Raw genomic sequence first — 279,144 nt, 5'->3', positions numbered from 1 at the left:
CTCGTAAAGGTTAATGCCACTGAAGTGAAGGAGCAGCACCCCTGAACATTGTGTGGAGTGGAGTGTGAGTGGGGGAGGTGAGGATGACCCAGGAATGCTTACCTTGATGGGGGTTTAAGTGATTTAGAGCTCGTAAGCCCTGCTCTCACAGGCAGCGCTGCCTCCTCCCAGCTCACCCAGTGGACGCTCACAGAAACCTGCAATTGGCTCTAAACAATAACCAGAACAAATAAACGACTTATGCAAATTCCCGACGACCCCTCTCCCGCGCGCGCCGCCGGCGGCCGGGAGCGTAGACTAGTTTTCCTCCAATCTGTATTCATTAGAACGCGAGGGTGCGGAGGGCCTCTGCGCTGGCTGAGCTCCGGGCTACGAAGAGGCTTGATTGAGGTCACGTTGGGAATGTCATCACCGCATTTAGCTTTTAATATTGTCAACAGAGGCATCTTTAGCAGCGTTATGAGGAACAAGGGGGGAAATGGGAGCATTGTAGCTGCACAAAACCAGGAGTGGTGCTTAAAGCAGCCTCCTCTGTGTAAATGCATTGGAGCGACGTGAGAGGATCCACTCTCAGGCTTGTTTCGAGACCGGCGGTGGATTCTCCACTGCCGGGAGCGCGCCCGTGCCCACCGTGAGGTCACACGGGCGCCGCCGGCCCGCCTCCTCGAACCCGGCCTCCTCGAACCCGGCCTCCGTAGGCTCCGACGGCCGCCCACGCCAAAGCAGCCGTGTTTGCGCTGGCAATCCCTTGTTATGACTGCCGCCTTCCTCGCGGAGGCCAGTCTAGACGCAGCCTAAGCAGGGTGGGACACTCACATGTTTACAGTTACTTCTCTCTCTCTCTCTTTTTTTCTCCACGCATTCTTGTTTTCAGCCCACCCACAGCACGCCGGTGTCTTCCTGTGGCAGCCTGCGGTTTTCTCAACACAAGTCAGACACCAGAAGCCAAAGTGAAAGAGTCAAAAGAGGAGAAGGGGCGAGAGAGAACGTCAGGATCTCTTAGAAACCAGATACAGGGATTTTTCTCGCGTGTTCAGGAACCTCTTGGTTGGGTTTTCCCAGAGAACCTTTGTGATTCCAGTGAAAACCTTTGACTAAAGCTCACCCCAGACCTCGTTCCTGCACCTGTACATGAACCCCACACGTCTATGCTCCTCGTGCTATCGCTACGTCCACCTCCCGCCGGGCTTCGGTCCAGCTGGTGCCGTGCCTGAGCTCACCGTAATCTCGGACTCCGCCGCCAACGACAGATAGATGGTCATTTGCCGTTGTCACACATGGCCAGGTCTTCACACGCACACGCACCCGGCATTAGCACACAACCTGATCAAACAGGCTCACGGGGCGCCCTCGGCGCTGGTGTGGAGCCGGGGGCGATCAAGGATTTACATCTCAGCCCCAACGTCGTGCTCCGCCCACGCTTCCACGGGAGAAAAGCCCCTCCACAAAATCTAAACCCAATAAAGGTGTTCTGGGGATGATGTAAGCTTGAAACAGCACAACTCAGCTAAGAGCTGCTTCGAAGGCACGTCAAGAAACCCCAGCGCCAGTGACCGTAAAGCAAGACAGAAACACAGTGAAAGTGAGAAAGGGGGTGAGAAGAAAACACGCGTTTCCCACATGTGAGCTGTTCGTGAACACGAAGAGCCACGTTTCTCGCCACAGATGAATATTGCGAAGAGGGCGCGTGTTTGAACTTGCTGGCTTTAACGGGAGTTTAGGGGGTTTGTGTGTGTTTGCCTGTGTGTAGCGGTGGTGCGTCTGTGGCTCCTGGCAGAAAAAGCAGCCAAAGCAGCAGGTCCCTCAGGGCGGCGTTCGCTCGGCAGCCGGACTTCCTGATTTTCCAGCTTCTTACTGGACGCTCGCCTCAAGTCGCCCTCACAAAAAAAAAAAAGCAGAGGTATCAAAGATGTTTCAAAGCAGCAGCCGTCCTCTCGGTGCCCGGCTGGATTGCGCTCCCGGGCCTTTTCCTCCAAAGCATCTCCTGAGCACGCGAGCGGAAAGGCACTAGAACATAATGGCGCCCCTCTCTTCCCCGCGAGCCCGCGTGGAGCTTTGTTTTCCGCACAGGCGCCGCCGAGGAGGCCCGAACCGGGCGCACGCGGCCGACGCCGGCGTGTCGGGGCAGGCGACGCGGCGGTTGCCTGGCGACCGGCAACGCCTCCTCCGACCCCCGCTCCAAATCTGAGGTCCAAGCGTTTGCCAACGCTTTGAAGTCAAGAGAGGGGGTGTAAATAATTTATTATCCCGCATGCAGCTGACACTTCTCAGCCGAGCCGACGCGAGCGCGCCACGGTGTCCCAGCGTCGGCTAAAGGTGGTAAATATTTAAGGGAGGTGTGATTTACACAATTGAGCTGAAGTGAGCATAGCTGCGGTTTGACAATGGCGGTAGAAAGTTTGGTGCTGCTGCGTGTTGCTCATATTTTCTGTTATTCCCAGCATAAACCATGAGACATAATCACATTCACCACAATGTCAGCAGGTTATTAAGACATTCTGACATTTTGAATGGATGACAGCGCTGCAGTCAGCCTGTGCGGCGCATTACGAGGTAAAGGTCACCACTGGTTTGTTGACGGAGAGGAAACCACTGTTGTTAAATCTGAAGGTGCCAAATAACGCGGCAGCGAATGCGACGGTGGAAGCACAGATGTGTTTTCTGTGGAGACGTTTACTCTTTATTGTGTTAACCTCACGCGCAGGCGATTTTCTGTTTTGGGCCTCAGCCTCGGAGAGCCGGACGCAGGTTCGGAGGGTTAGAACGAGGGTGAGACGGCATTAGCGGCGTGCGTTGTGAACCCGGTGTCTCTGCGAGGAGGGTTTTAAGCCCGCGTGCTAATCTGGTGACGCTGGCGAGCAGAGAGGCAGTAACAGGCTATGGATGGGGGTGGAATTAATACAAAGGAGCAGCTCGTCAGGCTTTACGAGAGTTATCCTGCTGGCGAAACCTACAAACACACATTTACAAGATGCCGGTTTCAATTACATACACGGATGTTTATTCGTTTATGGAAGCAGCCACTTTTCTCCTATACTGTGTCTTTGCTCTGTGGGTTTGTGCATATGTGCGCTGAGCTTTTCCTCTGCTCGCAGGAACACAAAATACCCACAATGCCGCATTTTCCTCGCAAGGAACTCCAACATTAGCTGGGCTCCACCATCTGTGGGCTCGGGCGCGACTGGCTGAGCACTAAGTTCTCACAGATGTTATCTACCGATCAGAACCCATCGAGCCCAAGACGAGCGCGCTAAGTAGGTCTGCGGTCGCGTTTACAACAGACGGTGATGACCAACTTTTAGAAACTAGACGTTTGTTGTCGGTGCCCTATATTACACACACACACACACACACACACACACACACACACACACACACACACAAAACAGGCAGACACGGCCGACCTAACGGGGTATTAGCACTCGTGACGTCAGGGCTTCGCAGGCACATCACAGCCCTCACGACACGCTTCAAAGCCAAAGTGCATGCTGGGAATTCTGGAGTCAGCTGGAGAGAAAGTGGAGGCCCGGGCAACTCATTCTTCGCCCGGCGTCTGTTGTCAGACGTGAAATATGGCATTTCTACGCCGCAACACGTCACACGGATGCAAAAATCTGAGAAAGCCGTTTTTTCCCTCTCTCAGTTGTGACTGATCTGCGCGCCCGCAAAACTTCCTCTCATACATAGTGAAACTGCAGCGCTGCTCGACTCGCTGTGCGACTGTTGGAGCCTAGAAAATGGATGACTCAGGGGCTCTGCACAGCGTTGTTGGTAAATATTAAGGGCAGGGTTTTCCCTGAAGTACCTAATAAAACTGTATGTCCCAGCAATAAAGATAGTTTATCTTGCTTGTATGTTTTCTGAGGACCCAGCTGGTGATGCTGGATGTTCACCCTAATGCCTCTGTCTCCTGCTCTCTCAGCACACGCCTGGCACCTGATAAAGATCCAACAATTCTCACAATCACAATATGTGGCACAAGGGGCTGTTACTTCTATAAATAGCGCTGCCTTCATGCACAGGACTATTAGCTGGTATTGTACGCCGCCGAGCACGGGCATCAGACGTGAGCGCCGAGAAAACACACAAACACGACACAGGCCGAGCGTGTCACATGTTCTCACGCACACACACTTTCATTCTCATTGATGTCAGTTAAAATCAGTGGGCTTGGTCACTGTTTTCAACCGTATCTGACAGGTTTTCCTGTTTTCACTCAGAGGATGTGGTTAGATTTTTTTGCTTTTGCCTCATGTTGAGTTGCAAGTCATTTTTCACCCACAAGCCTAATAGCCCACTCATGTACCGGCAGCAAACAATGACAACAATACTTACCAGAAGCAGCGTGAAGAATAGACAGACATAATTATAAGGAGAAGGGCTTTAAATAGAGAAGAGACACAGGACAAATGCTGACAATGAAGCGGCACAATAACCATAAACAATCTTAACGTGGTATAAATGTATGCGCAATTATCACGCTGTGGTTACCAGATGGAGATAAGGCCACCCGTGGTAGAGCATGTCAGCAAGTCCCAAGGAGAAACAGCAAGGAGACAGGATGGTGCAAAAGCAGAGCAACCTCTGCTGCCCTCTGCTGGCAAGCCTCTGTCAATGAGTCAGAATCAGAAAAAGCGTTAATGCCAGGTTCTGTAGAGAGCACTTTACAGAACTTGACTTGATGTTGGTAATTGGTGTATCTCAACATACCCAACTCAACTTATAAAGTATAAACAATTAAAATGGAGTTATGTACAGACTAGGAGTGAAATGGGTGTGCAGCTGGTCTGGAATCGTGTGACCTTTGCAGTGGCAGCGATTGTTCTTGGGGTGGGGGAGAAGTGGGGAAGAAGCTGTTCTTGTGGTGTGAGGTCCTAGTCTTGATGGACCAGAGCCTTTTGCCAGAGGGGAGGGGCTGAAAGTGTTCATGTCCTGGAAGGATTATTAGTTACTCAGAATCAGAATTGTTTTTATAAACCAGGTCTGCACAAGACAAACATGGAATTGCATCCGGTCTGGCTCCATCTTTTCATACCCTCATACCGAAAACATACTCGATATGCAAACAAGGATGAATTAGCAATAAGGTCATTCACACATGGGCTCAATATTAAGATGCATCTTTCCAAACTCAATATGTCAGATCTCCATTTGTGTCTGTCATGAACCAGAGGAAGGAACCACGTAAGGCTACACGTCCTAATTCAACCAAAGCTTGGTGTTGCAGAAGAAGCCTGGAACAACGGTTTAATTTATTATATATTTATTGAACAATGTTAAGTATGATAGGGCTCTCCATGTAGGAACTCTAATAATATAGTATAAAAAATTAAAAAAGTACAAATAAAGACAAGACAAGGCATCGTAAACAACATCAAGAATAAGACAACAAATTTCCTCATGGCATTAAGTTCATAATAAATTTTTTACTTCCTTTCATAAATCACGTTTTTACCTCCATATAATTAACATTGTTGTAGTTGCAAAATTGTGCCTCAAACAGAGACTTTAATGAGAAACGTTCCCAACTATTGGGATGAGTGTAATGACTTAGTGTTCTTTTAGCATATCCAACACAAAATGTTGAAAAGGCAAAAATACAAGTTCATATATTCAAGAAGTAGAAAATATGAAATGTACAGAATAAATGCAATGTAATAAAAGTAGGCCAAAAAAAGCCCTTTACAGTTAAAATGGCCACACACAACTTTTCAAGTTATACTGAAATGCAAAATAGATTAAGTGGATGAGCCAAGTTTCGCATGCTGCCTCAAGGCTGGATTGTGCTACACAAAAGAAATCCTGCTCATTGGATGAGGTCAGGACACGAGTATGTAATGACTGATGAGGTGATCTGATGGAAGCTGCTACATGTAAATGGTCAGTATATAGTGTTCAATGTAGTGCATGATATACTGATCCTAGAGCAGGAGAGGTGAGGTTGCAGATTAGTCCTTTTAAAAGGCTGCGGCTGGTTGGCTGAGCACCTCAAGCCCGTTTGAGCTTGTCAATGTGGAAGGTGAGTTTGAGAGCCGGGCCGAGCTTCAGGCCCATGTATTTCATCATCATGTCACTACGCAGCAGCAGGAGCGCTTTCCCGTCGATCTCCTGCAGCGGAGGGAGGGGAAGAGAGAAAACGTGAGAAAAGGCCAAGCAAATTATGTCCTCTAAAGATGGCAGCTACTGTAATGTAAGAAGTCAACTGTGAAGACATTCATTTCCTGATGCAGAGCAGCGCTACTGAAAACATCATCACTAGCGAGTACACACGTGTTTTCGGAAAAGGTCAGCGTGTGGAGCCAGAACCGGGTCGATATCCCTGATATACTGCATGACATCCTCCACCGTCCACAGGTTGGGGTCCTGACCACTCGGCTTTGGACTCTCTCGGAAATTACCGGAGCCTCAAGAGGCACAAACAGAAAGTCAGACATCCATTACTCCATCCTCTTTGAAACTAGTTAGTGTTTCCAAATTTTAAAAAAGGTCAAACCCAAGATCATTTGTTTGATTATATGCAACAAAGTGAAGCAACAGCTGCAAGCGGTAAAAGAATCTGTCAGAACCCAGCTGGTGCCGGTTCTACCTGTGGAGCTATGATGCAGCAGCTTTGAATTGGACCTCAGGCCGGATGTCAGTCCAGACGCGTTTGGAGAGAGGGGACTCTTCTTTAAGTGCTCTGCTGCAGAAACACTGCCCTCCACGAAGGACTCGCCTGGAACGCACAAAAACAACACATCAATGCTCTCGCAAAAATAGAGCATCAAATTTCAAAAACATAGTGACCTTCAAAGAAAGCCACAGTGATTCCTGCCCTGTCTAGCAGCAAAGGCGAATGCAAAGAGGATATTAACCTCTCACACAAATCTCTTCAAATACTCCATTAATTTAATTAAAATCTAAAGAAATTAGGAGATGATAACATGATTAACCTTCTGCCCACATTTGCTACTGAGCTTTTTCTGCTTTACCAGCAGCCTTTGAGCTTTTACTGCACAACAGAGCAGTCGGTTACCAAAATTAAATGTCGTATATAAACATGGTGTATTACAGCTGAGGGCTGAGCACTGAAACCATTCATACATTACTCATGCAAAGAACAAAATGCACTGTACAAATCAAATATATAATAATCAACTAATGCAGTGTGTTTTGAAGAACATGGTTGAGTGAACTGAACCGATCTTTAATCAGATTCTGCTGCCACCCCAAAACATTTCTGGATCAAACTGTGAATTAGCTGCGTGATTTGTGGCTCCAACAACAATAAAAACATCTCACATTTAGAAACATTCTCTCTTTGGCATCAGACTTAAAACCAACCTGCTGAGACATCGACAAGTTGACAAAGCTCCTGACACTGCTGTGAAAATACGGCAGCATGCTGACATGAAAAGGTGCCATGATCTGACGCTCATGTAGCGCTCAATTCGCTGGATCACGGTGTTAAAAATGAAGCTGAACCCATTACACAAAATATGAGTATGATTTCTGAACCACTCACTGCTCTGCTCGTCAGTTTGATCAACACCAGAGCCATTTATTAAAAACATACATGTTTCTATAGAATCTAAAGTTAAAATTAGACTGAACTATTACTAACAAAGGAGCCCTTAAAAAGTCGTAGTGAAGCCACAATAGTTAGACTGAAAAATAGTAGAGTAACATACCATCGATGGAGTGACGGGGGATTTTGGGCAGCTTTTGAGGCAAAGGACTTTTGTAGTCCTGCAGGAACCGCTTGGTGCCTCGGCCTGGGCCTGTTGTCAGGCTGTCAGAGAAACCTCTTCTATCTTAAACCAGCACAGAAAAAAATACCTATAAATATGACAAACAATACAAGGTACGTGTGTATAAAAAGCAGTTTAATGAACGTGACCTGTGTGGGTGTGGTCGTAGTGCAGGCCTCCCCTGGCTACGGGCTGACTGCCAAACAGAGGATCACAGTGAAGGTTGTGGCAGAGTTTTTCCAGGAAGCGGAGAACGTAGGTGACGCTGCTGACTGTAGGCAGGGTCAGGGTGTGCTGCTGCTGATCGAAGTAGGCTAAAGGGGACAAACGGCCCGATACAATGTTTAACTTCAACCTGTTTCTAATGCATTTACCAGAATCTCTTTTTTTTCTTAAATTTAACACAGTCCCCACCAGAAATGACTTCGCCACCTTGTCCAGACTTGAGGCAGGAGAAGACAGTAGCCTGGTTGTGGGCAGAGTCCACACAAGCCTGGACACACTGCTGCAGCACCGAAGAGGCCCGGCCGGGTCCAAAGTGATCTGGCAGCTGCTGGATGCGCCTCTGGTCCAAATGGGGTCCCACCTTGCCGTACTTATTTAGGTACACACAAACTAGGGCACCAAGAAAGGTACTGATCGGTTAAATTGTAAACTGATCAATACAATCCACATTGAGCGTGTTTGTGGTGGTCGTCATGTACCTGTGGGGGCCTGTAGTGCAGAGTTGGGGATGGTTGCGTTATCCAGAGGCACAGTGCTGGTGTCAGGCTCTGGGGTGCTGCTGGTGGGAGACGTGGGCACTGGGTTAGGAACCACACGTGGTTTCCTCTGCAGACAAAGACACATATTTGGTCATTTTACATCTTTGTTTTTTTTTTTTTAACTGGCTCATTACAGTTACACCCATAGTTCATGGTGCAACATTAAATACTCTTCTCTTATGATGCACTTGGTCATTATTTTCACAACACAAAGTGCTGTCAGTGTAAAAAGCTAATGCCGGAATCAAAACTAAGATCAAAGGAAAACTTTAGTACTCTGCCAAGTACTTCCATTAATCTCTCCCCACTACATCATTGGAATCTGATGAGTGCAGCAACCTGCTCTGCCAGCATGCAGTACAAACTGGATTGATTCCAACATCTGTTGTGGACAGCTACTGTGTTTTTGTAGATGATGTTGACTCTGGAACAGAAACCAGCTGTCTTAGTTGGAAAAGAACAAACAGTGTGGTATTCATTTGAACCCTCCAGTCCCTAGTATGCTTCCTTCATTGCTGACATGCGTGTGAGCAGGACCAGCTACCTTGCTGCCTGGCTTGGGTCCTCTTTTCTTTGGGATCTTGAGAGGTTGTGCCTGAGTGTGGGCCTGCTGCAGAGCGATCCTCTGAGCCCAGTTGGCTGGCAGTCTGCCCCTGGTTCGCCCCGGGCCCGTCGCCGGCCGTCCTGGTCCAGCCATGGCGTCGTCTAGCCACCCGGCTCTCTTTGCCCAACCCAACTGCAAATGAAATGCAACGATATACAGAGCTAAGTCAGGTTGCCAGAGTTCACAAGATGCAGGTCCACAAGCATCTTCGTATGAAGAACATTAGATTTTATTATTCAAGTCATCCATGTGTCAAGCAGCCTACCCTACTGCCAGGTTTGGGCCCTCGTTTCTTGGGGATCTTGATGGGCCCCAGTTCTTTGCTTGGCTGGATGCCCTGTGGTCCCAGTACGGAGCCTTTCTGAGCCCAGGGCCCCGTCACCTTGGTTTTCCTGCGGCCTGGCTTACGGCCTCTCTGACCTGGTGGTCGTCCCACCGTTGGGGTTGGGTGCATAGCTGTGCTCTCCACGCTCCCCTCTGTCAGTGACCCAAGGCTCTTAGGCAACACTACTGCAGGGGTAAAGATGAGCAGAAACACACAAGTGGAGATTAATTAAAAACAAAACCAGAGCTACACTCCTGAAATATAAACTAGAACATATTTGCTTGACAGCACACTCATACTAGGAGCTTTGTCCCAGTTTGATTCCCAACTACAGCCAAGCAGGAAGCAAGCTATGATTTATTTATACACATTAAACACCCACTTTGCATATGAGCCAATAGGGCTGACCATTACTCACTACCTAACTATTAAATAACTAAGTAACTATTCTTCACATTCTCAATTCATGGCATCACATATTTTAAAGAAAATGTTTTAGATGGTTCAATATGCAATTCAGCATCTGGCAGGTAAACAACAGCAATCAAGGTCACATACTAAGCAGCAAAGTCACTTTCCTCACTTGAACTTGCTTCCTTAGCTTTAAACCTGAGGACGCCTCGCTACACCTTCACACGGAGAGAGCGAACAGGTAGCGAGACGGAACGGAGCTGCAAGGTTACATCAAGGTCAGGCTGCAATGCAGTTTGCTCACCCTGTTCATTTGAACATTGAATCATTTCTTCCGTAAAGTCAAAGTCGGTTTTATATGCGCTTAAACAAATTGACAAACATTCACAAACAAAATGCAATGATTTGCAACTGTCATAAACTCCTATTATAGAGCCAACAGAACACAGGAACAAATGTTTAAACGAGACAATAAATCCCTATAATGAATAGAATACGGCCATTTTGGAATTGATTCCAGCAACACATGTTACAAGTTGAGGCAGAGGCAACACAAAGCTGAAGTGGTACCAACAAAGAGGTTTTGCAGCCTGTCACACACGCCCTTGTTTCCTTTCCTGGTGGATAATATGTACTTATGCCTGACGTTCAGGGTTTTCTGCCTGTAGGTAATGAGACATCCATCATCAGATTTACACCACCACAGCAACGTAACAAAAATAATTTGCTGGTTTCTTTTTGAACATAGACTTTTCAGTGAAAAAGTTATTATTGTTAAACTGTTCCATATACGGGCTTGCAGACTGGATTAGAAGGGATGAGGGTTTCATTTCTTCAATGTAACAACAGCCACAAGCTAAAGTACTTACACTATATTGGGATGGTGGGACTAATTTTACACATGAATATCCCAAAAGCCAAGGAGACACTGCCAAACTGTTCTCATGGCCAAAGACAATGGGGCATATGCAGAGCATTAACGTAATTAAGGAATAGTTTATGATCCCTACAGCAACCAACCAAACCAACAGAACAAAGCAACCACACAGACCTGCATGAAATGTGGACATAAAAAAATTAATAAAGACGAAGGAACACAAGGACTCAGCGATATGAGAAAATATGTGTAAGGAAAAAATGAGGCACAGTGGAAGAATCAAAAAGGTAGTGTTAAGGTAATTTAAGTAATGTGTAAACACTTCAACAGCCTGAGGAATAAAGCCTAATAAAGAAGCAGGCTGCTGACGGCGGTGGGGCTGTCCTAAAATTTATCTCCTTCAACTCCCACGGATTAACATACGCCCTTCTTGTCTTCATGGGCACCCTGACAGAAATCACATGAGCTGAGCGAACAGAACATGACCAAAACATCAGAGAGGCCTAGAATACCTAGAAACTCGCAAATGTAGTACTTTACATTAGGAACTGCAGCAGGAGGAGGAGCATCTGGTTTTACGTGCACCTGCAACAACTACAACACACTTGTATTCATCCTGGATCAAACAGGGACAGATTTATGACGGGAGCAGAAACATTCATTAACACGGGTCTTGGCCTGTGGGACGTATTTATTAAACACACTTCTGCACCGGCACCAATCAATGTGCAGCTCACACTGCTGGTTTTTATAGGTGTGCCACTCTGCAGCTTGGAAAAACACAACACAGCTGACTAATCCTTGACAAACCGGACAAATCCTGCTTAATTTGTTTATGTTTAAAGAGCCTGAGGTTAAATGTTCATTGATCGGTGCCTGGGATTACAAATACAGCCAAGCCAACATGCAACAAGCAAGCCCTTTTTTCTGCCTCTCTCCAGAGTGCACCGAGTTCACTGAGTTCACAAAGCCACAACTGCCAGCTTCGCATTACAGCGAGATACCGTCACAAGCCCGTTCATCGCTACCTCGGACGGCATGTTTGTCCTTTCATTCATCTCTACTCACCTCTCTCGGTCAAAGCAGAGTCAAAAGTGTGTGATTGTCTGCACAGCTGTCCTCACACTCACCCTCTCCTCCTGCCCTGTCCTCTCCCACTCTTCCTCTGCTTTGCTCCTCCTTTGTGCCTTTTTCCTCCCTACTCCTCTTCTCTCCTCCCACCATCTGCTGACAATGTAAACACTCCACTTTTTTTCCCAGCATATGTCTTTTCTCTTTGCTCGATCCCGTCGCTTAACTCAATTCTCCAAGAGGTGTCTCATCAGACGGGATGCCAGTGAGAGGCCTGTGAAGGGAGCACCCAGGCTTGTTTAGACCACGTCATAGCCACACTCTGCCAACTGGGCGAGTGCCAGGCCTTCATAAAACACTAGCAGGCTACAAAGACTTGTCCTGCCTCCCCTTTCCCTCCTTCCTTTTTCACTTCTTCACATGTTGTAGGCTCTAACAGAAGAGCACAGCTGACCCCAGAAATGATAACCCTTGTTTTCTCCATTTCCTGGACTTACAGCAGAATTCACAATCATGCTAAAACAAACACTATAAATTAATAAAAGCATTGATCCGCCTCCTGCTACAGTTTGGGTTTATACCTTTAGTTCCAGGTGGCTGAAGGTTGTCTCCAGTGAGCGTGCACCAGCCAACGGGGAAGATGTCACGCGAATCGTAACGGCAGTAGTAGTCGAAGGCTCCGCGCCAGCCATCGAATGTGACCAGCACCTCGACACCACGCAGAGCGCCCACTGTGGCTGGACAGATGAAGTGGGGGTTTTTGCGGTCCACGGCTTCAAGCTTCATGCCCACCTGGAAGGAGTTCTGCTCCGGGGAGGGAGGCTCCTGCTGGGAAGCAAGGAGAGAAAGGAGGGTGTGCTTTCAACAGTGGCAGTACAATGAAGACAACCACAGAGCACCTAATGTTACACGAGTAACACACCTACCTATTCAAATACAGTGTGAAAGTCAATCAGTGTGAAAGTAAACAGTAGTAACTACAACTAGAAACACAACGGTTGTTGAATCATGACACAGGAGAGCAAGTTGAGCTCATGAGCTTTGAACAGGTACCTTGTGAAAGATGCGGGAGGGCGCCATCTCAGCTCCGTTTAAGGTTTTCAGAAGAAACATGGGCCAGGAAGACGCATTGAGACGAAAACCTGAAAACGACAGGAACACAAATTAGTTAGCATTGCATTGCTAATAGTTGCATTCATTAAAATACTTAATGTTAAAAACTATCTTGTGTCTTTTTGCATTTGTGTTCATTACAGAAATGTACTGGATTTGAAAACTGGGAGTTGTTTATTTATTTATTTATTTATTAATAAGAATCAACCTCACACATTCACACAGCGTGCAGTCAATCACTGACATCTAGTGGACAAAATGTTACGAGACAGAAGAAAAAAGAAACGGATCAAACCCTGTTTTCTGTTTAACAGTTTGACAGGATGAGACGACAGCATGAAATGAGATCTTGCGTGAGTTCTTACCGAGCGGTGGCTGAAGCATCCCACCGTTCTTCTCACAGTTGCCAATGGGCTGGATCTCCGAGGAGTCCACCAGTCGCCAGAAGTCATTCTTGTTGTCGGAGCCGTCCAGGCGGAGCCGCAGCCGCGAGCCTGTCAGGCCCACTACCGTGGCAATGCAGGTGGACGTGGTGTTCCGTGGGTCCTGGGCTTCCAGCTTCATGCCGGCCTTGAACTCATTAACCGGTGGCGTAAGACTCTAGACGATGATGATGATGACAGTTGATGTTGTGTTAGTTGGAGAACAAGAGCAGAACTGTGGTGGGTGCAAATATGTTAAATAAAGACCCCGAGACATCAGTGCGTGTACCTGTTTGAAGCATGATGCTGGGGCAGCAGTGGCACCTGTCTCCTTCAGATATTTATCCCAACTGAAGTGCCCTGCAGAGCAACAACAGTCCATATCATATTAGGGGAGGTGTAAGATGTAATACACACCAGATTTGGTGCAACTGCAGCAAAAATTGACATGGGTATTGAAATTATTATCGACACTTGGACCAAATAAGCTTATTTTCAATTATTTAAGAAAATAACTGGACAAGGGCTAAACTTACTTCATACATTACACCACTGGCTGCTGTAGCCTGTTTACCTTGGTACTGTGATGGCACCCGAGAGGGCCGTCCACTTCGGGCATGTTTGATCCTTCTGGCATCTTTCCACTCTACAGCTGGAGGAGCCAGCAGAAACAAAGTAAGCTCCCAACTAATGCGGCTTCCTTATCAGTCATTACCTTGCAATACCCATCTCAATCTCTGCTTCAACCTGGCATCGACGTGTGGCGGTTGAAGGCGCTTGTTGTATAATCATATGATGTAGTAATAAAAAAGCTAAGCGTATTCCTACCTTTCTGTGGCACAGGTTTCCTCATGCTCCAACAGTACTGACCAAGCTTAGGGTGCAACAGTGACCTCCCGCTCTAAACACAAGAAAGCCAGAGAGGGAGAATGTATTAGTGTGTAAAACACAGAAGGCATGATGTTGCTGTGACTAATGATTTAAAACCATGAGCCTCATGGTTCATTTTAAGGCACTACACACACCTTACATCAGTGATTAGGAGTGTAGGATCTATACAATACGGTCATACAACGTGGCTGACGGGGACGTCACACGTCAAACAAGAGGCAGTAAATATGGATTTCATTTCTTATTATTTTTTAATATTATCGTTGATTATTATTTAACCTTATGAACTTACTGAAGTTCTTATATGGTTGTTATACAACGGCCATGCTGCTTGTGTGTCCTGCCTTGAATTGCCCCTCAGAGATAAATAAAGTTTCTTCGACTTTTTCATGCTGTAAAATTATAATTTTGTTCTTGAATTACTTGACTATAATCTGCTGCTGTCTACTTTATTGAAGCACCTCACTGAAAAATTCACATTCAAACAATAAAACATAAAAGGATCCAAACACTGCAATTACGCAGAGGGCACCAGCGCTTTTGTTTATGTAATTCAGTGTGAATTGGTGTTATTGATATGGCACAAAGCTTCAACAACAATACAACTCACACAAAGCCTCTTCATGTAGAGTTTTGCCAATTAAGTATTGGGATTGTGCTGAAAAGGTTGTGTACAGCTGAGAGCCGGGTTTGGAGGAGGGCAGTGTGCTGAGGGGCTGATGACCCCAGTGACCCAGAGGTCAGCGTTGATTCACCGCTGCCTTTATTACACACGGTTTAATACAGCAGGAGTTCGGGCCGCGGCGATAAACGGCACACGAACAACACGCGGCGGTTTCCACGCACGTCTCCACCATCACACCTGTTTGCTCTCCGTCAAATGCATGAAAGCCACAAGCCCACGTTTCGCGCATCGCGTCGTTGAAGCTGCGCCCGGTGCTGCCTACCTTACGCCTTCATAACCGATGGGCCGCGTCCCTCCGCTCCGCTGCCTCTCGGTAGAAGTGCGCCTTTTTCCCTCCGCCGCGGGGGCTGGCGTCCGGCTTAAAGCGACCGGCTCCCCGTTTCTCCGCCCGGGAGAGCGCGTTGGGCACGGACCCGCGGGCAGCCGCTCCCTCCGGCCGCTCGCGCCCGCTTTGTTCCGCACCTACGCGGGACCTCGTGCTGTCATTTGGAGCCAAAATAACACGTTACAACCGCGTCGACATTTGTTGCGCCCCATTCAAAACACAAAGCCCCCCCCCCCCCTCCCTCCGTCATGTGCGACATTTGCATACACACTAACGCGGACGCGCGTTTAGCTGACACCCGTTACAACACCCACATGCTAACACCGGAATAACGGTGCAAATCAGACAGGAAAACGAGTCTACGGGACTCGCGTGTAGCCAGTGCAACCACGCAGACACCACATGCAGCGTGCTACGCTACAGACATGCTCGCTGCCAAGGATGCTAGCCTAGCATGCTAGGTGGCTCGCTAGCTCGCTGACCCGATTACAAATATTAGCATTATCCAACAGGGAGCGTACCAGCGCGCCGGAGCTAGTCGGTGCTAACGTGGGTTCAACGCCGAAGCCGATGCTCGGTGTATCCGAAGACGTCTGCCTTGCTTTGAAACGTGTTTCTGTTTGTTTCTGATGGGGATCTAGCGCTTGTCCGCCATTTTTTCCTACACGATGAGGAGGGGGTGTTTTGCCAACATTTCTTCTCGGGCAGTCCGCCAATAGACGGGCAAACCAGAGGATGGAGACGGGGCATCAGCGACCCCTGGCGGCGGCGCATGGTGGCGGAGTGGAGTCATCTTCCAGTTTTAGCTCAGGGTAAAGACACGATGTGAATAAAATACCTGCTAATTGAAATAGTAAGGGTGATTAATACGTGATAATAAAAATGGAAATAATAATAATTAATATTTCACTATTCCACAGTTCAAAGACACAGTGGGGTTAATTGATGACACCAAATAGCCATAGGTGTGTTTGCAGTGGATTACGGCTATTAAAACAACGCTAATAGCAATAGAAGGCAGATGAAAATAGAAGTGTATTAAATAGCCATGCAGCATTGCTGCTGTGCAGAGCTCTGCTCTAGTTTGGGGTGTTTGACTAAAATGTGGGGTATTTGCCTTGAGCATAACATGAATAAAATGTGATCATCAGCGCACACAAAGCATAAGTTATTAACCGCTATTTGTTCCAGTTCTGATTATCTACAAATACAGAAATGTAACATTTCAAATGTAACAGAATCCACATCCACAGAGTGATGAATACAACAAAACAGCATGGACTGTTCTCGCTCTAGTGTAATATATGGCACAGTACAATACTTGAAAAGATATTCCAGATGAACTGTGTAGGTGTGAAAATTAGAAATCGGGGGCCATTTGGTAATGCCATGCCAATTAGGTCTGTGTAGCAACTGTAACTATGTGATTTGGAGAAACACCCAGCAGTTCAATTGTGTATAATGGTCACCTGGCAGCACTGCTAATGCCCATTTCAGCCTACGCTGGGCAGGCCATGGCCCAGTGGCCCCCTGCACCCCAGGCAATTATGTTTGGTTTCACACGGTGAAAAGGGTTAATTGGCAGCACCCACGCGCCTGATTGGACCTGTTTCACGCCTGTCGGCCTTCATCGCATCAAAGGAAGCCCCAGTCCACCAGGCACCATTATTAGCGCGCGCACACACGCACACACACACACCTCGTGGACACGCACTCCACACAGCGTCTGCGCTCACATGTAGCGCTCCTACGACTGCACATGTGGGAGGAGAAACAACACATAGACCTCGAGTTTCCTGCACAACACCAACATGCAAACACGACGTTCACTCATATAGGGCTTCTGCAACCACATTACGAATTTACCATCATCACACAGAGGCTCAAATATATCCACTCTCCTGTGCACATGAGCTTTATGCAAAGTATCACCTATTCCATCTACGACCACTAGGGGTCAGTGTTGTCTTACTCAAAGCAGAGCTGGTAACTTTTGCTTCTTCCCTCTCATCATCTGAGTTTTCCTTTTCTTTACAATTTCTTCACTACCGCTTTATTCTAGCAATAATAGCATTGGACTGAATATTTAAATATAAATATATTTATTGTATATTTTCCAGGCAGAGAACTCACAGTGTTATGGTTTCTCTACCTGCTGCTGTAACTACATGCGAACCAAGTGGCATATGGTAAAGGCATCACCTACTGTATACAGTGCTCCCGTCTGCGTGTCTGTCAGCGTCTCCATGTGGTTCTGGTTCTTTTTTTATTAATAAGCCTTCAACCACTGCTCTAGCAGCAGTCTGTGAAAGTCTATGAGCCATTATATGATGATGCGCGCCATCCAGCAATTCACTGTAGTATCCGCTCCTCCAAGGTTCAACAAATAACACTCAAAGCACATGATGCCAAAATGGATGTCAGTAATAAATCATATTAATATAGAATGGTATTTTAACGAGGGTAAGAATAGAGAGGTACTAGAGGAAAAACCTGTGCGTCAGTAAGCTACTGTAAGACACCACCATCTAGAATCCGCTCAAATCCACACAGATTCTACAAACTGCACAGGTTGACTTGCAGATGCAAATACCTCTAATGGCTGTCATCAGGCGAATATTTAGGGGTAATTTCCTCTCATCTTGTTAGCATGGCTCCATCGTTATGTATGATACAACTATACAAAGAACCTGTGAAAATGCGAATGTAAATCCTCTTATTAGTGGCTGCTATTTTCTTTTGGCAGCGCCGGGAGTTTTTGGCCTGTTTGGAATGTCTTGCTTGCTCTTTTCGTTTTATCGCACTAATTGAATCTGGCTCTCTTAGCTGGCAATGTGTTTTTGGATTTCACAACATGTTGCTGTAGGTGTCCACCGGCCAATGGCATGGCTCCACCACCGTGGTCTGTTTCAGCGCATACAGACAGTATAGCAAGGATCTTGTCCCACTGCGCTGCCTTGTCACTTTCAGCACTCTGGCACGATCCAATAAAGTTGCTCCCACACACACATAAATAGAAAAGCACGGACATACGTGCACACGCGGCGAGCGTGAGGCCGAGTGTGTTCCTTCCCGACTGCGCCTCGGAGGGCTCTGCACTTGTTCCACATACTGGGACATGCATGCGCGCACACACTCATGGAGTCCTGCTACACACTTCCCCTTCTGTTGGCATCCTGGGAGGGACGTGCAAGAGAGAGCGTGAGCATATGTTGGATAGACGTTTGTTGGGGGGGGGGGGTATTTCTCTTTGGATGTTGTCTTACAAGCTCTGACGGCATGGCGCAGAAAGAAGGAATTTTTTTGTCCAATTTATTAATCCTTTTAGGCAATGTTCTCTGTTCAGAAATGCAAATTGAATCAATCTGAGGCTGACTTTAAGACTTTTCAAGTGGGATTTAATTAGAAGCCAGGGCCTGCAGTTTTTAATGAGAGAGGGGGTGGAGAGATGGAGAAAGAGAGAGAGAGAAAGAGAGAGGAATGGGGAGGGAGAGTGGGTTGCGGTTTTGATCTGGGGGTCCTGCTGGAGAAAGGATACACAAACACCCACAACACACACACACACACACACACACACACACACACACACACACACACACACACACACACACACACACACACACACACACACACACACACACACACACACACACAGATGCAGGATGAATTTGTATGTGGAGCCGGGTATAAGGCGGATGCCATGCTGTTTGGTTTTTCTCCGCTTCCCTCGCCTCAGTCATGCGAGAGTTCAAGCAAAGATCTTGTTACTTTGGTGCACATCTCAAACCTCACATCAACCTATAGCGTCCATTGGCACATGGAGCTGCTCAACAGTAAACCTCAGCTTCACCTATACAGAAGGCTCCCAGCTGTGAAGGTATGTGAGGCCACAAAGGTGAGGAGGGTTAGAGCAGAAAGGCACATCCCCCCTGGACCCACAGCTAAAGTTGGAGAACAGCACTGCACCGAACAACGTGTGCGATACACCTCCTGCTATCCACCCGTACACTCTGGCTTAGGCCTGTTACACTGAACAAATGTCACATTACACACTGATTTATGTGCAACTTGACCAAAAGGCGTTAGAAGCTTCTCGTATATTTTTCATTTCTCCTCTCTCTCATTATGAAATCATTTAATGTGAGGTCGTGGCGTCATCTGAGGGCTGAACCCTCCCTGGAGCGCTCGGAGTCCTCGCCCAGTCACCCGTTCTCCAGCTACTAAAACATCCCCGAACCTCCGGTTCTTCGACTTGTCGGAATTCGTCCAGGTCGTGTTTTATCGCAGGTGACTGTATTTGAACGCAGTCGTACGAGCCCCGTTTTAGTTCGAGTCCTTTTGACTTATTCTGCCCATTTGGAGGAGGATTTACCAGATATTCCTCTGCCATTTGGCATCACATGCTACGTCTGATGCTTCATGGGGAACTATGGCGCTCCTAAAAGGGTGAGACGGGCTGTGGTGTCGGCATGTGGTTTGAGAGCTCACGCGCTGCTCGGCAGAAACGCTTCGCCTTATTTCCCCTCTCCCCTCATGGTTTCTTGTCACTCACTCAAATTGAGGCCAAGGCTGGAGATCACTGGCGTTTTTCATGTTGTTTTGTTCCCATGGACTGCGTGACGTCTTCGCAGCCTCCGCGGCTGATGTTACGTCCTATAATTTGACTTTTGCGATGGCATCTGCGCGGCGGAGACGGGAGAAAGGGTTTGATTAGTTAATGCGTCCAACTTCACCATTAGTTGCTGCTGTCTCCTATAAAAGCCAGAGTTTGTCGGTGCACCGCGAAAGATAAATGTCAGGAAGATTATTTCAAGTTTGGGAAACCTAATGTAGACGGGAATAAACATGAAATGATATGCACGAAAACAACAATTTAGGATGCCAGCTGAGTTGATGTACAGTATTTAAGCAGCAGCGAAAGGAGGACGAGCTGCCAGGGAGAGACATGCATTTACCCATTAATGTGAGAACTCTAATGTGCGCCCTGCAAAATGCTTGACAACTAGTTGATACTGTCAATTTTTAAATAATACTAATTAATCTCCATTATTGAAACATGTAATTAATCTCTCTCTTTCCCTCTCTGCCTGTCTCGCTGTCTCCTTCTCGCTCATATTTAATGGAACATGAAAGGGAAACCCAAAGAGCAAGCGCTGTGTTGTGGTCCTTGCGGGGAGCTCACTTAGGGACTCACATCAGAGGAGAAGACAGGCAAACAGACAGACGGGTGGACGTGTTTTGACAAACAGACAGTTGGTCCAAAACTCCTCCCCGTCTTAGCGCTCTGTGCCTCCTCTGCTCCGCTCTGCATCTTTGAACTCGGGCCTTCATTAACAATCTGCTGATTAACAGGCCTGGGAACACGGGGGGTAGACGGATCAGAGGAGAAGCGATGGAGGGAGGAGAGACGGAGGGCGAGGAGAAGACGGGGACACGAGTTAAGGGTATGTTCAGCCGCCGACAGTGTGAGGAAACAAACATCTCCCTCATTCATTTCGATGAGGCTGCCACAGCAGCCGAGACAACTGGGGAAAGTAACACGCAGGATCATCAACTCTAAATACAATCGAATGCAGAAATGCAAAATACCCCAAGTATGACAGAAATGTATGGAGCTAAATGAGGGGGAAAGGGAGACGTTGACTAAGACTGGAAGAGACTGGGAAGCAGAGAGGAGAGACAGACTGACACGGAGGGGGAGTCGGTGGCAGAAAGTCAGGCTGATGGGCAGAGACAGAGAGCGAGGGAGCCCGTCTGATGGACGGAGGGAAGGAGACAGACTGACAGAGGGAGAGAGCGAGGGACGGCCTGCTCTGAATTAATGACTGCTCTCATCACAAGATGAATGTTCTCCCACTCTCCCCTCGGAACCGCGCTCGCAAATAAAAAGAAAGTCGTTCCAGCGAATACTGATTACGCAAATACAAATATAAGTCAATAAAGAAACGGGTAAAAGGTGACGGCGCTGCTGAAAGACGGATCGGGACGGGTGCGACGCTGGCTGCGCTTCGCGTACGGTTGTGTTTCCAAATGTGCTGGTGTCGAGCTGGAAACACGCTTGTTTTTATTGTGCGCTTCCTGCTGTGCACATATGTGCCTGCATGTCCATTAGTGTGTGTGTGTGTGTGTGTGTGCGTGTGTGCTCGCGTGCTGGAAGGGGTTTCCTTTGTGTGTCCTTTGTGTGTCTGCGCCCGTTGTTCATGTGATCGTGAGTTGTTGCGCGCGTCGGTATTTACTCACATGTGGCTCCGTGAGGGTGTGTGTGTGTTTTTATTAGCGTGACGATGTGTGTGAGTGAGGGGCTCTCTGGTGAGTCTCCTTAACATCAAACAGCTGGAAGTAATAAAATATTTAGGAAGCGCTGGGAGTCTGTGAATATTAATACTGCCTTTTCCTTCTGTCTCTCAAATCTCCCTCTTTTTTGGTTTCTTTCGACTCCCTCGCTCCTCCCCGGTTCCTCTGCGTCTCTGCTCGTCCTCTCCCCCTGCGCTCGTTTGGTTCAAACCCGTGCTCCGACTTGACCCGACTCGACCCGACTCCCAGATCCCGGTCTCTCTGACCTTGTTTATGAGGGAATCACAGGCATTTAATTGGGAGTCTGTTGTGCCCGCCGGCGCTCAGGCTGATGGAGGGGGACGAGAGGAGTTTGACCTGTGCGGCTGTGTCGCGCTGGCGGCCATGACGGCTCTGTGTGCAGGGATAAGCAGTGTCACCACCAGGCAGCGAGGGTTCAGCACGCTGCACCCTGTCATGTCAAACACAAACTTGGCCAGCACGCTGATGGATGCAGTGGCTCACCAACAAGCAGGACTGCTCGACCTTTGGCCCCGGCCGCCGCTGGCTCCCAGTTAGAAGATTATGTTCAACTCAATGTGCAGACGATTTTTAATGACTCCGAATTGATGTCGTTGTATTTAAGTGGTGGGAAGATTCAACTGTTCATTCTTAGCTGTTAGCCTGCTAACTACAACTAGCACATACATGATGAATGGAGTGTTTAACGTAAAAGGCCACTCATGCTGAGGCTGCACGCATCTCGCTTACTTTCCATTTTAGCCAGACTCTGCAAAACAAACCAGACAGCCTTAAAATGTACATAAATCAATACAATAAACATGAAGCCTAACCAATTAAGAAAACTCAAACACATCTTGAAGAAGTCATTACAAGCAATTTCCATATTGTTCCTTCAGTTTTTAAAAAAGGTTGCTTTTATTGTTATAATACATATTTGTATGTATTTATTCATGTATTTACTTTCATGCAGAGCACTTATTTCATCAGTATTTTGTTTTGGCTATGACTTCCTATTATTGTAATGCAGACAGCTGACTTTGCTGTCACCTCTTTCCTTTCAATAGTTTACATCAGAGCCAAACTTGAACGCAGGTAAAGGTGGAGCTGCGGATTGAATGGGAGCGAATAAACCCGTGTGCTTTTCAAATCTGTGCCCAAAGAGTAATAGGCAGGCGGAGTCTGCCATTCACAAGGCCACAGGTACGACAGGGTCGCAGGCAGAGCGACAGGAAACACGACAGGCAGACTCCAGCAGAAGGTTGTGAAACGCACCAAGGACATTTGTTTCAAGATGCCACTCGGAGGCTGCTACACTCTTTGTCCCTTCTGGCAGGCATTGTGTTAGACAGATACGCAAAGGCACGAGTAATCCAACGCTTATTAGACAGCGATTAAAGCAAACACGGGCACAGGAGTATGGAGACGCAGGCAGGAAGGCAGGTAGCGCAATAACCAGGACCAACAAAGAGGAGGAGAGAGACGGCGGCAGACTGACAGTGAGACGGGCTCTGGGCAGGGAGACAAAGAGATATAGTCATAGTGAAGGACAGGCAGATAGGAAGGCTGGCTGTTGTCAGCATCGGTGGCAAGAACAGCAGCAATGTAATTATAGGCTCTCTGATTACAATCAATCTCATTTCTGCTACTCACAACACATTTTGCCTGCTGAAAAGATCTCGGCTGCTCCGACACGTCTGTTGGTGGGAGAAAGAGAGGCCGGTGGAGTGAAGTGTATGAATTACATATAGGTGGTAGTGTTTTCATAGTCACTGGGCGACTTCACATTCTTCATAAGTGAAGGACCCGTTTAAAAGGTTAAAGAATAGATCGCAGCCCCGTTAGAGAAGCCATTGATGAACCACCATCAGTCACAGTGAAAGTGCTGAGGTCTGAATTGATCTTCGTTCTAAACAGACACATTTGTTTTCATGTGATCTTTCCATATTTTTATATTATAGACTCAGATAATTATCAAGTTATCTGGGCAATAATTAAAGAGATCATTTTAACAAATAATAATTCAAAATTGAGGTCAAAACCACAGGACTTTCCTTTAATCTTCTTAATCAAAAGATTCTGATCATATGGAGTGATGGTCATCGTGGAGAAGGTGAGGTCTGAAGTTAATGAAGGACTATTTCTTTTCTTTTCTTTATGTTAATGTGCAAGTGCAAAAATAACCCCACGATCCTTCATTATTCCTTATTGATTACTCCTCCACCGCCGGTTTCTATATGCACAAAAGCACCGCCGCTGAAAACACCCCAGGGGAAACAGCCTCCTCGCCGCGCTGAGGCGACGAAGACACGCAACGTGAGCGGGACGACACCGAGAAGCACGAGGACGAGGACGAGCGAAGCCGGAGCGACGCAGCAGCAGGAAGAGGCGTCAGCGCGGGGAGGATTTACGAGCGGGGGCCTGTCTGTTGGCCGAGGGCCCGGTCCCTCTGTGGTCCACTCCTCTGTAATATTCACCGCTCCTCCGGCTCCTATGTGTCTGCCTGTGGCTGAAATGTACACACACGCGCGCCCCAGCGTGCACACGTATACTGTACAAACACGCTGTGCACGTACTGTACAGGCCGAGCATCCCGCGACTGCTGCGTCACGGAGACGCCAACATCTGCTCCTGCTTTTGTCTCGTCCTCGTTTCCTCCCCGGCTTTGTTTTCGGTCGGTTCCTCTCAGACGGCTCATTATCCCCGCGGTCCACCTGACCCGTACGTGCAGACGGCGGCAGCTGAGACGCGCCACACGTCACAGCAGCCGAGCCTCGTTTGATTTAGCACCGCGACGTTGCATTAGATGAAACCTATGCACACGAAGAGGAGGTTGAGAAACAAGAGGTTACAGACGTAAACGCTTCAGTTCAAACCACGAGCAATGATGCAAGTTTAGAGCTAAAAATACAATGCACCTACATTTTATTGACCCTTTATTGCCCTTAATGACACATCCATTTAGAGCGTAACATTGTGCTTTTAGACACTAGTTTGAAGCTGTGCTCAGAATGCGGAGCGTTATAAGGTACCAACAGCTGTTGGCTTAGTGGAACCACTGGCGACATGTCCAGGATGAACCCTTCCTTTTGCCCAATCAAGAAGCCCTGAGGCCCTTATGATGAAAGGCGGGTTCAATAATGAATGTGAACCTTAATGGGGATTCCTCTGTTTAGACCTCGATCAACCAGCGCCGTCAATACAGGAGCCAATAGCAACAAGGGCAGCTAGGGAGGAGGTGGTGATGCAGCAGGGAGGGAGTGGAAGAAGAGTGTAGGGAAGGAATAGAAAGCAAGGAGAATTTATATGATCATCTAAGGAGTTGTTTTATCGGCAGTGGGGACTTTACAAAGAGAGAAAAGACAACCTGATGGAGGAAAGTAAAGATGACGGAAAAAAGGCAGGGTCTGAGGGAAGGGAAAGATTCATGAGGGGGTCAGGAATGGAGGAGTTTTCCTATGAGTGTTCGTGATGTGTGCGTCCTCGCGTTCAAAGCGAGTGCACGAGGGATTTGACAATAAGAAAGACACTGGGTAAAAAAGAGGGAATATAAAAAACATCAGTGGCATCAAAACCACAAAGAAAGAAGTAAAAAAAAAAAAACAGAGGGACAAGTAAAGAAGAAAACAGCAGAGAGGCCGCAGAAAACTTAGCCCATAAAAGTGTGTGTGAAGTGTGTCTGACTCCACTTTGTGTGCGCGTCCCATCCATTTTATGAGGACGCATCAAGGAAACAATCAGAGAAAAACACGGATCAGTAGCAGGTTCCTGATGGTTCATTACAAATCTGGGCTAATTTATTCATTTCTACTCAAATCTAGGCTGTCAGCGTCAAACTTAAATAGACTGGGAACCAGAACCGATGCAGACGTCTGGATGGAGGAACCTCAGTGGATAACATGCAATGTGCACTTTTATCTATAATACACTTATTACAGAGTTAAACCATATTCTATTATTACAAATATGAAAATCATAAAACAGTGTTTGATCGACTCCACATGAAAACACAGTTTTTACCTCACAGGTTCGATACACACAATCCTGCTGTTCATTTGTCAGTGTAACGTTTTAGGTATTAAATATCAGTGCAACGCGAGGCTGAAGCCTGAATCCATTAAATATGGATCCATCCAAACGTCGCGTCACAGATGTTGCAAATGTGTGGGAAACATCTATGAATGGATGATGTGAGTACGAGTGTGTGCATGTGTGTGACGACGGGTCCAGTTACGTAACACAGACAGACACCGTGGGAGGGTGAATTAGGAAGTACAAATGGAGGAAGGGAGCAGGAATACAGCGAGGAGACCGGAGGGAACCACACGCAGAACGTGTTCTATGGAGGCAGCGTAAATGAGAGACGGCTCATTCACTGTTTCTTTTAACGACCCAACAAACCTATTTACTGTGTATAAAAGAAAATGTAATTTAGCGACAAGACGCAAGACTGAATTTGTGCTGTTCCCTGCAGTAAGTGGGCTGATGTAGAGAGGCAGAGTCGCCTGGCAGACAGACAGACAGGCGGTGAGACAGGCAGACAGACAGGCAGTGAGACAGGCAGACAGACAGGCAGTGAGACAGACAGACAGGCAGAGTCACCTGGCAGACAGACAGACAGACAGACAGTGAGAAAGACAAACAGACAGACAGGCAGGCAGTGAGACAGGCAGACAGGCAGGCGCACATGCAGTGAGACAGACAGACAGACAGACAGACAGACAGACAGACAGACAGACAGACAGGCAGGCAGGCAGGCAGGCAGGCAGACAGATAAACAGACCAAAAGACAAGCAGACACACAGACAGGCGCACATGCAGCGAGACGGGCAGACAGACAGGCAGACAGACAGGCAGACAGAGGGGAGTGTGTGCTCAGAAGTGGCCTTCTGTGATCCCTGCCACTTCCAAACAGCATCAGGAAAGAGTGTCGCCCTGGCCGCCAGCCGGGCTGTCGCCATAGGGACCCGATTCAAAGAACCCCCAGCCAAACCATTTCAAAGATGTGGAAAGGGGGGATTTAAATATGCAACGACGCAGCGAGAGCGTGGATCCACTGCGTAACCGCCCAATATTCTGCCATGGCCCAGCCCGCTATCAAAGCCGCTAACTTCTCTTTACTCCCCCTGCTTTTTTTCCCGACGTCTCTAATTCTATTATCTCAATTCCTTTCTCTCTGTTTCGGACTTTGAAGCCGTGAGATGAGAATCCCACATTTTCTCTCCGAGCCGACGTGGATCTCTGGCGCTCTCTCTCCCCCTGCGTCCCCCCCCCCCCCAGCGCAGGCAGAAGAATTCAAAGTGTACTCTTAATGGCTTACATGTGTTTCGATTAAGAAGCTGGCATGCACTTCCCATTTTAATAGGCTTTCTGTGCTCTCAGCTCAGCGCTGGGTCGGTTCTGTGGTGGGGATTTGGAGGTAAAGGCCTTTAATTGCCGGCCTATGGCAGGAATGTGGTTAGTCAGATGGCAGGAATGTGGCACGACAGACACGTTGCTGTGGGCACGGAGCCGGAGCGACGAGGCCGCGACGCACAGCGGCGGCGCTGAAGCCCTGCTGCGTCTGCTGCTCTGAGGATCCTGAACCAGAAGCGGCCCGGCCGCTTGTTGCGCTGGCAGCCAGTTGAACCGACGGCCTTGGGACGGAGCGGAGGCACTGTGAGACAGAAATCTGGACCTTGAGAGTCTAAATGACACCTGTACAACGACTGTTGGGTTTCACCTTCACGCTGTTTTATGTGCAAATCGCAATCGGCACCGCACCAGCATTAGAATGAACATTTCAGTATGTTTATCCACTCTTTAGTCTTTCATTTTACCGATTTCGCTATTAAATGCAATACAACATTTCCAATCAGTTTTAGAGCAAAATGACAGAAAAGACATTTCTTCAAGTTTTTAAGTTTTTAAGCAGCTTTCTTCTAAACAAACAAGCTTCACTAAACCCTTGGACTGTTCCTGCCTGCTCCTACTTCCTTATATTTCTTTAACCTTAATCCTATTTATATTTAATTCTTCCCCTAATTTCCCGTTTCATTTCATGCATTAATTAATTTTGTGTTTTGTATTTCTTTTGTACGCTACATTAATATACTGTGTACATAAGCTGGACGGCACAAAGAGGGCCCTCTCGCTCGCTGCGTCTGTTTTTCTCTCTCCCTCTGTTAAATAGTTTGCAGGCCTGAACTACCCCGCGGTTAAAGAAAAAAGCAAAAAGCAAAAACCACACTGGGTGTAAAACGATGCCTGTAAAATTAGAAAAAGGGGAGGCCGAGAAATGAGCGCAGCCAATGTGGCATGTGGACTAATGATGGGTTGGTGGGGTGTTGGTTACAGAGGAGGAGTGAGATCAGCGATGCGTGTGATGCAATCGTCACCTCTCGCCCGGCGCTGGGATGAAGTGGGCCGGGCCGTGCGGCCGGACCGCAGGGTCACGCTGGGGCGCGCGTGCACGCGAGCGCTCGCTCGCTCGGCCGGGAACGGGGCGGGGACCGGACGAGGAGAGAGAGGAAGGAGGCGGTGAAGGGGTTAATTAAGGTAAGTGCGAGGGTGAGCGTGCTAAGGAGAGCCGCCGAGGCGAGGGAGGAAACGGAGGCAGCCCGGACGCACATAAACACACGCGTCCAGACACAAACAGGCGCGCTCGCACACTCACAACCACTCCAAGTCACCCTATTATTATCATTATGCAAGTGTGACTGCAAATGGTCCCCCTGAGCAACAACAGAACTGAGCAATGAGCCTGTAAACAGATACGTGGAGTAGCCGCACACACACACACACACACACACACACACACACACACACACACGCTCACACACACGCTCACACACACACACACACACACACACACACACACACACACACACGCTCACACACAGACACACACACACACACACACACACACAAACACGCACACACACACTCCTCGTTCCCTTCGACCTCTGCTCTCTGAGGGGAGCAGTGCTAGCACAGCGCCCGCCTTAGGGAGCGAGCGACAGCGTGCCCAGCTGCATGCCAACTGTGCCCGCGGGCCGCCCTAACCCGCGCACCCAAGGGAGCAAACAGCCTCCGCTGCTCTCTGTATCAGCGCTCCCTTCTCCTTTTCTTGTCCTCCCTCTCAGCCTCTCCTTGTCCTCCTCCATTTCCCAAATCGCTCCTCATTCTCCCGCTGCTCGGTCTCCCTTTCTCTCTCCACCTCGCTCTTACTGCCAGTCCTAGAGAGTGAGTGACAGGCTGTGAATTGCTCTGAGGCTATACCCAGATAAAAGGCAAGGAATGCACCCAAAATACACACACACACACACACACACACACACACACACACACACACACACACACACACACACACACACCATTGGGAATCACATCCACTGTCAAATAGATAGACAGAAGTCCTGCCATTCCTGTGTGTTAGTGAGAGCAGCACACACTCCACACACTGAATGTAGAGTGACAATGCCTTTGTCCAGTATCCCCCCAACACACACACACACACACACACACACACACACACACACACACACACACACACACACACACACACACACACACACACACACACACACACACACACACACACCCTTCCCGATGTGCGCTTGGTCACTCACTACCCTGTAATGGTACCCAGCATCCATCTGTGTGTGAGAGAGAAACAGAAAGAGGGAGAGAAAGCGTGGGTGTGAGCCCGAGACGGAGGGAGAGAGAGAGAGAGAGAGAGAGGGAGGGAGGAAAAAGACAGACAGATTGAGAAAGAGAGTGCGAGCGCATGATGTGCATATGTGTGTCTGTGTGTGAGACAGGGAGAGAGAGAGATATTGCGTCTCACAGTGTGCGGTGTCAGGTCTGGCTGTGTGAGCTGACACTGATTATAGTCTTCACAGCTCACTCCCATCACAGGCAACTATAGCCACAGCCAAAGCCCTATATTTCAAAAAGTTGCAACACTGTGTAGGATCCAGAATTGCTTTTATGCCTCCAGCAGTTCGGCCGTTGGCTTCCCGGAACGAAATTTAGAAGCCACACTGTCCGACTGGCATGAAAATAGAGCATTCAGGCCTAATGGGACCTATGTGAATTAAATGGTATAATGACAGGGCTGAGCGCAGCAGGCGGCATCGCGGGACAGATTATTTCAGCTTTAATTTCTGTGCTAAGTTTTGGTCCAATTTCTAGGACGTGCTTTTGAAAAACCAGCACAAACATACAGCATCCACCACCCAAGGCCGAGCACTGAAGCCCAGTATGATCTGGGTAGTGACAAAAAATGACCTGATCAGATTTATTATGATTGCACGGCCTCCGCGCTGGAAACAGCAGCTCACATCTGCACACGAGTCCGCTCAGTGAGGGAATTTATACTACTATACATGAATGGTGTGTTTAGGCCATTTAAAGCTTTCCATGTCACATTCTGGTCCACAGAAGTGTTAATATAGGTTAAATTCCAATGCGTGGAATCAGTACGTTTCTGATGTGAGCCTGCTCGTATTGAGACACACTCCTGTCCTTTGTGCCAAATGATGGGTCGCACTGTGGAGTGTATAATTATTGTAACAAGCCTTCTGTCTTATCCCGTGAACGCCGATGACGGGGAGGCGTTCAAATGAACAAACGGTGACACCGGCGACGGACGCCGGCCCTCAAACGCTCACATTTAAAGGCGAGCGAAACTACGAGACGCCCCCCCCCCCCCATGTGCTCTCACTTTTCAGTGTCATTGACTGCTTAATGCCAGATATAAAAGCGACGCGTGGCCAGCGAAGCACATAATAGGCGAATTTGACTAACGTTATCAGTGCAGGGGAGTGAGAAAGAGAAGGGGTGAGGAAGCCGGGAGAGGGAGGAGGAGGAGAAGGAGAGGGATGAGAGGCCGGGGGAGGCAGAGGGGCGGGCGCCACGTGGAGCGGACCGGACCGGACCGGCACCTTCATGCTGCGTGGCGGTGCAGCGGCGCCCGCTGTCAGACAGCGAGTCTGTGTCAGAGGACAGCGGACGCTAAACGGAGCCGACGTCCAGTCCGACTGGGTCTGACTCACAGCCGGAGCCGCCGCCGTGAAGCGGAGCGGGACCGCCGAAGCCCACGCCGGCGCCGCGAGGGACCCAACGGGCCGCGCGATGAGTCCGGCCGGGCCTCGGCCTCTCAGCCTGACTCCCCCACACTCAATTAGCGCTGACGCGGCGGACCGCACCGGGGGTCCTCCTCCTCCTCCTCCTCCTCCGTTGTGTCGTGTGAATCATCCCCACCACCAGCGCGTCTGCCTCGCGCTCACAGTAGCTGCCCGTCGTAGGAGCGCGCCGCCGTCGCGTGCGTTAGTGCCTGCTGGAGGTGATGTCGATGGATTCAACAAAGGCCAAGCGGTTTTAATGGCTGGTTTCTAACCCGAGTCAACACTAATGACTGGAGTGGCCATCGTCAGACATGCATGCATGCAAATATGCACGGCCCTGCTCACATCAGTAAAGCACCTGCTTTATGCAGTTCAACGTTCTCTCCAGGTGACGCGCAGTCGTGCATTAAGTTTTAAACTAAATCTGGCACAAACACAAATTGACATTAAAAACTAAAAAAAAACTACCAAACAGCTTAAAAACAAGTTTCAAGACGAGTTTACTTTGATCTCGCGTTCTCCTCTCTTCTCATAGAAATGGGACTCAGATTTCAAACCAAACAGTTTGTGTTAAGAGAAGTTCGTTATTTTACTTGTGCGTGCGCCCGTTTCCAGAGGCAGCGGTGGATCAGACGCCAGCGCCGGTCGTCCTCAGCTCCTTCTGCCCACGTGGAGCCGCGTCCTTGAACAGAAGCCTGAATGCCAAATGTGCGCCCTGCATAATTTCCCCACAGACTCAATAAAGCATCAGTCATTTACCAAAGTGGTGTCAAAGGTGTTTTCAAGGTGAGGGGAAAAAGTTTGTTCTAGTAGTTGAGGATTAGACGAAAACAGATGAAGACAGTGTAAGAAGTTAAAGGCTCAGCATTCGCCGCTCGCTGCTTCTCCCGGTGGAGTTTTAACGCCGACGTAAAAATAACGGCCCCTCATTGGTCCCCGCTGTTCAGAACGCCACATCGTTACTTTCTCCTCGTTTTTCTAGACGTGCAACACCTTTACTGCCAGAGCGGAGAATAAGCTTGGAGTCCTGCCTATTTTCACACCTCACCTGTCAATTTTTATTTCTTTAAGAACTTACAAATAATTCAGCAGGAAAAAATTAAGAGGTCCAAGTCTGTAAATAACAGCTCTCACCAATTTTCAATCTGTGGAAATTGGGAAAAATTAACAATTCCCCTTTGTTTGTGGGGGTGTTTTGAACACAGACACAATACATTGTGTTCTTAAATCGGGTCAAAGGATCGGTTCACACAGCGTCAGACTTGAGACGATTTCTAGCTTTAAAAGTGTTGCGTCATCACTACTCATTGGCCCATGCCCTGAAAAAACACATCTAAATCTGTAGGCTGGTATTCCCCTTCCATGGCTGATGAACCACTGTGGTCTCGATCGGCTCCAGATGTCTGACTTTTCAGCCTTGTTGTTGTTTTCGATGGGTGGCCACTGTGCTGCGATGAACACATAGTGGAGGAATACTGGTTTGCGGCCAGACAGACGTGCGTGGAGCAGGTGCATGGCGCGGTGTAGTCCCCGCCCCGCCCCCCCAGTCCTCCCAGTTTAATGACTGTGGTTCGGCCCTCCGCTGTGGCCTCCCTCCACCCCTCCTGCTTCTCGGAGCGTTTGAAATGTGCCAGCCAGATGTTCTGGGCTCGCACCTGTAGGAGACGCGGAGTCTTTGACACGGTCTCTGTGGATCACACACACACACACACACACACACACACACACACACACACACACACACACACACACACACACACACACACACACACACACACACACACACACACACACACACACACACACACACACCTGAGCACATATGCGCTGCCGTGCACATGTTTGCAGACGTACGCACGCCGGCGGCTGCCAGAATGCTCACGCCCGTGCCAACAGACGGCTGAGCGGCCCTGAACCAACACACAGGGAACCCCTCGCTCGGCGCTCGCTCGCTCACGGCCACGGCCCGACGGCGGCGTGACCTCCGGGGCGCCGCTGGCCCGGCTCATGCCACCCTGGTGCTACACGCCTCTCTCACCCGCTCCCGACCCACGTCCACCTCCTCTCCCCTTTCGATATTGTGTGCCATTACCCCGGCGTTTGCAAGTGGAGACCGTCAGTCTGGCTGGCGTGGGCTAATGGAGGAGAGCAAGCGTATGGAGAGGCTATAGGAGAGACAGTCTTCCTCCCTCACATGCTGCTGTCAGAAAGCATACGGGCCTGATTAACGACAACAGACACAATAGCTCTTTATGCATTCTCTCCTCACTGCTGGGCTGCTGCCAACTCGCCCTCAGGGAAGGAGAGGTACACTCCATGTGAGGAGAGCGAGAGCGAGTGTGTGAGGAAGGTGAGCTATCTAATATGTTCTGATTTTATGTGTGTGTGTGTGTGTGTGAGTGAAGTAGGTGCGAGAGGGAGCATTCAAAAAGTGCTAAAGAGAACAATCAGATGCTGCAAATCCAATTCACAACTCTCCCATCTCCAATTCTCTCTGTGAAATAAAGAGCTACTTACTGTTGCGTTTTGTATCTATAACGTCTATCAGCGTCGTGTACGACGACCTGAATGTAAGCCTTTGTCTGAGTCGGGACCGTTGTGCTAAATATAACGGAGCATCTGACGAAAAATAGCCCTAAAACTTCATCTCTCTTTTAGGTTGTGTTTTGGGTCTTAACTCTCAACTGATGCTGAAGACTTGTTGTGTGTGTGTGTGTGTGTGTGTGTGTGTGTGTGTGTGTGTGTGTGGCTAGCTAGCAGCTATCTCCCCTCGCTCCTAACACAGAAAGGTTGAAAAGAGCCATCTTTCATCTCCTCTGCATCATCACAGTGTCTGCATTATTAATGGCCCTGATTACTGTAATCAAAAATTCTTATTTATTTGGAGGAGCTGGAGGAGGAGGGGGAGGAGGTAGCGAGGCCTGGGCTTCTCTCTCCAGACAAAAAACCTTTGGTCTCCAGCTTTAATTTTTCACAACTAGAGATGCTGCCGTGCCCTATCTTCCCCCAAGTTCGGCGCTAAGCTAGTTAGGCGCACATAAACATGCAAATGCCGCGGCACCGGCGCTCAAACTTTTCCCTCCTCGGTCTGCGAGCTCGCACGCCGGGATGCACACGCACACGCGTGCAGACGGAGCTGTCAATAATAGCATCTTAACGAAGACAATCATCTAGACATGCAAGACAGCCAAGCGATAAGACGCAGAATGCACTCATCTCTGCCTTTCATCTGGGTTTGAGCTTCTTTTCCACCTCCTTTCTCTCCTTCAATGAAGTCGCTCTCCTTGCGTGCCTCATTCTCCTCCTCCCTTTGCTCCCTCCACCATCCACTCCACCCTGTCTAATCTTTCCAGGCACTGCCATTTGCATGCAAATAGTCCATTACCCAGTGGCAGGGAGACACAGCCAGGAGCTCACTACTAGGTAATCAAGGACAAAAGGAGTGCAGAGAAAAGAAGGGGGAGAAAGAGAGAGACGGAGCGAGGGGAGAGAGGTGAAAGATCACAGGTGAATTAACGCCGAGAATGAAAGGGGACAAAGCGGCTCGAAGCGGCGCGAAGAGCAAAGAAATACAGCGCGACTAGCGCAGGGATGACGCGTCGGGGGCGACGCTTGGGTAATGAAAGTTACAAGTTGTGTTGAGGAGCGGAGAGCAGCTTTGAGTGCGAGGGGGATCAAAGAACACGGAGGCAGCTCGCCGTGCCGTCAATCTGCTGCAGGTTTGTAAAATGAAAGGCTCGCATCCTGAAGTAAGCATCCAGAGGAAACCGCTCCCCGCACGATGTGTCTGCAGTTTAAAAGAACAACTGGCAACCGGCGGCCCATTAAAGGCCGCGCCGCTAGCATTTGAAAGAGGTACATTTCAAGGAATTAAAAGCATACCTTGACATTTTAAGAATATTTGGTTGATTTTTTTTTTGTCAGCAGACATTTGTCACACACACAAAAAAACCCATCCGTGCTGCAGTTTTGTGTTAATAGCGCTTCACATCGTTAACATTCCTCACTAATCCACTCCGACGGTGTGTTCTGGGAATTGAGAAGGACACATTTTCCCACAATGTGACAAGTGTCGACAAAACGGGTGTTTAAAATGTCAATGTCAAGTAACGTCGATGCATCCCTTCAAAAGTACAAATTTGTGACTCGAGGTATATTAAGTCCCACTAATGAACCGACCACAACAGTGCAAGTGTCAGCATCCAGGAAAAGCCACCGAGTGAAATGAGGTGGAATCGCCAAAACAATTACATACATGTTCTTTTTTTGTCTTTATCAAGACAAACATTCAGTGGATTGTTACTTCTAATTCTAATTGATGATGTAGCTTTTGTCTTTAATTGGTGCACGGCTAAATGAATAATTCATGAGGCCATACTCTAATTAGGCAGCCTGGTCATGTTTAGAGACGATGCAGCAACTGTTGGCGCTTTCGTATCAGTAAGTCGGTCACAAGACGAGTCCTGTGAACTTACAGAATCACCTTCAGCCGCGACCACAGTTATACAAGCCCTTAATCCCATTCAGAACAAACACCAAACCTTAAAAATGATACTGGAAGAACCATTTGCACAATGCTTGCATGCTAACTGAGTACAGCTGTGAATAATGGGCTTTGAAGTATATTACTTCACCATAAGTCAGATATTATAACCAGAACTAAAGTGGAACGAACGCCCAGTGTTTGCTGTAAGTGCATTACGTGTAAAGATTTGATAGTTCCTCGAGACCTTTTCACTGTGAATCAAGTATCTTTCAGTTCTACGTTGGACACAACAAGCAACTGCCGCTCTGACTTCTTGGAAATTGCTTTATTCCCCCCACCCTCATTATTTTGTCATATTTTACAAATTAACCGGGTGGCTGTTTAATTAAAATATACTCTGCAGATTAATCGATAATCAGAAGAATCATATTTTTCTACTCTAGATGCTCGGCGCCGTTTTAATCCATTTACTCAGTGTCTCGGTGAAATTAAAGCTGGTGCCGTTGACATTTCCACCCCTGCGTGTATTTGAAATTAACATAACTTTTCTTGTGGAGGAGCAAAGCCGCTCGCGTGGAGGGTCGAGCCGCAGTGAAGGAGCGGCGCAGCCAGAGATGTTTGCACGTAAACGCGGGATCAGTCTACTCTGTCAGTCGCATGGAAAATAAGATTGCCTCCCAATTAGAAAAAGAAGTCTGCAAACAGATGATGACACCTCGGAGAAATCTTTTTTAAAAAAGTTGGCGTTTTCCCTCCGCAGTCTGGCGCCTCCACCCCTCCGTCCTCCTCCACCACCTGTCGGCACCACTTCACAACCCTCGGCGCGAGCTCTCGCGGCCTTTGTTCCGCGTCGTCGTGTCTGTGTCACCCAATGGCTTGTCAAACACTCAGCGCCTGCCTCTTCCTCATTTCCTCTCAATAGACGCTTGAAGTAACTAAACTTCTTCTTGTGGTAGAAGAAGTGCAGGAACGTCAAAGGACCCCCCCCCCGCTACCTCCGAGCCCATCCCACCCCCCCCCTCTCTGCGAAGCGGTTGATTGCGGCCCGTTTGATGTCCTAAACGCGGCGTGCTAAGATTTGCTCTCTGTTCCTCGCTGAGCCCGTTTGAAGCTCTGCGTGAGCGACACACATTTTCGACGTTACACTCTGCTAAACCGGGCAATTATTTTTTTCCCCCCTTTTTTATGTTCGGCTTTAGAACCGCGGCACATAAGGAGGTGGTGGAGGAGGGAGACAGCGAACGATGACTTGCACCCACACATTCCTCTAACTAAGACGTAAATATGCATGCTGCAAAGACCTTTCTTCTGAGACAGGTGCTTTACTGTTTCCTAAACTTTTTTTTCTTTTTTTCTGTCACAGGCATTACCAAAATTACACCTCCTGCAGATTTCACCAGCATGCATCTATTAGGACCCATATATTAGTGTCAGTAGTGCTCGGTTGAACCTGCCTCAACCACCTCTCAGCATCTATAAGCGCTTTCATATGCTTCCTGTGTCTGTCGTGGAAATATAAAAGAGTCCTCCGCGATACAAGTTGCTGTAAAGAGGTTTATTCATTGTGTGAAGAGCTACTGAAACCGCTCCAGGCTCGCTTCTTTCTACACCCACAACTGCAGCTCCAAGACAGAGGCTTGGAAAAAAAGCTCTAGCCTTGGACCTGCTCCTCACCCACCCACTCATCTCTATGTGAAGCAAGGTCACCACTTATGTAGGTTTATCATTCGACACGCAGTGGGTCCACGAGCTGCAGCGCTCTCTCAGACCGAGATAACTGCTCTGGCTGCAGGTTCAACCCGGTGTGGCGTGACACATTGGTAACATATGTAACACACACACACACACACACACACACACACACACACACACACACACACACACACACACACACACACACACACACACACACACACACACACACACACACACACACACACACACACACACTTCACTCAGAGCTTGGCCTGTGCCCAGCACTGCACTCCCCTTTTATGACCCTTGCTTTATGGTTTATTTAAAAAGTAACAGTCCCTTTATAGGTCATTAAAGCTGAAATAAAAGACAGCAGACGGCCTGCAGTGGATAGAGGAGCGAGCAGACGCCAGCCACATTGGCATGAAACACTCACACAGTCACACGCGAGCGTATGCAGGGGTGCATCCAAGGCCAAGGGTTGTGACCGGCCTGGTGAGAGCGACTCGTCGCCAACAACAGACGCGATATTACACACGTGTCGTAATATTCAAAAAGGATAATTGCACGTTATGATACATGCAAGCGCTCAGCTGGAGGACACGCGCGTGCAGCCGGGGTGCACTCGCAGCAGACGTCCTGGCAGACACGCACGATTCACGTGTAATTTCATCCTTTTAGGTTGTCTCCCGCCCATCTCACACACTTACCCCGGTCTCATTCACACAGTCTTTGACCTGTGCATGACGGCAAAATGGGCATTATTAACTGTACAGAAATGTCAGCTGAGAGTAATGGCTGAAATGTAATTACTGAACAAATGTGGCCTTGGAGAGATGAGTAAGACAGAGCGAGAGAGAGAGTTGGTGAAAAAGGAGTGTTTGTGCTGAATACTGGTCCTCTGTGTGCTGGATGTCTCCCATTTAATGATTAAACACTATTTGGTCCACATCTGTGTATCAGCTGAAGTGTGTGTGCTAGAATAATTACACACGTATCCATAAATAAAAGCACTACAACTGTTACCGTGCATCGAGGTTGCACTACTTTGGCATTTGCGTCGGACACAAAGACAAATTCCTAGAACTGTAGAGACTCTATTGTACCTGGCAATAAACACTTTACTGATTCTGATTACACATATGGTCCAATGGTTGTATGTAATCAGCTAAATGATTGATGAGAACTCCACGGTGCCATTAAAAGGAGCGCGTGTGTCTTTCTGGCATCGTTAATCTTAATGTATATCTTGGGTGAAATACATCCGTAATATTGAAATTTGCAAATCAGATTAAAACTACGGGGCATTTGCGACAGTAAGTAGTGAGAATAATTGCACGTTGGTTCGTACGGTGAGCGTCGGCTCTGCACACGTTTTGTGCGACTATAAATACATCTCTCTCTCTTACGGCGTAATGTCCTTGGACTGATGTGTGAAGAATACGAGACAAAGACAAGGGAGAAGATGGGGACGGCGAGGAGGTGTTTACATGTTACATGTAACGTTGTAGGATGGCGCACGTCTCCGTGTGTGAAACAGAAGCAGAAATGGGAAGAGAAAAGTTTCTGTTCATAAATATAATTGGATCAACGCAAGACTGAGGCCATTAGTCGCCATTTGAGCCATTTATAGAGACACTGTTCCTCATGGAAAAAGTTACTGTGGAACCTCGACACACACACACGGACACGGACACAGACACGGACACAGACACAGACACAGACACAGACACACACAGACACACACAGACACACACAGACACACACACACACAGACACACACAGACACACACACACACACACACACACACACACACACACACACACACACACACACACACACACACACACACACACACACAGACCATTTTGAAATCGTTTGCTTTCAGGAACAGGGTTGCAGCAGCCAACCTCTCTCTCTCTCTCGCTCTCGGCTCGTCTCGCTCTCATCTAACCGACCATGGAAAGGGAGAACGAGGGCGCGCGGAGCGAGGCCATAGTCTTATTAGTGATAATGAGAGAGAGCCATTCTGCCAATTTACATCCGTAATCTGATATTAGCTCCTGCCACCCGCACTAAGAGAGCGCGCACACACACAGATGGAGACGGGCGAGCACACATTTGCGCAGCGCCACAAACACACGCACTCTCACATTTGAAATTAGATATTCATATTCATGAAAAAGAGCAGAGCCGCTTTTGGGTGAAAACTACGATGCTCCCTGAGAACAAAGGAAACGCTCCTAAATCAGTATCAAAACACACACTAGACAGACGGCAGACATCACAGGAGCGAACTCACTCGCCAACGATCATAATTTCACTGCACTAGATCTTGAAAAAGTATTTTTAACTGCATCTATGGAGTACTATCCATTTTAATTATGGATCATTATCAGCTTCAGAATTCACAGTATGAGTCAGCATTAAACTTGTACTAGACCAGCTACAGCAAAAGGCTTTGATTTAAATGTGTTGTGAAGGTCCACGGTGTAAACACCAGGTTCACGGTAAACACTGTGACGAAACCCATCATCAGCCTGTTTTTTTTAATCCAAAAAGCTGATTCTCTGAAGCGAACGCTACTCATGTTCATAAATATTCCATCTGCTCTGAAGAAACAAGCGTCTCCATTGCGCTCAGCCTGCTGCATTTCTAATATCTCCGAACCAACCAGCGCCAGCTAATTGTTGTAAGCGCCGGAGGGGCCACCTTTTAGCTGTAACATCAAACACTCCGCTATCCAACGCTGGGCGGCAGCTGCAGCTGCAGGCTGTGGTGACACTGCTCCATTCTCACGTATCAACAGAACCTTTATCGCCCGGTCACGCCTGGCCATCGCGCTGAACCGCTGAACGGACCCACACCGCACAGCATCACCTCCCACGCTTCATCTAAGTCCTCCGGTCCCGGCAGATTGTTCCTAATGCAGATCTAGTGGACGTACGATGCAGGTGTTGGTCAAATATGAACTGAGTGTGTTGTTTTTTCTGATACTCGTGCCTTTTAGCTATTCACACATAGATGTACCTGCACGGTTTAGTTCATTGACCTGTTGCACGACATGATTTGGACTCAACAACTAAAGCGGTTGAACTCAAGGTCAGGTCTCATCTGTGCAGAAGTCATTGTTGTGGAAGTTCAGTGTTCTCCATTTCTCCAAGAGCGCGATTGTATTTGTGTGCTTCTGTCTTTTGGACTTCAAAATGCACAAAAGGAACGTGTGACGCTGAACTAAAACAATTACTCCGTTTGACAAGAAAATAATCACAAATGGCTTTCACAATCAGGTAATTGTTAGTCACTATTTTTTACAACAATAAACACATTGATTAGTATTTTCTTCCTCGCAGAGACGCACAATAACTTTAAGTGAATATTTTTGCGATCTTGCTCAAATTCACAAATAAATAAAGAAAGAAATTGGACAACAGAGGCTGCAGTCGCAAAAAGAGCAATTCACAGGCCGCGAAGGGCAGAAATGAGAGGTCCCAGGTGCGTTCGTTGTTGTACAGATTCCTAAATCACTAAAACCTGCACATTAACGGAAATTAGATGCTATCAGTTTGTCTAATAAAATCTGTGCCATGTATAATTAGGCCAAGTTTAATGCTTGGTTCTAATTTTATTGTAGTGTTTTAACATATCTTATCAAAAGGATGATCCACGGCAACAGGTACAACTTCATGAACTGTGAACCTTCAGGGACTTGTGTGGTAGGAGAGGTTCCTCTGTGAATATGGCCCCAGGTCTTCCACTTCTTTAGGAAAATGAAGGGTTTGATAATGCTGTGCAGTGCCATGGAGGCATCTTTATTCGCTTGGAGGTATTCCAGTATTCTGTCAGATTCCATCTCCTTGCGTTTATTTCAGACTATATGTAAATATGATATATGTGAACAAAACGTTGAGTCATCCATCAGCTTGCTGAGTCAGAGCCTGGCTCTAAATTGGGATATCCATCATGTGAGGGAGAAAAACACATTAATTGGATTTAAAACAAATATTGTGAGCTTTGAAGGGCCGTGCATAAGTTTTTTGCACTGCGGCTCAAACAAAGCACCCAACCAGCCGAACTCCAGCTAATTTAATTATATTTACACAAAGCACCATCCCGTCTGTAACATAAAGGTCACATTTGGGAGGAACCCCAAAGAGACATTATAACCTTTCATTTTCTCATTGTTCTGGGTCTATCATCGACCAAGGCTCTTAAAATGCGACTCTTCCAGTACAGTTTCCTTTTAGCATTCACCTTATCTGCATTAACCTTACTTACTGACACAAGCCTCTCACCTCCCAGTGTAAAGAAAACATAGCCACTCGGAGCACTGTATTTTCTGTGTGACTGAGAGCGACTTCCACTTCTCCCTTTCAATATTGTGGATGCCGCCTCCCCTGCACATTGCCAATGTACTGTACCACACACTTTCTCACCAATTACCTGTGTGCATCTCTCCGTCTGTGTTGTGTGATAGAGCGAGGGGGTGAGAGAGGAAGCGAGAGTGAGGATGTGTCTATGTGTGCGCTTATTTAGTGCTGCGAGCGAACCTGTGTGTGTGCGTCTGTGCACGTGGGTGTGTGTGTGTGTGTGCGAGAGAGAGTGAGAGAAGATGTGGGTCCGCGTCTCATTCTCCTGCCTCTGTTTCCCCTCCGGATCTCATGTATAATTTATAGGCCGCTCATGAATATGCTAATTTGCCGGCGTGCAGGGAGAGGTGAGAGGGCTTCCCCTGTTCTATTCTTACGTTCTTCTGATGAGGAAGAGAGAGAGAGAGACAGAAACGGAAGAGAGAGAGTGAGAGAGCAAGAGACGGAGGATGAAACTGGGAAAGTGAGCGCCGCCACCGCCGGAAAAGGAATACGTGGACGAGGGGAAAAGACGAAGGGCAAAGGAGGAAAACGCTGGAAGGGGAGCGTGTGGAAATACATTTATGAAATCCCTGGCGTTCCACAAATAAGCATTGTGGCAATATGGACGGTGGCGAGCTCCTGTTGTGCTATATTGTGATGGAAACAAATGAATCACCCATGCTGAGGGGACGTGGAGAGGCAAAATTGGAAGAGATAGCGAGAGAAACGAGGAGATGAGAGAGGGAAAAAAAAAAAGGAGAAATAGTTGTCATTGTTCCATCAGCATTTCAGTCATGTTTTTGAAAGGCTAGACAGGCAGGCAAATAGGACCGTTATTCCAGTTTCAATTTCTTCTCCCATAAATAGATGATAGGTGCCAAGTTTCTAAAGAGATGGTGAAAAACACCTTTGTGAATATCGTTGGAGACAAAGGCACAACGAGGGTGATGCAAGCCCCGAGCACTAATCACATAAATTGAAGAGAAAAAGAGGTAGAAGGTAGAGATTAATCCAATAGCTAACAAACTACTAAACTAAACATCAAACACTTCGTCTTCAAAGTTGCGTAACATGAAAAACCTTTTAAACCACATCAAAACCCTCACAGAGAGCTGAGGGAAGATCTCACTCTCCTTTCTTCTCTCTCCGTCTCTTGAACTCGCTATCTGCGAATCTCTCTCTCCCCCGTCTGACACGCAGCCTCTCTTACCCTTTCTCTGTCTCACCCACTCTCTTCTCCCATCTCCCCTCTGGAGTTCAATCGTGAGGAGCGAGTCTCGTGTGAAATAGTGCGTGACATGCGGCGTGTGCACGCGTGCGTTTGTGTGCACACTGTGAGCGTGAATGCATGCAGTGTGTGTGTGTGTGTGTGTGTGTGTGTGTGTGTGTGTGTGTGTGTGTGTGTGTGTGTGTGTGTGTGTGTGTGTGTGTGTGTGTGTGTGTGTGTGTGTGTGGCGTCTTCCCTCCTGGCACCCTCTGGGTAGAGAGAGCATTCCAGCGGGCAGCTGATGATTCAGCATCTGTCGCCCTGCTTATGTAAGAGAGCAGACACAGCCTGGATGGCTGGCTGACTGAGTTAACTTACAGACTGGCCTGATGAATGGCTTAGTTACCAAGACCGACTGACTCGGGCAACAAATTGAATGATTTACTGACTGATTAAGAAAAACAGGCTGATTATCCAAACCTGGGGTCACTGAGAGCTGAAGAGGTCAGACACATGAAAAATAAGCATTTCCAGCCATACACATGTATCATTTGATGAACTGTCATTAAATTATTCATTGAATGACTACAGACACAATATAATGTGCACAGCCTCACATACTTCATCAGTATGATTTATAATGTGATCTGACTTTTTTAACAAAGGGAAAAATCACATTAGAAAGAATGACATATTTATTAACTTATAATAAAATAATAACTAACTTCATAGGAGCATGTCTCAGTTTGTGATTTCTGAAAACCTTAGAAGGAAAGTTGTTGTGTCGCCAAAGAAAAGCCTTAACTGCACCAGTTGACGGGAGATCAGAGACCACTGAACCACAGTGGAGTGGATGGAACTGACCAACGTTCCTGAGTTGGACAGTTCTGAGAGTGGGAACGCTGTGAACTGATGCACGCATTGGTCCCACTGGGTTGGGTATTTTTCTTACATTACTCATAAAACAAATGTTTATGCCAGAACTTTGTGAATCAGCTTCTTTAATAGATGTGAGTGCACGAGGGAAAGGGAGCGAGAGAGAGAGACTGAATGGAAACAACTGCAGCAAATTGAATTTCTGGTGATTCCTTCATTCAGAGGTTGAGCAGAAGACAAAAAAATAAACGCCAGCAAACTCCCACACAGGCTCAGTCTGCACATTTGTGTCTGGTTCTGTCTGGTAAGTTATTAGAGCTACAGGGTGAATCCTAGTCATCTACTGGTTCAACATGGACCACATCATCTCAGTCTCCTAATAGGGAACTGAGTTCTTGTGGTGTTACTGGCCCCTGTTCCCTTGCTATTAAATACCAAGAGGAGAAACATGTTTAATATACATAAAGCTGAGTATAAATATAAAACTGCTTATCTTGCTACATGTGTAAGATTTGAAAATGGTGACTAGCTAGAAAAGAGTAGAAAGCTTCATAGTGTAGGACTACTATGTTTTAATCATCAATAAGCAAAAATTAGCATGTTTAAAATAAACTTAAATGAGGATTGTTAATAAAAAACTACTCTTACTCCACACACTATAGCTATTTCCATCTATACACCTGTATCTTCAACTGGTTAATGCCAAGTGGCCAGAGCTGACTCAGACTTAGTCAAACTTTTTGCACAGATCTAAATCTAACATTTGTTCGTGTCTTCACTGACTCTGCAGTTGACTCAGCCGACGGCCAACACTGACCAACTAACTAGTCATCCCCCTGTCGTGACAGCTGTCAGGCTAATTGACTCAGTGGCTAACTGGACAGCTGACTGCAGCTAGATGAATGATAGGGTGCGTTGGATATCAGTCTGACTGGCTGGCTGGAGTCGGGCGAGGAGAAAAAGGGAGCGATAAAAAGAGAGAGAGAGAGAGAGCGAGCGAGCGAGCGCAGAGGCAAGCCCGAGTTCATTACAGTAAAGTTGGAGAGGCAGCAGTGACAGGCTGAGAGAGAGTGCAGAGACGGGAAGAAATTGAGAGTGACATGAATACGCTGAGCCCCCATGCAAATAGATGCAGTTACCTAGATGACCTGCTTCTCATCCAGACACAGTCACAAACACACCCGCTGCTAATAATAGTTAAAACACAGTGCACAAGCTAAAGCTGGACGAAAGCTGGGAGCATAAAGGACAGACTGGACGAAGTTATGGATGACGGTCCTGAGTTGTAAATAAGCACAGGAAAAGGCCACGAAAGAAACATCAGACGGACAGAGAACCGTGAAGGAAACCGAAGACAGGAGATGCTGTTCAGCAGTGTGACCTTCAGTGCTGGGCTGCAGGGAAGATCAACCTCTGGGATCCACGGATGGCTGGCAAAGTCACTCCCACACAGGGTTCACTGGCAGACGGGGTCAGGCCAAGCAAACACACACACACACATACATGCACGCACACAACCAACATATACTGTATGAGGTGCAATAACACCCAATGTGAGTGGGTTTCTCTTCGTGCTTAAAAAGAAAAGAAGAATACACACACACACACACACACACACACACACACACACACACACACACACACACACACACACACACACACACACACACACACACACACACACACACACACACACACACACACACATCGCACTTTAGTGGCCACAGACAGGGAGAGGAGGAGGGCTGAAAGTAGAGGAGAAGAAGGGGGGGGGCTGACAGCGGGGGAGAGAAAGTGAGAGAGAGAGCGAGCGAGCGAGCAAGAGAGGTGTCGCCTCTCCTCACTGATCCCTTATGCTAAGAGGGATTTGCATACATTTTTAATCAAAGCAAATTAGATCATAACCAAATTAAATCGCGCTTTCCAGCCGCCCCCTTCTCTGTCTGCCTCCTGTTCCATCCACCCACCTTTTCCTCATCATTTAATTATAGTCACTAATAGGTATGGTTATAGACAAAAAAACCCTCTGCATACATATGGCGCTGATTAACAAAGACTATATGTGTAATGTGTCTTTGAAGCTGTTAAAATGAGTTTTCTATCCATTTAGGACGAATCAAACCCAGAAGCCCGATTTCAACACCTCATTCCACGTTGGCTGCAGGTGCATTCAGCGGTTTTGCTACTGTAACTGTCAAACGTGCACCAACAAGAACACAGCAACGATTCAAATGAAAATACACACACGTTGGCCAACAAAACCATCACCCACCACAGAAACTAGACACCTCCTCCTACATTCCTCTCCACACCCTATGCTGCTAAACAGATTGGTATCGGCCCCCACTGATAGCTTGTGCCCATTACACAATGACTTCCTATTGTTGTCCGATAACTCAATCACAACCCTATTACAGGCAATCATCATGAGGTCCACCTTCCCCGGCCCAAACACACTTTGTCACAAACATAATTTGCCACAATTTCTTCCCAGACAAAAAAAAAATAAATCCGCACATGCAAATGTAATTGCCAGTACACAAACTCACATTGACACACACACACACACACAGAAGCATGCGTGTGCATATTAAAGTGCACTCTGCTTCTTTCTACCTCTGTCACACATGCACACAAAGGTGCCCGCAGGCCTAGTTGAGATGCAGACTTTCATGTCCCAGTAAATGATATTAAAAGTCATATCATGAATAAATCAGCAGCCATGGAACTCGCGTCTCCTCCATGACACGTTCACGTACAGTAGACGGAGACGTGTAGAGCACGATGCCTACAAACACGCGGCTGCAGCCCCAAATTATAAGAGTCATCAACCAGGAACCAGCTGTAGGGTTTATACATTGGTCCAAATGTGCAAGGATGCATCTTCAGGTTAAACTACACGCGTCCTCTCACTGCATCAAATCAGAAACACATTTAAGGAAGTAAAAGGACGTTCGCGTGGAACGTGACAGCGGCTCCAGCGCGTTTAAAGCGCGGGCGGCTCTTGGTTGACGGGGCCATGTCGGTGTTCGTGGACAACACTCACCTGCAGACGGCGCCTGCAGCTGTGAACCGACTCCCATTAAGACGGAGCACGTGGAGCTCGTTCAGTCCATACCCGAGGAAGAAGCACGAGACACGAATCCTCGGGCTACGAACAGCAGTTTTCACAGTTTAACACGGCACGAACACTTCAGAGACCTTGGAGATTAAAGCTAATATGCGTAAATCAGGGCATTTTAAGTTTGAGCACGTAAGTGCTGGTTAAGCTTACAGGTGTGATTACTGAAATGTTTGCTGAACAACATCTAATAAGCTAATAGTTGGAAGGAACAACACAGATAACCCGAGGCTTGAAGTGTTTCATCCGGGTGTTACCACGAGCGGCGGCTGCTTTACTTTCTCCCATTTCAAATCGAAATTAACTTTGTCTCGGAGCTACTTGATGCAGTTGCTAGCTTGGCTAAAGCTAACGCTAGCATCGTTAGGCTACCTGTCCAACAGCTGTCACCGCGCCCGAGCGTCTCTCCGCAAATCAGCTACCGGGGACTGAACGCCAATGACGAGTTCACTGAACCTGGGAATCTGGAACACTTCCATACACAAAGAGATCCACAATGTCAGAGCCGCTATCAGTTCGAAATCTAAAACTGAAAAAATGCGTCACTTAATAAACAGGCAAATATAAAAACAAATATATTGGTTTCCTTAAATCAAAGAATGGATGCATTTATAATGTGACCGGATGTACATGGGTAGAAATAAAATACACTGGATTTAACAACCTGTGGACTGTTCCGTCTCTCTGTAGGTGATGAAGGAGGCAAAAAGCAATTGTCAGTAATTAAATATAAAAATAAATGCTTTCGAGTGTTAAGTCACAGTTGCAGGTTGTCTTCCTTGTTTTTTTTATGATTGGTGCTAATACGGAATATTTTTTTTCTCAACTTGTTTCCAAGTCTATGATGTGTTGTACATTTTCATCCCTGTAAATATTACAGTACTAAATCTATTAGTGTATAAAAGGCGAAAGGCCAAGTACCAGTAAAAGTACAACACATTCTAGGTCAATTTCTACGTGTAAAAGTTACAGAGTCTTGCAGCAAATATCTGAGCGCTTTTACAATGAATTTGACAGAAGAAGTGGAGGGGTCCACTGGGAGATATGTGTACTGTATGCTAAGATGTGTGTGTGTGTGTGTGTGTGTGTGTGTGTGTGTGTGTGTGTGTGTGTGTGTGTGTGTGTGTGTGTGTGTGTGTGTGTGTGTGTGTGTGTGTGTGAAAGAGAAACAGTGTTGATTGGCGCAGCGAGCAGGGAGTCGGCTGATGGGCAAAGGCATGCTGCCTGCAGGTTCAATCTGCCCGCAAGTCAGGCATCAAACTTTCACATCCACACATCAATTATTCAGAGCCCCGCATTGTCAGAGTGTTAGCATGCCACAGTGGCAGACGACAAACCTGGGCGAGGAGGGAGAATTGAATCAGAGGACAGAAAGGGGAGGGGGAGAGAAGGGAGGACCACTGAGGAAAGAAACTAATGATTTGAGAGATGGTGGGAGTGACTGTGGCCTGTAGCAACGAAGACACCAGGGAGGAGGGAGAATGAAAAAAGGGAGTCTGGAGAAGAAGTCAAGAAAATGGACGATGGTAAATACCATTGGCTTTTGGAAGCACTCTAGATAAACTGTGAGTACTGTACATAAATATATAAGACCCTAAGGGTGAGAAGGGTAATGTATATAATTTGGTCAACAATATTAAATATATATACATGAAAATGTATAGATGTTATTATTTGTCAATCAAAACATTAGCTGGATGAATGCACGGTAGAACACAGAGAAGTTAGACACACAATTTGGCAAAGACTCAGTTCCCACATTAAACTATGTATGTCTTGTTTTGAGCTTGTTGTGTGGGTTTGACAGAAGGCGCAAACCTTTGGAAGTTGCAAAGCAGATGAAAAACATTCTTGGCAAATCCCACCTTGTGTAGAAATGTGTGTCTCTGCACCCAAACTGACGTCAGTGGTCCTTGTAGTACCAGCGCTGGCTTCAATCAATCAGTGAATCAATCAAACAAAATGACGAAAGACGGCTCATAAGTAAATATGTTCAGCCTGCTATAATGTCTATTTGAAATAAAAAGGCTGGATGGATGCAAAAGAGACAGGACTTCATCAGGATACTCATGAGAGGAGGTTTTAGGCCGTCTAACACAACCAAGGTGACCAGCATTAGTAACATTTTCTTCATTCACACACATACAGTACATCACAGTCCATCCGTGCAGGTGCCAAATTAAGCCTCTGTACAACATAGGACCGGTTGCATCCTTACGCTGACATCTTTCCCACAGGTTCACAGAGTTTATCAAATAAAGCGACTCGCAGGACAGACCCAGCGAGCCTTAAAGCGAATCAGGCGTAATCAGCCAGGGTGACTGGAAGCAGCTGAGAGGGTGTGCAAGGTCTGTAAAGCAAATTAAGGCTTCTGAACCACCTCTTGTATGCTGGAGCTGCTTTCTGTCCTGAGAGTGTTCATGTTCAGAGTAAAGCTGTAAAATTTGCTCTGCTTTAAAGCAACAGATACTGTAAAGATTATAGTAAAACAAAGAATATATGTATGTAGAGTAAGACGTATGCAGATGAAAAGTATTAAAATAAAGATTCCCTTATTTGTCTTCCTGCTGCCATTAGTACCCTCCTCCCATGCCCCGACTGTCTCCTGTGACTCACTTCACCCATTTTCTCACACTCTCCTGTAAAGAAAAGTATGGCGGAGTTGAACTCTCTCAAATTATAATGTGACATTTGGTGGAAAACGCATTGCAGATGCTGATGAGGGAGGTAATGAGATTTAAAGGGGCTTAACACCGCCGGAGTGGGCCAGGATGGCTTTCCACGGCTCTACAGCTGACCCTGATGTCAGCTTATGTCACTTGTCATCCAGAAAAGGACAGAAGAGAGCAGGGGTATTCCACTGAAACCAAGATTTCCCGTTCCTAGACAGAACGAGCCTCTTCAGCCGGGCTCCACCCAGTATTGTTCCGCCGCGCCGCTGCTGGGCTTTTCAGCTGATCGCGCAGAAACACACACGCAATCTAACAGCGGAGCGCATCTGCACACGAGTGCGCACGCGAGACGGGCTGAGGCAAAATGTCCCACTTGTGTGTGAGCCGGCCTTCGGAGAGGGAGCAGAGAGATGACTGTGAGCCAGGGAAAAGTGCTGATGGTAGGCAACACTCTCCTGGAATTCTCCAAAGCCAGGAAAGGAGGGAACGTGGGCATTCCAGAGATGCAGTTACTTCAACAGGGCTTTATAGTTGAAATATTGGTTTGTCTTTCTCATACCTATTGACATTTCCTTTTTATAATGATAATATAAACTTTAAGTCCATTTGGAAAGAATGAATATAACTAAGCAGAATCAGGGGCAAGTTATTGACCTGTCTGGACCTTGAGCTTCCTTTAAAGACAAACACACAGGTTTGTTTAATTACACCTACAACGATCTTCACAGACTCACCTCTGACCTCCACCTCCACCCACTGTACCACTACCGCTGCTGTGGCGCCCAGGAGACAAATGGCTCTACAAGTTTCCCGAACCCACAGAGGAGCAAAGTCATTATGTTGCCTGGCTGCTCATCTGAGCCCTATAGGCTCCTGGTCCTAAGTGGTTGATCTGATTGTTATCAAACTTGCTCAATATCTTTTAATAGACATACTGTAGATTTGCAAACCAGACACAAAATATACAGTATCCTTTGTCATTTCTAGGGAAACTGGGCCACTAAGCTGCGGCACAATGGTGAATTTGCAGCCAAAGCATCGAGGTGCATCTGAGTTCAGTTGTGGTCAGAGGATGGAAGTGGTCAGCACTTTCCCACAGTCTTGTTTGCCACCCACTAAACTGGTCAACAATGTTGTGAGAATTTCCAGAGCGCCCATAGGGTTGGACGCACTTCCACCACATCCTTGCCCACCATAGCTCACCACTTAAGACGCCACCTCTGATGTGGACAATGCGAAAGAAAAAAATAAATATGTTGAATCTGAAACCGAGTTTAAAAAAAGGTGGGGGGGATTTTATTTTGAAAAATTCCCAATATTTCACTTCGCTTTGATGTGAGAATTTTTTGTGGCTACTCATTGTGCAGTTTATTTATAATATCCTTTATCACCGAAGATTACACACTCACTTTTACATCAGCCCTCTCTGTCTCACACTGAAGGCCCGGCTGGCCGATCATGTCCGTTGGACCGTCCCTGATGCACCTAGTGTGCAGCGGGGCATGTGCATGCCAACACAGCGGCTGCATGCAATCTTGATCTCGAGCCACTCAAGCAGGGAGACAGAGGACGTGAGGAACAGTGGAAAGGAGACGGAAGGTGAGAGAGGGAGGGGGCACCTCAGAGATCATCTATATTTCATAGACCTCTCAATTAGTGTCAGAGACTGGGGGGGGGGGGGGTCCCTGTCTGTCTGGTCCATGCGTCTGCTCAGACTTGGCCTGTAACACCCCCCCCCCCCCCTCCTTCCAAGTCCACAATCAAAGGCCTGATTCAGGTTCACTTCAGGGCTTTGGAGTCATAATGAACGTGATGCCGTTGGGGAAATTCCTGACAGCAGTTCGAGCTGACATCATTTCTTAAAGTGTTAATGGTGCTCTATTCTAATGTGAGGATAAATAAAAATCCCACGGGGGCCACGTTCCAAGTGAGACGTTTACATTTATCATGGTTTTCATAATGCACAGATGGCGTGATTGACTTGTCATAAAACATTAAATGGTAGCAAAAACGTGAAAAACTGCATCATAAATAATGATCCCAGATTAGCCCTGCTGTGTGATGTCAAATCTCATTATTCATTTCAAATCTCATTATCTTAAGGCTTAAGTGATGTGTAAATGTGTAGTGTAAGGTATGAGAAGTCTCACATTTGTGGGTGATGTAGAATAGTCCAAATGATCTGGATTAGGACCCCCAACCGCTTCTTTCTAAGTATATCCCATGTGTCACCACCCAACATACCAACTATAACCACTATGAGGATCCTTGCATAATTTTACCACTGAAGACAAACAGCTTGACTCATTTTTTCATTGGATATAGATCACATATTGAGGTATTGCAGCCGGACCTGTTCTTGTCAAACTGATTTCCTTGAAGTTAGTAGAAACAAAAACTAATGAGACCAATTGGATTTTGGCCTTTAGGCTGATTCATACAAGGACCTGGAAATTTAAGTGCATGGCTCTTAAAAAAGTCTCCCTATAAAAAAGTACTAAGAAGTTTTCATGTTGCAAATCCTGGTTTTCTTCCTTCATGACGCTTATTTAAAAAAGATTAAGGATCATGGCAACATTCATCACATTTGTCACATCAGGCTTTCGCCTTAACCAGCTCTAGTCCCAAGTGCCTTGTCTGAGGTCTGAGGGGAAACATGGGTACATGATCATTTCCTTCTCTGGAGAATGCACACAGCAATCTGAGCAGAGTCTCAGAACTGTTCTGTTAAAATCACACCATGTTGCACAAGTCTTTATTTGCTGAACGTTTTCATCCCGCCATAATTGTTCGCTCTCCTGTTTCCACTTACCCCAGCGTTTCAAGGCAGATGGCCGCCCACGTCTTTTCCTCCATGCCCTAAGTGCCTGAGTCTATTGTGATTTGGCAATATACAAACAAAAAAATATATGTAGAGCCTACACATGCACATAATACTGCATGTTTCTATACATTCTGGGAAATGAAATGGAGGAAAAGAAAGTGCATGTTACTCACGTTAAAATACTCATGAGCAAAACCAAATTAGAATTTAAACAGTTTCTGTGTAAGTTAGACTTGCAATTGACAATTTTCTTTTTTCCATTGCATTCTAAACACAGCTGGAAGCTCCAGCTGCTAGGTTATAGCTTGTCTGATATTCCCCTGTGGCTCATTTAGTGAGGGAACAAAGAGGAGAGGAGAGGAGAGGAGAGGAGAGGAGAGGAGAGGAGACAAAACAACCCTAATCCTTAAATATCAACATAACATCAATATCAAAAACTAAAAGGTTCTAATGTATTTTACTGTTAAATGCTCCAATAATATGTTCATATGTATTTTTTTCTATTCTAGAGTTAACATTTTAAATGTTTTAAAAGTTTTAGCGTGTTACCTAGCTTCGTCTGTGGTAATGGAGTAGAGTCATGTCATGCAGTGATAGAGTTTTTGAAGGTTAGTGATATTATCAATGACACACTGAATGACGCTGCTGGAAATAACTCTTGGTATCACATTTGTACCGTTTGATTTCGGGGAAAGAACTGCGTTAGCAGCCACACTAACAAGCTAACGCTAGCAACACACATCATGCTTGTTAGGAAGAGTTAATGTTAGCAACCCAGACTTCCTGCGGATACGTCAGACATGGCTCCAATTTAAAGTCATTTCAATAAGATGGAATTTTTTCACAATGCTGCTTCCTGTTGCTAAACATTTTAATGACCCGCTTCCAACTTCGTATTATGGTTCGTGAGGTTTCTGCCATAAAGTACCATTGAATCAAATGTTTCATCACTGACAAAGTGATCTTTCTTCCCCTTCACACCAGGTCAGGTAGCTTGTGGTGCAGCATTCATGTAAAACTGAGGAGGATCTGGAGGTAAACAAGAGAGAGAAGCCAAGTCCTTTACATAGGCTTTATACTGTGGCCAAATGAGGTCAAAGGTCAAGACTAAAGGCTAATAAGTAGTTCCCTGAAAAAGGTCACTATGCAAATCTGGCCTTGGGCTCATCCATGCAGTTTATTTATCTCTCCCTCTCTTTCTCTCTGTTTCTACACTGGGAGCAGGGTGACCTTGAAAATATCTGCTGAGCCTCTTATTTTTGTTCTACCTTCATTTCTAGATCTCACCGAACAACCACATTTACCACCAAAATGGAATAACAATTGTTTCCCCTGTGACGCACGCAGAGCGTCACGTGGGAATGCGGCCTCATTGCGCTCCCACTTAGATGATCAGACAGGGTGTAAACGCCTTGCGACAGTCAGGTTGTCCCGACCACTTCACCTGGAGGCGAAACCGACGGTGAGCGCGCTCAAAACACCTGAAATAATTAGGCTTTGTGCTGAAAATCTGCAAGTAGAGCTGATCAGACTTAAAAAAAAAGTAAAATGATAAGTCACTCTGTGGCTCGTGTGAAGAGAGCAGTCAGATTTTTAGCTCAAGCCATTTGACTTTGCAGACTCGTATCAGTGGATTGCCTAAGTGTGACTTACGCAAGAGAAAGTGATCTAAGCGTGGATCCGGACCTCGTGGCAATGTCACGGTGTGGGCACACCTTCAGCACTGATTCGGAGCCAAATGTCGTACAAGCAGAGACGAGCTGCGGTGGCTGCGAGGCAGTGGGAGAGCTGATCTGAGAGCAGCCTCGTATGCCGGCTGAGGAGAGCTGCAGCTCTGGGCTCTGGTGAGTAGAGAAAAATTAATTAAGAGTGAAACAGCAGCAGTAGGAAGGATGGGAGGGAGGGAGGGAGGGAGGGTGAGGGAGGAAAAGAGAGAGCGAAGGAGCCTCTGGCGCTGGGCCTCCTGGAGGATCAAGACTATTATTGCTATTATCATTGTCTAATTTTCTCTCCTTGCCCCCCCCATCCTTCTCATTTCATCTGCCTTTGCCTTTATTCTCCTGTCTACCTCTCTCCTACCTTTCCTCTGCTGCCCCTCCCACCCCCCCCCCGCGAGTGAGGACAGGCTGCTAGCCGGCAGGTGCTGTAGAGGAGGGAGAGCGCGCGAGAGCCTAATGAGATGTCTATCGCCTCAGTCTAGACTGGACCGCTCTCCTCTCGGCTAAGAACCACCACCATAGCACATCGCACTGTACTACACACTGTTCCCTGTCTGCTCGCCACTGCTGCTGCTGAGGGAGTAGCAGCAGGCAAGGTTTGCATGTGTGCGGAGAGTGAGGCTGAAGGGTGTGTGTGTGTGTGTGTGTGTGTGTGTGTGTGTGTGTGTGTGTGTGTGTGTGTGTGTGTGTGTGTGTGTGTGTGTGTGTGTGTGTCTGAGGGCTACACTGACAGAGCTGCACTTCGTGAGGAACCAGTGTGTGTTTGTCTTGTGCCCACATATTTCTGAGTGACAGTGTGCGCTACTGTCAGTACTATCTCTATAATTCGAGTGTGTGAGAAACTGGCCCTTGGGCAGACAATATTATGATGGATGCCCTCACATACCACCCCCCCCCCCCCCCTCCGCTGTGATTGCCTGTTAGGGCTCCACTTTCACAAGCTGACAAAAAATATCTGCCCTCCAAATCCCACCGTCGCACACATCGGGCTCGCAGAGACCCCCTTTAGTGTCCTGGGAGGCAGGCCCACGGCGGAGCTGCAGCACAGGGACCTCGGCCGGCACCACAGGGACCCGTGTTGTTCTGGCGAGACCTCTCCACCGGCAAAGTCACAAGGAGTGCTCAGTTACACTTGTTTCCTAGCATCTCCGCTCCGTGTCTAGTTGCCCACTAGGCTGCTTTGATACTTCACAAATAAAAACCATACGGCCCCTAAATCCAACAGCAACGACTTTCTTGATGTTGAGGTGTGATAAGCGCAGGTTTTATGTAGTTTGAGCGCGTTGGAACCGACACCAGCGCTTATACGACAGTCGGTTTTTGTAAAAAACTGGTCAAATTGGAAAATTAATGAGCGGAAAATATTCATTATCCAAAGGAGGAAACTTTCCCGGTGATAATGAGTCGGCTGTTAGCTCCAGTGATCTGGTCAAAGCCGTAGATTTTAGGGCAGCGGAAGCTTCTGCTCTGAAGCTGCAGGGAGGAACAAGTCCACAGACACACTGTTACTGTGTTCATGTGCATTTAATGAATGCTGATGTTTACAGGCCGCCGGTCAAACATATGTTTAGAGCAACGTGTGGGTTACAGTGACACCTGACAGAGTCCTACTACAAAGGAGATCTTCTATGCTTTTGCCTGAAACATTCATATAATGCATTGGAATTCCAGCCTGTGTATATACAGTAACTTGCGTTACTTATCATGCGACTATTGTGTGTCTTATTCAGAATTATTTCTTAACTTTTTTACATATACATATACTGTGACATTCTGCCATGCAGATATACATGCACTGTAATAGCAAGTATCCACGTATAAATCCATAATGTTCCATATAGACTATGAGAAGGTTGTGATAAATAAACACAGATGGTAGGTGGATGATACTCGACATTAAGGTATCAACTTCATCTTTGACCTAAGACATATGATAATAAACCTTTTCTAAGCCTTTTACTTTTAGCATTGGGGCCCAATATGATCCTTTATGCCAGAGTTTGGGTTTATTAATGAGAGTGACACAGACAACTCATTATATGCGCGCGTCCTTTTAGAGATATTCCTAATGCACATGAGCAAAAAAAAAAGACATTAAGGACTCGATTTCATCCAAAAATAACTCAATAAGAGGTATTTATTTCAGTGGTGCTTTGTTGTCATGGTGACCGTCTTTAACAAAAAATCCATTAAGGAGCCACTGAAGGGGCAGCCGTTAGCGGCTAGCCTAGCATGCTACTGCGAAGGCCGCCTGGCAGACGCTGAAGCTCGTCTCACCGGAGGCCTCTTTTTTTCTTTGTCTCTTTACACGGGTTTTCATAATCACAAACTCTTGTGAGGCATCTCTTATGGTAACCTGGCGGCCGCACGCACGCACGCTGTTCATTAAAGCGCCACTCCAGAGAGGGCAAAGACGTGGAGGGATAACGAGAGAGAGCGACAAACGAAGGGAAGCAGAGGGAGAGAGAGAGAGAGAGAGCGAGAGAGGCCGAGAGACGGAGCGCTTGTTAGCGGCCGCGCTGAAAGTCTGCTCCACTTACTCGCTTGAGTGAGAGACGCCGCCGTTGTTGTTTTTTTTGAGAAGCTCTCCGTCGCTGTCGCTGCTTCGTCCCGGTCGTCCTCCCTCGTGCTCTGCTCTCTGAGGCCCGTTGGTTCCAGGTGACAGGCGCATCGAGGGTCAAGCAAGACTGCACACTGGGTACCTCACCTCTGCCTCCGTCTCCCTGTCGCCCCCTCAGACGCGCACACACACACATACACACACACACACACACACACACACACACACACACACACACACACACACACACACACACACGCTCACACACTGGGCTTTCGACTGCAGGCCTCATTAACTACACTACAGCTGCCCCTGTTTTAGAGACTCTCCTCAGCAAGCTCTCCTCTCTCTCACACACATTAAAGCTTCCTCTGGCTCCTTCTCACACAGCCACGCAGCAGTCCCAAGCACACACATTACACTTCAAGCTCTGTTTCCCTTTGTTTCTTTTGTCATCACAATTTTGTTTTGCATTTTAACATTTTTTGCCTCTAACTTGGATTTGTACCGCCAGCATCAGAATCTGTTTCCCGTTGCACACTCCGAACTATTCAGCCCGTTTTTGAAGAGGGCTTTAGCTCCTCCGACACGACTAAATGAAATAAAAAAGGATTCTGCATTCTGGAGACAGTCAAAATATCTCGTAAACCAGAATATGCTTCAGCGTAGTAAATCACAGCGAAGTTGTGAGTGAATGTCTGACCAGCATTAGGAATCGTGGGAGCTGAGTTTCTGCTGTCTAACTTAATAATGAATGAAGCTCACAAATTTGTTCATGGTGTGGGTTCCAAACTATAACTACTAGTTCACATTTTAATAGCGGGTGTTATGTAACGTAACTATATAATTTGCAGCTTTATACATACAGGTATTATACAGAAGGAAACGAGCTGAGGACTGTGTTCATACTCCCATTGATACGAGCTTCACCTTAGCGTTGCACCTACTGGGAACAATAGCTGCTCGCGTTATTAGGCACGCTTGGTAAAATGTAGGTCTACGGTGCAGCATGTGTGTGTGCCCGTGCATCCGCGCCTCCCTTGGGATCCTTCACGGCCTAGGCACAAACGCCGCTTATCACCTGCGATCGAGTCTGGCGCTCCGAAGCTGCTGCCATCAGCCACAAACTCATTAATTACTCTTTAGTATCAAGCTGTAATTAGAGACACCAATCAGGCCTCCACACACTGCACCCCCCCTCCCCCCCAGACCCTATTAGAACTCCACACTGTACTCTCATGCTTAGTGAGCTAAGCTAGTCGCTGGTTCTGAGATGAGCCCCCCCGTGTGAGATTAGCCTGCGTGCGGTTAGATAGGAGCGGTGAGAGGAGAGGTCGGTTGAGGCTGGATGAATGTGTGTCAGGAGGAAATAATAAAGGAGGACGAGAGGAAGGGAAGACAGAGGTAGCGGGGTGAGGGCAGGGAGAACGACAAGAGGGAGGCGAGGTGATGTCTGCGCTCAAGAGGAGCATTAATTTGACATTAATTGTGTCATCACCGCTTTAGGTCACCCTCCTCTTCTGCGCACACACCTCTCCCTTTCTCCCTGATGAGGAGAGGGAAAAAACGATCTGATTAGATCTGTCTGCAGTGGAGGAGGGTGAAATGGGGACAAAAGGGAAGCGGTGGGAGGGCGGGTGTTGGGAGTCATTAAGGACGGCGGCTGGTATTACAACACGCGGGGAAGACGGATAGAAGAATTTCCTCGTAGGTCATTCTCTTTTAATCAGGAAAATTCAGCAGCCCTGGGCACCTGAGGGACGCTTGACTTGATTATGTAATCTGTTTTATTCTGATAAGCGCTGCGAGATGAAATTATTTCATGGAGATGTTTTTGAGAAATAACTAACGATAACATGGGATCTGAGAGTCAAAGTTTACTGTTGCTGTTATTCTTAGACCAATGTTCTTTTTCGAAGTTTGCATTTGGTTTAAAGAAGAGACTCATGAGACGCATCATTTTACCTGAATTCACCTCAGCTTAATTAGAGCTGTAATTGTATTCATAATAAAGCCTAAGAATAAAAACAGGCCACAGTGATTGGGATATTGCCTCCACACAGCACCCGGAGAGTAAATGGAAGGTTCCCACCAACGTTTATCTTGGTCAAATCTGGTAAAACCATTACCACAACAGATGCGGCGTTGCCCCTGAATCACACGGCGCCATACGTAAGCGAGAGAGGGGGATGAAAACCACTGTGGAACTGTGGCTGCAGCGGTTGCTAATAGCAACAAAATGTTCAAGTGAAGCCAAATGCTGTCGACACACTAGCAGCGAAGAGTTGAATGTACTCGAATTTGCATGTGTTGATCATGTAAAATGACAAGACAGGGGCCGAATAGTGTGAATCGATGGGTGTCACTAAGCAATTGTTTGTGATGCTGTTTAATTATATTTTAATATAACTAGATTCTGTACTTTACAAAGCTAACTTCACTGAGTTAGTGATCGATTCACAAACGCTCCCCAGACCTGAGGCAAATTCCATGAGGTTGTATTTTTTACAGTATGTCTGAGGCATGTCGTGACTGATTCCAGCGTATCCTCTATCGATCACTGAACAGAGAGCACACCTATTCATCAACGCACCCCTGCAGCGATTAGTCAGAGCTGCTGGGGACCCTGGAGCATGTGGGGGCTTATTGTCTTGTTCAGAGATTCTCCAGGAGGACGAGGGCTCGGCTCCTGAACATGTGCCTCCTGGTTTAGCACAGGTTTGCAGTGTAGGACACACATCACAGCTAAAAACCTGGAAGGGCTGTGTCCTCTGTCCTCTGTCTGCACGGTGTCACTGTGCATCAATCACCGGATTGATGTCTGTGTGCTGCAGTACATAGAACAAACTAAAGGGCTGCTTTCATTAAAACAAGTAACATTAAATTTTTAGTTTTGTTTCAAGGTAACTGACCTTGATTGCATTAGTAAGATATGCTGCAGTTTTAACTACAATAAATAGCTCATTTCAGGGCTTATGTGCTGAGTCGTGAGTGCGTTCGTGAGCTTTGTGTTGTTAAAGTGCAACACTAAAGAGAGCATCGTCCCAATAAAAGAATCTCTCTCACGCTGATTGACAGGTCTTTTAATACAGGGAACAGCGCTAGATGACAACTGGATCCAAGTTATTAATGTTTGCTGATGCTGTTAAGGTTTGTTTACGTCGATGCGAAGGAAATTCAAGCCATCTGAAGTGATGCAAAGACCTCTCTGTGGTGTAGTTTATAGAGCTTTAAAACTAAATGCTGCATTCTTTCATGGTTTGTCAGAGATACTGGAATAAATTATACTTAAATATAATGTTCTGTTCTGGGTGAAAAACAACAGACTAACATAATTGTCATTGCTGCTTTCAGCCCCACAGCTTTAACCTCTCGGAGGCCTTTTTATCCTGTGTCATTTCTGGACATCCACTGTTGCTCTGCTGATTCTCTGATAAGTGATTTATGTTTAAAGGAGAGTTCCATTTTAATTCTAGCTGAATCTTGAATGGATTAACCCCTCGTTAAAAAAAAACATGCTGAACCCTCTGCTGGAAATAACAGATCTTGGCCCTAGTTCAGCAGCAGATATGAGCCTGCTCCATTGAAAGTCTTCGAAATCCCTCTTCAAGTGTAGTCACATTTCGCTTCAGTTTTGTGACGGTGATGCTGCTTCAGCATCTCATTTCCAAAATTCAACAGCTCATTTAGCAGGGATGGTCATCTGCTGTGTTTTTTTCCCTAGATCTTGAATCTTTTTAAGTCAAACTGTGGAAAAATGCTTTAGATCATTCTGACATCAACATAACAAGATGTTACAGTAAAATAAATACAAATAATAATATGCATTATTTATTTGTTCACTCAAATAACTGGGATCAATAAATATTATCCTAAAGTTCTGCCAAAATCCTGTTTGAATTCCTCCTATTTCTAGAAAAAATTATATTAACCACTAACATCTTCAGAAATGATTATTTTCTAATAATGAATAATTATTCTGAATCAATGAGTTGGTCTTTTTGGTGTTATATTATTGTCCTCTGTTTGATCAGGTTTTTCCTGAGGCATCTTTATTGTGCAGTGAGCACTGGGGCTCTTCTTTCATCTTTGTAATTATGATCTGAAAATTAAATACTAATTAGGGTTGATGATGAAGCTGAAACTTTGAGATGTCTTGACACTTAACAGCGGATGTGTTGCATCCAACTCCACCCTTCCATGCTGGTGAATGAATCATTCCCATGAACAATTGAATTTTTGGAACATAGCAGTTTTTCACTTTGCAGCTCAGCCAGAAAGTGGGAAGTGCTGAATCCTCATAAGCACTCAAGGACATCTGTACCCTGGAGCCTTGCCTGGGTGGGTCTGTCTGTTCGCAGTTAGCAGCGTCCCCAGTCAGCCTTTAGCTCCAAGGGCGGTCTCGACACAGATATCACTGGGCCAAGTAAGGAAGGACCTGCTCCCAGATGCCTGAGTGGATGAATAATGACACTGTAATGCAGTTTCTCTCTCTCTTTCCCTGATAATGAGGAACAGAAGAGCAGAACCTCCCCAAGGCACAGCGCCGGGCCTGGACTGCCTTCCTGTCTACCTCAACCTGTCTCTCAAGAGATAGGCTGCAAAGCAAAGAGTGAGACTTTGGCCACGTGCCAGGCTTTGAGTCTCGGTTACACTTAATCACACCCAGTTGAGTCCAACCGAGAAATTAAGAAATATCTTTTAAACGTACTGTGTGTTTCTGCGCCACGCGTCTTTAGCTTCCACACCTATACAGTACGTTTTTTCTTCCCTCTACTTCGCACTTGCGTCCCTGCAGGGAAGATTTGCCAAGTGGAGTCAATTAAAAGTGTACATCTAAGCGCGACAAAGTCTGCTGCCGCTCCGTTCGTATGGTTTCGTAACCGAGCTGCGCGCCTCTTTGTGTAAATGTGTGAAAATGTGATATTTTCAAACGTAAAATGGTGAATGTGCATGTGTGGTGTGAATCTGGGCTCGGAGGCAGAGGCGGGGGCTCCCATGGGGCCCGGCAGTATGGCGCTGTAGCGCCGCACGCTCCTCCTGTGAAAACGCCTCCGAAGGGACCGGGACAGCTGCGGCCGACCTATACGGCTTCACGGGGCATAACAAGCCGCTTGACACAAACACACACCTATTACCTCCATCCTACGAGCTCCGTCTCCCATCCGTCCGTCAAGTTCCCTCTCTCCCTCTGCTCCACCACAGGTGAGTCTTACAGACAAACTAAATTTTCATCCCCCATTATTCAGCCCACTATTTCTACCTCCCACACAGCAGCTTGGTGACCTGGTCAACCACAATGCGGGGAATGTCTGCATTTGTAAAAGGAGTTGCTGCAAAATAAAAAAAATGAATTCATAAACAATACACATGAATTCAATCTGACTCTTACTGTGAAAGGAGAAAAAATGAAATCCATTTTCATGATGTTTGTTTTAATTTCATTTATTTAACAGTCACCATATGATGAGATACATTCTCTTAAAAAAGAAATAGACAACAAAACTGATATTCTTCTGAGATTTTAAAAATTATTATACAATATTCTTAATATATAGATTTTGTACAAAATAAAAGTCAGTAAAGGGGCAGAGGGAGAATGACATCTTAAAAAAACAGAGAAAAAAAGAGGAAAGGGACAGGAGTTGACTCAAACAACTACCACATTAAGGAGAGACAAAGACCAATCTCTTTCATAAATAAATATAGGAAAATTAGACATCATATATAGCTCTCTTTCCAATAGCAGGGCATTGCTAAATGTCTGTAGCACTGGGCTAAAACGTAACTGCTGTGAAGCCCAGTTGCTTAGAAAATTCCACACGCTTTCCACTCGGAAATGAACTGGATCCAGTGTGGCTAACAGCCCTGGAATAAAGGTATTTACCTCAGTAATGGTCTGATAGTCTGTGCTGTGCTTGACCTTTGGCTGTAACAATAACCCTCACCCCGCTCGTCCCTCCTTTTAATTTGTGTGCCGTACTTGGTGCAGACCAAGCGCAGAGAGTCTCCTTGAGGGAACTAGAGAATAGGGGTGTCCTCTTTTTTTCTCTCCCAAGGCCAGTGAGAAACAAGCTTCAAGACCCCCCCTCCCCACACACACACACACACACTCACAAACACAGAGACAACTGAGCAGATCACGTGTGGGAGGAGTACACAGTATTGGAGCACAGGAAGGTCATACTGCACTGCCAACATCATTTCACCATTGAATTCCATCCGTACACCGTGGATAGTTCAGCACTGTCCTTGTAAGTCCTTAGAATTTCAACAATACAACAACAACTACAAGACAACAGAATAAACACACAAAAACCGGACATGGATGGCTGCGAAGCTTTATGGCCCCGTTTGAGATAGACTCACGCCACTCAGGTTGACTGATTGTTTTCTTCTTTAATCTCTGCCTTTGCACCTGTTTTATTTGAAGCCCAGGGTGTAAGCACTGAAAACGTGGGAACAAGGGAACACAAATTACAGATAATGGAGATGATTTACAATACGAATACACTATCTGTTTTCAGACACACGCCCGTAGAGCATGGACACGGAGGCTGATGACTGGTCCCGCTGCAATAACAGACCTGTATTCTACGCTTGTCTTCATCTCTAGGTTTCTGTGCCCTGCGTGAGCAAGCAAGCGGACAGTGACATTGGCCTTTCTCAGAGCAGGACAGCAGGCAGAGTGACCCGGCGTTAATCACAGTTTTGTCTCGCTTTCTTGGCGCATTAAGTCGGAGGAGCCAATGGTGGCGCGGATGGACAGGGTGAGAGACGAGAGGACGGCGGGTTAGGCTCTCAATAATGACGCATCGCTGCTGCATCACTTTGGAGATTAAAAGCAAGATGCTGAATTTCAATCAAGCCACATTAATGGCTTGGTGTGAGGAATGGTACTTTGTCTCTACTGGCAGGTGGAAAGAGGCAGAGAGAGCAACTGGCACAGGTGAGACAAGGTGAGATGACATTATAATTCACCAAATTGCATGCTAGCGTGTGAGCGCGGCTCCATTTAATGATGTAGTGACTAACCAGTGGCAAAAGGGCAATAACAAAATGTTACATCCAAGTCCCAAGGACTAAATGCGTGAAGTTGTAAATAACAGCCCTGCTGATGTGAGATAATTAATTGCAACTGATGAATATTTAAATGTCATAATTAAAATGGCAAATGGCATAAGATCAGTTTCCTGTTTAAATATATGGTATAAATGCATTCAAATTAGTTTAAAACCAGGGATACATTTAATTACGCTTGCGTGCTCAATTTAGAAAAGTGAATGACGAAAAACAAGAACTGCGTAAAACTTTGAGAATATAATGGACAAGATGCAAAGTATTGTTTGTGATGTCGTCCTCGCCACCATATGAGACGAAAATGAGTCCATTTTTAATTCAATGCCAAAGTCTGACACGTTATCAATGGTGCTTGTGATTTCCTCATTTGTTTCTGTCAAATCATGCCGCCACCTTACAAAACACGTCAAGCTCTGCCTGAGCTGCTCTGTGAATGCGATACACTGCAAGATGTGACCCACTTGCAGTAAAGTGCGTTGAAAGTTCAGTTCTCATGGTAGATGAGAAGCAGTGTTGGCCAAGCACAGCTGAGAGATTGTCATCACAGTATAGCTGATATGAGGAAAAACCTATTGTGACATGAACTGGATCTCTCAAGGGGAAGGGGTGTCTAACGAGGGAGGATGACAGAAGAATTGTCAGGACAACAAAGAGAGATGGGAGTGTTAGTCCTATAGTCTCTGTGTCAGGAATGTCACAGTTGAGCACAGTGCTTCATGAGTTCTTTCTGAGGGGAGGGACAGTCGTCTGTGTCTTCAGCCAGGCACCCAACTCTGGTTGCTGTGGGCCTGTTGTGGCCCAGCCAGACCACTCATTCCCATCCCCATGCCCATGGTCACGCCCATGCCCATGCCCATGCCGATACCCACACCCTGGGCTAGGGAGCAGTCAAAATTAAAGTCCATCTCCTCCCCAGAGTCCATAATGTCATGGAGGAGGATGGACTCCACATCACAGTCCAAGCTCCCCTGGAACATGTCAATGTCTAGATCAGCTGGAAGTCTCTCATGGGGGTGTTGTTGGTGATAGCCATGGTAGTCACTACCTATGCTACCATTTCCCATTCCCTGGCCCAGGTGGTATGGTCCATTAGTCATGCCTTGGTGTAGTGGCTCGGTGTAATGGTTGTGACGAGGGTGCGGGTGCGGGGCGGTGGCCACATGGCAGGAGTCTTGGGGCATACCGAGCATCCCTGCTGGGTTTGGTGGAAGGGTCGTAGAGGCCGGGAGGCGGGCGTGTGATGGGGGGCTGTATAAGTAGGGAGCTTTGTGGTTGTAGGTTTGTAGCTGATTGCTGCTGACACGTGGAGTCAGGGCCGCAGACCGGGGTGGTGTGTGATTATGGCTCTGGCTGAGGTTGTGACTGTTGTGAGTGAGGCTGTGAGGTGAATTATGGTTGTTTACATTGTTGTGACTATGACTTGGAGCGTGGTTATGAGTTCTGTTATGGCTATGAGCTGAGCTGTGACTATGGGGTCCAGTGTGGCTGTGACCATTATGGTGGCCGGGGTGATGGTTGTGATGGTTGGAGCCTGCACCGTTAGCAGCTTGACTCATCATTGGATGGCTTTCCCTCTCCTGTCCCAACATCATGTCCTTGGAACAGTACTGTTGCCGAGCAGGACCCCCCGTTAGCAGACTCTGCAGGGCATTGGTGCTGGAGTACGCCCGCATGGTTCCAGAGAAACTGGCTGGCTTGTTCTCCTGAATGGTCTGCATGGGTGAGTGGTGGCGTAGCATGCCCATGCCTGTTGCACCATACACACCCGCCCCATATGAGCTCTGCCCCTTCACTCCAGAGCTGTAGTGATAAACGGGGGTTTGGTGCTTGTGTCGGCCAACAGCTGGATGCTGCTGGTGTTGCTGCTGTGGGTGGTGGTGGTGATAACTTTCATCCATGAGAGGCTCATCCAGACTGATGGCACCTGTCAGGTTTGCCAGCTGAGGCAGCTGTTCCAGGGGAGGACAGCGATTTCCTGCCCCCATGGATGGAGACCGGGCACTTGTGGGTGACGGGTAGAGGTGGGGGGAGGTGGAACAAGACAGGCCACCTTCCTCTGGTTCCTCTGGCTCTCCCTCTGCGAGGATGGGGGACAGACGCCCACTCAGGGTGGAGGCTGAAGAACTTGCTCTGGAATGGAGGTCTGTCCAAGAGTCAAACTCTCCATCTGTCCCAGATGCACCTCCAGCGCCTGGGAGGCCTTTCCGTGATGGGTTGTCTTGGTCCGGGGAGCCCTGGAGCCCCACCACAGTAGATGCTGATCCTATCCCTGGGCGGCCGACTCTCTTGCCTCTTATGCGACCCTTGCTTTTCAGGTATTTGGTGCTATTGTCCATGGAGACGGCTCGTCTGCGTGGGGCTTTGCCCATCTTCCCGCCATCAGGGTTCAGCATCCACCAGGAACTCTTTCCAGTTCCCTCATTCTGCACACGGATAAAGCGTGTGTGGAGAGACAGGTTGTGACGAATGGAGTTCTGTAGATAGATGAGAAAGATACACAGTGAGAGAGAGATCAATAAAATCGAGAACAGTGCTTATCTTATCACTTTATGTACCCAAATCGCTTTTTTGAGGTGAACGCTGAGTGAAATCTGCATTAGAGCCATTTAAATTATAAAATAGCAATTTTTACATCAATCATAAAAAATCATCAGGACAGATGAGACTAATCCCAACCACAGCTGTCAACCCTGCTTATAATTTATTCAGTCTATATGTACTGAGTCATAAAAAAATTATGCCAAATTATCACAACGCTTCCCCGTCTATTATTAGCTAGTACAAAACACACACGAGCGCATATTCAAGCCTCCGTGCAATCAGTGTCAACCAAAGTCGGAAAATTGAGACAGCATTGGAAAACACAATCGTGATGGAAGAACAGCCACAGCTGGCACCGACCGAGACCCCGTCAGCTCCAACCAACCTGGAACGACCTGAGACTCTCTCCTTATGTGCGTCAAGCCTCCCACTTTCATTACCATCAATCCATCTGTCCTCCTCTACCTCTCCTTTCAGGCGGGTTGATGTAAGCTGCTGTGGTTGGGCGTACTGTACGTTTGAAGTCTGTGCCAGGCTGGCACCGCGCCAGCCCTGTCTCCTTCGCTCTTGTAGCTTGAATGAGAGAACGTATCGCAAGACTTAGCCAGGAGCAGGGTAGGCTAATGGATGTGTTCCACCCTCCAACATCTACCTTCACTCCCGATCTCCCCGTCCCTCCCTTGTTTTGTCTTCATAATGGTTTCTCTTTCTATTTTGCCACAGTGCTACAAACGGTAACGCAACTTGTCGGGATTTTCCTCATTTCACACACGTCTTTGCACACAAGAGTAATTTCCTACATCTACTTTCAATCTCTATTCCGTCGCCAATTACTTTCCCATTTTTTCCACTGCTGGCATGTACAGTCACTGACTCAGTAATTCATAGCAAATACAGTATTTTTTTTTCCCGGCTGTGATTTACATATCAAGGGTTGCTGAATGCAGAAGGATCTTGATGTGCAAAAGAGTCTGTCTGCAATCCTGCTCTTTGTTGTGCGTGAAGCATTTTGACGCTCAAGCAGGAAAATATCAAATCTAATGTGCTCTAGGAATATACTGGTACAGTATATGGCTCCAGATTAAGGGGTAGTCACGGACCAGCATCACCATTATGTTTCTTTTGTATTCACAGAATTGCACGTAGGCAAAACAAATAAATCAAATTGCAGCAGGGAACCCGAACGGGAGGCGAGCTGAATTCAGGTGATCTGTGAATGCCTCCTTGGGTTATCTTGCTGTGACACCTCTGGCATGGGGTAACCATGGCAACCGGGTAAACGTGCAAAGGCAGAACTATATCATATTGTGGTGATAGTCGAGAGGGAGCGGGAGAGTGGGGGATGGGAGAAAGGATGCGAGAGGAGGCGGCTGTTTGATGCGTCTGCTCCAACACTAAACAGCCTTTCATCTCGGCAGTGCAGGTCCGCAGGGGATGCCTGCTCCCTGCTTCTGACGGCTCCTCTACGTGCCGCGCCAACTCTCTGTCTAACCCGGGCTGGATCATCCACCCATCGCACCACTCCAACTCATCCCCATCAAGTCCCGTGAATGCCTGAATTAAAACATATGTAAGCTTTCATGCCACTCCGCCACAGCCGTGTGTAAATGGGGCGTCTTTCAGAGAGCTGAACCACTTCACACTGCAACTCTGTGTGACCTGTCTCATTCAAATCTCGATTTATCCCCGTATGAGGGAAGAGCAGCCTCATTGAACTTGGAGGGATTTGTCATCATCCCAAACCCTCTTTATCTGATGAATCCACCTGCTAGAGAGATTTGAGAGATTTCAGATGGTGGCCAGCGATGGTATCATCATCATCATCATCATCATCATCAGCACTAGCTGCTGGCTTCCTGTCATGTTGTTTTGTCACCACATGTTTTTCTCTGTCATCCTGTTTGTGTGTTTTACAGTCTAAGAATAGCTCAGGTTGCAGGTGGTTCCACTGTGGGCGCGGTTCTGTCCGCCTCCTGTTCCCTGACTCTGAGTCAGGGGCAATTTGGCCAGCCTATAGCCCTCACGCCCCCGAAACAGGCAGTCACTGCTAATCCCCCTCCATCCCCAAGTAATCCCAGACAATCCTGGGCTAATCCCAAGTTGATTCAGGGGCACTCCCAGCTGGGTATCTCACACAGAGCCATGCCAGGTCACCATGGACACAGCAGGCAGCCCGGATACACTATGATCCAATAGTAACAGGGCATAAGGGGAGTTTGAGTTGTGGCAAATAGGCACATCGTAGATTCTTATAGGATATAGTAATACTATTCCAAATGTTTGTGTGCGTGTGCTTTTGTGGATGGTTTATACTGCACTGAGCTGATGTAACCCTATTTTGACGCCTCCATCAAATCAACCACCTTACTTTGTGCTCTGTCCTTGAGGGTCGGCTTTGCCACATTTTTACCCCTACGGGTTGAATAGAATAAAATTGAAAACTTTATTATGTATTAAATATTCATAAAATGGAAATTCTCTTTCAGCCCCCTGGCTTGCTGAGGCAGACGGATGAAGCCCACAGAAACATACAATGACAGAGGAACACACACATCACACGCCTGGGTCCAGAAAGCTACTTCCTATTCAAATCATACCCCTTTAATACAATGGGCCTAGTGGAGAGGGCTCTAAATAATGAATGAAGCAGTGGCTGGGCTTATGCAGAGAGATGCACTGCTTGGTCCCACAATACTGAAATGAACGGACAGAGCCATAAGAAGTGATGTGATTTCTGTGTTTTATTAGCAAAGACATCAACTCTCATCAATCCACAGGCACAACAGAATCGGGCTGAAGTGCGTTAATTTAGCCCAAACGTGAAAGAGGATAAGCGTAATAGTTTTTGGACCAATCTGAGTGTGTTAAAGTAAATAGGATTCTCTGGGTTCAGCTTGGGTTCAACTCTCATTAGGGTCTAGAAATCCTGATAGCTGATTTAGACAATAGATGCCAACTCACAGGATAGCCGTCTTTGTCCTCCGATTAAAAGCTTAGGTCTTTTGTCAACCATGACACCTTTATTCCACACCATACAGGTAGACTATAAGGCAAGAGGCTCAAGTAAGGAAATTAGCTTCTCGACCTGAACAGATACAGACATTTAATGTGCAAATCTGGTCCAAGAGATTATTGCTTAATATTTGTTAATGAGCAGCATTAGGTTCCCGGTAATCATCCATAACAACCTTTTTAAGGACTTGGCTGTTGAAATTCTTACAATACAAATCAATTTGTCCTCTTCCCTCCCGTTTTCTATGCAAACTCAGAATGATCCAGGGACTAGAGAGGCCCGTTTAGAGCTGGAAATCAATGAAGTTTAATGGCTATTGGTGCTGAGGCTTAGCACACATCAAGGTCTGACTAATTACACAATCCACCTGCATTATGAGGCCAATGTGGGAGCTCAATTTAGCATAGTCCCACTGTTCGCTGCCAGGGGCTTGTTAGATAAGTAACTGTGCCCACATGGACATATCTGCGCGGTGGCCAAAACATGTGACACTTTTATCATTAGAAGCGGTCGTATAGGAGCATAGGATTTGTTGGCTCAAGTGATTTGTCTGAAGCAACATGACTTAATTGGATGTGGCTGCGCTTTGACGGTATAGCAGGGTTTGAAGGTGCCACAAGTCGACAGTGGGAAGAGGTATGGCTGGGGGCCGGCCCAAGCCACACAAAGGAGTGCCCTGAAAATGCCCCCCACTCAACGTCTCTCTCTGTTGGGCCCCCATGAGCAGCCACTCGGAGTCTTTCCCATTCACACACCCACACCCATGATCACACACAGAGGGCCGAGGAAACAGGTCAAACGGTTTATAGGATTCATCTTGTGGCAAATGTGCACTCATTCAAACAGAAGTGAGTGAGGGACTAAGAACTGTGAGTGGGGTCTGGGAACCAGCAAAAAGAAACCACTCACCCGATTCAAACAACCTCAAGGGTGAAGCAGCATGGTGCACTTGCCCAGCTAAGAACACAGCAGCTGTTCTTGTAGTGGCACCGGGTAAAGCCGTTTGCCACACTCGACTGGTATTACCAAACCATTTCATGCAGAATGGAGCCATTATGTATTGTCAAAGGGTATCCCTCTATGGTGCACATTCATTTGATAAGCCTAAATCAAGGGGGAGTAACAGAAGTGCTAACTGTGTTTATTGTGATGCTGTTTTTGCCTGTGCAGACGGCAGAAGGGATCAGGGGGAGGGGAGATTTCAACACAAGCAGTTTTGTTCAGTGCAGGAATGAGTTTTGTCAGCTAAGCTTGTCTCCAGGCTATTGGTGGAAATTAGCGCTGGCTAAATATTCGCTTTCCGTGATTGATGTCACGGCTTGCGTTGTCCCTTTGAAGGGAAATAAAGAATTCGGAGCCATGTGGATTAATAGGAACGGGGTTGGGGGAATTTTATGTGTCTGAAGGGGGCTTGAAGAGGGACTGAAGGGCCTAATAGCTGCACAGATATGGCACAATGGAGCTGAGACGATAGGGTGTATCAGAGAGTGAGAGAAGACAAGTGAGACTATGACAGTGAGTACAAGGAAGAAAATTGGAAATTGTTTGTGTGTGTGTGTGTGTGTGTGTGTGTGTGTGTGTGTGTGTGTGTGTGTGTGTGTGTGTGTGTGTGTGTGTGTGTGTGTGAGACAGAGAGGGAAGGAGAGAGATGTAGCTATTTGCCTGAGAAGCCCAGAGTCAGATGATTAAAATCCCTTTAGGAGGCTTCTTTAAGAGAGACAGATGGGCAGACGGGCCTGTTTTTGGAATGCAATCAAATTGAAAAGATTAAAAAGGAGTCTCTTTTATTAGGAGGTGAGAAACAGTTACTTCTCTGCCACATGCCATCATCGCCTCCACAGCAGTGGTCACGACTGCATTGGCATGCAAGGCACATTACAGACCTTGTTGGGGACGAAATAAACCTGGGATTATGTATTGCGTCTATCTCAGTGTATCACTGTGGGGTCTCTGAGGATTGGCAGCGTTTGTAATTTCATGTTGAATAAATACACACTACAGGAAAATGTTAAAAACTAAAGTGAGGCCGAGTAGAAATTCAAGGACTTGTCACCAATAGCTGTCCTATTACAGATAGAATGTTTACTTAATCTCAGCGCTAAATCTGAACAGGTACAATTCAAATGTGCATTCCCCCGGCTGCCGTTGTACTTGAATAGACTGAGTTTGCACAGTAGAGTGATTCAAGCACTGTGAAAGGTGCTCTGTATCCGACCCCATTATTCCACAACACTGCAGGAGTGCCATTTATAAAAAGGCTTAAAATGGAAAGCAAGTGTGTGGTAGTGTGTCTGGTAGCCTCAGAGCAGGAAGTGGCTGTGGATAGGGGTGTAATGGAGTTGGTAGGGGATTCCTGCCTGACTGTGCACTAATTGCAGCCAATGGCTGGCGACTCATAAGCCGTGCCCACTCTGGCGCCAAGGGAAGGGCTGGCATCAGGGCGGCGGGGTGTGGGATAGAGAAGGGCTGCCGCAGCTTTGGTGGGTAAAAATAGAAGCCGACAGATTATTTGAGCATCTGAGACCCGGATAGGGGATCGGAAAATCCGCCAGCCCGGTGCCAGTGACAGCTGAGTGTTTCCGGTGGGCGCAAAGGGGACACAATCTGGGCACCGCGTCTGACGCCCACGCGCGGAACGGGGGCGCCTCAGAGAAGGCTGGACATGAGCACGAACACGTGCGCGTGTGCGATGGGTGTGGTCGTGCTCCACAAGGACCGGCAAGGTAGGCAGCGCTCGCACCCTCCCACTGAGGATTCACACAACAGGTGTTTGGGCTGGGCCACCTGTGGGGCCGGCCGCCTGCTCGCACTTCACACCTCGTCTAGGGAGCAAACGAACATTTTCCACTGGGCCTGCCATGCTTTTGTTAAAGAGCAACACATTTCTGGAGAGGTTTTTACAGCTCTTTTTACAAGATAGGCAAGATATGCGAGCATGCACAAGTCATTCTACGTTTATATGAGGGCCTGTGTGTCTATATTTGTATATCAGTCCATTTAATAGCCAACAGGCACAGTGTGGCTTTGATTATATTGAAACCTCCCTCTGCTATATACAAAGAAACCGTCGAGCAACAATGGAATCAGTGCATGGGTTTTTTTTTCACACTCGGCCTCCACATAATCTCATTCATAACAATGAGAATCTCATTTCCCACATTCTAAAGGTCATTGCACACCTCTGATCACACTATAATAAACATCATTCTCAGAGTTTAATTTAATTTTAGTAGAGCAGGAAACTCATAGGCAGCCATGCACATGGCATGCAAATTCAGCGAATCGTCCCTTTAATTGCTTCAATTTCACAGCACAGAGAAGAATGACCGCAATCGCTGTGGAGAAACAAATCAAGCACAAATATACAGGCACACATCTGCAGAGAGCACGAACACACACACACACACACACACACACACACACACACACACACACACACACACACACACACACACACACACACACATACACACACACACGCACACGTACACACACAAAAGATAAGTGGAATCGTTCAAGTGCCAGTTTTTGTTACATTTTAATAAAATAAGATTCTCAATTTTCTTGGACCAGCACCAAGTAGTGCCTCCACATCTCTTTGCCATCACACATTCTAAGTCTCACCTAAACTGGCAAACGCTGCCGAACAGCCCCACACACACACACACACACACACACACACACACACACACACACACACACACACACACACACACCTATGCACGCACTCAGTCACTGTCTCCCACACGTACACTGTGCACACATGCCAACATGACACAAAGCCTGGCACACCGGGCACACTCATTACCGCAATGCCAAGCTACCAGTTGCTAAGGAGACCTGTGGGAGAGGGAGGGTTCCTTGTTGTTGCCATAGCAGCCAGCCTGCCCCTGCCAACTCTCTCCCTCGGGGAGAAACAAGGCAAGAGGTGGGGGGTGAAGTGGGTAGAGGTAGGGGGCAGCGGTTTAATAGGGCTATGAGGTGCAGAGGAACTTCATTAGCCGTCGGCGCGCACCACACCGACCGCTGCTCGCCGTGAATGCCTGCCCACATGCAACGCTTTAGCTTGCAGACTTCCACTTACTCACGCACGACCCATAGACTCCCACTTATTCACACACCTATACGGGGAAGAAGGCGAAGAATGGCATGCTCAGAATGAAAAGCAGGGAGTTCGCTGGGGGGGGGTCGAGTGTATCTGCGGGGGCAGTGGGGGGGGCAGAGGTGGATGAAGAACAAAAAGAGGATGGGTGAACAAAGGGGAGTCAGAGAGAGCCTTACATGTGGGGCCCGCTTAGAAGAGACTCAGGGATCTGAATCACACAAGCTTAGCTTGTTAAAGGCTGTATTCTCCGTGTAAACGTGCCTCCTGCTAACCAGCCTTGACCTTCAGCTGCAGCCTCTATCCTTCAAACCATAGAGCAGCACTGTGCAGCCGAGCACCATATTGTGCGTCTTCCCTTCCTGCACACAATGAAACTGTACAGTACAACAAAGTACGCAACTGCAACAATTCCTCTGCAAAGCCCGTGAGGTTATTTGTGAGGACATGCTGTACGACGAGCGCTCCTGCCGTTGATTCTCCCACGCCTTCTTCCACAGTTAGGACTTGAATGTTTTATCGTTTTATTTCTATTTGTCACCTGATTTGGTGGAGCACTTGAATAACTTTTACTGGCGAAGACAATGCTGCTCAGCCACAGCTGATTCTGCAACTTAGTTCTGTGCTTTTACTGTAACTCACAATAACTAATGTTGTGGTTCAAATAAGTTTGATGTCAGACTGTAGAACTTACAACTTACACAATGCAACTTTTTAAATTGTAAATCATGTCTATTTGTACTTTTGCAAACATTACCAGAGAAATGGTCTCACAAAATTGATGAGCTGACAATAAGGTGCATGCAAATTAATGACATTTTCAATTCTCTGCATTAAATAAAAGATGCTCGCAATCGTTTTTGATTAGCTAGAGAAACAAATGGAGGGATAAAGATGTGTTTCAAAATTAATCTGTATTGGGTGGACAGGGCCTCAGGACCAGTTGCTTATGAAATCAAGGTGAAGAGAGCTCAGCACCCAGAGGGTCAAACCTATTTCTGTATTCAGCAGCAGTGCTTCAAGTATCGACAGCCTGATAACCCTTGATACTCACAGTTGCCTCAGATTCTCATATTTTAAGTGCCAGTGTACAGTATGAATGAGGAAGGTTATTGATTCGGTCTGAATGAACTCTGCATGTTTGTATATGCAGTGAAGAATACCCACACCCCCTATAAACCCAAGCTTGACCCATTCAAGCAAGCTCATAAAGAGAGAAAATAGGCAGCGAGAGAAAGACGCCCCCGTCCAAGTGAGAGGAATGAGGAGACGGGGGACAAGAAAAGACAGGAGTCGCCCCTCCTCCTCCCCCATCCTCTCTCTATTTCCTGAAACAAAAAGAGCCCAATTAAGTCAGTTTGAGTTAGGATCTGTGTGTGTGTGTGTGTGTGTGTGTGTGTGTGTGTGTGTGTGTGTGTGTGTGTGTGTGTGTGTGTGTGTGTGTGTGTGTGTGTGTGTGTGTGTGTGTGTGCGCGCATCCAAATCATGAGTGTGAATGCAATAAAGGGAAACAGGGGTGCAACGTACTGTAAGCTGTGAAGGATGTCTGAGAGGGGCGAAGGGGAGGGAGGGAGACGGAAGGTTTGTTGGGGTTGGGGGGGGGTCTTCTTTCTTTCTCCAGCCTGAGAAGGCTAAACTTGCTCTCAGCTCCTCGACGGGAGACGCTGAAATATTAATCGCCACGCTCCAGCCGCAGACTAGTGAACACAATCGCTTCAAACTCCCATCCTAATGAGTGTGTTCATGAATGGCTAATGTGCACAGATGGGGGGCTGATGACTGGATAGATCACAACGGGGGAGGTGGGGGAGAGAGGGGAGGATGGGAGTCTGGGGGGGAAAGTGAAATTTCAGAAAGGGGTGCGATGGTGGGGAAGGGGTGCAGAGGCATGCCGTGACCTTTTAAGAGCCTTCTGAAATCTTAATTAAAACTACCCCACACGCTCTATACACATGCTCCCTCTCCTACTTACTTACACAACACACACACACACACACACTAAAAAAATCACTATGATCTCTCATTCTCATCGTCTCACCTCGCGGTTTTCTTACCCCCCGGCCGTTTCACACACACATCTTTGAGCCACGTTTCTTGGGATACAACTTCAAAATGACTCGCACAGGCTTTTTATGAAGATGTCAATTTCTCACTCACACACACACACACACACACACACACACACACACACACACACACACACACATACAGATTCTGAGATACAATAAACACATAGTAGTAAAGTAGACATTAAAATTGCAGAAGCAGGTACGCTCTCCTTACCCCCTACTTGGGTGCATCTCTAAAAGAGGATGGAAGAACCACAGGGCTTTGTAGCGCAGAGGCTGGAAAGCTGCTGCTGCTTAAATACCATTTATTTCCATGGAGAAGGTGGAATCGCTCCCTCACTCATGGGATGAATGCTACCTGGACTCTTAAGGCCAATTCACACTCTCTACGTGCAACCAGCTTGCAACACAGAGCGCGTGGGACGGAGCGCTCGCTCGGCCGGAGCTCGTTCTCCGAGAATGTTAATGCCTCGCACGCAGTCACTCATGCGCTATGACCCATTCCTTCACCCTGGGATCGGCCTTTTTGCATCCGTCTTAATCACTGACGATCCTCCATTGCATCGTTTCAAGGCAAGTAAGGTTTCGATAACACATGGCGAGTAACAGAAATGTGGGTTAACGCTTTTTCCCAGAACTCTCCATTACCATAAAGGCCACCTACGGATTAAGAGCACCAAGTGTTTGGACGCATCCACGCACACACACATGCACACACTCACAGCATCTAATTAGTGAGATGCTGTGACCTAATTACTAGCCTTTTCTCAGCAGTCAGAATCTGCTTGGAACAGTTGGATTACAGACGCGAAAGAGAAGGTGCCACATAGTGAAAAGTAGGAAAATCAAACAGAACGGACCGAGGGGTGCACAGATAATGAAGGCTGGTTGTAAATGAAGGCCTGAGTGTTCTGTGGGCACGAAGTCCACGTTCTATTTAAGACGGGACCTTCAGAGTGTCGGCCGCACTCTGCTGCTGCCTCACAGAGCCGCAGCAGCAGAGGCGCAGGCGACTAAGGCACATTCATGCGGCTGCATCTAAATTTAATGTGTGACACTAATGTGCATCATGTAATATAATGCACACATGGAGTTTTTCTCTGCGCTTTGCTGCATAACAAATTGAACATTTTGCATTTTTGTCTCAAAACAAACTGAAGATTAAGATACAAGCGGATCTTTTTAATTTTTATATAAATCTTCTTTAATCTATTCATCTTCATGACAAACATGTGGGTCTATTCAGATCACTGCAAGCCTGACAAATTACCTGTTGTTATCTAAAATATATTAACACTCTAAAATGAAGAGATTCCCTATAAACCATTTTTATGTAAAATGAGCTAAATGTAACAACACAACAATGCATAATTTTTTCCTATTGGAAGTTAATGTTTGAAAATATTGAAAAGTGTTAAAGATTAAATTATCACATTCTGAAGAGGTTGAGCTTTTCATCTTCTCAGTTTATGTTGTAAGGTATAAGGACTGAATTATTCATACACAGAACCACGGTGAAACCTACTAACAAAGATTCCTGCGTGCCAGCTCGGTGGAATACTTCGATGCCTTTGGGACACAACCTCGGGCTATAACTTAAAAACTCGCAGCACCACAAGCTTCTGTCATCTGTCATCTAAATTGCAGAATAAAGTAGATTACATTTGCAGAATATCAAATGACAAATCGTCGGCTTTGATGCTGTACCTGCAGAAACAAACTCAAATAATTCGACATAGGCTAGTATTTCCATGAAAACCATCTTTACATACGTGGAACAGATAAAAATACTGTGTTGTATTTATACATTCTTCTTGGCTTCACCGTGACCACATTTATTAAAATACAAGTCATCAAGCTCAGAAGCCAAAAGACAGTGGGAGCAGCATTAACGAGCCAATTACCTCTACCATCCGTCACGTAAAAATACTTTAAGGCGAATGCAGCAGGATGGAAGCGTATTTACAGTAAGCACAATACTGTGAGCGCCACTTCTGTGTGTGATAGTCACACACACACACACACACACACACACACACGCACACTGTCAGCAGCTTTGCATGAGCGTATACACGTATGTAAGGAGGCGTTACACCTCTATGTGCTGCGCGTGTGTGTGCCTGTGTGTCACAGAAGTCATGAAGGGGGACTGCAGCATTTCCGCCTGAGTGCGACTGTCAGTGGGCATCACTCAGCCCTGGCAGTGTGGCAGGATGTGAGGATCATTAGTGGAGATGGAGGCAGCGAGAGGGGGAGCAGGATGGAGGGGAGTAGAGTAGAAACGGGGAGAGAGGGGCCGTGGCTGTGTGAGTTGGGCAGCACGTCTTAATATCCGTCTTGAGAGCATTACCCACACGGCAGTGAACTCTCCTCTCAGTCACGCAACCCCCCCCCCACCTCGCAGACCCCCACGCAGCCCCCTCCCCTGTCATTTTCTCCGCCTCCTGCCTCCCCGGCTCCATCCATCTTTACCTTGCATCACTGATTGACCCTTTCGGTTCCACCCCACGTCTTAGGAGCCGTGTGCTCACTTACGCACGCTGCGCTGCAGCTTTTCATTCCCCCGGCTCCACATTTATCCATCCCACTTCCCCTCTTTCCATACATCGTTCCATTTCAGACCATTGCTCCCATTTTCACTCACTGCACCAGCCGATCTTTCCTTGCAGTAAACATTATTGCTACTTGACCTGCTCTTAACCAGCAGCAAGGTGTTCGACACGTGTAAGACACAAGCTCTTCTCATTCATTTTGCTTTCATTCCCACCACTTCATCTCTTATAGTTCAGACTTTTACTTCCTCCAGATCATGTCTTTCTTTTGTGCATTTATGCATTAATCCAGCCACTGATTTCACACAGAGTCAATATGCTTCCCATCCACAGAGATTTACGCGTGCTCCGCCATCTCCACCTGCCTCTCTATCATCCCTCTCGCTCACCAGCTCTGTGTAGTCAGTGATCCCTCTGATCTCACTCTATTCCTTCAGGTCTGTGACCTGCGCTGCGATGCCCTATGCTGAATACCAGAATCAACATGCCTGACATTTAAACAAACAGAACAGCTTCTTTAAAGCTAGTGGTGTTAGCACAAGCGCTAATTCTCGCTCAGTTTGCTTACTCAGTAGGTTTCCAGGTTCAGGGATCCATCTGTTTACTTTACTGGTGTAGCGTTTATTATACAGTACACAGATTAGGCCCATTCTGTAATAAATTTGTCCCAATGAAACATTTGCGAGCTTAGTATTGGCACCTGCTGCAAGTGTAGTTTGGTGTTACAGCCACGCTGATGACAACAGTACAGAGATATCATTAAGTTAAGTGATGTAGTCTGGCCAGATGCCAGTTTGAAGATTTTTAGACTCATTCAGAAGTGAAACTGGCATGTGTGAGGCAAACATGTGACTGACCAGGTGTGGAGCACTGTCGCTCCTTGTAGTTAAAATAATCATCAGATGCAGCCCTATAAAATGTGAATTATGCTTTCAACTCCAATGCCAGTGTAATTACTGATCTTCAGCCAGGATGTAAGGATCCCAAGCACATCGCACATCTATCGCTTCCTGTACCCGTTACCACGTACCTTCTGTCACTGGACTGGTGCTCGCACACCCGTCTCAAGAGGAAAATCAGTGTATGGCTTTGCATCACTTCCTTCCTCACACACATATTAACCTATATGAATTACAACCTTTTCCTAATCACAGACATGACTCCCCCCCCTCCCCACACACACACACACACACACACACACACACACACACACCAAGCCTTGACCCCAGCAGCATCTCCTCAGCTCCTCTGGCTCTCATCTAGCTCTCTCCCCGGCCGGTCTTTGGGCATGGATCACTTGTAAGGATTTGAGAAAAGACTTCGCTAAGCTGATTGCTAAAGGGGAGGGGGGCAAATTACCATTGCACAAATGAGTAAAAACCTTCTTGGGTCATGATTTGCCTTATGTAATAGATTGTGTGTACGTGTGCATGTGTGTGTATGTGTTCCCGAAATACCACTCCCCCCCATAGCCCCTACCCCGCGCCATTTACCCATTTTGCACTAATTGAGGGATCTTTTTTCGGAAGCCTTTATTGCATGCATTTAATTATTTATTTTGACGGGAAGCAATCTGGTGGCTAGTGAAGAGATTGTGAATGCATGTGTGTGTGTGTGTGTGTGAGTGAAAGAGAGAGAGAGAAGGAGGGAGGGAAAAAGAGAGAGAGATGGAGCAGGTCAGTGTCTTTTTTTTTTTTACACATGCACACGTTCGTCAGGGATGAGCCCCTGTGACCGTCCAGTAAAACCGTCTGCCGGGCTCTGCATGTATGAACCGTATGCAACATATTTACCCCATGTGCGAGCACGTCCGCGCGGGCGCGTTGCACCTCGCAGCGCGCGGCTTTCTGAGTGCAATGGGAGTGCACTAATGGACGCACACTTGAGCTGAAGTGTGCAGAGTGTAGCTGAAGTGCTGCCAAGTCTGGCTTCCAGTCCTGCTTGGAAGCCCTATAATCTACTCTCTACTATTCTAGCTCTTTTCTCTCCCACTCTCCATTCTCCTCACTTGCCGCTCCTTGTCTCTCCATCTCTGTCTCTTTATCAATTTAATATTTTCTTGCCCTCTTCGCCAAATGAGCCAGCCGACCGCCGCCTCTCTTTATCCGGGTTCAGAGAATGGAGACAGGGCGATCGGCGGCGTCGCTGGCCGGCCCTGGATCGTGCTTTCTTCTCGCCGCCCCACTCCCCGCTGTGCAGTGAAGAGAATGAAATAAGGGGAGACGACACATAACCACCAGTAGTCGTGACCTTTATCAAGCTCCACCGCCTGAGGCAGGGTGAATGAGACATTAAGAAAATGACTGAGCATTATTAACCCCTACTTACTTACACACACACTTTCACACACTGTCTGTTCTGAACAATGGACTTTTTCCTTGGCCTGCGCTTTTCTGACAGTTAAGGAGAGGCCAAAGCCAAATGATCAAACTGGGAATAACACTTATGCATTCTGCATCACGTCACTTTGGAAAGAAAGGAACGGCAGGACCGGCCGGGCCTGCCAGCTCCAATTGTTTAACGGTGATTGATCCCTTGTCGAGCTCCCCCTTCCCGGCACTTCTGCGAATGCCAAATCCTGTGGAGAATGGATGCTTTATTATAAACCAGCCGCACAGGTTCTACAAATGACACATCGGCTCCTGAGAGGAAGCTGAACCTGTGAGGACCAGATGTTAACCCTGGCTATTGCACTCCCAGCCAAGCTGTACTTCTGGTGATAGATAATTTCCCCGTCACACTGTTCCTCTCCTTTCTCTCGTTTGCCCGCGCGCACACGTGCATGCGTGACTGGTGCGTGTGCACGTGTGGCCGTCCTTCTACTCCAGTCAATCAATGAGCAGAGACAATTCCCAGAGTGACATTTACGGAGAAGAAAGAGAGCCATTTATCACTTTAGTTTTGGGATAATAAAAGAATGACTGAATGAGCCAGTGTGTGTGTGAGGGAGGGCGAAAGCAGGCGAGAGAGAGAGAGAAAGCTAAAGATGAAAAGGGGATTTCAAAAGCACATGAAAGGAGCAGGAGAAATGAGTGAGGGAAGAGGGAAATGAGTGATAAAAAGGCTACTTTGTGGGGAGGACCGAGAGTGTGAAGTAGAACAAGTGAGGAGAGAGGAGAAGGCCGTGAGTGAGTGACAGTGAAAGCGAGAGCACGGAGAGGAAGGGTAGGGGAGAAAAAGCCCCGGGTACGGGAAGAAAAAAGGGAGCGAGACAGAGGAGAGCAGATAGAAAAAGCCTCTGGGCGCAAAGAGAGAGCGAAGGAGGAAGAGGAGGACGAGACAGACGAAAAAAAGAGTCCAAGACAGAAAGGGCGCGAGGAGACCGAGCGAGGCAGACGTGCTGGGTTCATTCCGGGCTACGAGCAGACTCCCAGTTCAGACTTCACACGGTCAGAATACTAAACGCCGGACCCAGCGTCCTGACCCAGATTCGTGCCCCTGACATACAAATCCAGGCGGGGGAGGCAGGAGTCTCACCCCTCCTCCGCGCCCGACTCCCCTGAAACGTCCAGTGACGCGCGCCCCCTCCCCCTCGGCCCCAGCTGCTCCCGCGGTCACCGCGTGATCCAGCAACCTCGGCCCGGTCCCGTGACCTCCCCGCACATATGCCAGCTCCCATGAAGGCTTGCTCACACATGGGTTGCTCCACGCACGCAGATGTAGCGGCCCGGGCGGAACCGGGCTCGGGGGGGGTGATTCCTGACCAGGGCCAGCGTTCAGCTCAGGTGCAGGGGTGCGGCGTCTGGGCCGGAGCCGCTACTACCTGAGGTGACCTCCGCAGCTCCATCCATCAGCCACGGGCTCAGCCGCGGCACCGCCACCATCCATTAGCATAACAAGCATCCCTCTCCACCATACGTCTCGCTACGCCTCCTCTCCGCCGGCCTCCTTTTTTTTTCCATCCACGTGCTCCAATCAGTCAACGTTAACTGCATTTCCTTTTGTTCGGCGGCTCCCCTCCATCACTCTCTGGGACCGCCGAGCTCAGGTAAACTGATCGACGGCCCTTATAAGCCCTGTTTCCCCCTCCCACAATCCTATGGCTCATGACAGAGGCTTGACGGACAGGCAACGAGGAGTGAGAGACCCGGCACGAGGCTGCCAGGACGCGGCTTTTGGAGATGGAGCATCGTGAAATAGTCCGTTCAGTTCGGCATTCATCATCTCGTTCTCAGGGACAGACGTGGCAATACGTGCGCACGCAAACGCGCATATTTACACACGAGCACGTGGACATCAATCCACTTGCATCCAGGAAGAGTTATCCGACGAGGAGAAAAATTGAATTAGGAAATATGGACACTGTGATTTGTGGGGAGCCGGTTTTGCGGCTGGGAGAGAAATACAGCTCGGAGCACACTTCATCTTACAGCGCGAGCAAAAAGAAAGATGCATCTGTGTTGTTTATCTAAAGCCCCCATCGAGTTACAATGGCTTGATTTGAAATATTCATATACATGTATGACAAGATTAGGCCCATTATGTTGCTCTCTCAGCAGGGCTTCACTGAATGGACTGAATGGAAAGCCATCAGTCAGTGTAAATTATGAAGACAAGATACATTACATAAGCCTATAGATGGGCATGAAGAGGACTATTATAGTAGCCAGATATCAATCACCGCAACACACATCCTCTAGTGTCATCAGTATGATAATACGCTATAGGCTATTTCAAGGATAAATTCACTATTATAATATTTCACCGAGCATATAACCAAAGGGGACACATTAAGCTTTGTAGTGTGCATCATAAGGCATTACATAGGTTATGTTTAGATGCATCTATGACTATATACTAACAGTAGCTCAAAAATAATAAATTCACATATACCATGCAGCCTATAAGGGTCATAGGAAAAGGTTATTTGTACTTGCAAAGACTGAATTAATCACATGCATAAAATGTCCATAATTGTGATGTAGCTCAACTTGAGAAAACGTTGCATAGCAATGCCCAAAGACAACATATAAAAAATAGCATTTTCATCTGCTTTTTTTAAGCCATTACAGTGTCCGCTAACACGGAATAGGCTAGCCTCAGGCCAAGTCCCTGTGATAAGGTTGGGTTCTGGATATGAAGCAGAGCAGAGCGCGGTACAGCCGGGCCCTGTAGTGGTAGAGAAAAAGACAGAGAGTCGACCCAGCGTGACTACCGCCTGCCTGAGTGGAGCAGCCTGCCTGCAATTAAGGTGGAATCAGGGAGAAATCTGCGCTGCCTTGATAATGAGCCTCGTCTGAATTATTAACGAGAGCTGTTCCCTCAGGACCCGGGCTCCCACTGAGCCCATCAACCCCCCCCAACACACGCTCACACACACACGCGCGTGCACACGCACTCACACACGCGCGCACACGCACTCACACACACACTTATATAAAGAGGAAAATTGGGGAGAAATACACTGCGAAGCATCTACACACTCACGACAATCACAGATTAGGCACACTGACACAGATGAGCAACAAGCATGGCACCGCACAAAATTTCCAGCACCACAAGGGCTATGACATTTTATTCACATGCTGAAGTGAATACCCAAAGCCATTTACAACATTTGTAACACAAACGTTCTCTGTGATGAAATATCTTCAACCGCTGGCGTCAGATTGAAAGTGACAGACATTTTTTGCGTATTAGAATAAGTTCAGCACGACACTGGACGGAATCTGAAAACTGCAGAATATCTTACGTATTAGAAAAGCCTGACGTGTGTGAATGCAGCGTCTTCCCTACAGAACCAAGGATGAGCAATAACAATGGGTATTGAAATGTGGCGGTGGAGACACACACTCTCCCTCCCAGTTTCCCAGTTCATCCCCTGGAAATAAAAAGAGATGTTTTTCTAATCACCCGGCACTGTTGTAACACTCAAGGCTGCCATGACATCAAACTTACACAGCCTCGGAGAGGAACACACACCGCATTCTATCCCTGCAGCTGTGAACCGTTGTGCCAAAAAGTTCGCGGGCGCTTACCAAACAGAGCCACACCTTCCTTGTGAGCCAATCGCTGCGAGTCACACAGGTTTCAAAACAAATCACGCAGCAAAACAGCACCACAGAAAGTCCGCTTCCGCTCTGGGTCAGCCCCCTCCTCCCCCAAAAATGGTTCACCCCACCCAAGAACAGAGTGTTCCTCCATGGGTGGTTTTGAGGAGGCACAAGTATGTTGTGTGTGTATCGTGCAAATGTGTGTGCCTAAGCCAGAGGGAATAGGGGAAACCATCACCATAAATAGTGCAATGGGGAAAGAAATTACAATTTCTCTATGCTTCTTCAGTTTGGGTAAAAAATGAAGAACTGGAAGAAGAGTATTGAATATTTTGTGAAATGTCACCAAATGGCTATAAAAAAAAAAAACAAAGCCACGGGTAATGGGCTTGGTGAGAAATGCTTCAACAGCTGAAGTTCAGCTCAGCAGAGAAGAACATTCAAATTAGTTCAACCCTGTCGAATTGGGAACTTGATGGTCCCATCTTCTTGTATTCTGCTCCAAAAGTCCCAGTAGCTGAAAGGAGCTGAGCCGGGGGAAAAAACCCAGCTTTGTTATCCCATTATCTCTGAGATAATGTGCGATATGAGATTTCTCTTAGATAAGAGGAGGCACGCTGCTTAAGGCAGTCTGGATCACTGGCAGGAGACTGCTAAAGCTCCAAATCCTGACGCCAAATCTCCCCAGAGAGAGGCTTCTCACCTCAATTGGCCCCTGCGCCGAAAAAACACTAAGACAGAAAGAATGCATAGAATGTGTGATGGACAGATAGACGGACGGAGCACAAGAAAAGAGCAGAGAGATAAACGAGGAGTTGACACGGGTGTCTGCTAGATGGAGTGATAAGAAACAGTGAAGTAATATCAAAGGAAAAATTATATTGTTTTTCATATTACTGTCGCCTGATTGCTGTCTCCCGTATTTGAATGCATGCCCGTGCTTTGGTAATTTGCATGTACATTAATCATTTTCAGTGAGAAATGAACTGCCATGGCTGCCTGAAGGCTGCAGGGGGAACAGTCTTCTTGGCATCAGATATCCGGCTCAACCTGAATATACTGCCTGAACCCAACCTGGCTCTGGCTGCAGGAGCCAAGGGGAGATGTAAGGTGCTCATAATCCTACGCTATAAATCTGTCCAGCATGCATCATATGCTCTCATTTTGTGTGTGTGTGTGAGTGTGTGTGTGTGTGTGTGTGTGTGTGTGTGTGTGTGTGTGTGTGTGTGTGTGTGTGTGTGTGTGTGTGTGTGTGTGTCTGACTGTCTGTCGCACTCAAATTACTCTGCCCCCCCTGAGCCAAGACGGAGGATAAAATATGAATCAGCTGAAGTCTAGGATAGTTTCCAGTCTCTTCAGACTCCCCAACCATCATCAAGCAACACAAGCGTGCATTCCCACACACACACACACACACACACACAAGTTTGAAGTCTCTCCACTTCATCCTAAGCTTCTATCAAACACACTCTCTGCCACACATTTGACATTCACACCCCTCATATTTGCCAAGTGTCTCTCTCCTGCAGCTGCTGGAGCCTGTGCATAGTGACAGAGTTATGAGAGTCTGTCTGTCTTTTTACCTATAAATCAATTAGATCAAGTGAGACGACGAACCCTGTTAGAAACACTACAGACTGCGGACACAGTAGTTATGCATCACATATTCTATCTAATAGTCTAAGACTACACATAATTACAGACACATTCTTCTGTTTGTTGTCGTCATTCCTCACGTGTAGTGCGTCCTTCTTTGCTTTTCACAGCTCTATAATTACTGCCACAGCTCACTTTTCTAAACTCCATTTTGCTGCTTTGTGTGATATCCGCCAGTCGCGAAAGCCTTGTGACCTCTCGCCCCGCTGACCCTGCACACGCTGCTACCTAAGACACTTTATAAATAACAGTCTAGTCGATTTAGATTAAAATGTCTGAGTGACTGCCTGGCATCCTGGCTGACCTGCTGTGCGAAGGTCCTGGCATCTGACTGCGATAAGTGCAGGAAAAAAAAAACATTGCCCTGCGCTGCACCTTCCTGAATCCTGTATAACATATTTCTATTTTAATGTATTTCAATTAAAATACAGTGTGCAGCATGGGTGTGTTAATCAGACTACTACATATGCTGACGTGTTACAATGAAGCATAAAAATCCATTATCCAGTTTCCTAGAACGTATTGAACCTCTGGGTGCCTACAGTGTAATCCCCTCAACAACTTTCCTTTAAGACTCACTATTAGAGGCGTTATGAAGTCAAGAGCAAGACTGTGTACTATTCTCTGCACTGACGTGCTGTCAGACCAATCAGTGGGCCCAGACACACATGCCTATAGAACTAGACAGCCCCTCCCCCTGCACTAGCCCCCACAAAGATACACACAGCACCGCAAAGCCTGATGCTTTGTTGCACTTGGCATGTGCTTCTGCTGTGCACAAACGTGTAAAAATTCGAGATAATTGATCAAGAAAAAAGTACAACCGTGCTGCATTCAGGAGCAGCTTACTTTGATACTGCAGTTGGGACAGTGTACACAGTTCTCACAATTCTATATAACCACCCCCCTCTAAGAAGCTGATTAAGAAGCACTGACCTGAGAATACTGGAGCCTTCCTAGAAGTCAGAAGACATTAGATATTTATAGAGGCCTAATGGTTCTGCCTATACTGGCTGTCAACTATCAATCAGCGCCGCATCTCATCCTACCCAACAGGAGTCTCACAAACATAAATTACAATGCAACTTTTAAATATCATTTTTCTAGAGACATAACAGGCAGTTCAGATTTAGTCATCTCAAGGGGTTCATTAGAGGCTCCTTTTAGTCAGTTATGCCCGTCCACCAGCCACCCAATCCAAACCCAGCCCCCATCTGCAAGTCTCCCGTGCAAACTGCCACGCTATAGCACCTAATTTCATTTTATTTCATCAGCAGCTTAAAATTCTTTTATTTTTTCCCTTACCCAGCCACAGCAGGAAAAAAAACATTGCTTTGCATCTAATTCTTTACTTGTGTGATACTGTGGATTGAGATGAAAATGTATTTAATGAAACAAGCGGCCTTTTCCAACTCACAAACGCTGTTGTCAAATATAGTGATGAGGCTGTAAAACCACATATAGGGGAGTGCAGCTGCTCTAGACACAAGTGAGGGAGACATATTCAGATTTGTGGTCCTGAATTCACAGACTGAACCTGAACATGCAACAACTAACCTCATCAGAGTTCATCTAAAAAAGTGGACGAGCAATACTACTGTACTGTTAACCACTCATGACACAGATCAAGGTTTGTGTCCACACCATGGATCCTTTACAACTTTAATGAAATTCTTTGCATAGACATTTACTCTGACGTAGTGCAAAAACCAACTTGCCACAGGATGCAAAAATAAAGATTTATGGACCTACTGTCACAGAAAATGTTCTACGGAGCCTTAAGATATATTCAATATCATGCTAATTTAAAACAGATTCCCATTTAATGAGCCAGGTTCACATAGAAAATAAAAATATTTATTACAGCAGCCAACATAGGCAGTTGCATCAGACATGAGGTTCTGACTCTATATGCTATACATCTGTGCTAACGAGTGACACCACGCTTCCATCCACGAGGTGTTTGTTTGGTTCCTGCTGCACATGTGACGCCTAAGTGTATGTTCACATTTCAACACCTCAACCAGTTCAGCTGTGTTTATTGACATTATGATTGCCTGCTTTAAACTACTTACCTAATCCCCCATCATTACCTGGAATGTGACCCATGTCTCGCCAGTGGCTTGGAATTCTCCAGGACCACAAAGTGCATCCTAATTTGTAGTATCGTAAATAGCGGACTGGACCTTTGGGGCTAAAGATAAACGGACACTGCGTCTGAGGGATTTTGATGCTAGTGCAAGGTCAATGAAACAAAGTCTACCTGGAGACACACCTTAGCCGAGTTCAGTTCAATAGGGCAGGCTTAAGGTATTAGTCAGGTGCTTGTGATTAATGCTGTAGCCAAAAGCGGAAACTCTAAGTGGTGACAGACTTTATGTTACGCAACAGCAACACAACAAGTTTGAGACCGATTTCTCTGAAAGACATTATATGTATGTATTCTGCTGGACACAGCATTATGTAGATTGTGTTGGATTTATGAATGGCACATGATATTTCCAGGGATTAGGAAAAATGCAACAATGCCAAGCGAATAATTCTTCCTGGAAGTCTTTAATGAGATGAATTTTGTAATAGGTCTTAGCGGCCTATTCAATCATGGGTTTAAGCTGGAAAAGAAGTACAGCTTGCCAACGTGGAGCCATCTCTAGGTCCTGTTTAAAAGGCTTGTTTAAAAAAATGCACGGATCCCACAGAAGATAACATGATGAATAGTCTGGAGTAAAATTTTGACGACTGGTCAATCAGCCATTACCTTTTCACACATCACTGTGGCAAAAGTGTTGGGCAGCAGACCTTACAGCTAGTCTCCAGATCTCAGCTCATCATCAGGACAGGCACTGCTGCCTTGCGGGCATCTCTGCCCCTTCTCCCTGTCCTCAGATTGGTATAATGAATAGAAACACGATGAGGTTGGGAGCAGAGGCTGATAACATGCGGGCAAATGTCCAGGATGTTACTCTAGGCTCTCAGCCAGGCAGGCAGCGGTGGTGGACTGTGGTCAGTTATCAACACCACTTGGCATATTTACATTGTGGACAGCTGACCCACGATCTTACAAGTGCCACGCTGTTGATGTGTTTAAAAGGGACAAGAGTGCACCTGTTTGAACACACATGCACCGGACGCTTCATTCCATCCTCCGGCAGGTTTTGAGGCGCATATGGAGATGAATCATTGAACACTGTGGTTCTGTCGCGGTAATCGGATTTCATGTCCAACTACGGACGCTGCCTATCATGATCTCCTCTGCAGCTGGAACGAGCGCAGCCTCGTACACACGCTGCAAGTGTCTCCTCTCCAGTCTATCACATGCTGCCATCAATGATCTATTAGAATGACTGACGGCGGTAATGAACTAAGACAAGATAACGCATGGCACCATTCATGCGTAACCGCCACGGAATTCCACAGTGACATGTGTACGGCACAAAGGGTGCACGGATCAAGATAGTTTAGCGAATAGGAATAACAATTATTATTATGACTGGACTCTGATTAACACGTCACAGGACCGTCGTGCTGGCCTGCGTGTCTTATTCCTTACCTTCCAACCAGCTGAGCTGTTACTGTCGCCCTTATCCTTGAAATAGGGCACGTAGCGGACCATCCAGTCGTATATCTGTGACAGCGTGAGTCTCTTTTCTGGGGTGCTCTCGATGGCGCGCGTAATGAGATCCGCGTAGGACTGGTTCCCCCACGCGTTCCGCCGCGAGGACTTGGCTTTGCGCAGCGGTCCGGTCACATCGAGCGCCGCGCCAGCCAGGCATGGGTGCGTCGCGCCCGTGGGTGCCGGGGCGCCGGCCGGATGCTTCAGCTCCCCCGGCGTTCCGCCCACGAGCCCCGCTCTGCAAGCGGGAACGTCCTCCGGTTCCACCTTGATGTTGGCCAGCGGGAGCCCCCCGCTGACCTCGCGCTCACCGGGGAAATCCTCCGGACAAGGCAGCGGCCAGGTGCACGAGCGAGGCCGGCTCTGCGGCTCGAAATCCGAATCAACCTGATGAGCGTCCAATTCGTCGTCCTCCATCATCAACATTTACCCTTCAGTTGAAAATGGAATCAATCAAACGACGAGCAGGGGAGGGAACACCTCCGATGTCTTTAATATCGCTTTATGGTGAAATTCACCTTGTAATACGGCGATTGATCTTACAGTCTGAATCAATAGGAGGCAATTCAAAGGAGTAGAAGGATCATGTTGGATAGAGGCAAAATCACTGTCTCGCGTGTAGAGACAAGAGAAGTAGTAAAAGTAATAATAATTTGTCGTCCATTTTACCTGAAGTAAAATACCAAACGAGGAATGAGATGCGTCTTATTTGACAGTCCACATCACCTCAAGACAGTCAGTCTCAAACGCGTGTCAGAGCCAATCGTGGGGGCTTTTCAATCCAGTTGCAGCAACAGATGATATTTCAGATAAGAACCGTTTCTGGCAACCAGTCGTCGATAAATCCTCCAAAAGACGACAGGAAGAATGGGGAAAGAGACGGGAAAAATCACCAGGGCTGCGTAGAGAGCATCCACCGAGGCGATAATGCGTGATTACCGTGAATTATTAAATCTTCCAGTCTGCACGGATTAGGCTGGCAGCGGCACATTCAAGTCCATTCAGCCTGAACAGCACCCAACTGTCTGCAATTATAATGAAGAGGCGTGCGTATGTGGCGAATCGATAAATTCCCAGTCTGAAAAAGAAAAAGAAAAAATAGTCCAACGATCAAATCTTGTATCCACTTGCGAGGACGATAAAATTGGCTTTTATCACACCTCCTCTTGCTCGCTCCCTTCTTTCCCCTTGCCTTTTCTCACTCTCTCTCTCCCTCAGATCCCACACATGTTCGAGGATGACGCGCCGGCGCTGTAGTAGAGATGCTGCCAATTGGAGTGTGCTCACGAAATCAATAGCCTACTCTCCGAACGTGATTACAGCGAAATCCCGACCTCTTCCCCGCTCTCTTACCACAACCTCTGTTATGAGGAGAGAGGACGGAACTCAAATTCGTAATCAAAACTCTGCATAAATATGTTTTGGCGGAGCGCTTTGTGCGCCTGCCTCCAAACCCGAGGCAACGTGAAACGCGCGCATGGGGAAATTCCTGCGCAATCTCGACGTGGGCTTTTGTCTTTTAGAAATACGCTGCTTGACTTTCTGCGTGACAAATTGTCCCATGCGCCGCGTGCAGCGTCCAAATTCCCTCCAGGGAGACGTCGCGGCGCGGAGGTTTCACCTCTGCTGATTATTTGCGGGCGAGACCTCAGCGAGTGTAATTTTCTTTGCCGATTAGACAGCTTTAGTGCAGATTAAGCGAGATTAGGTAACCCTAGATTTTAATCTGGGAGGAGTGAGGTGAAATGGGGCTTTTTCAGAGGCCAGAGTCAAAAATCATTTCTGCTCCAACCAAAGTGGGGATAAAAAAAAATCATCATCGCAAATCGCATTTGCCAAGCCACAGCGGCGGAGAGGCTGTTCCGGCGAGCACAGCCTCAGTCGAAGCAGTGTGCGTAATTCAGCGACACTGACCGGGGGGGGGATTCCGCCCCTCATCCCGCTGCCCCTCCCAAAAATAGACGGCAGGGCGGCCACGGTCTCAGGTGCTCTGTTCCCATTGGCTGTTTATTTACCTAAAATTCTCTTAGACGCGTTCACTCAGAAACGATTCAGAGTTTACGACGACGGCGTGGTTCCCATTTACACCTGTTCTGCTGCGGCCGCGACGTTATGACTCATACTTCTACAGACAGTCCTACTTTTACGCACGCACACGCGAGTTAGGCTGTTATTCCACGCGTATTTTAATCGCCCGTGAGTAATCGGTGTGACCTGTGGGTTTGCTGAAAATGGTCATCCGCTGAATAATAAGTCGTTACCTTGTTTCACTAACTAAGAGAAGGCGCGTTGGTCGTGAGCGTGAACAGGGAGGCGGCTGCGTGCAGTTTCTGAGGACCCCACCCTTTCTAATGCAAAGCCTGCGTGCACCGAAGCTCTGCTTTAATCACCAAACATGCCCACACTGCGCACTCTCACATGCACGAGTTCGAGAACTGCGTGTCAAAAATAGAACACTTTTGAACGAGGGAGGATGTGTCATACAGTGTGTCATGGAATGACTTAATGTGGAACATCAGTGGGATCCTGGTTAAAATGCCATGCAGGAAAAGTCCACTAATTTTATTGCTTTTTTTGACGATTGGGAAATTGTACATGTTCATCATACGCCAAAAAGCTCAATGCTGTATATTTAGATTTGCGGCACAGTGTGTGTTCTTGAAGCTAACAAAATTCACTAGTAACATGATTATGGTAACAACTCAGATTACACACACAAAGATAAAAAAGATCCAGAGGTTCCCTGCAGGACTGAATGTCTAGAGAGACAAACAGCTAGGAGGAAGCACGAGTTTAGAACTGTGTGTGTTTGGTCCCTTCCAGGCCGACTGCTGCTCTGTCCCCATACCAGACATTCCAGAGGCTGGCTGGCTTCAGGCTCTGAGTGGCTGATCCTGGAACAGCATGTTCTGCACAGCAGTAATCACCTCAGCCAGCCACAAGCAGTGCAGCACATCAACAACAAGGCAAAGCTTTGTGTCTGTCAATTTGCATGCTAAAAAAAAGTTCTCTGGAATTTTCCTCATCTCTTTAGCCATCTCTGGCAAGCTGGTGGTGATGTTGGTGAGATTTATCCCTGCGCCCCATTCCAACCCTGAGACAACGGGAGAAACAGCAAGGACGTGCTTTGGAGATCGATGTCTGTCTGGGAAAACACCTTCCCTGGTTCTCCTCTGCAAACAGCCCACACTCTCTAACAAGCATATGGGCTCCCAATGACACAGGAAGGAGAGGGCTCAAATCCAAGAATGAGGAATGTTTCTGAGTCGGCAAAGCTTGGATTTCACCCCTTTGTGGCACTGGCACAAAGTAGGCTGACTTAAAAACTTCCTGCCCTGAGCAAGAACCAGCTTTCTGTGGCATCTTGGCAAATGTGCTGCCAACTATGAACATTATGTTCAGAGGCAGCAGATACAATTGGAGCCAAGACTTTTAATTAAGACCGTGTTGTTGAATGGAAATGCAAGCAGGGTACAGGTAATGGCTTTTATCCCTGTTTCAGAGGTCTAACGAAATATGATTAACACTATCTGCCTTAACCAATTAATTACATTAAAAACACAGAACAACCTATTGGTCCAAAGAGGAAAATCATTGTGAGCTGTTTTTATAACAAAACGTACAGCAGGCTTAATTGTTTTATCACAAACTGATGTCAAATACATTTTAATTCTACAGCACTGACATGACAGAGCAGGAATCCTTGTGGCACTGACTCTAAAAACCCACATCCACATCCATAGATGGGACACTGCAGTCTACTAGTACAGTGTACCTAATATCAACAGGTGTCTACAGTATAACAATAGCTGAAATGTATGTGAACTCCTTTCTGTTGCAGTTTAAACTTAAAATTTTAGTATTTGGATAAAACAACAAGCAACCTGATATTGCCGTACCTTGTGCACCGGGGCACCTTTGAACATTTGTGAATGTTCATTTGCTTTAAAGACTAAACATTAATTGAATAATATGCAGCAGTAGATAGATCTTGTTTTCAAAATGAATTACATTCAAAGTGAACCATATGCAGTTTTCAAAAACTGAAGCTGGTAAACTATATGATTAAACAGTAAAATTAAATCTAACTATTTGAGAAAATGACTCGAGATATTAAACTATTAAACTTTACCATAATAAAACTTGATCAGTTGAAAGATCACAAAGATCATCAAAGATGATATGTTTTAACACTATTAAACCCTATTTACAGACTTGATCATGGTTGCATGTGTGGGTTGAAAGAGGATGTCACTCTGGTCTCAATTTCTTGAAATAAATGCTACAACATATCATATGGCTTCTGGCAAAAAGTTCAATCCTCACTTGCGCAAGTCAGTGGTTGGCTACATCCACAATAGCCGAGTAGGCCTGATGCCAAGACACTGATTAGCCAAGCTATGCCTCTCTTCTCCAGGCAATGTGGAGTGGAGGTGCAGTGGGAGTCCAGCTCATCACCAAAGAGCACTGTGCTAAACACAAGTTTAAGTGGAAGAAAGCCAGCAGACTGTAGTCTATCCATGCTGGACGTATAAAGCCTTGGGCAAGAAAGCATCTGCCTCTTCAATACATAATTTACTCAGAGTTGAAATATCATGCTTTACTCCTAAGGGCCAGTCGTCTGCTTCTACTTGCTGCAACATAAAACTGTCTCTATCAGATAATTCTGTCTCAATGAGGGCAACATCATGTGCACAGTAACAAAACTTAGAATTAGGTTCAATTTGGGAACTAAATAATTTGCCATTATAATACAAAGTGTCAGAAAAATACCCTAGAGTTAAAGAGTATTGTCAAAAGAAGTTCTCAAGTTGAACCAAATGTAAGTGGAAGCAGTGTCTTGTCACCTTTACTCCTGCATGCTTACTCTCACCAGTGTTGATACACAGGTAGGTCAATGTACTGAGACAGTCTCAAGCTCTTGATTCAAACATGCACATGGTCACTTTACATTGCAACCCCTGCAAATGCATCTTCCTGTAGGGATATTATTAGAAGCACTCATGCCTTATTACCTGCACTATTATCATAACTGACAGGATGTGCATCAGTTACTTCAGTCTGCACAGCATATTGTCCATGTAGCCACAGTAGCATACAGGCAATGTTAGATTTCAGCATGAAGAGTGAAAAACCTGAGGCAGCTGTAGTGCTTTCATGTGTAATAGTCCCAGCTCAAGTTCCCATGAAAGAGGCACTAATGGGTTAACAGCAGAAATGAGAGAGGAAGAGAGGGAAAATCAATGCTTTTGTTGAAGGGAAGAAAGAAAGGCTTTCACAGGTCTATGTATCATTAAGCAATTGAGAAAGCTAATTAGAGTGTGTGTGGGGGGTGCAGATCTCACAGCTAATTATTTCCATGGCAACCACAGCTCCTGTAGATGATCTAAGGTAGTTCAGTTTGTTCTGAGACCGAGTTACAAGGAGCAACAGAGACCCCTAGTGGATTAAAATGGTTAATAAAATCAGAAGTGTATTGACAAGATAATCTATTTCAGTAGAAAACCTCGAAGTTTTTAGAGATGAAAGTTCCTATTTAAACATTACATTTTACAGAGAGATAAGATTATAGTATGACAATTTACCTTTCACACCATTAATAAACCATACAATATGTGCTGACAGGAGAAACGTTCGTAAAAAAGCAAACACACACACTAAAGAAAGTCCATGGCATTCAAAGACACCCTTAATTATGCTTTTAATGTCTCTGCTTGCTTGGGTCAATCTTCTCCAGCTGCACTAACGGCTTTAGCTGCTCAGCAAAGTTGCGCATGTCCTCTGAAACAGTGTCCTGGCCAGCTGGAGCCAACACACTCAACTCCACCAAATAGGAAAGTGATAAACGCTCTGTATTCTCGGTGTTCCCTGGTACCAGGATCCGTGACAACTTGCTTACTACAATTTTCATTGCACCTTTGCGAAATATATGTCCATTAGCAACAAACTCATGGTCCATGCGGAAGCCCATCTCATTCAGGAATTCCGGCAGGCTGTGGGAGGCGGCCACGTCAACACAGTTGCGTACAAGGGCGTGGCGGCTCTTATCCCCCACTTCGGGTTGGCCCAGGTAGCGCAGATGCCATGGAGCCGTGGGATGGGAGAGGGAGCGCCTGGCACGCAGAATGAAAGGGTTGCCTTGTTGGCCTTTTAAAAGGTAAACCAGCTCGTGATCTGTAAAGGTCTCAGGTTCCATGTTGTCACACAGACCTCGGAGGCGATGTAAGAGGCTTTCCAGAGCTTGGTCCAACACACTGCCTATTTTTTTAAGGGGGAAACAGGTACACAATTATGAATGCACAATAACTTCTGTTTTAAACCAGTGTACCTAACATGTGTCACCCCTCTATAATCCACACAATTGCTAGTATGAACACAGTCATACATACCACAGCATTTACAAATAATAATAGAAAATAGCTTGTTTGATGCCTTTTAATGTAAACACTAATATTTCGTATTGATGTGGCTTGCACCAAAGATAATACAAAGCATGTGCCTTGTATTTACTGTTTATCTAAGCAAAATTATCCTGTCTAACATGACATATTGCAGTAAATATACACGTTAGGAGTTAAGTATCCCTCCAGTGTCAAACATTAAAAAAATCCAACTTAATTCAGTGCAGCAACATAACATATACTGTAGCTGTTACGACCAGTTAGTAGTATTATTATACGCTAATTAGCTTTTTAGGATTTCTTCTTCTTCCTCCTCCTCTTAGCTAGTACTGTAGTTAGCTGTTAGCTCTATATCGAGTAACCGACTTATCTTACCTTGTAGCAGGTATTCCATCATATTGATAGTTCCTCCAGTGACTGGCATCACAGTGACAGGTGGAGCCTCCATCTTTTCTTATGCACTGTTGCTCTTTTGAAACTGAAGAGGGGACCGTTATTAGCATCAAGCTACCTGTTAGCCCACTGCGTTGTCATAGCTAAGCTAGCATGTTACCTAGCAACAACAGTTGCACTAAATGTTATATGCTAAATGTAGACAGTTAGCTAATTGACTAACTCGTTTGATTAATCAACGCTAGCGTTACCAAAAATACCACAAATACTCACATGTTGAGGGAGTTGAAGAGTCTTCGGTAGAGCCTCTACAGTAAAAGTTGATAAACGGAAAATCTCAATGGAGATTGTTCAATAAGCAGAAGGCTAACAAGCGTAGCTACCCGTCTAGTTAGCTCAGAGCTAGCTAGCGTTAGCCGAATTAGACCCAGTTCCTCAAACGTAATTCCTTGCTAAGCGTTTTAACAGTACGATAATTAGCTAAATGGGACGACACAAGCAAATGTATTATTGCTTGTTTAAAGAAAACATTATGCTTCGTTAGTTCTGCGAAAAGTACCAAACTCGCATGTGGTGCATTAACTACAAGCGTCCTGTTTTACTTCCTCGAGTGTTTTTATGCTAGCCTTACCTTCTGACTCTGAGACGCATTATAGCCATCTACCGGAGGACAGTCGTTCCCCTCGTAATAGCGCCAGTAATGTGGTACGAACACGCAATGTTCTCTCTAAAACGAGATTCTATGAAAAAAAACTCTTTTTACCTAGCAACAAGTCTTCTTTAGCGAACTGCCATGGGAGTCTCCCTTCATATTTAGTTCTTAGCCCGTATTTTCTGCGTTTACATGTGTTTTGTCCCGTTTGTCTGTTAATAATCTAACAGAGCCTATGTCTTTGATCAAACAGCTTTTTATATAGATTACAGAAAGCTTAAATTGGTTTATGTATTTTCACTCATATTGGGTGAGAGGAGATTATAACAATGGAAAGAAATAAACAAATCAATTACCTTTATTTAGAGTACTTTCACTTTACCACTATTATTTTATAATACCAATCAAGATGACATTTTCCAATATAACAGTGCTCTTAATGGACTGCATCTTTTAAGGCTGAAATGTTTATACTCTTATTTCACTATAAACACAGTCATTGGAACCCAAGTTACTGTTTGTCGTCTTGGCAGGTGTTGTGAAAGCAACTAATGAATAAACTATTGAAGTCTCTTCTTCCACCTGCAGAAAGAAGTTAAATTCTTACTGAACACAGTACACCTTATCACATGCTACATAGAGCTAGCATTAGGTTACATTACATTACATATATATCTTCATTGCAATCACCTTTGTACAGTACCTACCATGTCATTATTGTCAGAGCCCGTAGAATGATCAGAAATACCTTTAGAGACACAGAAACAGAAACAAAATCAACAGGAACACATAAACACGTCTCAAATACTGTAAACCACGTGACGTACTATATGCATCAAAGCAGGCAACCACTTTAAACAGGAAGTTCTAAATTAAGGCATATCCTACCTGCTCGCACTCTTAGTCTGAAGTAGCAAATAAAAAGGGCCAGTAAAATTAGACTTGTAATAGTTGCTGATGTTCCATAAATAATTGCTGTCAGAGACTCATGCTGTGTATTTGTACCTAAAGACCAAAAACAAACATACTGTAATAATAACAATAATATTTCTTTGACATGGGTCATGGAGTAACTTACACAAACACTCATGAAAACACTCACCTGTGGTTTTGACTGAAGCATTTGATTTTGCGTGAGTTTTAACTGTAGTGTAAGTATCATGAAGCATCATCCGCTGTGTGCTACAATTCAAAGGCCCGTGTGGATTCACATGCACAGGTATAGTTTGTGTGCCTGTCAAATTAGTTGATGCGTTGTCTGCTCTGATGTAACTATATTCAACCTGACACATCACATCGCAAGAAACAGATGAGTTCCCACTGTGATGTACTGTAAAACAGCAAAAAAAGAAACTTTAGCATACATAAGATACTTCTGTAATACATTTTACCAGTAATTTTTCTTTTAGTACCTGTGATTACACACAAGTTGAGAGTGCATATCTTCAGTTTGAGTCCATTGCATTTATTTACCCAGAAAGTATATTTCCCTGCATCTGCTCTTCTGACATTTTCAATCTGTATAGGTCCGCTGAAAGTCAAATAATCTGTTTCCGGACTCACTGCAGTGGCGCCAAGAGCACTTGTATAACTGGTATGAAAAGTCCCATTATAGTTGTCAAATCCACCTGGACATGAATATGTAAAACTACTGCCTGCAGTCACGTAAACTGTCTCATGAGTTTCACTCAAATTTGCTGAATATAAAAAAAGAGATAAATAAGAGAAACATTATCAGTGTACATATTTTGATATTTCAAATGTGTCTTATCAAATAATCCAGTTTGTTTCAAACCTTTTATTACTCTGATGAACTGTCCAGTCTTGCAGTTCTTGTTGTAACAACTGTCACACCTGTAGAGGCCCTGATCGTCCTCCGTGAATTCATTGATAACAAAAGAACGATCATGTGTGATGCTTCCCGAAGGATGAGAGGGATTATGGTGCTTCAGTCCGTGCTTGTCTTCAAAAAATATCTGAATACATTTACTGTGTTCGTCCTTCTTGTAAAACCATTTGAAAGAGTTTGAGTCACTTTTCTTATGTTGGCATGGTATTTCCGCTCGACACCCCAGCAAAAAATGAAGTTGATAAATATCTGTTAAAATATCATTTTTAAACTGTGAAATTTAGAGTTTCATTTAAAACAGTAAAGTACCGGTACTCATATTTTAAACAGCTACTTACTGTTTGCAGAAGTGAAAATGGATGAGTTCCAGACTATAATTAAAAAAGTAAAAGCTTTTAATACCATAATCGAGGCGCTTACGTTTCAACGTCTCACTTGGTCTGTGGTTATTGTAATATGCTTGTTCTCACTCAGATCAGACTGCATCACTGCCGAAGCTGTGAAATGTGGTGTACAACAACAGCTAAATCTATGTTGACACATCGGAAGTGGCCCAGCAGCCAATGCAGAGGAAGGATCACCCACGCTATGTTCTGCTGGTGTGGCATTTATTCATCATACTTTCATGTCAGGCAATGGGCATCAGTAATATGTTAAACTAACTGATTGTCTCACCTTCACTGATACTGTTAATTCACCTTTAACCTTCTGTTTATCTGAAATTGTTTCACTTCTTATAATATAATTTTCTCACATTCAGGCTTTAGCACTTTATTGGCTAAGACAAATTTACATATCATGAAAACTGTGACTCAGGTAAATCACATAAGTGTAAGATGACTCATGCTTAGTGTTTTTATTTGTAACTGATGACATATATAGTCAATCTATAATTTAGACAAATCTCTCATGATTATTTTTCCCATTGAATCAACTTTTTATTAAACTGATGAAATCTTATTATGTTACAATGTTTTCTTTGTTACTGGAAATTTTAAATAGACTATTAAATAGGTTTTTGTAGTTTATGCTGTTAAATTGAATTGGTTTAAATCGATTTTGTCTATTGCGTTTAGATTAATGGAAGTATGCTCAATAATAAAATAAAATTAATAATACAATTCAAGTCGTTTTAGTGTTAGCTGACCCCAGTGCATCCAATTAGAGAGATACAAAAGACATGTGGGGTCATTCTGTCTCAGCAGTTTGGAACCGTTTTCAAGTGAAGACTGGTGACACCCAGTTTTCTGAGCTTCTGAGCCGTCTCAGCAACTTGTCCTCCTGTATCTAATCAAAAGATTACAGAAACGACTAATATACTTAATTTAAGCAGATTTACGCAAACAATAAAACACTGCATTTCAAACTGAATGTAATTAAGCAGCATTTCACTGAATTAAATGCAAGACTGCGCATACAACATGTAGCCAGCCTGACCTTCAACTCCTTCTAGTTTTATCATTTACAAATAAATTGTGAATCTCAAAGCTGCCAAGTTAACTGTCACCACGTCCTGGCTCCTGTTCCCTCATTTAATAGACAGGTTCCCCAAGTGTGATGACGTCACGACCCATCTAAAGTTTACTTCACCTACAGGCAGGTGGCCTCTCGTCGGGTTCAGTGCAGGTCGGCTCTTCTGCAGCGCAGCGCAGCAGTCTGCGGGATGGCGTTGATAGAAGCGTTCGCGAGCGTCCAGCTGCACGTGTGGTTCGCTGCGCTGTGTCTGGTCGCTGTGGTTTATAAAGTGGCGATGCTGCTGGAGAAACGACGGGTGTCACTGCGGAACATGGACGCTTTTCCAGGCCCGCCGCCGCACTGGCTGGCTGGGAACGTTTTAGAGGTAATTAGACGGGACCACCCATCACTATGATACTACAATATACCGCAATGTACTACTGTTACTGAACCTGATTGGTTCAAACTGTACAGTAGCTGTTATGGTTACGTTGTGTGTTTGTTCAGGTGTTTTACTTTGTACTAACCAATTGCATCTATTTCAATAATAAGCCACTATCAATTAAGACTTCACTTCACTGTTGTAATTACTTCACTGACCTGCATAGATGCACACTTCATTCACTGATTCATTAATAAACACATGTTTCAAAAGAAAAACTACATGTTTCAAACAATGAATCAAGATTCTTGTCTTTTAATGTTTCTTTCAGTTTAAACAAGATGGGAAAGATTTAGACAGGATTATCGAGTTAGGAAAACAGTACCCTTATGCTTTCCCAATTTGGTTCGGTCCATTTGTTTGTTTCCTTCAAATTCACCATCCAGATTATGTGAAAACTTTACTGTCATCAACAGGTGGGTGAACACAGTCACTTTTAAGCTTGTTTAAATATAAATCCTTGAGCATTTAAAATGCTGATGAGCTACATATACTGTAGCCCTGCAACCAAGCTCAGCGTAAGAAATGTCTGATTCTTTGATTCTTTTTTTTTTTTGCAGCACCAAAAGATGAATATGCTTATAAGTTTATTGAGTCTTGGATTGGTACGACTCTTTAACTTTGTTCTACAGCACTTTCTGGCTTTTTGCAGAATCATGTTTTCTATGTCTTTACTGATTAACACATGTGGTACATCACGGTCTTTAGGGGAAGGTTTGTTGGTGTCAAATGGTCAGAAGTGGTATCGGCACAGAAGGCTTCTGACGCCGGGTTTCCATTATGATATTCTCAAACCTTACGTAAAACTGATGTCGGACTCTACTAAAACTATGTTGGTATGTAACAGAAAGATGCTAATATAAGTGTAAATCAGTGTAACAGCATTGGGTGAGTGTGTTGGAGTCTTTTTTTCCATCTCTTGCTGAGACCTTTCACCTGTTCCCTCGTTTGTTGACAGGACAAATGGGAACATTTCGCAAAAACTGGAGAATCCTTTGAATTGTTTCAACAAGTGAGCCTCATGACACTCGACAGCATCATGAAATGCGCATTCAGCTACGACAGTAACTGCCAGACTGATAAGTGAGTTCATAACGTTTATCATGATATCTGGTAGTAGGTCATAACAACTTGATGTCCCTCTTCTTGAGTTGAAATGATTTCCTGCTCATCTAAGTAGCTTCACAGTGTGTCATGACCCATAACTTCAATTGTGTCAATATGAATCATCAAACAGCTCTTCATCTATCTCAATCATGAGTGGAGAAAACGTAGTAAATGTAACTAACCCTTCGCCTTGCTTATTTCAGTGGAACAAATACATACATCAAAGCAGTGTATGAGCTCAGTGATCTGATTAATCTTCGGTTCAGGACCTTTCCGTATCACAATGACCTCATTTTCGCACTCAGCCCACATGGCTTCAAACATCGGAAAGTATGCAGGGTGGCCCACAGCCATACAGGTAAACTCAGGACGCTTGACTTGATTAGTCACATCTGAATCAGCTACCAGTATTAATAGTAGTGATGCACAACATTTTGCATATCGCACGTCTGCAAATACTGAAGTATTGCTTTTTCTTCCTGAAGCGGAAGTTATACGAAAGAGAAAGGAAACATTAAAGACAGTGAAGCAAATGGAACAAGTCAAGGAAAAGAGAAATTTGGACTTCCTGGACATCCTTCTTTTTGCAAAGGTATGTTTGCGAAGTCTCTTTCCAATTCTTTTTCAGAATTGTAGACCTTAGGTATAGTTTATTAGCAGCTTGAAAGTGAAAACAAAGTGTTAAACAAAGTTTGACATTTTCATTTTATTTATTAAATTTAGATATTTTTATTTTATTAGAAGGATTATCTCAAAGTAGGAGTAGCAGTTTGTAGTAGTGGTTTGTGGCCACTGGTAGCACAATATAGTCCTACTTCTGATGAGCTCTGTTGCTTCTTGTAGGGATTCCTTGAGTTGTCTGGGCTCTGACTCAGCTTTGCTTTGATGTCTGCTATTCACGCCAGGTCATGTCATGTTCTCATGTACAATGAGAGATACATGTGGCAGATTGTGTTCAATATGCCAATAGAGTTCTTCCGAGTCTGAGGCCATGGTTCTCGACCAGAAAAAGGTGGTTTGATCTCTCCAGGTTGGAGAAGAGCTCTTGCCCCAAGTGGAGGAGTTCAAGTATCTTGGGGTCTTGTTCACAAGAAGCTCTCTGCTTAGACTGCTGCCGTGGCTGAAAATGGATGGATAGATGGATGGATGCCAATGGAACCTTAACCTCCATGACTAATTAACATTATTGCAAACACATTCTGTGGTTATGGTTTGTTGGCTGCACTACTATTCTCCACTAAGAGCACCTTTGGTTTAGATAGTAAATAAACAGAAATGCAATCTCTTTTAAAGTCCTAATCTTGATTTCATATAGTTTTGATTATGGGTATTGTAAAGTCTAGTTATTATTAGGTGAACAAAGAAATTGTTCAGTTAATCTGACGCTGCAGGGCAGGCTGTGGGTAATAAGTATTTCTATTTGTTGTTGTAGTATTGCTAAAGGTAATTGATTGAATTGGTTTGTTTGCTTTTGTTTTAACTCGACGTCAGTATGAGAATCAACAGGGTCTGTCAGATGAAGATTTACGAGCAGAAGTGGACACCTTCATGTTTGAAGGCCATGACACCACGGCCAGTGGCATGTCTTTCATTCTCTACAGTCTGGCCTGCCACCCAGAACACCAGAGGATTTGCAGGAATGAGATCATGGAGGTTCTGGATGGGAAGGACACAATGGACTGGTAGCGTGTAGCATTAAAAGCACCACTTGGTGCGATAGCTGGTCTGGTTGATCTGTGGTTCACTTTATTGTTGCTGCTCAATAACTCTGTCTTTTGTAGGGAAGATCTGAACAAAATCCCATACACTACAATGTGCATCAAAGAGTCCCTCCGTCTTTACCCTCCTGTGCCCGTAATATCACGAACAATCACCAAGCCCGTGACATTTTTTGATGGGCGGTCTGTGCCTGAAGGTCTGTGATCACAAGGCGAAGTCTATGTTCTGATCAAGTGCACAGTGCCCTCTGACTAATTACAGAACGATTATTAACTTGTGCTGGTTGTTTATCATTATTGTCCTCTGCCCTAGTTTTATTTGCCTAGTCACCCTTGCATGACTACTGCACATTTTAACACATCTCCCTGGATTTTTACTTGTTTTTGTATTTTTAGGTTGTAAGTAATTGTATCCCACAGATCTTATCTAATTGTGCAGCGAGGCTGTCACTACACACGGCAGTTTATCTAAATCAAACTTTCTCGTCTTCAGGTTCTCATATTGGTGTAAGTGTGTATGGGATTCACAGGAATGCAACGGTCTGGGAAAACCCTGATGTGAGTAAAGGAGTAGTTATATGTATGTATACGTTATATGTTATGTATGTTCTGCATGCCATGCCAGCCTTGAATTCAGCTCCAGTGTAGTCATCATCCTTTTCAATATACAGTTGAATATGTCTGATGAAAATTGGAGAATGTCTGATGCACCTCACACTGATGTTTGTTCTCTACATTGTAATTTCGCAGGTATTTGATCCATTGCGTTTCCTACCGGAAAACGTCTCCAAGAGGTGCCCTCACGCATTTGTGCCTTTCGCAGCTGGACCAAGGTTTGTACAGATCTGCAACAAAGAGAATTTATCTGACTGGGGTAAAAATGTCCTTGGAATTCCTTGGAGGGGTCTTATTGCTACAGACTCTGGACCTCTACCAGAAGTAGACTTCTGGACAGAGATCTTGGATGTTGTTCCTGGGATCGGCTGGAGCAACTCTCCCAGTTTGGGAGTTACAGCACCCAGTGTTCCTATCATCATGGGTGCCACTTGTGCCTTCACCTTCCACATCTTCTCAATCTCTTCTTCAGTAATTGGTACTTCTCGACCTTCTTGTGCTCCTTCTTCCTGATGTTGCTGTCACCTGGGATTTCTACATCTATCACTACAGCCTTGTTCTCTTGTTTGTCCACAACTATGTCGCGTTTCTTGGCCATTACCAGTTTGTCAGTCTGTATCTGGAAGTCCCACAGGATCTTAGCTCTGTCATTCTCAACCACCTTTGGAGGTGTGTCCCATTTTGACTTTGGGACTTCCAGCGTGTACTCAGCACAGATGTCCCTGTACACTATGCTGGCCACTTGGTTATTGCTTTCCATGTATGCCCTGCCTGCTAGCATTTTGCGCCGCGCTGTTATGTGCTGGATTGTTTCAGGGAGGCTGTCCTCCGTGCTGTCTTTCAGTCAAGCTTTGTGCAGCCACTGGTAGGATTTGCCAATATGGGCCACTTCTTCTATCTGCTGGTGGTACATACCGTGCAAAGGTTTGTCCTTCCATGAAGGTTCCTCCTCTTCCTTCCCCTCCTCTTCTGGTTTCTGTTGCCTGAGGTATCCACTAAGCACGTCATCTATTGGGACCATCTTCCTAATGTATTGATGGAGATTAGTTTTTTCATCCTGGGTAGTGGCCTTAGCGTACAATCTCAGGGTACTGGGTTTGGGGTGAAATCCTCCATGCATTGTAAGGAGCTTCCTTGTCTTGATGTCAGTGGCTTCTATCTCCTCTTTTGGCCAGCTCATTATACCAGCTCACCACAGACCCTGTGTCAGGTTTTCGTTCTTGGTTTCATTTTGAAAGGACTTTTCTGTTTTTGATTCCAGTTTCCAGTTTTATTTTGTAAGCACTTCCGTTTCTTGTCACACCACAGCAGTTCCCGCTTCACTCCCGGTCCTCATTACACTCACCTGTTTTGTATCAGTAATCTACTTCTTGCATTTAACCACCACCTGTCGCCTTAGTTCTCCGCCAGATCGTCGCACGTATGTCAGTCAGTACCTACCAGCGTTCACCGTCCTACCGGTTTGTGTCTCGACCCTGCTTCGCGTTCCTGACTCCCGATTTCTGCCTGCTCCTTACCGGTACCGTAAACCTTATCAATCCTGTTGCCGAACCCTTGCCTGTTCTTGGACTTGTTTTTGCCTGCGTCTGTTGTACCTCAACCTGAGATAAAGTGTGTTTGACCTGGATCGTCTGTCATAAGGAGTTCTGCATTAAAGCCGTAAATTTCACCCTCTGTCTGACGTCTCGGTGCTGTGCATGTGGGTCCGTTCTCTGCCGCTCCGTGACACCCTGAGCTCATGATGACCAGGAGGGCGTAGGTGTTGATCGCCCGGATTTTGTTCTCCCCATTCAGCTGACTTCTTAGGACTTGCCTTACCCTTTTGGAGGTAAGGGTGCTGTTTTCCTTGTAGCCTCTTCATTCATATGTATTTGTAGTTATCCTCCACATCTGCTATCTTGCCTTCTGGTAGTTCTATCCCCTCAGTCCTCACTACCTTTCCTCTCCTTGCTACAATTCAACCACAATTATCCTGCCAAATGACATTCCGATGTCTTGGCTGTATATCCTGGTGGTATGTATCAGTGAGTCGATATTTTGTTTGCGCTTGGCATACAGCCTAATGTCATGCATGTAGAGGAGGTGACTGATGTTTGTGATACTCCGTAGTCAGTACCCATAATCAGTCTTTGTAATGGTTCAGGCCTATGCAGAACAGCAGCAGTGACAGATGTGTCACATTTGATGCTGACTTGGGCAATTGGCTTGAAGTTGGCCTCAGGGTTGTTTTCCACTTCCGCATTTAGTTCTGGATGAGTCCTGTTGATCTTGTATACAGTAGTTCCAAGCATTCCATGATACCCTATACATCCTTTGCATATCCTTGTGAATTGTTTCATATGTGATACTTGTTTTAAGTTTTCTCAATCTTAATTGAACTCCACAGACAGATATACAGTTGTACAGACACCAATTGCCTCTTAAATTATAGCTTCCATCTCTATCCAAGAAAATTTTCAGTATGTTTTCAGATAACTGAAATTATTTATTGCCTTAGGAAGAAACACAACATTAACAGGAACAGGAAACATTAAAAGGAAACTTGACGACATTAACAGGAAACACGATGACATTAACAAAAAACATGACAAAATTAACAAGAAACACGACGACATTAACAGGACACACGACCACATTACCAAAACATATGACAACATTAACAAAAAACACGACGACATTAAGAAAAAACACAACGACATTAACAGAAAACACGATGACATTAACAAAAATCATGGCTGTATATACAATTTTCATGTGTGAAAAACCAAGTGGCAGTATACAGGAACATCTACAAGCAAGCCAAGACCTACAAGCAAGCCAAGATCTTGAAAAAGGAACATGAGAAACTAGAGAAATACCAAGGGCTCAGAGATGCGAAATATATATATAAATATATATATATATATATATATATATATATATATATATATATATATATATATATATATATATATATATATATATATATATATATATATATATATATATATAAATATATATATATATATATATATCTATATATATCTATATATATATATATATATATATATATATATATATATATATATATCTATATATATATATATATATATATAGGTGTAGACTGTGCAAAGAGGCCCCTGAGACGGTCCAGCACATAACTGCAGGGTGTAAGATGCTGGCAGGGAAAGCATACATGGAACGCCATAACCAAGTGGCTGGCATAGTATACAGGAACATCTGCGTGGAGTATGGACTGGAAACCCCAAGATCAAAGTGGGAAACACCTCCCAAGGTGGTAGAGAACGAGCGAGCCAAGATCCTGTGGGACTTCCAGATCCAGACTGACAGAATGGTAATGGCGAACCAACCAGACATTGTGGTGGTGGATAAAGAGCAGAGGAAAGCCGTAGTGGTGGATGTGGCAATACCAAGCGATGGCAACATCAGGAAAAAGGAACATGAGAAACTAGAGAAATACCAAGGGCTCAGGGAAGAACTGGAGAAGGCTTGGAAGGTGAAGGCCACAGTGGTGCCTGTGGTGATCGGAGCACTAGGGGCTGTGACCCCCAAACTGGAGGAGTGGCTACAACAGATCCCTGGAAAAACATCCGAAATCTCAGTCCAGAAAAGTGCAGTCCTAGGAACAGCAAGGATACTGCGCAGAACCCTCAAGCTCCCTGGCCTCTGGTAGAGGACCCGAGCTTGGAAAGTGGATGAGACCACCCGCGGAGGGTGAGAATAGAGTGTGTGTGTGTATATATATATATATATATATATATATATATATATATATATTATTAGATTATTAGATTATTATATTAATTTTATTGTTTTCGTCCCTAGAAACTGCATTGGTCAGAACTTTGCCATGAATGAGATGAAAATAGCGACTGCCCTGACACTGAAGAAGTATGAGCTAATAGAAGACCCCACTAGGAAACCGAAGATAATCCCTAAACTGGTGCTCCGCTCAATCAATGGTATCCACATCAAGATAAAACCCATTGAGCCTTAATGCAAAGAGCAGGTTTATGCTCTCTGGGATTTCACACTGAAACTGAGTTTTATGTAATTTAAAATTTTCTTAAATCATTTGATTTGTACTTGCTGGTCTGGTATTTTCTACGATTCTTCACTACTTCCATTATTTGCTTATTTTTCATTTGTGAATGTGTTGTTCAGAACTAAATGATTATTAATTCATAGTTATTTGTTAATGCAGTGAAATTAACATTTTTATTTAAAGAATTTTTTGAGTTTTTGGGTGTCGTTCACTGAATTATAACCGACTCATTCTGTTTAATACCACTGTGTCAATAGGCATATTTCAGCACAGATTGCTAAATGCAGCATAAGCTAATTTGATATATACTAAGCTATACTTGCTAAAGTAATAAAATGTGGGAAGGTGTGATGTGAAATACAAAGTAATAAATAAGGTAAATAAAGTAATAAAATTTTTTTACACCTAACAGTGAAAATATAACTTGGTGACCCATCACACTGGACCTATTAACCAGTAACTCAGACAAGCATATCTAGCTGACACATTCAGGTTTAAATGTTTAGGTCCAGGTCTTGTGGAGCTCTCTTAGCCTCGTTTGCGATCCCCAAAATGGATCTGATTTCCATCTATTGTTAACTGCTGACTAGGTCTTGTAGAGAATATATTTTAATGCAAGAAGCGGTGTGTGGTTTTTAATGATGAAAACTTGTAACAACAACTAATAAAACTATTGAGTGAGTCCACTTTGACCCGGCCATGGATGGATGGATATATGCAGCAGCTCCTGAAGCTCCTATTGGCTGGATCTCATGACTAGTTGGAGGCAAGTCTCCATAAAGACCACCACTCACACTGTAGCCATGCATGCGTTTTGAAGCCAGGTCATCAAAACCCAGAGTGTTGTGGCCCTCGGATCTTTGTTTCTGCAACAGAGATGACAACAATAATTACTAAAGTCACAGACATTTAGCCATTGTTCAAGTTATTGCTTTTCGTCCCATATACTAAATTAAACTGGTTTCTGTCTAATAGTGTAGGTCAGTGTTAAGGCCCAAAAATTACATTGTAGAGTCAATTCGAACCTGCTGAGACTTGTGTGCCGAATGTGTCCACGGAAAGTACCATGTGCTAAAACAAAATAAAACAAAAGAAAAAAAAAATAACATTATCAATGTACATAGGTTGATATTTTAAATGTGTCTTATTAAATAATTCTGTTTGGTTCAAACCTTTTGTCACTCTGATGAACCGTCCAGTCTTGCAGTTGTTGTTGTAACAACTGACACACCTGTAGAGGCCTTGATCATTCTCAGTAGATTCATTGATACGAAGGCACGATCATGTGGGATGCCTTCCTGCAATGAGAGGTATTACGGTGCTTTAGTCGGTGCTTGTCTTCAAAAAATATCGGTGAATATAAAAATATTAAAGTAGTAAAAAAATAAAAGCTTTTAACATCATAACTGAGGCACAAATGTTTCACCATCTTACTCACTCTGTGGTAATAGACCTGTTCTCACCCAGATCAGACTGTGCATCACCTCTGAGGGTTTGAAATGTGGTGTACAACAGTGGTTCTCAACTGGCCTGGCTTTGGACCCACCATCACCCTTTAATGACAAGTCGCAACCCAAATCAAGGAAACTTCTCAAGTGCATTTAAATGTAAGGCTGACATGACAGTCCGAAGATTTCAGGAAGACTCTTCTAAATTTAATAATTTATTGTGTTTTTCCACGTAAAATACATTGACTGAAATTATTTAGTTTTAACTGAGACTAATTACTGAATCTGGGACAACCAACATTGCATTATGGAAAAATTCAGTTGTTCAAGTACCAGTTTTTAGGGCATCATTACAGGACTTTATCACCATCTACTGTTGAGGAGTGTGAATAGAAAAGAAATGACTGGCAAAGGCCTGCAAGCCATTGAAAACTGGTTTGCGACACACCTTTCGGTCCCGACCCACAGTTGAGAATCAGTGGTGTACAACAACAGCTAAATTCATGTTGACACATCGGAAGTGGCCCACCAGCCGATGCAGAGGAAGGATCACCCACGCTATGTTCTGCTGGTGTGGCATGTATTCAGCATATATACTTTCATGTCAGGCAATGGGCATCAGTAATAAGTTAAACTAAGTGATTGTCTCACCCTCACTGATGCTGTTAATTTACCTTTGAACCTTTTGTTCATCTGAAATTGTTTCAATTCTTATAGTATAATTTTCTCACATTCAGGCAAAACAAATTTACATAACATGAACACTGTAAATCAGATGAATCACATAAGTGTAAGATGACTCGTGTTTTTATTTGTAACTGATGACTAATGACATATATAGTCAATCTATAATTTGGACAAATCTCATCATAACAGACTAAGTTATCTACTTTACCTAAAATTACACATTTAGTTGTTTATTACTGTGCTATAATAAATTTAATCTTGCAGTGTCAATTAATAATATGATGAGTAGTTTGTGATTTTACAAACATGCATATTTTTCCAAGTGAATCAACTTTGTATTAATTGATGAAATCTTTCTTTATACTGGAAATTTTAAATATACATTTAAATAGGTGTTTGTAGTTTATGTTGTTAAATTGAATTGGTTTAAATCGATTTTGTCTACTGCATTTAAATTAACGGAAGTATGCTGAATAATAAAATAAAATTAATAATACAATTCAAGTCGTTTTAGTATTAGCTGACCCCAGTGCATCCAATTAGAGAGATACAAAAGACATGTGGGGTCATTCTGTCTCAGCAGTTTGGAACCGTTTTCAAGTGAAGACTGGTGACACCCAGTTTTCTGAGCTTCTGAGCCGTCTCAGCAACTTGTCCTCCTGTATCTAAGGAAAAGATTACAGAAACGACTACTATACTTAATTTAAGCAGATTTACGCAAACAATAAAACACTGCATTTCAAACTGAATGTAATTAAGCAGCATTTCCCTGAATTAAATGCAAGACTGCACATACAACATGTAGCCAGCCTGACCTTCAACTCCTTCTAGTTTTATCATTTACAAATAAATTGTGAATCTCAAAGCTGCCAAGTTAACTGTCACCACGTCCTGGCTCCTGTCGTCATCACTGGGTCAGTGTTCATTACCTTCTTTAATTACACATTGACAAATTTACACTTACATTAACACTGTGAATTAGATGAATCACATAAATGTAAGGTGACTAATACTTTTGTATTTAGTGTATGTGGCTGATGACTAATGACATATATATTGAATCTATAATTTTGTAGTTTCTGACAAATCTGAACGTAACAGACTGGGTTATCTATTTTACCTTGAATTTGGTTGTTATTTATATATATATATATATATATATATATATACACACTCTATTCTCACCCTCCGCGGGTGGTCTCATCCACTTTCCAAGCTCGGGTCCTCGGGGTTCGCCATTACCATTCTGTCAGTCTGGATCTGGAAGTCCCACAGGATCTTGGCTCGCTCGTTCTCTACCACCTTGGGAGGTGTTTCCCACTTTGACCTTGGGGTTTCCAGTCCATACTCCGCGCAGATGTTCCTGTATACTATGCCAGCCACTTGGTTATGGCGTTCCATGTATGCTTTGCCTGCCAGCATCTTACACCCTGCAGTTATGTGCTGGACCGTCTCTGGGGCCTCTTTGCACAGTCTACACCTTGGGTCTTGTCTGGTGTGGTAGATCTGGGCCTCTATGGCTCTGGTGCTCAGGGCCTGCTCCTGTGCAGCCAGGATGAGTGCCTCTGTGCTGTCCTTCAGCCCAGCCCTTTCAAGCCATTGGTAGGATTTGTTGAGATCAGCCACTTGAGTTATGTTCCGGTGGTACATCCCGTGCAAGGGCTTGTCCTCCCATGATGGTCCCTCTTCCAGCATCTCATCCTCTGTTCTCCACTGCCTGAGACATTCACTCAGCACGTCATCTGTCGGGGCCTTATCCTTGATGTACTTATGGATCTTGGATGTTTCATCCCGGATAGTGGCTCTCACGCTCACTAGTCCTCGGCCTCCTTCCTTGCGGCTAGCGTACAGTCTCAGGGTGCTGGATTTGGGGTGGAACCCTCCATGCATGGTGAGGAGCTTTCGTGTCTTAACATCTGTGGTCTGTATCTCTTCCTTTGGCCACCTTATTATTCCCGCAGGGTATCTGATCACTGGCAGAGCGTAGCTGTTTATTGCCCGGGATTTGTTCTTGCCATTGAGCTGGCTTCTTAGGACTTGCCTTACTCGTTGGAGGTATTTGGCTGTTGCCGCATTCCTTGTTGCCTGTTCAAGGTTGCCGTTTGCCTGTGGTATTCCAAGGTACTTGTAATTGTCCTCAATGTCTGCTATTCTTCCTTCTGGGAGTGAGACCCCTTCTGTGTGGATTACCTTGCCTCTCTTTGTCACCATCCTCCCACATTTCTCGAGTCCGAATGACATCCCGATGTCCGAGCTGTAGATCCTGGTGGTGTGGATCAGCGAGTCGATGTCTCGCTCACTCTTGGCGTACAGCTTGATGTCATCCATGTAGAGGAGGTGACTTATGGTGGCCCCGTTCCGGAGTCGGTATCCATAGCCAGTCTTGTTTATTATTTGGCTGAGGGGGTTCAGACCTATGCAGAACAGCAGTGGGGACAGTGCATCTCCTTGGTATATGCCACATTTGATGGATACTTGGGCAAGTGGCTTCCCATTGGCTTCAAGGGTGGTTCTCCACAACCTCATCGAGTTTGCAATGAAGGCCCTTAGAGTTCTGTTGATGTTGTACAGCTCCAAGCATTCAGTGATCCATGTGTGTGGCATTGAGTCATAGGCTTTCTTGTAGTCGATCCAGGCTGTGCACAGGTTGGTGTGTCGCATTCTGCAGTCTTGGGCGACTGTTCTGTCTACCAGGAGTTGGTGTTTGGCTCCTCTGGTATCCTTACCAATGCCCTTCTGTGCTTCGCTCATGTATTGACTCATGTGCCCACTTATCTTAGCTGCGATGATGCCTGACATGAGCTTCCATGTTGTGGAGAGACAGGTTATTGGCCGGTAGTTGGATGGGACTGTACCCTTTGAGGAATCCTTCATTATCAGGATCGTTCGCCCTTCGGTCAGCCATTCAGGGTGAGTCCCATCCCTTAGCAGCTGGTTCATTTGTGCTGCCAGGCGCTCATGGATTGCAGTGAGCTTCTTTAGCCAGTAGGCGTGGATCATGTCAGGGCCAGGTGCTGTCCAGTTTTTCATACCTGAGACTCTATGTTGGATGTCTGCCACTGTGATAGTCACTGGATTCTGTTCAGGGAGGTTGCTGTGGTCTTCCCTCAGATCCACCAGCCACTGTGCATCACTGTTGTGTGATGCCTCCCTTTCCCATATGTCTTTCCAGTACTGTTCAGTTTCCAGCCTTGGTGGGTCTGCTCTGTTGTTATTACCCTGCCATTGAGAGTACACTTTCGCAGGTTGTGTTGCGAACAGCCGGTTTATTCGTCTGGCTTCGTTATCTCTGGTGTATCTCTTTAGGCGGCTGGCCAAGGCTTGTAGCCTTTGCTTGGCAGTTTCGAGTGCTTCAGGTATGGTCATCTGGTTGTACCTCTTAGGCATTGGTCTTTTCATTGCACCTCTCTGGGCCTCTGTCATTTGGCTCACTTCCCTCCGAGCTGCCTTGATTTTTGCCTCCAACCTTCGTTTCCATGGTGGGTATTGTTTCTCATGGCTCCCATGGTTGCTCTTATAGCCAAGCACCTCTAGGATCACTGATGCTGAAGCGTATACCAGCTCATTGGTTTCCGTGATTGTTGTGGTAGGGATCGCTCTCAATGCTGCATTCACATCTTCCATGAGACTTTCTGATGGTACTTCACTTAGCCGTTGTAGTGGGGTTCGGGGTTGCCTGTTCAATCTCGCCATGATCTTATCTTTCAGGTCAGTTGCTGCCTCGCTCAGCGTATCTGTGCTTATTGGGGCTTCGTACCCAATTTCCGGTTGGGGAGATGGTGAAACCTCCCCTCTGACCTGGCGTCCTGGCTCCCCCTTGCCGTAGCATTTGTGTTGTATCTCGTCAATCTCAAGTTGTGATAGCAGTTGCCGTTGTTGGATGTTGGAACACTGAGCTACTAGTTGCTTCGCCGTCAACCTTGAATGTGGGTTTCTCCGTTCCCATTTACCGCACATTCTTTGCATATAACCCCTCTGACTAGGGTTACTTGAGTAGTAGCATTCCAACAGTTCTCTGTTCTCGCATCTCAGCCATTTCTTTCTTGTTCCAGTAGCCCACTTCTCGCCAAGGTGCTCTGGTTCCCCAACACCTGACGCAGACCTTGTTAGACCGGGCGACGTCTGAGCCGGTATCTCATGTGGTTCATTGTCTCTCATGATATGAGGTAGGCGGTAGCTTGAAGGGTCTAGCCCAAGGACCCACACTGGATGCCTATGCGCCCTAACGGGATATATATATATATATATATATATATATATATATATATATATATATATATATATATATATATATATATATATATATATATATATATATATATATTCCAGTATATATATTCCAGTGTCAATTATTGTGATAAGCCTGTTTGTGATTTTTTATTATATATAATATTTTATAATATAATATATTTTATATAATGTAAACATAAACACATATATCTTTTATATTATATGGTATTTTCCTCAGCGAATTAACCTTTTTTAAAATAATGTAATCTCGTTATGTTACAATATTTTCTTTGTTACTGAAACTTTTCTATAGACGCTTGTTTATGCTGCTGAATTGTATTGCTTTAAAACGACTTTGTCCATCGCATTTAAATTGCGAAAATAAGCTAAATTATTTAAAATCACATTTTATTTAAACCACGTCCAGAGCCCTGTCGTCATCACTGAGTCAGTGTTCGTTAGCTTTCTTTAATTACACATTGATTCTTCAGAGGTAGTGGTACTTTTTACTAGTGTTGAAGTTCTGCCATATTTCTAGTAGTAACTGACGTTCCCTCGTTTGATAGACAGGTTCTCCGCCCACGTGTGGTGACGTCACGACCCATCTAAAGTTTACTTCACCTACAGGCAGGTGGCCTCTCGTCGGGTTCAGTGCAGGTCGGCTCTTCTGCAGCGCAGCGCAGCAGTCTGCGGGATGGCGTTGATAGAAGCGTTCGCGAGCGTCCAGCTGCACGTGTGGTTCGCTGCGCTGTGTCTGGTCGCTGTGGTTTATAAAGTGGCGATGCTGCTGGAGAAACGACGGGTGTCACTGCGGAACATGGACGCTTTTCCAGGCCCGCCGCCGCACTGGCTGGCTGGGAACGTTTTAGAGGTAATTAGACGGGACCACCCATCACTATGATACTACAATATACCGCAATGTACTACTGTTACTGAACCTGATTGGTTCAAACTGTGCAGTAGCTGTTATGGTTACGTTGTGTGTTTGTTCAGGTGTTTTACTTTGTACTAACCAATTGCATACATTTCAATAATAAGCCACTATCAATTAAGACTTTACTTCACTGTTGTAATTACTTTACTGACCTGCATAGATGCACACTTCATTCACTGATTCATTAATAAACACATGTTTCAAAAGAAAAACTCTACATGATTGAAACAATCAATCAAGCTTCTTGTCTTTTACGTTTCTTTCAGTTTAAACAAGATGGGAAAGATTCAGACAGGATTGTCGAATTAGGAAAACAGTACCCTTATGCTTTCCCAATTTGGTTCGGTCCATTTGTTTGTTTCCTTCAAATTCACCATCCAGATTATGTGAAAACTTTACTGTCATCAACAGGTGGGTGAACACAGTCACTTTTAAAGCTTGTTTAAATATAAACCCTTTGAGCATTTAAAATGATGATGAGCTACATATACTGTATCCCTGCAACTAAGACTCAGTGTAACTAATGTCTGATTCGTTTTTTTTTATTGCAGAGCCAAAAGATGAATATGCTTATAAGTTTATCGAGTCTTGGATTGGTACGACTCTTTAACTTTGTACTACAGCACTTTCTGGCTTTTTGCAGAATCATGTTTTTATGTCTTTACTGATTAACACATGTGTTACGTTACTGTCTTTAGGGGAAGGTTTGTTGGTTTCAAAAGGTCAGAAGTGGTATCGGCACAGAAGGCTCCTGACGCCAGCTTTCCATTATGATATTCTCAAACCTTACGTAAAACTGATGTCGGACTCTACTAAAACTATGTTGGTATGTAACAGAAAGATGCTAATATAAGTATAAATCAGTGTAACAGCATTTGGTGAGCCTTTTTTTTCATCTCTTGCTGAGATTTTTCATCTGTTCGTCTTTTGTTGACAGGACAAATGGGAACATTTTGCAAAAACTGGAGAATCCTTTGAATTGTTTCAACAAGTGAGCCTCATGACACTCGACAGCATCATGAAATGCGCATTCAGCTACGACAGTAACTGCCAGACTGATAAGTGAGTTCATAACGTTTATCATGATATCTGGTAGTAGGTCATAACAACTTGATGTCCCTCTTCTTGAGTTGAAATGATTTCCTGCTCATCTAAGTAGCTTCACAGTATGTCATGACCCATAACTTCAATTGTGTCAATATGAATCATCAAACAGCTCTTCATCTATCTCAATCATGAGTGGAGATACCGTAGTAAATGTAACTAACCCTTTGCTTTGCTTATTTCAGTGGAACAAATACATACATCAAAGCAGTGTATGAGCTCAGTGATCTGATTAATCTTCGATTCAGGACCTTTCCGTATCACAATGACCTCATTTTCGCACTCAGCCCACATGGCTTCAAACATCGTAAAGTATGCAGGGTGGCCCACAGCCATACAGGTAAACTCAGGACGCTTGACTTGATTAGTCACATCTGAATCAGCTACCAGTATTAACATTAGTGATGCACAACATTTTGCATATTGCACATGTATTTGTTGAGAGAGTTTGCAAATACTGAAGTATTATGTTTTCTTGTTGAAGCGGAAGTTATACGAAAGAGAAAGGAAACATTGAAGACAGTGAAGCAAATGGAACAAATCAAAGACAAGAGAAATTTGGACTTCCTGGACATCCTTCTCTTCGCAAAGGTATGTTTGTGACTCCTCAGCTGTAAACTTTTTCAGAATTGTAGACCTCAGCTATAGTTTAATAACAGTTAAAAATGAATACACTGCAAAACAGAAGAAACAAAATGTGACATTGTTTGAAAACATTTATAAAGAGATGGAATTCTATACTTAATCAGGCAGAATTTAAACCAGAAGCCTTTATTAGCAAACACAAATTGGAGCAATAAAGACAGACCCTAGTTTGAGCTGTAACTTTATATCTGGTCACTGGTAGCACAAAATAGTTCTACTTTACAAAATGGCTGAACTGTGGAAAAAGCTGCTTGTTGATTCCTAAGCTACCTGGGCTCTAACACACCTTTGCTTCAATGGGTGCTATTCCACCCTAGTCAGTTACTCTTAATAAGCAGTTTCAATGGCAGTCAGATTTATCCATTAAAACATCCAGCAGATTTAACTGCACAAGTCAATTGTGTCCACTATGCCAATATCTCCATAACTCATTAACAATATTGCAAACATATTCTGTGGGTGTGGCACAGTGGCTGCCCTCATTTCCAGTCTTATGTATTGTTTGAAAAGACTATTCTCCACTAAGCTCACCTTTGGTCTATTTAAGCCTTAAACAGAAATGCAGTCTCTTTGAATGTCATAATCTTTATTGCCTATAGATATGATTATGGGTATTGTTAAGTCTAGGTATTATTATTTGAACAAGTCAATTTCTTAACAAATAGGATAGATCAGTGGTTCCTCAAGCCCTCATTGCCAGCAGGAACATGTGTGTTCAGTTACTCTGAAGCTGCAGGTCTGGCTGTGGGTAATAAGTATTTCTATTTGTTGTTGTAGTATTGGTAAGGGTAATTGATTCAATGGGTTTTTTGCTTTTGTTTTAACTCGACTTCAGGATGAGAATGAACAGGGTCTGTCAGATGAAGATTTACGAGCAGAAGTGGACACCTTCATGTTTGAAGGCCATGACACCACAGCCAGTGGCATGTCTTTCATTCTCTACAGTCTGGCCTGCCACCCAGAACACCAGAGGATTTGCAGGAATGAGATCATGGAGGTTCTGGATGGGAAGGACACAATGGACTGGTAGCGTGTAGCATTAAAAGCACCACCGATAGCTGGTCTGGTTGATCTGTGGTTTACTTTATTGTTGCTGCTCAATAACGCTGTCTTTTGTAGGGAAGATCTGAACAAAATCCCGTACACTACAATGTGCATCAAAGAGTCCCTTCGTCTTTACCCTCCTGTGCCCGTAATATCACGAACAATCACCAAGCCCATGACATTTTTTGATGGGCGGTCTGTGCCTGAAGGTCTGTGATCACAAGGCAAAGTCTATGTTCTGATCAAATGCACAGTGCCCTCTGACTAATTACAGAACGATTATTAACTTGTGCTGGTTGTTTATCATTATTGCCTTGTTCTAGTTTTATTTGCATAGTCACCCTTGCATGACTACTGCACATTTTAACACATTTCTCTGCATTTTTACTCGTTTTTGTATTTTTAGGTTGTAAATTATTGTATCTCACAGATCTTATCTAATTGTGCAGCGAGGCTGTCACTACACACGGCAGTTTATCTAAATCAAACTTTCTCGTCTTCAGGTTCTCATATTGGTGTAAGTGTGTATGGGATTCATAGGAATGCAACGGTCTGGGAAAACCCTAATGTGAGTAAAGGAGTCGTTATATGTATGTATACATTATATGTTATGTATGTTCTGCATGCCATGCCAGCCTTGAATTCAGCTCCAGTGTAGTCATCATCCTTTTCAATATAGTTGAACATGTCTGATGAAAATTTAAGAATGTCCGATGCACCTCACACTGATGTTTGTTCTCTACATTGTGATTTCTCAGGTATTTGATCCATTGCGTTTCCTACCGGAAAACGTCTCCAAGAGGTGCCCTCACGCATTTGTGCCTTTCGCAGCTGGACCGAGGTTTGTACAGAAGCTGTACAGAGGATTGTGGTTTTAGTAATAGTTTAATTCCCTCTTATTATTTTCAGTGAGATTTTATTCAAATGAACATTCATACGTGTTGAAGCTGTTAGCTGTTCCTAGCACTGCACTCTTGTGGACAGGGATCTCAGATGTTGTTCCTGGGATCGGCTGGAGCCACTCTCCCAGTTTGGGAGTTACAGCCCCCAGTGTTCCTATTATCATGGGTGCCCTCACCCTCCACATCTTCTCAATCTCTTGGTACTTCTCGACCTTCTCGTGCTCCTTCTTCCTGATGTTGCTATCATCTGGGATTTCTACATCTAACACTATAGCCTTGTTTTCTTGTTTGTCCACCACTACTATGTCGAGATTGTTGACCAGTTTGTCAGTCTGTATCTGGAAGTCCCACAGGATCTTAGCTGTCATTCTCAACCACCTTTGGAGGTGTGTCCCATTTTGACTTTGGGACTTCCAGCGTGTACTCAGCACAGATGTCCCTGTACACTATGCTGGCCACTTGGTTATTGCTTTCCATGTATGCCCTGCCTGCTAGCATTTTGCACCCCGCTGTTATGTGCTGGATTGTTTCAGGGAGGCTGTCCTCCGTGCTGTCTTTCAGTCAAGCTTTGTGCAGCCACTGGTAGGATTTGCCAATATGGGCCACTTCTTCTATCTGCTGGTGGTACATACCGTGCAAAGGTTTGTCCTTCCATGAAGGTTCCTCCTCTTCCTTCCCCTCCTCTTCTGGTTTCTGTTGCCTGAGGTATCCACTAAGCACGTCATCTATTGGGACCATCTTCCTAATGTATTGATGGAGATTAGTTTTTTCATTCTGGGTAGTGGCTTTGACGCTCACTAATCCTTGGCCTTAGCGTACAATCTCAGGGTACTGGGTTTGGGGTGAAATCCTCCATGCATTGTAAGGAGCTTCCTTGTCTTGATGTCAGTGGCTTCTATCTCCTCTTTTGGCCAGCTCATTATACCAGTTCACCACAGACCCTGAGCTCATGATGACCAGGAGGGCGTAGGTGTTGATCGCCTGGACTTTGTTCTCCCCATTCAGCTGACTTCTTAGGACTTGCCTTACCCTTTGGGAGGTAAGGGTGCTGTTTTCATTGTAGCGTCTTCATTCATATGTATTTGTAGTTATCCTCCACATCTGCTATACTGCCTTCTGGTAGTTCTATCCCCTCAGTCCTGACTACCTTTCCTGTCCTTGCTACAATCCAACCACAATTATCCTGCCAAATGACATTCCGATGTCTTGGCTGTATATCCTGGTGGTATGTATCAGTGAGTCGATATGTTGTTTGCGCTTGGCATACAGCTTAATGTCATGCATGTAGAGGAGGTGACTGATGGTTGTGATATTCCGTAGTCAGTACCCATAACCAGTCTTTGTAATGGTTCAGGCCTATGCAGAACAGCAGCAGTGACAGATGTGTCACATTTGATGCTGACTTGGGCAATCTGCTTGAAGTTGGCCTCAGGGTTGTTTTCCACTTCCGCATTTATTTCTGGATGAGTCATGTTGATCTTGTATAGTTCAATCTCAATTTAACTCCACAGACAGATATACAGACATTTTTTACAGTTGTACGGACACTTTTTAACTAACTTGCCTCTTAAATTATAGCTTCCATCTCTATCCAAGACATTTTTCAGTATGTTTTCAGGTAACTGAAATTATTTATTGCCTTTATATATAAATATTGTGATTCTGAATTCCACCAGTTGAAAGAATTTTAACATTTTAGATTGCAAAAATAATGGGTTTGTTTACTCACAGTATCCTTTATTAAAAACTATTCCTATGGCTCTTTTTTGAAGAACAAACAGAGGTTTTAGTATACCCCTATATTTGTTTCCCCAGTTCTCAATACAATAGTTTAAATATGGCAGAATCACCGAGCAATACAATATGTGAAGTGACTGGTTCGAAAAGTGTTTTACTTTGCCTATAATTGCCCATAAAAGACAGTTTAATCTGAACATGCTTCATGTGAGATTTCCAGGAGATTCTTAATCTTATTATTCTTATTATTAAGTTCTACAGTGATCCCCAAGCTTCTGTTCAATTTCACCAGAAGCCCAAATGTCATTAGCAATAATTAATAATAATAATAATAATAATAATAATAATAATAATAATAATAATAATAATAATAATAATAATAATAATAATAATAATAATAATAATAAATAATTAATAAGAATAATAAATAATTCTAGCCCCAATAGAGACAGAGAACAATGAAGCACATGAGATACCGGCTCCGACGTTTTATGCTGAATGCAATGTTCTATAACACATCAAACCAATAACACTACTCATTAGATTGTATAGATGTATCAAAGCTTGTCACAAAAAAATACCTTGATGAAATTTCCATTACAAATTATTATTATTATTATTATTATTATTATTATTATTATTATTATTATTATTATTATTATTATTATTATTATTATTATTATTATTATTATTAATTTTATTGTTTTTGTCCATAGAAACTGCATTGGTCAGAACTTTGCCATGAATGAGATGAAAATAGCGACTGCCCTGACACTGAAGAAGTATGAGCTGATAGAAGACCCCACTAGGAAACCGAAGATAATTCCTAAACTGGTGCTCCGCTCAATCAATGGTATCCACATCAAGATAAAACCCATTGAACCCATTGAGCCTTAATGTAAAGAGCTGGTTCACGCCCTCTGGGATTTCACACTGAAACTGAGTTTTTTGTAGTTTGTTAAATCATTTGATATGTTTCGGAGTTATTTGCTAAAAAAAGTTTAAAAAAAAGTGGTTCATGTATTTTCAAATCTTACTTCTTATGTTAATGCGGAGACACAAACAAAGGTTGTTTATTACTATAATGTGCTATAATACAGTAAATCTTGCAGTGACAAATAGTAATATGATACGTTGTTTGTGATACAAAAAAAATATATTATTTTTAAAAAATATACTTTTCCTAGTGAATTAACTTTTTTTAAACTAATGTAATCTCGTTATGTTACAATATTTTCTTTTAAAAAGACATTTAACTGTGTGTTTGCAATTTATGCTGCTGAATTGTATTGCTTTAAAACGACTTTGTCCATCGCATTTAAATTAACGAAAATTATATAAAATTACATTTTTATTAAACGAATGTCACCACGTCCTGGCTCCTGTCGTCATCACTGACTTTTTTAATTACACATTGATTCTTTAGAGGTAGTTGTACTTTTTACTAGTGTTGAAGTTCTGCCATATTTCTACTAGTAAAACCCTGCTCATCAGAGGAGCATCAGCTGGTAGAAGCTGCCGCTCTGAAGTTGACTGACGTTTCCGCGTTTGATAGACAGGTTCCCCGCCCACGTGTGGTGACGTCACGACCCATCTAAAGTTTACTTCACCTACAGGCAGGTGGCCTCTCGTCGGGTTCAGTGCAGGTCGGCTCTTCTGCAGCGCAGCGCAGCAGTCTGCGGGATGGCGTTGATAGAAGCGTTCGCGAGCGTCCAGCTGCACGTGTGGTTCGCTGCGCTGTGTCTGGTCGCTGTGGTTTATAAAGTGGCGATGCTGCTGGAGAAACGACGGGTGTCACTGCGGAACATGGACGCTTTTCCAGGCCCGCCGCCGCACTGGCTGGCTGGGAACGTTTTAGAGGTAATTAGACGGGACCACCCATCACTATGATACTACAATATACCGCAATGTACGACTGTTACTGAACCTGATTGGTTCAAACTGTAAAGTAGCTGTTATGGTTACGTTGTGTGTTTGTTCAGGTGTTTTACTTTGTACTAACCAATTGCATCTATTTCAATAATAAGCCACTATCAATTAAGACTTTACTGTTGTAATTATTTCACTGTCCTGCATAGATGCACACTTGGTGAATATGGTGATTCATTAATAAACAGATGTTTCAAGAGGTGAACTCTGCATGAGTCAAATGATTCATCAAGCTTTTTGTCTTTTAATGTTTCTTTCAGTTTAAACAAGATGGGACAGATTTAGACAGGTTTGTGGAATTAGGAAAACAGTACCCTTATGCTTTCCCAATTTGGTTCGGTCCATTTGCTTGTTTCCTTCATATTCACCATCCAGATTATGTGAAAACTTTACTGTCATCAACAGGTGGGTGAACACAGTCACTTTTAAAGCTTGTTTAAATATAAACCCTTTGAACATTTAAAATGATGATGAGCTACATATACTGTAGCCCTGCAACCAAGACTCAGTGTAACTAATGTCTGATTCGTTTTTTGTTTTTGTTTTTTTTTTTTGCAGCACCAAAAGATGAATATGCTTATAAGTTTATCGAGTCTTGGATTGGTACGACTCTTTAACTTTGTTCTACAGCACTTTCTGGCTTTTTGCAGAATCATGTTTTCTATGTCTTTACTGATTAACACATGTGGTACATCACGGTCTTTAGGGGAAGGTTTGTTGGTGTCAAATGGTCAGAGGTGGTATCGGCACAGAAGGCTCCTGACGCCGGCTTTCCATTATGATATTCTCAAACCTTACGTAAAACTGATGTCGGACTCTACTAAAACTATGTTGGTATGTAACAGAAAGATGCTAATATAAATATAAATCAGTGTAACAGCATTTGGTGAGTGTGTTGGAGTCTCTTTTTTCATCTCTTGCTGAGACTTTTCACCTGTTCCCTCGTTTGTTGACAGGACAAATGGGAACGTTACGCAAAAACGGGAGAGTCCTTTGAATTGTTTCAACAAGTGAGCCTCATGACACTCGACAGCATCATGAAATGCGCATTCAGCTACGACAGTAACTGCCAGACTGATAAGTGAGTTCATAACTTATATCATGATATCTGGTAGTTCAGTCTGGACGTCAACTGGACGTCCCTCTTCTTGGGTTGAAATGATTTACTGCTGTTGGGTCTAAAGTAGCCACAACACTTTTCACATGCAAAGATTTATTCATTCAAATAAGAAAATCATAAATCAGTCAGTTAATCATATTTACTGACTACTTTACTTACATTTGCCCCTGTTTGTCATTCTAAGGATTTACTTTGAAGCATCAACAATATATCACTTAGTCTCCTATTTTCAATGTATGCATCATTACACAGCCTCCTCATACTGATCAAACAGGTGGGCATCCTTGTCATAATAGCGAAACAGTTCATCGTCCTGTTGGACTACAGCGGGGGCAAGCTTTTGCAAGTTTTTCATTACCTGTACAGCTGCGGTGATATTAGTATTTATTTCATAACATAACGATACCACATTTTGGTCTCAAATGGGTGCAAGTGCTCAGCATCCAGGTCTTTTCAGACCCAGTTATTAACCGGTGTTGTCGAACACCTCCTGGTCCGGTTTCAGTGCCGTCCATCATGACGTTCCTTTTTTTTCCCTTTAACATTTTACACATCAAATCTGACAGGGTGTTAGTGTCTTCTGGCTTTTCTGTCACATCAGTAAAGATGGGGATTACTGGAATGGATGCTTTGCCTCTGGGAATTGCCCTCTTTTAGCTCGCACATTCCCCTGCACATTATGTTTGCAACATGTCAATCAAGCCCTACAAAAATCTTTTGAATAGGAGTTAAATCCATGAGCATAGAAATGCTGTTCCACCACCTGCACCATTCCCCTTATTGAGACATGGCGCGGCCCATCAAAACCGCAGCGGTGTGGAACAAGCTTTTTGGAAGATGTGGTTTATCTTGTGTTGTGTAGATTCCATCTACCTTGACTGCTGTTTTTTACCCTTAAAGTTTGCTCTGGTGTGGGTGCATTCTGTTGCTTTTCTGTAATGATTTGTAAATCAAATGGTGTCGCTGTTTGTGTTTCCTGCACTCTGAGTACTAAAATCCCATGCTTGCCATTCACAAATGTGAACACAATCGCAGAAAACACAGCAATCAGCAATGAATGAATCTGTGAGTGAAAGGACAAGGAATGGTCAAGACCTAAGTGTGTGATGGCTTTTATCAAGCAAAAAAATAGAGGGAAATCCCAATCCAGTAGGGTGTCACTGGTTTAAATTCCCCTAGGGCAGTGGTCACTTAAAAGGGGAATGGGGAAGGATCCATCCAGTGGTGGAGAGTTCCACCTCTTCAGATCAGGTATCAGACTATGTGATTTGGTTTGATCCTAAATTTGGGATACTGTAACTAAGCCTTTCTCTTTTGATCAAGCTCAATTTGATTGCTCAATTTGTTCAATTTCTCCCTCATTCAGAGCCACGTCTGTTAAGTCTGGTCTTGGCTTACACTGCTTCTCGCTGTTTTCAGCAGAGCTGTGTTGTTTGCCCTCCTCAGGAGATGGCATGAGCATGGAGAGGTTTAGTATTGTGCATCACTGAGCAGTAATGTGTGGTTGGGACATGAGGGTTGGCATTACAGACAGATGTCGTGCAGGTGACAGGAATGTCATTTTAGTCTGAGTCAATAGCATATCTACCGTATGGGGAACTAACAACTTCAGCGGGTGGAGAACAGGACAACGTCTGCTGAGGCTGCAGCACACACTGCTCTGACACATGTACAGTAGGCAATGCACATGCTACAGTACAAGATCGAGTCTCTTGGAGTAGTATGCTACTGGCTTGAATTTGCCACCTACCTTTTGTGCTAACATAAAAGTCATAAATGATCCTTTACAATCTATTGTCTGCACAAACTCTTTTTTTATAGTCTGGTAGGCCTAAAACTGTTGCCCCTACAAGGGCCTGTTTCAGTGAGGTAAAATTTTTTTGTCATAGGCGTCTGATAGATGAGATCTAACAATAGTTGTGTGCTTTGAGCATAATTTGGAATCAACACGAATACTGCTGACCTATTTATGGCCTTTCAGTTCATCCAGCAAAGGTCAGCGGCCCCACCCACTTCCTGTTTGTATGTCTATTACAGCATCAGCAACATACATGTTCCTGTCACTGACAGGGTTGAATACATATGTCCTTCATAATGACAATGAGTAAAAAACATTGGGTCAGCCATGTGAGTGATGTAACATCATAATAAGAAAATCATAAATCATATTTACTCTAACAACTGTTCATCTAAGTAGCTTCACAGTGTGTCATGCCTCAGACCCATATCTTTGGATTTGGATTTTGGATATTTGGATCAATATTGATTATCAAACAGCTCTTCATCTAGCTCAATCATGAGTAGAGAAAACATAGTAAATGTAACCAACCCTTTGCTTTGCTTATTTCAGTGGAACAAATACATACATCAAAGCAGTGTATGAGCTCAGTGATCTGATTAACCTTCGGTTCAGGACCTTTCCGTATCACAATGACCTCATTTTCGCACTCAGCCCACATGGCTTCAAACATCGTAAAGTATGCAGGGTGGCCCACAGCCATACAGGTAAACTCAGGACGCTTGACTTGATTAGTCACATCTGAATCAGCTACCAGTATTAACATTAGTGATGCACAACATTTTGCATATTGCACATGTATTTGTTGAGAGAGTTTGCAAATACTGAAGTATTATTTTTTCTTGTTGAAGCGGAAGTTATACGAAAGAGAAAGGAAACATTGAAGACAGTGAAGCAAATGGAACAAGTCAAAGCCAAGAGGAGAAATTTGGACTTCCTGGATATCCTTCTCTTCGCAAAGGTATGTTTGTGACTCCTCAGCTGTAAACTCAGATTTTTCAGAATTGTAGACCTCAGCTGTATTTTAACAACAACTAAAAAATAAAGACACTGCAAAACAGAAGAAACAAAGTGTGACATATTAATTTTATTTATTTAATTAAAATATTTTTATTTTGTAAGAAGGATTATTTAAAAAGTATGAGTAGCAGACAAAAGTGTAGCCGTGAAGACAAACTATGGTTTGTGGCCACTGGTAGTGCAATAGTCCTACTTCTGATGAGCTCTGATGCGTTCTGTAGAGATTCCCGAGTTGTCTGGTCTCTAACTCACCTTTGCTTTGATGTCTGCTATTCAAGCCTAGTGTCATGTTTTCATTCAGAATGAGAGATACATCTGGCAGATGGTGCTCACTAAGCCAATACAGTTCCTCCAAGTCTGAGGCCATGGTTCTCGACCGGAAAATTTTGCTCTTTCCAGGTCGGAGAAGAGCTCTTGTCCCAAGTGGTGGAGTTCAAGTATCTGGGGTCTTGTTCACAAGTGAGGAAAGGAAGGAGCGTGAGATTGACGGACGAATCAGTGCGGCGGCTGCAGAATTGCAGTCATTTTACCGGTTTGTCGTGGTGAAGAGGGAGCGGAGTCTACGTTACTACCCTCACCTATGGCCATGAGCTTTGGGTCATGACCAAAAGGACAAGAACACAGATACAGTACAAGCAGCTCAAATGCGTTTCCTCCGTAGGGTGGCTGGGCACACCCTTAGAGATAGGGTGGCGAGCTCTGTCACCCAGGAGCTGGGAATAGAGTCGCTGCTCTTCCACATGAAGAGGGTCCAGCTGAGGTGTCTCAGGCATCTATTTCGGATTCCTGGGCATTTCCCACCGGTAGGAGACCCCTGGGAAGACAGAGAACACGCTGGAGGGACTATGTCTCTTGGCTGTCCTGGGAGCTCCTTGGGGTTTCACCAGAAGAACTGGAGGCATTGTCTGTTTAGCGGATTCAAATTGATAATTTGACATTAATGCAAAAACATTAATATTCCTCGAATTTGGGGCACCGGGTTTGTTTTAAAGCTGAATTTAATTAGTTCACTCAAAAATAGTGAATCAACTAAGGACTGTTTGTGATAGTTTCAGTTTCGCTGAGTTCTTGAGATGACTTTCTGAAGTAACAAAATTTGCTGCTCGTTTAACGTAAGTTTACAAAATTTAAGAACAAAGGAAAATTAGAGAAAAGTAATGCGACACAAAAGGAAAGGTAAAACAAGTTTGAAGACAGAGGGAAATCAGATTCAACTAGTGTGTCACTGGTTTAATTACCCCTGGGGCAGTGGTCACTTCAGGGCGAAGAAATGGGTTCAACCAGTGTTAGGCAGGAAAATGGATGGGTAGATAGATGGATGCCCATAGAACCTCAACCTCTATAAATTATTAACAATATTGCAAACACATTCTGTGGGTATGGTTTGTTGGCTGCACTTGTTTCCAAATTTTATGTATTGTTTGAAAAGATTATTCTCCACTAAGATCACCTTTGGTCTAGATAGGAAGCAGAAGTGCAATCTCGTTTAAAGTCCTAAGTTGTATTCCATATAGTTTTGATTATAGGTATTGTAAAGTCTAGTTATATTTATTTGAAAAAAATTGCTCAGTTAATCTAAAGCTGCAGGTCTGGCTGTGGGTAATAAGTATTTCTATTTGTTGTTGTAATATTGGTAAAGGTACTTGATTCAATGGGTTTGTTTGCTTGTCTTTTAACTCAACTTCAGGATGAGAATCAACAGGGTCTGTCAGATGAAGATTTACGAGCAGAAGTGGACACCTTCATGTTTGAAGGCCATGACACCACGGCCAGTGGCATGTCTTTCATTCTCTACAGTCTGGCCTGCCACCCAGAACACCAGAGGATTTGCAGGAATGAGATCATGGAGGTTCTGGATGGGAAGGACACAATGGACTGGTAGCGTGTACAGTAGCTTTATTAAGCTTTAGTAACTTTATTGTTGCTGCTCAATAACTCTGTCTTTTGTAGGAAAGATCTGAACAAAATCCCGTACACTACAATGTGCATCAAAGAGTCCCTCCGTCTTTACCCTCCTGCGCCCATAATATTCCGAACAATCACCAAGCCCATGACATTTGTTGATGGACGGTCTCTGCCTGAAGGTCTGTGATCACAAGGCCAAGTCTATGTTCTGATCAATTGCACAGTGTCCTCATACAGTGTTACCAGTGAGTTTTATCTGACTGCTTACTCAAAGATTATTAACTTGTGCTACTTTTCAACCTTGCATGGTTACATCATGTTTTAACCCATTTACCTATATTTTTACCCATTCTTTTTTATTTTAAGTTGTAAGTCATTGTATCCCACAGATCTTATCTAATTGTGCAGCGGGGCTGTCAATGACTGACCTGCTGTCACCACAAATGGCAACTTATCTAAATTAAACTTTCTCGTCTTCAGGTTCTCATTTTTGTGTAAGTGTGTATGGGATTCACAGGAATGCAACTGTCTGGGAAAACCCTAATGTGAGTAAAGGAGTAGTTATATGTATGTATACGTTATATGTTACATGTTGGGCATGGGGCGGCACGGTGGTGCGGTGGGTAGCAGGGTAGAAGGGCTTGGGTTCGATTCCCGGAGGCCTTTCTGTGTGGCGTTTGCATGTTCTCCCCGTGTACGCATGGGTTTTCTCCAGCTTCCTCCCACAGTCCAAAAACATGCATTAGGTTGATTGGCTTGTCTCCAGTGTGTGCGTGTGTGAATGGTTGTTTGTCTCTGTGTTGTCCTGCGATGGGCTGGCAACCTATCCAGGGATAGGATATGCTGGTTGCGGTATGGAAAATGGATGGATGGATGTTACGCATGCCATGCCAGCCTTGAACGTTGAACGTGTCTGATGCACCTCACACTGATGTTTGTTCTCTACATTGTAATTTCTCAGGTATTTGATCCATTGCGTTTCCTACCCGAAAATGTCTCCAAGAGGTCCCCTCACGCATTTGTGCCTTTCTCAGTTGGACCAAGGTTTGTGCTGATCTGCAACAAAGAGAGATTTATTCAAATAATTTTTTTCAAATGAAGTTACCATTCATACATAGTGATGTTATCTAAGAAAGAAAGACAATCACTAACAAAGGATGATAAACAAATTCCATCCATCCATTTTCTTAATCACTTATTCCCTAATGCGGGGTCACGGGGGTGCTGGAGCCTATCCCAGCTGGCTACGGGCGAGAGGCAGGGTACACCCTGGACGGGTTGCCAGTCCATTGCAGGGCAACACATAGACAGACAACCATTCACTCACACACTCACACCTACGGGCAATGGAGAGAAGCCAATGCACGTCTTTGGACTGTGGGAGGAAGCCGGAGAACCCGGAGAGAACCCACGCAAACACGGGGAGAACGTGCAAACTCCACACAGAAAGGCACCAGGGCCGCCTTCGGGAATCGAACCCAGAACCTTCTTGCTGTGAGGCGACAGTGCTACCCACCGCACCACCGTGCCGCCCTGATAAACAAATTAAGATGTTCAAAAAGGAGTAGTAAGAAGTATAGACTTGAATCCTAGCCCATGTGCTTCATTGGTTTTAGTCTGTTATATCACATAACACATACTATGTATGAGCAAACGAAATAAAATTCCCTCCCTTCCTTTGAAAAGTCTTATTCTTACAAGCTCAGGCCCTCTACCAGAGGCCCTGGGAGCTTGAGGGTCCTCCGCAGTATCTTAAGAAGCACTCTTCTGGAGTCTTAGATGTTGTTCCTAGAATCTGCTGGAGCCACTCTCCCAGTTTGGGATTTGCAGTCTCTGGCGTTCTTATCACTACGGGTACCACTTGTGCCCTTACCTTCCACATATTTTCTATCTCTTCTTTCAGCTCTTGGTACTTCCCAGACTTCTTGTGCTCCTTCTTCCTGATGACCTGGTGACCTGGGATTTCTACATCTATCACTACAGCCTTGTTTTCTTGTTTGTCCACAACTATGTCGCGTTTGTTGGCCATTACCAGCTTGTCAGTCTGTACTGTATCTGGAAGTCTCACGGGATCTCAGCTCTGTCACCACCTTTGGAGGTGTGTCCCATTTTGACTGGGACTTCCAGCGTGTTCTCAGCACAGATGTTCCTGTACACTATGCCGGCCACATGGTTATGGAGTTCCATGTGTGCCCTGCTGCTAGCATCTTGCAGGATGTGCTGGATTGTTTCAAGGGCGATGTTTATTTATCTAGTACTCTATTGATCTAGTACGTAGAGACTGCTCCTGTGCTGCTCGGATCAGTGCCTCCGTGCTGTCTTTCAGTCAAGCTTTGTCCAGCCACTGGTAGGATTGATCGATATCAGCCACTTCTATCTGCCAGTGGTACATACCGTGCAGAGGTTTGTCCTTCCATGAGGGTTCCTCCCCTCCTCCTCTGGTTTCTGCTGCCTGAGGTATTCACTAAGCAAGCCATCTGTTGGGACCATGTTCCTGATGTATAAATGGAGATTAGTTGTTTCATCCTGAATAGTGGCTTTGACGCTCACTAATGCTCTGCCTCCATCCTTTCACTTAGCTTACAGTCTCAGGGTGCTGGATTTGGGGTGAAATCCTCTGTGCATTGTAAGGAGCTCCCTTGTCTTTCAATTCAATTCAATTCAATTCAATTCAATTCAATTCAATTCAATTCAATTCAATTCAATTCAATTCAATTCAATTCAATTTTGTTTATATAGGGCCAAATCACAAGAAAGTTATCTCAAGGCACTTTACAAAGTAGACCTTACACAATTAAACCCAACAGATCCCACATACAGCAAGCCTTTAATTTGACAGCAACAGTGGAGAGGAAAAACTCCCTCTGTAACCAGGAAGAAACCTCCAGCAGAACCAGACTGGATGTGGGTGGCCATCTGCTTTGACCAGTTCGGGTGAAAGGATAGAGAGAGAGAAAAGCACAGCAACAACAATAAACAACAACAGAGCGCAGGCAGGATGGTTGTCAGTTAAACATCTGCTATAGTAATTAATTAATAAGTCCGAGGTATAAATTGCTGCTACTCCTCCACCTCTACCTGTACTTCTAGGAACATGATAGTTGATGTGACTCATTGGAGTCGACTCATTTAAAGTAACATATTCATCCTGCTGCAGCCAGGTTTCAGTGAGACAGAACAGATCTATGTGATGTTCACTTATCAGGTCATTTATAAACAGGGATTTAAATGAGAGGGATCTGATATTTAATAAACCACACTTTATTAACTTACTGTTACTTTTTTCTGTAAGAGGAACAGTTTTGATGTTTATTAAATTCTGGTAAGTCACTCTGATTTGTTTGTGACTTGTATAGTTTAGGTGGTCGAGAAGCAGACACAGTCTCTATGCGATAACTGAGACTAAGAGTGGGTCGCGGCTGTAGAGAACATGCAGAGAGGCGTGTAAGACTGCGACTCTGCGTCCTGGGCTCCACTCTGAGTTGTCACGGAGTGGGGAGACTAAGCAACATGGCCATGTTACTAGAGAGCAGAGAGGCTCCGTTCAACGTGGGATGGACGCCGTCTCTTCTAATCAGCCCAGGTTTTCCCCAAAAAGTGCTCCAATTAGCCACAAAGCCCACGCCGTTGGCAGGACACCACCTAGACAACCAGCGGTGGAGCGATGACAGCCGGCTATACATGTCATCGCTGGGCACATTGGGGAGAGGTCTTGATGTCAGTGGCTTCCATCTCCTCTTTTGGCGAGCTTGTTATGCCAGCGGGGTACCTGATGACTGGCAGGGTGTAGGTGTTGGGAACTGATGAATCAATGAAAGAGTCAGTCGAACTTGTCTTTCTGTGGTTTATTCATGCAAGAGAAGTACACAGAAACAGTGCAGTTGCCCTGTGAGAGTGTAGTTCTGAAATCTCTCTGCTTTTGCCACTCTTAATATCTCTATTGCTCCCAGGGAGTCTAGATGTGACTTGATTTCTACCCATGGTCATTCACAACTTAGTGATAATAGTAGCTATAAAGAACAGGATGTTCATACATTTGATCATTTTATGCTGAATGCAATGGTCCATAACACATCAAACCAATAACACTACTCATTGGATTATATAGATGTATCAAAGTTCTGTCATAATTAAAAATACCTTAACATACATAGAATTCCCATTACAATATACTAACACAATAATATTACATACTATTATATTAATTTTATTGTTTTGATCCTTAGAAATTGCATTGGTCAGAACTTTGCCATGAATGAGATGAAAATAGCGACCGCCCTGACACTGAAGAAGTATGAGCTGATAGAAGACCCCACTAGGAAACCAAAGATAATTCCTAAAGTTTTGCTGCACTCAATCAATGGTATCCACATTAAGATAAAACCTATTGAGCCTTAATGTAAAGACCTGGTTCATGCTCTGAGATTTCATGCTAAACTGAGTTTTATGTAGTTTGTTAAATCATTTATGATTTTATGATATGATGATTTTTGATATATTTCAAAGTTATTTGCTGAAAAAGTAAAAAAAAAGTGGTTCATGTATTTTCAAATCTTACTTCTTATGTTAATGCGGAGACACAAACAAAGGTTGTTTATTACTATAATGTGCTATAATACAGTAAATCTTGCAGTGACAAATAATAATATGATACGTTGTTTGTGATACAAAAAATATTATTTTTAAAAAAATATATTTTTCCTAGTGAATTAACTTTTTTAAACTAATGTAATCTCGTTCTGTTACAGTTTTTCTTTTAAAAAGACATTTAACTGTGTGTTTGCAATTTATGCTGCTGAATTGTATTGCTTTAAAACGACTTTGTCCATCGCATTTAAATTAACGAAAATTATATAAAATTACATTTTTATTAAACGAATGTCACCACGTCCTGGCTCCTGTCGTCATCACTGACTTTTTTAATTACACATTGATTCTTTAGAGGTAGTCGTACTTTTTACTAGTGTTGAAGTTCTGCCATATTTCTACTAGTAAAAACCTGCTCATCGGAGGAGCATCAGCTGGTAGAAGCTGCCGCTCTGAAGTTGACTGACGTTTCCGCGTTTGATAGACAGGTTCCCCGCCCACGTGTGGTGACGTCACGACCCATCTAAAGTTTACTTCACCTACAGGCAGGTGGCCTCTCGTCGGGTTCAGTGCAGGTCGGCTCTTCTGCAGCGCAGCGCAGCAGTCTGCGGGATGGCGTTGATAGAAGCGTTCGCGAGCGTCCAGCTGCACGTGTGGTTCGCTGCGCTGTGTCTGGTCGCTGTGGTTTATAAAGTGGCGATGCTGCTGGAGAAACGACGGGTGTCACTGCGGAACATGGACGCTTTTCCAGGCCCGCCGCCGCACTGGCTGGCTGGGAACGTTTTAGAGGTAATTAGACGGGACCACCCATCACTATGATACTACAATATACCGCAATGTACTACTGTTACTGAACCTGATTGGTTCAAACTGTGCAGTAGCTGTTAAGAAAAGAGACATATATGAGTTAAAAGAAGTATATTTAGTTTATTGGCACTGTAGACTCTCAGCCATCTTGTAACTGTGGGGATGATGGTCAAGTAAGTTTACGTTGTGTGTTTGTTCGGGTGTCTTCCTTCGCACCTACTGAAGTTTAACAGACTCTAAGTTCAAATGGCAGTGCATATGGTGGTTAGAGGGTTACGCTGGTGACGCCGACGTCGCGGGTTCGAACATAGCTGCAGCCGTTGCGAGACTTCTGTTCCGGTCCCGAGCCCGGTTACGTCAGGAAGGGAATTGAAACTTGCCATACTAACAAGCCTGCATGAGCAGTTGGGGCTCATTGATAGGAAACGGCATAAAAAATCATCAATTTGTCATGTTTTGTCATGTTGTCATGTTTTTGTAGTTTTTATTCAAATGCCTTTTTGCAGTTGGCAATACATAATTAAAAAATGTCAGTTCAATACCCAGCTTCATTAATTAAAAGTTTAAATGAAAACATAATCCTGTCTGTATTTAAATGCGACAGCAGACAGCCGTAATGACGTGTGGCAATCAATCTCTGGCAGACAGACACTATACTAGTGACCCAGCAGCACACAGGCCAGATGGAAAATAAAGAAATATGGTACTGTCGCTTTAAAAATATCATATTTTGACCAAAACTATCATCAAATCACCGTGCAAAAAACTATACCTTTATGTGCACAAAACCAGTCTCTGCACCACCAGTCTTTTGGAGTCTTTTCTTTTACTATGCACTTTGCTTTGGGTCTGAACTCATGTTTGCTTATTTTCGCTCATGTCACGATGCTGGATAAACTGTGCAACTGTGCAAACAAACATGAGCAGATCGTGAACCAATTGACAGAGAGGAGGAGCCAACCAGATACGAGTGAAAACACTTTCTGGTGACGTATGCGTCAATTAAAAACAAATTATCAAAATAATTATCGAATATCTGGCAACACTGGCTGAAGTCGCAGTAGTGTTCTCTGATTGGCTAGGGTTGTTTATCGGCCAATCAAAAAGCTGTCAGGGACGGGTGTCCCGCCTTGATGCAGGGCTGACAGTTTGAATGATAATTTTTAATTGTGCCACTCTTAGAGCATGTTGAATAAAGACATAGCCATGAATTGAATAAAGATGCTCCTAAACCACGGCTAAATAAAATGCATTTTAATACGTTTTTATTTTGATTAATGAAACTGGAGATTGAATTGCCACTTTTTCGAATTGCAAATTGTAAAATGTGTTTTCAAATTGAACGACGACACTGCATATTGAAATACCACACTAATTGACAAATGCATTGCCATTTGAATTGAGTCAGATAAACTTCCATACACTTGGTAAACATGGTTAAAGCAAACAAATGCAGTTCAAATGATTCATCAAGCTTCTTGTTTTTTAATGTTTCTTTCAGTTCAAACAAGATGGGACAGATTTAGACAGGGTTGTGGAATTAGGAAAAAAGTACCCTTATGCTTTCCCACTGTGGTTCGGTCCATTTGCTTGTTTCCTTCAAATTCACCATCCAGATTATGTGAAAACTTTACTGTCATCAACAGGTGGGTGAACACAGTCACTTTTTTGAATTATAAAAAGTGCAATTAAAGTATGAGGAGATAGTAAATTATCAGATTTTTTTTTTTTTTTATTGCAGAGCCAAAAGATGAATATGCTTATAAGTTTATCGAGTCTTGGATTGGTACGACTGTTTAACTTTGTACTACAGCACTTTCTGGCTTTTGCAGAATCATGTTTTTTTTATGTCTTTACTGGTTAACACATGTGTTACGTTACTGTCTTTAGGGGAAGGTTTGTTGGTTTCAAAAGGTCAGAAGTGGTATCGGCACAGAAGGCTCCTGACGCCAGCTTTCCATTATGATATTCTCAAACCTTACGTAAAACTGATGTCGGACTCTACTAAAACTATGTTGGTATGTAACAGAAAGATGCTAATATAAGTATAAATCTGTGTAACAGTATTGGGTGAGTCTTTTTTTTTCATCTCTTGCTGAGATTTTTCATCTGTTTCGTCTTTTGTTGACAGGACAAGTGGGAACATTTCGCAAAAACCGGAGAGTCCTTTGAATTGTTTCAGCAAGTGAGCCTCATGACACTCGACAGCATCATGAAATGCGCATTCAGCTACGACAGTAACTGCCAGACTGATAAGTGAGTTCATAACGTTTATCATGATATCTGGTAGTGAGTCATAACAACTTGATGTCCCTCTTCTTGGGTTAAATCAGTATGAATCATCAAACATTTCTTCATCTATCTCAACCATGAGTGGAGAAAACGTAGTAAATGTAACTAACCCTTTGCTTTGCTTATTTCAGTGGAACAAATACATACATCAAAGCAGTGTATGAGCTCAGTGATCTGATTAATCTTCGATTCAGGACCTTTCCGTATCACAATGACCTCATTTTCGCACTCAGCCCACATGGCTTCAAACATCGTAAAGTATGCAGGGTGGCCCACAGCCATACAGGTAAACTCAACATGCTTGACTTGATTAGTCACATCTGAATCAGCTACCAGTATTAATAGTAGTGATGCACAACATTTTACATATTGCACGTGTTTGTTTTGTTGAGAGAGTCTGCAAATATTGAAGTCACATTTTTTCTCCTTGAAGCGGAAGTTATACGAAAGAGAAAGGAAACATTGAAGACAGTGAAGCAAATGGAACAAGTCAAAGCCAAGAGAAATTTGGACTTCCTGGACATCCTTCTCTTCGCAAAGGTATGTTTGTGACTCCTCAGCTGTAAACTCCGATTTTTCAGAATTGTAGACCTCAGCTATAGTTTAATAACAGCTAAAAATGAAGACACTGCAAAACAGAAGAAACACAATGTGACATGGTTTGAAAACATTTATAAAGAGATGTAATTTTATACTTAATCAGGCAGAATTTCAACTAGAAGCCTTTATTAGCAAACACAAAGTGGAGCAATGAAGACAAACCCTAGTTTTAGCTATAACTTTATATCTGGTCACTGGTAGCACAAAATAGTTCTACTTTGTAAAATGGCTGATTATGAGAACTGTGGGAAAAAACTGCTTGTTGATTCCTAAGCTACCTGGGGTCTAACACAACTTTGCTTCAATGGGTGCTATTCCACCCTAGTCAGTTACTCTTAATAAGCAGTTTCAATGGCAGTTAGATATATCCATTAAAACATTCAGCAGATTTGACTGCACAAGTCAATTGTGTCCACTATGCCAATATCTCCATAACTCATTAACAATATTGCAAACATATTCTGTGGGTGTGGCACAGTGGCTGCCCTCATTTACAGTCTTATGTATTTTGAAAAGACTATTCTCCACTAAGCTCACCTTTGGTCTATTTAAGCCTTAAACAGAAATGCAGTCTCTTTGAATGTCATAATCTTTATTGCCTATAGATATGATTATGGGTATTGTTAAGTCTAGGTATTATTATTTGAACAAGTCAATTTCTTAACAAATAGGATAGATCAGTGGTTCCTCAAGCCCTCATTGCCAGCAGGAACATGTGTGTTCAGTTACTCTGAAGCTGCAGGTCTGGCTGTGGGTAATAAGTATTTCTATTTGTTGTTGTAGTATTGGTAAGGGTAATTGATTCAATAGGTTTGTTTGCTTTTGTTTTAACTCGACTTCAGGATGAGAATGAACAGGGTCTGTCAGATGAAGATTTACGAGCAGAAGTGGACACCTTCATGTTTGAAGGCCATGACACCACGGCCAGTGGCATGTCTTTCATTCTCTACAGTCTGGCCTGCCACCCAGAACACCAGAGGATTTGCAGGAATGAAATCATGGAGGTTCTGGATGGGAAGGACACAATGGACTGGTAGCGTGTAACATTAAAAGCACCACTTGGTGCGATAGCTGGTCTGGTTGATCTGTGGTTTACTTTATTGTTGCTGCTCAATAACGCTGTCTTTTGTAGGGAAGATCTGAACAAAATCCCATACACTACAATGTGCATCAAAGAGTCCCTCCGTCTTTACCCTCCTGTGCCCGGAATTTCCAGAACAATCACCAAGTCCATGACATTTTTTGATGGACGGTCTCTGCCTGAAGGTCTGTGATCACAAGACAAAGTCTATGTTCTGATCAAGTGCACAGTGCCATCTTATATAACCAGTAATGTTTATCTGACTACTTACTGAAAGATTATTAACTTGTGCTGGTTTTTTATCATTATGGCCCTCTGTCCTAGTTTTATTTGCAGAGTCACCAGCATGTTTTAACACCTTTCCCAATATTTTTACCCATTTTTGTAATTTTAGGTTGTAATTCATTGGATCCAATAGAGTCAGACATACTTATAATCTGTGCTAGATAAATATCTAAAGCTGCAGCCTTACTCTTAAAGGTGCACTTAACCAAATCAAACTTTCTCGTCTTCAGGTTCTCATATTGGTGTAAGTGTGTATGGGATTCACAGGAATGCAACTGTCTGGGAAAACCCTGACGTGAGTAAAGGAGTAGTAACGGTGTAGTAACAGTACGCAAGGAGAAGATATATGTTATATGTTGAGTTTGCTCCGTATACCATGCCAGCCTTGAGTCCAGCTCCAATGAAAATTAGAGAATGTCTGACGTTTGTTCTCTACATTGTGATTTCGCAGGTATATGATCCACTGCGTTTCCTACCGGAAAACGTCTCCAAGAGGTCCCCTCACGCATTTGTGCCTTTCTCAGCTGGACCAAGGTTTGTACTGATCTGCAACCTTGTGGTTTCATACAGTGCACAGAGGTTTTCACTTTCTTAGTAAAGCGGAGAATTTATCTGACTGGGATAAAAATGTCACACATGCAACCAAATAAAATCTGAATATTATCATTAGTTGTTTAATTGTTTAAAAATATATACATATTTCCACAGGAACGTTATTGTGCTTGTGGTTTATAGATTACCCAGCAAAAAGGGCTTCATTCAAAAGCATTTGTGTAACGTTTACATTGTTATTCATTTTTAGAGAGATTTCCTTCAAATGATTTTATAAATTACCATTCGTACATATTGATGTTGTTCATGTTAACATATAGAGGAGCATTATTTAGGATGTCTTACATTAATATTACATACTATTATAATATTACATACTATTATATCAATTTTATTGTTTTCGTCCCTAGAAACTGCATTGGTCAGAACTTTGCCATGAATGAGATGAAAATAGCGACTGCCCTGACACTGAAGAAGTATGAGCTAATAGAAGACCCCACTAGGAAACCGAAGATAATTCCTAAAGTGGTGCTCCGCTCAATCAATGGAATCCACATCAAGATAAAACCCATTGAGCCATAATGTAAAGAGCTGGTTTATGCCTTTTGAGATTTCATGCTTTGAATGAGTTTTATGTAATTTGTTAAATCATTTCATATGTTTTGGAGTCATCTGCTGAAAAAGTATTTGCTGGACTTGTATTTTGTACTACTTATTCACAAATTCCATTATTAGCTTGTTTTTCTTTTTGTAAGTGTGTTGTTCAGACAAAATAATTATTAATTGTCATTTATTAATGCAGTGAAATGAACATGTTTATGAATTAAGAGATTAATTGAGATTTTAGATGTTGTTCACTAAATTATAACGGACTCATTGTTCACTACCAGTGTCAATAGGTACATTTTAGCAGAGATTGCAAAATTCTAATTTTACATATACTGAGCTGTAGATGATAAAATAATAAACTGTTTGGAGGTTTTGTATGAAATACAGGAAGTGACAAATTAACCATTTCACTTTTTTTTTACTTTTTAAACACAAAATGAATGCACTTGTCCTATAATGACCTTTGAGCAGGTATCGTAGTTAGATTTGGAATACGGACAGTCGTAGTGCAATGCAAACTGGAAACTGGGTCAAAAGTAATTCATTTTTATTTACAAGCATATGGCTACAAAACCCACAGACAAAGAGTCACCAGCAAAGTTGTAAAAATGAAACATGTCTTATTCAAGATCCCATGAAATGAGCAACTCAAGACTGGACGTCAGCCATTATTTGAAAAACATTTCAACTTTGACCAGCATTTACATAACTAGCCATGTTTACACTACACCTGACGTACTATGTCACCTAACCTAACAAACTCTTTGTAACAAAGGATGTTGGGCTGGATTTGTAATTAAGATAAATACTGTATAACTGTAATTGTAGTATCCTTTGTGTGATTACAGCATTTGCCAGCCCTTTGCCTTAGTAATAACATTTCATGGGACCTTTGATCAGGGTTGAGAAAACAGTTTACTGCACATGAACATTAACAGGCTGCCTGACCATAAGTGTTCTGATATTCATTTGCAGATGGATTTAAGTGAACAAATAGAGCCTTTGTGTGAGTTTTAGGTTAATGCATCAAACCAGTAACTATTGTACTTGTTAGTCTGAAGCAAACCTCACGTAAAATTCACCATCGAGCACAAGTCACCATCTAGCGGCTCGTACAACTAATGCAACACATCTTGGTCAAAGTCACAAAGTGTCAGTGAGTAATTGAATTCTGTTTTGAGCCCTGTAAATGAATACAAACTGGCTTCATGTTTGTGTTTTGACTTTCTGTCTTTCTCACAGTACAACATTTCATATAAAAGTCATTTTTGCCATTTGTTAGCATTATCAAAGTGGAAGGAGTGAAAAAAATGTTCAAACCTTTCATAGAAAACAAAATTGAACTTTACACCTAACACAATAAAAATATAACTTGAAAACCGATCATACTGGACCTAGGAACCAGTAAGTCAAACAAGCATATCCAGCTGACACTTTGAGGCTAAAATGTTTAGTGCCAGGTCTTGTGGAGCTCTCTTAGCCTTGTCTGCGATCACCAAGATGAATCTAATTTCCATCCAAAGTTGTTAACTGCTGACTAGGTCTTGTAGAGAATATATTTTAATGCAGGAAACAGTGTGTGGTTTTTCATGATGACAACTTGTAACAACAAATAATAAAACTATTGAGTGACTCCACTTTGACCCGGCCATAGACCTGGATGTGTCTCCTGGTAACCTGAGAGTCAGCAGCTTTAGGAAACGTGTTAGATAAGTAGTGAAGGAGTAGGTTTCTTGCCCGGCCAAGCTTCTTTGGCATACTTCTTTTTACGTGGCTCGTTGTGGGTTTCTGGTAGATAAGGGGCTGTGACAGGGGTGGGGTTGAGGGTGACAGGTGGTTGGGGAGCCTCTGGGGCAAGGTCCACCTCTGGTGCTGGATTAGGGAAGGGTAGTGGGAGCCCTCCCTGCATAGCAGCACCTCCTGGAGCTCCTATTGGCTGGATCTCGTGACTAGTTGGAGGCAAGTCTCCATAAAGACCGCCACTCAAACTGTAGCCATGCATGCGTTTTGAAGCCAGGTCATCAAAACCCAGAGTGTTGTGGCCCTCAGATCTTCGTTTCTAAAAGCAAAGATGACAGCAATAATTATTATATTGTTTTTAGCAACATTTTAACCAGTTTCTAAAGCAACCTGAATTGAACACCTTTTCTTCATCAGTTTATTACAACAGCTAAACGCTTATAAGCTTACCTTGATAGGGATGACAGCAGTTTGTATCATATTTCTAAAGCGGCCCACTGAAGGGTCGATATCCTCTGTAAATATAGAAACAAATGTTACAACACATCACTTAGTCTATTTATTCTTTATTATTCCATGTGAGTATGTATGTGTATATATACACTGTATACACACACATGTACATACACACACGGGATACATTGATAAGTCTGTAAAAGTGTGTTACTAATATTATGATTATTTTTACCTGGGTTAATGATAGAGTCCTCCTCACTAAAGGTGACCCTGGAATTCCTGCGTTTTCTTTTAGGCCTCTGGATTTCTAAGTTACCCTCCTCAATAGTCAGGAGAGAGATGCGCTTGTTGTGAGCTGTGTTGAACTCTGTTAGGTTCTGGCGGGTATAAAACAAGTACATCAATCAGTCAATGTCCATCAACCAAATTTAGTGAAATTTGATAATGAGGACAAAACCATAAATCAAGTGATAGATCTCTTTAGCACTAAATACAAGATAAACATGCAACTTAATATGATGATTTGACTTTTATATAGTTTGTGTTAAAGAGCATTGTATTATTGTTATCATAAGTAAAATAAATGCACCTCCAACTCAGTCTCTTCTTCTGGAAGCCCAAGTAGTCCTTTCAGCTCTTCCTCATCTCCTGTCTTATTGTCTCCTGAGCCAGTGGTGCCTTGAGTTTGTGGTTTCTCTCTGATGGTGTAGGTCCGTGTAGAGGCCCCAAAAGATATTGTGGAGTCAATTGGAACCTGCTGAGGCTTGTGTGCCTCCAGGCGAATGTGTCCAAGGAAAGTACCATGTGCTAAAACGAATAGGTCAATAAAAACAGGACTGTGTTAGGACAAATTATTAATATTGTTTGTATCAAAAAATTTAGAAAGATGGGCAATAATACAAGAGTTAAGGAAACTAATCAAATAAATTGATGGAAGAAGTAGTCTGACATTTTAAAACAAACAAATCTCTTTATATATCTGTATAAATCAAAAAAATTAAATATAAAACAAAGTAAAAAAAAATGTAATTATCTTACTGCTGTTTAGATCTATGAGAAAAACTCTTTTTAGGTGTTTGTGGTAAACCAGGGCAGCGTGGACCCGTGAACACGACTGGTGGTCAATAGTGAAGTCACACCAGTCAGGGTTCCTCCCAAACAGGTAGTACTTCTTTTCATCTATAATCAGTTTCTACAAGAAAAGCAGCAGCATGTCAGTCACAGCACAATTTAATGAGAAAGCCTGTCACCACTCTTTAATGATCTGTGCCTCTGAGCCATAACCCAACAGTATTACTTCCTACTGAAGAGCTAAAATCTCATGGCTAATGTTACTTTTGCACCGTTTGAAGCCATGCAGCCATTGGAAATCCCAGCGTGCAACACATCCGGGACGAGATAGACTGTCAGGCCTGTATCTGGTGCATTCACCAACCACAGCATTATGTATTACAGGCTTTAAAACCAGTGCATTAACGTTGGCAAGGTCACCGGAACATCAAGTAGCATTTTTAAGCGTCCATTTACCTCTATCAATTTGTCTCCCTTCATCACGTCTAGATGGAGCCCCGGGGGCGGCTTGCCTGCCCTAGAGCAAACAATTGGTCAACGATTTTACATTTAAACGTTATCATAATAACATAACATTAAGCTATCTTAAAAATAAACGTACAACACCTGGCTAAAACACCCAACGCCTATTATACATTACAGCTAACCATAACGGGTTAACCTGAGGCTGCTAGCTTGCAAAGATGCTAACGTTAGCTTTGTAAGCTTTTCTCGAAAAAAAACAAAGTTCTGTAAATTAACGTTTGCTATTTTGCTAAATAGCATCTTATATCGTCCATTAATCAAACCGTTAAAACTTTAGCATGTATATTTCCTCACCACGATGGGCAATCAAAAGGAGGAGGAGTATCTTTGCTTGTTTTAGTCGCCATCTTGCCTCTTGCGTCGTCCGGGAGCCGAGCTGCACTATGGGTAAACTAAACAGCGGGAATAGGGAATTGTAGTCCTGCATTCTCAATATAAAATACAACAAAAATAAACATTACATTTATATTATATTACACGCTGTCGAAAAGGTTGTGTTATACGGTTGTCCATAAATTAAGCATTTGCCTAAATAAATTTAACTGAATTGACTAAAATGAAGAGAGTGTAGTAATAGCAAAATAATTACTTTCAAAAGCCACTAGAGGTTCTCAGATTGCAGATATTAAAATTAATACAATTGTGTTGAAGAAGTGAAGATTTTCATACGCATTGTGTTCTATGATTCATATTGTGGTGGAGAGCTTGTGGTTGGAAAACCCGTACACTGGTTTCTCAGTAAGTTAGGTTAGATGCAGTGTCTTTATTCATGGTATCATATCTATAACTGAGAACAAATTTGCTTATACTTACTCTACGTGCCACAGCCCAAGTGTTTTGTCAAAGTAGAGGGTGATGAAGGATGGCAGTACTCTATATGGATCACGGATGAGGGGGAAACCCCAACGAAGACCAGGCTGATTGTGTGTCTGGAAAATGTTGTGGGCTACGCTGTCCTGCCGTGTCATGCCATAGAGGTGGAAGGTGCTATAGTTTACTGTAGTGCTGCTCCGTAGAAGGAAGTGAGGACATGGTTTGTTTCTACCATGTGTATGAAATGACAAAGTAGCTCTCAATAGAAACAGGTACATTTCCTGTATCAAAAGTGTGTCATTAGCTCTAAACGTGACAAGATGCTACATTTTTGGACAAAATAACAGTAGATAACTGAAATGAAACAGCTTTAAACAGTCAAATATAAACAGTGAATGTAGAGATTTGCCAAACCCAGGAAGACGTGCTTTTTACCCCTGTTTAATGTGCAGTTTGTCCTGCTGCATATTATACAAAAACAAGATAAGGTGGCACTGGATCTTTTAAAGACAATTATTTCTGTTTAAAAGCAGAGTATTAACCTAATGCAATTTAGTGTATGCACATTGCAATATGTCCTTTTCAAGTTTTTACTTCATTTACACTTCAAAATGTCTCAGTCTATTTATCTAAGAAGTCAGGGTTTTACCGCTGATATGAATTCAAGCATTTCTTTATAAAACTCCGCAGAACAGCATTGGCAAATGTATGTCACATCACTTGAATGCAAGCATTGTGCAAACAGCTCCTGTAACTTCCTCATTCACTTTTGTGGTTTTGACTGAGAAAGCGCCCCCCTTTTAAGCTGTGCTCGTCGCTTGAGTGTCGCCTTCATTTTTGTTCGCAGCAGACAGAGGCAGCACTGATGGCAGGCGCCACTGCTTTGCCGCTTCAGCAGTTAATTGCGTCGCTGGACAAAGCTTGTCTGCCAAAAATTTTGCAGGTTTGCTCTGGAGTGTATTTCCAAGGTAGGTCTTCTGTTTTTTTTGTTTTGTTTGGCACCTTGGAATAAAAGCAACAGTAGAGCACAGATCAGATAATGTGAATGGCCTCAAACATGTCTGGTGTCTCTACAGTTTCTGTTTGTCTGTGTCCTGTACGTTACAATATTTGTGTGATGGAAGTGTGTTTTTCACCTACTTAAGGGCAAAAACAGGTGTAAATGAGCCACATAAACCAGATTAGTTGTCTCAGTGGAAGGCTTGTTTGTTCATAATCAGTTGTATTTCGATTAAAAGTTTTTAATTTGAAGCAATTTTGCTTCATATTTTTTTTCTCTTGCTGATATTTCTTTTGTTCCTGTTTTAATGTGTTCCTCACTTTCTGTTTTAGGGTCTATATATGAAATTTCTGGGAGTGAAGTTTGCTTTTCTACGGGGGATCTAATAAAGGTCATCGGCACGGAGCTCCTGTCGGTTTCCTGTGAAGACATCAGCACCAATGAGAAGTTTGAATTGCCCATCAACCACACAGGTTGGTCTGTATTACAAACTGCATTATAGAAACCGGAGCTAAATGCGTTTTGCAGCCACGCATTAACATTTGACTGTTTGTTAGCCTTGTTCAAGGTTGTGCCAGAGGAAATGCCTTATGGGACGATGGAGGAGATGTTGAGCCTGAGGCCCGTAGGCCTAGAGTCATGCCTTCCTTTCACCTTCACCAACCACTCCACTATGACTTTTGGAAACTTCACAGTCGGAGCTAAGGAAGCTTTGACAGTACTCTCCATTGAGAAGCAGGAGGGACAGGAGGGTCACGTCCGCTGCCACGTTCAAGGGCAGCAGGAGGCCTCGGCTGAAGTTTGCATCCCTCTTTCTTATCGCGGGGAGTTTTATGAGTGTGAAAGCCAAGAGTGCTTCACTGTGCAGGAGATCATGTCCTCGCCCTGTCTGCGATGTCGAAGGTTCTTCTTCGTGAATGCCACCAAATACGAACGTCCCCTCGTCCTCAGTCCGATATACCAGGTCCACGCCATCATGAACCGTAAGAATAAGCTTTAGCTTCTCTTTATTAGGCTGTAAATGTACTGTGTTTATGGTACATATTTTTTGTTTTTTTTTTGGTTTTTAACAGTTATTATGCAAGAGTGTGAAATAAGATGCACTCATTTAGATCAAAGTAGCACCAACATGAAAAAATGCACAACTATACATCAATGGCCAACATGGTTGCATCCGGTGATAATATGCTGATAATTATGATGTGATGCAATGTGAAGCATTGTTTTTTACCTCTTGTATAAGGATTGTATCAATTTTGATCTATTAAAGCTTTTCTCGTTTTTTTACAGTGAGAAAGAATGTCCTGAAGTTTCCCTCCAGCTTAGAAGTAGATGTGGTTGATGTCACTGAGCTGTGTAAAGATGTGACCTTCACGACGCCGCTCAATCTGACAGAGGTTGTGTCCCAGCCAGACGAATCCTTCCCTGTGGTGGTGGAGATACTGGAAAAACCAGAGAACCGCTCGCTGTTCAAATGCAGCTGGCTGCCAGAGGTCAGCAGGAGCGAACGGCTGGTTTTCCACAAGAAAGGAACTTCGGCCATGGTCCTGTTATCCAGCTCTAAGAGCCGGAAGGCGCAGCAGTTCTTCCTGGTATCGCAACAATACGGAGGGCGATTCCGGAGGCGGCCGAGAGAGTTCAACTCGGTGTACGAGCTGCATGTTGCTTCAGTCACAACACAGGCTCTGAGGGTCAGCGTGACGAAGAACTGCGAGGAGGTTGAGGAGGAGGGCTTGCCTGCGCTCAGCGTGGGGGAACAGCTGGAGGTGCTTCGCTGCGAGAGGATGGAGCTGCCTGGTGGGAAACGCAAGGGGGAGAGGGAGTCGGTCGAGGCTCTTCTGTGTCAGCGTCTCCAGGACCTGGATGACGACGACGACGATGACGAAGATGAGGTTAGGCTGGAGAACGAGAGGGAGGACATTTATCTGCCTCTGTACATGCAGGGTCACTTTGTCGAGGTGATTAAAGATAATAAGAAATACAAACTCAAGGACTTGGGGAAAGAGTTCAGTTTGCCACTCGATGTCAAAGTGGTGAGTCGTGACACCGAAGTCGAGACCGATCCTCTAGTCGGGTTCTCGTGCCTCAGAATAGAAGGGGCCATGTTAGAGCCCATCATCCAGGCAAGCCTTCCGCACAGGCCGGAGCAGTGCTTTGAGATCCCGGCACAGTGGCTCTCCATGTCCGTCTCCTTCACCGCGGATGCTCTGCCGTGGCCCTGCGGTCGGCCCCCGGCGCTGCGCGTGGACAAGGTGACTGAGGTGACCGACACCTTCTTCTATGAATTTCGCAAGCAGGACAGCTCAGATGCCACGCCGCCGCCGCGGCCGCCGAAGAGAAACCCGCTGTCCTCAAAGCCTTCGAAGAAAGCAAAAGCAAAGAAGGCATCGAAGAGCGACCGATCAAGACACCATCAGAACAAGAGCCTCCCGGCGAAGGAGTTTGCAGATTTGACTTTAAGTAGCAAGAAACGGCCCCCGGCTCCCCCACCTCCTCCTGTAAGTATGGCCCATTCACCTTCTTACCATCTGTTCCACGTCAGGTGGTTGTTAAAATGTATTAAAATGTCTTTTGTTACTGGAAAAGCTTTTCTTGACAGTGAGATTTCCAGGAAGTCTAAAACCAACCACTGAGGGAAACAAGATGCTTCCACTTTTTTTTGTTGTTGACACAAGTCAAGCGTGTAGTACAGCCTGTATTGACTTCCTCTATTGTACAGGATATCTTAGATGATCAGCCCCCACCAGTTGTGCCCCGAAAGCACTCAACAGCTGAAATACCAGGAAAGGCTCTGCCAAACACTTATGTCAGAATTGAGGAGTCGAAAAGTGGTAAGACTCCTTCTGTCCTGATTTACAGTCACAGTGGATTTCCTTATTCTTACTTCCTCAAGCTAATGTCACCTAGTGATGTAAATGTTTTGAGCAGGAAGAGGTGGACGTCTTACTGTGTTAAATGTGACTGTAGCTATTAGCAACAGAATAAGACTCATTTATAAACTGTGTGTTTCTTTTCCAGTGCCTCTGTCTGCGGCAGATTCAGAAAGTGATCATGATTACGAAGAAGTGAATGATACCTTAAAAGCAATGTTGAAGAATGCACAAGAGAACATCATGTTCTACTAAGCTACAGAACCACACATGCTGTATTAAAACTCATAACGGAACAATTTAACTTAACAAGAACCACAGTGTACTTATTAATATTGTATTGCATAATCTATGAGTGCGTGACATTGCGTTGCATGTGAACGTATCTGAGACAGTTAAGCACCTTGTTCACCTGAGACATGTCTCTGGCACATGGTTTGTAAAGCCACACAGATGTCACGTCCTCATTTACTTTTATGTGTGTCGGGCCACGCGAACGTTTGATGAGGCTACAAAGGAGCAAAGATAAACTCCACAACTGTCATGCGGTCAAACTAGTGTTTTTAGTTTTCAAACTGCCCACTCCATCCAAGGGCTGTATGTGTCTGGAGCTTCGTCAGGTTCAGTCCACACACGATCTGTGGCCAAATGCTCTTTTCTACACTATTTATTGTTCAGATAGGATACGAATACTGTTTCTAAACTAGTGTTGTGTTTAATTAGCATTCATTGTGCAATAATTATGATTCATTCTGAAACGAACTGATATCCAGGATTATAGAATACAAGAAAGTGTCTTTACATCATTATTATTATTTTTTTTAAACACCACTTACATTACTATTCTGAGATTGCAGTTGCATGCGCCTGTTTCCTGAGCTATGCAAACTCAAGAGCAGCTTCTTCCACGGTCACCACACATCAAGCCAGCTACCTGAGAGTATAAAAAGGTGCTACACATGTCAAACCCTGCTTTTTTTTATTAAACTCATGGTGATTTTTTTTTTCATTCATTTCATCATGACACCTGCCATCACATGGGGAAGAGAAAATAATAAAATGCTGGTTTTATACAAACTATTTTCAGATTAATATTTTACGTGTTAAAATGATCTAAAATAAAAAGCTTCAATTTACAGTTTTGGCTATTTGATTTATTCGTCTTGTCTGATCTTGTTTCCCCATTAGATAGATGTGTTTTGTCTATATTTGTTCATTTAGTCGACTGAAGTTTTCAAAGGTGTATTTAGTGCATGCAGCTTCCAATTCACAGATTTGGTTTGCAGAATCAGAAGAAGTTCAGTGCATTTACAGAAATAAATAAATCTGATTGCTTATAATTGTATTATGACATTCTGTGAACTGAAAAGATTCACTAAAAACACAACTCAAAAAGAGAAGTGACAAATGTGGACAACATTGTAAGAGGCATCTTATAAAAACAGCACATTATTTGTTAAGTGTATGCGGAAACTGAAACAAAGAGATATTTCTATTAGAATTTTAGATTTGAACACAAAGAAAAATATGTGAAATGTACCAAATCTTTAATATTTCAAAATGCTTTAAACGAACAGGCAAACAAAGAAAGATACCATGGCAATAGCTGTATTGTATCATATTATCTAGAACCAGCTGCAGGACCTTAACAGAACATTAGAACAAGAACACAGGAATATTATTTCTTATTCACAAACTGAATAAGTCATCTTACAGCTGCTACTGCTGAGCTGTTAAGATGTCTAGTCATCATTGTCTGTTGATTTGAAATGATCTTCATCAATGGTGGAAAAAATGTGCCCCTCATTGCTCAGGAATTCCACCGCCTGCCTGTGAAAGCCACAACAGAAAAAACTTTTAACAGCGTGGAACAGTCTACTGTGATCATGGGGGGGCTCACATTAACCGACAAAGCAGTCCCACCAAGTAGAAAAATTAAGACTTTAAGTTTCTTACTTGATGACGGCCAAGCTCATGCCACTGAGTCTTTGCTTTAGGTCCTGAATGCTGATGCCCTGTGGGTCTGGGCAGCTTCTTATCAATCTAAGCACCTAGAAAGAAAAAAGTTAAAAAAAACTAAACTAAACCGCTCAACTCATGAGAGTCCACATTGCGAAACCCTTCATGGGTGGTCTTTGTGAGTTTGTTGTAGTTAACTTTGCATAGTTTGAAGGGAAAGGAAGTGCAGTGTATGTGTTTGTAAAATGTTGCACCACATCGTTCTCACATTCGAGAACAGCTTTTTTTTCTAGAGGAATTATAGGCAACAGCATCACAATTAGTTTTAGTGTAACTAAGTGAAAATCATGCTACTTAGAAACGTTGCTTCTCAGCATGAATTGCAATTCCTATCTGCTACTTTTAATTAGTGTGGAGATTACTACATTACTATAGAAGCTTGAATGTTCGTATCTCACCTGGTTCTGGTTTGCACTTAAACCATTGTTAGCCATGTCAGCAGCACCAGAGTAGCTGCCTCCCATGTTCCCCATGCCTGGTCGTGACATGACATTGACATTCATTCCCCCTCCGGCTCCTGACTGAAAGAGAAACAAAATTGCATTTCTTGGTAATGAATAAAAACAGTTTCCCTAAACAGATATGTAATGACTAAAATGGGAAACTAAAAAATTTGACTCTCTTCCCTTTAATTAAAAATGGTGACAGAAAAAAATGCTACATGTCAAAGGGTTGTTTTTATTTAACATTTTAATGTGTAAAGCAATAATGGTTTCTGCACCAGGAATAAGACTGTACAGTTTTAATAATTTGCTCTGAAACTAAACAGGATACAGTCAAACACCAGACACAATGATTAAGCATGTGTACTGGCGAGACAAACCTACACTAAATTCTTAGGAACTGATAAATAACCTGACTTCCTCACTTGTAACTCTGTTACAACCAGGATTTTTGCTTTAGTTGGTCTCACCATGGTTTGAGGTTTACTGAGCACCATGTGTGCTTGGACAACCTCCAGCATATGTGATGTAATTTCATTCATGTCCTCTAGCGGCCTGACGCTGAATGCCACGAGAGATCTGTGATTCTGTGACAGGAAGACAAACCCATGCTGTGAGTCATTTGTATAAGAGATGAATTTACAAGGTAAAGTTAAGTTCTAAGTAAAATCTACCATCCTCAGGATGTGTTTCAAAAATAAAACGTGCAATGCACCACAGCACCACAGCCTCAAATCAAACAGAAGTGAAATTCATGACATACCAGTATAACACGTACTGTACATATATATGCATGATCGTACAGTGTGTTTGAATTTTACACAGAAAACACATTTAACTCACCTGAAAAGAGCGTAGATTTCCAGAGACTTTGACATATGTGCCAGGAGGCAGGACAGTGCTGTCTACACTCGGGTCCTAAACACAGCAAAACAACAAAACTGCTAAGAAGAAAAGACACTTGGCTTTGCTACCGGCAGCCTCTGGATGGGAGTGGTAAAAGTAGGTTTTATCTGGCTTATGGCAAGTACAGGACACTGATGTGATTCTTGGTTTTGCATTTTGATTCATGCTGGTATATCTGTAACTAGAACTTATCAGCTCATTTCATTTGTTAAATGCATCTGTCAACTGATGTCAGTTTTATGAAGTCACACCTAAAACAACTTTACAGTGGCTTAAAAATAAATAATGTGAACAGGAAACCACTGAAAATATGGGCCTTTAGACAGAGTCTGTGTATTTTTATACTTAGCTCACTTACATAGAACCCAGTTAAACACAAAGTAAAACTATGTTGACTGACCTCTGTGTCTACCCACTGCTTCACGTCCATGGGTGCACCCGTCATGTCGTCAACCTTGTACTGGATGTTGGTCATAGATTTATCTGTGCTTCTGATGACACCCACAATTGTAACCTATCACACAAAGTATTAAGACTCATTACACATTTAAATGCCTAAATAGATATTATATTAGTACTATAAGTACTGTTCTGAATTAAAACTTGACTTCCACATTTCTACAGACTGGCATTAACATGTTTTAGCTTCTTCTTGTTCAAAGAATGTTAATAACCAACTTGTTTTATTTAACCAAAAGTAAATTAATTCAGACATTTTACTGTTTTTTAACCTGTATATTCCCAGAGTCAAAGACCATGGAGTTTGTATTGTGTAGGATTACCTGGGCAACTTCTACATCTCCTACTTTGAAGGACTCATCTGCCTGGGAAGCAGACATCAGCTGGGACACTGTGCAGGGGACTATTTGTGAAGCACGGGTTCTCTGCAAAAGATACGCAAGTAGGGAGCCAAAAAATGTTATAAAAAAAAGTTATTTTTTAAACAAGTACAAAATGTAAAAAAAAGCACACCCCTATCATCTACTAATACTAAAAAGTCAAATCTTAATACCAGACTAAGCACAAACAATTACTCTTTTTTAAAAACAATTCTATATCCTTTTGACCAGATGCCACAGCAGTAGTGACATCTGGCTGTTGGACTGATAGACATCCTAAAAGTGTACAATGTGGATAATTAAGTTAATTATGTATATACAATCAGATCTGAATCATGATTTGATCTTCGCACTGGATTGTGCAGGACTGTGTGTAAAGGGGAATACTAGATCAAAAATCTTTTTGATGTGTTTGATGTAATGGTAATTTTTTGGTTGCATTACATCCGTTTGTTTCCTGTGTGCTATAAAGACCCCGTAGTGTAGATTTCAGTACAGACCCCTTTCTTCTCTCCCCCCTGGGATAAGGCAGGTGATGCAAAACCTCCTGGAGACTGAGTGTAACCTCCGACCATACTGGACTCACTGTAACCACCTGTAGGAAAACAAACGGGACAGTGACAATAAAGGATTTGGAGACTTCAATGCGCCGTGCTCCACATGACATAATGCTCTTAGCAATCATCCAAGGCACAACAACAAAAGAGGAAAGTCAGTTAGCTTGTGTCCAAGCTAACGTTAGCCGCATCCTGACAACGTTACCGGGACGACCAGATGGCTTCAACACAATACAACACTGTGGGCACTAAACTCACCCTGATTCCACATGTTGACACTTTGTCTTTAAGTTAATAAAATGTTATATAAGCTGTTATTCACAGTGTGGAGCTGATACAACAGCCGTATACAGATCTGCAGGATTCTTCCCTCAGAGGTCCCGCGTTAAACTTGACGTAGTGCGCGTGCGCATTGCAGAAGTCCCGCGAAAGCTACTGAGGAAAGCGAAGGTCGTTACTCCTGGTTATGGTTTGACAGGCTCGACCAGCATGGCTGTGCGGGTATTATTACCGCCCGTGTCGCTGTCATTTGAAACCTTAACTCTTAGCTACCAAACTTATGGTGTCGGTATGTAAGCTATGGATGTCATACTCACCTTGTTTGTTGGAGACATTCAAAATCTTATGCAACGTAGCACCTGGCAGACACTTCCCGGGGAAAATATTTATAAGTGGGCGGGAATTCGCGGACGTGCTGCCTTAAACACCGTCGGAAACATTAACTCTCCTATATCGTTACATTTGTAACCTAGACTAGAATATAAATTATTGTGGACATTTTATTTTAAATCTTGGCTATAAGGACAAATACTTTGTGTCGTATGTAATATTTCGTCTACAGTTAAATTAATATTATATAAACACAATGGTGTTTCTGTAAAGTACATGCATCATACCGTGTAGGTCAATGTGTCACAGTACGTTTTATTCCACCAAATACGCCGTGACAACATTCACATAGCTGCCAAACAAAACGCAGTTATACATGTTGCGAATCGCATATTAACGCTGAATGGTCTTACTCCTGTCTATCATATAAACATGAGCAAATAAGCAACTATAAATACAGAACGACAACTGCTTTTTTTTAGCCTACTAAAAATAGTTCAGAGAATCAAGCGCTCAGGTGTGTGTGATACCTCTATATGGGATTGCATAAGATGTTTATATAATCCCGCATCATACAGGTTTTCCCGTCATATTCTATAAGTTTACATTACTGTGGGCGTGATCGCTGTCACTGATCTGATTATACAGCGGTTCGCACGTTTGGCCATTTATTATTGGTGACATGCGGCTGCTATAAGTTATCTAAAGCAGGCTGTAAATGCTCGTTTAAAATAGTATCAGAGCCACTTGGGAACAAACAGCTGCACCGCCTCTAGCTGGGTCCTTCAGTCTTACCTCTCTTACCTCGACTTGACTTTTGTTTATGTTTATGCCTGAAAGAGTTCAACATGTCGGCGGTAACGCTGCTCCTGTCTTTCATGTTGTTCGGGGAGCTTCTTGCGCTGTCAGGTGGGTCATTTCAGCATTTTTCTATCACCGGGCTTTGCAATATTACATTTTTTTTAATGGCTATGGCCATGGATCAGGGAAGACCGTTAACTGCCCCATTGCGCATCATTTGTAAATCCAGGGAACTTCTGGCACATCACGGACCTGCACTGGGACCCATCGTACGAACTAAAGGAGAGCCCGGAGCGGGTGTGCGCGTCCAGCGGTAATCGACCTGCAGCCCACGCGGGGACGTACGGAGCCTATGACTGTGACTCGCCGTGGCACCTGATCAACTCCTCTATTTACGCTATGAAGGAGATTTTACCAAATCCAGACTTCATCGTATGGACAGGGTGTGTACCAGTGTTATAATAACGATAAACATTTAATTCGTCCAATTTATTTATATTTTTCAAAATAATATCTCGTGTAGTAAACGTTATTTTAGCTTTGGCCTCAGAAACAATTAGCAGATTTCTGGCCTTTTTCTTGAACAGCATTTAATCCTTAAATTGGCGTTTTTCTTTCCAGAGATGACACACCACACGTATCCGATGAGGATCTGGGGGAGGAGAAAGTGCTCCACATTATCAGCAACCTCACTGACATTATGAAGCAGGTTTTCCCAAGTGTGTAGAGTATTCAGTGGAGAAACACTGGAGATCACATTTCATTGTGTACTTTTGTACTGATTCGTGCAAACGTTTTATCGCTGCCTGTTTTAGACACTAAAGTGTACTCTGCCCTGGGAAACCATGACTACCACCCTAAGAGCCAGCTTCCTGCAGGTCCAAACTACATTTATAACAAAACAGCAGACATGTGGCAGGACTGGCTGGACCCAGAGTCCCGCAGAACTTTTAAAGAAGGTCAATAAAGCTGCAAATACTCACAAGCAAGCACAACCATTGCATTCAAAACATCACCATCTAATGACATATGATTCAAATTATGCATGAATTAAGCAAATTCGTCATGAATTCTCTGCAATTTTCCTCTGTCCAGGTGGATATTACACAGAGAGGCTGCTGAATCGAACAGGTTATAGGGCACTGATCCTGAACACTAACTTATACTATGACCAGAACAGGCTGAATCTGGACATAAGCGACCCAGCAGGTCAGTTTAGCTGGGCGGACCGGGTCCTTACAGAGGCAGCCAACAACAACGAAAAGGCAACAAATCCTTTTTAATCCCTTTGCAATGTCTGGTTTATGACTTTGTCCAACCATTATATATATTATATATATTTTTGCCTACTCTACATTGGTTTCTCCTTCAGGTGTACATAATTGGCCATGTTCCCCCAGGCGTCTTTGAGAAGAAGAGAAGTAAATCCTGGTTCACTCCAAAGTTCAACCAGAGATACATGGAGTTGGTTCAGAAGCACCATTCCGTCATCCTCGGCCAGTTCTTTGGTCATCATCATACCGACAGCTTCCGCATGTTTTACAACCCAGAAGGTAGAGTCAGATTATGATGAGCCTGCCACCAACAAGCACTATTCTAGTTTTAAATCAGTGGTGGTTCTTTGGTATTCTTTTCATGATTTACACTGATGGTCACTAAATCAGTGGGGACTGCCTTGGGTTTTTCAGGGTCTCCTATCAGTGCAATGTTTATTTCCCCGGGGGTCACACCCTGGAAGACAACACTTCCTGGAGTCAAGGATGGAGGAAACAACCCTGGCATTCGTGTTTTTGAATACGACACACAAACACTTCTGGTCCAAGTAAGTCCAGACCCGTTTTCATTTAAAAATTCATATTGACATGGGACAGCTGCAACTTTTATACTGAGAGCATCCACTACAACTGCTACTGAATACCTGTGCTTCACTCAGGATGTGGTGACCTACTACCTGAACCTGACTCGTGCTAATGTGGCGCGTGGACAGTGGGAGAAGGAGTACCGCCTCACAGAAAGCTTCCGGGTGCCTGATGCCTCCCCGTCCTCCCTGCACCAGGCTCTGGAGCGCATCGCCAACAGCAACTGCTACCTGCAGAAGTACTACGAGCTCAACTCGGTCAGCTACGACCTGACGGAGTGTAACAGTGACTGCCGTGTGGATCATGTGTGTGCAGCCAGAGCGGTCGACTTCTCAATGTACGAACGCTGTCTGGAAAAGGAAGGAGCCGTCGCTATTCATGCAGGGTTGCCGCCAGTCCTCTCTGTGGCTTTAGGCCTGGTTGTGGCCAGTCTGCAATGATCATCTCGATATAGTATCACGTACACTGTTTATCAGCTACTATTATGTTTTGTATTAAGACATCTATTATGATCTGAGTGAAGGAGTAGATACAGTTGAGGAGAAACAAACAACCTTTGGTCTTTGCAATCTTTAGTGAGGCCTCGTTTATTGCTCCTAGTTTACCTGGGTTTACTGGCACGGGTTCGATCCTTTTTACGGTCAGCGGAAAAAGTGCAGTAAAATCCAGACAAATATTTTCCTCGGCCCACACTTTGCTTTTCAATACATCTGCATATCTTTATTAACACTAGATATTACACAATTGTACTCATTAATCTGTTCAGGGCTGCACTGCAATCTGTCGCTAAACATAAGAGATAAAACATTAAGAATAATTGGATTAGATTTTTTTCTATTACCAGTACCTCATGTAAGTAAATAAATGTGATGCATCAGTGATTTATAGAAACTTAAGACAACTGAGGACAACAGTGTAAAACATTATGAAGAAATGTTATCAACATAGGTGACAGATTGCACAAGCAAGCGCTGAAAGTTCAAGAAGTATGATGATTAGTCGATAAAACCACTCTGTTCACATGATCAGGACCTGTTTAGCAGTTGTGAAAGGCTGCATAGCTGAGTTCAGCGCTTTGTTGTAGTCTTTGAGTCCCACCTCAGCACAGGCAGGGGCTGTCAACTTCCCCTGCTGAATGAGTGAGCACAGTTCATCCAGCATTGATCTAAACGCTCTTCCGTCTAAAGATAAACACAGTAGAACGTATCATCAAATTGCGTTTATAATCTTTATCATGACTATAAACAAATATCGACTCACCATGTGAATGATCCTTCTTCCATTGTGTAACCCAAAATCCCCGAACCTTCACATCTTTGAAAATGAGAGCACTCTGGAGAGTTTAGTAAGAAGCAGCAAGAGAAAAAAGTAGTTTGAGTTGGATGAGAAGATTGACGTTAATCTATAGTAAATCTACAATCACTGACAACAGAGGAAAACAGCAGACATAAAGCATCTATGGTCTTACCACAGGGACTGTAACTGGCTGTTTGGACATCCCACCGTACGTCACCATGGATCCTCCGACCCTTGAAGAAATTTTACAAAATATTAAAATTTATAGTCACATTTTTTTGCATAGTAAGATTATTGAACACTTAGGGTATTTGAAGTTCTCACTTTAGATGACGGAGCAGTTCTGTTGCACTCTTGCCTCCAACTCCATTTAATGCAAGTTTAGGCTTTGGACAGGTCTATAGCGACACAAACACAATGAGGCTGCACTCATTTATAAATAGGAACATATGTTGATGTATTTTCACATTCACACACCTTAAACAATTCCTTCATCTCAGGCCGTCTCAGTTCCTCCTCTTTGATTACATGGCTTGCTCCTATGGCCTTAAGCCTTTCACTGAGCTGTGAGAACTCTGGCCTTTAAAAGAGAAGTTGACAAGAATAAAGAAAAATACTCGCTGTGAGATATCCTGTTAGAGAGCAAACATCAGCCTTGAACTACATATACCTCACTATCTAAAGTCAGGAATAGCCTAATAACCTTAGTCAACAAGCGCTAAAAATCAACTTTTTACATGTTGTCAAGTCTGACTAACCTGTCTCTAACTACGTTGATAGTGTTTATTCCCTTTGCTGCAGCAATCTGTATGACAGCCTGCCCAACTCCACTGTTGGCTGCATTCTGAATCACAGAATCACCTGAAAAACAACAGCATATTTCTTTTTACTGTTTGGGTTTGTATGTCCTGCTTTTATGAGGTATATGCACTTGTGGGGCTTTAACTGTGTGTAGACTTTCGTCCTACAAATGTTAACGCTACCTGGTTTAAGATCTTCAAAGTCAGTGAGCATCCTGAAAGCAGTGCAGGGGTTTACCCCCAGCGTGGCAGCGGACAACAGCGGAATGTTATTTGGTACCGCAATCACATCATCCTCAGCCAGGACCGCTTCTGTCCTCCACGTCCCTGCTCACAGAAACATATTCATTCATATTAAAGGCATATTGATGGGAGCTGCTGATGTAAATCACACGGTAATGTACCTAGACCAGCATCTCTTGGGATGACCCAGTCTCCTGTTTTGAGGGACTTCACCTGACTGCCCACCTGCACCACCTGACCTACTCCTTCATTGCCTCCAACCGCTGGGAGGTCAGGCAATATTGCATAAGTGCCTGAAAAACATCCATTACATTACTATGTTGGTGTCATTAGTGCAGTGCAGCTGTTATGACATATATCTATGTTATGAGTGTTTGTGTCTGGCTCATGGTTACCTTGAATCATGTTAATGTCAGATGGGTTGACTGGCGCTGCCAGCATTTTAACCAGGACACCCTTTGACCCTAAGGAGGGTAGAGCTACGTCCTCCAACCTGGCAACCAGAAAGAAACCCAAGTACATGTGTGCACACATGAGGGCAAATGGTTCTGACCGAAAGACTCGGAACTTGAGCGATGAGCTTAATTAATTAACTGGACACAACATTAGCAGTTGGGCCGTTACTGACGGCCATGACTGCCGCACACCCTCCGACCTCTGGGGGCAGCAATGACGTCACGGGGGCACGGTGCACAACAACAAAGCAAAGAAGGAGCCGCTTTAACATTAACGCAAGCGGCGCACATGTATTATTAGTGCTTTATGTTCTATGTTCATAGGTTTATTATGTCCGTCAAAAGCAGTCACCAGTTTCTCAGAGCTTTATCATGTGGCAAGTCCTGGACATTTGCTAGCTAAGTATATTAGCAATACATATCCTGGTAAAACGACATTCATTGCTTATTGTATTAGGTGGTCTTACTGGACGACTTGGCAGGGATCTCCGTGTTTTCTGTGTAAAAGAGCCCTGCATGTTTGTGCCGAAAGCCCAGCTGAATGACTGAAGGGACAGACGTTAGCATGATCCCTGTGTCTCGGCAGTTTTAAAAGAGCCGCTACGAAGCGTCTTCTGCACAGCGTCCGTGTGTGGAGCGGCAGCCACATTGCGAAGGAGAAATTAACTTCCAAATCGTGCAAGGATCGTCACTGTGCAGGAATATTCTTCATAGGACGCATGGCTTCAGGTAGCAAACCGCTCACTGTGCGGCCATATTGGATTGCATGTTGTTTGAAAGAGCGCCCCTGGTGGCTAAGCAGCGATGCTACAAGGAGTTAAAGGAGCTTCGTCAGTAAATCCGCCTCTTGTGCGAATGTAAAACGCATTTAAAAATAATGCATGATGACACATTTGTCTCACGACTTATAAGGAACTTCTATTCAGTGCCGCAATACACAGTTTACTGTAAATGACTGTATAATTAAGAACAAATTAAACACATCGCTATTAATATATTTATTAGGAAATGGAGCAGATTTACATATAGAAACATTATCACAATAATACTTTGAAAGGCCTACATGCTGCTCAAAATCGACAAACTAACCATCAAATTGTCTGAGATCAAGATAATTGTAGTTTTGTGGCAGTAAACATTCATACATTCATCAGTAATAAATGCACATTCTTTTGGAAACAGCTCTAGCCATTAACCAGATAAGATAAAAACATCACAAATTAAATGGCTGATGGTCACAAACAAGATGTACCACGAGAAGGGTCACATAAAGCACATTGTGATAGCGAACGCTTTAATGTACTTCAAATGTCACACGTCTTTTGATTTGCAAAAGTATATCTAACCCATCTAACACCTGACATATAACAATAACACACCACTGAGGGGTCAAACAGGTTTGTTGCAACCAGACCATCTGTCATGGACATGGATCACCAAAAAATACTCCAAACACGTTTCTTCAACCCTAAAAATTGTGTTACAATCACTTATAAAGGTTTGACACATGAGGTATTTAGTGTTTTTCAGGAATGGTAAAAATCCTGGTTGCACAAATTGATCAAAAGTCAACCTGCGTGTGTCCCTGTTCAGTTGAGTGTTCAGGTGAAAGGATTTACTGGCACTGCAGTCACAAGTGGTACATTCAACCCAAAAATGCAAAGAGACGTAAACCATTCCACCTAATCAGAGTTCTTACATTAACAACCTGTGTGTCCTTTCATATCCTGAGAGGTTTCTATCAAAACAGTGTTTGCATATGTAAACTTTGAACTTGGAAAATGTATATAGACACCGCCTGTTTGAGTATTACATAATCCGTGACACATTCTTTTTGTCATAAGCACTGATAGTCTGGGACACTAAGTATCAGCCATGAACTGAGATGAGACTACCCCAGATTATACACTACTAGCCCCAGTCCCTTTAACAACATTCTACTACATCCCCATCTACAACGATTATAGAGGAACAATACAATATTAGTGGAACATTTTTGATATCATGGCACGTTATGTTGAAGAGAAGAAAATATAAACATTAGCATACTGGGTGCATGTAAAGTTGAGTCACAAAAGCTGGTAAATACCAGTCTTAACTGTTTGGCACCGTTTGCAATCGTTGCTTCTTGACAGCAATCTTCGTATTGTGTTGCCTGTGAAGCCAACTTTTACTTTGGCTCCCTACTCATATGGGTCACATCACGCAGATGAGTGTTCATTCCCTACTTTCTTTCTTTAGTCAACACTCCTCGACTCCTTCCAATCAATCTGAAGTATTCCCTGAGATTCCAGATCGGCAGTTCCTGAGTTGAGCCCAGAGGAGTTTTTTTAAACCTGCAAATGACTGTGTGTAGTATAAGGAAATCTAAAAAAATATAACATATAACATATGGAACATATTAAAAACGAATTTAACTAAATATAAAAGATGTTAATGCATCGTACACATGATTAGTGCAGAGTAACATTGCATTGGTTTTGGCATAGATAGGAATAATAACAATAAGCCTCTTTTCTGAAAGGCTCATTTAGTACAAAAATATATAAAAAAATCATACAAGGCAAAAGAAATAAAAGAATCTGTTAACGTCAGTCCTCATAATACTATGTACCTGTACACTATGTACTGTATGCTGTCTCTCTCTGATGATGCAATATATTACTGTAATATTATAGTCGTACTGCATTGGATTATTAAGGACAATGATCTTTCAAGCACATATGTACATAAGTGATACGAGCGACTCGATGTTACCTAATTTATTTGACTCATATATCAACTTATATGACTGAATGGAGTCCTGAGTGTCTGGTGTCTAGTTGAACATTCATTGCTGAGAGGCTTCAACAAAGAGCAGAAGGAGGAACTGCAGCACTCTTTGATGAAAATAAATAAGTAGTTTGATTCTTAAAGGCTTTTAGAATAATTTTACATATATATTAATTGGGTGTAAAAGTCTCATCAGCTTCTCCTGTAAAACGGGAGTAAAATGCTGAGCTAGCTAGTCCTACGTACTCCTCCTCGCAGGCTTGGTGTTCCTGAACTATTACCCTACTAAGGGTCATAGGGAGGTAATGTCTTAAATAAACTACCTAGAAATGGATCATACTAGATAAAATAAAATAAAAACACCAGCCTTCCCACTGGCAACATCATGTCTGATTCTGCCTCATTTAATTCAAGTATTAAGAGGAGAGCTAGCCGGACCCCTCAGTAACTCAGTCCAGATCAAGTATCTTATGTCATGGAAATGCATTGGTTTAACATTTGTTGGAATTCTATTAAATCCACGTTGAGGTTATTGTGAAGCAGACGTTTGTCACACAGCAGCTAATAAACTCAAACCACACGGAAAATGGAGAGCTGATTCCAGAGGAACTTGACACCTGGCTCGACAGTTTTGCTGCTCTCCAGGTTTTTAGGCTGCTTCAAGGAGCCAGTCTAACAATCTGCATTATCCTGCTGCGTAAAACCCAGTGTCAAGTTCTTATTTAGATTATTAGAACTAAAAATGTTAATCTCTGTTCAAAATACATTCTCCAAATCTGTATCACGGCTGTATTCAATTCGACAGACTAAACATGCATCAATGAGGTAGACCGTGTACCTTTATGCGGCCAGCAACACACTGAATGTAACAATAATAAAATGACAAAAAAACAAAGAACTCTGACCAGAACCTGGCTTCTGCTTCTGGTCTAACATTCATTTGGCCCCAGGAAACTGGATGGTCAACTGCAACATCAGCATAAGCCAATACATTGCCTAAAGCTATACCCTAAAACCTGCCCCAGATGAACCCACCCCTGTTTGATATGTAAACGAACTCTCATTCTCCCTCAGGGGCGCGGCCACGTCTCTGCCTTGTCAGCCGGGGAGGAGCAGGAAGAGTCTGAACAGTAAGGCAGGAAATTGTAGTTCTGTACTTGATAAACTGTTCCAAAAACTGAGGTCTACAGGTCCACACACACAAGAGAATGCTGATTCTACAAAAACCTAATAAGATAATCCAACATATGGCGTCGCTCACGACCGTCCCAAGCCCCTCAACAGCAGTGATTCACATATAGAAAGCGTCCTGAGTGCAATAATACAGCAGTATTCCTGAGTATTGCTTCAAATCAAAAAAAAAAAGACTAACAAAAAGAAAAAACCGTGAGCAACATTCGTCATGAGAAATTTTCACCTGAGCTCGTTCCAAAGGCAGCTTTAACAGGTGGAAGGGGATTGTGTGGCCCGTCCCTCCGTCAAAGCAGTATGATTGGCCTCTGTGCTTGGCTGGCGTCGCCGTGGCCCCCCACCCCCCCACCTCCTCGGTTAATCGGAGGCCTTGGGGGGCAGTGCGCCGTGGCTGTGCTCCTCCTCGTCTCCTTTCACGGAGGACGGCTTTCCCTGAGAACCCGGCGAGGACTGTTGTGCTTTGACGGGGCAGTTGGCGACCATGTGCTCGATGCTCTGGCAGAAATGGCACTTTTTGGGCTGGGGCGGCAACTTGCACTCTTTGGCGTGATGGTCCAGACCTCCGCAGTTGTAGCACCTGCGAGAGCAGAAAGCGTTCAGCCATGTTAAAGGTGTATTCAAAGTGTTGGGATGCCAATAAATGCTCTGCAAAAGAAAGACCACTGTTGAACTAGGCTCAAACATCCAGCAATGACCAAAGCACATTTTTGAGTGAAAGGCGCGTTTAATTTGCACCTGTTTCCCACTAGATGGCAACATTTCACCTGGAACTTTAGCTGCGTTTGATGAAGCTTTGCATTGACATTTATCCACGTTTGTATATGGTCAAACTGTAAATCAAGCTAACAGTGTGTCACTGTAAACCTCAAGTAGCAGGACTTGGTGGACTTTTGATTACAAATCACTTCGAGTGATGGAACTAAGACGTCCCTTTCATCGGCATTGAACTTTACAGGTGAACGTTCTCTGGGTCAGTGGGAGCTGTCCTCCGTTTGCTCATAGGAACTATGGAAGGGCCACGCGTGCGGGGCTGGAAGACAGATGGGCGGTGGGCGTGAGGCGGGCGGCCTGTGCCACGCCGGCGCGCCTGCCGCCATTGTGGCAGCTGATGAGGGTTGCAGCGGGGGGTCAGCGAGGCTTTGTGGCAGCGGCCGTTGGGGTGGTGTCAAGGTCTATACTGTCAAGAAACGGGACCTCCCTACATCAGCACCCGTCCGGAGGGAAGGGGAAGTGGACCCTTTGTCTATAAAAACTGCAGCAATGACCTCTGAACCCTGACCCTCTAACCCTTTCTCCTCAGTTCTCTAACCCCTACCTCCATTCCACCCCAGCCCCCAGCTCACTTCCATTTACTTGTAGGTAGTTGCCATGGCAACAGTGACCTTTCACCCCCTTGCCAGGGCTTTTGCATCTGTTATCAATTAAATAGAGAGGAACCCTTTTCCTCCCCATTCATTCATATATGTACGTATGAATGTGGGAGTGATAAACTCTCACTCTGGTCTATAAAATATGAAGAGAACATGACATTATTACTCGTACGGCAAAGCCGGAACCCTGTGAATACACTGCATTGTTTCCTACTACTACACAAACCCACAAACCAGCATCTTGGGTTGCACTGTGACAAAGCTGGAGAGCGCGATGTCCTTGTCCAGCGACGTCCAGTGGGAACGGAGAAACCACGGTGAAGCTCGCGGGACTGTTTGAGGTCGTAATGATCTCTGCTCTCACACCAACTACTCTCTTGCTCTAATCACAACTGACAGGGGGGTGAGGTTGATACACCTCTAACCCCACACAACATTGATATTCAAAGAATGACCCACAAATCAAAGGCCCTGTAGCTGTTTTTACCTCCACTGGGACCAGGTTTCCCTGCTGCTAAAAACCTGTGCACTTCTGGAGAAAACATTTGAAAACAGTAAAGAACTAATATATTTTATTGCATTGTTTTCTCTTAACTGACTAAAACAGGACCTGGACTCATATTAGTTATACTATAAGCATCATGTACAGGTTCAGCTAAAAGTTGGTACTTTTGCGGGTGCATTTATGAGATATTTATATTGTAACACCGTCCTAGAAACCAGCACTCATTGGTGAAATTTCTTGCTCCTCCTCCTCTGAGGAGAAGAAAATGCAGCAATTATGAACTTCAAACATAAGTAGATTAATATTTATGTCAGTCAATTGTGATTTTTTAAATTTATTAGTTTGGTTTAGGACTTACAAATCATGTTAGAGAAGAAGGATTTGAAAGAGAGGGTGTGTGGGTGTGAATTCACTTGGGGTCAGCAGATTTAAACAGTTATTGATCGAGGTCACACGTCAAGCCTGCTGCTCTGACCCTTTCTAGGGTTAGAGGTGGGGGTTGGGGGCAGAGGAAGAGGAAGGGAAATAGGGAGAAACTATATACCACCAAATACCATTGTGCGTTTGATACAAACTGGACACAACAATGATCTAGTGGACCTCTGCGTTATCGAACAGAGGTTCCTTCAGGTTGTGTGACCCAAACTCCTCCAGATGTGCTTTAGATTGTTTGCAGATAAACTTCAGATAAGTGTTTATTTGCAGGGTGAGAACATCTGCATATCTCTGAGGCTGTTTGAAATCCCATTGTATTATGTGCAAGTCTGTCAAGTTGTTTTATCAGTTGTTTTCACAGGATTTTCCATCACATTCAATATTGTTTTTTGATAACTAGTCCCCTTTTTATCTAATGTCATGTCTGCAATGAAACAAATGATTTTACTCTGGATTAGATGGAGGCAACCATTAACCAGCAGTCCTCTGGCTTGATATAATGACAAGCATCTGAAGGAGTGATTTCCCCTCTTCTCTCTGGGTTCATCTCTCTCACCTGTCTCCTTTTGAGCGTCTCTTCTGCACCTTCTTGCCTTTGGGTCTCCTCTCACTGCCCACGCAGTGGACGCCGCCCGGTCCTGTAACCCGCTGCGACTCCAGGCCCTTTGACGACTTCTTGAAGGTGAATTCCACTGCCTCGCCCTCCTTCAGGCTCCGGAAGCCTTCCATGTGCAGTTTACTCTGAAAGCAGCCACAGGGAGACGTCTCAGAACTGAAGTCTGCGATTTTAGGCACCATAACATGAATCAATGTGACCATGTCTCTTATTATCAGATACACCTTAGTGACATTTTTCATATCATGTGTGGTCATTTCACACACACACACACACACACACACACACACACACACACACACACACACACACACACACACACACACACACACACACACACACACACCGACTTACGTTTTCAGCCAAGTAAACTGTATATTTGACCAAGATAGAGGCACCAAGCTAGAATATTTCCGGTTTCATTCACTCTGACTGCACATCTTGCGATGGCCTGATGGACCGACTGCTGCTGGAGACAGTTGCCCTTCCAGCAGGTTCTCCATCGTCTTTACAAAGACCTCTCAAGCTCTTTTCGGGTGAGTCTTTTGGTCACCTCACTGAAAAAGGCCCTTCTTTAATTGGTCTCTCGCTTTCGGCTTTAGGATTCCTCCCCCCATGTGACAATCATGAAGGTCACTGTCCCCCCTGAGAACCCCAAAGCTTTGGAAATGCTTTTACACCCTTGACGCTTGCTGTTCCCACTCTACCCAGCATAAAAGGCACTGTTGCCCTAATGCTGCTTTGTCCTTTTTGCTGTATTTGAATGGTAAACCTGATGAGGATAACCTTCAACCCATCCCCCTCAAGAGGAACAGCATTCCACACTCCTGCCCCAACCCCCATGCCTCTTCCCACCCACATTACAAAGCTCCACTAACACGCTGACCACCATCACCAGCCCTAAACTGCAGGATGCAGTGGTAAGTGCTCAGGTTGGGGGTGGGGTGAGAAGGCAACATGGCTTCTCTTGGAGGCTGGGGGGTCAGAGGGACATTCTTTGCATAGTTGTTTGGCAGAAAGCCGTTGAAGATAAAAGTTGAGACAAGGCACAAATGACTGCTATCTTCCTTTGACAATAGTGTGTGACATCTTTATGATGTTTCAATTTATTTAGTTATTCTCAGTGGTGAATAGAACATGTGTGTGGTATCTACCTGTGCATTCAAGCAGCGCTCACCTGAAGCCCCCTTTCATAAGGCTCTTGCCCGCAGCTTTAGCATATTACTAGGAACATGTGTTAAGTGGGGTTGAATGAGGGGAAGGTGTGGTGTGGTTTTGAGGATAAAGCTGTCAGACTGGCAACGCATCATGGGAAACCCCTCTGTAAAATTCCCTTCGGTTTAACAGCCTGATTAAGTCGTCGAGCGTTAAAATGGGAGAAAAGCTTGTGAGAAGGCAGGTGTGACATTAATGCTTAATTAGTTATAAGCAACACTTCACCTGGACTCACTTCTTCTAAGCTAAGGTCTATGATGGGGACCACCTGGGTTCTCCTTTAGGAAAGAGAATTCTTTGGGTTAAGGCAACTACTATTTTGTCCAGTCCCGTAACATTTGAACAACTGCTATAAACACATTTAAGCACGGATTGTGATCGGTGGTGCGTTTGTAGGTGGAGGGGGTTCCTACAGAATCATGATCAACGGTCCTGAGGTTACGGCGTTTTAAGTGTAGTCTAATGTAAACTCTGGTAGTGAAGTCAGGCAGAGGAAGACATCAGAACTGAGACTGACAATAGCAGGACTGTGGCGGAGACAAAGAGGGGCTCGGTCATGGCTGAGGGGTGCTCCTTTCAGTTGCATGGCCCCATTGTCCACCTGCACAAAGGCCAGTGTACCCTGGGAGTTATTTTCCCTGACACGCGGCCTCTAATTTTAGGCCTGAGGTCTGTTACGCTGCCGCAACCGCTGCACATCCATCACTGACGCGTGTCTAACATTTCCAGCGACGGAGATGGAAATAAGCGATTGGTTACGCACCCCCTGTGAACACAATGACACCAACTGTAGCTTTGAGGTTATTGCTTGAATCGTTGTAGAGTTTCTGCATCCGTTCGATCAGCTTGACTACATGATTGGTGGATGCTGATGCAACATGTGATGGCGGTTGGCACTCGAACCTCATACCCCCCCCCCCCACCCCCTTCTGAATTACTTTAATTCTCTCCAAACAGTACCAAGATTTCCTGAAATGACTAATCGAGTAGCAGCTTCCTGTGTGTAGTCAAACAATATTTCGGTTACAACTGCTCCAGAGCATATAAATCTCTAAATGCATCATCAGCAGCAGAAAAGCACACTGCGTGAAGGCAGAAACGAGTAAGAGCTGTGTGACCGCGAGTGAAAGGCGCTGATAGGTACTTTATGGAGAACGCCGACCTGGTGTCACGCGGACAAAGACCTCGACTCGAAATAAAACCGTGGAGTCCCTTTGTTCTTCAAAGCTACAGTAAAAAAGAAGCGACCACCGCACACACAGACAGCAAAGAGCCTCGTTTTATGACAGGATCTGTGAAGTGAATGAGCAGCTTAGTGGGGACTCCTCTCATTCACACGCTAAGCCTTTATCTTACGAGGTGGCACTGGCATGAGAAGGAGTGAAGCAACCCCCACCCCCCGCTTCCATCAACACATAAAGGTAGATGAAGGCTTTAATTAAACCCAGGCAAATGAACAACGGAGCCAAGTGAGGAGTCTTTTACAAGAGCACCGGCTGTAGAACGACGTGAATGGACACATTCATCAAACGGGGACCATCTCTCATGTCTCAGGTAGAGAATCCACAAGATATGTGACATGAAAGAAACCGCCATCTTGGGTAAATTGCCTTTATAAAGATGAGGTCAGTGTCAGAAAAGGCAGACGTGACAGACATGCAGTCGTCATTTGCAAACTGAATTTGTCTCATGTGGATTAAGCGTAAAAGGCCCGTTTTCGTCCATTTGCGTGCCAGTGGGACGCTTCACACACTCAGATGCATAAGTTAATGAAGTTGAGTTCCGCCGTTGGCCCCGTGCGGCCGTGGGAGTGCTCCTACCTGGTGGACGAATACGTCGACCGGTTCGTCCAGCGGGACTCCCTCCCGGTTGGTCATGGACAGGAACCCGAAGCCCATGCGCACGTTGAACCACTTACACACGCCGACCCCGTGGAAGGACGGGGACTCCTCGGTGCTCGGCCCTTCGTCCTCCTCGGTCTTACACACTCCTGCAAAGACAAGTGTAATCTCACAAAACTGCAGCTCCTAGTTTGGAAGAACAGCGTTTTCCCCAAAAACGCAAATAAAAAGAAGGGAGATCTCGCAAAGTTGAAGAAACTGGGAAACGCTTCTTCGTTCTCCCTCTCACGCTGTCGCATCTTTCATAGATACGAATCGATGAAGCTAAAACAACACCAACAAGCGCAGGTTGGTTCGCGTAAAAATCCGTTTAAAGCGGACCGAACACCGGTTTCACCCAAACCTGACGCACACGCCGCGAGTTTTGCGCTAAATGAGTCGTGGCGCTGCGCGGCGTTTAATGCGATAGACACGGATTGTGCGTCGCGCGTGCGAACCAGCCTCCGAAACGTGCCGCTACAATCACACCGACAGTTCAGCGGCACAAGAAAAAACAACTTAATCAACGTGGTAGAAAAAAAAAAACTCAACCTGGGAAATCCTGGTTAGAAACGGAGCCCATGTCTTCAGTTCGGTTGAACCTTGAGTCAAAATTAGCGGCCGAGCTGCAGTGTCCCTCTTCCCCTCAAGCTGCGTAATCCTCACAGATCGCCACTTTCATGCAAAATGCTTTGAAAAGCAGAAGCTGCGCGGTGAGAGGGACAGCAGGAGAGGGAGGTAAACAAAAGGGGGCTGGCAACCTATTCCCCCTAAACAATGAGGGGTGGGGGGTCACTTTTTGCTCACGACCCCCCCCCCCTAAAAAAACCCTCCAAAACAATGCGAGGAAACCCTGCCCCTCCAGAAGCCACTTAAACCATCCCCAAAGAAACCTCCCCAACAGCTCCCAGCGTACCTTCTGCCATGTTCGTGGGTCAGTGGATTCACGGCCGCTGCGGCGTCTCTCTGTCGGTCGCTCCCCCGTAGTGGTCAGCTCGGGTGGTCGGTGCAAATGACCAGCTCACGTCGGCGTACAAACCCCCCATCACTCTAGGTCACGTCCACGTGATTCGCAAGTACAGTCCCCAAGGATAGACTGCATTTTGTGTGACGGAAGGGCCCAAACGTGGGGAGCGACAAACGTCGATAATAAAAGCTTTATAATAGTCTTATTATAAACATTGAAATTAGAAATGCGTAAATTGCAAAGCGTTTGATTGATAATAAATAGTTAAATTGTTACTTTTTGATAACACTAGTCTGTGTGTTTCTTTGTGGTTTCTAAAGAAAGGGACGCACCGGCCTGGCCCTGCACAGCACAGGATGCGTGCACTCCAGTGAAACCAGCGAGGTGATGGGTTAAAGTGCAGGAAAACCAGCGGACTCCAACAACTGGGAGTAAAAGCGTGTTTGTGAAAGCGGCCCCAGAACAAGGTGACAACACGAAGCCAAGCCAAGCTGTTCAAGCGAACGCGCGGATCGATAGTGATTGATCACATCATGTTAGGATGTTGACTCGTGTCCTTGTGGAGTGATGGATGAGTCAAAGACGGGGAAAAGTAATGATTCAAGCGATGCAAAGCGAAAGAGTTTAAGGCCGATAGAATAAATATGTTGTTTTATATTGTAAGGAATCGAAACTAATAGAAAATACATTTAAAAATTAATTTATTAGAAAAGTTAAAAACTTGGAAATGCAGGTGGCCTTTTTACAGCTGACACGAAATAGTAAATATGAATAAGATATAAAAGTAAATTAGGACCATTTGTAGAATAAATAATCTGCTTTTAAAGCTAATTAAAAATACACATATATATTAAATAGTTAATGTAACATGAAAGAAAAATGGTTATTTGAATTACTGAATTCTCTGTGGATTTCAGACTAAATATTCGTAACCATTGAGTATTTTTTATGAATGGAAGCTGCAGCTCCACCCCCAAAGCGCCGTAAACGCGCCCCGACTGATGTTTGAGGTGACTCGTCGTCTCACCACCACACCGACCCCTTGCGGCGTCGCAGAACGCTCAAACGTAAACATTGTTTCATGTCAAAAACGGTTTTGGCACCGACCACAGAGCTGGGCTGCAGCTTCTTGGCCTACAAAGAAAAGGTTTATGAATACGAGAAGCTTGTTTTCCATGAAGCTGGTTGCAAGAATTGTAATGAATGTTTTGCTTAACACTTATTATTTTCATTCTGACATTTGGAGATAGTTTTAGAATTTTTAGAAGCTCATTTTGAGTCCAGAGTGTAGAAAAAAAAGCTATCGTATTTAAACTGACACAGGCTTTACTTCATTATTATTCACTCAGCTATTCACCAAACATTTAATTTGAAAGCAACAGACGTTTGATTCTATTTCTTTCCTATTCCGTTTGCTCTTCTGATGATGACCTTTTAATGCCAGTCATGCTTTTAAAAGCATGATAAAGTCGGCGACTTCATCTCGGATTCAGTAAATGTAAAGTTTGAAACTATTCCAGGGAGACGTTATTGAAGGTTTCGTTTTATCGTGGCCGTCACCTGAAAGCAGCATAAAGGTGCCGCGTGCTCGATAATGTAGCCACTAGATGTCGTCATACATCTACGTCAATTAAAGACAAACCAGAGTCAGACAAACAACCTAATGAATGTAACTTTAAGATAATATTTTTGTCAGCTCATTTATGCATCTGTAGCTTAAAGAGTCCAATCTAACCTGGGTTGGAGGTTATGACTGACCCCTAAGCAGTTTTAATATGACTATTACTTTATCTTCAAACTCTGTCTGTGTGCAATGGTCTGCAGCCGGTTGCAAATGTACTTATCATTGACCAGACGTTTCTTGTCATTATAATAACAAAATGCACAGTTGTCAACTAACCAGAGGCTCAGAAATCCTTCTGACATCACCGGAAAGCCTCGCTCCTGCAGCTCGACACCGGGCGTCTGCCTGCGGTCAGATACAGACGAGGCTCTGCACAGAACCTGCGAGCAGCACGAGAGAGAGAGAGAGAGAGAGAGAGAGAGAGAGAGAGAGAGAGAGAGAGAGAGAGAGAGAGAGAGAGAGAGAGAGCGGGAGAGAGAGAGAGAGAGAGAGAGAGAGAGAGAGAGAGAGAGAGCGGGAGAGAGAGAGCGGGAGAGAGAGAGCGGGAGAGAGAGAGAGAGAGTAGACAACAGTAAGTGAAGCGTCTTCAAGGGACGACACCGGGAGCATCCGCACTGGGACGCCACCGAAGGCTCAGCGTCTCCGTGTGTGAGTTGACAAACGCTTTGTTAAGTGGGAAGTTGCGGCTCAGCAGAATGAAAACACGAGGCTGCGGGAGAAAGTAAGGAGATCTCGCAGCCAGCTGGTTGGCTGGTGTTGCCGCGGATGGACTGCAATCATGTAACAACTTTCAAGGTTTCCGGACGAACACGATGCTTTGAGTCGTAGTTTGTTTGGGAGGCGAACGGTCGTCTGGGAGGAGGAGGAGGACGCAGATAAACGACACGGAGCTGTATTTTTCTGCCCCTGGTCCCGATCGCGCAGTTTGTAGCTTCTGCTGCTCCAGACATGGCAAGACTCCGGAGGAAAGCTTGCATTGCCCTGTTTCTCTTCACGCTATTCGTCTTCGGGACCATGATGGGGCTGAGGACCTTAAAACCCTTCGACGCGTTCTCGGATTTCGCTCCGGGCTTGGAGCTCCTTCCGATGACGGGGGGGAAGACGGACCGGCGCTCCGTGTCCCGTGGCACCACCGCGTCCCCGGGTCAAGCTCGACCCGCCGCCAGCGACACCAAAGCAATGTTATCCAACGCCGGCCCCGAGGGCACGGTATTTTATGACGTGCATATCTTTTACTACATCTGGTACGGGAACCCGCACATGGACGGCAAGTACATTCACTGGGACCATATCCTGGTGCCACACTGGGACCCCAAGATCGCATCCAGTTACCCGAGAGGGAGACACATGCCGCCTGAAGACATCGGCTCCAGTTTCTACCCCGAACTCAGTCCGTACAGCTCGAGGGACCCGGACGTGCTAGAGTCCCACATGGAGCAGATTGGAGCGTCCGCTGCAGGTACCGTTGTTTGCAGAATTGTGTTAAGAAAAATAGCTGAGTGCTGAGTTTTTGCGCACGGCAGAGGCGCAGAAATGTGGCTCCACGCGCAAAGCGGCCTCACGTTGAGCCGTGGTGCTCAGTTTCAGCACCACAGATCCAGCGGACAGCTCCCCGCACGCTCAGCCGAACGTGTGCTGCCGCGCGCTTCACTTCACAACTCATAGTGACCTTACAGTGGGATCAGCTGAGTGAGATCAGCCTGGATCCAAAATATTAGCACAATTAAAACATTCAACTTAATGTAATTTATTATTCAGTTTCACACCAGAAAAAAAAATGAAATGAACCAATTTGTCATTAAGCATTCAGTTATTAATTCAAATGTCAGAAATGTGAGAATCAATAGCACAGTAGGATTGTGTTCAGTTTAGTCAGATTGTCTATTTGCAATTTAGATGTCCCGAAGGAAAACCTTTTGTGAGACAGCCAGCGTGTCACAACAATGAAGCCATGCAACATTAAACAACTTTCAGGTGTAGAAGAGTATATGCTATAAACCCACAATCAAGTTAGAGAAGCGATTTAAGACGAGACAGCAGAGACCTGGAGCCTGGTGTCAAGTATCAGGCCTGTCTGTTGAGCCACCGGCAGCCAACACCTGATAGTCCCGCCTGTTTCTCTGATGCTACTGGGTATGTTACTGTATAGCATCCTGAATGATGAGCAGGCTGCCTCTGCAACCTCCCCACCTTCACAGATGTTTTATGAGAGGCCTTCGTAGTTAAAGCAATCCATTTAATATAACACAGACAGCCAGTAAGCAGGTCCACTTGTGTCCGATTCCCATCTCACTTTACAGAGGCCTCTGAATGAAATTAGTCTCAGTGGTGGCAATATTCTTAATATACAATAAATAGTTGAATACTGTAATGGTTCCCACAGCTCCACAGATATGATTTTAATGGATTTGCGCTGAGTACATGTCCATTGTGCCAGATCTCTTCTAGTGTCAGGCTGTGGCCAATATAAAATCATTCCTGAGCCAGCGATTGATCATGCAGAAACATTTCTTCAGTGGAATTTGTGAGCCGTCATGCAGTCATGTAGTGATATTACATAATAATATTAATTTAGGGACTGTTTGTTACAGTCGCTAAATGACACATGCAGGATATGGGAATTCGGATAACAATCCAGCATCCTCTACACGATCGTAGAGGGATTATTCAACTGAACCACACACATTTGTATGTCAGCAGACAAAAACAGAGATGGAAGCAAAAAGTGCAACAAAGGAATACAAGCAAACAGAAAAATGCCAAAAAAGCAAAACAACCACAAAGAAACAACCTTTCTAAAAATCCCTATAGGCCTCAACGTCCCTCTGTTTGTCAGGGGCATTTTAACATAGCTGGGCCTAAAGACCCATTTTTCCCATTATCTATCCAGACAAAAAGCATCTTACCACAAACTGTACCTGTAAAGTAAGCACTGTAATTACTCTAATGGATTATCAGGGCAGAAATGTTACAGCACGTTCAATAAAAGTGCAACTGACTGTGGTTGTTCCTTGGTCTCCAGTGAGCCTGTAAAACTGCGTTAAGGGTTTCATGAAAACTCCACTGGAGATTAATGAGAGCAGAAGTTTTTCAACACTTTTGTTCTCCTCCTGTGTAGTCAGCGTTTCCTACATACAGCATGCAGTTCATGTGTCATTTCAACAATGCGTTAGGTGACATTTTAAAAGGTTTATATACCTTTTGAACTTTAGTTCTCAGTAGGAGATTCGTACTATTGCATTATCAGGGTACAGGATGAAGTATGAGCCTGTGTCTGTGGTCCAGGATGGATGATGACGCTCTTCTCTTGCCTCCAGGAGTCTTGATTCTGTCTTGGTATCCTCCTGGCCTGGCCGATGACAACGGGGAACCTGCGGAAGATTTGGTACCAGCTGTACTGGAGGCTGCATATAGACACAATCTGAAGGTAAATCAGTGCATTGACTGTGATGAAATTAAAAAAGAGAGTTCAGACAAAATGGAATGACGATAAAAAATGAAATGTTTTGTATAAAGATACAAATGAGGCAATGCAGAACATCCTGTTTTTTGCATCAGTTGAGTAAATGCCTTGTCTTCTCTTTGATCTGATCATAACAATGGTTTGCGTAACAATCAGCAAACCAATGTGCTTAACTTAGTAAGTTGCTTGTATAATAAAATAAACTATTTGAATGTACAAAGTGGGCTAAGCACAGAACCTTGAGGAACTCCCACTAAGTACAGTGATTAAATTGTGCACAGACCACAAATAACTTCAGACCTTAGTGCTGTACACATTATCACAGTAGCCTTCTCAGTTTGGAGCACCTATATGTGAGTAACACTGAGAGCTGCTGAAGTTTGACTTATTTTGCTGTCTTCCCAGGAAAGCTGCCGTATATGACTCAGGATTATTTGCAGCCGCAATGACACCATCTGTTTAGAGGGAACCAGGCGTCAAAAAGCTGCTGCTCGGTCAGTTGTTTAGTGGGAACTGACTGAGCTCAGCTGAGGTAGCGACCTGGCAACACCACACAGCCGTGTGCTAATTAGGTTGGAAATGAACTACCCTCCATGTTGGTTGCTCTGCCCCTTGTCACTGTAGTAAGATCCTATTAAACTTTTACTGGTCGGAATGTGCCACAGCTCCCGTCAGACGCTCTGCAGATATAGACAAGAAAAGTAATGGAGGATATGAAAGATAGAAATGTACAGTACAAAAACATGACAGCACCTTTAACTGGTTTTCTTAATAGACAGTGACATTTAAAAGCATGAGAGACTGACTCATTACAGTTTTCTGTGTTACTGCTTCCTTATGCCATTAATAATGCACCGACAGTAAAGCATATAAGAGGGCTGGAGCAGAGTAACATTCTATGGTCACGCATTAGTGCAAATAAACAACAATTCTGTAGTTTCCTAAATACAGTTGAGAAAAAATATAAAATAAAAAACATTATATAAAAAATGAAAATACTGCAGAAAAAAATCTGATATGAGAAATCTTATTTTATTGAATCTATATTTGTTTATATAATGAGAATCAGTGAGGGGAAGTCTCAGTGTGTAACTGTGAAGTTGTGGAAATGCTGCTGATAGAAACCCGTGCAGCAACTCAGCTCACGCCAGAAAACAGCACAAGCATGTTCTGCTGTCAGAGGCGTCAAAGTTTCAGCTGGCTGTCGGGTCATCAGCAAAAGGTGCAGAATCCAAATGCATGACGCAACAGACCGCTGAGCAGCTGAAGGCTGTGCAAACGTGTCGGGGTTATAGGCTATAAGAACCATTATAGGTTATAAGAAGTAAATACACACACACAGATATACCACCAAGGTTAATCACTGTGAGACTGTATGAGTGATTGAATCACATCCATTATAATAATTATAATTCCTGCGTTTATGTCCTGATGTGACGACGGCCTCTTCTCCAGCAGTGCTGCAGCACATATTAGCCTTATCACTGTAAACAGCTTTGATGAGAGGCATTAGGTTTGTCAGGCCGGCCTGTCAGATGTGATATCACATTTATTTATAATGCCGTACGGCTCCAGGCAAGGCAAGGATGTACGTCTCTGCGAGGGCGCACGGAGAACAGCAGGATCAGACATGCAACGCCGAGCTGATGAGCGTTCGTCTATACTGCTGTCAGGGAAGGGGCTAATGGCTTTAAGTTAATGCCAGGCATCACTGTCGCCAGTGGCCCGCGAGCGTGACGCTTTTTTGAAAAGCTGCGTGGAGATAAACTGCCTGTTAATCAACAATGAGCATCTCAGCATCCTGGTGACAAAAGACATTTGCCCATTACTGAGTCTTCAAAGCGCTTAGAGGATCTAACCCCACCTGCTAACATAGAAGCACCAGGACTTCTAGATCATCTGGATGAACTCTTCCCACTCGCTCTGTGCAGGTCTGTGTCTTTGGGTGCTTCTTACATAATTTCAGTAAACTGCTGACAAGGTAAAGAATTACGGCTCCAGTCATTTGGAACCCCAGTGCAACAACATTGAATAATTTCTTTGGTGTGTTCCACTGAAGGCGGGAGGGAAATCCGAGTGAGGAGAGCAGATGGGCCCACAGTCGCAACTGCCCAAAATGTATCAGATCTGTATTCAGGAAACACAAATCTGTGATCTGATTTTAGTACCAAAGGAGGTAACAGCTAATCTGAGAAATGCTCGAAAGCAGGAGCCGCTCGGTTTGGCTCGCCAGGGCAGAGGAAGAGATAAGACGAAGTGAACTAGAGAACAGGAACATTTGGCTTATCTCCGTTTTCTCCAGTTCTTTTGTAAAACCCACCCTTGTCCTGGTCGTTTTTAAAAGCAGCAGCACTCCTTTTTGAGGACTTAGTGGGCAGATCACTGTTGAACAGCTGCTGGACAGAGCAATCAGAGGCAGGCTGGGACTGCAAGTCTTTACATTGGCGATCTGTAGCTCAGTAGGGCATGAATATGAAATTAATTAATATTCATGGCTGGATTAACCCATCAGCCGACCCTAATGCGCCGTGCAAACGGACGATGTTGGTGTTTTGTCAGAGTAAATACAGCAACGACTGACGAGAATTAGTCATAATTCACATGAATGGGAAAAAACAAGCACACAAGCAAATCTATCCCACTGGCAGAGACTTTTCAGGCTAACGCTAAAGAAAGCAGTCCACTCTTATTATATAAGTTGAGCAGCATTTAAGCAGCACCCACACACAGCTTGTGAGTTGTGTTCAGCCGAGTTGGAGAGGAGATCGCACGAAGCCTCCACAGCGGCGCCGCTCGACCTCAGCTCGAGCAGACGCTGAAATAGTCCTTCTGCCCAGGGGCTGTTCGGTGGACGCTGGGTGCAGGAGGGGACGTGAGCATCAGGGGTCCCGTGACTCGCGCTGCCTCTGTGAACAGAGCGCAGCCCGAGGGGCCGTAAAAGGCCCGCGTAGTAACTGGACCATGTGGCTCAAACGCGGCCCGAGGCGATCCAGATGCAGATCCAGATCCGGCCTCCGCGCCCTCTTATCGCCGCGCGCATTAACAGGCTTCCACCACAGATTAATGGCCATATTCTTGAAAAGCTTCGTTGAAATTGATCTAATTGTTCTAAAGGTCCGGACCTCCGGCCCGATGCTGGCACGCGTCCTTCCCTCACAGCCTTCTGCATGACGCCGCACTAAATTCCCCTCTGCGCAGCATAAATCTGTCTGGCCGCGTTCCAGGCGTGTGCCGTCAACGTTTATAAGGCATTAAAATGCGTCAACTCCGTCTCGTTTACCGCTAAATCACCATAGAGCAACGGCGGCGTGTTTGCTAAATGAGCAGAATCTGACAGTGAGCTGCTGCCTGCTGCAGTCAACGGGGAGCGGAGTTCAACCCTGACAACTGGCCAATACCCCAACATGTAGAAATATAAGGTTAACACAAACAGTTATTAGCTCTGTTTTAGGGAAAGTGCTGGATTAGATGCAGGTTTTGCCTCGTTCCACGTTGCAGGTTCAGCCAACACATATCACTCAGCTGACGACCTCTTGCATCCATTAAGTTGACGTTGGCCTCGATCATCTTAAAAAGCCATTTTTCTTCACATTGTTCCCCTCGGGTGTTCTCCCACAGAAGAAAAGTGTTTCACTCCGATCATGCATTATTCATAGTCGCTGAATTCTCTGGCCCTGCCTTAAAATATTTTTTTTTCCTGTCTGCGTGTCACTTCAGGTCTCCGGTTCCTCTGCTGCTTTCGCTCGTCATTTGCAAAAGCCCCATTTCTAACAGAGCCATTAAGGGAGCATTCCAAATGTGTCTAACAGGGCACCATCTGGGGTGAAAACAATCCCAAGCAACATCATGAGTTCCTCCAGACGCGTGCCATCCGCAAACAACTGTACAAGTATCAAAGCCTCATTTTAGGGCTTTATAAAAATCTCTTAATGTCACTAAGTTAGAGAAAGCAGGTGCCTGATGTCTTCTAACGCTTCCAGGAGCACATAAAGTCATGCACCACCAGCCAGTCCTGTCTCTGTGCTTTCCCAGGTTGCATTTCACATCCAACCGTACCGAGGACGGAACGACCAGAGTGTTCACGACAACATCAAGTATATCATTGACAGGTAGGCACTTGTCCGGCTCCTCCACCGCTGCACCCGGTCTGATAGAAAGCATCAAAGTTTAATGCACAGTTGAAAGAACGGTTACAAAACTGAAATACTTCCAGAAAGTGTTTTAGATTATATAAAGTCAGTTCATGATTTATACACGAGTTGTTTAGGCAGAAGCTGTTTTTCAACTCTGGGCATTGGGTTTGTTCTGAAAGGATCAGGCTTCCAAACATGTCCGTTCATAAACAGGACAACTGTGTAAATATAGAGAGGCTCAGCGTGGTGTACTGGAGACTGGACCAAGAGAGAATCAGACCTTGGTCAGTAACGGCTGAGAGGCATGAATCTTCATTACTCCACATTAAGTGAAACAGACGAGAAATTTATAAACCTTTGATTTAAGCTGCTGTTCTGATTCCCTATCATCAACAACAGACTGCAGCTCATCGGTTTTTCAGATCAGACTTTATTAGACTTGTGTTCCACCTCCTGTGTGGCCCTTGTTTATAATGATCACCTGATAAAGATGAGTTGTGCATTAACTAACTGTTATGTCGTTAAAGGTACGGTGACCATGGGGCCTTCTACAAATTTACTTCCAGAACAGGGAGGAGTCTTCCTCTGTTTTACATCTACGACTCCTACCTAACTCCTCCGGAGTCCTGGGCCGAGTTCCTGACTCCCACGGGCTCCCACAGCGTGCGCGGCTCGGCCTACGACTCTGTCTTCATTGCCCTGATCGTGGAGGAGCGCCACAAGCAGGACATCCTCGCAGCTGGATTCGATGGCATGTACACTTATTTCGCCTCAAACGGCTTCTCCTTCGGCGCCTCCCACCAGAACTGGAAGGCCACCAAAGCGTTCTGCGACGGCCACAATCTCCTTTTCATCCCCAGCGTGGGACCCGGATACATCGACACCAGCATCCGTCCGTGGAACAACCACAACACGCGCAACCGCGTGAACGGCCGCTATTACGAGATGGGCCTGCAGGCGGCGCTGAACGTGCGCCCAGAGGTCGTCACCATCACGTCCTTTAATGAATGGCATGAGGGGACACAGATAGAGAGGGCTATGCCTAAAAAGACCGTGACCCGAGTGTACCTGGACTATCAGCCACATGGCCCTGATCACTACCTGGAGCTGACCCGGCGCTGGGTGGAGCAGTTCAACAAAGAGAAGGAGCAGTGGCTCATATGATCTTCCTTCTACGTGACTCGAAGCAGCGTGTTCTATTGGAAGGACGTGGAAACTGAGAGGAGGAGTGTTAACCTTTGAAGGGTTTGGACCCTGCTCAGGATCGGTGTTTAAAAAAAAAACCCAACAGAACGGTTGAGCGTTATTGTAAGCGGTTATTGTCTGGAAGCCAGATGGTCGATACGACGTTAAGCCCATTTCAACATGAAGCTGCAGTCAGCAGGAGGTGAACAACTGGCTGAGCTCTGGCTAATAGCAGAATCCACCTACTGGCACCTCAGTAGTCCTATTACAGCTCACACTGACAAAGTAGATGAGCGGAAGCTTAAAACGACTCATTTATTCTGTTACTAGTATTTATGTGCCTGCGGATTTGGCCAGTTCAGCTCTGAATCATCATGTGTACAGTTGTATCGGCAAAGATACACATATTTATTTCCCAATATGTTGATGCTTTGGGTTTTATTTGAGAAAAATAATTTGGTGTTTTTGTGTAGTAAAAAGGCTCCAGCGATGAAAACCACCTTAAACTTTAGAACAAGTAGTTCCATACTTCAAGCATGCAGATTAGAACAAGTCCATTCACTGCCCAACGCTGCAGTTATAGACTCAAAGGTCTGTGTTCGGAAGAACAAACCACTGACTGGAGGCTCGACATGCAGCCAGAAATGATCACATCCCAGTGTTTAAGTAAAATGTACATGGAATATTTTTAGAATAAAGTACGTACAGGCACCGACTCTGTGCCTCATTCAGCTTCTTTGGCACGAATAAGACTGATAACGAAACACAGCTAAGTTTATGCACCAACGCAAGTCTGTTTAAACTTGTAGTTTACATCAACAGCTACACTTTAACAGACATGCAGACAAATTTCTATGAGATTCATAATTTAATAAACAATGAGTCAAACTTAAACAATAAAAAGGTTTGTACATAAAAATACATCAAAAACTTCAGACCCTTTAGTCACCTGAACAAAAATCAGCCTGGCCTTTAAGACTTGAGGTCCCAAGGTTGTGTCTGGGTCCTATAGATGCTTGTGCGTCTCAGCATGCGTTGTGTCGAGCCTCATTCCTCCAACTGCACAGACAGTCCGTGTTTGTGCTCCACCAGGTCGACGGTCGACGAAAGGGCACTGAGAACAGGAAATGCGCATTTTTACAGACACGCGTTTTTAGTTCAATTCATCAAATCCATGCTCCATCATCACAATATCTATTCTGTCTGCACATGCTCACACATTTTGTTTACTAGTTTCAGGGCGATGAATAATGCTAGTAGCTCATCCTCTGGTGGTGGACAACATCGTGATGACACTGCAGAAACACTGGCAGGTGCTCGATGTGAGTAAATCCTTCATATATTTACTTCTCCTCAGTTTCATTATGTCTCAGTGGAGTGATTGTATTTTTATCACGATGTGTGAAATCACATTTCTGCTGAATATCATTGTAGTGGAGCAGCTGCTCATTTAATGTTTGTGAGGTTCAGAGCTGTGAGATTCAGCACCAACTGTGTCCCAGTAACTGGATGAACCTACCAGCCGGGTCTGATGATGCGATATCTGTCAGGAACCGACAAGTCGACCACGGTTGATCCGAGGCGGCTCTGGTCTCCTATGGGTCCGCCGTCCACCACCACAGCTAGTCTGGGCCAGAGCTCCTGGAACTCCTACGAAAAAATCAAAACAGCAGGCTTAAACAGAACTGTGGTTTACAGGACAGGATAAAAATAATAATAAATGGGAAAATTATTTATCCATAATGAATTTAAATACATTTTCCCACTCACATGTACTTCTACAGTGCTTGTGTGCGAGCTGATGTTGGCGCTGGTCAGTGCGAGCGGCTCCCCACACATCTGGCAAAGCTGCCTCATGAAGGCGTGGTCCGGGATTCGTACGCCCACGAGCTGAGGAACACGTGCACATGTCAACAGATGACCGACGCCAAATCATCAATTGCTGCTTGTGTAGAATTAAAGAAAACGAGCTTACCGGGGTGAATGGGTTGAGATCTGTGTTCAGGACTTCAGACCTTTCAAACACCAGAGTGACAGGACCAGGCAGCAGATCTGCTAACAGCTCCTCCTTTACCTTCACTTTACAATACCTGAGCACAGAGGAGTAAACACAAGCCTGTGACTCATCCGTTTTAATGCCTGTCCTAAGACTCCAGGAAAGAGTGGCCATTTCACCTAAATAAAACAAATCTATTCATTAAAAATCATCAAAATCTATAGTGTAACGTTAGTTGCAAACCTTATTTGAGAATTATATTTAGTCTCAAGCATCCATCACTCATCTCAGCGAACTCAAATAAATGGGACACGGCTGCATGGGGATATAAAAACATCACCTTGCAAATTATCTAATGAATCCTGGCGGATTTGGTGACAGCAGGTGCGCTTGTCACTCAAACGGTTGTTGATGCGGAAATGGATCTATGCCTCATCTATGTGTGACTTGTCTCTATGTCTGTCATAAAACCATCACACTGCAGAGGAACTGACAGACAAATTAAGCAGTGATTAATATTCACCGTGCACAAAGCGAGCGAGCGAACAAGCAAGCAGCGCACACACACAAACACACACAAACACACACACAAACACACACGCACACACGTCCAGATTGAAGTCTTCCCCCGCAGAGCCTCACACACCTGTAGATATCCTGGATTTCTCCCACACAGATCGCCAGTGGTTTCTGCCCATTTCGGCCTTTGATGCTGTATATTCTTCTGACGGCGTCAGAGTTCTGGGCCAGGCACGCCAGACCATAGATGGTGTCAGTGGGCACGGCGACGACGTGACCTTCCTTCAGAGCCTTAGCAGCGCACTTTAAGATTTCAGCACCGTCTGCAAATCAAACACAAGGAGGGTCCGTAAGAGGCAGCAGACCCATCAAAACACACAAGAAAGCCCAGGTTTCCAGGAGGCGTTCATTCATTTTTATTAACCCAGCACAGCAGATTAACGCAACACCTCAGTGTAGTTAAATTAAACAGAGGCTGCTGGTTCACATCACTTGTGTAAGAATACGAGTCTCATGTAAATCCTAAAAAATTAAAGGCTCATAGCATTCAATAATGGTCTACAGTCTGGGTCCTTTAAAATATTCACCTCTCAAAAGGTTGAACTATTTATTGATTCATGTTTTATTTGATTTGGCTTTTGACAAAATATAAATCATCGCTGATGCAGGCATATATTATTAATATTTCTCATTTCTCCAAGTGCTGTGTTCGGAGAATTGGATAAAAAACGGCTGGAATACGTCCAGTTACTGGTGAATCACTATCTTGGCCACAAACTGCAACATGAAAAGCACAAGTTCTGGCTGGGAGGCAAGAAAAATTCATCAAATATCTCTTAAGACTAAATCTGTTAAGAAAAGCAAGGACTGTGGTACAAACCTAACGATGACTAGAGACTAGTGAGAGAGGCCACCAAGCTACAATAACACAAGCTTACGCAGATACACGTAGGTGTGGTCATCACCCTTAAAAATAAACTGCACCACTGCAGTGACAACAAAACAGGAACATCAGGTTTAGTTTACATCAATGAATAAAACTTTTTTTAGCCAAGTTGATCTTCTATTAATAAGTTTAACGACTCTGTTGTATTTGTTCTTTTCACAAATTGACCTTTGGCAGGTCGTAAGAATAATTCTGAGACAACGTGTGTGTGTGTAGTAACCACAGCTGCAGCAGCCGTATCGTCCTCCACGCTGATCTGTACCTGTGTGGCCGCTCTGCAGCTCCGCCGCCCCGGTGGCCGCCGGAGCCAACAGCCGCAGCACCCGCGTCTTCAGCTCCTTGCACATCTCTGCCCGGAGCCGACGGACCGCAGCCGAACTGTAAGATGTAGTGGACGCGGCTAACACAGCGGCGATGCCACGAACACGCCTCATCAACTGAGAGCTGCTGTCACTTCGCTGCCACACGGCGTGTTGCAGCACACGGAGCAGCCATAGCCGAAGTGAAGGCGGAACTTCCGGGTCGAGTGCCAGAAGTAGCAGAACATCGCTATTCATTAAAAACGCAGCCTCGCAAATACAACCTCTCAACAATATGATGCGTTTTAAGTTCCGGGCGTTTGAGTAAACGTGTTAGTTTAATGTAACTTGTTTCATGTCGTTCAGTATTTACGCGTTTGCAACATTCATAGAACACAATTTCCCATGTTCACCCTACGTTTGCGGGCTAAACGTCACAGCGCCGCCGCGAGGGCGAGTCCATGTAGGAGGGGGTCACGAGGAGCGCGCGCACGTGTCTGTAGAACGCAGCAAGGCCGTTTTAAAGTAACACCGTAGATGGATTTACGCTAAAGGCACAACGCAAACGGCAAAATAACAACTTTTGTAGAAAAGGTTGGGTAGTTGATGAACGGACGAAACCACTATGACGCACTCGTTCTGCCGCGCATGTAGCTGTGCCTCATGGGAGCTGTAGTTTTTCAGATGCAAAGTCAAAGTGAACGTACTTACTGCAAATACAAACGTCTGTGTGGAGAGGGCGGTTTAAAGTAAATACTTTTAACAGTTTAAGTTTTATGTTATTATTAAAATTGGCATTCTATTCAATTCACACTTTAGTGTTAAAAATTAACCTCTCAACTTCATCAGCACAATTGAATTGGGAAATTGAAATCACCTGTGCTTAGATGCTTAAAGGTGTAAAGGAAGAAGGCAACCGTTAGTAGACAACAGCCATGGCCTCAGATACAGGTAAACAAACTGTTTGTGTCTTTAGCGCATTTCCCACATTATTAACCTTTTTCTGATTATATTTGACAAATTGTTGCAGAAAACACAGAGGAAGCAACTGTCATGCAGAGTGGTGAAGATGTTTCATTGAGCAAACAGGTCAGAGACATGAGCATGTCCAGTTGTTCGGTCAAAAGGCCTTTGACAAAACAAACCTATTTACAACAACACTTTTCTTCTTTTCTAGCACCTGCGTCTTGAGGACGTTGAGGACAGACTATTGACCTTGTCTGATAAATTAATCCTGTGTAAGAAAATCCTGAAAGACTTTAAAGACCTGAACGATGTTCTTGAGGTAAGTTCCTTCCTTCTCTTGACCTTTTGAGACTTCTTGAGCATTTGGTAAATTATTTATGTCTTCCAGAGGAAATCTCTGCAAGATTTGTCTCTGCCACCACAGAACTGACCACGTGGGACAAACATGTTATTTTAAGTCTTGCTAAATTTATTATGGAGATTATTTGAAAAATAAAGAATGAATTTAACTTGTGTCAAGGATAAGGTTTTATTAGTATTATATTGCTCTCAATTCAGAAAGTTCTTTGACTGTATATGAAACAAGCAGAAGCAAACATTTTCACATTATACATTCCTTTTTTGAAAAATACAATTCACCAAACATTTCCTCACTCTTTGGGTGTCCAGACATTTTTTTTAGAAGCAAACAATTGCTACTCCCTCAAGTCCATCTGAAACATGGACCAAATTTTGACATTTGCAATCCAACTTGCTTCCAAACAAATGTCACCATCATCTGAGGTCACCATTTCAGGCAACCTCAAAGACCAAGCCGGGCCACATGTCTAAAGAAAAATCCTGTGCTTGTTGAATAGAAACAAATTAGGCATCTGTAAAGTTTGATGTTAATGGTGAAATTTAAGCCTACAAATCACCGAAATGTGAAAGGCTGAGATGACATGTAAATGGAGTGTGCCCAAATGAAACGTGTCCCCCATAAAGTGTTTAAGTACAAAAAGGAAAAAAGCTGCTGACATTTAACCAAAAACAATTCTTAAAACAGAATCATTCACTGAGCACTCAACAAATCCACATACTGGTCTACTAGATACCACAGATGCAGGACAGCCTGTAAAAGAATAGCTGCAGTGCAACATTCAAAAGGACACACACACACACACACACGCGCGCGCGCGCACACACATGCACGCCACGAAGTCCAGACTCCAACCACACCATGAGAGGGATGCACTGCAGCATACTGGCGCTCAACGAGTGTGTTTAACATGCATGCACTGGAAAGGCAACGTCTGCCACCAGACCTGGATATGCCTGCAGCAGAACACTGTGTCATGGAAGGAGGAATAAATAAATTTGCTTTCTGGGAGAGTTCACTATTTAAACTTTAAATATCTTCATTACAATTGCATAGTTGTGTTCAGTGACAATAGTCATGTATGAGAATGTATGACCATGATCCTGACAGTCACTCACTTAGACATATGCCATGTGTGGAATGGTTTAGAGTCCAAAGTTACTGGAGGGTCTTGCAACACATCTGAATTCCTGTAAACAGCGAATCACAGGAAAAGCTCCAATTCTGTAAATTATAGCTCCAGCAGACAATTTAGTCTGATCCTAGAACCCGTTGAGTTACACAGAGTCACGTCAACCAACCTCATTGGTTGTGTTGCTAATATTTTAGAATGCACGTTCATTGGTGACTTTTCAATTATAGCTGGAAAATAATACAGATCAAGAAAAACTAAGCTTTTCTGTATTGGGTTTTGTGATCTGCACTTGGAATGGGTTGTCTGAGGCTCCATGAAGATGAGCATGTCAGCATGTTAATGGCAAGTCAAGCAGACTGTCAAGGCAAGGAGGCTCAGAACAGTGAATGTTGTAAGGCCAAGTAGCTCTAGGCTCTAGTAAATGGGGCAAAATGCCGTTGCTCCATCATTGCATTGTGTCCCACGTTAATACAGTTACATTACACTCTGAGCAGGAGGTTATGTGTCACAGATATATTGTTATTATGGGGACTGTACAGAAGCCCAGCTGCTTTTAAAACCCACACTCTTCTGTCTGACTGTGGCTGGGGGTGAAAGGACACAAGGGGTTATACATTAGCTCCAACTCTGAGAATTAGTAATCCAAAAGTCTATACAAAAATACAAATTCTAGAATAATCTACATGTTTCTCAAAGAAGTTTACACTGAAATGTACGGTATTTACATTGTCACCAGGACACCATCTTTTAAATGCTACTTTACAGCAGTTGTATACAAAACGTCTGTAGTGGTGCTGCACCTCAGCCAACAAGCTGTGAAATTATGCGCTTTAGGTTAGTGTGCAATAAACTGGGAAGAGTGCAGCAAAACGTAGGGCAACTGCAAGAGAGAGGGGCATGTGGTAAAATAAAACGCATGCGAGAGTGACAAATTAGGGGAACCAGGATTAGTTATGACTTGATGCATCCCTGAGAGGGTCACAACCCTAGAAAACATGGGATGTTGACAGTAGTTTCTTAACATTTCGTTGTGGAAAGTTTTTGCAATTTTGCTTTTCTGTGCAATCTAATAACCATCTCTGTTGTCAAAGTTGCTTTTAGCAGTACCCATTACATGTTCAAAAGGAAAAGTACTTCAGTAACAAAACAGCTCAAGTTAAAATACTACTGATTGGAATAAATTAATATATTTCTTTCTATATTGCAGTAAATAGTATCAATATAATGAGAATCAAGCATTTAAATAAATTAACATGTACAATTTTAAGTTAGTTTAAGTTATAGGCAACTTATTGATGTATTGACTTAATTTCACTTTAAGAGAAGCAAATCTGATCACAGGTTATTTTCTCGAACCAGAAATAAATGTCAAAATAAGTAGAAAATAATCATCACATATTCTGGACCACCATAGTCTAGAAAACCTAAACACTGAGGATATCACTTCATAATGTATGACAACCATATGAGGGGCACCCGCTTGAAATTCCTGCTGGGAGCAATGCTTGACAAAACTAGAGCAAAATCCTCAAATACAGTGCATTCTGGTCAGACGCATACCAGCCGTAAGCATTTAAAACTTTAGTACAGTACATCATGTGTTGTTTTCCTGCTCGTATGTGTATGACCTTCCAGCCAGGAAAACCCATTCTTAAACATCAGTGCTTGGTCAACACTAATTATCCATTAGATTCTGGTTACTATTTACAGGTGGATGTTGTTTTTTGTTTTCGTACAAAGCAAATATACTGAGCTTTCCCTTCATTGATGCCAAATCTCACAAAGCAAACTAATAGTGCTTCTACAATCTCAACTACTGCAAAGAGACCTAACAGATAAAGTATTCATAGTTTGTGTATATATGTTGCACAATGCCATAGAGAACAGAATGCACTGCAGCTACAAGGGGCTCGGTGCATTAACTATATAGAAAGAACGACGAGGCGTCACAGAGGAGAGCGACTCGTGATGTGGGTGGAATCAATGCCAGTGGATGAGTGGGTGCAACAGAAAAATACATGGTGCCAGACTTAGAAGGCAGCTCTTAAGGATTGACATTAGTAGCCATGTTGAATTCATCTGCAACCAGCAGCAGTGCCTCAATGTTGGCGGCTGTCTCGGGGCTTTGCATGGACAGGAAGTCCGACACATCCATGTTTGCTAACCCATCCGATGGCGGAGGGTTGGTGGTGGCAGTGCTGCTCACTATCGTGGAGACAGTCTGAGCTGAGGAGGAGGAGGAAGAAGACGCCAGTCCCATGCCCATGTCACCAACCTTGGAGGAAGACTGAGGGAGGCAGCATGAGGAAGATGAGGTGTTGGGAAGGTGTGGAAGCCCTGGGGACTGTGATAGCTGGGGAGGAGGGGGTTCTGATGGTGCTTGCTGTGCTGGAGCTGAAATGTTGGAGGAGGCACTCTTTGAACTCTTGTCTTTAACAGAGTCCCTGCAGATACACTGGCACTGGCAGGATTCCTCCTGTTTGATGATGATGACTGGCAGGCTGAGGCCAATCTGCTGGACTGAGTTACCTAACGTAGACAAGGGTTTGCTTAAAATTTAGCATTTATTTTTTTTAACACAATTCTAGTAAAAAAGACATTTTTATAATTAATAATGAGGATCACTGATTATCCGGCAAATTATAATGCTGATCAAGGTATCTAATGAGAAATGCTCTACTTAATACAATACAACAATACTCTCTTCTTATAGCTCCAAGATATCTGAAATGCTCTTCAAGGTTGTAATGGGCATTTTGATTATTAAATATTATAATGGACTAATATTGTACTATGCCCATGAATTAACTACGCATCAGCGTCTTGGTAAAGCATTTATAACACTGTTAAAAGCACTGTGACAGTGGCTCCGTTAAAGGTTAAAGGCTGTGTAATTAATTATTTTAAAGCCCCCTACACCACAGCCTGACAGAGCTAATTTATGACTATTTTAGCCATTTGGTTGATGTCTTCAATATTAACATAAGCAAATATGATAATTTATTATGGAGCAACTTACCAGAATTTCCTCCAACTGGTATCGCTGTAGTGAAGAAAACCTTTTCCACTTTTGGAGCTCCTTGATGAGGCTGTAAATAAACATGGAACATCAGACGATACCCCAGAATTGCTACATCTGGTTTTGCTGCATGTGTCTTCAAACCTCTGATTTTGCTACATTCATTGTCCATGATGTAAAACTGGATTATTATAAATTCATGTCTCATTGCTTGCTTATCTTCTCACATAAACAAATGTAACATTTTTTTTAATATTCATAATGTATTTAGACACAAAATGTAACAAAAAATTACTAACCTGCCCAGTACTTCTAACAAGAGGCATGAATCACCAAATCAGCAAATCAAATCCTATAAACACTGTGTGGGAGCATTACTTACTGCCTGCTCTGGGTTCTGCTGGCTGTTGGCAGCACTGCTGAGAATCCATTGGAAGTTCTGGTCAGACATGACCAGGCTGGGCTGCAGCAGGTTCTGTGTGGGTGCTATGGTGATGGTAGCAGGGGTGGGAGCCAGACCAGAGTTGGGGATTGGGGTATTGGCTAAAGTAACAGGCTGGGCCACAGCTGCCAGGGCATCTGTTGAGGCGGCTGCAACAACAGACACAGTAGCAGGGCCTTGTGCAGTGGTTGTCAGTGCTGGAGCCACAGGAGGAGCAGGGATGGGTGGTGGCAGAGCAGTGGTCTGGGTGGCAGGTTGCAGAAATGTGGATGGCAGGGCCACATAGTGCTGAGAGGGCACATGATTTGGTACTTGGACAGAAGCTTGAGCAGGCACATCGGAGATCTGCTGAGGCCCATTTATTTGCATGAATGGGGGAGACTGTGCAGAGCTGACAGTAGCTGGGACAGAGGCAGAGGTGGAGGCCTGAGAGGAAGAGGTCTGACCGAGCTGGGGAGCAGCATCCAGGACTGCAGTTTTCTGGGGACAGGTGGATGAGGAGGCGGGACTGATGGAGAAGGAGATGAGAGATGGGGCTTCAGTCGCTCCCGGCTGAGTGGGGGTGTCTAGGCTGAAGGGTTCAGTAAGCCTCTCTGAGGAGAAACATAGATGATAATAGAATAAATGGGGGAGGAAAAACACTCAGGCCAAGGTTAGGCCAAAGAATTTTGGAGTTCCAAAGAGTTCCTTACCATTGGGATGGGCATCATCTTGGCTGACACTGTTCTCAGGACTTTGGAACATGAGCTCAAAGATTTTCACTGGGGTCACACTGTTGAGGTCTAAATTTTGAGCCTGAAAAAATACCCAACACATTAAACAACACAGAAACTTACTTATCAACAACACTGTATGGTAATTGACATTTATAGCTGGTCTGCAACTTCAAACAATTGTCCGACAAATCTCAAGTGTAGGCGAGTCTCACATTATGGATGTTCTCTCGTAGCTCAGAGTCAGTGGAGATGAGGCTTAAATCACTGAGGCACAGCGAGTGATTTGCATCCTGTAATTAAGAAATGAACAGGTCCTAATTAAACTTGCCAGTGTTATGGAATCAAGTGCTGAATCATGCAAACAAGACCGGCGAGAAAACGGGCAACAATGAAACATCTGCTCAATTAATATTTAAAAAAATCTGGAGATGTGCAAAAACGTGTTCATGGTAGTTTGAACCCCTCAGATTTCACCAGGCATCTGCACATTTCTACCTCCTGCACCTGTATTCTCACTAGAAAGTGTTTGACAGTGACTAAATGTAAAAGAATTGATGTTTTGCTAAAAATGAATGAGAAGAGGATCTGCTGTACACAGAGAACCACTACGCACAGCGAGAGAAAGCATCAGAGAAGCTGTGACTCACTTCAGAGAGCGGATGGCTGAGCGTGACACTGAAGGCCTGTCCTTTGTCATGACCACGGATGTGACTCTTCAGACTATACTGACTACTAAACGTCTTCTCACAGCCGTCACTGGGACAGTTGAATGGCTTCTCCCCTGTAAAATGGAAGTGGAAGAGCAGAATGTGATGCTGTTGATTGTGTTTCAAATCTGGTACTTTACTTCCCTCAATAAGCAGACAAACATTTATGTCAACTAATTAATGTAATCTGGGTCTGGTTTGGATGCAGGAAAAATAAGGCTTCTGTAAAATGTTTAAAGTCACACTACAAAACTGTATACCTGTGTGAGTCCGTACGTGTGTTTTAAGGTGATGACTTGCAGCGAAGGCTTTGCCACAGCCATCATGGTCACACCTGAAAAGAAAAGCATTGAAAAAAAGATTCAGACCAGATGCAAAAACACAGCAATGGGCTGAGACCATGAGCAGAGAGTAAACTAATGCTGAGTAGTGTATCTTAATACTTTGATGGGCCTCTGTCTAACCAAACAATCAGCTCCCAGGACACCACAGTCAAAGTCGCCTTAAGTAAAACTTAATTGAAACAAAAATACAAAAAACTGAATTTGTTCAAACTATCAAACAAGGAAAACCCACTCAGAGACCTGGCAGCGAATGTTCCTTATTATCACTGTTCATGCTAGTGGTTAGTTGGTGTGATAATGGAATAGCTCACCTGAATGGCTTCTCCCCAGTGTGCGTGCGAATGTGCTTTCTCAGGTCACTGAGTGTGGTAAAGTACTTTGTGCATCCCTCTGATTCACAGTTGAATGTCTTGCCTGTGTGAAGTCTCTGGTGTGCTCTTAGTCTGCAGAGACAATCAAGCGTGTTTCATTAAATCTCAATGGGAGACTTGTAGAGAAACAAACTAACACAGTGGCGTTAAATGGCCTGTGACAATTCTTGTTCCACTTGATTTAAGAAAGTCTACGAAGCATATGAAAAACAATCGAGTCAACCATCTCAATCTAATCGGACAGATGAATGAACAAAGTGGTAGTCATATAGATGAGTCAGGAAGGCGAGGAAGTGGCAACAGATAGAGGTAACGTTATTGAAAGAAACAAGGTCTGACATGAAGAATATAGCGGTGAAAAAACACCACCATCAGGCATGTTGTCATAGCAAATGAACCAATACAGATCAGGATCGATCATCGATTTAAATGTACGAGCTATGGTGGCTCTGGTCATTTATTAAATGCTGCATCAGGTTGTCTAGAATCCAGCTATGTCACAACTTCCTCTCACAATCAGTATAAAAGCTAAATGACTCTCAGGAAATAACCTTACCTGTACAGGGTGTTAAAGGCCTTTTCGCAGCCTTGCACATCACACTCAAACGGCTTCTCCTTGGTGTGGACACGGACGTGGATCTTGAGGCTGTAAGAGGTGAGGAAGGCCTTTCCACAGCCCTGTTGGTTACACACAAATGTGTATTCACCCCTATGTGTCTTCTGGTGTGTTCGCAGGTTTCCTGCCGTGCTGTATGTCCTAGTGCAGCCTTCAAACATGCACTGGTAGCGCTTCACCTGCAAGGAGGAAACAGTGGAGGGTGAGTATTAGAACACTGAAATTAAGTATTTACAAAGGCTTCAGCTCAGCAGTTATCACCATACGATGAAGTGACCATCTGTGTCGGTCTGACCTTTTAGAGGCAAACCTACACAGTCATTTAGTCACCCATCATCACATGAAGCAGGTAAGCACAAAGGACAGAGATGATGACTAAGCCCTGATGCACTGCATCCCATTCAATTCAGTTTGAGCCCTGCAGCACTGTGAATAAAAGCAGCTGTTCTCTTCTCTTACAAATGTTGTCCTGTATAAAACATGTTTGGATGTTTAACTCTCTATGGGATCTTTTAGTTTCACACTTTATAGTTCCCTTTTAATGGATTTTCTAATATACTGTAAAGCTTTATGAATTTTGTTAAAGACAACTAAGAACAGTCCATTTGTTTTGCAGGAATCAAAATCAGAAATGTATAACAGCCAAGAATGTAGAAACAGTCCTATGGAAAAAAAACTACTGCTTTGAACAACTTTCAACACTAATCCATCTACTGTAATGTTTAGTCCTACGTTAAGAAAAACCAAAGGTTTGTAACAGCAGTCCTTACGGTGCCTGAATCAATTAAACAGCAGCAGTTCCAGTGCTTTATTTTACAACATATGCACAGACACTCTAGGTCACATTTGCAGCAAAAGACAAGTGTAGTTGTTGAATGTATGGTGACATAAAGCCAATTACACTGCATTTGAGTCTTAAAGAAAATCTGAGCGATAGCTAGTATCATTCGTTAGGCAAACGTCCATGTAAACCACTGTGGGCAGCTTGTAAAGCTTACAAGCCATGTACTGCATTTATCTCCCCCACCATCGTCACTTTTCTTCATTGTTCCAGTGAGCGTGTGTGTTTTACTCTCCCACATGCATAGTGGAAATTACCATTAAATGAAATTGTTTCAAATAAGTCATGAATTACTTCATATTTTGCATTAATGAAAATTTTCTACCACCTGTTAAAGAAGCTTAACTAAACTTAACTCCTAGATATTTGCATTTTTTTTCTTACATCTGCTGCATGTAAATGTTTAGTTTACTGTCCTCTCTGGCAAAATGGTATCGGACTAAAGTTATAACAAATTTGTTACAATACATTAACAACTACAGGAAAAAGGACCATAATCAACCAAAAATGAAAGCAAAACTAGCTTTTTTTTTTAATCACCAGCATCGTACACGCCCATGCATTACATGTTTGATGTTTTCTTTCTCTAGGAATTCATGGGTGTGTTAATAAAAACCTACAAGCACATGAACAAAACAAAACAGGCAGCTGTACATGTCGCCCCAACTTTAACAAATCAATCTTAATCAAAAAAACAGGATGTCCTTTTCTCATGACTCAGTCAGCACTGCTACAGTCTGGCTGTTACAGAAGCACAAACTGGGAAGGTTATAAAAACAAAGACACAATTTCCTGCACAAAAAGAATTTTGAAGAAATACTTTATAATTATATAATAATATATAATATAATAATTTTCTAGAAATACTGTACTACACCTGCACAGCCCCATCAATGAATGCAACAAAACCTCTTTCAGTCTGCTCTTGTTCTGTTTTCTACATACTGTCTGTCATACTGTATGTAGGCCTTTCAGAAATATTCTACAATCAACTTGAAAATCCCAAAGCAATCCTTGAAAACATGTTTCAACACAAGCTTGCAGCGATCACACAGATCGCACAGTGAAGTCCTGTTAGCTATCGACACAGATCTGACCTGCGATTTCTCACAGCTCCAGGAACAGTCACTGTTAAAATGATTTCTGGCTTCACAAGCAAGAGCATCAGAACAAAAAGTCACCAACACAGAAACTTTTGTCACGTTTCTGGGCCACAAACACATTGTTGACTATAGTTACAGTGTAGCTATCACTACTGAAGACGTTCTAAAAGCACTCACAACGGTTGTTTTGGATCCACTAAAAGGGTGTTTACTAAATTAACAGGAGACACAATGATTTGCTATCACCAGATTAAAACACTACAGAAACAGGACGACAATGCTGAGGTTGAAACATCTACATAAGCTGAGTACATGAAAAACTAGATGAACAAAAATGCTACTGCAAGGCTCCTATTTTGTCAGCATGCAGGAGTTGCATATCTTTCCAATATATTTGAAAGAGATTGATTGTTTTACCTCTCTTTGCTTGGTCTCTGGACACTCGGAGTGGAGAGTAAGCGTGGCCCCTTCTATATTACGTGGCATTGGAGTGGAGCCTGGATTTATTGTGAACTGGATCTGGTCCGGAGAAATAGTGTGATGGACATAACCCTGCGACATGGCATCTGGGTCGGCCATGAAGGCCAGAGCGCTCTCGTCCTCATCGCCATCACCTTCCCCTTCTGTTAAAAAGGTGACCCCATCTTCATCCCCTACACAATGACCTTCTTCCTCTCCCTCCTCATCCAGCCGTATGGGGTCCCGCTCGATAAGCACCGTGGTGCGGTCATACACCCGACCAGAAGACGACGAAGGCTCAGCAATCAGGTCCTCATCTTTGTCAAAGTGTATCTTGTCGTCGTCTTCTTCATCATCTCGCTCCAGCTGATCCACATCCACCTCCACCTCAAAGTACATAGGCGCCTCCGTATGAGGGCCATTCTCACTCATGGTCCCTGGTGCCTATCCTTCCTCGGCAAGAAGGACTGTACACACAGACTGCAAAGAAAATTGATTTTGTTGTGATTCTTAGTCATACATGAATAACAGAGATATCTAGTTTTTCCAAAATGAGGATATTTAGTTTACATGTTATGTTCTTAACCTATGAGCATCAGCCATGTCATAACAACTGCTATAGTTCTAGAGGCACAGCCACATGTTAAATGAAAGCCTGAAGTGTCAAGTGAACACTGAGTTGGAACAATGCAAGAAATGTTAGAGTATATTCCAATTGAATCCGTGAGTGTGTAAATATGAAGTTAACTATTCAGAATTTGTTAGGCATATGCTGTCATCATCACCCAGCCGTTTCCCTCGAAGGCACTGTTGTCATTTTTGAGGCATAATCAATTAGCAGAGGGGTCGTTGGCTAAGCAGCGGATCAGATGTGTGTGAAAGTGCTTTCAATACTAACATTTACATAGACAAATCACTGTGACCACGTCTAAAGAGGACTTCCGTGTGTCTATGCACAACTGACAGCAGCAATTACCAGCTCGCGCGAAGTCAAGCCAGCTGTTCAAGTGACATTGACTTTTTTTCGGCTTGAGAGAAAACAGCCCAGCACATCGCGATCTAGAAGTTTCTGGTTTCAGCCCCAGGCTAGCGTTAACAAACTACCAGGACTGAATAGCTTCACTTTGCCACCGACTGCCACACCACTTCAACGCCAGGCAACTTTTCAACAAGCGACGGTCGATGTGGCTAATTTAAGTTAGCTTATTAACGTTAACCGCGCCGCTCCTTTGACACGGCGCTGTGTGATAAACAGGCAGTAACTCACCGAGTCTCCTCGCTTTGATGGACTGATGCGCTCACGTTAACTGCTCTCTTACTTTCAGATAAATGACGAGACAACCCGCTCCCTTAATACACGCCTGACATTACCTCAGACCTACTACATCTACACTACCCTCCTCGGATGTGGCACCAGCTAGCCGCTACACACATAAACGCCAAACCTTTCGCGTTAGCTAACATTCTAAAAACAGTCAATCGTTACTTGTTTTTCTGCGTTAATTGTGAATTGCGTGCTGAAGCAACATAGCTTAACTACGCTCCACGTCTAGCAGTTTAAGCACTAGACGTGTCAGAGGGAACGTTAAGTAATTCAGCTATCTTAATGAAACATTAACATTTATTTCTCTGCACATGCAGAGCTTTGCTAGCTATCGACAATTTAGCTCGATGCTAAGCTAGGCAGCTAGCTAGTAATGCTAGACAGTTTGATGTCGACAGCTGATATTACCCTTCCTCCAGAAAGAATTATAACAAGTCCCGTGTAACCAAGAGATTTAATGTCTTGCTAACGCCTTATACTGAAAACATATTAATATTAAAATATATTTACCTGTGTTAAAATCTAAGCCTAATCCCTATGCTTTGGATGTTTAGCACTTTCTGTCCGCCCCCTCCAGGATAACACAGAACGTCAGACTAAACCATTCGTGATGAATTATGGGAAATTAAATATAACCAAAGTAAACATTAAACCAATCTAGTGTGTATATACACACACACACACTTCTATGTTAAATGCAATAAATTAAGATGGAAAGACGCAATAACACAATGAGGAAATGTAGACATTTACAGTAAATGGATTTTTTTGTGAATGGAAACATAAACTGAGATTATAATCTATAACAAAAAATTACCAGACACAGACCTCGTTTCCAGCAGTTTTATATATAAAATATGCTGTTCAGATCCAAAACATTAAAATACATTTTTAAATAAAAAATACATGATTTAGAAATTGTTAGGTCTCTACACTTGGTCAGTGACAAAAAACAAACTGCATCAACAGATGAACATTGCTTAAAAAAAATAAACTAATATCAGATGGCAACTGTCACTTACAGTAATTATACTATTTATCTATACAAAGGGCCATCTACAAATAAAGAAATCATAACTTCAAATACTGAACTGTACAGTTTTAGTGTTGAGCTTCAGCACGATGGACATGAAGATAAATTGCTCCGCCTAGGAGGAGGAGGAGCCTTGTACCAGGAAATGCTGAAAGAACTCCTGAGTCTTCCTTTTCTCTGCAAAATCCTGCTTCATAGGTGACCTCAACATCAAGGAGGCAAAAATGGTTGCTATGCAGAAACCAAAGAAATGATCATCGTTATTTGACGCATTGGAGGAATTTTCACTGAACTGGTAATTTTTCTTCAGTCCTGTTGTTGCAGTAATATCAGAAACATCAACTATTTTGCATATGTGACAGACATGCAAAGCATTAACATAATATTTACAGTAGAAAATTATTTGTATTTTTACCATTATTATGTCAGCATTTTGTCCTCATATTTATTTTTTTAAACTCAGGGTGAGTTGAGAGACTATACATTTTCTAGTATAGAACCCATACACTCCATCTTCCTCAAACACAACCAACAGCCAATAAGAATGAAATGACAAATAATAAAAAGAAACAGTCTCATTTTTCTTACCCAGAACGTTGGCATCTAATCGATTGCTGGCAGAATTCTTCAACAGTTCACGAAGAAAGGCAGCTAAATAGTTGAACACATTTTTATGGCACTGAGGTAGCATGGAGATAATCTAAAGTAAAAAAAGTAAACAGTGTGTCACCCTAGAGATTAATTTACATAACCATATCTTGGAACAGATGAATAGAAATATACTGCAGGCTGTCTCGCTCACTTTCTCACACTGACTGGCACTGGAGCAGCTTTCTAGGCACTGCTTGTAAAAGCAGTATGGAACTACAGGCTCTGGGAGGGAGTCTAGGAAGAGAAGTAGAGCCTCTGCCACAGAGTGGTTACTGCCAGCTGCAGGTCAATACGGAGTTAAGGTACATTTGAAATATGAGTGAAAAACATGAGACAAATACCCCATTGTGCTCAAGAAATAATTTAGAGAGAAGCAACTTCACAAGACAGGTTGGACTGAAATAACATGCAGCATTTGCAGAATTGAGCAGCATCGTCTCTGTATTTCTGTGAGTAAACAGTTACATTTGACGGTGGTTGTCTCTACCCCTCTCATCTTATGCATTCCACCATTATCATTAAAGTAAATTTTAAGGATACGAAGAGAGTCTGGCATGCCTGTATCAAGGCAGTCTCTTATTTCAGCCAATTCACTCCTTAGCCCAGGTTGCTGAAATAGGTCTTCCTGCAAGTGGAAGACAATAAAAAAAACATATTCCATAAGAAGAAACTTTAAATCCAATGCTTTTCCATATGAGTAATACATTTAATCAAATCAGTGCAGCGGTTCCGCTTGTCCGACAGACCACTACTGAATCATAGGTGTCTTTTTTTTTTAAACTTAAAAACATCTACCAAAGCCTTATGTTAGTGCAATTAGCTGCACTCTGTTAGTGCACTTAATTGACAGTATAACAAAAAACATAATTCGCTTAAACGATACGAAACAACAAGTAAGAAAAAGACATTTGCTGACCTGTCTGCTTGCATTACGGAACAGGTGATCCACCATCATCCAGAGTTCTTTGGGAATGTCTAGAGGCTTTTCAGTGTTTACTGAATTCTGATCTCCAGACATTTCCACCTGATGTCAACAAAAGAAGAGCCATAAATGGGCAAAATTTTGTTACTTCCTGCAATCCTGAATGGAGATTATGATAATGTTTTTTTTTTTTTTAAACCATCCCTGTGGTACTAACCAGGTCACGAAGGGTCATTTGCTGCATGTCCTGGATGGGCTCCCTTAGCTGACACAACAAACTGATAGGAGTGCCGTAGCAGCTGGGCAGATAGTTTCCCATCACAGAGAGGAAGTAGTCCTTGCCACGCTCCAGATGAAGGACCAGGATGTCTTCAATCTGGTCCTTACCAAAATTAAGGTCTGGCGCTGTTGAGCGGTTCACAAAAATCTCAAGCTCAATGTCCACAGAACCACCTACATGTTAGGAGAGGAGCACACAAAGTAAAAAAAATGACTTAAGTTCAGATATAAATACCATTGAGCTAAGCTTACAATAAGAATTCAAGGACGTATAAAGGACCAGGATAACTAATGTTCTGAAATCCTATCTTGTCATAGTCAAAATTCTATCTTTCAAATTAAAATCGAAACTTTTATGGAAATTTAATTTGTGGCTCCTGAAAGAAACCATGACTGTACAGTATATACTGCTCACCCTGAGCTATGAAGCCTTTGCAGGGGTTGGCTGTGAGCCAGGGCTTGGAGTAAGTGGGCTCATTCGGCTTCTGGATGAACTCAAACTGACATGGGACCTGCCCATCATTCAACAGGCTTAGTGTCTGTGCCTTGTGCTCCATGAACCTCACGTCCTTAAAGTCAAACTGAAAAAAGGAAGGAAGGAAGGATTCGTGAGGAAAGCTAAAAAGCATCCGTAACAAGTAACTGCACTAGGCCCAAAGCCCAAGATCACTATAACAGTGTTGGTTTACTTACTGAATGTGACCAAAGAGCATAATCAGAGAAGCACTAAATGTCATTAAACTGTAACAGAACTGGAAGAAAGGAAACTTTACCTCTCGTTGTGACAACGTCACAGATGGAATACACTCGTTCTCCATCTTATCAATATTTCGTACAATCTCTTCAAAGGTCTTCTTGTAGGCTTCTTCGTTTATTCTTTTGATCTACACAGACAGGAGAGTTTCCAACATAAAAAACAAAACAAATTTTTAACAAAAACATTTTAAATAAAAACAGTTACTTACCCCAATGATGAGCATAGAACTGACTGGTTTGTGGTCACTTGTCTTCAGGGCCATGTGACTCTGGTAGTGCCTTTGTTCGATGTTCCTCCCTTTCCACAAGACGCGGTCACACCACGCAGGCACACGGCATTTTTCACTAAAGGTGAAGAAACAATAGAAAATTTGATGCAAAACAAACATTTAAAAAGCATGTGCCTGTGTGTTAATGTTCTCTTGCTGAGAATTATGACAGCAGAGAACTGGGACTGCACAGGTGAGAAATCTCCTTCATGTTAACCAAGCTGTTTAAACTGAGTCAGTTACATAGCACCTGTTAGAGGATGATCACATCCCTTTTACATTAGTTTTGTGTAAAATGATGTTCACCAGAATCTCTGATGTGGCTAAATAAGCCACTTTTTGTATAGCTTTCAACATAGTACAATACACAATGATGTTTTCCAGACACAGCGCTATGCACAAGAGTTTCCTTTTTGGTTTGAAGCCTTGAAAGCATCAATAAAACCTTAAACAAGGGCGTAGACACAATGAACTGTGTGAACACAGCAACTTCGGGGTGGAGCAAAATTGCTCTGTCTTTTGCACAAAGTCTAACGTCAACACGAGTAATTAAACTTCCTTTATGCAATTCTGCTTTCATTTACCATGAGCAGCTTCATAGTATCACAGGGGAACGCTCGCTTACTGCTATTTAAACTCAAGCCTCTATATAAGATCACCTCGTATCCCAGTTGTCAGAGCCGGTGTCGTATTTGTAGGTAGGCTGGAAATCAATCTCTCCCTCCACGAAGCCATCAAAAACAGCCTCCTTATCGATCTGTCTCTTGAGCTGAGTTCAACATGCAGCTGGTAAGTACAACCACTCAATCGCACAATAATAAAGGCTGTATAAATAGTAAAATAAAAGGCCATGGTTAATATTACCTGGTCATAACTGTGCAATGTTTCAAAGTCCTTCTTGCTGATTAGCTCCTTCACATCATCTACATCAAGGTCACTAATTCTGTAGTTGAGATCCCCAATCCACAAAACCACACTGATGAGAGAAACAAAAATTAGTGACTGAAATAAACAATATTCAGTCATCAAACACTAACTTCCAGAAAATAGTTCATAAAGAAGTTAAGTCATAGTTCTAGTCTACAAACAGATTAAGAGTTCATACTTGTGCTTCATGATAGTGAGCGGAGGGTGGGTCGGGTCGAGTTGTCGAAACTGTAAACGGCTGCATATATCCCTGTAGTCTTGATTTCGCCTTTCATATTCCTCAATGTGGGCCGCAAAGTGAGAGTTAACGACACAGATATCGGAGTGGTGGAAGCGGAAACGAATGGCCGCAGCTCCCTTGTTGCCCTGCAAATCAGTGAGAAATTAAAGGGGGGAGAGGTAAAAGGCATTAATCACCCAGCTCCAAACAACTGAGATTACACACAGCTACACGTGCTCCTCCAATATGCCAGGGCCTTGATGCTTGGCATGTTTCAAATAGCGCATAACATAAACCAGTCTGCAGTGAAGGATGGAGCCCCCACTGGTCCCCAGCCAGCCATCTGCTCTGCACTGCAGGGACTGCTAAGTAAGCATAGCTGCATACGAGACAAGAATAACCTATTCTCTAACAGCGCAGGAGAAATAAAGTGGAGCTGCTGGAAGTAGAGCTTAATGGATGAATAAGCTCTAAAGCTAACGGTCCACAGGAGGAGGAGACATGGCTGGTATGTATTACTGTGGTTCAGTCTGTTGGGTAAAAACACTGTCACATGAGCCCAAAGGTTATTTCTACTTAATGTCATGTTTCCGTGTATGAGTTTCTGTTGCTCGCTTCCTGAGAACATTAACTTGCTTGAATCTCTGACTACATGTGCCGCTTATAAATACAGATCCACGCACAGTACCAGTGAAGCTACAGAAACCCTGTGCATGAGACAATAAGATGTGTAGAAACAGCTCTTACCATCCTTCCCATGATACCGGTGCCCACAGTTTCAGCCTCCACATCCGAGATGAACTCAGCATGCTCCTTTTTCACATAGAAGATCAGCATGATGCCCACCAGCCGCACCAGCTTCACCTTGATCAGAACATTAGATGCAATTACATTCAGCTTTATTGTGCTTCTTTGTGCAGGGCAAGTGAGATAGAGTTGGCTTGTAACCAAAAAAAGCAGAGGTAATAATACCATATATGAAAAAAATGCCTATTTTTGTTGTTGTTCTTACAATTAAGAAAGGCGAATGATCACAGGTACGGCACACGACTACACAGAGCATTTTACGATGCAAATATCCTGGATATTTTTATACAGTGGGAATTCCACGTACAGAGAGAGCATCAACCCACATTAAACCAAATGAGAAGTGCTTCGAAGCAGTTTTTGTTGCTTACATCAGCATATTATTAACTGGTTTTCAAGTGCAGCTACTCAGAACAATAACATTTACAGTTGAATAGTTCGTCTCACCAGCTGCCTTATCTCAAGGAAAACAGTAGCAGAAAAACACACCCCAGAGCACGAAGTTAGACAAGGGAGGAAACAAGAGAGCTTCACAAGCCTCTCTGTTCTAGTGTAAAGAACCAACATTCAGATATTTGCATGAAATCGTGTATTTGTCAGACTGCTGAGCTACTGAGTATCGGTTCCACAACAGCCAAGTGTTTTTTAGTCATAGCACCAGATATGACTCGTTGTTTTGGCTCGTGACTTACAGACAAGCCATGGGCTCCAATAAGACTAGAAGAATGCTGCCTATCCTAGAAAGAAGAACTTTAGAAGCTAGAATCAGCATTTTACAAAACGAGAAGTAGATCGATAAGAAAACTAAAAGAAAAAACACTATTAAGTTACAGAAAATAAACAGTCTGAGACACACACACACACACACACACACACACACACACACACACACACACACACACACACACACACACACACACACACACACACACACACACACACACACACACACACACACACACACACACACACACACACACACACACACACACACCAAGTCTTTGCTTTTAGAAATTATTGCGTAATATGGCTCATGACAAATGCATGAGGTTCCCAGCACTGTGCCTTTGAGCTGAGAACAGACTGGGCGTTTACATGTTCAGCAAAGCACGATGAACAACTGAAAAAGGTGAAAACCAGACTCTTACTAAGGCATACTTGGCATCAGGATGCAAGGCCTCAGAGACAGCCTTTGTCCACTCTGGCTCTTTGGGGGTGTCGTTGAAGAAGAAAGCCTCCTTGCTGAGGTCAAGCTCCTGGAAACTATGAGCAGAGAGTTTGATTCTTACTTTTGCCTGAACTTTCCTAGTATTCACTTCAACTTTAGTACTTTGCTGTGAAACAGTGTCTTAAGTACAATGTAGGCAGGATTAGTGGACACTGTGCTGAATGTGTGGGTGGGCATGTTCTCTTAGTATTAGTACTTAATACGCCATCAATGGCTGCATACATCTGTCAGATTTGAGTCGTGTGTGTTTGTCTGAGTGTGTAATGGGATTACACACAGAACTGCATGGCTATTCTCCAGATGGGTGAACGTGACTTACCCCACACAGTATATGTCTGGAGGGTGGAGGGTGCAGCTCAGCCAAGGACGGAGGCTTTCCTTTGGAGCCTGTCCATTGACGTTAAACGTGCCAAGGAAGAAGCTACAACACAAAAAGGGGGGGGATGAGGAGTGGGCACCAAGAGGAAATGTTCAGGCAACGTCTGCATCTGTGCTGCCTCTTGTCTTTTTAACCTTCTGACTGTAGGGATCTTAACACAAATGGGTCTCATCTGCAACTTCTAGAATGAATTTTTTTGTTTTCGTAAAAGGCTATCTTCACTTACAATCTCAAAGATATAACCTGGAGCTGCAAACAGAAGAAGAGACGTAAAGGAAAAAAAATAACTTCCAGCATGATGACCATTCAACAACCTCCCTAAAACTTTGCTGCTTTCCTGCAGGCTACTTCATCTGAGGAAATGCTAAAGGAGCCAAGCCCTTCAGACTTACATCTCCACTGAGATTTATTCTGCAGGTCCAGATTACAAAAAAGCTTCCTGGAATTCAAAAGCTCCTTCTCTGACCTTCAGGCAGCTACTGCTCAGCTTGTACTGGTTCGCAGAAACAGCTCAGACCTCCCTATTGTACTGTACATCAAGTTTTGAAATAATGGTCCCTGCTTTTATTCACTAGACAAAAATTTGGAGATCTTTCCAAATGTCTTTTCTCCAATTTGCACAAAAGCTTTAAAATTTAATAAAGTCTCCATCGACACTGTAATATTACACAAACGTAAACAATGTGTATGTGTCTCTTCGTCAGACATACAAGTCATTTGATGGCCTTAGATGACAAGGTTTTTTAACAAAGATTCCAAAATTAACCTGACCAGTGTGCTGGAGAAAATAATTGCTCCCCCAGTAAAGCTTCACCACAACAATTACACTGAATCATCAGAACAGGCTGCAATTTGTGACATTTCTAGATTTTCCAATTTTACAGTGGATGAGCCAAACTCCAATAGCAATTTCTAAATGTAAATGGTGGTATACACTTGAGTTGGTTGGTTCCTGCACAAACCTTTACATCTAGGTTTTAGAAAATAGTTTTAGGGCAGCAGATTAGAACATGACAACTGTTTAGTGTTCAACATCTGCACATAGCGAAATGCAAAGCTCTGCAAAATTATATACAAGACCTGCAAAGGTCAACTGGCTGGTCCAGGTGGTATGGTCCTACCTGAAGTTCTCCAGGTAAGTGTAAATGTCCTCATTCTTCATCAGCTCACACTTGATGAGGGTGTCGCGCAGAGCAAACTGCGGCATGGTCAGTATCTGAGCTTTGTTAGATGGGGTGTGGCTGGACGAGCGCACTAGGTCATCCCGGTCCTCTCGACTAGAGACGCCCTGGCTACACAGAGGAATAGAGTACAGACAGGCATGGGAGTGAGTGCAGAGCAGACAGAAATGAGCTCATCTGTTAACGTTTCAGCAGGATTATCAGTATGACCATAAAGTACCTGTTTGGACCGAGCTGCTGAGGTTTTTATCTGTGCATATCATATATTTGCAGGGTCACTTACGCAACATTCTCTGCATCAAATAACACCAAAGCTCGAAATACAACGATGACTTGGCAGAGACATTATACTCAGCTCCAGACTAAAAGTGTAAATGTACAGTTCTTAACCGCAGCATGAACCAAGGATATAGGGTGAAGCTCTATTTCCATGCCCGTCAATATGGAATGGAGCTGAGGGCAGAGAAGGAAACTTAATATGCAGAGACCCTGTAATCTTCCAGGAACATCCTGTGAACTAACTCCATTTTGTACAGACAGGAGTAACTGACTGAGTAACAGAAATAGTGGCAGTGGTTTGACAACTGAACAAATGTACATTTTGGACCCTGAAGATTTGATTAAATATTAGTCACCAAACTGCGAAAAGGTACATACGCAGTGCCTATTGTAAAACTATAAATCAGCATGGTTCACAGACAGGAAAGTAGATCTCATGTCTAACTGCCTTTGAGATTGTAGGTGAGTGTTACAGTACATTTGTACAACAGAGTTTTGGTTTTAAGAATTGATGTGAATTAATAAAAAGGTCTCACCCCTCCAGGCTTGAATACACTTTGGACTTCTGTGTGGTACTGTTAGAACTTTTCTCCTTGTCTAAACTTCCCTTCTCTGTTTGAAGAGAAAAACACATTATTATTAAACAGTAAACCTTATTTATTTTTTTACAGTGTCACAACCCAAAGCAGGATTATAGCACAAAAGATGATCTTTTTGCAGGGTGACAGTTAGGACTTTGTGCCGTCGGGTGTTGTGAACTAATGTAGATCTACATTATCTGCCCAAGGCCTAGGAGTAGTTACTCTAATGACTCAAAAAACGGTCCTGAGCAAACACACAGTCAATAATATCAAGAGTGAAGCAAACACCACCAAGATTAAAATGTAAAACATACAGTAACACTGATGTCAAATGTAAAAGCGTACTACTGTAGGTGTTAATTCAGTTGTTGTGGTCAATACTGTGGAGTCATTTCCTGCTGGTTACAGTTACTGAATTCTAAGTAGTTGGCTTTAATGGGCGAGTGTGATGTTTGAGACAGCTTGGCCCCTGTCTCCTGCAGCTTGGCACTGAACACAGGTGGCTCGTCTGAACGGAGAGGCTCGTTTCATTCAGCAGGAAATATAAAACTCTGCAAAGCGCACGTGAGCATTTGCTCTCTAGGAAAAAACAAAGGGATCATGAACTGAGATGACGGTCAACAGAAAAATCCTCTGGACAGCAGATATTTGTGTTACAGTGGCATGTGGCATGTAAGGTCAAAAGGGCACCAGAAGAGGAAAGGGAAAAGAAGACGGGCCTTCGTTTGATGGAGAAAACGTCCGGCCAGTTGTGAAATGATTTAGTAGTTTCAGGAATGTCAAGAGAAGGTGATAATCTCAAAGTGCTCGCAAAGAAATCCTGCAAGCAATTGACAAACTGCCATTAAAGGTTTAGCCTAAGAACATTGTTGGTACAGTAATATGTAGGCTTCAGGTTGCAAGGTGAAAAGTAGAAAAAAAAAATCTGCACCAAACAGGAATTAAATTCAATTTTACTGTTTGCACTTTATAGTGCAGAAGCAATAAAGTCGGTTTTAAAGCATGAGTTTCGTACGAGCTAAGACCACAGGAGAGTTCTGCATTTTAGTTCAGCGAACTGAGCTGAACGTGTGAAAAGTAGAACAGCGATGAGAAAAAAAAGAAAGCCTGTGCTGCTCGACGCTGAGCTTCGCGTCTCATCACGAAAATACAGCAAAACAAGAAGTAAAACAAATCTTGGGTCTTGATTTGAATGCTTTCTTGTTTTCTGGACCAGTGACTGCTGTGTCCTGACTATTTATGCCACAGTGTGTTTATTTTGGTAGGAACTAGGACAAAAAGCACAGTGTTATTTGAAACGAGCATCTGAATGAGGCCGTGACCCTCTGAAAGTCATGTGTGCGTCTGTGTGTGAGTTGCTCGCTTGTTACATAGCATATTTTACATTCCAACTGTGACGTGCAGTTTCATGGTTATCCATTTATGCAGCTTTATCTGAGGTCGATCCAAAGTCGGCAGTAATTTCTCTGTATCAGGTGTGCGGTCCGTTCCTATAAAAGCGGTCTTGGCCATTTTACCCGCAACTGCTCAAAGTTCAATGTTGCACAACTTCCCTCCACGATCTCAAAGCAGGCAGCTAATTAACACACACCGATACAGTTATAGCATTCACAGCAGGAGACCTGGGAGATTTGCAGGGAATGGCTCAGCAGACGGTCAGCGTTTGTGTGATTCGGGACAGAAGCAGAGAAAGTTCACAGACAAGAGATTTAAGGCTAACAGGCTGGGTGAGCCAAGGAGATTAGCCGAAGGGGACAAGACATAAAATGAAACAGAAAACTCCGTCTCAGGGAACGACACCAGAAAACCTCATCACACAACCAGACACGACAGGTGAGTCAACTGAGACACGCAGCGACCATTAACGTGAACGCCGTTGAGCACAGACCGAGTTAGCTTAGCCACACCAGCTAATTACTAGTTTAACAACACAATGAGCAAAAGACAATGTGACGTCAAAGCAAGCAATCACCACTGACCGCACTATTATGATGAAACTATTATGTCATCTTAACGACACCAGCCCCTTTAGCTAGTCAGGCTAAAGTTAGCTAATATGAAATTTAAAAACAGCTACTACCAGCTAGCATCTGGTAGGCAGCTAACTGGGCTTTATTTCGCAGACGCGTTATTTCGCTCCCCCGGGGGGTCACCGATCGCAGGAAGAGTTCGTACCTGAGTCCCCCATCGCACTAGACATCTCCTCGCACCGCTCCCACGCATTCTGTGCGGGACGCCGACGTCCTATTAGTGTGAGACCTGCCCATGCTAGCGCCGCGGTAGGAGGAGTTTATGCTAACCTACCCCGCAGCGGCCGCAGGAAGCTCGGCAAACACGCACCTCCTGCAAGTACTACGGCAGCGGCACATCACAACAAACAGCTGATCCGAGTCCCTTCGAATGCACGGAACACTCCAGGCAATAAAAAAACACATTAAATGTGGTTGATTTTAAACAGCAAACCTTTCACGTTTGCACTAGTTCTTACACAAATACAAATCACTATGTATAATCATTAGAAGAGTTTATGGTACAAAAATAATAATGCTTGACTGCTCCCTTAAATTGCTTTATGGCATATTTTTAGTGCACCCTGCAAGAGGAACTCTCACCCCAGCAGTAAAAGCATGGCTGTTGTTAATATTTCTTTTAGTTCTGCCAGGCCTGCTACTGAGAAGTGGCCCCGCTGCCTCCTGTCAACGGGGACTAGTTGCACGGAAGCCCGTCAAAGTGTTATTAAGCCGCAGTTTCTGGGTGAGCGTGCAACAGGTCACTGGGATAAGTGCATTTTAAGAGGAAGTGGTTTCAAAAACTGCTCTTTCATCTTTGTGACGCTGCGAACAGCAAACGCGCCGCAAAGAAGAGCGTCGCACATGAACCACTGCGCAACTTCAGCGGGCGCGACAATTAGTGGACGTGAAGAGAATATACGGTGCCCGTGAACAAATACATATGGAGTAAGACACAGTACCTGTTCTCCGTCGCTGGTTGAGTTCAGTGAAAGCTGCACCGAGAGGCTGTTCGTCGGCTTCCTGTCGTCTGGTGGCTTTGTGGTACTTGTTGAGCCACTCAAACGTAGGCACACGTGATGGAGCCTTGCAAACGTCTGAAGAAAGGCAGAGAGAGGGAACAATACATGTAGATTAAAAGATGATTATGTCTGGTCACTTAACTTTCCCCATCTGCTTAAAGCCTCTGTGCCCAATCTCTGACTACCATAAGAGTAACACACACACACACACACACACACACACACACACACACACACACACACACACACACACACACACACACACACACACACACACCGTTTTAATTCTCACTTATGTTCATGTTGGGTTTCCACTGTGAAAAATGATGAGACAGTGACAAAAGTGACACATTTCTAACCAAGTCCACTGTCTGACAACCCCCCGTCCATCAGGCCTCTTCTAAACAGATGAAAAGAACTCAGAAAGATGTTCAAGATAAATACTGAAGAGGAAGTAATCCAATTCGTTTGCCTTTTGCTGTCAGTGAATGTAGGTTATTAAATGGTGCACTTTCCAAACTCCACCCTCCTCGCTCTGTCCCTGTTCGTCGGCAACGTGTACACTGAGGGGTCGGCACATGAAGCCACAGCACCAGTTTATAAACCCAAGACACCAACAAGCTCATGAACGATTGTTAAACTGTAAGAATAAAGGTATTTAATGGTTAATGTCGTGTGAGGGCAATTAAAGACTGGCTCAACAGGTTTGTTTTAAACAAACGATTGGAGCGGATGATGTGCTTTTTCACACGCATATTAAATGCCCTCAATCTTAACATATGAACTGAGAACAGAATAACACAGTGAGCATATTTTTTCTAAAAACTTCCACAAACTTTCAAGGTTGTCTTGACCTACCACTCCAGGCCTTGTTGACCTCTCTGAGGAAACACCGTGAATGAGACCCGAAAGGAAGCCTGAGCTCTAGCTCGTCCTCCCGGTAGCTCACTCGTAACCTGGTATCGGCTCCTAGAATCAGATGAAGGAGGACCCGTGAAATTCCGTTTCACACGCGGATCCGTTCGCGTAAAATATTCAATCCACTTGTGAAACGATGGTAACTCACCCACAACCGCAAGTTCCTCTGGTGACGAGACTAAAAGAGAGCGGCGTGTGAGAGATCTCCTCAGAGGACGCAGTCATGTCAGGTTTGATAAGAAACACCAGTTGTCACTCTGAATGCAACTGCGCTGTTGGTGCCATTTCGTTAATGATGATAAACACGCAGAAGCTGCTCACCCTCCACCACAGCGAAGTCAAGAGAGATGGGTATGATGTCTTCCAGTGACACATCATCAGCAGTAATGGCCATCCTCCGATGAGAGTAAATAAAGATTCTTCAAAACATTACAGACTTTAATTATAGCATCTGCTGCATTTTTTTAGCAGTTTGAATCAACTACAGTTTATCACAGGGCAAACAACGCGTTCGTCGCCATGCTGTTATATTTTATATTTTTATTTTTATATTTTATATTAGATTTTATAATAGCAGTTCGCTTGCTCCGGCCCATGGAGTCGTACTGTTTGTTGAAACTCACGCATGTTCACTGGCGCAGACCACCAGACCCAGCAGCCGGCTCTCTGCAGCGGCACCCACGAGGACGTCACACTGCACAGCGTGTTTGCAGCTCAGTTAAGGACGTGGGGGAAATGACCCCTAGCTGATGCTTCAGCCACGCTGGGCTGCGCTCAAGGTTTCTGTTTCACAACACATGTCACTAAACGGTGCTTTTGTATAGAGAACAGCTGTATTCACAGTGTGTAACAGACCGAAGCAGTAAAACTGACTAATATCAGTGCTCAGGACTACAATAATACGTCTGCACCACCTCGGGCAGATGCAGGAGTAACTTGTGCCAAAAGTATTTTTAACGTGTTAGTTTTAAGTGGATTTGTGTCCTTCCACCAGAGCTGAGAACAAAGCTGCCACCTGGTGGGCACAACGTGCAACTACAACAGTCGTTCTACAAATCACTCGCACGACTCCCAGCAGTAAAGTTGCTGTTACCCACAAACAGCCGCATCATAAACGGCCTGTTTCGGCTAGAATCCCACTGTATGTGAGACTCACACACAGAGATATGAAGCATCCGACTGAGGTTTAACCTCACAGGCCTCAGTCCAGGCTCTCAGTCGGGTTTGTTAAACTTGGTTTAAAGTAGCCAATCCCCACTTTTTAACACTTAAAACGCACGCACGCGAGTTGTGAAAGGATACTATGGTGCAGTTTTCCTCCTTTCCCAAAGTTTCCTGAATTGCCACGGACTGGTCCATAGCGCAGACACCAGCTCAACTTGTGTGACAGCTCTGCCTCTCGCGCTTCCAGGCGGAGCGGAACGAACGGAGCCGTCCACGGCGGCTCGGCTCCTCGGCTCCGCGGCTCCTCAGTGGACTCCGTCCGCGCCGCAACGCGACAGTTTCCCCTCCACGGCCAGATGTTTCCCCGCGTCCTCCGCTGATGGCCCAGTCCGACCCAGGCTGCCACGCAGTGACACCGAAGCGCACCCTCCGTGACGTCACATCTGGGCCGAGCTTCTTGGTTTGGATTAGGCCTCGGGTCAATGATCCAGAGGGTTATGTCCTCCACAGCGTTAAAGGGTTTCCTGATGAGCGATACTCAATTTAATTTGTAACAGACAGGAAGGAAATCGCATCATACACTGCCTAAATATATATATAGATATATATATATCTATATATATAACATTACCATTGAATCCGCCTTGAGCGCGCACTGGGCGGCAGTGGAAAGTTAAAACACCCTTTAATGGAAGAAAGCTGCAGCAGAAGCAGCCTCCTCTGCCTCTACCGGCTGGGCTGAGAGGGAAATAATAGTAACCGTGGGGCACAACTGGAATATTTATTTATAAAAGAAAAAATTTAAAAATGGCAGTGTATAAAAGTACATGATAAAATACTATATTGTAATCCAATGTAATAATTCTGCTTTAATATGTGTAGGGTCTGCAGGTCTGGCCCCTATAAATGTCACAAATAAATAAAGATGTAACATATAAAGGTAAATCAGAAATATAGTTTATTAGCTATGCAAAGTTTTTTGTACAATACATAAAACTAGAATGATTTCTGATTCTACTGACTTTTCCACGACTTCTTCATTCTATAAAATAGTCATATTACTTGCATGTAAACCACATAGACGTCCAACAATGATTTGCATATTTCATAACATTTAGAGTCTCAGCAAACCTTCACATCACTATATCACAGCTGAACATTTGTATTTTATAAAGTGCCTCTAGAGTTGTAGCTGCATTACTTTTAAAATGTCCTGAGGAGAAGATAGTTTAAAATAGTCTTTATGAAACTAAGCCATCAGAATTATTTTATTCAACATCCAACATTAAATTCATTCAGTTAAGTTCAATAAGTTACACTGGACTTACTGGACATATTGGAGTTAAGGCCCAAATCAGAATTCAGTTAGTTTAAACAAATTATAAACTATTTAAAAATACACAAATATTAACAAAAAGACAAGTTTTTAAAACAACATTATTTAGCTGATTTTTAATTTGTTCTTTTCAGTTTCTTTAGAAATACTTTGAAATGATGTGTTTGTTGGCTTTGAAACAGAGGGAAAAGTTATGGAAAAACAAGAAATTACACAAATACAATAAATGAGGCCTTACATAACTCTATACATATACAATATATACAATTATTACTGTAATAAATGAGTGTAAATGAAGTCTGCAGTACTAAGCATTATTTCTGAAAGGCCTGTGGGAGTCACTCGAAGCGCAGCAGCTGAGGAAGCTCACAGCCAGTGTTTCACAGCATGAAGGCGCTGGTGAAGAGGCAAAGGAAGAACACGACCACTTCTGCGTGGAGATAAGGGCCTCTTGTGGCGGAGGAAGGGAAATTCAGAGTTCCATTCAACCACAGGCAGGAGGTCATGGTGGCGTTGCAGCACTCCAGGTGGCACGGAGGCTGCGTGGAGGCCTTGCACGGGGTCTGGGTGGAGCAGTTGGTGGTGCAGCCTGCGGTCCACTGCACCTTGGAGTCGACCGTGTCCTTCTTCAGCTGCAAACGTGATGACATCCATCCATCAAACAAGGAACGACCGCTTTTCTAAATCCCTACTGTTGTTATCTGATCTCTCTGCTGTAATTATGTGCACAAATTGTGAAAAAACCTGTAATATCTCATAACAACATGACAGGTTGGAACAATTAACTGAAGCAAAAGACATTCACCAAACATTCTAGAGTAAAATCTCTGTACATCTGTAGCAGTTCCCACCTGACAGTGTTTCTCGGTTGAGGAGCATATTTGGGCCGCTGTATTTTTAAAGGTAGTGTAACAGTCTGTGTCAGTACACGTTCCCTTGTAGCATTTGTTGCCCTGAAAAGACAATAAAGACGATTGATGGTGGTAAATTCGCAGCACACCGGACGATCGCTGTTTGCTGTGTTGTAATGCAGTCAAACAGTCTAGTTACTGGCGCTTACATTGTTCATTGTTGTTTGTGGAGTGGAGGTTGTGGTAGTGGTTGTTGTGGTTGTTGTTTGTGTCATTGGGGCTATTAAAATCATGAAAACACACAAATAAAGTACTTTAAAACCAAACATTTGTAAACACAAAACTGAGCAAACTAAAACCTAGTTTGGTTGTCACTGACGGCTCTGTTTACCGGTAGTTGTTTGCATCATGGAGGCAAAGCTGCCGTTGAGGCAGCCAGTGAAGTTACAGCAGGTCACAGAGCAGTTGGCCATGGAGCCCGTGCAGTTAGCGCAGGAGCTGCTGCAGCCGACCGTGTGCATCCCCATCTGCTTTTGGAGCTGACGCACGGAGGACAGCACGTTAGACGAGGTTCATTTGTCCCGCGGGCACGTTTGGCGTCAGACACCTCACCTGACAGTAGTGACCGGCGCCGCATGGAGTGAAGTTCCTACTGTTGTACATCATGTAGCAGTCTGAGTGGTTGCAGCTGAATGAGGGGCAGTAAATATGGCTCTGAAAGACACGGATGGTGTGGAATGAAGCTGAACGGTGAAGACATGAAGGTGTCGTTGTAATAAGGTAAAGACACAAATACAACAAAAGGTGCTCTCACCATGTTTGATGTAGCGTTTGTGGTGTTTTCATGCATAGGCACTGTGGCAAATGAAATAATGTCACAAGGAAAGAATTAACATAATATTCAATCATTTCTATTAGAAAACATTTATTATTTGGATCAATATCAAACAACAAACAAACAAAAGCTAGACGCTGACGAAACGGAGTGTGAACTCATGGTGTTGGTGGTTGTGGTGTTGCAGAGGTGGTGGTGGGTGCTGTGATGGCGGCTATGGAATCTTCAGAGCTGGTGGTGATAGACAGGTTAAAAAAACATCTCTAGAGTTGTGTAGGCTTTGTTTGAGGTCTCCCAGGGTGGATGTCTGCTGGAGGGTGGTGGTAATGATGTGGTGGACTACTTACTACATTACAACAACCCAGCTAGTGAATGTTGTGTTGGTGGTAGAGGCTGGTGTGGTTTTGATGGGCTTGATGGTCACTGCTGTACCTCCAGACATGTTGGCTGTAGCGGTGACAGGGCTGGTCATGGTGGTCGTTGTAGCTCCAGTGGTATTGGTGACATGGCCGCTGGAGTTTGTTGTTGTAGCTCCAGTGGTATTGGTGACATGGCCGCTGGAGTTTGTTGTTGTAGCTCCAGTGGTATTGGTGACAAGGCCGCTGGAGTTTGTTGCGAGGGTGTCATTAGATACAGCAGTGAAATTCGTTAACACTGCGGGTCGAAGGAGTCCTAAAAGCAGAAGGGGCAGGACACCTGCAATTTATAGAAGCATTGGGTTACAGATGTATTTTACTGTATAAAAATCAGAATACAGCCATTAATTTAAAAAAAGAAACCTATACGTGTACCTGCACTTTTTATAAAAGCAGACGGGGCCATTATCACATTGGCATAAAAGGACAGAACCCTTTGTCCAGCCTGTAATCAATAAATATACCACATGTTTATTAGTTTGCACCAACAAAAGCACATTTCTATCAGCAGTAACTGAAGATGGTCCTGATGGTTTACATGGTCAAACTGCTGGTCTCTGTGCCATAGCCACACACCTGGGCTGCTCGTTTGATCTGTGAAAGCTAAGTCACGCTTCACAATCCTTCGATTGTTCTGCTTGAAACTGATCTCAGAATGTTCGCATGATTCACAATACAAGAAGCTGATGAATGTTTTTCTCACATTTTGAGTAAAACATAGGTATTGGCATTGGGATATGTTTTACTCGGCAGGTCTCCTCCTCATTAGGCAACGCCCGCTAAGACTAGTCCTCTATAGTGACTCCCAATTATGTCATAAATGTCCCTGCTTGCAGAGGTTTGTCTGTGAACACAATTAAAGTGTGTTTGTTCCCGGACCGGGCCCCTCAGGAGAACCACTAAGTGACACAGCTTGTGTTTTTCCCCTCTCCCTTGGATCCCAGCTCAGCCTCCTCAGAGCTCTTCACCCTGGAAACTGAGTGACAACAGCGTCCATCGGGCCTGCCGGGTCAAAGCCGGGCTTCACTGGAAAAAGCTGGGTTCCCTTTTCTTAAAGTGTGAATCTCGTGCCCGATTCTGGCTCCACCTTCAAATAAACTTAAGACGCTGCATACGCTGGCCTTCCATGTAACTCTATATAGTTGGACTGGGTGACGTCATAAATCCTACATTGTGTAAAGTCTCGAAATGATCTTCTGGCCCATGAGGGAGACTGATTTTCCAACACTATTTAAAGTTCAACACATCACCTGCTGCCAATAATGTTCAAACAAGTTGTAAATTTCATATGAAACTAATTTGTCTGTTTGAGAACAGATCCTAACAACTGAAACCCTCTGTAGCAATGTTCTGTGGCGAATTTCATCATCATAGCCTCAATAAACAACTGAAAGTACAAGTTGGGCAAACAAGTATCTACAAAATTAGTTACTGGACATGGGTCCAAAAGCTACACTGTTACTATCTATCTATATATAATATACTACCTGTTACTATCTGTTACCTAGTGACTTTTAGCACAAAATTCACACTCTCATAATGTCAAATTATGAAATTATTATAGATTATTTATTGATGTGAGTTCATATCTGCAAAGTAACTATTACCTAAACTCTCTTTAGGTCTACTTTTAGTAGAATCTAGTATTTACCTTTACCTTGTACTCACAAAGTAACTTACTTTGAGAATATTCCAGTAACAACTACTCGAGTACTCGTACTTACCGTCAGTTAACTTAAAACTGACACAACGTCTTAGAAATTCTTAGACTGACTTGTAGGTTTTACTCCCGTTCCTGCTTCTGTAAACAATTAAACAGAAGCAGATCAGTCATCAGGCTCAAGCGATACAAACGTTACCCTGATGTGACATTCATTGGCTACAATGATGCCACTGTCGTCGACCTGTAACCGTCCGTGCACTAACGTCCCACTATCGCGCCGGTAAAAAGCTTCCCGTCCGCGCGAGCGCGTCCACTCACCTGTGCTGCGGTTGGTGCCTCTCCAGGTGTTGTTGAAGTGAGCGTGCTCTCTCCCTGCTGCTGCCCCCCCCCCCCCCCGTGGTGCAATCAGTGGAAAGTCTCACCTGTGTGAGGGCAGGAGGCGTTCTGTTGCTGGGTGGATCCACAGATGCTCCACATGTAAATATCCTGCTGAAAATGACTCATGGTTCAATGAAAGCACTGTACCTGCAACCCTGTTTAGAACATTTTACTTTTAACCTAATGATAATTAAAAACACAACGTTGCTGTGTGTGTAATACATCATCTCATTGTGTTGTTTGGTTGTTGGAGGTGAATCAGCAGAAAGACTTCCTGAAGCCTTTGCTGGTCTATATGAGCCGTGTGAGGTGATTGTATAGGAAACCTCCTGGTTCCTTTTCACCGCACTGCACACAATGAACAGACCCCCTCTCTCTGCCAGCCATAAAGCCCCCACACACTACAATTACCTCTTTGTGGCCTAAAGAACCCTGAATTCCCCAGCATGACACAAAAGGCATTTGCACAATTCAGGTGACGGACGTTCCTCCTTTTGCATCACAGCTGCATGAAAAACACAGAATCGTAGATGAATTAAACATGTTTATGCTGCTCAACAAAGTCGAAAGAGTCCATGTCTAGATTTCTACTTTTAGGTAAATCTAACCTCAATAATTACTCCCCTGCGATGGTTTGAACTTTCCCCAGGTCTCTCTCTATTCTCTACTAATGGTATGAAACGTAATCCAAGCTTCACAGTAAAACAGCCTGTAGCGATGGAAAATTACCAGTCTTTATCTCCAACTGAGAGACCAAAGACAGCTTTGAACGGTCATAGCATTAGTGGAACACTTTCATTTCCTGTAAAATCTGTGTCTGTATTTTACTTTAGGTCTGAATTTATGCCTGTTTGAGTGAATTACATCAGTTCACTGGATTCAGTGACTATAACCCAAAATCAAAAAAACACTGTAGATGAGTAAAAGAACTGCATTTCCTGTCAGCCTTGGCTATGAGGTGCTGAACAAAGGGCACATACACACTCAAAGTAAATATTAGATAACTTATGAGTAAATGTGGTGCAGGGCAAACGCAGATTTAGTATTTTATGATTTCACGCTCCAGCAGCACCTAGAATAAAAAGAGCGGCGTCGTTTGCTGAAAGGACCCATATTTGTTTGCTGCTATTGAGCAACAAGTCCAACAAGTTCCTCACTCATTCAGTATGAATGTGACACACACACACACACACACACACACACACACACACACACACACACACACACACACACACACACACACACACACACACACACAGACTTACTTGCATCGCTTATAGCCGCGGCTCAGGGAACCAAATTAAGCACGTAGACTGTGTCGCTTCACGGTTAAGAAGATTAGCTGCGATTTAGCCACGCAGCAGTGGCCAGCAGCACCGTCCGCTCAGACCCGCTCCTGTACACACCTGCTCCAGAACAGACCCGCTCCAGAACAGGCCCACTGAGCAGACGTGGGCCCTGAGGACCGCACGTGGAGCTGCGCTCTTCCCTGTGACACCTGAACCCCTGGAAAAGGTCAGTTCCCTGTGTTTCCTAATCGTGAACCACCCACAGGTAACATCACCTAGAGGCCCAGGGCCGCTCCTCTGGGCTCCACAGCTCAGTGTCGCAGTGAGAGGAGAGCGGCCGACGCCTTCCTCCCAGTCTGGATTCCAGAGCAGACGGTGAACATGCTTCAACATGGCGGCTCACATCCTCTGGACCGCGTTTGCATGGACATTCAGAGGGATACTGTGCACGTGCAGGTTCCTTTGGGTGAGTGTGAGCCCGCTGACGTTACAACATGAACAGGAAGCGGTAAAACTCAGGCTGCGACGCGTGCTCGCGTTGCAGATATGCCCATACAACGCAATCAAGTTCTTGCCGAGGGAATCGCCCGTTGCGAGGGGAGTGAAGCGACAGCTGAAAGAGCTTGTGGGTAAGAACTGCCGAGGCCCCGTCCCCTGTTTCTAGTGGCCACTCGAGAAAAGGCCGACCGCCTGCCTTTGTTTGTCAGGTTCTAAAGGCAAAGGCGCCGCAGCCATCCCCGGCAGCCCCGACCGCACGGCCGCGCTCCACAAGAGACTGACGAAGACGGAGAGGGAGATCCTGTCGCTCCAGACCAGGTTGGCCTGCGAGAGGGCGTCGTGGGAGCGGAGGTTCGCGGAGCTGCAGGGCCGACAGGAGGACCTGCGTCACCAGGTGGGCGCGTGGACGTGTGCGTCGGTGCCGCAATTAGCGAGGGCGCCTTAATTAGCGAGGGCGCCTTAATTAGCGAGGGCGCCTTAATTAGCGAGGGCGCCTGTTTCTGCTCAGCTGGTGCTGAAGGTGGGCGGATGCGGCGACCGGGCGGAACCCGGGCCGGACAACGGCGACGCGTTCGAGGACTGCTCAGGTGACTGGCGTTTTAAACGCGCGCGCCCGTAATTCAATAACGATCTCAGGCGCTATTCCTCCGACGAACAGGCGGCCTCTCAGGACCGACGTACCGGCACGGAGCGAGCGAGGTGTCGTCCAGAGGTGACGCCTACGCGAGCTGTGCGTCGGGCCGCTTCTCTCCGTCCTCCGTGTCTTCAGCAGCCAGGTACTGTGGACCTGACACACAGCAGGGGGCCCGACTGCTCATTTTTGCTGACTCAGCCCTCTCCTCCCAGCGTCAGGTCGTGGAGGGCGTCCCCCGGGCATCACCGCGTCTTCGCCCCCCACTCCCCCGTGGACCTGCAGGTGGGCCACCGGGTCCGGGTCCTGCTGCCGTCCGGGCGGATCAGCACGGGGGCGGTCCGTTTCCTGGGCCACCTGCAGGGGGAGCCAGACCTCCAGCTTGGGGTGGAGCTGCAGACGCCTGAGCACGGTCTGCACGACGGCAGCCACAGGGGACACACCTACTTTGAATGGTAACTGATCTCACTTATTGTTTGAACACAAGCAACATGCAGCTTCACAAAGAGCCCCGGGGCGTTCAGCCTGACATTTGAAGTTGTTGTTGTTACACTATTTCTTCTTTACTAGGATACTGTTACATTCGACATTTAATCATAATTCACAGCACGTTAAATCAACATTTAGCCTCTTTTGAGTTGAGTTTTAATAAGTTGTCATTCCCACAAAACGAGTTTAATGCACAGCTTTGGTTTTTGGGTTTCTGTTAGTGTGTCACCTCACTACAGCGTCTACGTTTGATATTTATCCTTGAAACCCAACCACTCGAGTTACAGTAAATCCTGTACACAAAGCAGCTGATCTGAATGTGTAAATATCAGTCTGATGGTCAAATTACCATCATTACAAGGTGTGATCCCAGCAAGTGAAATCGTTTGAATGTGCATCTGCAAATCTGAACTCTGAAGATGTGAACAAAATAAGTTTTTTTTAAATTTCTTTTGCAGCAAACCTGGGTATGGTGCCTTCGTACCATTCCACAAACTACTGATGGCCTGGGAATGACAACAACATCTGTGTTGTATGTGTGTGAGACATATTTAATTTAACTCTAATTCAAAATAAAACACGTTTCCAAGCCTTTTCCCTTGTATAATGCTTTTATTTTGAAAAGTTCATAACCCAGGACAAGTATGTAAAAACTGCTTGACATGCTAATCCACCCACAAAACAAGACGTCTCTCAGCCTCTTAATCTTAAGGAAAAGTCGAGTTTCAAGCACAGACTTGGGCTTGGCTCCTAATCTTCACTGTAGGCATTCAAAACCTGTTCAGCATCTGAGAACAGAAACACATTTCCTGCTCTAAATTGAAATATTAGCTTAAGGGGATTTTTACTCTTTGAATATGAATCGTTCGGGAAATAACCGCGTTCAACCTCTGTCAAATGCGACATGTTCTCAGGTGTGATTATTAGAATACGGTTCTGCCTCGTCCTGACTTACCTGCACGTTAAGTGCTTTTCCAGTTCTGGCAACAGAAGCTGACGGAAGCTGGAACATGAGCGCTGATGATACTGAGGAAATGCACAGAACCTGTCGAGGAGGTTCTTACTACAAGGCCACTTGACAAATACAGCAAAGGGCAACATGCACCCATCCACAGCCCTCCACTAACTCGTATGTTAGAGGTCACGAGGTCTTGTGGGAAGTTCACACACAAGTTGTCATCAGCATTGTTTCATTTTGAGGCGGTGTTTGGTTTTACTTGGAATCCCGGCTGGGCTAGAATACGTCCAGGCCTGCCACCGGTCTGTTCACACTGGCCTGGCCCCGTGAACTCTCGCATCGATAACGCTTGCTTGTTAATGTTTAGCGTCTGCTACTGTGTAACATGTTTCATGTGGGCCGTGGTAGTTTAGTAACATGTGCCCCTTCACGCATCAACACCTTTATAGCAAATTTCATGGAAAGACACCAAAAGACAGGACCCCAGATTAGAATTCTCAGGATTATTTGAGACTCAACGCAAACATGTGCTGAGCCTTGACCCTGAGAAAAAAGAGCTGCCCAGACGATTCCATTGCTTTTAAAATCACCTGTCTGCTGAAGTTTGTGCTGTTGGGTTAGAATTATACTACGGCACTAATAAGTAAAAACTCCACATATCTGACAAGTGTTTTATTTTCTTTGTTTTCATCATTTATCTACATTAATGATATTACATATCCGTGAGAACACAATTCCATACTCAAAGCAGTACATTAAAAGCAGCATAAACCATGTATACTGTTACAGCAACACCTTTTCTGAAGACATTCACTGCAACCGAAGCCGATTAACAAGGAAACGACACCGGCAGATATCTGTCTTTGCGTTAAGCTATTTGTCTGCGTTTCCTGGTTGCGTTGGATCGTAATGTGGATCTTGTTTCCTGGCAAAAGTCTGACATACAGTAAAGAGCAACAAACCACAGCTCCACCAAAAACAATAACAGGTAAAAAGTAATACAGCAATTTCATATTGCATGAGAACATAAAGTGTTCCACATTTGACGCAATATGCATCAACGGTCAAAACTCTAGAAGAGACTTCTGCTCTAGAGGCAGGTTTCATCCTAAACATGGACGACTCGGTCACATTTGACTTCAGTGTCATACAAATTCTAACAGCTCCGAACAGAACAATTCAACCGTTCATAAATAGGAAGTTCTAGTTTACGTAATGGCACATTTGCAAATCAATATTATTATAATTCTAGACACAGAAGCACATGAAAACAGCCTGTGTGTCGGTTACGTAAATGATTTCAACACGAGAAGATAATAAAATCATTGGAGAACTTATTAAAATATCACTCCCTGAGCTTTCATGTTGATGATCTCTGCGGCCAGTTTCTCCGCATCTATCAGATGTGGGAACATTTCCATAGCAGCGTCCACCTGGCGCGGGTTGAAGATGGCTTGCAGTTTCTTGCGCAGCTCCAGCCTCTGGGGGTCAAAGAGGGCGGAGGGCGCCGGCTGGTGGCCCCAGGAATGGTACTGGTGGCTGTTACTGGTGCAGTGGGGCTGTGAGGAGTGGCCAGAGCAGGGCAGGCTGTAGGGCGCCCTGGCCTGGGGCAGCGCCTGGAAGGGGTCCGACCAGTAGCCCTGCTGCAGGTGCGGAGCTCCGCTGTAGTGAAGGTGGCTGGGGACGCAGAGGGGGGGCGGGGGGCGGAAGCCGGGCCCACCGCCGCAGTCGGGGGGTCTCTGCGGCGCCTGGTGGGCGGCGGAGGGGGCTCCGTGGGAGCAGCACGCACACGGGTGCGCCGGGACGTGTCGGGGCCCAGCTCCAGCGCTCTGCCGCTGGGACCGCGGCCGCTGGGAGCCGCTGGGGCAGTGGGAGCCGTCGGAGTAGAGGCTCTCGAAGGAGCCGAGGCCGGAATCCAGGCGGTCGTGGTGGAGACCGGACCTGGGGGGGTGGCGCTGGCTGTCTGCAGGCGGGCACGCCGCGTGAGTCTGAGCGGTCCTGGGGGCGTCCCAGCACAGCAGGCCGTTTTCATACACCTGCCCAGCGCCGTGCTGGTTCCTACCGAGCTCCGCGTTGGAGTCCGGAGGATGCGAGCAGCCGCCATGAGCTGACCCCGGGTCAGTTTGGACCTGTCTGGGTGACGATCGTCTGTTGTCTCTTACTGTGGAGATCTGAGCTTTCTGCCTCAGCTCATCAGCCAGGGACTGGTAGGATTGGTTGGTCCGCTCGGGGTGGTAGAACTTACACTTGATGCCGTACGTGCACTTTTTGTCTGGAGGGAACAAGAAAATGGACACAAACACGTTAGCGTGACAACGTAGTTTAAAGCACTGCATGTTGTAGGTTGGAAGAGGTCTCACCGTACGGACAGAGCGGCTTCTTCTGGTCCGAAGGCAACGGCTTTTTCCGGAGGAAGTTGTCAAGACTGGGCCCATGGCGCCCCAGGGGGTCATCGGGGGGCATGAACCTGCACAAAACAACAGTTGACTGAGTTTTCCCTCCGCCGTCACGGAGCTCAGCTCGGACCTGACGCGCGTCTGACGTCTCACTTGTCGTTGACGAAGGAGAACATGAGCAGCCGCTCCTCGATGCAGCGCTTCCACTCGGGTCGCTCCCCCTGCAGGTCCCTGTAGGTGTCGTTGGACACGATCACGCCGTCCGACTCGTGCGCCAGCTTCACGATGAAGCGGTCGTCGTAGCAGACCACCCGCTTGCCGCCGACTCGGCGCGACGGCGTGAAGACCACGATGTTGCGCTTCTCCAGCTCCATCAGCGTGTGCTGGTCTGGAAGTGCACGCGTGAAGCAGGTGAGTCGCGGATGCATTCCAATATCTGATGCACTAAGATTGAATCCGATGAAAGGACTCATTCAAGACGACAGATGAAACAAACACCCGTCATATTTGTGGCTGTTTGTTTTTAGGTACCATACACACACCCACGTTGTTCTGACACTGGACGCCTTTCATATCCACTGGCATCACTTCGCCTCTTTTTTCTGTGCATGTCTTGTCCGTCATGATCTGCATGTACTGTAAGCTAGGTGTGGAAATAAAAACACTCTGTACTTCCTGACGGTACTTTCCCAGGAATGTGACTTGGGGTTTTTTACTTCCTTGTTTGTGGATAGAAAATAGACTTTGGATTATTGTTCTACCCCGGCTGCTAATAAGGCTCCAGCCTTTGTCGCACAGTGTGGTGCTGTTATTATGTGGGTCCGTGAGTATCAGACAACATACATTGAGGCTGAATAAAGGCAGCGTCTCCTCTGAGGGACGCTTCAGTGCGTTCGGTCTAGATTAGGATACACCCATTGACACCGGTGACTCAGCTGTCGACAACGCAGAGCTGCCATGCTGTCACACGTCACCCACATGGAAAGTTTTACAGAAAAAAATTACGTGAATGTGTCCACACTTGCTTCTGTGGCGACCTCAGGCTTCACACATAAACCGCATCAGTGCTGTTTTGCAACGTTAGCTGTGCCCTGACTACGTGCTGCCCCTAAAATAAATTAATGGCTATTGTTGGAACAAATAAGATCCACATTTAGGCCGCGGTGACCTCCAACCTGCGCGACTCTGCCCACGTCCTCACCTGTTATGGGGGCGTCAGCTCTGGGCTGCTCTTTGCGCCAGTTGGGAACAAACACAGTAATGGATTCATGACCTCTGTCCAGGAAATAATTGACTGCGAGCTGGATCCCTCTGCAGGAGAACACTTCCTTGTTGCCATGACTGTGTGGACAAGGAAATTAAAAAGCATGAGCGCAAAAGAACTATATGACAGGCAATAAAAAGGGGAGCAGGAGAAATGTGCATGGCCCACGTGCCTTCGCTGGGAAACCAGGTACAACGCTTCACGTGTATTGAGAGGCAGGGATTAGGAGGGGCGTGTCTGACATTTGCATATTGTGACCTTTTCAAACACGGGCAGGAAGGGAGGGAGGTGAACACCCTTTTGTCAAAGCAAACTGACAAAAAGATGGATGAAAGTGTTTGTACCAGGTGATGAGTGATGGTTCTTAGAAACCATCGACTTTACAGGTATTTTTACTGCCTACAGGTAAACTACTAATCCTCTGGGCGCCATAAAGCTCTTTGTACTGATGCTATAATAAAATAATTCAACTGATTACCTCATGGCAACGTTGCTGCCGTCGATGACAATGGGCCTGAGTTCTGCTTCGGCGCCCGTCCTCTCCGCCGCTTGCGGCGCCGCCCGCGGTCCGAGGCCCCAGGTGAGAGGCAGCACGGACTCCTTCTGGCCTGTGCTCCTCTCGTCGCTGTCGGAACCGGACCCGCACGGCGCCGAGCCGGTCCGGTTCCTCACCAGCTCTCCCAGCACCGAGTTGGTGTCGGTGCTGAGGCCCAGCTTCCTCAGCGCCGCGCTCACTTCTGAGGGGGAGTAGCCCAGCTTTCTGAAGAAGTCGGCTCTGAGCTCCTCGCTGTCTGGTTCCAGCGGGTCTGAAGCTGAACTCAGTGCCTGGTCCATCCTGGAGCACGTCTTTAGCAGCATAGATCAAATTAAATCCACCTCATCTGTGTCACTGACCAACAGTATCTGTAATATGCAACACAATAATATGAGCATTACAATAAACACAATTGTCTAGAACTTTCCAAAGTGTATTCATCTTGGAATATTTAAAATTTTTAATTAATTTTGTAATTATTATTTTTTTTATACTGTATCTCGTATAAAAAGGTAAAGTTTTATTTTTGAGGGCAGATAAACAAAAACTAACGTTAGGTTCAGTTGGGGCCATTTCCATACGTCACACCCATTTGTTTTTAATATGGTATTTGCTTTATGATACACACACGTACAGTAATATGATCCTACATTAGACAGGCAGGGATGAACCGCAGCGGCCCGAGCTTCTGGTTTACTGTAAATCTCTCTCACCTCAGCCACGGTGACTTTTCGCAACAGGAAGAGCAGCCGCGGTGCTTTACGCGAAGCTCCAATAAGTCGCCGAGCACATAAAAAAACACGTCCACGAGCTCCGGAAAACGCCAAATGCCCACGTCTACCTGACACGCGTGACGCGTTTCCCACCGCAAACGTCTGCAGCCGATCGACTTCCAGTCAAAGCGACCGTTTCCCACCCACAACCGTCACCGCGGACGCGAACCGACGACCCGCCGTCGTCTTCCTCACCTGTCGCACCTGAGATCGGACGTCCAGCTCCCGTTGATGTTTAGACTAACAGTAACTTTGACACGGCCGCGACTTCACGCGCCTCCCTCCTGGAAAGAGGCGAGCCCTCTTCCTGCAGGAAGGCACGCGGGGCCATTTGCATAAAGCAGAGATAGGACGAGGTTGACTTCCCGAGTCCGAGGCCGAGTCTGCGCGAGGCCGCACAATCACAGGGGCCGCGAGAGGGAAATGGAACGAAACCCAGGCTCCACGTGAACGCTGTGTTCACATGCTCATGTTTGTACAAACATGAAATATTCAGGGGGTTGCACACGTTCATACATTATAGTACATACACATTTTGTATTATAATATGGTAAATGGTGATATAATGAAAGTGTTTAATCCACATTTTGTTGTTGACAGACATGCAGTAGTTTGTTTGTTTGTTTGTTTTTAGTTTGAACCTTAAACCTTTTAGAGTTTAGATCAAGTTTGGGAATCTTCCAAACAAACAAAGTAAACTTAACAACTAAAACATTTATAGTTATTATGAGGATTAATGTGCTGTTTACACGTTTAGGGTAAAGCATGAGAATAATGACGTTTGTTTATGTGAAGCTGACTTGTCTTGTCACTCACAAGTGCTTTTGTGTTATGAACATTGAAAGTCAACTTATGGAAAGCAGCGCCCCCTGGTGGTATCACCCCTAGTAAACTATTATTATTGGTCAGGTTTTAGATACAGCTTAGTTAAATACTGAACGCAGATTTGTAGTGCTTTACATTGTTTTTTTCCTAAGAAAACATTAATTATTTAATAAATGATGCAAAAATAATGACAAATACAAAAACATAAATCGACACATTACTAAAACTAGTGGTTTGTGGTCAGAGGTGACGGCCCATGTCTGGCTGTGCTATGATTCCGCCACTAGATGTCGCTCTTGCCTCGTGTTGTCCTGTTACACAGGCGCAGGTGGATGTTGCTTTAGGGCCGGTGGTTGAACTGTGAAGGCATGTGTGCCTTTACCACAAGCCTTTGTGTGCAGGGTTAATGGTACGCTTGAGCTGGGATCACACGGCGTGCCGCTGGTTAATGGCATGGACAGAGTTGAGTTCCGGAGAGTGGAGAAAGTAATCAGGGCCGGGTGCCAGGCAGGCCCCAGCGCTGACGGGCCCACGACACCGGTCCCAGGTGTCTGCAAGGCCTGATATTACTGCAGGGCAATGAGCTGCAGCCAGCAACGATGAGTTGGGGCGAACGCACACCCTCAGACTGACACACGGACAGAAAGACACACACACACATACACAAGTTCTCCCTGGAGTTCCCAAGAGCCTTATGATAAAATGTAAGCTGTATTGCACTTGGCATGAAAGGCGTTTGTATAGGATCTTATTGAATTCATTCAACATAGAAAAGCCCCATTGAGTCCACAATAGGCTGCGGTGCATGTATTGTTTAGTAATTTATGACTGGATTTCATTGGCAGCTATTACTGGCATCCGAGACGCTATTGTTCTGCAATGCAAATGTTCTACCTCCACGTGGATGCAAGGGCCCGACACCGGATGAGATTGGTGCCGATTGGGTTTAGTGAACATCAAACATTCCCTGAACGTTGCGGGGAAGGCATTGCCCTGCTCAGAGGCATATCTTCCCCCCCAGGCAGGTTTGGCAAGCGCCGTTAAAGCTGAGACAGATCAAATATTCGGCCAGGCTCATTGTGCAGCTCAGGGCCCTTGGATGTGCTTGGGATCGGGTCGTGCCCATAGAACCGGCTGTGCAGCTGCCTGCATGCGCCTGCTCCAACTGTCTGTCAGCGAACATCATGTTTTTGTATGATTTCTTTAAATGGAACCAAAGTGAGGAAAAGACAGCCTTTAACTAGAGTAATCCATCTTATGCCAATGGTGTCAGAGTGATTCACGATTTCCAATTTAGCCGCGGTTTGAATCTGAAGCAAATCAGACAGGACGGCTCCACCCTTTGTGCAGCCGGACGACAAACCCTCAGTGACAAGAGCTTTCAAATGAACATATCCCCCACATTCATCTTGTTCATTTATGACTTCAGACATCCCGCTGCTTGTCCTGCACACCGGCAGGCAAAGGCCCCGGCGTGAAGGAGGTGAGCCATTAACGCCGGCTAGGTGGCTAAAGCAATGATGAAAGAGCAGCAGAATGGAGAAGCCCCACATCCGGAGTCTTTCTTTCATTACTTTTATGTTGATTCCCCAAAGTGGCGCCCGGTGAAACTCGGCTGCAGCCACACAGAGAGGACGTCACTCGCCCCGTGGACGAAGCAGGCTGTGTTTTCATATCTGTAACGCTCCCAAAGCTATTTATAACCGCAAATAAATAAATAAAACCTGAGCCTTTTTCTTTTCGCTGTCCGTGCAGACGCTCGCTCCTTTGCCTAAAACAAATGAGGGCCGGCCCGCCATACATCAGTTAAAGATCAGTGTGCGTAGGTGATGTTCCAGTGCAGCTCCGGCCCTCGCAGGTGTAACCTCAGCGTGAAACCGCGTCCAGCAGCAGCAACAACGCTCTGATTAATCGTTACTGTCAGACCGGGTCGTTTGGGCGCTGCCTGTTATTCTGCATATTACTCATATATGTCGTAAGAAAAGGAGCATGAGGACACACACACACACACACACACACACACACACACACACACACACACACACACACACACACACACACACACACACACACACACACACACACACACACACACACACACACACACACAGAATGCTTCCAGTGCCCACAGCCTCAAATATGAAGGCAATTCATGCTCAGACAGTCAGGCAACGCTCCAAGGTGTTCATTACTATCGATGTCAGACTCCGCAACAAGAAGTGATGGCTGAACCTCCCGCGGTCCGCGCCGTTTAAAGCCAAGTTCCTCTCGCCCAGCTGTTGCTCTCTGTCTTCACTTACGAGAGGGAGACGGTGATGATTAATGCACTCTGTGCTGGGATCTCGAAGAAGCGAAGAGGAGCTCCGCCGAAAGGCCTCACTCACATCATGTAGAGAGAATCATAGCGGTCTCGCGTTCTCCCAGTTCGAGCTTCTACACTTGCTTCTTTATCAGTGAAGGAGGCTGTGGCCCGAGCACAAAAGGCCCAATAAGTAATGGCCAAAGAAACCCTTGTGCAGCAGCCGTTGTGCTGCTGCATCCCTTTCTCTTGGCTCCTCGTGCGTCTCGTCCCCGCGCGCGTCCGCGGAGGTGCTGAGTTCTGGGCTTCAACCTGTCCTCTGATGACACAACTGGCTCGGTGCTGGTGCTGAACGCCGTAGATACCGCTCAGCTGGGACGGTGCCAGCGCCGGGCTCACGACGGCCTGCAGGAAGCGGCCCAGAGAGGTTCTGGAGCTGCGTTTGCAAAAGAGTAGAGTGTGGAATTCAGAAAATTTAAAGGTCAAACGTACATTTGACACAATGCAACAAACTGAATCTTTAGCTTCTTCCCATCTTCTTGTGTTGTGTAAACAGGTTGTACCTCACATTTTCTTACATACTGACACAGCTAATGGTAAATAGCTTTAGTGAGTGTTGCCCTCCAACAGCTCAAACTGTCCCTGCGTGGTTATGACCATACTGTGATCATGTACGTAGACTGGAGGGACACATTCATTCACATTCATTCCCCTAAATGACTGAATGTCTACACACTGACAGAGCTGCTCGTCATATTCTGCTTTACTGTGTGTGTGTGTGTGTGTGTGTGTGTGTGTGTGTGTGTGTGTGTGTGTGTGCGTGTGTGTGCGTCGGGGGTCGCTCCCTCTTTTGCCAGTTTATACCTGCAGGGTCGTGGTGGGAGCTGACAGCTCTTGTGCAGCCCTCTGCATGTGTGGGCGTTAGTTTGCTGTCAGCCGCGCTGCCACGGAGCGACCGTTGCCATTAGCTGTTAGATTTCTGATTCACACCCAGTGGGAGCGAGCGATAGGAGCCGTCCGTCCAACTGGCTGAGCTGAAGCACAGCCGGCCTCGAGCCGCTAGTTCGTCCTCTGTGACTTCCTCCTGGTCTCTGTGGATGCAGTGAATTCATATGTTCACCTCTGAATAACGTATCCCCTAAAGGTTTCCTTCTGTATATCATTTCTCTAATGATTTTAAGATTTGCATTTGATCGGTTATGATGAGGATTTGAATGTCTCTGGACACGACAGCTGACTTGATTTTCCGACTGATGCACCACCTCCCTCCCTGTGAGCCACTATCAGGCTCTTTACTGTGTTTAAATCTCCCACAGCTTCCACAGAGAGCCAGGCTTAAAGCTCGGAGGAAGAGGGTTTCTTTTTCCTGCTCCGGCTTATTTTCCTACAGTTTATAGAGCTTTTAACCCCACACAGGCTTTGTTTTCATCTCCTCAGCGATGTGTAAAAATGTAATTCTTCCTTATCGTGACCCAAACATGCAGCCATTTACTCAGCAGCTGCCAGTTTTTATTTGCTCAGCTTCAGTTGGCTTGTCAGCGTCATGCCATGAATACCTGAAATGGAGTTTTGAGTGGTTAAACACAGGTAGCGATTCACAGTTTTTCATCTAATGAAAATTATTACCAAACCATACTGTGCACATTATGTTGTTTGCTCCAGGGCTTAATAGACTGATCATTCCATGCCCGTTCATTGCCAAGAACTTTAATAGAATTTCTGGATAATTACGAAAAATGCTAATGGAAATCGGAGCTTTTGGGTTGTAAAACGACAGAAAACAAATATGAAGGGGGACGAGTTACCAATACTAATCTTGACACTAATATCAATGGTGATGAGGGAAACTGCTCATTAATGCATCTCTATGTATGAATAAAACAAGGAGACATTACCTAAACATCAAGATATTAGCAATAGATAAAAAAGGAATAAGTGCAATGATTGGATGCTCAGTAAAGCGACTCCGGCCATAAGCGATGTCATACTCCAGCATAGAGCGACTGTGAGTAGGGAGAAATGGGAATGTTTCAATTATAGCGTACACGCGAGCAGCGTCTCTGCAGCGAGACTGACATGTCAGTCTAACAATGTCCAATTAAAAAGGGGGGAAACGCTTCCATTATTCTTTTATCGCGGTACCTGTGCATGAAACTGCAGAAGAGACGCACACCTGGTTAAATGTGAGCCCATCAGGCGTGAAATGAATACAGCGCACACAGAACAGGTCCGATTTCCCCACGGCCCCCTGCGCTTTAATGGCTGTTGTTTTTTCACGCCAGCGAAGTAATACTGCCATGATTGACTCTGTATTTGGAATACGAGCAGTCATTTATTCTGATCTCTGCATATTTAAATAACTATTTACATAACAAGATTATTGGCATTAGAAATGATGGCAGACATGGTGGGGGAGTTTCCAGAGTGTCCAGTTCTACTGATAAATAGCTGGTATTTCTACTATGTCATCACATTTGTAGAGGCTACGCTTTGTAGAAGGTGCAGTACAGCTCGCTGCCTGCAGGGGGCGAACCTTCCACAACCGAGGGCCCAAACTGGCAGCGGATGATGATAATCACGGCGCCTGCTATGTGGTACTTCAGTGACACTTTGTGCTGCTAATGACTAACACCACTAACTGCTAGTTTACATGAAGACGAACTTTCCCTGCGTATCTGCTGTGCAACTGGCGCAGCATGAAAGAAACCCCCCAGGAAAGAGAAATGACCCGCGGCGCCTTCACTATGACCCGGTTCAAGCTTCGCGGGAGGCGAGCGCCGCTCTTCACAGCTTCTCCTCTCTTTGAATACAGTGGAAATGATGGAATACATTAACGCCAGCGAGGGGATGTGACCCAACACATAAATCGATGAATATGTGCCCGGCACATCTAAAACAGATGGGTGAAGCGCTGTGTTAGTTCCCCTGTGATGAGAGCCGAACAGCTCGAGTGCTTAAACGATACAGTGGAAAAACACAGGCTCAGTGAGTGTGTGCACTCCCACGCCAGCAGCTACTACGCTCAACCTAATTATGGTGTGTAAGCAGCAGCCTGGGGACTGGCTGGAAGCCGCCTGTTAGGACTCGCAGTCCGAACCCGCAGCACCGGTCATCAGCACTTTTCCGCCGCTCCGAGTTCCCCATCGCGTTCCGGAGGAGCCTAATTGTCCTGATGCGCTCGTCCCGTGGAGCGCGGAATGTTGATTTCACCGTAATTATCGTCTGCCGGCGTCGTGCAAAGTAAACAAAGCCGCGCTGCATCGGGGCGGGCCGGCTCTCAGGTACCTGCAGCTCTATTTTTAGGACCGGTCCAGATGAACGCGATTAAACAAGCCACTGACACATTTCAACAATTAACATTTAATCACTGGGATCTCCTTAAATCAGAATCCCAGGGCTGGCATTTAGAGGCCTCCGCTCTGAGGCTGGGGCAAAGGGTCGGCCTCATCAGGGGTAATATGAAATAAATCACGTGAGGTCACACCGAGTGTCAAAGGGGCCCATCTCATCTCACGGGAGGAGCACGACGGGCTGCTGGGACGTCAGGCTGTGATCCTATGGTCTTATCAACACATCTTCATGTCAGGAATTATAGAAGCGTCCCTGTGCACCTACACTATGTTTGACTAATTCCTTTCCTATGCGACGGCAGGAAGATGAGATTCGTCAAACAGAGCAGGTTAGATTCCACAAACCCCCCCCATCAGCTGTTCATGAGCCCACGGCACCTGATCTGCAGACGTGTGATTCATCCACGTCACTCACGGATGAATTGAACGTGAAGCCAGACTCAGGACAGTTTGAGCTGAAACCAGCTCACACCTCAGTTACAGTAGACGGCCCGGCTCGCTGTCCTCCACATTTCAGAGCAAATCACTGTGTCACAACGGCGTCGTTTAGGCAAATTCAGGGCGATTTACTTCTCGCTTCTTTGACATCTGAGAAAATGGAGGATAAATACAGCAATAATGTTATTTGTCAGGGGGAGACGTTATCTCAGGATGGATGAGTCACGCTGCGGTTCGAATTTTTCAGCTCTACTGTACAATACAATGCAAAGCTGCAATATGCATCTGTTAATTAGCATTTTTACATGATTTACTTTAGAAACAATACACAAAAACACAATATTTCATATATTTAAGGTAAAAATAAAATACATTCTTTTTACATTCTTTTAATGACTTTCTCAGCCCCACAGCTCTAAAAGTTTGGGAAGACGTTGTGGATGGATGTGAGGAGAGGAGTCTAACCCCACCTGCCGACTGGCGCCGCTTCCCGAGTGGGGAGGGGAACAAATATGGCCCCCAGACAGAGGGTCTGTCACAGTGGAGCCAACGCCAGGCTGATTTCACGGTCGACGTCCCCCAGTGAGGAGGAAGACGTGGCTCCGCCGCCTGCGAGCGCATCCTCCACCAACAGGGGTCACTCTGTGTTTGTGAAAAAGGCAGGCGGGCGGGCGGCGGCAGCGAGAGGAGGGTTAATCAGGATGCAGCGTGAATGGAGGTGAGTTTGGAGAGAAAATTACACTGGTGAGAGTGGCTGGTCGAGGGGGAAATGACACAGGAGATGAGTGTGGACATTTGGGGGCGGGGGGAGAACAGATTGATTGAGGCAAATGAACCAAACAGCAGTCAGATGGACAGGCCTATAGAAAGACACAAAGACAGATGGACACGAAGAGCAGCAGGAGCAGGATGCAAATGAAAAAAGATGGAGCTCGGAGGACGGGGGGGTGGAGGAGAGACCCGGGTGGGCTGGGTAGCGTTTGGCATGAACTCCTCCAGTGTCTGAGCTCCTTGAAAACCGGTCAGTGAACACACTGAAAAGTTCCAAACATCCCAGTTGCTCAGGGACGACCGTGGAGATATGATCCTCGGGGAGTGAAAAGGATGGATTAGTCCATTTTTATTGCTTGGCGAACGCAACCCAACAGCCCTGTCTGCTCATCAATCATTCCCACTGAACTCCCATTCCCCAGTAAGCTGCCCCTCATCCCCCTTTCCTCCACCCAGATCCCCTCCTTCCCTCGTCCCGCTCTCATTTCGCTCTGTTCTCCGCTGTCAGTCCTCGGAGCCTCCGAGCACAAGTAGAGATACGTAGACGGAGCTCCCCAACGGATCCGCTTTTGGGCTTTTTGGAGAGAACACGGACTCGTTCTCTCCTCACATCGACCTAATGCGAAGTGAGAGCTGGACCGTGTTTTCAAGGTAACCCATCCTCTCCGACAATTAGCCGGAGCTCAACAGGCACCCGGCCAAAAGAGTTCGCCCACAGCTTGAGATCCAGGAAAAGTTCCTGTTCGAGAGTTGTACTTTCACGTAATTGGAGTAGAACAGAGGCTCAGACTGGAATAGAAATAACCACACAGCAGCTTACAAAATGAAAGAGCATCACTGCATCTTATTAGAATATTTGGGATCGTTATGAGTCAAATCCCTTGACCTGTATGAAAGCTCAATGCATTGTGGTTAATACTGTCTACCGTCAAACGTGGATCAGACCCGTGCTTGTGCTTCAATGTGGGGAGAGGCTGCTGTTCGGGGATCAGCAGCCCTGCAGACGTTAACCTTGCCTTCAGGTTGGTCAGATGAGCTTTTAATGCGTCTTCTCCACTCAGCCGGGTGATTCCGCTCCTCCCCGGGTTCATGCGAGGAGTGAATGAATTCTCCACGCAAGCTGTCTCCTCTCCAGCAGATGTTTGATTGTCTGCGCCGCATCCTGGGCGATTAACCCTGGATTTCATTGGGCTGATTTTGGATGCTCCACTTCCAGCGCCGTCGTTGGATCCAAGTGGCTCACGTGCAGGGTTTTCACACATGCCTGAGACTCGGCGATGTGAAATGCCACGCAGCGTCACAGTCCACCATTTAATCTGGATACAACGATTCCTCCTCATCCACAGGAACAGCAGCTTCCTAACTAAGACTCAGCGAATTCCTCAGCTTGACTTCCTTGTTTGCGCGCGTGACCGGATCGGCCGGCGCTCTCTCGCGCTCCTGTTCACACTCGGCAGTGACTTAGTGTGATGCTTCTGAAGATGGATGCTTGATCCTGCCTCGTGCCACTCCGTACATCCTCCGCAACCAGCCAGATTTATGCACTAACGACCGATACTGAGCCGCAATTAACTGAACAGTTAATTCTGAACAGAACCTGTTACTTAATGTATTTTTAAGCGATGGCAGTTTTCACCTCACCTTGTGCTCAACGCTCCATTAACTTTGGCTCCTGGGTCGGATCGCGGTTCTGTGTACTGTCTAATAAAGGAAGTGGTTGCTTCATTCGTTTAAAATATGGAGGCCGAGAGAGTAGAATCACGGCCTGATGTGACGCCTTCCTGTCGACGGCTCCTGACAAACACTCATCATCCTCTGCAGCGCTCCTCAACCTGTTTAGTGCCTTATGCTGCCGCTCATTTACGGCTTTATGGAGTGTCCCCCAGAACTTTACTGCTTTGGTCCAGTGTCAAAGCGGCTGCTGGCTGTAGCTGGAAAGAACGGCGCGCTCTGAAAACAGTGGGTTTATCGCTCTATCGCCAACTGTTGGCCTGTTGGTGACACAGTGGAACGCTTAGCAGCTAAAGAGCCCAAAATGTTCCTCGAGTGCTTTTATAGGTGATGAGCAAACTATGAGTCCGATTATTCCGAAAGGCCCGCAGTGGTCGACGCATTTCAGCGTTGTAAGTCTGAAACAGTTCATCTCATAAATATGTTCAGAATATTTGTGTTTTGCTATTTTAAGGTTTTACAGAGTCGACTTTGGGGATAAATCAGAAAATAACACATACTGCATTAAAGCAGACTGAGATGCAGATGGACGGTGTCCCTTCATTACACATGCTCCAAACCTCCTGGCTGTGATTTGACTTGCCACTGGTGAAGGGGTGCGTGGCCACTTAACCAGCTGTAGCCCGAGCACGTTGTGACAAATGGCCAAACACATCTATTTCTCTCAATCATAAATGATGGAGGCACTGGTGTGACTTCCATCACTAAATGCCCTTTATAAAAGCTCATTTCCGGGGTCACGTCCTTCTATTCTCTCCATGGTGTTTCCCGGCTGCCCCCATTTGGCCTCATACATAAGCCCGAGCACACATAAGGTTACGTGTAAGGACGGGGCCTGGGTGCCATGACAACAGAGCACATCCAAATCCAATTAAACGGAACCTCCTCCCACTCCACCACATCGACAGACAGCCTGGGAACGTTCAAGTGACTAACATCCGCATTCATCGTAAGGTCGATGAGATTAATAGGAGAAACCAAACGGCTGGAGCATTCGAACATTCAAAATATACATGTGGAACACGCAGCGTTACCGCCATTCATCCATTTATACATGCGTCACTTGACACGAACACAAAGTGATGATGCTCCATTCAAAAACATAATGCACGAAAAGGACAACAAATCTCACTGGGAAACAGTATTTAAAGCTGCTTCTCGTCATCGTGCTTCTTCTCTGAATCATTAGTTATGCTTCCTTTAGCAGGTCCCACATTGTACGACGATGATGTAAAACAGAGCGCTGACATACTGAGGCAAAGCGAACTTCCTCCTGCTTTGTTGCAGCTCCTCACCGAAGCGTGCATGCATAGACCCCCATCTGCCACTGGGCTTCCACAGTGTGTTAAACGGAGTGGGCATCATCAATCACTGCCACCCCCACACGGGCGCTGCCAAGCCCCCCGAGACAGACAGACAGGCAGCCCACCGCCTCCAGAGACGTTGGGCCTCTGAGAGGGTGGTCGGGTAAAGTCCCTCCAGGGCTGCCCTCGAGCCGTGCTGCCGAGCATCGCGCCTCGGACGACTCACAGGCCCAAAATTAGAAAGATTAAAGAGGGGTCTGTGCCTGCTACACCACGCTGCCCGGGCCCACGCACGCACTCATTCATCCGAGCGGCGGGAGGAGACGCGGCGAGGGCCCCGCCGGCTCCGCAGCGCGGCCGCTCGGGCGCCGGCCGATCGCGAGGTCGGGCAATTTGCGAAATTAGAAAAAGATTTCTCAAAACACAACATCCTGCTGTTGTTCACGGGTCACGGCGCGCTTCTGGAGCCGCTCCTGGATAGTTTCCGTGCTTGGCACAAGTTTGCACTTGTCGAATGCAGAGTGACTTTTATAAATTGTAAAATAAATCAAAAGACACAGGAGAAAACACACTTGATAAAACCCTCTGACAATTGAATGATAAATTTTCTGGCTCATAGCCGAGTGTGCTCTGGATTGCCTGGAGGTTATTGCTGTGTACTTTATCCACTGTTGGTCATTCATCACCTGGACACAGTATCAGCCACAGTCTCTCAGTCACATATGCACAGCGAGAGAGAGAGAGAGAGAGAGAGAGGGTAAGCACCTGTAATGTGGGCAAATGTTGGAGATCTATGAGCCCTGTCTTATATATAGGGCATTAATAAGAATTAAGGGTAATTCCTTGCACCTGTGTGTGTTCAGACATACAGTATATTACATTTGCACATTAAATACATTCTAAATGTAATTTACTACAAAAGAAGGTGTTGGTTTCTCATTTTTCCTGTATGAAAGCTCCTTCAAGTTTATTACTGCAAATCTAACGGGTTGATTTTGCTCCGTTTGCTAATGAGCCAGAACTGAAGGGTGGAACAAATGCTGGCACCGACTGGTTCAGAGTAGATATAATAAAACACAGAGATCAAAGCGACAGTGAACACATGGCTAAGAGATGCGGCAGGAAGCGAGGACGTGACGGACCCCCTGACTGTCATTTGGAAATAGTGGACATCTTCCAGACGTCCCAGCTCGGGAGGAGCCAGTCTTCCTTTGAGCTGCTGCCGTTTTGCTTCTCATCCATCTGTCAGGAGAGAGTTGCAGCATGTCAGCAGTGCACCCACCGCCTTTGTCTTGTAAATTCAACTTCTGACATCCACAAGACTGCAGAGGGTTCTCGCTCGACAGAAATAGACTTTTTGTTTTTGTTTTTTTGCTCTTTTTTTCCCCGTTTCCTAACAACAAAGCACCTCTGTATCAAAACCGCAATGGGTGCACCTTGAAGTCGCAGCCATATATAGAAATCATGTAAATCAGGCATGAATTAACACTGAGGTGGCTGTTGACTTGGAATATTTCAAACACCTTCAGCAAAATGATGATGTTGGCAACGACACAGGAAAGAATTTATTAGGAAGGAGTCGAGCGAGGCAAGAATGGCCCGTGCACTAACGGAGCGCAGGAACACGGTGACGGAACCTAGATGAATTAATGGAAACAAATGCATTTTTCATTTTGAGCGCACCAATTAATGCCCCTGCGAGCTTGATATTGCTTTTGAGCCAAAAACGACTCCCCTTCAGACAAAACTTGTATGTATTTTAGAGCAAAAATGAAAAGTTTTTCAAAATCAATATGTAATAGCCTGAGATTTAAAAATACTGTGCCGGTACACTGCACAGTCTGATGTGGGATCAATAGAGAAATGCATCTGGTTCACAGCAAGAGAGATGGAGGGTGGATCGATAATAAGCAAATTTCCAGGAATTGCAAGAGGTATCGACTATTTAATTAGCCATTTCACTCAAAAGGTGCATCAAAGACTCATGATAAAGAAACGCTAATGGGCCTTTGTGCGAAACCCAGAGAACGACGTGCAGATGAGAAGAAGCTGTGCACGGATCATGCGACTCAGTGGAGAGCACTGACTTCTCAAAAATATACCGTATTCCTGCTGTACAATCTGGGAGTTTTGAACTTCCGGCTATGAATAAATTATACCCTGCATTTTACTTAAGAGATGAAAAGCAAGCCTTGGGTTGATCCTCCTCAAAAGCCTGTCGATCGTTAATGTGTATGAAGTGTTTTGAGTGGGTTCTCGTATTCACATTTTGTTGCGAGGGTAAAATCGTGTTTTATGAAGAGATGTCCAGATGTCCAGAACGATACCGTTGTTATTCCACTGAAAAGAGTTGCAGAGATTTAATAATGAGGAAATATAGATTGGCATTTTAATGTTTTTACTCTAAAGTCTCCTAAAAAAAGTGTTTTTGTCCTTGAGGGCAACTTTGCAACTGATAAGATCCCATTTAAAGCCCAGACTGGAGAGGCTGCAATTGACAGCAATAAATGCTGATATTACAAACTGGCACTTAGGCCTTTAAAAGCATCAACGGTATTTGAAAGAAGCATCATCCATCCATCCATCACAATCTGCATTTCACAGCGGCATACTTCAGGGTGAATTGCCATTTTGGGCTTCTTTAATTTGTTTACTGGGCTTCCTGACGGCGGCCGGGCCGTGATGTCCGCGTCTCGCTCCTGAGGCGAGGTGAACGTTCACTCCGAGGGGCTTCAGCGCAAGAGAGGGGCGATGAGAAGAAACAGCTGTGCAAAAAAAGGGCCCGCAGATGCCTCTTCACCGGGTTGCCTGCAACCAATCTGAAAACAAAACAGATGAATCATGAAAAACAGCAGAAGAAAACCGAGAGGAAAAATCTGATGGATGCCTTTGTTACGAAGCGCTGGAAAAAAATGCTTACACACGGAGGCTGACTGACGCTTATGGGCATTGGAGTTTTTCTTGTGATGACTCCACTCATGATTTATGTAGGTAGACGCGTCTCCTCTGACCTTGAGAGCCGCTTCACTTTGTGCTGATGTTCAGGTTAACTAGGGATTGTGGGAATTTGCGGTCCCTCGGAGGGATGTGTTTTTTTCCTGACCTCACACGGGTTTGCAGTGTGTGCTGGTATCAGGATCAATATCCACCTCGGTTCATGTGGGCTTCTGCAGAGATACAAGCTACTGATGATGGACTGAGGTTTTGATTTTGCTTTGAACCCACCGTTCGTGAAAAATTCATTTTTGATATTTCGCCAGTGTGCAGCTCTCTGAGTTTACAACATCAATTTTGGATTCCAAATAGAAAATAAAATGTAAAAGTAACCATTTCAGCAAAGTGCTATGCTGCTGCCAGTATACTATAACTTATAACCGTTTCCAGCTGTTTGACATTCATATAGATCAATAAAGCTTCAATAATGATAATAAAATATTCTGCTTTCTCAAAGAGAGGTAATTTACCTCTAAAGAGATGGAAATTCCTAATTCCTCCTTCATCCAGCATCTCCTTTCTGTCATTTGAAAGATAAATGATGATCGACTGAAGCTGACTTTCACAGAATCTTGTCAGGACCCTGCGGGCGGTGTTCAAAGCTACTAAATCAGTGTATTCATCCAAAGATTTTAAATATTCAGATGAGTCCCCGAGGCTTCGACGCAATAAAAGCTTATTTACAGGGGCCTGGCACACACACCTTGCATCCTAATGCAGTGACACAGTGAGAAGATGAATGGCCCCGCTACATCTGTATCATGTTCATGGTAGATCAATCTGTCACTGCCGTGGCTGGTTATTCAATATTGTCCTTGGTCTTAAACTCCACCGAGTGAGATTTATGCTGTCAGCGGGAGCTCGAGAGCAAAACAGAAAAATCTAACACTAACTTCTGTGTTAGACTTTGCTGATTTTCATCCATCGTTTAACCGACGCCATCCGATTCGCGCTACCTTGTACTAGTTTTAAATTTTTTCTCAGGAATAATTTATGAGCAACTCCGCAATTGTGAGCTTGATTCGCAGCCAAATACAAATTGTGTCATCACAGCTATGAAGTTGAATCCTGTGCAATCACTTTGCTCGCTGTCATCATCACTATACTGTAAGCAGCTCAGTAAATCTGCAAAGAGAATAATTAACATGAAAGCCGTCCTCTCGGAGAGAAATGACAGCTTGTGGCAACAAGGAAAACACAATCTCCTCAGAGGATGAACATAAAACAGAAGATGAAGCCAGTGATGACTCACACAACATGCTCAAGCCTTTTTTTATGGGTCACATGAAAATTTCCAGCACCATCACACGTTTCTTCTTCACTTGAAAATTAACCCCACTTAATGACGGGAAACGTGAAGCGCAGAGCATCACGCCTTAAATCCTCTGGGGCTTTTCTCTCCGCAGCTCCTGGAAGCAATAACAAATGTCTAAAAACGTTGTTCCACCTCTAAAAGCAGATGGAGCGCTGAAATCGCCTCCAAAGCCTGAGTCACAGTTGAAAGATACATGGCTCCAAATGCAAGTCAGGTCCCAGTCAGAGGTTCCACACTACAATTACTGGTAATTGTCATTATTTTATTTGATTCAAGAATCAAACTTTGAATTCCTTAATAAAATAATAGTAATGATTTAAGCAAATTGATAAACCACAGAGTTCAGTTTGTAGAGAAAGTCAGGGTTTGTAAATAAGAACGGAGAAAAGTATAGAAACAGGTTTGTTTTGATTGATGGGCCGACGGGGGGAGCTCCAATCAACGCGTGCAGAAGGTTACGTCTGCGTTTCTGGCAGCGGCTCGATGCACGTCAGGGTCTTTCAGGGAGTTACTGTACACTGTGTGTGTTTATTTCCTCAGTGCACTTCAACCCTGCTTTATCATCCAAAAAAAAGCTCTGAACTCATTTACACCCATGTACAGTATATACATGTATTATTAAGTGCATATGCAGTCCAGTGGTTCAATCAATAAACTGCAAAGACTAGTAAAACCATTAGTGACAAGCTAATTATAATTATGAACGTGTGTGGATATAAACAACGTGAAGATCTTCACACACACACACACACAAACACACACACACACACACACACACACACACGGACATTTGCATGTGTTTTACATACACACGGAATGTTCTCATTATGAGCATCCTGCTGTTTTCCCCCCAACACACACACACACACACACACACACACACACACACACACACACACACACACACACACACACACACACACACACACACACACACACGTAGAGCAATAACATTCACTCTGAGGTCAAAGGTGGCTGCAAGTTGAGCAAGCACCTGGAAACCTTATTGTTTTATTCAGTTCAGAGCTAAATTGGTGTTTTCACTGTTTGTGGCGTTCGCCGTCTCTTGCTGAATCGCTGATCGGCCCCTGACTGAACTGCTCTGCTACGTGAGCAGCAACTCTGACTTTACATATTTCCATTCACATGGACTGGTATTGTCCTCCCATTAAATAACTCTCTCTCTCTAGGAGCCTTTTTTATTTCAGCAGATTTAACAGCTGATGTTGTCACAGAGGAGCCGTTCCGGCATTAAAACCCCTGGGTTCTGTCAATTCTGAACCAGAAGAGAACGTGTGGTAACATATTTAGGATATAATTACAGCATTCTTCATTCTTCTTATGTGCATTCTAAGGTCTAAAGCCCCAAATCCCAGATTGGTGATTGAAATAAAATAAAAAGAGCCTCTAACTGACTGGGCTTCCAGGAGGACGGGACAAATAATCACTGAGCAGCAAACAAACTAAAAAGTGTCCCAGTCCATCCCTCCTTCACCTCCAATGTGCAGCAGTGTTTGTCAAGCAAATGAGCATTTTAGATTTACAGAGCTGTAATGGGACATAATCAAGTTATAATTTATCAATTAGAATAATTAGGAGGCAGACCCAATTTAATTAAAGCGATGAAAAGGCTCAGAGGAAGCCAGCCACACACACACACACACACACACACACACACACACACACACACACACACACACACACACACACACACACACACACACACACACACACACACACACACACACACACACACCAGCCCGTGTGTGCGCTTCCCACTCCCGGCTGCGGCTTCTGATGCTCGGCTGCATTTAATGTCATTCCCACTCTCTGTCTCCTAACTGATTTATGTTCTCCGTGTGGAGGAACGGAGCACAAAGTTTCAAATCGCTCCTTCCCGCAGACTAAACCATGAGAAAATCTAGAAAAAAGTCACATGTAATGCCTTGTGGCACTATGACTTAGAGCGTGGCTGTGCGTCAGTGGACACTAATGAATTGGCGCTGTCAGCGGCGTGAACTCTGGACCCGACGGTGGGGATGTGCTTAGTGGTTGTGCAGACGCATGTCAGCGGGCCGGGCCCGGTCCGCTTGTACGACAGAAATGAGGGAACGCGAGCGGGGGGGTGTGTGGAAACGCCTCGGCGGCCATGTTTGATGAGATCAGCCGGCTCTTCTCCTCCTCCGGCTCCTGAGTTCGGAGGATTCGTCTCCCGACGTCACCTTCATAATCTGGTGCTACACCAGCTGTGACAAATGGAGGGAGGACGTTCCTCCCTCTTTAAATCACCCGTCCTGCTCCCTGACCACTGTCCCTCCTCCCTCCTCGTCCCACCACCACTCCGCCCCCGCTTTCTACCCGTGCCTCACATTTGATGGCGAAGTAACTTCATGCTTCCCGCAATGAGAAACGGACATTTTAAAAGGCCAGCCTGTCACACAGACAACGCGGCGCGAGGCGGCGCCGAGACGGATGGAGGTAAAACACACTCACGGTAAAGGAGACAAACGATGGGGAGGAGGCGAGAGGACGCTCCTCGGTGCAGTGACTCCTCGTCCCAGCGCGGAGTCTGCGTCTGGGTTCATTTTAATCCGCGCACGCTGGCAGCTTCACATCCGCTTTAGATTTGAAGATTTCCAGTTGAGCACGACGGTCGGCTGCAAGTTTGGTGTTGCTGCAATGTCACTATAAATAATTATTTCATTATCTGAGTCCAGGAATAAACAACTCAATAATTCCGTCAGTAAATCATTCATGATTAGTCCGTGTGATCCGACTACGAAATCAGTGACGTAAACAAATCGATGAATCAGATAAACACATGGTAGAGACTGTTCCCTGCTATATTCTTGTTGTAATCCATATTTTATTTACATTATGAACTATTATGTTTTAATTATCATTACATTTTATGACCCATGGATGGGTTCCTGGCTCTTCCTGACTCTCTGGGTCCGTGTGAGGGTCCGTGGGGGTCGGCGCCTCGGCCGTTAAAGAATAAAAGCCCCCTTCCCTCCTCTCAACTACTCTGCTCTGTGTCACCTTCACTTTCTTCCGGGTGCGTTTGCGCCTCCCGCCTGCGATCGAGGCGCGTGGATGAATGCAAAGCGCCGTGGAAACGACAAAAACATTCCAGCGTCATGTGGGACCAAATAAACTATCCTGTCGTCACAGGCCTCGCATTCCCACTAGCAGCAATACATTCTTTATTGTATTTATTTCATGACGGTGCTTTCCTGTACCTCAGTAAACGCCTTGCATTTCCACGCCTTTTAGCTTTGCCTGACAACTGGTCCATATGTCTGTGAACTGCACTTCTCTCTATTAGTTTTGTTCATAGCTATCATATATCTTACAACTTCAAATTTTAAAGTCAACCTCCTGCTTCAACTTTTCAGCCTTTACTGAAAGCTCTGCACCTACAGTACACACATAATGAATACTAAAATATTATATATTTGTTTTTGTGTATTTTTCATAGGACAGAGTCAAAGGTCAAAGTGATAATGATAAGAAAAAGCAGTCAAACCTGAGGAGCAGCAACAGCTGGTAACCAGTAAAACTGTTTCCTCTCACGCAGCACTGTACTGGTGGTTCTGGTGGTTCTGGTGGTTCTGGTGATCTGTCTCACAGCCTTCAACCATTCGTCAACCATTCGTCATGTTTCTGCAGCACAGAAACCACAGAAACATCTATCTGTGTGAGCACTTAACACGTCACAGTCGCGCCCAGAGAGCAACAGCTGCTGATGTCAGAGTTGGTACAAAGTCTGGAGAACTGCAGTCCATGGTGTCATTTGATCAGATGAACATAACGTGCATCAGTGCAATCAGCTGTTCACTGATGTTCAGCTGAGAGTTTCGCTTTCACTTTTACCAGCGGCTGAATTTACCCCCAAAACCATCTGCAACTGAAAACGAACTCGCTTTTCATCCTTCACTTTTCATTCTCAGCTCCAATTGACACCTTTTCTGTCCTTGAAAACTTTCAAGGTTTTTTTTTTTTAAACTGCAAAATTCCACCTCAACTTTGAAACTGTGGTTGCAGCCGTCTGTGGAGGGAGGAGACCTTCCCCGAGTCACACAATGCATGTGGGGCTTCGCCATATGAATTCAATTTTCATTACCCCCCTGTAATAAATGCAGTGTGAATCCTGGGAGGCCGTGGCAGCAAAAAATAAATCGGATACATGAATAAACTATGTCCCCGGGGAAGGCAAGCTCCTCCTTTGTGAGGAAGATTGACTCCTCCAAGATGGGACACATCAGCCACAAGCAACGGAAACAGAAATAGAACCAGCGAGAGAAAGGCGCTTGCTCCCAGACTTTCTGTTCAACCCCCCAACCAATCTCAAAGCTGTATATAATAATAATACATCTTCTATGCAGTGTGACTGCAGCTCATCGCATTCTGCTAGAGGTCAGCGATTTTATAATTTCTGCTACACGAACGTAATTAAACTTTGATGTAAAGTTGTTGTCGGTTCTTTCTCCTCGTCCGCGGTCGTCCACGTTTCTGACTTCGTCTCGCTCCTGGAAGCAGCTGCTTCATTAGAGCTTGACGTCACTTGGCGTGCAACAGTTTGTGACAACGCTAATGCATTTGCTGCCCAGGTACGGTTTTAATTTCCAGAGGTAAGAAAAGCAAAAGAGAAAACACTCTGATCGGATCTCACCTCCATCAGCCGATCGCATCCAAATAAGAGCGGGTCAGTCAGTGCGCAATTAACTTACAAACCTCAGGTAACAAACATTCAATTTACAAATGTCTCTGTGCTGCAGTGGTGAGTCTCACTGAGGCTATTAGCTCGGCCACTAAATCCAACGTCCTGCACCCCCCGCCCCAATCTGGCGTCACAGCAGATGGGTGGAGGGCTGTGATCTGTTGAGGCAATTTTGTGCATGGCTGCCATGGCCGGTAGTGGTGTGACATCTCCTGCTGCTGGTCGGGCTGTACCCTGACCTTCACACTGGGCTGGTGTACAACTGTCTAGCTGGGAAATGCTAACACACACACACACACACACACACACACACACACACACACACACACACACACACACACACACACACACACACACACACGTGCAAGCACGCACACACACACACGCACACACACACACGCATAAAACACTTTCAATCCCTGGGGAAAAGCGGAAAGTTCCGTTTTGCCGTGAGGGTTTGATGCTGCAGCGTGTGTTGCTGCTCTGACCAGACGAGGAACCGACAGGCAACAGGGCGTCGCGCTCCGTTAAACAAAATGTCAGATGAAGCCGCCAGAACTGCTGCTCAGTAGAACACAGTCAGGTGCATTCACATAGACCATGCATGTGAAATAATGATGGGGGAGAACATATATACAGTACAGTACAAAGGTAGGAACACACACGCTCCCGCTCCCCTCACATCCACTGCTGCTCGGGTCAGAGCAGGAAGACACATTACACAAACCCAAAAAGACACCTTCTCCGTGGGGAGAGATCTCCTCTCATTACGGCCAGGATTGACACTGGGTCTGGCCTGTCCTCAGGGAGGTCTGGGCCAATAAGAGAGTAATTGAAAGAAGCGCATGACTTCCTGTTTGTAACAGCTTACAGAGCCGGGCTGATGTGCCTCTAGGAGCACAGTGTTTAGACAACAGATGGGCAAAGACAAACAGCATGAAGGTTGGCTCAGCATCGCACGGGACGGAGCAGCAATCCAGGGAAGGAGTTCCACCGCCTCAGAATGTCTCACAGTCTGTGCGTGGCCTTTAAGAGCAGCGATACTGTACGTGATAAACATCTGGCCACATCTGCCTCATGCAATGCACTCAGAAAAGCACATAGCGCTTAAGGAAATACCAAGAAGAAACACGACACAACAATGATTCATAGCAGCTCCAGTATCCCCGAAGCGACTGTGGTCCTAAGTGTCAATTGCTGGAGCCAAAATGTGGAGAGTTACAGGCTGCGCCAGAGCACCCCGCCTCACTGTGCTGAGTCCCGGCGGCGAGACTTGTTACGGAGATGACAACATGTTTTGTTTCACTACACAGCCCTCGCACTGACAGTCTGAAAGCCCGGAGCCAAACAAACAGAGGCAACAGCGATGCCAGGTATCTCCAGATCGCCCCCCACCAACACCCCCCCTCCCGCCGCCTCGCGCAGACACCAGCACACGCGTGCACGTGCGCGCGCGGCGCGCGGAGGAGGCGCGAGCGCAGCGCTCGAGAGCGCACGCGGAGCAACACGCGCGGTGCGGTTTGATGCCGTACAAAATATCTGCATCGCTGCAGCACTTTTTCAGGGTGAAGGCTGAGAAATGATGCAACTCCTTCACCTTTCATACCACAAGCAGGTGATCGTTTCACCTCCAAACCAGGGATTAAATCATCTCTAATGTTTATTCATAACGTTCGCTGGTTGTTCATGGCAAATTTAAACTTCCTGCAGTAAATATTACTTTTTAACTTGATGGAGTGTGGAGGCGCAGATGCGTCATTTACCGTACTGTACGCACCTGTGGGGCATCAATAATTCAAGCGTGCACTTGAACTCCAGGTATAGGAATCAGGCAGACCTTGCAACTGAAGCAACTGGAGGAACTGCAGCGCAGTTCGTGATTGACGCAACATTCGGCACGATCAAGTGAGACCGAGGTGCCAGGGTGAGCAAGTTTTACTAAAGAACAACACAATGTTATTCTGAGACTTGCACAGTCTCACCCAGGAGCTACGCACAGTGCACAACTCGGCTCTTGCAATAACCCAGGTCTTTTGAGCTTCACCTTTCAGAGGAAAAAAGGTGGTAATGCCAAAAGTTAGACAAGGTTGCCTCTGCTCTAGGAAGTTAAATTGCATCCATGACATTGCTGCAAAGCATGATCTTTAAAAACAGTTTTAGCCTTAAATGCTGATGTTGAATGTGGTACAGTAATAAAAGCTAAAAACTGTTTATAATCAAATTATATTCACGAGGTGTGAACTGTTCGAGCGTGTAAATCTGACCCTTCAGGCATCCGAGGCTCAGAAGCAGATTGTGAGTCTGGAAGCTCAGCTCACCAGGCAAAGCCTAATCAGAACACACATTAACACGGGCGGGTGCGTCGTTAAACGATGCCCCCTTCTAGAGCCACGTTTGAGTCAACGCTTCTCCTCAGCAGCGCGTGATGAAGGAGCTTCCTCTCCCCCTTCCCCTCGTCTCATTCATTCTTTGACCGAGCCTCTGCGACTCTCACTGCAACAGCAACTGGAGGCAGCGGAAGGGAAACATTGATAGCGTGGCACTAATGAAGCCTTAATAAGAGGCACCCAGTCCAGCGATGAATGAGGGGGGGTCGCCCAGGGTGGAGTGAGGTGTGGCATCAGAGCCAGACTTCTTGTTATTTCATAAGGTTAACTCAATTATGTGGCCACAACAGGTAATTTATTCAATTGGCAAACTTAATAAACACTGGAGGGGATGCTCCTGTCAACACCCAGTGTGGACTTTGTCACTTGCAATTTAAATTATGGGCCTTAGTCTGAGGCGCAAGCCACTGAGAACAGACAACAGGTAATGATCTATATTGTTTATGAGCGGCTGCCAAATTGAAAGAGAAAGACAGCCAAAGCTCGTCGAGGCGCTGGGAAATGGGAGGGGCCTTATTTAGCAACTTCTATTTCCACATCCGCACTGAAAACAAAAGGGAAGAACAAAAGAAAAGTACCTCTTGAATTACTGGGGGAGCTGGCACACTTGTTTTCCGCGCTCAGTGTTGGAATAAAAGATTTGTCTGCGAATAATTTATTCCGATACTCCCTTTGCCGTTTTCCTCTCCTTCCCCCAGTGATGCACACACAGTCGACGCAGAACATTTTATTTTTTGGTTCGACGCTAATGCAAACGCCACCAGATGGAAGGAGTAATGAAATATCTGCATGCAGTGGAACCTGCCTCACACACACACACACACACACACACACACACACACACACACACACACACACACACACACACACACACACACACACACACACACACACACACACACTGGATATGTTATGACACAGCTTTTAATCTATATTAATATACTGTATGATTGTTGTTGTTTTTTTGTGGTCCTAACTGTTGCAGTTTCTAATAAAGAAAGAAGCTGTAAAGACAAAATCACTGGAAGCTCTATGACGCGTCCTGGAATATCCTCATGTGTCCTTATGTCCTCAGAGGAGATGAGAGTCACCGTATACGATACTTGAAAATTTGTGCTGGAATAAAAAACATGCTAAAAGCATAATAGTCTGTTAAATCATCAGTGAAAAGAAAAGCAGGAAGGGTGAGAACAGATTAGATGTCATATAGAGATTTGTGCGACATGACTCAATGTGACTCCGTTGCCCTCTAGTGAAATACAACGGAGGCTGGCGCTGTCCGTGGTGCTGAGAGGGACGGCGCTGTACGGTTCGTGTCCTACTTAGTGCTCGCTGTTGTGCACTAGTGGAGAAATCTCCAGCAAGATCTCGAGTACTGTCCTAATTTAAAGTTAGTAGTTAGCCAAGAAAAGTCCAATTCCTGGAAGTCTTCTCGCGCTCACTGAGGCCGTGCTGGGAGTGGAGTTAACTTGAGGTAAACAAGTGTCCCATCTGTTAGGACACTTGTCAGCGGATGATGTGAAATGCCTTTCACAGCACAACACGCGGCCAAGTAGAAGCTCTCCTCTCTGTTCAGACAAGGCTGAGTGTCCAGAAGCTCTTTAAAAGCGCACTGGGCCACATTTCATGGTACGAATATGTGGATGTTTGAGATAATAGCAGCGTCTTGGAATCAAAAGACATTTGTAGACTTTTTGTTTGGTGGCATCACTTTATCACAGCATCAGGATTCCTTCCTTTGGTATTTATACAAGGCTGTGTCTGGTTTTTTTATCACTGAATCTCTTGCTCCAAGGACAATCATTTTTATTTTCCTTGATATTCAGACCAGAAGCTCAGAATCAAATGGCGACTTGGCCGTCTGTCAAAGTCCCTCACTGGTGGATGATCACTTGTGCATTACTTAATTGATGCTCCACAGTGATGCCTGTATTGGCTACTATCTTACCCAGGCATGTGTTAAAATAATCAACGTGTTATAACTGTTAAATGACTAAATAATGTTTTAGTGAGTCTGGATAAAGATTAGCTATTAAATATTCAGAAGGACAAAAAACTCAATTTGCAATTATTGTAATAATATTTGCACTGTGCATATTAGTGCTGCTTCTAGTTAAAGGACTGATAATGAGACAGTTTGAATCCTTTCATTCATTCATCTCAGGTAAATTTTTGTCGTTTCTGCACATCACACTGTAACAAAACTTTCTACTCCTCACGAAAAAGACTACAGTAGATAATTACAGCCTGGTCTGCCATAATGTGCTTTTTAAGCCATCGTCATCTGTCTCCTCATATGTGAAAACAGAGGCTCTGCTGTCAGTGTTGACACTGTGTCTGTGGACAGCTTGTTGTATTATCTGCTCCATCTTCATTATTAACCACTGCTGCGTTAGTTCTGCTGTTACACAGCGGTGGTTAGCGTGTGGCAACACGACGATGCAAACGTGGCCCAGTCAGTATTTCAGCAGGTCCTGGTTTCTTTTCCGCGCATTTGTGCAGCCTCGTGCAACAGTGAGTCCGTTATGTGCTCCCTGCTTCCTGACTCCTGACAGCTTCTTTGCCCGGTGCTTCCATTTCACAGGTGAGCTCCCCTACCGCAGAGGCTGTGTTTGTTTTATATGAACCCACTGCTGACCCTCCTGACCGCAAATCATGTTGAACGGCCGGCGAGAGTGGAGCTGAAAAAAAAAAAAAAAACTCCATCACGAGGAGGGAAAATATCTTTTAAGATCCATCAAAGCCGTCGCTAATAGGGCCGATCCATCCACGGCTTTCAAAATGTCACATCCCAGCCGCGTTCATTTGCATAACCTCTAAAGCGCCCCGTTGAGTGTGTGCTGCATTGATTTAGCAGCTGACTTGGGAGACGCTTCCCTTGTTGACACAGTCATCTAAGCGAGGGAGAATGTGGCACTCCTTAATCCACTAAACTGCGTGGCGAGTAAGTGCCCTGCCGCAGTTTTACAACCCCATCATGAGTCATTCCCACACACTCAGGCTCCCTAATCTGCTGACTGCTCTTGGGCAAATATCGTTATTTGACAAATCAGGAACGCGCCTGCCCGTAGTCCACTGAAAGGCTCACCCAGCCTGAACTGTGACACTGAGGTTGCAGCTCAGCAACTGTAAAGGCCATTAATGGAAGGTTTCCAAAAACAGCAGAGCAGCTGGAGTAAAAGTGCATGAAACCTTATGACTGGTTAAAAATATGTCTTACACCAGCGAAGAGCTTAAAAATAAACATAGTTAATATGCTTTTTACGGTTTTCTGTGGTGTGGGAGGGATGAGCCAGCAGCTCTCCAGAGGGCTCCCCTAATTCCAATTAACCTATGTGCATATGTGTGCATTGTGTTTTCCTATACTATGTGAAAATCACATTACCCTCCATGCAGTGTTTTCTTTCATGATTTTGTCTGTGAAAGCTTTTCAGGAGGTTTTATTAAACTGCTTCATTTACTCCACGATGCACAAAGAAGACATTTTTAATGATTAGGAGAGGATAAAGAAGGAATCACTGTAGACAGAAGATGTACTGGCATGTAAGAAGTAGGAAGTAGGTGATATAAAAAAAAAAAAAATCCTGCTAGCGACCGACAGACAGCCCAGAGGCACTAATCATGGCAGCACAGGAAAGGCTCTAAGTGCATGATCAGTGGAGGTCAGGGTCTACCACACCAGGCAGGGCTCCAGGTACAGGCTGTAACTGTGCCCCTGAGACAGAGCAGCACACACTGTACAGCAGCAGCAGGGTGTAAACAGGATGCCATCACCAAGCGGCTGCAGTGGTGAGGAGAAACACCTTTGAGTGCGAGCTGGGAAGTCCCAGGGTCAAACTGGGGTGCGCTTCCAAAGGTGGCTAATAATGGTCCAGCTAAGCTCCGAAGGGACCTCCAGGTACAATATGACGAACAGGTAATGGCCAACTCAGCCACCAGCCTCAGAGGGCTGGAGGAAGCATTCATTTTCAATATTGTGGCACTTCTATAGAAAATATTGGGATCTGAGCATGTGACAGTCTTTCCATAATTCCATGAAGAATTAAAGATGAGATTTCTTACATTCCTGAATGTAGAGTTGGACCTCATTAAAGTTCACACTCTGCTGTGTGATCCTACCATTAAATTAACATTAATCTAAACCCTGACTTCAGCGAAGGTAGTAAGAGACCTAATATGAACTGTAAAACCCGGGGGAAATGTTTTTTCTGTCTGAGGCGTGTTTTCTAAATCGACTCTCCACTAAAACCCTCCTTAAGCGGCGACTGTCCATCAGCGCTTACAGTAGCAGCTATAACCAGGCACTGGAGCCTTGGCTGTCTATGGATGTCACGCACAGTGATGTGCATGACGACGACCACAACATGTACGTGGGGTCGGGCGGATGCAGGTGGCTTCAATTCAGAACATTTCCTGCAGCATCCTTTGAGGAGCTTGGGGTGATGTAAGTGTCTCTGCCCCTTCTGAGCTGGATGTGATGAGCCTCACACTCATTGGAGCCTCAATGTTACATGATAACCTGCAGAACGTCTGCTCAGATCAACCGCAAACACATCAGGACTTTCGGTGTCTGGAGTTAAAATGTGCAGTTTCAGACAGAAATCAATCGAGGCCTCACCTACAGTATCGCTACCTCCACCTCTCAGGTGATGAAACCCTCAAGGCTTTGACATCATGAAGGCTCAAAGCTCTGCTTCGAGGACATTAGTGAAGCCAGCGTTGACCGAGATGTTGGCCAGAGCTCAGTGTGATGAACTAAGGAGCCGAGAAGCTCGTTCGTGGCACAGATTAATCAAACATGCTGCAGGCCCTTGTTTGTGCCTCGCTCTGTTTCATCACACTGTACAGTAGTAATCACATACACACACATAATCACATCTCATCTTGTTTTATCCTGTACATCCCAGCGCTTCACATCCCCGACTGCAATGAGCTACAACACCTGTGGACCAGCGTTCGGCTGATTGCTTTACGTCGTAAGAGCCACTTTGCTCTACAACAATACGCCCACGTTCTGCTTTTAGAGCATCAGGAAGCCAAGTTACTCCTGGCTGCTGTGGAAGCAGTTTGTTTGTAGTATAATACACTAAAGGTTTAGCAACAGAATTACTTAAATATGACAAAAAAAAACAAAAAGGTTTTGTGTTTTTCTTCGCTTTCTATGACAATAAAAATAAATTAGCTGCTTTTTCTGGAGAAAAAAACTGTATTACACTTATGACACATACACTTTTTATTTATATATTATATTTCTATAATATCAGACTACTGGCATTAAATAGTGTACATTAAAAGATGAGATTCATTTTAATCTAAGTTATAAAATGTTTACTCACAGCTAAATCACGTTTCCTTCCCTGCTCCCATATCGTCACAATTAGGTTTTACTTTGGCTGTGAAACACTGTAAGGAGCAAAGTGCAATAAATACTTATAACAATAACACAGCCACCTAATGCATTCAGTCTACAGAAGAAAAAAACCATTAGCACGCATGATTGTGATGCATTAGACTCTAAATAAAATAGTGTCATACTCCGTACGCTTGGGGCACTGAATCGATTGGGAGTTGCAACATCAGCTACAGAGAGCATGTGTGCGAGCGAGCGAGCGAGACAGCAGAATAATTCATTGGGGGAGGGCAGGTTTAGAACCCATGATGAAAATCGATAAAGAATAATAAATGAGAAACAACTGGGCAGATTATGAAGGTTATTAAGATGTGGATGTGGATGGGCTTTGTCCTTTGTATTGACACAGCACTGCAGTGGGAGAAAAAGCACAAATTCACCGTAATATGTTAATTCTGGGCACATTTGCTGCGCTGCGAGTCCTTCCCTGCTCCTTACATTCAATGGAGGGTGGCTGTCGCCTCAAGGCTACCGGAGCAAGACTGCAGAAGGTCACCGGATTGAACCTCAGAGTGCAGCAAGGGAGCGAATAATCTCCTGCACCCAACTACTAATTAGGCGCCCTTGAGCAAGGTCTTTAACCCCCAACTGCTCCAGTGAATCCACTCAGGGGTGCGCCATGTGCAGCGTCTCCCAGGTGGAGCAAGGAGCCCGTGCACGGCAGCAATCAATCAAATGCGCTTTAAGAAAACAACAGCGTCGCCGCGGTTCCGTGCAAGATGCAGTGAGCTCCGCGACCCGGAGAATCGGGAAGTTGGCTGAATATATGAAAAAGAAAAGCAGGCAACACTTTCTCGCGCTCTATCGTTAGGAAAACACACAGACGCTGCCAGCAGATTAATTAAAACCTATAGTGTATTGATTAGAATACGTTTGTGGAAACTTCCCGACAAACAGACAACTGGTGCCTTTCAAGGAAACAAACCCAGTTCTATAAGAGGCAGGTGGAAGCGGAGATAATACAGGAGAGCTAATCTTCATTCAGCAGCTTCAAGACCACTGTGCAGTGGGATACGCCGCTGTTCAGTGGACGCGTCTGGAATCACAGGCTTTGCTTCCTAATGACGAGCTCCTGCGCATTTGATTTGGATTTTAAAACGCCTGTCAGCGCCTTAAATCGCGTTACTCATCCGCAGAAACATCTGGTCAAAGGCTCGATGGCAGGCGATACACACACACATACGCACACATACGCGGCACACACGCAGATGCATCGGAGGAAAACCCGGATTCTCGGGGGGTGATGCGCCGGGGCCATACCATAAAAGACAGAGCGGTGGCTTTGATGAGATTGCAGAGGCTGAGCACAGCTGGCTACGGTGGATGGAGTGGAGGGAGTGGATGCATGTGGGGGGGTGGAGGGGGGGGGGGGGGGGGGGGCTTTAGCACAGCACTGAGCCGAGAGGAGACCTCAGAGAGCTCCATCTGTTCCCTTCGTCAGGTCCTGATGGGCAGAGCTCCCGGTGCCAGGATCCTGCTGGTTGCCTCTGCTGCTGGAGATGCACACGCACCGACCCGTGCATGCGTCACACGGGCACGCAGCGCACACAAACATAAACACGTCCAGCACGTCTACAGCTGTAACTGAAAGCATGCGCGGAAACCCTGGTTTTCCATCTCCGTCCTCCTCTCGCCCTCGACCCCGTGACCTCTCGATCTCCGGCCGACGAGCAGACATGCAATCGACAGTCTGCTTTTTGATGCGTTTTTATCATGGCGCTCGACGGTAATTTATCCGCACAAGCAAGGTTGACACTATTCAAAGATGACACACGGAACTCTGTTTGTCATCTCCTGTTGCTGGAGCAGCTTTCAGCCTCATATTTAGTGACTAAGAGGATTTGTCTCCGTGAGGTGCTTTGACTGTGAGTTTTAAATCACTGTTGACAACAGGGTTTCTCTCTGGATTAGATCTGCGACGGCGTCGCCTGCGGAATTGATAGAAGGTGGCTTATTATCCTACACTTATATGTTGCCCTTCTCGCCAGACAGAAATTCATTCCTAGTTAAAGGAGCATTCTGCTGCCTCAGTGTGGGACGGAGTCACAGATTCACTTGTGAAGCTGAGTGATGAAATGAACTTTTTGAACTTGCTTGTCAATCAGAGTAACGTCAGATCTGAGCTCAGAAGCATGCGTCGTGTGGGTGGACACCGTTGTGTTGGAAGCTGCGTGTAGACACACACACACACACACACACACACACACACACACACACACACACACACACACACACACACACACACACACACACACACACAAACACACACACACACACACACGAGTCACGGTACAATTAACTTAAGAGTGGTGAGACAGGGGAGATTGATCATTGTTTGCTTTGTGTGTGTCGCTGTCTAAGAGAGATGGCGGTGGACGAGTGCGCCACATATAAAGGTGCACGCTCGTCATCAAGGCTAAAAGGAGAATCTGTCTGAGGAAATAAGGGTGTGTCAGAATTAATAAAGGCAACCGTCGACCCCTTTAACCACTTTGTAATCCACAGATTCAAATCTCATTTGTGGCCTGTAACAGCAGCGACATCCTGTCATAACGCATGTGTGACAGGAAGCCGCCCGCCTCGGTCGGAGCCGCTCATGCTTGATAGTGCATTATCATTAGCGGGGAGCCGCAGATTAATATTTCATTAGGTCCACAGCTTTGCAGGGGCTTCGGGCGCACCGAGTGATATGTTAATCCCCGCTTCTCGCCGATTACTCTCTCGCAGGCAGGGCCAGGATACAAGAGCTCTTATTATGATGGACAGAGCAGCGGAGCAAGGTGTGGAGGAAAAGTGAGAGATATCCCTATTTACCGGTGAGTGAGCATGGCCGGACAGAGCGGTGGATCATCGCTTTCCAGGCCATGGCCATAACAAGCCATTATTGGGCTGCTGCAGGTGGGAGGCGCAGCAAACTTAACAGGGCCGCTTGTCACAGACAACGGGGACGGGCTGAGTACAATCGGATTAAAATCAACTGGAAAACCACAGTGGGAGGGAATTCATGCCACTGTTAAGCATAAAGGGCGAACTGGAACAATAAAACCTGTGTGCTTTAAACGGCTCCAGTGATGAACGCGTGAGGGGCCTCTGCTGTGTCTGTGTGCGTTACTGTCACAACATGGGCAACATCAGTTTTCACGAAGACAAGTGTTTGATAAAACTTAAGCAATTCCTCCCCTCTGCAGAGTGTCTGTATTATTTTTGACATTCTCTAGAAACGGCGAGCCTTCAGAGCTGGCATGTTTAAACCTCCATCTGTTTGAAATATCAAAGCGCTGGTACGACAACTCTCTAAATGTCACCGTGGGGGATCTTCCACCCGTTTGATGCTCATTTCACGGCGAGCAGTAATGACAGGTCTGAAGGTGTTTCGGCACCCGTATCAATGCGCAGACGTTGCTCTTATGTCGTTCCTCCCTCCTCGGTTTGAACGCTCGCTTTGAGGACGCCAACATGAATCGCTATTTCATTCTGGAAACCTGCACATTTTTCATCTTTTGAATGATGTAAATTCTTGGCTTACGGAGTAATTGCAGTTGTCATTTCTCATGATTTCCAAGGCCCTTATCAGACATGTCTATTACGGTCTGAACCGGAACTGCAAATAAAGCCAGAGAATTCCATTCAAACTTAAAGGACTCACGGCCTTATATCCGCATTTATGCGGCCCTTATTAGTGCAAAGAAAGTCAATGAGGCATCGAGTCCTCTCAATATCTTTACAGCTACTGTACAAGCACAAGCTGAACATCAGTGTTTTATTAAAATACTGCTTCACTAATGACATGGACCTAACGGTGTCATCATCCCTGAGCTGTGCCTCCATTTGTTGCTATTTGGACTTAAAACCACGTGATGATTTCCTGTGTGTTCGCGCACCGTCCCGCTCTCATTTGTCAGCGTCGCCCCGTTCATTTCTATTCTGCGCTGTGCCGATCCAATCCACCTTGCAGAATGTCTAATAGGCTTTAATTAAGTTGATCAGCCCTCCCCGCCTCTCTGCTGCACCCCTTTCCGTTTGGGACGAGGAGGGCTGCAGATAAAAACATGGAGCTGATTGCTATGCACACAAAGTGCTCAATGACTTCATGACCAGCTAATCAGCCCATCAATGATGTAAATGAGCAGTTGCTGTGGTAAATTATATAAACCTCTAGTTCCCACTCAGAGAGGAGGAACATTTCACCTTCAGGGTCTTAAAGTTTCCACTTAAGAACAAATGTGTTCACTGATGGAAAAACAATAAGAGAGAGCAAGCAGCTGTTGAACAGACCTACACTCAGTTTGGGTTTGGACACAGAACGTAAGTGTGCAATAAGCTGAAGGTCAACGTTATGGGACATGTTTTATCAATGAAAACACAGAAACAGGAACACAAAAAATAAAAAGTGAAAATTGAATATTAAAAGAGAAATGTGCCTTTGGGTGACATGTTTTCAAGTTAAAAGACCTGTCAGTAATTAAAGACATGATTCAAAAGCCCGATATGATGATGATAAGATGAAATACTGTTGAGACTGAGGCACAGCTTCAGTGACTGACATCTTTATAATCACAGAAGAATGAGAATAAAAAAATACTACAGTAAAATAAGGACTTTGATTTAGACAGGTGGTAGTCAGTAAAATAAATAATAACAGGATAACAGGACAAAGGCGCCTTTTAAAGGGAGGTGAGTGATGAAATTGTCTGACACCACAGAATGGATTCATTTAGACAAAATGAAGTCTCTAGTTTGAATGAAAACATTTAACTCTCCACTAACAGGGAGTTAATGGAGGCTATTGTCACAGTTTGATTGGGATGCTTTGTCTCTGCAGAACGACCTTAGGTAAACACATCGTCCTCCGCGGCTGCACGCATTCATGACGCATGCATTCAGCGTTCTCCACTGAGACGGACCGGCGCCAGAGCCGAAGGGAGGCCGCTCCACGTACGGCGGCCGGACCCCGACTCCACCAAGCTCCGCCTCTGTCCTGGTTTTTACATATTAAACAAACGCCGCTGCCTCCTGCTCTCGCCTCGTGCGCCCTCCTCTCCGCTGAAGTGCACTTATGCAGACACCTCTCACTTCCCCCGGACCCTTGAGCCTCGCAGGGCGGCGTGCCGACCCCGGCGCGCCTCCTGCTCACCCACAGCTGCCCCCTCATCACCTCCTCCATCTGAATGAATAAAAGGTGGTGAGGAAGCAGCCTGCGTGAGCCGGGAGGAGCACCCGGTGGTTCTGAAGCTCTGCCCACCTGACAAAATAGGCTCAACAACCTGGATGCTAACTACTGCTGCTCCTGCGTTCACGCTTGATGAAGGAAAACGTCCCTGAACATCACATTAGATGTGAGCACTCGGCTCCTTTCGCTACGTGTGGCCTTCGTATGTCTGATTGTCCTCCTGCTCTCACAGCTGCTGAACTTCGGTCCCACTCTGCGGTTTACTCCTCCTGGATGCGTTTTTAACCCTGCGACGACCACCGCCGGCCAGTTGCTGTCACTGGGAGTCGTCCAAACGCACAAGCGGAGCCTCTCACGCGGCTTCGCGCTTGTTCCTGCTGGTGACATCTGCTCCTGTGCGCCGTCCTTGCCAGTCTGACCTGTTTTGGACTGGTGTGCATGAAAACAGTCCAGTCAGCGCGTCCAGGCTGCAGGGCGGTGCTGTCTTGACTGGCCTAATGTGTCTTCGCCTCAGTTTGACATTCAGCGCGGTTTCCCCCACGCTCATGACCCTTTGACTCCTTTACATCCTTTTCCCAGACTGCTCGTGACTCATACTGACCTTGAGTTGTGAGCTCAGCACATCTCCAACTGAAACAGAGACGCATACTTCTCCAGGGGCATTAATATTTCATCCTTTAGGTGGGAACATCCCTCTAGGCCTGTGTGGGGCTTTTTTCTAGGGTTATTTTTTCTCCGATCGGTTTGACTGATTCTTTATTTTTGACTGTGCCAGTGTCCGGTTTGTCATATACAGCATGTTAAGGACAATAAGGCCAGCGTGATGCTGCCAAATGAGCTGTTTAGACTGGTCTTAAATAACAGGCAGGAGAGATGACATATCCTGGGTTTCTCCAGCGACTTTCTCCTAAGTTAACGCGAGCTCTTTCTACTTATTATCCTGAAAACAGTCCAATTCCCAGGACACCTTTGTAACACTTTCTGCATGGTTGATGTTATGGCTTCAAGAGGGTTCTCTGAAGTCCCAAACTCCTCAGAGCTGATGCAGCGCAGAGTTGGAACCATCAGGAAACAAAGAACTGAGGGAGCATAAGCTCCCATTTTCCAGAGCAAGTTAAAAGCAGCACAGCTCCTTCTAATGCTCTGAGGCTTATTTTAGATATAGGGGGCTTTTAATGTCTAATACACACTGCTGGGCTCACTGACAATGCCGATGGTAAGAGTGGGGGACAACAAACATGGAATGATCCATATTTCTCCTGCGAGGGATGTGCTGCCTGAGTGAAGGAGGAGAAAATGCTTTATCTGGTGCTGAGTTTCTATTATTTTCTAGTACTACATGAAGTCTCATTTGGACGCAGTGCTAAAACATCCATGCATCTTCAGTGCCCATGTGTCCTACGGGGGGTCAGGGGTCACTGCACCATGTGTCTGTCTGCGCTCGTTAAGCGCTCTCTGCTGCTCTTATGTTGAAATCACTGCATTATGTGAGAGCATAACACTCAGTAGCACATTTGTAGGACCATTATACAGCTCATTACAAAGAGTTAATGGCTACATGAGGCGAAACAAGACACAATAGGGACATTTCAACTATGCCAAACTTAGAAAAGATGATAAAGAGTGAAAAGAATAGCAGCAGGTACAGTTTAATCCCTGGTAGGTGTATTTATAAAACAGCATATTTACAAGCAGTAATCTGATAATGATTGGTATTTAGTGTTTTATGCAGCATATGAGAAATGTCACAATCTAAATCTAAACTGCCCGTTTTCGTGAAGATGAGCATTAACTGTATTTTACATGATGTGTCTCCCGTCTAGCCAGAATAAAGGAATGTACCGCGACTGAGATTGATGGACAGGTCCCACGTACAGTAATAGAGGACATTTAAGCTGTCTGGTGCTATCACACGTCTCAGACTGTACTGCTCAGCTGAAACATCCCTGTGAACCCTGAAGGAAAGGAAATGCAACAAAGCCACACTCTCTGATAAGCAAAGACATAAACACAAACACGCGTCCTCTCTGCCGCAATTTCTCCACGAAATCCTTCCAAGAGGGACCGAATGAATCACCCGAGGCCATGAAGGCAACACTTCCTAGGAAATTTCTGTAATGGAAGGCATTTTTAGTGCTCTTTATGCCCTTGCAAAAAGCCAACGGCGGCTTTATTGGGCTGGTTGTAAAACGCAGAGGCGTCCAAATACGCTGGCGCAACCTTAACACATCATTCCTCCTGTCCCCCTTCATCATCGCCACGCTATCCGACACAGGTTGATGTCAACACATTATTCACCTAAGCCGTACACGTTCTGGCCGAACTAAGGAGCCAGCTGATTAGGGGAAAATAACCTACAAGGCTCAGGCTAGATCTGAGCGTCCGATTTTGTGAGAGAGAGAGGAAGAGAGAGAGAGAGAGAGAGAGAGAGAGAGAGAGAGAGAGAGCGAGAGAGAGAGAGAGAGAGAGAGAGAGAGAGAGAGAGAGAGAGAGAGAGAGAGAGAGAGAGCAATCATGTAGTGGTTTGAGTGGATGTCTTCTATTTTTCCATAACCCTCAAAGTCCCTGTGAGAGATCATGTAACTCTCTCACCCAATCCCTCTGCTGCAGCACCTGCACTGCAGCTTCACAGTGTTGTGATAACAATCAGCTGTACTCATCTGTAATGACAGGTCAGGGTTTTGGGGGTCTGGAGGAGCAGATGTGATGGATGCGTGGGAAGACAGGCGCAGAGGCGAACAGGGGATCCATCTGGCCAGGAGAGGGCTCTGGATGTCAGGAAACCGTGCGTCAAGCGGCAGGCTGCTGATTTGTTAGGCCTGCCATCATCTTCATCATGGCTTCTCCCGCTTCCTTCCTCTCCCATTTCCCTCCCTTCTGCGTCTCCTTCAGCTTCCAACCCCGTCTTCCCTTCCATCCTGCAAACCAAGCATTCACACCCGGGTCTGGGCTCTGACTGCTGTTGAATATTTCAATATGGCTGTGCTTATCTGGCAGCCCCTATGACCTGCCTGGATGAGCGGGGGAGAGGCAGAGATTCGCATGGTGAGCTGTGGAATGGATACTATACACAGTCATATATAAGTGAAGAACTTGCCTCGAGGTGAGCAAGCACATGAATACCAGATCTCCCCGCACTCATTTGTGTGGACGGGCCCTGAATTCCATAACAGATACTGAATTTCAGCCTTCATTTAGATTTTTATTTTCTGGATTCTGTTCAAATAGCCCAGCGAGAAAGCGGCTGTGGGAGTAAAAGTTGGTTTATTTTTTTTTTGCGTGTGTGAATTTCATTACTGTAGTCACAAGGGAGTGAAATATAGGAATAAAATATTGCACAGTGCAGGTTAGGCTCCTTCATGGTGCTCTGTTCTGCACAAACCATTTCACCCCTGGTTAATGAAGTAAGCTAGGGGTCACGTGAGTGAGGGAGTGAATAAAGCTGTACCCAAAATGCTGCTGAACAAGGTAAACATACACGCTGCCCTACGACTCCCGCGGCAGGAACTGTATTTCGCCGACCTAAAGACGTTCTGTACCTCTGACTGATACACAGAATTAGGATTCGAGAGTCCTCCATCAACCCAACTGGTCAATATTTGTTACCATTAGAGTGGTGATTTTATAGTTCATGCACCTTAAGATGCGGCTCCTCCTTTCCTGGCGACTGACATGTTCCCAGAGTGCACGACGAGCCCAGGGAAACACACTGGCCGTCAAATCCTTCGGAAAAGCACCGGCTCCTCGGCGTTAGCACGTTTCACTGGGCGGTTAGTGATCTAGAGACACGGAGGTTTGTTTGCTGTCAACAGCAAACAGTGTAGTCTTAGCACAGACGAGCGAGCTGTCAATCTGGGGGAGAGGGAGCGGCCACGTGGGGTCTGGGCGTTGGACCACAGAGAATAAGAAGAAGGGCCTGGACGGCTGATCAAGAATGGCAGGCGTGCATTAGGGGGGCACTGCTCGGGGAAAGATTTGACTCTGACCAATGAAAAGGAGTTAAAGGATCACGGGATAGCGGCGTGGGGGGGGGGGCAGGGAGGCTGGAGGACACCATGCTGCCTCTAATTGGTTTTTCTTTCTGAAACATCCATTGCTCCCTTGCCTTTGGAGAGACGCTGTGCTCAGAGAGCCACAACTGAGAGCTCAGCAAAGCCTACTGGATTTAAAGGGAATCTGTATCTTAAAGGGGTGCTGGGCTGCAGGAGGGGAGGGGGGGGGGCATCACAATCAATAATTCATAAGGCCTTTCCTTATTAGGCCTTCTCCTGACTTGGCAAGCGGTTCTTATGACCAGCTCTGTGTCAGATGAGGAGCTCCTTGGAAGGCAGAGTCGCACAGTGAGTGCCAGCTGTAGCTGTGCTCTGCCAGTGCCGCCCGGCACCGGCGCCCGTTCAGCACGGATCCGTTTCTCTGAGCACCGCAATGGCGATGCTTTAAATACTCACGCTGCTAATTGTCAAGTGTTACCTGAAGAGAAACGAGACAGACAAAGGTTCATAGCTCACAGACACTGTGCAAGTGTGGTTGGCAACTCCAGTCCCCAAAGCTGATGTTTCAAAAATATATTGCACATTTTCATATTATTATGTGCTGTGGAACATAAAACTATTTTGGGCTGAGAAATATCTGAACCGAGTGACAAACCAGGCACAAAGAGGAGCAAAGAGTGAGTCTGATCATATATTCAAGCATGATAGTTTTGCATGTTACCAATTTATTTGCTAATTTTGGAATCACTCTTAATGATGTTTGTGGAATCTTTTATGAACTTTTTCTTATTATGTCTCTGCCAACAACTTGTGTTTTGTCTGCATAGACGTATTTATAAAGTTTTCTTTGCCTTCTGTCAGATAAAAAAGGTTCAAGTAAACTAACAACCGATAATTTTCCAACTTGTCTGGAAATGGAAATGAAATAGCAGCCAAACCGTGTGTCTGTAGACAGCGTACAGCGTGTACCTGAAGGCACCACCTGGATAAACGACTGAAGGCTCCAGGTCTCGGCTGTGTGCATCGGGTCTTGGATCATGGGCCGCACTCGGGGGACGCGGGGACCCAGGGAGGAGGCCTCTGCATCCGCCTGCATGCCTGTCGCCCACCTCACATCTGAGGCGACGGCGGCGGCGGCGGAGTCGTGGGGCGCTGGGGGCTAAGGCGTCTCTCATTAGACTGCAGCGGCAGCGCATTAGGAGAAGATGAATTATCATCTGCCATGTGGCGAGATCTAATGGTGACCGTGCAGCTCCTCTGGATGCTTTTCTATCATTAACTCCCTCCAGGTTTGTCCTCACACCGTGTTTGGCTCATCTGAACTTAAAACCTGTCTAATTATCATGATTGACTCTAAAAGTAAAGTTGCCTCACGCACCCTTGACCTTTACCTTCTTCATACTAATTCCCACCATTGTGACACATTGGACTCATCCGTAATGAACAACTGTACAGTGGAGACCCAGTGCTAGAGATAATATTCCCATTCCACCTGAACACCTAATGCCACTGACGGTGGCTGCTGTGCAGGTAGGAGCCGTGATGCGCAACAGATAAACAGTGATTACGCTCCCAGTGATAAATGAAAGGGCAGCCAGCCAGTGTGAGGACTTTTACTCACCATTGATTACAATTTGTAAGTGCTGCTTGCCTGCGATGGGGTGGAGAGGAATCCAGCTCGTCTTCATCACCCCTTAAGCGTCTACGCTCTTATCTGCTACATTAAAAAGTGAGCTGCAAAGCAAAGCGCACAGCGTCTGAGGTTTCAGTCAATATTACTTTAATGAGGAAGTTGAGAATATTAAGTATAGTTTACATTTGTCGTTACGTAACAGAAAAGAAAACGACTGTACATAAACCTTTTTTTAGTATTTGCACATTTATTAAAAATAATATATTTAAATTAAAATCTGCACTTGTTTGTTGCACCTCAATAGCTGAGGGATGTTAGTCGTTACTATGATGAAGACTTCAGCATCATTTAGTTTTTAATAATACATTTTTAATTAGGACTTAGTGTCCAAATTAACCAAACTTCTAGGTTAACACGCTAAAATGATTAGCGTATCTCTTGCTAACTCGCGTTGACGTAATTCACTTAAGTTGTTCCAACTATTCCCTTTTAGCAGCACCTGCTGTTGCTGCTGTAATTGTCTGTGCATCACACACGCAGGCACGTCTGATATCCACACGCGCTCCACACAGAAAGCGAATGCATGTTCTGGGATGTGTGTGTGTGTGTGTGTGTGTGTGTGTGTGTGTGTGTGTGTGTGTGTGTGTGTGTGTGTGTGTGTGTGTGTGTGCGCCACATAAATGAAAAAGTTCTCAGTTAAGATATCTCGCCAACCAAGCTGCTCGCAAGTTGAATTATGAATTTTTATGTGGAGCAGGGAGAGCACTGAAGTGGATGCAGTGACGACGACTCCAGTCCCTGCATTTTTTAGTGGCTCCAGCTAATCTTGACTGACAAGATAGATGTTTAATAAATAATAAATGCTTGGCTGTAAAAGATACTGTAAAGAAAAGCCACAAACTTTTAGTGCAATAAAAAAAAAACACTGGTGGAGCTGGTGTATTGTTACTGTGCTAAAAAGTCATTTCTTTCTTATGAGAATATAATGTGGCAAGAAAGTAAATGAAAGTTCTTCTCAAAATGCCACACTGCGCCTTTCCTGAACCAACAACGAAAAATTAACCAGAGGTGAATAAAAGATAACCTTTCCTTTAATCCATGTAATAATCAACATTATTTTATTACAGCAAAGTGGTTAAGTTGAATAATGAGAAACCTTTGAACGATTCAACCACCTGAGGTCAATGCCACATAAACACCTCATTTGTACCAATTTAGAGTCACTGTGTTTTGTGTCTAATCTGCCAGTGGTCAGCAGAATATATAGTGGACATATTCAATGATCCACTGGGAATTAGCGTTGAATGCGCTCTCCTAGAAGCGCACGAGAAGCGAGGATGCAGAGCGGAGCCCGTCCGTCCCTCAGAGGCGAAGGACTCGGCGACTCGTCTGAGATGCAGCTGACACGTGTGAGTCAGTGACCAGGCTGATTTGGTCCTTATGGAAACACCACTTGTTTATATCCAGCCATTGTGGGTTGAATGTACCTCCAAGTGCCACTGGCTAAATTCAAAATTTTTACTTGAGTCTTAGGAGCTCACAAAGCTGAGGGCAACTCACACAAAGAGCTTTTCTTTCTTCTTTAAGGCGGCAGAGTTTTAAATTCGGTGTTTGGAGCCGATGGTTGAGTAAGACGCACAGGCTCAACCACGCACTTTAAATACAGCATTTGTACTTTATCTTTTTAGCTTCCAGGATTCTTTGTTTGTGTCTGACAGCTACACTATCATTTGTTGTATGATTTGAATAATTGTTGGATTAGGAGTGGGGGATGGAGCGGGTGGGGACGCATGAAAGGCTTCTTCAAAGGTTGTAAAGATATTCCAAAATAATCTCAGAACAAGACAGGAACCATTAGAAATGGCTCGCTGTGGAAATTAATCAGGTTTTGTTTATCCAGAGAACATCTTAATGTCTTATTCTCTTTGAAATAATGAACTGCAACACGATGAAAACAAGTTAATTTCTTAATCCATTCGCCGTTTCGCATTGGCCTATTACCCGTGAGTATTAACAAGCTTTTTGTTCTTGTATTCTGAGAGAACAACAAAACTGCTTTTGTTACTTTTAATAATGTGTGATTATTTATGTTGGTTGGTGAGTCCAGTGTGACCTATTGCATTCACGGCAATAATCAGTTTTGTTTGTGCTGCTCTGTGTAGAATAAAACATTGACGTAACGTCCCAGGATTGGTCTTTTTGTTAAACCTGTGGGTGAAGGTGAATTTTACCGTTCAACTTAAAGGACCGAGGTTAAGGTGTTCTGTAAAACTACATATCTCATGTAGAAAAAGCACAAATACATGAAACTTGGATCTACACATGTTCTTTTGCCTTGAGGCCAGTTCTTTAAGGGCTCTTGTGTCTTCCACTCTGCTTCTGTACCTTCAGACCCATGAAGGACAGGTGTGTAAAATAATCAAAGGCTGTACAGGCACAAGTGTAACGACAACCTGCATTCATCAACATTTAGGATAAAAAAAACCATCATGAGGTTAAGAACAGATGAAGGAAACACTTAAACTGGTCGACTGGTATTTATTATTTATTCATAAAGTAAATCAATGTAAAGCTGAACTAATATTTTGTCCCATATTCTCTGCCTCGCGTGTGAGAGGATCAACAGTTTTTGTATTTCTAAGGCTCTATTGGCATATTTTGCCATGGCAACAGTAAAGTAGTTGCTGGGAAAATTGTGTTCCACAGATGCCTCGTGGTCTTTGTGCAAGCTGCTCTGAGCATCCTCCGTCCGAGCAGCAGCTCCTCTGCCGCAGAAAAACAAAAGGTTGCGCGTCCTTCTCCTCATTTTCAACGCAGATTGTGTGGATTAGCTGTTGGCAGCTGTATTAACATTGTCTAATTGTTTTAAGCGCCCTGGTCCAACGAATGACAGCGCTACAGTAAGTGGCCTCTTTCCGTCTGCTGATCTCCAGCGGATGCACCTGAAACTCATTGGTGCGAGTTATTCGTTTTGTACTTGAGTAACATTTTGATAAAAGACGCCGGTGAACAATGGGGAGCAGAGCGATTCAGGGCTAGCGATTATGCTAATGACGAGCTATCATGAATGCGCACTTGCTCGTGAACCGCCGGCATCCATCAAGTTGAATCGAACTATTTGTGACAGCCGCGTGCAGCCGGCAGAGCTCGCAGGAAAGGAGTGAGACGTTGGGGATAAAAAATACTAAATTGTTGCATCAGGCGCCGTGTTTATCTTTGACGTGCAATAAAAAACCTGCCATTGTTCAAGCGCGCGTTTCACACATTGTATTATGCTGTGTGGCTGCAGAGAACAGGCTTCAGGTGAGGGTAGGTCTTGGTTCTCTCAGGCTGGTGCTCGGCCGAACCCTTGAGCAGGACGGGACAAATGAGCGCTCTCTATCAAAACGGGGCAGTTCCTCCACAAAAGGCCCCGTGGCCTCAGCGCTGAAATCCCACGCGCCGGCGCATCTTTGATCACGCGTTAACCCTCTCCCCCCGCGTCGCGACGGGGGGCGCTCCTCGTAAACGAGCCGAAGCGACGTCTCGTCTAAATGAGACTCGGCGGCCGGCGTTCAGTCATCGCGTCGTCAGAAAGTGGTTTGTTTTCTTTCCTCTTTCATGTCAGTGCCTTTGGTTTCCTGCGTGCTTCTCTGCTCTGTCACCTGGTTGTTGGGGGGGGGGATATAAATAGCCTCGCTTTCTGCAGCTGTGCGTATTGTTAGTCAGTGCTGCTGTCAGAGCCTGTTTACGCCACAAACAGCCTCCTCCTGAGGTCCGCGCTCCTCATACTGTCACATGCGCTCGGACGTCCACTGCTCGATGGCCCGTTCCCTCCCTCTGCGGCGCGTCGGCGGCCGCGGAGCATCATCTCTGGGCCTTTCTGAGGGCTCAGCGGGGGGCGGAGGTAAAGACTGATAGATGACACGAACAGACTGTTGTAGAGGAGACGGGGCTGCTGACAGAATATGCTTCAGAGTGGAGAGGTCCTGAGAGGGCTAGCTTGACTCCAACCACACATGACTAAAGGCCCCGAGGGCAGGTGGAGAAAAGGCCCTGTCATAGTCCATTACTGCATCTTAGCTCTGGAGGCAACATTACAGCTCCACAGCCAACGCTTCTGCGCCTCCTGCAACGAGCCGGGGAGGGAGCCTTTTATGTATTTGTGCAAGGTGAACTAAAAGATGAGTTGTACTGCTTGTTAAATCAAATGCAACACACGTTCGCTTGAATCCCATGAGTAATGTGCGCCGCTCTGCTCTGCCTAAGACAATTTTATCATGAAAATCAATACGATGTACTCCAAAACCACTCAGAGCGAAAGGTGTCACATTATCACCGAGAAGCACTCAATAAAATCACGGTGGCCGGGCTGGATGTGCTAATAGTGGGCTTGAAAAAAGGCCGGCGTGGCCGAGGATCCCGACTTCGAGCCATTAGCCGTTAGCCGGCTGAAGCGCCGCGGCCCACAATGCCTTGCGCTGCATCAAGACGGGCTCTGCGGAGACAGAGGACGGTCCATCTCGCTCCGAAGTGCGAGTGTCCTCAGCGCCGCTCCCATTTCAGTCACGTGTCCTCGTTCATTTATCCTGACTCCATATTAATCCCACGCTCATATTCCAGGTTCTTCACCACCACGTGGCCCAAAAGTCCAACAAGCAGAAACGGACGCACAGCTACTGGAGTGTGTTTCGCAGTATGTTCTGGTGCATCAGAGGCAATTAAATCATAAAGCCACACAGCTCTATTACACGACCGGTCCCGCGTCTGCCGGAGGGAGCGCCTCGGGTGCAGCGTTCTCTGTGAAACCCAGGGCCCGTCCCGGTACCGCTCCGACCGGCTGCCTGTCAATCAGAACTCGCTGAAGCAGAAACAGAACCTAGATCTAGTTTCAAACAGCTTGTCATGAAATAATCATCCTTACTCACACTTGTGTGACGTGCTCGGCCCTCAAAACGCACTCACATATTCAAGCCAAGATTGAAATTAATGGCACGCTGTGACTGTTTGAATCATCACTCTGATCCAATGAGGTTGTGACGTAAATTAAAAATATGCCTTGTCATTATCTGTTGCATTAGCTGCAATACAAGTACTGTACAGTACTGAAACTACTCACAGTTTGAGGTATTTGCTTGGAGGCTGTGCAGCATTAGAGGAAACACCTGCGTATTTGTTAACTAATGATTATATGATGTTAAAATCAGCCAAAACGTTTTAGACAATATAAAGGATCAATACCTCTGTAATCATTATTATTATTATTATTACACCTTCCTGTGTTTTTATACCCACGTGGTCGCGTCTCTGTGATCCATCTATGAAGTGGTCATCCGAGTGTCACTCAATGAATAGGAGGCCAATCAAGCAGAGGCTGTTGTCATAGCAACTGGTAGGACAACACAGGTAAGGGCACAGATGATTGCCTGGACTGAAGAGTGCTTGACGAGAGGTGGGGGCCACTGTACAATCACGGCTCCGTGTGACCAAAAAAATAAAAAACGGGGGTGGGGGGTTTGAGAGAAAACATTCAGGATGCAGCAGCAGGAATTTCTCCGACGTCTGAAAAAGGCCGTTGATTTGTCCGACTGACCAATCAAATCTGCCTTGGCGGCGTTTGACAGTTCTTCCTCCCTGTGAGATGCTGTCAGGCTGAGCTGCTGATTTGTTCTGCGTCTACCTCACAGACCCGGAGCTGATCTTCTGCTGCGGCGCCTCCATATTTTCTCCCTTCAGTGCCAATTTCCCCGCGTTAGATTTTTTTTTCCCCTCCTCTCTTGACATTAACCTTGTACAAGGTGTTCTTCTAAACTTTTTGTGAGTCACGAGGATGCTGCCTCATGTAAGACTATGGCTCTAATAGCCCTCTACAGATGCCCCATTATTGATTCTCACATTGAGCAAATAGTCTGCTTAATGTACCAAGCCGGTGGAGCAAAACTGACATCATCCAGCCGTGGCCCTCTTCCCAGAACGCCACAAAGAGATAAATGCTCCTCTAAACAAAGCTGCCTATTTTTGACCCTTACCCCCGGCTGATGGTTTAATTGCAGTACATGAAATTTACTTTCTTCTTTTAATTAGATTCGCAGAGTGTACAGTTTGTGCCCCATCCGCATGTGTGGGAGGCTCCGCTTCTGTGAGCATCCGCCAGCACAAATGCCATGATATGTACTTTTATCTTTTTGTGCAGGGTGCTCCTGACCATGCTGTGGTGTCAGGTGTTGTCTGAATGAACGGCGCACAATGGCCACTCAAAGTCAACAGCAGCCTTGTGAAAGGGAAAGATGTCATTGGACGACATAAAGAGCGAGACAGCTGCGTTTGTCAGAGGTGTGAAAGATTTGGAGTGCGTGAAGGGTTCTCGTGCGCAATAATGTCATCAGCAGATTTAAAGCGCAGGAGAGATTTCCATTTCCATCCACATGAATCAGTCTGACCATGCAGCTACAAATGCTCCGTACGTCAGCACATCAATCTCCTGGGACTTGGAAATCTTTAATATGCGGATGAGTTGCTGTGAGACATTATCGGCCTCCTCATTCGCTCCATCCGTGGGACATTTCCTGTCCTGTCGAGCACATGTATTGTTGTCGGAGGCCAATTAGAAACCGGGACGCGGGACGTGGGTCGGGGGAAGCCCAGCTCTGATTACAGGAGGCAGAGGAAGATGACTGTAACCTGCTCATGTTTAGGGCTTAGCGTACGTCAACATGCATTAACATCCAAGGCTCGGAGTCAGTAGGTGTCTCATATACAAGCTTCAAATGTGCACACTGTAGATTATCTTTCAGGTACACGCACACTCCTTTCTACCACGTACTGTACACTTCATCTAATTATAGATGCTCGTGCTGCAAGGTCCCTCCATTACACTATTGGAAATACTATCATCCAAGTAGTGCTTGAATTTAATTATCGATTTTGCATTACAAATGCCTTAACCTTCCATTTATATGCAAACAAATAAGCTGCCGTGAATATATTGAAATGCCACAGAAGAGCTGCAGTTCGCTTCGCTAATAGAATTATTAAAATCGCACTGCAGCAGTCGAAGTACACGCTAAGTGCATTCAGTGATAAACACGCGCATCCAGAAGCGACGGTGGTCATTTCTGTGTGAAGCACCGACGGTAGGACGGGGTTAAAACATGTTACGAGAGCTTTTCACGTGCAACTACAAAACAGCCTCATAATTAGCAGCTTTAGATCTTCTGAAAACACTGAATTGTTTTCAGACACAGATCGTGCTTTAACACAGTTCTACACCACATCCAAGGATATCATTCATGTGAGTGGAGGCGTTTCAACTTCCCTGATTCTACTTCCTTTGTGTTCCATGTACTGTGGCACCAGGCTTCAGCTGTTTGCCAACGCTTTCATCTAAACAGACATTTCCAGCATGGGTTGGTGGCGTCAGCTGATTTGCTTTGAAACCGCTTTAGTCGACCCCTCTTTAGCTTGTACAGTAGCTGCTGGAGAGCGCGGGTCCGGCTCTGAGCGTGACAATCTCCTCCACTTTGGCTTTTAATTCCAGGGGATTTATTTCTAGAGAACGGCCTGTTGGACGGAAGGCTTGTTGCACAGCGCTGGCTCCTGTTTCTCTGTATATTTCATGCTCTGAAGAGGTTTTTATTAGTTGAGTGAACCTGCAGGCGCGGGAGTGTCCAACCACTTACTGGCTTTTCATGGCTTTGTGGGTCGTGCCGGCTGTTTTGAGCGACTGCTGACGTTCTGGTGTCACATCAGCTTGTATTTACATGACACGTGCGCCCATCACGGCGCGTATGTGACAGCAGACCTCTGCTTGCTCTCTGCCAGTTATCGTGGCGGCGTCCAGTTTATCGGCGGCGGCGACGGTGGTGGGAATCCCAGCAGCGCCGCCAGCCAACGCATCCTGATGGTCTTTTTCTCTGCCGGCAAACCCAGAGGTATCAGACTTCATCCGCTCGCGTCCCGCCAGAGGGGATATCACGCGGTTTGATAAATGAGGACTTCCTAAAGGATCGCCTTTAGCCAGTCAGCAGACAGGAAATAGCTGGGAGCTCACATGACGAATGTTACCCGACCCACAGCACCATTTGGCCCTAGGAAAGATGGACAGCCTGCCTCACTGTTATTCCCCCTCTGTCTTTTTTTTTTTTTTTTTAAACAACAAGCTTGTTTGTCAGTAACACTAACAATTACCGTGTCCACCCACCCAATGGATACATTTTTAGGGGACAGATTTAATTCCTTTAACATACGCCTCAATTGATTGCTGGCTTCAGAATCATTAATTAAGGCACGGGACATTTCCTGGCAAGCTGCACATTGATGGAAAGCAGATCATTAGTGGCCCTTTGGGTCCTTTTAATATACTCCTCCAACAGTGGGCAATTCAGCAGTGACTTGAGTAGGAGGACCCAACCCGCAAATCAACCTTGTTGACCTGTAATTTGCTGTGGGCTGGATATCAGCAGCAGTAAAAATAAGAAGACGTTCCCTGGTGTTTCCCAGCTGCGGATGGAAGCGTTGTTACGCGATTAAGCTCATATAGTCTGAACGTAATGTAGGAAGAAATGTTAATATCCTCTCAGCCGATGATGAAGTTTTGATGATATAGTATATTTATGTGGTGTTAATTCAAATTAGCATAACACAAAGGGATGAATTGTAGAACTCATTGATTCAGGTCTCTCTCTCGTTACTGGCTGCGTTCCTCAGTAAGGTGTATTGCTCTGTTATGACTGGTGGTTCGCACTGAGGGCCATGTCAGCTCGATAGCAACAATCACCGGGCCTGAAATCAATTATGTTCCTATTTCCCCGCTTGTATGTATTGGCATTTTGATAGATCTCGTAGCCTGGGGGTATTGCATGTAATTAAAAGTATAGAACAGGCCGCCTCTGGTGGTAGAGCGCCGCGTTTCCAATGACCCGGTAGGAGAGAAAAAGCATCGGCTTTACTTAGAGCACATAAGTCTGGAGAAGTGTCACATTAAGATGTGCGGCCCAACCTGTAACGCACCATAAAAGGCGGCTGACCTTTATGAGAAGGAAATGCTCACACTTGGCTGGCTATAAAGTCAGAGTGAAAGCAAGAGCACTATCTTCAGGAACAAAGGGATGCGAAGTGATGAATCAATGGGCTTCTTCTAAAAACAGCGCAGGTCTGAGGCAAACGTTTGAAGGTGGAAGCTTCCGCGCGGCCTCCGAAGCAGAGGAACCGCTACTGTAGGTCACAGGTCAAAGGTCACGTGAAGCTCTCCACTGCATCCTCAGCGTTGACCCCCTGGGGTCGTGAACGGCCACAGTCGAATGACCGGCCACTGATTAAGCATCAGTTTGACAAAGTGGCGCAGGTTATCGTCCCGACCGCCATCAGCTCCGCTGGGAAAGCAGTGCTGATTCTGAAGTGATTAGTTCACTCAGTGGCCTCCTATTAACCAAGCAACCTCTGACATATGGTGGGCTTACACTGATCTTGATACAATTACAATCAAAAGCAAAAAAAATGAATTAAGTCCTACAGAGAATAATTTATGCTTCAAAGAAAATGAGGTTGAAACTGCTATGAAGGATTAAAGATTAAACCACTGCCCTTGATCAAAAAAAGCACTTGCGGATCCCCTAAGCATAATGAATCAGAAGCCGAGGCCAAAGCGAACAGTTACGACTGAAGAAGATGTAAAAATTTATTGATTCAATGCATGTCCACATAATGCCAGCTTATAAAAAGCCTTTGGTCCATTTCCACAGGCTATGATTGCCCTCAGTGTGTTTTTATCCGGCTCCATCACTGAAGCTTTCAGGCCTTTTTGTCCTTTGAAGGCAAATTAAACAATAGTTGAAAGTATTGTGAAAAATTTGGGATTGGCTTCAGTACATGGTGCTGATGGACTCTAACAAGCCACGACAGGTGGTTCTTCAGGTGGGCAAGGTTTAACGGAGCAAGGGCTGAAGGGATGAAACGCTAATTTCATTGTGTGTTATTACTTAGTATGAACTTTTTCTCAAAATGAGAATCGATCCTCCCAAGAAGAGAGCTGCCGCCACTTAGCATTTTATAGCCGGGCCCAGAGTCGAGCATCATCTGGCAACTTGCTGAACACCCAAAGAAAATGTGCAGTAAGGAGTTTTCCCCTTCAAGGAGGATGTACACGGATGGGGTGCTCTGCTAGAGTGGATTTGGGGGAGCCAGCCGAGGCTGACTAATCAGAGGGTGCTTGGGAAAGCATTAAGACAGACGTGTGGAGGGGAAATGTGACACCTGGAAATTACACAATGTAATGGAATCAGCCAAGTGGTAAATGTAGCTTTTAAATAGGTTTTGTGTTCTCCATTAACTTGCCAGACACTGATTGGTCCTGACAGCAAGGGAAAGTGACGGTCAGTGTGCTGCGCCCTCCCTCCGGTTCAGCCTCCATCGCGTGCGTGTGCACGGTGCGCGTCTCAGTGCGGGACCCGGACTTGTCTGTAGTTGCTGGAACCCACTGAAAACCTGCCTGGAGGTGGATGCAGGTGATCAGAGCACAGAGGCCGGTCTGTGTAGGAGCCCTCAGCTTTGGCCTCATACAAGGAGCTTGGAAAATGAGCTCCTATGACTGATTCATACACGTTTTGTCTTTTAGGCTCTCTTGCGTCGACCTGTGTATCCTGTAAACACACAGCTCCTATTCCCTCACTCAGCATCTTCCTCTTCCCACCTGGACGCACTCTCGCTATAATAATTTAAAATATGCAAACCAAATCAAACCCCTCACATCCATTAATGCGTTACTGGCACATTAATTACGGATTCAGTTTAAATGGGCCTATGTTTATCAGGAATTAATCTATATAACTATAATTTCAGCTAAGGAAAATAAGGCTTTGCTAGAATGTGTGCTGCCGTATTTGAGGCGGCAGGTGTTAAATTGTATCGTGTTGCATGTAAACTCAGTGAGCCAGTGTTCACCAGCCGGCAGTCGGACACTTAGCATGTAAAACACCATGTGACGCATTAGAGCCTGATATACTTTGGTTTCTACCTGCGTTTTTGTGAGCTTGGCATCCGTGCCCCCCCCCCCAAACAAAGTGAGTGTGGGAGTGTGGGCAGCGAGGGCTGTTTGCCTTTGCTCCGAGCTCCTCTGCTCACCAGCGTCTGGGTGAATGAACTGGCTCAAGGGCTCGCACGGCCATGAAGTTCATGAGCCTCAGCGTTCGCACCAACCCCGCAGCCCTTTCCATGCAAATGAGAGGGGAAGAGAGAGGAGGGCTTCGATGTTCAGAATCTGCCTCCCTGCGTTTGCATTTCAAATGAATAAATGATAAAAGCCCACTTTTTAGTCGCCTGGTGACTGTCCTCTCTCGCTGCCTTTTCATTTACTGAGACCCTCATCCCGTCGTCCCTTTCAGCCTGAGTTTACTATGACTTTCCCTTATCCTCGCTGCCATGAACTCAAAGTTGGTTTTGCATATTATCTAAAGTTTGCGTTAAAAAGTGTTGAAAACATTGGAATCGTTGGGTCAATTAAGTGCGTTTGTTTGAGGGGCTCGAGGTTCACATCAAAGCAACAAAGGGATGAAGCCAGTAACAAGAGTGGAGCCGTTCACAGATGGAAGCTTCTGCTTCGCCTCGTCTGCTGCAGCAGGTACTACAGCTCCATTACTACGTCGTACTTCTCTTCCTGGATGACACGGGAGGTCTGCGCGGCTGGAACAGTGGGAGGCTGTGATTGAATCCGGGGCCGAAACTCATGCGATGTGGGGGTGGAAAAAATGTGTTGAAGTCAAGCACTAATTGGCTGAAATGTAGTAAATCTGTAGCTGGTAAATTAAAACAGTGGGAAGGGGCATTAAACAATTTGTCTAACATCACAAATCACATTCAACTAAGTGCCAGCATTAAAAGATTCCGATCCAATACATTCTCCCTAAACTGTGATCAAACGGAAAAAGGCGCCCGTGCTTCATGATGCTGCTTTAAACCTGTTTGCAGGAGGCGACGCTGACAAGGCGCTGTGTCACTGTGAACTAGGAGGAATCACAGCAGAACATTCACATTTGTACCATTCTCTCTCAGGAAATAAAAAAAATGTTGTAAAACATTAACATTTGATGATTTTGTGCATTTCTAGTGCAGCTACATTACACTGACACTGAGAAATGAATAATAAAGAAAGTATGCAGGGATAGTTCTCCTAAGACAAACTTATAAAACACACTCTAAAATGCATGTAACTTCAAAAATTTAAGCCAATATGAGAATTCACCACATGTTGATGAAATTAAAACTTTTTTTCTGACATAGGATATTTAATTTCGGTTGCAGACGGGTTTGGAGGCGGAGGAATCTGGGACAAATTCATTCATTATTAATCCGGCTTTTATTTCCACGCTTTCTCATTTGATTATCTGCTTTCTGAAATGGCAGCGCTCATTTGCCTTCACGTATTAATAATTCAGGTTTCCTACTGGTGTCCGGACTTTGGCGCTCGCTGTAACAATGCCGTTGTCTTCTCCTCTGCATTAGGAGCCGACCGTCGTGTTTTATTCGTCGTATGAATTTATGCATGTTGTTATTTGGCAATTTCTGCAAAAACAAACCGAGGAAGTGCAGCAGTAGACGTCGGCGTTAGATGCTTTCATGACTAAAACATACAGTATTAAAACATTATGATGGTGTACAGAGGAAAGGGTCTGAGTCACGCTCAGCAGAGACTCCTCTGTAGAGCCAACATAAACAGTGAGGGACTAGTCAGAGGTGTTTTGCTTTTCAGCGAGCGTTGTCTTCTTTTTCTGCATATTACAGTGTTTTCAGCAGCTCCGGTTAAAGTCTGCAGCAGCTGCAATGACAAAAACATTTATTTACTCTCAAACTGTAGCTGCTTGTGTTTCCTGCCTGCTCAGTGTGAGTGGAAATTCTATTAGGCCCAACATTTAATCCTTAATGAGCCTGCTTCTAATTTTATCACATTTCCCCCACCGTTTTTTTTTTTTCCAAGCATCAGTCAGAATTATCCACGCCTTGTGAAAAACACTGAAGCCAAGATGCGGCTGCCTTATCAGCAAGACAGATGGGATTGTCGATAAATGACAGACATGCTGATAACGGATTTTGGTTTTAGTCACTTCATAGGGCGGAAAGCCTGACAGTCTGCGTCTTCAAAGCAACAAAAGGGAGAAAACACAGTGCTCTGACAGATGGAGAGGCTTAATAACCTCACAGCCCTGCGATGGTGCCACTGTTGTGCTTCCCTGGCTCTCACATCTGTACGGCAGCAAAGGTGAGGGCATCTTTTCTACCTTTGCAAAAAAAAATGGCAATATGGTAGAAGGGGACGCTTCTGTTCTGGAATTAGCTTTGAAATGTTAATATCTGCTTTACATGTGCACACATTTGCATCGCCGCTTGATCATTGCACTCATTTTAAGGTGAACACAATGAAATGCACGGCTCCTCTGAGCCATAGGCTGAGGCTCACGCAGCGCGGCAGGCTTTGGTACAGGACGCGCTCATTATTCACCAGCATGCTGTGGTCGGTAGAGCCACACGGGCAGCGTCAGGTCAGAGCCACTTGAACCAAGCAGCGAAGCTCAGGGCGTGCGACAGGCCAGCAGCCGGGTGGACGAGTCTCAGCCATCTCCCTGAGAGTCACAGTCAGAGCCTCAGCCGACTCCCTGGGAGTCACAGTCAGAGCCTCAGCCGACTCCCTGAGAGTCACAGTCAGAGCCTCAGCCGACTCCCTGAGAGTCACAGTCAGAGCCTCAGCCGACTCCCTGAGAGTCACAGTAAGAGCCTCAGACGACTCCCTGAGAGTCACAGTCAGAGCCTCAGCCCACAGCGCCGCTAACGTGGAGGGTTGTCCCTCTAACAGCGGAGCGGCTTGTGATGTTAACGGTTCTGCTTGTGTTTCATTGGCGCCATGAATCATCTCGCTGCTGCTGCAGTGACTCACTGCTGTGAAGGCTCGTTGTAACGCAACTGATGCCTCTCTGGCCGCCGTGGTCGTCCCTGAGTTTAAACCCGGCAAACGGCGGCGTTTACTGGCGACGTTATTGAAAACAGCAGCTCACACATAAGAGACGCTGGAGCTCCGTCGTGATGCGCGTTAGACGTGAGACGGAGGCTTGTAGAGAACCTAGAGCCAAGTATTGACTGACTGCTGATGAATAATATATTAGTCCACAGCACAATTTGATGTGAATGGCAGAATGAATGAGCTGCGAGGGTCTCGTGTTTAACGGGAAGATTGTTGAACGAGAGCAGCCACACAACAGGTTTCATAATTCATTTCCAGCCAGTGCTGGAATATGCATTAGTTTAAGAGCCAGACTGAGATTATCAACAACAGATGGTGCACACACAGCATGTTAGTGTTTATATGTGGACAGTCTATACATTTTATACTGAGGCTAAAGGTGACTCCATTTTACTTCTGCTGGGGTTTCATTATAAGCAAACTGGACTAAATGAAAATTTCCTCTGACATGAACTCGCCTCATGGCTGCTGGTTCTGATCCCTGGGTCGGGTCAGGTGCCGCTCTGCGAGGAGTCCTCCCCAGAGACGTGCGGCTCGGCTCAGTCAGGGAAGTGTCAAATTGTTTGCTTTTTTCAGTCACTTCACCTACAAACAGAGCGTCCAACAAAGTGCACCCCTCCCGTTGAATAGCAGCTCCGCTGCTGCACAGCAGGGAACCCCGGGCTCAATCTCTGCACATCTGTCAGGCTGGTTTGAACAAAAGTATGCTGCATTATTAATAATGCAGCGCTTGGGGAGAAGCTGGAGGCCAAGCCTAGGGATGGCATCTGTCAAAGGTCCAGCTTGGGCTCTGGTGCGTCTGTGCTCGCTGTGTGCGAGGGGAGAGAACAGTGTGTGTTTGTCTAAGGGGCTCGTTAGCTCGACCTTCAGCTCCTTTACACTTCATTCATCGCTCATTCTTCCTGCTCATTTTCTTACGCTACTGTTCTTTCGCACTGTGCATTTTTGTGCAGCTTTGTTTGACAACACACTTGAGGCTATTTTAGATCTCATTAGTCTAACTGGCAATAAACTGCAATTATTTTGCAGCTGCAAACTGCATTTCTAAGCTACTACAAACGCTGCTGGACTCGCGAATGAAAAGAACGCCAGCACCAGCTCCCATGGATTTCTCCCTCTCTGTTGGGAGTGAGATAATAATTACTGCTGAGGGGACGGGCAAGTTCCTCTTAAAACCTTCACCAAACGAGTCAAATTCTTCTCTCCTCCTTTAAAATTTTGTTTGTTAATTACAATTATTATATTATTTAAAAAGCAGCATCTATTGTAGAAGCGATGCTCGGTATTTTTAAATGGACAAAGCAGACAAATTAATCAGCAATGAAGCTGATTTGAGAGCAGTTAGAGGCTACCTACCCATAATGCACCACAGAGACGTACAAGGTGTGATTCAAGGCACAATTAGCCTCTGCACGTGAGACTTTACTGCACAGAGATGAATGGGTTGTGTGTCTGTTTCCCCCTGCATTTGTTTTGCTCGTGTTGCACGTGTGTGTGTGTACATTTGTGAGTGTATCTCTCAGGCAATGAGACCTTGGACAGGAGAGTAATTGATTCAGAGAATCTTCAAATCAATTCTTGGACAGCTGGGGCCGAGGAGATTAGAAGTGAAGCACAGGCGGCCCAGAGTGCAGTCAGACAGGCCCCAGAGCAAACAGTAATCTCAGGATTATAGACCTGGGGGAGATGTACCTGTTTTCTCTCATTTCGTTGCCTTTTTGCTCTCCCAGCAGTGACAGTCTATATTCACTCCCAACCACTTTCCACCAAAATGCTGCACTCCCCCTTTCCATCGCTGGAGTCTCACAATAAAAAGCTTTTGCTGACATCGAGGTAAGATTTCACAGCGACTGTATTCAAATGAAGGCAACTGGAGCGACAGATATATGCGATTGGATGACTTTTGACCTTTCCACGTATGCGTCTTCTTTAAATGAAGCTCGTTGCCGAAGTGGCCAAGTCAGGCAAGAGGAGATTATTCGGCCGTGTGGCTCCAAGGAGCCACTTAACCTAATGAAGTAAATAAGTTAATGTGTTCAAAGGTCATTTGTATAATTGTTTTGGTCGACTTAGCGCAGAGGAATGATGCAGACCTTTGTCCCATGGCTGGAGTAGATCTTATTGCTCTTTCCAATTGACTGAATTAAATCACCAGAGTAAATCTGTCAGCGTAATGGAGGAAAAATTGGCGGTAAGGAGTAATTTTAAAAAGAGCCCGGTCCCAGCAGCACCGCAGGCCTCTGTTGACATCGAGTAAACTCCGTTTGCGTTGCGCTTGTGCCAAACGTGCAGCCCGACTCCCTAAAGCTGGGAGCT

At 44.9% G+C, this 279,144-nt stretch overlaps 21 protein-coding genes, 1 long non-coding RNA gene and 1 other non-coding gene across 45 annotated transcripts in view; 8 read left to right on the top strand and 15 right to left on the bottom strand.

Annotated features, from left to right (window-relative positions):
• Positions 1-5,246: 5,246 nt before the first annotated feature.
• LOC114843433 (polycomb protein SCMH1) lies at positions 5,247-16,041 on the bottom strand. Of its 3 annotated transcripts, XM_029129982.3 has the most exons (17): positions 15,740-16,040; positions 15,156-15,372; positions 14,146-14,218; positions 13,892-13,969; positions 13,607-13,677; positions 13,261-13,495; positions 12,836-12,924; positions 12,364-12,610; positions 9,364-9,608; positions 9,039-9,230; positions 8,435-8,561; positions 8,145-8,345; positions 7,880-8,044; positions 7,671-7,793; positions 6,587-6,715; positions 6,271-6,404; positions 5,247-6,108 (listed from the first exon to the last, which is right to left on the bottom strand). In XM_029129982.3, the coding sequence occupies exons 3-17, from the start codon at positions 14,168-14,170 to the stop codon at positions 5,989-5,991; spliced, it is 2,181 nt and encodes a 726-aa protein (XP_028985815.1). In that variant the 5' UTR covers positions 14,171-14,218; positions 15,156-15,372; positions 15,740-16,040; the 3' UTR covers positions 5,247-5,988. The 3 variants fall into 3 exon arrangements, with proteins under 3 accessions (XP_028985815.1, XP_028985816.1, XP_040923793.1); XM_029129983.3 differs by lacking the exon at positions 13,892-13,969 and having other exon boundaries at positions 15,740-16,041; XM_041067859.2 differs by lacking the exons at positions 15,156-15,372; positions 15,740-16,040 and having other exon boundaries at positions 12,364-12,607.
• A 45,522-nt stretch (positions 16,042-61,563) lies between these two features.
• On the bottom strand, positions 61,564-90,600 carry LOC114843170 (forkhead box protein O1-B-like). The gene is made up of 2 exons (XM_029129443.3): positions 88,691-90,600; positions 61,564-65,688 (listed from the first exon to the last, which is right to left on the bottom strand). The coding sequence occupies exons 1-2, from the start codon at positions 89,177-89,179 to the stop codon at positions 63,970-63,972; spliced, it is 2,208 nt and encodes a 735-aa protein (XP_028985276.1). The 5' UTR covers positions 89,180-90,600; the 3' UTR covers positions 61,564-63,969.
• A 1,777-nt stretch (positions 90,601-92,377) lies between these two features.
• med18 (mediator of RNA polymerase II transcription, subunit 18 homolog (yeast)) lies at positions 92,378-96,407 on the bottom strand. 3 transcript variants are annotated; one of them, XM_041067874.2, is made up of 4 exons: positions 96,311-96,407; positions 95,821-95,855; positions 95,530-95,632; positions 92,378-95,011 (listed from the first exon to the last, which is right to left on the bottom strand). In XM_041067874.2, the coding sequence occupies exons 3-4, from the start codon at positions 95,600-95,602 to the stop codon at positions 94,455-94,457; spliced, it is 630 nt and encodes a 209-aa protein (XP_040923808.1). In that variant the 5' UTR covers positions 95,603-95,632; positions 95,821-95,855; positions 96,311-96,407; the 3' UTR covers positions 92,378-94,454. The 3 variants fall into 3 exon arrangements, with proteins under 3 accessions (XP_040923808.1, XP_028985862.1, XP_028985863.1); XM_029130029.3 differs by lacking the exon at positions 96,311-96,407 and adding an exon at positions 96,179-96,299; XM_029130030.3 differs by lacking the exon at positions 95,821-95,855 and having other exon boundaries at positions 96,179-96,321.
• Positions 96,408-96,539: 132 nt separating this feature from the next.
• Positions 96,540-98,527, bottom strand: LOC114843464 (uncharacterized). The gene is made up of 7 exons (XM_029130028.3): positions 98,387-98,527; positions 97,995-98,297; positions 97,612-97,896; positions 97,302-97,529; positions 97,088-97,204; positions 96,907-96,947; positions 96,540-96,781 (listed from the first exon to the last, which is right to left on the bottom strand). The coding sequence occupies exons 1-7, from the start codon at positions 98,451-98,453 to the stop codon at positions 96,668-96,670; spliced, it is 1,155 nt and encodes a 384-aa protein (XP_028985861.1). The 5' UTR covers positions 98,454-98,527; the 3' UTR covers positions 96,540-96,667.
• Positions 98,528-99,530: 1,003 nt separating this feature from the next.
• LOC114843438 (cytochrome P450 4B1-like) lies at positions 99,531-108,104 on the top strand. The gene is made up of 12 exons (XM_029129989.3): positions 99,531-99,888; positions 100,217-100,361; positions 100,506-100,550; positions 100,654-100,781; positions 100,904-101,028; positions 101,256-101,410; positions 101,538-101,644; positions 102,544-102,734; positions 102,834-102,967; positions 103,264-103,328; positions 103,521-103,603; positions 107,211-108,104. Exons 1-12 carry the CDS (start codon positions 99,712-99,714, stop codon positions 107,380-107,382), a joined length of 1,527 nt encoding a protein of 508 aa, XP_028985822.1. The 5' UTR covers positions 99,531-99,711; the 3' UTR covers positions 107,383-108,104.
• A 6,263-nt stretch (positions 108,105-114,367) lies between these two features.
• On the top strand, positions 114,368-121,557 carry LOC114843437 (cytochrome P450 4B1-like). 2 transcript variants are annotated; one of them, XR_008692859.1, is made up of 13 exons: positions 114,369-114,666; positions 114,996-115,140; positions 115,281-115,325; positions 115,428-115,555; positions 115,667-115,791; positions 116,019-116,173; positions 116,318-116,424; positions 117,314-117,504; positions 117,598-117,731; positions 118,026-118,090; positions 118,281-118,363; positions 119,340-119,463; positions 120,878-121,012. XR_008692859.1 is itself a non-coding variant. In XM_029129987.3 (12 exons), the coding sequence occupies exons 1-12, from the start codon at positions 114,490-114,492 to the stop codon at positions 121,056-121,058; spliced, it is 1,536 nt and encodes a 511-aa protein (XP_028985820.1). In that variant the 5' UTR covers positions 114,368-114,489; the 3' UTR covers positions 121,059-121,557. The 2 variants fall into 2 exon arrangements, 1 of the variants encoding a protein (XP_028985820.1); XM_029129987.3 differs by lacking the exon at positions 119,340-119,463 and having other exon boundaries at positions 114,368-114,666; positions 120,878-121,557.
• Positions 121,558-121,718: 161 nt separating this feature from the next.
• LOC114843071 (cytochrome P450 4B1-like) lies at positions 121,719-132,831 on the top strand. 2 transcript variants are annotated; one of them, XM_029129289.3, is made up of 12 exons: positions 121,719-122,021; positions 122,351-122,495; positions 122,649-122,693; positions 122,797-122,924; positions 123,047-123,171; positions 125,561-125,715; positions 125,860-125,969; positions 127,716-127,906; positions 127,979-128,112; positions 128,414-128,478; positions 128,895-128,977; positions 132,160-132,831. In XM_029129289.3, exons 1-12 carry the CDS (start codon positions 121,845-121,847, stop codon positions 132,329-132,331), a joined length of 1,530 nt encoding a protein of 509 aa, XP_028985122.1. In that variant the 5' UTR covers positions 121,719-121,844; the 3' UTR covers positions 132,332-132,831. The 2 variants fall into 2 exon arrangements, with proteins under 2 accessions (XP_028985122.1, XP_028985123.1); XM_029129290.3 differs by lacking the exon at positions 128,895-128,977 and having other exon boundaries at positions 121,720-122,021; positions 132,160-132,331.
• A 199-nt stretch (positions 132,832-133,030) lies between these two features.
• On the top strand, positions 133,031-139,148 carry LOC114843072 (cytochrome P450 4B1-like). The gene is made up of 12 exons (XM_029129292.3): positions 133,031-133,309; positions 134,829-134,973; positions 135,069-135,113; positions 135,218-135,345; positions 135,459-135,583; positions 135,751-135,905; positions 136,053-136,159; positions 137,062-137,252; positions 137,352-137,485; positions 137,816-137,880; positions 138,037-138,119; positions 138,548-139,148. The coding sequence occupies exons 1-12, from the start codon at positions 133,133-133,135 to the stop codon at positions 138,717-138,719; spliced, it is 1,527 nt and encodes a 508-aa protein (XP_028985125.1). The 5' UTR covers positions 133,031-133,132; the 3' UTR covers positions 138,720-139,148.
• A 128-nt stretch (positions 139,149-139,276) lies between these two features.
• On the bottom strand, positions 139,277-142,942 carry ppp1r8b (protein phosphatase 1, regulatory subunit 8b). The gene is made up of 7 exons (XM_029129294.3): positions 142,833-142,942; positions 142,470-142,530; positions 141,981-142,134; positions 141,532-141,749; positions 141,175-141,319; positions 140,937-141,001; positions 139,277-140,805 (listed from the first exon to the last, which is right to left on the bottom strand). The coding sequence occupies exons 1-7, from the start codon at positions 142,883-142,885 to the stop codon at positions 140,452-140,454; spliced, it is 1,050 nt and encodes a 349-aa protein (XP_028985127.1). The 5' UTR covers positions 142,886-142,942; the 3' UTR covers positions 139,277-140,451.
• On the bottom strand, positions 142,205-142,369 carry LOC114843790 (small Cajal body-specific RNA 1). The gene has a single exon (XR_003783646.1). It is a non-coding gene; the product is annotated as a small Cajal body-specific RNA 1 (non-coding RNA).
• Positions 142,943-144,135: 1,193 nt separating the features above from the next.
• On the top strand, positions 144,136-148,359 carry themis2 (thymocyte selection associated family member 2). The gene is made up of 6 exons (XM_029129644.3): positions 144,136-144,319; positions 144,684-144,824; positions 144,909-145,334; positions 145,642-146,849; positions 147,071-147,182; positions 147,370-148,359. Exons 1-6 carry the CDS (start codon positions 144,217-144,219, stop codon positions 147,474-147,476), a joined length of 2,097 nt encoding a protein of 698 aa, XP_028985477.1. The 5' UTR covers positions 144,136-144,216; the 3' UTR covers positions 147,477-148,359.
• Positions 148,360-148,751: 392 nt separating this feature from the next.
• On the bottom strand, positions 148,752-153,537 carry rpa2 (replication protein A2). Of its 3 annotated transcripts, none has more exons than XM_055503261.1 (9): positions 153,399-153,537; positions 151,929-152,023; positions 151,372-151,473; positions 150,990-151,103; positions 150,527-150,601; positions 150,154-150,270; positions 149,639-149,761; positions 149,178-149,272; positions 148,752-149,051 (listed from the first exon to the last, which is right to left on the bottom strand). In XM_055503261.1, exons 1-9 carry the CDS (start codon positions 153,472-153,474, stop codon positions 148,964-148,966), a joined length of 885 nt encoding a protein of 294 aa, XP_055359236.1. In that variant the 5' UTR covers positions 153,475-153,537; the 3' UTR covers positions 148,752-148,963. The 3 variants fall into 3 exon arrangements, with proteins under 3 accessions (XP_055359236.1, XP_028985480.1, XP_028985482.1); XM_029129647.3 differs by having other exon boundaries at positions 153,390-153,528; XM_029129649.2 differs by lacking the exon at positions 153,399-153,537 and adding an exon at positions 152,244-152,399.
• Positions 153,364-155,707, top strand: smpdl3b (sphingomyelin phosphodiesterase acid like 3B). The gene is made up of 8 exons (XM_029129645.3): positions 153,364-153,503; positions 153,625-153,838; positions 154,017-154,114; positions 154,211-154,354; positions 154,491-154,660; positions 154,768-154,948; positions 155,084-155,217; positions 155,329-155,707. Exons 1-8 carry the CDS (start codon positions 153,443-153,445, stop codon positions 155,692-155,694), a joined length of 1,368 nt encoding a protein of 455 aa, XP_028985478.1. The 5' UTR covers positions 153,364-153,442; the 3' UTR covers positions 155,695-155,707.
• A 240-nt stretch (positions 155,708-155,947) lies between these two features.
• On the bottom strand, positions 155,948-158,839 carry mecr (mitochondrial trans-2-enoyl-CoA reductase). The gene is made up of 10 exons (XM_029129646.3): positions 158,516-158,839; positions 157,989-158,086; positions 157,755-157,886; positions 157,534-157,677; positions 157,309-157,411; positions 157,028-157,130; positions 156,875-156,948; positions 156,723-156,783; positions 156,515-156,587; positions 155,948-156,435 (listed from the first exon to the last, which is right to left on the bottom strand). The coding sequence occupies exons 1-10, from the start codon at positions 158,695-158,697 to the stop codon at positions 156,272-156,274; spliced, it is 1,134 nt and encodes a 377-aa protein (XP_028985479.1). The 5' UTR covers positions 158,698-158,839; the 3' UTR covers positions 155,948-156,271.
• A 192-nt stretch (positions 158,840-159,031) lies between these two features.
• On the bottom strand, positions 159,032-178,751 carry lin28aa (lin-28 homolog Aa). Of its 2 annotated transcripts, XM_029128530.3 has the most exons (7): positions 174,675-178,751; positions 173,822-173,994; positions 170,900-171,003; positions 168,585-170,133; positions 167,973-168,142; positions 164,878-165,062; positions 159,032-162,588 (listed from the first exon to the last, which is right to left on the bottom strand). In XM_029128530.3, exons 4-7 carry the CDS (start codon positions 168,613-168,615, stop codon positions 162,369-162,371), a joined length of 606 nt encoding a protein of 201 aa, XP_028984363.1. In that variant the 5' UTR covers positions 168,616-170,133; positions 170,900-171,003; positions 173,822-173,994; positions 174,675-178,751; the 3' UTR covers positions 159,032-162,368. The 2 variants fall into 2 exon arrangements, with proteins under 2 accessions (XP_028984363.1, XP_040923561.1); XM_041067627.2 differs by lacking the exon at positions 174,675-178,751 and having other exon boundaries at positions 168,949-170,133; positions 173,822-173,944.
• LOC114842724 (glycoprotein endo-alpha-1,2-mannosidase-like protein) lies at positions 171,200-184,645 on the top strand. 3 transcript variants are annotated; one of them, XM_029128527.3, is made up of 8 exons: positions 171,200-172,082; positions 173,941-174,050; positions 178,119-178,195; positions 178,747-180,726; positions 183,082-184,115; positions 184,195-184,253; positions 184,342-184,449; positions 184,519-184,645. In XM_029128527.3, the coding sequence occupies exons 1-4, from the start codon at positions 171,572-171,574 to the stop codon at positions 179,381-179,383; spliced, it is 1,335 nt and encodes a 444-aa protein (XP_028984360.1). In that variant the 5' UTR covers positions 171,200-171,571; the 3' UTR covers positions 179,384-180,726; positions 183,082-184,115; positions 184,195-184,253; positions 184,342-184,449; positions 184,519-184,645. The 3 variants fall into 3 exon arrangements, with proteins under 3 accessions (XP_028984360.1, XP_040923560.1, XP_040923559.1); XM_041067626.2 differs by having other exon boundaries at positions 178,747-183,913; positions 184,014-184,115; XM_041067625.2 differs by having other exon boundaries at positions 178,747-184,115.
• Positions 180,254-183,422, bottom strand: yrdc (yrdC N(6)-threonylcarbamoyltransferase domain containing). Its single transcript, XM_029128529.3, has 6 exons — positions 183,128-183,422; positions 182,047-182,242; positions 181,380-181,494; positions 181,175-181,294; positions 180,924-181,054; positions 180,254-180,518 (listed from the first exon to the last, which is right to left on the bottom strand). The coding sequence occupies exons 1-6, from the start codon at positions 183,420-183,422 to the stop codon at positions 180,452-180,454; spliced, it is 924 nt and encodes a 307-aa protein (XP_028984362.1). The 3' UTR covers positions 180,254-180,451.
• Positions 184,641-196,186, bottom strand: mtf1 (metal-regulatory transcription factor 1). 2 transcript variants are annotated; one of them, XM_029128524.2, is made up of 11 exons: positions 196,076-196,186; positions 194,200-194,721; positions 191,779-192,017; positions 191,163-191,294; positions 190,768-190,841; positions 190,448-190,581; positions 190,013-190,090; positions 189,777-189,879; positions 189,025-189,677; positions 188,643-188,712; positions 184,641-188,152 (listed from the first exon to the last, which is right to left on the bottom strand). In XM_029128524.2, exons 2-11 carry the CDS (start codon positions 194,671-194,673, stop codon positions 187,668-187,670), a joined length of 2,442 nt encoding a protein of 813 aa, XP_028984357.1. In that variant the 5' UTR covers positions 194,674-194,721; positions 196,076-196,186; the 3' UTR covers positions 184,641-187,667. The 2 variants fall into 2 exon arrangements, with proteins under 2 accessions (XP_028984357.1, XP_028984359.1); XM_029128526.3 differs by lacking the exon at positions 196,076-196,186 and adding an exon at positions 195,509-195,996.
• A 210-nt stretch (positions 196,187-196,396) lies between these two features.
• inpp5b (inositol polyphosphate-5-phosphatase B) lies at positions 196,397-210,468 on the bottom strand. 2 transcript variants are annotated; one of them, XM_029129452.3, is made up of 23 exons: positions 210,329-210,468; positions 209,650-209,729; positions 209,348-209,445; positions 209,175-209,204; positions 208,967-209,077; positions 208,049-208,183; positions 205,033-205,108; positions 204,158-204,328; positions 202,977-203,078; positions 202,578-202,692; positions 201,370-201,486; positions 200,581-200,768; positions 200,340-200,451; positions 200,135-200,244; positions 199,416-199,551; positions 199,224-199,334; positions 198,866-199,031; positions 198,389-198,624; positions 198,166-198,273; positions 197,790-197,874; positions 197,401-197,528; positions 197,187-197,298; positions 196,397-196,829 (listed from the first exon to the last, which is right to left on the bottom strand). In XM_029129452.3, exons 1-23 carry the CDS (start codon positions 210,383-210,385, stop codon positions 196,714-196,716), a joined length of 2,700 nt encoding a protein of 899 aa, XP_028985285.1. In that variant the 5' UTR covers positions 210,386-210,468; the 3' UTR covers positions 196,397-196,713. The 2 variants fall into 2 exon arrangements, with proteins under 2 accessions (XP_028985285.1, XP_028985287.1); XM_029129454.3 differs by lacking the exons at positions 208,049-208,183; positions 208,967-209,077; positions 209,175-209,204; ... (1 more) ...; positions 209,650-209,729; positions 210,329-210,468 and adding an exon at positions 207,253-207,973.
• A 657-nt stretch (positions 210,469-211,125) lies between these two features.
• LOC114843177 (integumentary mucin C.1) lies at positions 211,126-214,704 on the bottom strand. Its single transcript, XM_055503260.1, has 8 exons — positions 214,004-214,704; positions 213,645-213,908; positions 213,192-213,232; positions 212,990-213,091; positions 212,769-212,916; positions 212,587-212,657; positions 212,378-212,479; positions 211,126-212,158 (listed from the first exon to the last, which is right to left on the bottom strand). The coding sequence occupies exons 1-8, from the start codon at positions 214,032-214,034 to the stop codon at positions 211,907-211,909; spliced, it is 1,011 nt and encodes a 336-aa protein (XP_055359235.1). The 5' UTR covers positions 214,035-214,704; the 3' UTR covers positions 211,126-211,906.
• Positions 214,705-215,769: 1,065 nt separating this feature from the next.
• LOC114843176 (uncharacterized) lies at positions 215,770-219,170 on the top strand. Its single transcript, XM_029129457.3, has 7 exons — positions 215,770-217,424; positions 217,503-217,587; positions 217,666-217,850; positions 217,965-218,043; positions 218,115-218,232; positions 218,303-218,542; positions 219,035-219,170. Exons 1-7 carry the CDS (start codon positions 217,350-217,352, stop codon positions 219,090-219,092), a joined length of 840 nt encoding a protein of 279 aa, XP_028985290.1. The 5' UTR covers positions 215,770-217,349; the 3' UTR covers positions 219,093-219,170.
• A 1,021-nt stretch (positions 219,171-220,191) lies between these two features.
• LOC114843685 (ribonuclease ZC3H12A) lies at positions 220,192-224,917 on the bottom strand. 3 transcript variants are annotated; one of them, XM_029130490.3, is made up of 6 exons: positions 224,698-224,917; positions 223,673-224,097; positions 223,132-223,271; positions 222,084-222,318; positions 221,895-222,001; positions 220,192-221,806 (listed from the first exon to the last, which is right to left on the bottom strand). In XM_029130490.3, the coding sequence occupies exons 2-6, from the start codon at positions 224,050-224,052 to the stop codon at positions 220,872-220,874; spliced, it is 1,797 nt and encodes a 598-aa protein (XP_028986323.1). In that variant the 5' UTR covers positions 224,053-224,097; positions 224,698-224,917; the 3' UTR covers positions 220,192-220,871. The 3 variants fall into 3 exon arrangements, with proteins under 3 accessions (XP_028986323.1, XP_028986324.1, XP_028986325.1); XM_029130491.3 differs by having other exon boundaries at positions 224,707-224,917; XM_029130492.2 differs by lacking the exon at positions 224,698-224,917 and adding an exon at positions 224,443-224,691.
• Positions 224,918-236,535: 11,618 nt separating this feature from the next.
• The window catches only part of LOC129603124 (uncharacterized), a 179,541-nt gene continuing 136,932 nt past the window's right edge, over positions 236,536-279,144 (bottom strand). For 4 of the 8 annotated variants that reach the window (XR_008692766.1, XR_008692763.1, XR_008692774.1 and 1 more), the window contains one exon: positions 278,121-279,144. This exon is cut by the window's right edge and continues 4,480 nt beyond it. This is a non-coding gene — a long non-coding RNA (uncharacterized LOC129603124). Of the gene's footprint in view, positions 238,040-271,797; positions 275,632-278,120 lie in introns of those variants that run through there. The other 4 variants (XR_008692769.1, XR_008692768.1, XR_008692765.1 and 1 more) reach the window with 3 other exon arrangements.

This window comes from Betta splendens, chromosome 16, assembly GCF_900634795.4.
Source record: "Betta splendens chromosome 16, fBetSpl5.4, whole genome shotgun sequence".
Classification (NCBI taxonomy): domain Eukaryota; kingdom Metazoa; phylum Chordata; class Actinopteri; order Anabantiformes; family Osphronemidae; genus Betta; species Betta splendens.
Note: the sequence above shows the minus strand (reverse complement) of the source record. Positions and strands in the feature narration are given on the sequence as shown.

What these genes read in the sequence shown, in the direction of transcription:
- LOC114843433 (XM_029129982.3), bottom strand. Translation starts at nt 14,170, where the DNA reads ATGAGGAAACCTGTGCCACAGAAAG. An exon ending in AGGTGGCGAAGTCATTTCTG is followed by an intron (nt 8,045 to 8,144) that starts GTGGGGACTGTG and finishes TGTCCCCTTTAG; the next exon opens with CCTACTTCGATCAGCAGCAG. An exon ending in CTACGACCACACCCACACAG is followed by an intron (nt 7,794 to 7,879) that starts GTCACGTTCATT and finishes TGCTGGTTTAAG; the next exon opens with ATAGAAGAGGTTTCTCTGAC.
- LOC114843170 (XM_029129443.3), bottom strand. Translation starts at nt 89,179, where the DNA reads ATGTTGATGATGGAGGACGACGAATTGGACGCTCATCAGGTTGATTCG. An exon ending in ACAGCTCAGCTGGTTGGAAG is followed by an intron (nt 65,689 to 88,690) that starts GTAAGGAATAAG and finishes ATCTATCTACAG; the next exon opens with AACTCCATTCGTCACAACCT.
- med18 (XM_041067874.2), bottom strand. Translation starts at nt 95,602, where the DNA reads ATGGAGGCTCCACCTGTCACTGTGATGCCAGTCACTGGAGGAACTATC. An exon ending in GATGGAATACCTGCTACAAG is followed by an intron (nt 95,012 to 95,529) that starts GTAAGATAAGTC and finishes TTAAAAAAATAG; the next exon opens with GCAGTGTGTTGGACCAAGCT.
- LOC114843464 (XM_029130028.3), bottom strand. Translation starts at nt 98,453, where the DNA reads ATGGTATTAAAAGCTTTTACTTTTTTAATTATAGTCTGGAACTCATCC. An exon ending in CATTTTCACTTCTGCAAACA is followed by an intron (nt 98,298 to 98,386) that starts GTAAGTAGCTGT and finishes ATATTTTAACAG; the next exon opens with ATATTTATCAACTTCATTTT. An exon ending in CAGACTAAGAGTGCGAGCAG is followed by an intron (nt 96,948 to 97,087) that starts GTAGGATATGCC and finishes GTGTCTCTAAAG; the next exon opens with GTATTTCTGATCATTCTACG.
- LOC114843438 (XM_029129989.3), top strand. Translation starts at nt 99,712, where the DNA reads ATGGCGTTGATAGAAGCGTTCGCGAGCGTCCAGCTGCACGTGTGGTTC. An exon ending in TGGCTGGGAACGTTTTAGAG is followed by an intron (nt 99,889 to 100,216) that starts GTAATTAGACGG and finishes TGTTTCTTTCAG; the next exon opens with TTTAAACAAGATGGGAAAGA. An exon ending in GGTGGCCCACAGCCATACAG is followed by an intron (nt 101,411 to 101,537) that starts GTAAACTCAGGA and finishes TTCTTCCTGAAG; the next exon opens with CGGAAGTTATACGAAAGAGA.
- LOC114843437 (XM_029129987.3), top strand. Translation starts at nt 114,490, where the DNA reads ATGGCGTTGATAGAAGCGTTCGCGAGCGTCCAGCTGCACGTGTGGTTC. An exon ending in GGTGGCCCACAGCCATACAG is followed by an intron (nt 116,174 to 116,317) that starts GTAAACTCAGGA and finishes TTCTTGTTGAAG; the next exon opens with CGGAAGTTATACGAAAGAGA. An exon ending in TGGGCGGTCTGTGCCTGAAG is followed by an intron (nt 117,732 to 118,025) that starts GTCTGTGATCAC and finishes TCTCGTCTTCAG; the next exon opens with GTTCTCATATTGGTGTAAGT.
- LOC114843071 (XM_029129289.3), top strand. Translation starts at nt 121,845, where the DNA reads ATGGCGTTGATAGAAGCGTTCGCGAGCGTCCAGCTGCACGTGTGGTTC. An exon ending in GGGAAGGACACAATGGACTG is followed by an intron (nt 127,907 to 127,978) that starts GTAGCGTGTACA and finishes TGTCTTTTGTAG; the next exon opens with GAAAGATCTGAACAAAATCC. An exon ending in TGGACGGTCTCTGCCTGAAG is followed by an intron (nt 128,113 to 128,413) that starts GTCTGTGATCAC and finishes TCTCGTCTTCAG; the next exon opens with GTTCTCATTTTTGTGTAAGT.
- LOC114843072 (XM_029129292.3), top strand. Translation starts at nt 133,133, where the DNA reads ATGGCGTTGATAGAAGCGTTCGCGAGCGTCCAGCTGCACGTGTGGTTC. An exon ending in TGGACGGTCTCTGCCTGAAG is followed by an intron (nt 137,486 to 137,815) that starts GTCTGTGATCAC and finishes TCTCGTCTTCAG; the next exon opens with GTTCTCATATTGGTGTAAGT. An exon ending in CTGTCTGGGAAAACCCTGAC is followed by an intron (nt 137,881 to 138,036) that starts GTGAGTAAAGGA and finishes GTGATTTCGCAG; the next exon opens with GTATATGATCCACTGCGTTT.
- ppp1r8b (XM_029129294.3), bottom strand. Translation starts at nt 142,885, where the DNA reads ATGGCGACTAAAACAAGCAAAGATACTCCTCCTCCTTTTGATTGCCCA. An exon ending in GGACTCTATCATTAACCCAG is followed by an intron (nt 141,002 to 141,174) that starts GTAAAAATAATC and finishes CTATATTTACAG; the next exon opens with AGGATATCGACCCTTCAGTG. An exon ending in CTGCTGTCATCCCTATCAAG is followed by an intron (nt 140,806 to 140,936) that starts GTAAGCTTATAA and finishes CTTTGCTTTTAG; the next exon opens with AAACGAAGATCTGAGGGCCA.
- themis2 (XM_029129644.3), top strand. Translation starts at nt 144,217, where the DNA reads ATGGCAGGCGCCACTGCTTTGCCGCTTCAGCAGTTAATTGCGTCGCTG. An exon ending in CGGCTCCCCCACCTCCTCCT is followed by an intron (nt 146,850 to 147,070) that starts GTAAGTATGGCC and finishes TCTATTGTACAG; the next exon opens with GATATCTTAGATGATCAGCC. An exon ending in AATTGAGGAGTCGAAAAGTG is followed by an intron (nt 147,183 to 147,369) that starts GTAAGACTCCTT and finishes TTTCTTTTCCAG; the next exon opens with TGCCTCTGTCTGCGGCAGAT.
- smpdl3b (XM_029129645.3), top strand. Translation starts at nt 153,443, where the DNA reads ATGTCGGCGGTAACGCTGCTCCTGTCTTTCATGTTGTTCGGGGAGCTT. An exon ending in GGAGCTTCTTGCGCTGTCAG is followed by an intron (nt 153,504 to 153,624) that starts GTGGGTCATTTC and finishes TTGTAAATCCAG; the next exon opens with GGAACTTCTGGCACATCACG. An exon ending in GACTTCATCGTATGGACAGG is followed by an intron (nt 153,839 to 154,016) that starts GTGTGTACCAGT and finishes TTTTCTTTCCAG; the next exon opens with AGATGACACACCACACGTAT.
- rpa2 (XM_029129647.3), bottom strand. Translation starts at nt 153,474, where the DNA reads ATGAAAGACAGGAGCAGCGTTACCGCCGACATGTTGAACTCTTTCAGG. An exon ending in GTCAAGTCGAGGTAAGAGAG is followed by an intron (nt 152,024 to 153,389) that starts GTAAGACTGAAG and finishes GTTTTCCTACAG; the next exon opens with GTGGTTACAGTGAGTCCAGT. An exon ending in ATGAGCTTGGCCGTCATCAA is followed by an intron (nt 149,052 to 149,177) that starts GTAAGAAACTTA and finishes TGGCTTTCACAG; the next exon opens with GCAGGCGGTGGAATTCCTGA.
- mecr (XM_029129646.3), bottom strand. Translation starts at nt 158,697, where the DNA reads ATGTGGCTGCCGCTCCACACACGGACGCTGTGCAGAAGACGCTTCGTA. An exon ending in GATCCCTGCCAAGTCGTCCA is followed by an intron (nt 158,087 to 158,515) that starts GTAAGACCACCT and finishes TCTGGTTGCCAG; the next exon opens with GTTGGAGGACGTAGCTCTAC. An exon ending in GAACTGCTCCGTCATCTAAA is followed by an intron (nt 156,784 to 156,874) that starts GTGAGAACTTCA and finishes AATTTCTTCAAG; the next exon opens with GGTCGGAGGATCCATGGTGA.
- lin28aa (XM_029128530.3), bottom strand. Translation starts at nt 168,615, where the DNA reads ATGGGCTCCGTTTCTAACCAGGATTTCCCAG. An exon ending in TTCTAACCAGGATTTCCCAG is followed by an intron (nt 168,143 to 168,584) that starts GTTGAGTTTTTT and finishes TTGTCTTTGCAG; the next exon opens with GAGTGTGTAAGACCGAGGAG. An exon ending in TCGACGTATTCGTCCACCAG is followed by an intron (nt 165,063 to 167,972) that starts GTAGGAGCACTC and finishes GGCTGCTTTCAG; the next exon opens with AGTAAACTGCACATGGAAGG.
- LOC114842724 (XM_029128527.3), top strand. Translation starts at nt 171,572, where the DNA reads ATGGCAAGACTCCGGAGGAAAGCTTGCATTGCCCTGTTTCTCTTCACG. An exon ending in GATTGGAGCGTCCGCTGCAG is followed by an intron (nt 172,083 to 173,940) that starts GTACCGTTGTTT and finishes TCTTGCCTCCAG; the next exon opens with GAGTCTTGATTCTGTCTTGG. An exon ending in ATCAAGTATATCATTGACAG is followed by an intron (nt 178,196 to 178,746) that starts GTAGGCACTTGT and finishes ATGTCGTTAAAG; the next exon opens with GTACGGTGACCATGGGGCCT.
- yrdc (XM_029128529.3), bottom strand. Translation starts at nt 183,422, where the DNA reads ATGAATAGCGATGTTCTGCTACTTCTGGCACTCGACCCGGAAGTTCCG. An exon ending in GAAATCCAGGATATCTACAG is followed by an intron (nt 181,495 to 182,046) that starts GTGTGTGAGGCT and finishes CTCTGTGCTCAG; the next exon opens with GTATTGTAAAGTGAAGGTAA. An exon ending in ATCTCAACCCATTCACCCCG is followed by an intron (nt 181,295 to 181,379) that starts GTAAGCTCGTTT and finishes CGTGTTCCTCAG; the next exon opens with CTCGTGGGCGTACGAATCCC.
- mtf1 (XM_029128524.2), bottom strand. Translation starts at nt 194,673, where the DNA reads ATGAGTGAGAATGGCCCTCATACGGAGGCGCCTATGTACTTTGAGGTG. An exon ending in ACTGGGGAGAAGCCATTCAG is followed by an intron (nt 190,842 to 191,162) that starts GTGAGCTATTCC and finishes TTTTCTTTTCAG; the next exon opens with GTGTGACCATGATGGCTGTG. An exon ending in ACACGTACGGACTCACACAG is followed by an intron (nt 190,582 to 190,767) that starts GTATACAGTTTT and finishes TCCATTTTACAG; the next exon opens with GGGAGAAGCCATTCAACTGT.
- inpp5b (XM_029129452.3), bottom strand. Translation starts at nt 210,385, where the DNA reads ATGGACCAGTCCGTGGCAATTCAGGAAACTTTGGGAAAGGAGGAAAAC. An exon ending in TGACTTCGCTGTGGTGGAGG is followed by an intron (nt 209,205 to 209,347) that starts GTGAGCAGCTTC and finishes GCTCTCTTTTAG; the next exon opens with TCTCGTCACCAGAGGAACTT. An exon ending in CCGGTATCATGGGAAGGATG is followed by an intron (nt 200,769 to 201,369) that starts GTAAGAGCTGTT and finishes ACTGATTTGCAG; the next exon opens with GGCAACAAGGGAGCTGCGGC.
- LOC114843177 (XM_055503260.1), bottom strand. Translation starts at nt 214,034, where the DNA reads ATGGCCCCGTCTGCTTTTATAAAAAGTGCAG. An exon ending in GCGCCGGTCACTACTGTCAG is followed by an intron (nt 212,917 to 212,989) that starts GTGAGGTGTCTG and finishes TCCGTGCGTCAG; the next exon opens with CTCCAAAAGCAGATGGGGAT. An exon ending in CAACCGAGAAACACTGTCAG is followed by an intron (nt 212,159 to 212,377) that starts GTGGGAACTGCT and finishes TCACGTTTGCAG; the next exon opens with CTGAAGAAGGACACGGTCGA.
- LOC114843176 (XM_029129457.3), top strand. Translation starts at nt 217,350, where the DNA reads ATGGCGGCTCACATCCTCTGGACCGCGTTTGCATGGACATTCAGAGGG. An exon ending in CGCGTTCGAGGACTGCTCAG is followed by an intron (nt 218,044 to 218,114) that starts GTGACTGGCGTT and finishes TCCGACGAACAG; the next exon opens with GCGGCCTCTCAGGACCGACG. An exon ending in GGACACACCTACTTTGAATG is followed by an intron (nt 218,543 to 219,034) that starts GTAACTGATCTC and finishes TTTCTTTTGCAG; the next exon opens with CAAACCTGGGTATGGTGCCT.
- LOC114843685 (XM_029130490.3), bottom strand. Translation starts at nt 224,052, where the DNA reads ATGCTGCTAAAGACGTGCTCCAGGATGGACCAGGCACTGAGTTCAGCT. An exon ending in GGCAGCAACGTTGCCATGAG is followed by an intron (nt 223,272 to 223,672) that starts GTAATCAGTTGA and finishes TTGTCCACACAG; the next exon opens with TCATGGCAACAAGGAAGTGT. An exon ending in AGCTGACGCCCCCATAACAG is followed by an intron (nt 222,319 to 223,131) that starts GTGAGGACGTGG and finishes GTGCACTTCCAG; the next exon opens with ACCAGCACACGCTGATGGAG.